The sequence below is a fragment of the Pecten maximus genome, chromosome 5 (assembly GCF_902652985.1).
Source record: "Pecten maximus chromosome 5, xPecMax1.1, whole genome shotgun sequence".
Taxonomy (NCBI): Eukaryota; Metazoa; Mollusca; class Bivalvia; order Pectinida; family Pectinidae; genus Pecten; species Pecten maximus.
In genome coordinates this window covers 13834074-14122431 of record NC_047019.1, presented here as the reverse complement: position 1 = coordinate 14122431, position 288358 = coordinate 13834074, and the positions used below count along the sequence as shown (strand labels likewise).

The 288358-nt window shown below is 35.4% G+C and overlaps 12 protein-coding genes across 29 annotated transcripts in view; 7 read left to right on the top strand and 5 right to left on the bottom strand.

Moving 5' to 3' along the window:
* Positions 1–3273, top strand: part of LOC117327242 (tryptophan 5-hydroxylase 1-like) — a 25242-nt gene extending 21969 nt beyond the window's left edge. Inside the window, exon 14 of the mRNA XM_033884141.1 lies at positions 276–3273. Within this exon, the coding sequence (XP_033740032.1) occupies positions 276–498 (223 nt within the window). The 3' untranslated portion in view covers positions 499–3273. The remainder of the gene's footprint in view (positions 1–275) is intronic.
* A 6040-nt stretch (positions 3274–9313) lies between these two features.
* Positions 9314–18904, top strand: LOC117327241 (stomatin-like protein 1). Of its 2 annotated transcripts, XM_033884139.1 has the most exons (10): positions 9314–9424; positions 11284–11538; positions 12209–12312; positions 12521–12587; positions 12785–12867; positions 13184–13387; positions 15008–15063; positions 15928–16052; positions 16525–16773; positions 16978–18904. In XM_033884139.1, exons 2-10 carry the CDS (start codon positions 11337–11339, stop codon positions 17211–17213), a joined length of 1326 nt encoding a protein of 441 aa, XP_033740030.1. In that variant the 5' UTR covers positions 9314–9424; positions 11284–11336; the 3' UTR covers positions 17214–18904. The 2 variants fall into 2 exon arrangements, with proteins under 2 accessions (XP_033740030.1, XP_033740031.1); XM_033884140.1 differs by lacking the exon at positions 9314–9424 and having other exon boundaries at positions 10649–11538.
* Positions 18905–22170: 3266 nt separating this feature from the next.
* On the bottom strand, positions 22171–29296 carry LOC117327239 (proteasome assembly chaperone 1-like). The gene is made up of 6 exons (XM_033884138.1): positions 29173–29296; positions 27810–27919; positions 26538–26749; positions 25742–25940; positions 23903–24039; positions 22171–22869 (listed from the first exon to the last, which is right to left on the bottom strand). The coding sequence occupies exons 1-6, from the start codon at positions 29262–29264 to the stop codon at positions 22795–22797; spliced, it is 825 nt and encodes a 274-aa protein (XP_033740029.1). The 5' UTR covers positions 29265–29296; the 3' UTR covers positions 22171–22794.
* A 71-nt stretch (positions 29297–29367) lies between these two features.
* On the top strand, positions 29368–103086 carry LOC117327238 (synapse-associated protein 1-like). Of its 3 annotated transcripts, none has more exons than XM_033884136.1 (9): positions 29368–29737; positions 35585–35667; positions 36293–36439; positions 38894–39033; positions 39559–39650; positions 42988–43050; positions 69187–69351; positions 82561–82664; positions 100093–103086. In XM_033884136.1, exons 1-8 carry the CDS (start codon positions 29479–29481, stop codon positions 82623–82625), a joined length of 1014 nt encoding a protein of 337 aa, XP_033740027.1. In that variant the 5' UTR covers positions 29368–29478; the 3' UTR covers positions 82626–82664; positions 100093–103086. The 3 variants fall into 3 exon arrangements, with proteins under 3 accessions (XP_033740027.1, XP_033740028.1, XP_033740026.1); XM_033884137.1 differs by lacking the exon at positions 82561–82664 and adding an exon at positions 77246–77333 and having other exon boundaries at positions 100093–100199; XM_033884135.1 differs by lacking the exon at positions 82561–82664.
* A 36708-nt stretch (positions 103087–139794) lies between these two features.
* On the top strand, positions 139795–142867 carry LOC117327237 (headcase protein homolog). Its single transcript, XM_033884134.1, has one exon. It carries the CDS (start codon positions 139931–139933, stop codon positions 141575–141577), a length of 1647 nt encoding a protein of 548 aa, XP_033740025.1. The 5' UTR covers positions 139795–139930; the 3' UTR covers positions 141578–142867.
* Positions 142868–154788: 11921 nt separating this feature from the next.
* LOC117327236 (alpha-taxilin-like) lies at positions 154789–177382 on the bottom strand. 6 transcript variants are annotated; one of them, XM_033884132.1, is made up of 14 exons: positions 177273–177377; positions 168474–168972; positions 167362–167400; positions 165089–165484; positions 163684–163823; positions 161631–161741; positions 161108–161173; positions 159768–159896; positions 158332–158451; positions 157894–157947; positions 157373–157465; positions 156232–156327; positions 155925–156045; positions 154789–155402 (listed from the first exon to the last, which is right to left on the bottom strand). In XM_033884132.1, exons 4-14 carry the CDS (start codon positions 165429–165431, stop codon positions 155068–155070), a joined length of 1608 nt encoding a protein of 535 aa, XP_033740023.1. In that variant the 5' UTR covers positions 165432–165484; positions 167362–167400; positions 168474–168972; positions 177273–177377; the 3' UTR covers positions 154789–155067. The 6 variants fall into 6 exon arrangements, with proteins under 6 accessions (XP_033740023.1, XP_033740022.1, XP_033740024.1 ...); XM_033884131.1 differs by lacking the exon at positions 167362–167400 and having other exon boundaries at positions 177273–177382; XM_033884133.1 differs by lacking the exon at positions 167362–167400 and having other exon boundaries at positions 165089–165349; positions 177273–177382.
* A 2-nt stretch (positions 177383–177384) lies between these two features.
* Positions 177385–195728, top strand: LOC117327235 (aldehyde dehydrogenase family 16 member A1-like). The gene is given in 15 exon segments (XM_033884126.1): positions 177385–177526; positions 181382–181484; positions 182557–182683; positions 183489–183603; positions 183605–183668; positions 184805–185067; positions 186109–186261; positions 187300–187497; positions 188088–188186; positions 188596–188838; positions 189237–189394; positions 190240–190407; positions 190880–191084; positions 191440–191625; positions 192233–195728. Coding segments are annotated over 15 exon segments (2493 nt in total). The 5' UTR covers positions 177385–177415; the 3' UTR covers positions 192533–195728.
* Positions 195729–198092: 2364 nt separating this feature from the next.
* Positions 198093–228362, top strand: LOC117327232 (CTP synthase 1-like). The gene is made up of 16 exons (XM_033884124.1): positions 198093–198144; positions 206221–206438; positions 207098–207268; positions 212293–212393; positions 213018–213137; positions 213751–213834; positions 214084–214164; positions 214737–214894; positions 216179–216311; positions 218464–218552; positions 219635–219729; positions 220169–220275; positions 220785–220881; positions 221960–222015; positions 222640–222736; positions 223105–228362. The coding sequence occupies exons 2-16, from the start codon at positions 206273–206275 to the stop codon at positions 223389–223391; spliced, it is 1842 nt and encodes a 613-aa protein (XP_033740015.1). The 5' UTR covers positions 198093–198144; positions 206221–206272; the 3' UTR covers positions 223392–228362.
* Positions 204023–205095, bottom strand: LOC117327233. The gene is made up of 2 exons (XM_033884125.1): positions 204748–205095; positions 204023–204592 (listed from the first exon to the last, which is right to left on the bottom strand). The coding sequence occupies exons 1-2, from the start codon at positions 204926–204928 to the stop codon at positions 204321–204323; spliced, it is 453 nt and encodes a 150-aa protein (XP_033740016.1). The 5' UTR covers positions 204929–205095; the 3' UTR covers positions 204023–204320.
* A 6157-nt stretch (positions 228363–234519) lies between the features above and the next one.
* LOC117327231 (bis(5'-adenosyl)-triphosphatase ENPP4-like) lies at positions 234520–239323 on the bottom strand. Its single transcript, XM_033884123.1, has 4 exons — positions 238927–239323; positions 236881–237081; positions 236108–236350; positions 234520–235070 (listed from the first exon to the last, which is right to left on the bottom strand). The coding sequence occupies exons 1-4, from the start codon at positions 239198–239200 to the stop codon at positions 234856–234858; spliced, it is 933 nt and encodes a 310-aa protein (XP_033740014.1). The 5' UTR covers positions 239201–239323; the 3' UTR covers positions 234520–234855.
* Positions 239324–240717: 1394 nt separating this feature from the next.
* Positions 240718–270593, top strand: LOC117327230 (adenylate kinase 9-like). 10 transcript variants are annotated; one of them, XM_033884112.1, is made up of 40 exons: positions 240718–240821; positions 241343–241598; positions 242311–242431; positions 242747–242896; positions 243147–243259; positions 243609–243716; positions 243845–243913; positions 244288–244416; positions 244840–244914; positions 245152–245393; positions 245608–245788; positions 246238–246397; positions 246962–247000; positions 248590–248643; positions 250764–250823; positions 252709–252835; positions 253159–253452; positions 253813–254040; positions 254335–254498; positions 256950–256994; positions 257377–257429; positions 258890–259067; positions 259210–259331; positions 259847–260059; positions 260645–260844; positions 261056–261143; positions 261317–261444; positions 261814–262033; positions 262449–262634; positions 262922–263038; positions 264791–265009; positions 265426–265639; positions 265995–266196; positions 266635–266781; positions 267237–267454; positions 267733–267891; positions 268185–268386; positions 268687–268785; positions 269092–269309; positions 269751–270593. In XM_033884112.1, the coding sequence occupies exons 2-40, from the start codon at positions 241485–241487 to the stop codon at positions 269960–269962; spliced, it is 5868 nt and encodes a 1955-aa protein (XP_033740003.1). In that variant the 5' UTR covers positions 240718–240821; positions 241343–241484; the 3' UTR covers positions 269963–270593. The 10 variants fall into 10 exon arrangements, with proteins under 10 accessions (XP_033740003.1, XP_033740005.1, XP_033740004.1 ...); XM_033884114.1 differs by lacking the exon at positions 246962–247000 and adding an exon at positions 247592–247630 and having other exon boundaries at positions 269751–270224; XM_033884113.1 differs by having other exon boundaries at positions 252709–252831; positions 253155–253452; positions 269751–270224.
* Positions 270594–271136: 543 nt separating this feature from the next.
* LOC117327228 (peptidase M20 domain-containing protein 2-like) lies at positions 271137–280095 on the bottom strand. The gene is made up of 6 exons (XM_033884111.1): positions 279714–280095; positions 276196–276344; positions 275323–275465; positions 274699–274853; positions 274212–274455; positions 271137–273236 (listed from the first exon to the last, which is right to left on the bottom strand). Exons 1-6 carry the CDS (start codon positions 280083–280085, stop codon positions 273100–273102), a joined length of 1200 nt encoding a protein of 399 aa, XP_033740002.1. The 5' UTR covers positions 280086–280095; the 3' UTR covers positions 271137–273099.
* Positions 280096–288358: the final 8263 nt, after the last annotated feature.

The following is a 288358-nucleotide window of genomic DNA, read 5'->3' as shown; positions in this document are numbered from 1 at the left end:
ATATTATAGATACATGTCTTCGCATACGACGATTGGATTTGCTTTATCGATTCTATTTGAAACAAACAGAAAGTTCTTTTCCATTCGCTGCTTTCAAAATCGCATATGTTGTGTTCAACTGTTGGTAAATTGACATATAAATCTAAATATTGACTCTTCTTGTCAAACGTTATCATTCGATAATAAAATTCATTGCCTCGTTATTTATTTTTTATATTGAATCATTTCCTTGTATTATGCAGTAGTTTTGATGGTATATCTTTATTGTATTGCAGACAATTCGCTTGCACCATCAAGCGTCCGTTTGCCGTGAGGTACAACCCGTATACACAGACCGTGGACGTTCTCAATAACACGCGCTGTATCGCATACGCCGTCAGCGAGCTTAGGGGCGACCTATGTATCGTCTCCGACGCCCTCCGTCGACTTCAGCAACTCGAGGTTGCCATGAATGAACAAGAAGAGGCAGAAAGATTGGAAGGAGAAACACCACGATGACAAGCTTGTAAAGATTGATTAACAGATGATGATGATGGATACTATGAAACGCAGAGCAAATCACGGAGAAAAATAATACGGAACGAAAAATATTATTTAAAAATATATTTCTTAGATACCGTAGTAATTTGTGCATATTATAAAAGTGTTATTTTATTTCATATTTACTACTAGATGTATCTGTCAACGCTACACCTGAGCTATATACGTAATTAGATCTGGTTTTTATTATGCCAACAGAACAGGAGACAATGAGACGAAACCTAGTGATAGGCGGGGTCGTGTAGGCGATAAACCAGTAACTGACTGGTATTTGTTATCGCTGGCAGACAATAGGCGGGGTCATTTAGGCGTAAACCTTTAACTAAATAAATGTTTGTATTGCTGGCAGACAATAGGCGGGGTCATGTCGGCAGTAAGCCAGTAACTAACTAGGTATTTTATATCGCTGGCAGACAATAGGCGGAGTCATGTAGGCAGTAAACCAGTAACCAACTAGGTTTTTTATGCTGGCAGACAATAGGCGGAGTCATGTAGGCAGTAACGCAGTTATTAACTATTTTTTTTTATTACTGACAAACAACAGGCGGAGTCACGTAGACGGTAAACCAGTAACTAACCTAATGATTTTGTGACTGGCAGGCAACAGGCGGGGTCGTGTAGGCGGTAAACTAATATTTAACCTAATGCTTTTTTTCACTGGCAGGCAACAGGCGGGGTCATGTAGGCGGTAAACTAATATTTAACCGAATGTTTTTGTCAATGGCAGGTAACAGGCGGAGTCACGTAGACGGTAAACCAGTAACTAACCTAATGAGTTTGTGACTGGCAGGCAAAAGGCGGGGTCACATAGGCGAAAAACTTGTATTTAACCTAATGTTTTTGTCAATGGCAGGTAACAGACGGGGTCATGTAGACGGTAAACCAGTCACTAACTAACCTATTGTTTTGCTGTAGGCGATAGTATCATTGGGTGGCAGTATATAGGGTGGCAGTACAGGTGTAAGTGCTAACAAGATAGAGAGAGATAGCGTCTTTAGAACAGACATATATAAACAGATACGAATGATTCCCTGTATATCTTTTACGACATTGCCACCCAATACTTCTTCTTTGTCATGGTATGAGTTAAAGACGCAGATGTATTTTAGCTACTCAAGCAACATTTCTCGATCTACCGAACGATGATTTAACAGAGCATTATTGAACCCACCATGTTATTCTATGGCAAGGCATTCTATACGGACAAAGGTCATTGTGGATGTCTGATGCTTTCATTCTTTAGCTGAAGAAAGTGACAGTCCGCTTGATAGATATATGTTAAACGCAGTTTAATCGTTGACAATTTGTGTTGAAACTATTGTTGTTATTGTTTGAAAAACTGCACATTTATCCGGAAATATCGGTCGAATCAGCCTAATTGTCAAGCAACGTTGATTAAATCTTCAAGAATGATGGAATGAATTATTTTCAAATCAAAACAGAAATCCATCAAATCTGATTTTGCTTACCCGACGCACATGTTCTTCTTTTTGTCAATTTGTCATATTTCTTGTTCCTGGAGAGAACTAAAGATGATTTAAATATTTGGCATTTATAGCCATTTTAGTATCCTACTTTTTCACTAAAAACCATCAAAACATTGAAACTTCGCGACAGAATAAAGAAAATATTTTACCATTAGTTTGGTCTTGAAATTACGCTCGAGAAAACAGATATATATCACCATAGTAGAGAAATAAACACATTTCCAAAAGAATTTTATCTCAAAACTCGTATCAGTAGAAGAAAAAAGCAAAATTCAGGCGGCAAGTGTTGTATCGCCATCTACATTATTGTTTGTCATTAAATATCAATGACATGGTTTGTCGTACAACATGGTAAAACAGTCCTGCTGTGTAATAAAATACTCTCTTGATGCATTTTAATGAAATCATGCTAACAATGTCACAAATATAGCGAAAATCGACAAGGTATGTTTTGAAAGATAATGCTATAATGTTAATCTTTTCTTTTCTACGGCAGCGTATTAGAGCCACTATCAACAAAATATATTAAATCGTACGTACGATTTACTAATTCGTACGTACGGATTACTAATTCGTATGTACGATTTACTAATCCATACGTAAGGATTACTAATTCGTACTAATTTGAACGTACGATTTACTTATTCGTACGTGCGATTTACCTCGGAACTCTCCTACAAAGTCTAATACTGACAGAATAATTTAGCAAATCGTAAGTACGAATTAGTAATCGTACGTACGAATTAGTAAATCGTACGTACGATTTAATTTTTTTATAGTGGCCCTAGCTAATACGCTTCCGTACTTTTCAATTCAACTCTAGATAGTGAATTTAAGGTGTGATATGGGGTAGGTTCGAGTATAGTCAGAAATCGATTTGTATATAGTACATGTTCAATTGTCTCACTTTGTACAGAGGATAATATAACTTTAAACGATTGGTCAAGCGGACCATCGTCAGATATTGTTAGCACCAGTTTCCCAATATACATGTGTATATTAATGTCAGTTGTTATCGTGTCAAACCACATCTGACGACATGTGGTCAGTTATAGGCCGTGGACACTCTCACGTCACAACAGATCCAATAAAGATTTAATTAACACTACCAGTTGATACCCTAACGGGTGTACGTCACATTGTCCTGAAAACGGTTAACACAACATGACATGTTAATGAGCATTATATATTACTTCATCCATGTTATTAAGTCTAATTATGTTAATAAATGTATATTCGCAACAGCTCCATTGTATCGACTTACTGATATGAACATGACACTGGTGTCTATAGCAATAACATGCGGACAGAATGGAAATGAACGAGACAAGGAAGTGTTGATCATGTCTTTAGAAAAGGGTCGTTAATATGATCTGTCAATATAAAAGTACATTATTAAGTGCAGAATGGCCACACACCCACATAAACCAACATTCAAAGCAGAAACATATTCTGTTAATTATTGTACGGCTTTATTAGAGTGTCAATACCCGTGATATATATATATAACGATTCTAAGAAGAACTCGATCTTCACAACAGGATTGTGATTCGAAGGCGGGAAACGAGAGAAAGCTGAAGAGAAAAGGGAACACAAAATGAACGACAACGACAGACTGTCAGAAGTACAAATACAGGCGACAACGACAGACTGTCAGAACTACAATACAGGGGACGGGGACAACGACAGACTGTCACAAGTACAAATACAGGCGACAACGACACACTGTCAGAAGTACAAATACATTGGACAGGGGACAACGACAGACTGTCAGAAGTACAAATACATGGGACAACGACAGACTGTCAGAAGTACAAATACAGGGGACAACGACAGACTGTCAGAAGTACAAATACAGGGGGCAGGGGACAACGACAGACTGTCAGAAGTACAAATACAGGCGACAACGACAGACTGTCAGAAGTACAAATACATGGGGACAACGACACACTGTCAGAAGTACAAATACAGGGGACAACGAAACACTGTCAGAAGTACAAATACAGGGGACAACGACAGACTGTCAGAAGTACAAATACAGGGGACAACGAAACACTGTCAGAAGTACAAATACAGGGGACAACGAAACACTGTCAGAAGTACAAATACAGGGGACAACGACAGACTGTCAGAAGTACAAATACAGGGGACAACGACAGACTGTCAGAAGTACAAATACTGGGGACAACGACAGACTGTCAGAAGTACAAATACATGGGACAACGACAGACTGTTAGAAGTACAAATACAGGGGACAGGGGACAACGACACACTGCCAGAAGTACAAATACTGGGGACAACGACACACTGTCAGAAGTACAAATACAGGGGACAACGACAGACTGTCAGAAGTACAAATACAGGGGACAGGGGACAACGACAGACTGTCAGAAGTACAAATACAGGGGACAACGACACACTGTCAAAAGTACAAATACAGGGGACAACGACAGACTGTCAGAAGTACAAATACAGGCGACAACGACACACTGTCAAAAGTACAAATACAGGGGACAACGACAGACTGTCAGAAGTACAAATACAGGGGACAACGACAGACTGTCAGAAGTACAAATACAGGGGACAGGGGACAACGACAGACTGTCAGAAGTACAAATACAGGGGACAACGACACACTGTCAAAAGTACAAATACAGGGGACAACGACAGACTGTCAGAAGTACAAATACAGGCGACAACGACACACTGTCAAAAGTACAAATACAGGGGACAACGACACACTGTCAGAAGTACAAATACAGGGGACAACGACAGACTGTCAGAAGTACAAATACATGGGACAACGACACACTGTCAGAAGTACAAATACAGGGGACAACGACACACTGTCAGAAGTACAAATACAGGGGACAACGACACACTGTCAGAAGTACAAATACAGGGGACAACGACAGACTGTCAAAAGTACAAATACAGGCGACAACGACACACTGTCAGAAGTACAAATACAGGGGACAAGAAAAGACTGTCAGAAGTATACATACAGGGGACAACGACAGACTGTCAGAAGTACAAATACATGGGACAGGGGACAACGACAGACTGTCAGAAGTACAAATACTGGGGACAACGACAGATTGTCAGAAGTACAAATACATGGGACAACGACAGACTGTCAGAAGTACAAATACAGGGGGCAACGACAGACTGTCTGAAGTACAAATACAGGGGACAACGACAGATTGTCAGAAGTACAAATACATGGGACAACGACAAACTGTCAGAAGTACAAATACAGGGGACAACGGCAGACTGTCAGAAGTACAAATACATGGGACAGGGGACAACGACAGACTGTCAGAAGTACAAATACATGGGACAACGACAGACTGTCAGAAGTACAAATACAGGGGACAACGGCAGACTGTCAGAAGTACAAATACATGGGACAGGGGACAACGACAGACTGTCAGAAGTACAAATACAGGGGACAACGACAGACTGTCAGAAGTACAAATACAGGGGACAGGGGACAACGACAGACTGTCAGAAGTACAAATACATGGGACAACGACAGACTGTCTGAAGTACAAATACATGGGACAACGACAGACTGTCAGAAGTACAAATACAGGGGGCAGGGGACAACGACAGACTGTCAGAAGTACAAATACAGGGGACAGGGGACAGACTGTCAGAAGTACAAATACAGGGGAAAACGACAGACTGTCAGAAGTACAAATACAGGGGACAGGGGACAACGACAGACTGTCAGAAGTACAAATACAGGGGACAACGACACACTGTCAAAAGTACAAATACAGGGGACAACGACAGACTGTCAGAAGTACAAATACAGGCGACAACGACACACTGTCAAAAGTACAAATACAGGGGACAACGACACACTGTCAGAAGTACAAATACAGGGGACAACGACAGACTGTCAGAAGTACAAATACATGGGACAACGACACACTGTCAGAAGTACAAATACAGGGGACAACGACACACTGTCAGAAGTACAAATACAGGGGACAACGACACACTGTCAGAAGTACAAATACAGGGGACAACGACAGACTGTCAAAAGTACAAATACAGGCGACAACGACAGACTGTCAGAAGTACAAATACAGGGGACAACGAAACACTGTCAGAAGTACAAATACATGGGACAGGGGACAACGACAGACTGTCAAAAGTACAAATACAGGGGACAACGACAGACTGTCAGAAGTACAAATGCAGGGGACAACGACAGACTGTCAGAAGTACAAATACAGGGGACAGGGGACAACGACAGACTGTCAGAAGTACAAATACATGGGACAACGACAGACTGTCTGAAGTACAAATACATGGGACAACGACAGACTGTCAGAAGTATACATACAGGGGACAACGACAGACTGTCAGAAGTACAAATACAGGGGACAACGACAGACTGTCAGAAGTACAAATACAGGGGACAACGACAGACTGTCAGAAGTACAAATACAGGGGGCAGGGGACAACGACAGACTGTCAGAAGTACAAATACAGGGGACAGGGGACAGACTGTCAGAAGTACAAATACAGGGGAAAACGACAGATTGTCAGAGGTACAAATACATGAGACAACGACAGACTGTCAGAAGTACAAATACATGGAGACAGCGGCACTCACATGATAAAATAAAAGCAAAAACTCAATGGACGGCTTCAGTTCTAACGAACACGGAAAATTATATTTACTTCGATTCTCTTTAGGAAAAGTTACTTGAATGTTATGTACAAGTGAGTCAGCTATCGTCTGCTTTTCCATGCTCTGTTGTACGTAGACATATAACAAACAGCCTTTCTACGTTTTTTTCGTAATTATCAAACAACAAATAATTAAGTCATTAATAAGTATAAGCAAAAAATGTCCCTCCATGACTTCCGTACAGAATAATTATATATTTAGTTAATTGTTTCGAAATTTTCTTTCTGCATGTATTCTCTATTTGATACCTACGGTGGCTGGGAACGGACATCATATCAAAAAATATTATTGTGTGGGAACGAAATATTATTGCGTTCGAAGGAAATATCATTGCGTTCGATGGAAATACCATTGCGCGGGAACGAAATAATTCTAATTATTTTCGTCGATCTATATGTTTGGCAGAGAATGTTATGTTTACAGAACTTGTCAAAGGTACTGATTATAAAATGAGTCATCTAAACTGTCTGTGAATGTCCATGACCACCAAATTGTAAATCAATTTGGCTTATAGACAATATACAGAATACACAATTCTAAGTTTTAAACCGTTGAACTGATAACCGGACGTTGTATATATACATTGTATTGGGTATCGGTCTCATGTCAGTATGTGAAAAGAGAATAAAATGAATTTGAATTTGACATATCCTTCAAAGTAAATGCTTTTTTCTGGTAACATTATTACACGGCTGTAGTAAATCCTGACTGAACAGACAATCAATCATTCGACTACTGCCGGAATAGGTGTGAGATGTAGTAAATATCCTCTTTAATACGGTGGCTGATTTGTGCCATTTCGTTATTTCATCTTTTCGCCCCGAAAAGACGAAAATGAAATATCTAAATTCTCGTTCTTTCGTCTTTTCGCCCCGAAAAGATGAAAAGACGACAAGTCATACGCGAAAAGACGAAATTAATGCACGCTAATTAGCGACCTTAATTCTCGTCTTTTCGTGTTTAAAAATCTCGTCTTTTCGCCTTTTCGCCCCGAAAAGACGAAATTTAACAAACCTTAATTCTCGTCTTTTCGTGTTTTCGGGGCGAAAAGACGAGAATTAAGGTTTGATAAATTTCGTCTTTTCGGGGCGAAAGGACGAAAAGACGAGAATTAAGGTTTGTTAAATTTCGTCTTTTCGCCCCGAAAAGACGAAAAGACGAAAATTAAGGTCGCTAATTAGCGTGCATTAATTTCGTCTTTTCGCGTATGACTTGTCGTCTTTTCGGGGCGAAAAGACGAGAATTAATGTTTGTTAATTCTCGTCTTTTCGGGGCGAAAAGACGAAATAACGAAATGGCACAAATCAGCCACCGTACTTTAATGCTATAGAACTTTTAAATCTAACACATAAGTTTTAGGTATTAACACGGTGGATTTAGTTTTCATTCAGTTACAGCAATATCAAAATTAATGAGTATAAATTCCGTCGTATACAGAAGTGAAGACGGTTTAATTTAGGGATATTTAATTAAGAATTAACTTCAATTGTTGTTTGTGTTTTGAACATGCATCCTACTGGCTCCATAATTGTAAGCAATTGAAGCCGTTATTTCGTAGTTTCTCATGCATCAAGCGATACCCGTGTACATAGTTTACCCGAGACTTAATTAAGCTTGTAATTGCATACGAATGAACCAGAATTAGTCTTCATGCCGTTGAAAGCTTTAGCTTGTTTGATGTCATTTCTTTACGAGAAATGGTTACATCTGAATGTATGTTCACATACCGGTTGCACATTGATTACTTATTTTTCCAATAATTTTAATTCTGTTACTAAAACACTATCCGAATGTTTTTCCTTCTCCATAGGCAACTTTGAGCAAGTATACACAATCATATGCCTTTCAACAACGACACCATTGTCCATTACGCGTAGTTACAAGTTCGTAACAAGGGTCGGTTTTGACCGGTAGTAGTGCCGGGAGCAATCCAATTTGATAACACTGAGCATTTTTGGATATCACAAAATCGAATTATGGATATCCAAAAATACATGGAATTTAGGATATCCATAATTCGAATTTTGGATATCCAAAAATGAATTATGGATATCCTAAATTCGAATTATGGATATCCAAAAATGAATTAAGGATATCCAAAATACGAATTATGGATATCCTAAATTCAAAACATTTTAAGATATCCTAAATTCGAATTATAGATATCCAGTTTTGTTAATAAATAGTAAAACGGCGCCCCATACATTTTAAATTTCCCCCTTTGCTTCAAGTCAATTTCAAATGATTACCTTATAACGCTTTGCACAGCCATTCTGTCAACGTTTTCGAATAAAATGATATTGAATTCAAATTAATACTATGAAGTTCCCATGCACGCAATAAGAAAGCGTTCGAACGTAATACCATTAATATTGCGTTCGAACGCAATAATATTTCGTTCCCACACAATAATATTTCCTTTCCATGCAATAATATTTCATTCGAACGCAATAGTATTATTTATTTAATGTCTTTTCCCAGCCACCTTAGATACCAAAAGAATACTAGATATACTTTCAGCAGAGTAAACTTTTCCGTAATTCCATGTCCGTTTCCATTTTCGACTTCCGGGATTTAGAGAGCACTTGTATTTGTTTACGTTTCGGTCATGATGTTGTAGGCAACTGATCATCCTCATTAGATTTAGGCCTATACAAGAAATAATTTAAGTGATGTGATACCTTTATGAGTAAGTGAGATATTTCTTTGTAAACGCCACGAAATCAACATGCGATTTACTTTTAGTATGCAGTCAGTTGCCAGTCAACCGGTGAACAGGTGTCTGACCGCGACCGATTTCGAAATAACTGCACTTGTTTTTCGTCCCTTGTTTTTAGGCGTTTGTAAATGTTCGCAAGTAGATTCTACATTCAAATGTTTACTCTATATCTACAATAATTACCACAATAGGCTTATGTTTTATGCGGTGACAAGAAGGGGAAAATACGACCCGAAACTGGAAAGCTGCTGCAGTGCTGAGATCACTGGTTTTAGACAGATCACAGGGATATGTTTAACGTTACTCCAATAATATTACAGTAGAGGTTTACACGACAGGAAACTTTTGACAGGCTGTCATGTAATGAGGTCGCAATATCCACCAATGTGATCAGGTGGAATAAGACCTCATATACGTATAAGAGTAAGGGATATGTCTACTCTAAAACACCCCAGAATGTGTTGACACAATAACATGTACATGTATAACTACTGTAATGCTTATATTAATTGTGTGAAAGAACAGGTAAAAAGCACATTCCTTTCAAGTATCCAACAGGTTTTCAGCATGATATTTCATAGATCTACCCACTTAATTACAGAAGCATGTTCCATCATGACAACTGAATGGCTGTAGACTCCAGCAGTATTTTATATCTGACGCTAAACAACCGACTGTTCCTTTGAAGTTTTACAATAATCTCCCTGTAATCATTTCTTGAGATTTCATATATCTCAAATGAGAGTCAAAACTTTCAATACTACCCCCATAGAATTGCACATGTGCGCCAATTGTGAAAGAAAAGGAAAAACACAATTTTGTCAAGCACCCAGGCTTCAAGTGTGATAATAATCCACAGCTCTACTTACTTAACCCTGTACCACCTTATTATATGTGTAGGTATTTAGTTGAATGTCAATTGTAACAGGAAATGAAAACTGCAATGACTAGACCGAAATTAGATCCTGGACTCTGAGTTCTAATAACCATTTGAGCTACAGTGTACATGTACCTGGCCACCGGTGGTCAGCCCATGGCCAGTCCAGCTCAACTACAGACTAATTATTAAGAATGATTAATGTATAACCATTAGTAGATCTCTTTGATTCCTGAGATAAAACTGTCAAAATGCCAGGTTTTGAACCTAGAAACTCCAAACTCCTGTGTTTACAGAAATTCTAATTTCAGAGAAGTTCATTCAAGCAGTAGAAGGACTAACTTGACAAACACTGAGCAGACACAGGCTGCAGAAAAACTAATTTGAAGATACACTTCTGAAATTATATTGCAGAAAACTTTGTATATCATCATAAGGTCTTTTTTTTATTAGGGGATACAGCACAGTCTGAAAATAATGATCAAATTTTCATGAAAATTGACATGTCAATGATCTCTGAACCATCTTTTGCTTTATAGCAAAAATATACAATGCCTTTCAATGCTAATTTTCTCAATGTCTATACATTTTGGTGAAATGTATTTTTTAGAAAAAAATTTATGCAACACACTATTGTCATTTTTCTTTTTATCACATAAAGAGGAGTTATCTCCCCTTTATATTTCATCTTGTTCTATCATTTTTCCTGGTGTCACAGACCAAAATAGATCCTGACTACATTTGCATTTGTATCAGCACTTATATTAGGGATAACTCTAAAGAAACGTTCTCAAAGGTAGGTCTGACATTCAATTGGAAATCTTTTTTGTGGAGAGGTAGTATTTCATGAGTGTTTCATAGCACATTAAGTTAAATAAATTATTATATACCCTTGTATTTATGAATGTATTGTGCATTATAATTATCTAGTCTTGTTGACATCTATTTACAGATATACATTTATTTCATCAAAGCTAGACGTGATGTTCCGTTAAACTCCTTTCAATGGCCGCTAAGTACTCCCGACTGCCCACTGAGGACAGCGTGAGTCTGGATTTCAGCTCTCCGTTCTCCTATGGTGTTGGTGAGAGTTCAACCAAGTACGATTCTTACTACACCTACGGTGGCAACATGGAGAAAAAGTACCGTTCACATTACACATACGATGGACATGATCACAGTCATAAAGATGCCAGACTACATATTGGTAAAAATTTATTAATAATAGTCTATTAAATACTCAAATTGTTACCTTTTAAATGAGTTTATTTTCCTATAAATGTATATATATATATCAAATACCTTCTGAATGATGATTTTCATATATGCCCTTTTGAATGATGATTTTTATACATTGCAGTTTGAATTTCTAAAAAGAAATTCAATCTTCAATGTAGAAATATTACCTGTTATCTTTCTTAATTACATAATACTTATACAAGTATTATTAAAGTTGGTTTTGAGGATTGACATACACGGCAAAGGGAGATAACTGTAGTATCTTATTTTATCAATTTTTCTTCATTTTTTATCTGCAGTTTAAAAAATCGATCTGAACATCATTTTACACTTTTTCCTAAGTCTTCACTGTTGTCTTGTAATCTCTGCATGAATTTGTTTTGTAAGAAAAAAAATACCAGTAAGTGTGCATTTCTGAAAATTGTGAGGTTAGGTTATATTTTCATTCTAGACATTTCTTAAAAGGTATTGATCATATAAGATTAAGACATATTTTTGGATTACCCAAAAAGAAATTGCTTCTCTTAGTTATCCTGTTCAACCAGAAGATATTTTTGATGAAGAACATAAATGATTTTAAGAAAATGTTGATGCCGACAAAAACAGCTTTTACTCTGCAGTGTTATCTTTTTTTACAGAGAAGCGGTCCCTGTTGTCGAACATCTGTCATTACTTCATGATTGGCCTGAGTTTCTTCCTGTTGATCATCACCTTTCCCATTTCAGGATGGTTCTCCTTCAAGGTCAGTACATACACCATTCATTAGGTACCTTTCACCAGGAAGTTCTCTGACTATGTACAACATCATGTATTTGCATTCTTTTACTATTTCACCTTGTCTCTAACATACCTCTTATAGTTTATTACTACTAAAAGCTAATTTCACTTTTTTTATCAAGAAATGTAAAAATAAAAAATAAATGAAAAATCTTTAATCATTCCATTGACAGAGAGTGACAGAATTTGAGCGATTGGTGGTGTTTAGACTTGGACGTCTTCAGAGAGTAAAAGGACCTGGTACCGTATATTTCTCATGCACTAAATATTTCAAACTTTTCATAATAATGATTTTATCTCTGATTATCAATGAATTAATTGAGATGACTCGTTAATCGTTGCATTTTCTTGGAATGGTAGAACAGCATCAAACTAGATATATAATTATGATATGAAACACTTTTGTATCTCAGCATGTCTGTTTTATTGTGGTTTAGGTATGGCATTTATCCTGCCCTTAGTAGACCGAGTTATGAAGGTAGACATCCGTCTGAAGGCTTTCAACGTCCCTCCTCAACAGGTAAATTTATGATACAGTTTCTGTAGTTGTTGGTTAGAAGTTTGTCACGGAGAAGGGGAGATAACTGAATTGCTGTGAGTTGGATTTTGTAACTAGATAGTGTTTTCTTTGTGAGAAAATATAAGCTAACTTTTTTTGTATCATATAATATGGAACTGACTCCTACTGTTTTAATTATTTCTTAGTGTTCCTTATTTGTTGAGCCAGGAGTCCTTCAAGGGAAATATATATTTTATTTTTTCATATGTTTTACAAGAAGAGCCCTGACAGCGTTATTATTATGATGATAGATAACTCTCTAGTATTGGCCTTGTAGTTGATAACTGCTGATCGAGCCATCATTGAAGTTGGAGCCGATGTCCAGTACCGGATTACTGATGTGACAAAGTCAGTCACCTGTATAGAGAACCCTAATCAAAGTCTGAGGGGGTTGGTCCAGGCATCACTCAAAAACCATCTCTTGTCCAAGGAAATGGCAGTCATTGAGAAACAGAAACAATGGATCATTTCCAGTATTGAGGTACGTTTTAATAAATAAACCTGCAATATTTAAAGATTTCATCATTCATTGCTATATTTTCTTTTAGTACAGTATCAATCAGGGATGTCAGATGTTGGCCTTTTTCACAACTGGCATTGATTATTAGCTCACCTGGTCCGAAGGACCAAGGTGAGCTTATGCCATACTGTTGCGTCCGTCGTCCGTCTGTCAACAATTGACTTCTTCCCCATAACAACTGATCAGAATTTGACCAAATTTTGTCAGAAACATCCCTATGGGGTGTGGACTCAAAATTGTACAAATGGTGGGGCTGACCCCCAAGGGGTCAGAGGGGCGGGGCCAAAAGGGGTCAATTTGGCTCTATTAATATAAACAACGTCTTCTCTGAAACCAAGCAAAGGATATTGCTCCTATTTGCCTGGTAGTATCACTATGGGGTAAGGATTCAAAATTGTACAAATGGTGGGGCTGACTCCCTGGGGGCCTGAGGGGTGGGGCCAAAATGGGTCAATATACCTATACATGTATTGATATAAACGACTTCTTCTCTGAAACTGAGCAACGGATATTGCTCATATTTGCCTGGTAACATCCCTATGGGGTGGGGATTCAAAATTGTACAAATGATGGGGCCTGAGGGGCAGGTCCAAATGTGGTCAATTGGGCTAAATTGATATAAACGACTTCTTCTCTGAAACTGAGCATTGGATATTGCTCATATTTGCCTGGTAGCATCACTATTGGGTGGGGATTCAAAATACAAAAATGTAGTACAAATGATTGGACTGACCCCCCAGGGGCCTGAGGGGCAGGCCAAATGTGGTCAATTGGGCTATATTGATATGTCTTCTCTGAAACCGAGCAATGGATATTGCTCATATTTGCCTGGTAGCATCACTATTGGGTGGGGATTCAAAATTGTACAAATGATGGGGATGACCCCCTTGGGACTGAGGGGCGGGGCCAAAAGGGGTCAATTTGGTTAAAGTGATATGAACAACTTCTTCTCTGAAACAGCTCATATTTGACTGGTAGCATCCTTTTGGGTAAGGATTCAAAATTTTATAAAGGAAAGAACTGACTCCCCCGGGGTGCAGAGGGCGGGGTCAAAAGGGGTCAATTGGTTTAAACAACTTCTTTTCTGAAACTAAGCCATGGATATCACTCACATTTGTGTGGTAGCATCCCTATGGGGTCACGCCAAAAGTCAATTTCATTTCATGGATTAATACATTTTTTGGCATAAAAACCTCACGTACCCATATTAAATGCCTATAATATATTGACATAGCAATACCAGTGACAAATATACTTAATCATCATTCTTATTTCATATCTCATGAAATCCAGGTGAGTGATACAGGCCCTATGGGCCTCTTGTATTGTTAAATATCATACATGTTTATGTCAAAAATATGGTGACCCCATCCATACCTTTTCATGTCCGATTGGGATTTCAAACCCTGTTCATCTAGATGAAGGAAAGTTCATTATTCACTACACCGCTAAACCATCCAGCTAATATATTACATTTAAATTGTGTAAATGTATTCTTATTTGTCTATTAAAAGCACAATTTTTCTTTAGAATTGGGAATTACATGAATATAAAACATAATTATCTCACGTTGATTGACAGGAGGACAGTAACAGAACAGCCAAAAACTGGGGGCTGGAGATCACTAGGATCCAGTTGTAAGTACATACTTTGTATTGTAGTGGTTAAGGTGACACCTAATATCTAGCCCTCCACCTCTTGGTTGTGAGTTTGAAACCCATGTGGGGCTGTTGCCTGATACTGACAGTAGGCCGTTAGTTTTTCTCCGGGTACTCCGGCTTTCCTCCACCTCCAAAACCTGGCACGTCCTTAAATGACCATAGCTGTAAATAGGATGTTAAACAAAGTAAACCCAAAGTATTGTAGGATTAAGAGGACACAGTCCTTCATCACATTGTATTGAAGGATTAAACGGACACAGTCACTTATCACTTTGTATTGTAGGATTAAGGGGACACAGTCCCTCATCATATTAAGGGGAGGCAGTCCCCCATCATAATTGAATTGTAGGATTAAGGAGATACAGTTCCTCATCATATTGTATTGTATGATTAAGGGGATAAATTCCATCAACAGGTTGGCACAAAGTATATTTAGTGAAGCAATTTATAGTTTTGCTCGGAGTGAGTCTAGTAAATTGTACAAAATTAATTTGCCCTCATCCCTTCGACTGTTTCTGCAATTACATAAGTTTGAATGCAAATGTAAAATATCTAAAGTATTTTATGCTATTACCAGTAATTAACTCCTTTACTCTGATTGGATGGTTCGTTCTGGATAAATCTTTTTAACTGCCTTTCATGTGAATGATTACTATAAAATTTGTTCTGTTTTTGTATGATATCAACGTCGGTCAGTTCTAATATTTGCCGATAACTTGAATTTAAATGTTAAAAGTGCAAGTTTAAGATCTAACAAGAATATTGTTACTTTACTAATATTATGCAGTGTGTCACTGATTATTACTCAAAATAGACATAAGTATATTCTAACTATTCCAGACCACCGATTAAGCTGTTGAAGCCTCCTGAATCAGCCCCTAAGGGAGGGGCACCCAACTTTATGATGCCTCCCGGCCTCCCACAAACATTCCAACAGCTCACCTCGGTGTTCATGGAGGCAGCAGGTGAGAGGTCCTTACAATAAATGAGAGATTTATTTGTCTACCCTGTCATCAGACTGATGTAAAATTTAATAATAACTGATTTGTAAAAATTAAAAAAAAATCAGTAAATCTTAACTAGTTCTTCAACAATATGCTTAATTTTCAGAAATTTTAATGATTTAACTTTGATTAAATTTATTTCCATAGGACTTAAATAATGAATTAATCTTAAAAGGGAAAAAATTAATGTGTATTTGAAACGAGAATATTAACATTGTCAAATCGGTAGAAATTATCTATGGCTTTTGACAGTGTCTCAATAATCCAAGTTTTAAAAAAGGTCTTCATCATAGACAAATAGAGAATGATATTGACTGCAGGCAGCGTTTCAACACTTTCTCTTTAATTTCTACCCTAGAACTCATTTAAGAACTCATTTAAGTTCAAGTATCAGAAACGTCAAATAAATCTTGATGCCCACTTCTGTCTGCAGCCAATCAGAGCCATGGAGCTGAAGGTCAGACCGTTGACATGGCCCAATCAGAGGTTGTCACTATTATATCTGAGGACGGAGCTGTTGGTAGCAGTGATATACTCTCGGGGGAAGCCCCCACACCGCGGGATATTCTCGTGCAGACCAATGGTGTCCTTACCGAGGCTATGGTGAAAAGTGTCCGATCTGTGTACCAGTTTAATCTCAGTGGAAAAGATGGTGGCACTTTTTATCTGGATCTAAAAAACGGTATTAATCTTAAATTTGTTTCAGTAAAGGATTTGAGAGATCTTTTTTGTATATAGTGTCCGATCTTTTAATTCAGTGGCATCCTTTTATTGTTTTGATTATTTCATTGGTTTCCCATTAATTCAGAGTTAATTGAATGAATGACCTTACACTTTCAAGGTCACAGGGATCACGTGTGGTAATTTTTTTTTTCAATTTTTGCAGAAAGCGGTCACGCTGGTGAGGGTGCGCCCCCTAGTGGTGAAGCTGATGTTATTTTGTCCCTTTCTGTGACTGATATGCAGAGGATGTTTATGGACAAGTTTAAACCAATGCAGGCTTACATGAGTGGACGGTTGAAAGTGTCGGGTGACTTATCGGCTGCTCTTCAATTGGAGGACATAATAAAAAAAGTTGTCAAAAAGATAAAAGGCGGCCAATCTGGAATCCAAACCGTGTAATTAACAAATAAATTATGCAACATGACAACATTTAGTAAAACCATTACATTAAGTTACATACAGTGTTATTGCAATAGATTTTGTTTGATCTCCATCAATATATATAGATGATATACATTGTACATATATGTATATGTATATCAAAATAATTTTTAAAGTATAGTTTTACATGTTAGCATTATTCCAAGTCGTCAAATGTTTTGTCCCACATGTAATCAGTTCTGCCAATTCATCAAATTTCTCTGGGTTTACCAGTTTTTAAAACTGCCCAGTCTGAATGTCCTGTCAGGCTATCAAATACATGTAACCCATTTTTTAAATTCAATAGCAAATTAAGATGTATCTTGTTTTTAATAAGAAAGGAAAAAGTCTGATGTTGATATTGACACTCTAACACAAAAGTCTCATAATTTTCCTTCTAGCAAGCCTTAATTTAGCAACAACCTGCTAGATTTTCTTAAGAATGTGTTGGTAAAAGAAAATGTATAGGTATGTTTAAAATGGTTTTACTGTACTGATAACCACAGACTTATAGTCCATGTGATATAACCTGGAAGTTACAGTAATATTTCCCCCCCAATTCGCAAGATTTTAAACATACCCCAGTACTAAGTATTTATGTTGATGAAAGGAGACTGGTGGGACCATGTAAATAATATAACTGTCAAACTTAGATATACAAACCACATCTTTGTCAATTAAGGCTTGTGTTAAAGCAACATAAAATCAATAGGTCTATCATTATTTCATAAACACACAATTCTGATACAACTGTTTTTACAACAATAACTAAAACAGACTAGGTTTTCTAACATTCCTAAGCTGTAAAACATGCATGTAACCCTGGGCCAATGCTCTCTGACCTTTTTCATTGACTTTTAATCTACCGCATACTGTAACTGATAAATAGACCAATTATTATATGACTACTGTAAGTGTATTGTATGATTATTGAAAAAAATCTATTTTTAGAAACACTGAGTTAATGTGACACAATTTAACCCTTTTGCTTTTATGTCTAATATAAAAGTGAAGGACATTTGATTTGATTGATATATGGTGTTATATCGATCCGCGGTAGAATAATAAAATATTGACCTCACTAAAAGTCAATGATTGATAAATATTTGGTTAAGAATGACTTGTTATAACCCTAAATAACATAGGTGTTGTTCCTTGTGTTGGATAAAACCCTATTGCTGCTAGATTCAGTTTTGATTGACCAATTTACATGTTGTTGGTATTATTGTTGTAAATGTTAATTGAAACATTATGTATTCCTCTTTGTCAGGAAAATTTCAAGTTATCAATATTGGATGGTGTCAATGCTGATATTTAGCTAACTATCCTTAAATCAAAGCCTGTTCATCATATTCTTATTCAATAAGTTAAACTTACTTAAGCATCAACCTTTAGATGGAATCATTTGTCAATATCTTACAATTTTATTTTCTGTTTTAAAGTTATACAATTATGTGTGTGATTCACATTTCATTATTTATAGATGTAATTTGTGAATGCCTTAATTTATTTTTGTGTTGACTTTTTCAGTGTATATACTAGATATATATCTAGTTTTTTTTATATTTATTTCCTTTTTTTTAATATGATTTATCACTAATATTGAAATCCACTATTTTGTAAAAGAAGATTGAATGATTAAATACAAGATTTATTACCAACACTCAAAATCTGTCTTTTTATGATGTATTATTGTAAGATCTGACATACATGTATGCATTATCGTAAGATCTGACATATGTATTATCGTAAGATCTGACATACATGTATGTATTATTATTGTAAGATCTGACATATGTATTATCGTAAGATCTGACATTTGTATTATAGTAAGATCTGACATGTATTATCGTAAGATCTGACATATATATTCTAGTAAGATCTGACATTTGTATGATAGTAAGATCTGACATGTATTATCGTAAGATCTGACATGTATTATCGTAAGATCTGACATATGTATTATCGTAAGATCTGACATGTATTATCGTAAGATCTGACATGTATTATCGTAAGATCTGACATATGTATTATCGTAAGATCTGACATGTATTATCGTAAGATCTGACATATGTATTATAGTAAGATCTGACATGTATTATCGTAAGATCTGACATATATATTCTAGTAAGATCTGACATTTGTATGATAGTAAGATCTGACATGTATTATCGTAAGATCTGACATGTATTATCGTAAGATCTGACATATGTATTATCGTAAGATCTGACATGTATTATCGTAAGATCTGACATGTATTATCGTAAGATCTGACATATGTATTATCGTAAGATCTGACATGTATTATCGTAAGATCTGACATATGTATTATCGTAAGATCTGACATATGTATTATCGTAAGATCTGACACTGGGATTGTAGGTAGTCTTCAATGTTGTCATATTTGTTAGGTGTAAGTCATATATTGTAAGAAAACATTATTTGAGCTGATTTTCAAGAGAATGTATTCTTTTGACAATTAACTTGCATATAGTGGTACCTATGTCATTCCCAACCCAATTCAGTAGATGCAATCCTCATCAAACTATTTTGGGGTGTCAAATGGCAGGGGGGCATTTATGTCTTATAGACATGTTCTAGTTTTATAAAAAAAAAATATCCAGACACTTGCAAAATCATATTGTTTATATAATGCTGGATAAGAGAGAACTGCCTTAATGGGTATAATCACTTGTGACTGTGATGATAGTTTTAAATGGTATTTTTATTGGAGAGTTGAAAACAAAATTCTGAGTGCATAGTGGATAAGTTCCAATTATTGTGGTCAAACGTTCCTGAAATCAAACTCTTAAGCAGTGTTGTTTTGTGAAAAATTACGAAAATGTATTTATATACCTCTCTATAGTAGATAGCAAGCTTCATGTCAGATGAACTTCAACCAAATTGAATTTTTCCTTTTGGAGACAAAAGATCACTGGGATCTTATATGCAAATTAAGAATGTCTGGTTACCATAGTGATAGCACTGAATAGGGATGAGACAAACCATGTGACTACATGTAGTAACATGTTAATGTGACCTTTTTTCCTACTTTCAAAAAAATATTTAACCTTGCAAGGTTAAATATGGCTTTCATATTTGACATTTGTTTCCTGTCACAAGACTTTCTATTGGTACTGCATTTACAGACCTTGACCGTGACCTTTGACCTTCTACATTTTAAACAAGAGATCCCAGAGGGATCTTGGCGCCCACCATTGAATGATCTTCATAGGTTCCATGTCAGATTGATCTTTTCTCTACTTTTCCCTTCATTTTACTAATCTGTGCAAATTGAGACACCCCTCCAGTACTTTTCAAATAAGGGAATCCTAGCTATATAAGAAATTTGAGATTTAACGATGGCTGTTTGTTTGCCAGGTTGTTTTCAGGACAGACTGGTCCAAAAATGCAACACAAGGCATCAAGGGGAACCTGCATATGAAATTTGAGAAAGATCCCTTCAGTACTTTCTCAGAAATAGTGATAACAAACATCAATTGTCAAAATCCAAGATGGCTGCCTGTCGGCCATGTTGTTTTCAGATTGGTCTCAAAACGCAATAAGCATAACTAGGCACCAGGGAAACTTACATATGAAATTTCAGAAAGATCCATTCAGTACTTTTTCAGAAATAGTGATAACAAACTTCAATTGTCAAAATCCAAGATGGCTGCCTGTCAGCCATGTTGTTTTCTGATTGTTCTCAAAATGCAATGTGCATAACTAGGCACCAAGGGAAACCTACATAATAAATTTCAGAAAGATCCCCTATATACTTTCTCAGAAATAGTGATAACAAACTTCAATTGTCAAAATCCAAGATGGTTGCCTGTCGGCCATGTTGTTTTCTGATTGGTCTCAAAACGCAATATGCATAACTAGGCACCAAGGGAAAATTACATATGAAATTTCAGTAAGATCCATTCAGTACATTCTCAGAAATAGCGATAACAAACTTCAATTGTCAAAATCCAAGATGGCTGCCTGTCGGCCATGTTGTTATCTGATTGGTCCCAAAACGCAATATGCATAACTAGGCACCAAGGGAAACCTACATATGAAATTTCAGAAAGATCCCCTATATGCTTTCTCAGAAATAGTGATAACAAACTTCAATTGTCAAATTCCAAGATGGCTGCCTGTCGGCCATGTTGTTTTCTTATTGGTCTCAAAACGCAATATGCATAACTAGGCACCAAGGGGAACCTACATATGAAATTTGAGAAAGATCCCCTATATGCTTTCTCAGAAATAGTGATAACAAACTTCAATTGTCAAAATCCAAGATGGCTGCCTGTCGGCCATGTTGTTTTCTTATTGGTCTCAAAACGCAATATGCATAACTAGGCACCAAGGGGAACCTACATATGAAATTTGAGAAAAATCCCTTCAGTCCTTTCTCAGAAATAGCGATAACAAACTTCAATTGTCAAAATCCAAGATGGCTGCCTGTCGGCCATGTTGTTATCTGATTGGTCTCAAAACGCAATATGCATAACTAGGCACCAAGGGAAACCTACATATGAAATTTCAGAAAGATCCCCTATATACTTTCTCAGAAATAGTGATAACAAACTTCAATTGTCAAAATCCAAGATGGCTGCCTGTCGGCCATGTTGTTTTCTGATTGGTCTCAAAACGCAATATGCATAACTAGGCACCAAGGGGAACCTACATATGAAATTTGAGAAAGATCCCTTCAGTACTTTCTCAGAAATAGCGATAACAAGAATTGTTTACAGACGGAGGGACGGACGGACCACGGACGCAGGGCGATTTGAATAGCCCACCATCTGATGATGGTGGGCTAAAAACTAATTTTGAATTTCAACCAACTCACGAGTTATGTTGAATTCAGAAACTCTTGTTAATAATCACTATCACAGACAATAGGAATTACAAATATTGTTTACAAATGTAACAAGACTTCATATTTATAAAAATAATTTATTTACAATATGTATATATGTTTATAAAACAACAAATTTTCATATGTATGACTTAGGGCTGGTACATTGTCTATTGTTTTAATACACTGTCCAATGTACATTACTCACAATGAGACTATTGAGAAGAATGTATTCTTAACAATTGCTCAGTTAACTACCAATTCATTAAAATTTAGACTTTAACAGGAGAACCTGAATATGTACTTATTCAGATTTATGTAAAAGAAATTACTAAAACCAATTTAAAATAAAGTTTGTATAGCATTTTGTTCCTTAGATAAATCAGACATCAGAAAAATGACGAGAGAATTACATGTATTAAGATATTAAGCAATCGTGGCAAAATATAGGCCTCCAGGGGTACCGGTGAGGCTAGGCCCTGGGGCTGATAGCAATCAATTATCAAAGAGACACTGTTTAGATTGTTGAAGTGTCCGTTCAGTGGTATGTGTATGTAAGTATTAATTCACAGGTGAGCAGCATACATTTACAGGTGTAAAGTATACAACTAATCATAAGTCTGAAGTGTCAATACACAGGTGAGACGTGTCTGTTCACAACAGTTACATTTCACAAATGTTAATGCGGTTATTCATATGTGTATTAATTCACAGATACAAAGTGTTATGACTAGTATGAAGGGCCACTATCTTCTTTAAATCGTCTTCAGCACGTGGGTTTTTCTGAAAAATAAAGGTATGAGTGATGGATAAAAACAAAATGTATAAATAGAATAACAAACAGTTTAACATGTACAAAGATTACTCACTGAACAAATGCTAACATTCAGATCATCTGTACTGACATATGCTAACATTCAGATCATCTGTACTGACATATGCTAACATTCAGATCATCTGTACTGACAAATGCTAACATTCAGATCATCTGTACTGACAAATGCTAACATTCAGATCATCTGTACTGACAAATGCTAACATTAAGATCATCTGTACTGAACAAATGCTAACATTCAGATTATCTGTACTGAACAAACGCTAACATTCAGATCATCTGTACTGAACAAACGCTAACATTCAGATCATCTGTACTGACAAACGCTAACATTCAGATCATCTGTACTGAACAAACGCTAACATTCAGATCATCTGTACTGACAAATGCTAACATTCAGATTATCTGTACTGAAAAAACGCTAACATTCAGATCATCTGTACTGACAAATGCTTACATTCAGATCATCTGTACTGAACAAACGCTAACATTCAGATCATCTGTACTGAACAAACGCTAACATTCAGATCATCTGTACTGAACAAACGCTAACATTCAGATCATCTGTACTGAACAATTGCTAACATTCAGATCATCTGTACTGAACAAACGCTAACATTCAGATCATCTGTACTGAACAAATGCTAACATTCAGATCATCTGTACTGAACAAATGCTAACATTCAGATCATTTCTAGTGAACAAACGCTAACATTCACATCATTTCTACTGAACAAACGCTAACATTCTGATCATTTGCATCAATTTCTTCAACATTCAGATCATCTCCTGAATAAACACAGTCTGAAACTAACAAACTCCTAAAAATATTTGATTAATTTTTTTTCTATGTTATTATGATGAAATGATAAAAATTTTCAAAACTTTATTTGTTGATAACAAAAAATATTTCAAAAGTCCTTTTCCTAAAGTAGTTTTCAACTGATGATATGGAGAGACCATGTATATATAAATATGTACCTGAATTATATCTTTGATTGGTGTTGAGTTGAGTAAAGGGAGGAAAGTCTTCATCATGGCAGCGGACAGGTAAATAGTGTCGGTGTAACAACAGTAGAGAACAGCTCTGTAGCCGTGGATCTGACAGCTGCTCAGTACTACAAATAACAAAAGGTTTACTCAACATAACAAAACATGTTATAGAGCTTCCAACACACATCCACAGACTAATTATATTTTTTTTTATTAATTAATCACCTTTATATTACATCTACATGATATTCACATCCCAAGCAATTTAAAAGCAAACATGGCCAATAATGATGAAATTACTTCAATTCGGCCAATATAATAAAAGCCAACTTTCTCTTCATATCAACAGACTTTCAAAGTTAAATAAACATGGAAAATGTACCAAATCAAATGAAACCTCACTTTTAGATACATGTATACGGAGACATTTTCTGTAGATGCTATGTATTGTTCCTTTTCGACCTTCACCTCTAAGCTATTCGCCGATAAATGACAGCTCGATAAAATATAGATCATGTCGAAGTTGTTAACTCGATAAAATATAGATCATGTCGAAGTTGTTAACTCGACAAAATATAGATCATGTCGAAGTTGTTAATTATTTCAAATTAGAGTTCATCTGTTACTAAATTTTTTTTTTAATGTTATGCGACTCTCATTGATTAGTAAAAGTAGGCCAGTATGACATACCAGGGCCAAACTAGAACTGTCGCCAGGATGGCTGACGAATACCCCCGCAATCAGCACGAGTCAATGGTGAATTGGAACTGTTAATTAGAGGCTAACTAAGATAACCCAGTAATATAGTGACCAGTTGCCATAACCATAATTTTGAGAAAAAGAAAGTGGCATGCACATCTACCCATGGTCCTCTATATTTGTGTGAAGTTTCATTGAAATCGGCCCTTCGGTGTAGGAGTTGTCCGCACAAACTTAAAGTTATGGTTCTTATTAGAAAACCTGTTTATAGTGACTAGTTGCCATAGCAACCATAATTTTGAGGAAAAAAGAAAGTGGCATGCACATCTACACATGGTCTTCTATATTTGTGTGAAGTTTCATTGAAATCGGCCCTTCGGTTAAGGAGGAGTTGTCTGGACAAACTTAAAGTCATGGTTCTTATCAGAAAACCTGTTTATAGTGACCAGTTGCCATAGCAACCATAATTTTGAGAAAAAAAGAAAGTGGCATGCACATCTACACAGGGTCCTCTATATTTGTGTGAAGTTTCATTTAAATTGGCCATTTAGTTTAGGAGGAGTTTTCCGGACAAACTTAAAGTCATGGTTCTTATCAGAAAACCTGTTTATAGTGACCAGTTGCCATAGCAACCATAATTTTGAAAAAAAAAAGAAAGTGGCATGCACATCTACACATGGTCCTCTATATTTGTGTGAAGTTTCATTGAAATTGGCCATTTAGTTTAGGAGGAGTTGTCCGGACAAACTTAAAGTTATGGTTCTTATCGGAAAACCTGTTTATAGTGAACAGTTGCCATAGCAACCATAATTTTGAGAAAAATAAATTGGCATGCACATCTACACATGATCATTAATATTTGTGTGAAGTTTCATCGGAATTGGCCCATCGGTTTAGGAGGAGTTGTCCGAACAAAATGCGTCTACAGACAGATGGACGGACAACCTAATTCCAGTATACCCCCCCTAACTTCGTTACGGGGGTATAATTACAGGGCTTACATATATAAAATGTGATTTATAACACTATGTTATTAAACAGTTTGAGAGAGAACAAGCATGTGCAGGAAATTCTGAACCTTGAGCCAACAGACTGGAATAAAATGAGACAATTTCCAAAACTACTTACACTGGGCTGGTAAACCAGCCACTACATTTGGTTGTTCTACATAAGGACAAAGTGGTGTTCCAGCAAACTTGGCGGATTTCAGGGCCCTAAGGAAAGGAGGCTGCATGTCCAGTATAGGAATGTCACTCTTATACTCGCTGGTGGAGCACGAACACAGTATAGATATGTAGGTCATTTTTAGAGATATCCCAGCAAATAACTGTAAAACAAAAATCATCATGATAATTAGGACCTGGCATGCTTCAGTAGGTATAGTGTAGGCTGATGACATGGTTACTATAATAACTTATAATATACTATACCTGGTACTACCACTGAAATATAGATAATAATGAGTCCACTAGAGAACTGACCATACCTCAGTAGGTAATAGGGTGCCCTGATGAACATGATATAGATAACCTTATATTTTGAAATAGTTTTCAGATTTATCCCCAAAACGAAATCCCAAACTAGTACAATGTACTTTCAACATAGTTCTTCTATCGACTACCATTCACCTGAATATTTCAGCCAACATGCAAAAACGTTCTTGTTCAAAGATGTTGCCTCAGATTTTAATATGAAAATCTCTTTATCCAAACAGCTAGACAAAAGGAGTAATCCGGAATCCCCCAGTTGAACCCTGCCCCGCCCCGCAAACTCTGCAACAAAGTTTAGCTCTTCATGATCAGTATTACAAGATTGAGTCCTATTCTCCTTCTTCCCCTCCCCTATATGTTGCCTAAATCTTTTCTAAAAAGCTTGGCTGTAGGATTGAATATGTATAATTCAAGTATGAAGCCCTGGTGCCTACCTTGGTAACAAAAGAATAGGACTGTTCAGGTGTGATGTCGACATTACATTGACACACCATGATACGGGGGTTCTGTGTACTTCTGTAAAGGTAACAGGTCTTATCTGTGGGTGATGTCTGTTGAAATGTGTTGAAGTCGTGCTCCTTTATACCACCAAATATTCCACCAATTAACTCAAAATCTTGGTGTAAAATGTAGGCTCTTGCAAAACCTGAAACATATTTTCATGCATAGATAAAATTGAGAACCGACATACCAGCACAAACACAATTAATCATCAAACAGCTTTAAACTCTCACATGATATTATATTTTAAAATGGAATTTTGCAGGAATCAGACTCATTTAACCTCTGTTGCCTAGAAAATGGGTGGAGGTCATTCATTTGAGCAATCTTATTACACCTTAATCCCACCATACTCAACTGTGAACCTAAGTGTCTTGGTTATAAGACATGTCTTGTTTGAAAAATTAGTTAACACTTAATGATTCCATTGCCCAAGTTCACAGGCACTTTATATCAAGTCGAGCCTGCAGCTGATGGGACATATTTTTCACAAAATTCATAGCAATATTTCTTTTAGATATTTTTACTTAGTTACAATACAAATGTTTAAACTTGAATGTGTCAATAAATTATTCTTGGTCCATGTTGAGTCCTCTATAACAACTTCTGTATCGTCAAATACCAATGGTTGATTGATGAAGCGTAAAGTAGTGTAATCAAGCATGGGAATCTGATGATACAACTTCTGAGGATATTGTAATTTTAGGGTAATAAACATTTATTACACAAAAATTAATAAAAAATTTTGAACCAAAAATGAAACAGTTTCTGTACTCAGTGGTTAATGGTAAAGGTATATACTGTGAATAGTCAATATCTAAAACACATGACAAGCATTGACTTGTTTCATCTCTAATTTTACTCATGCTTTACTGATTGTGATGAGTAAATACAGGGCTGTCATAGCTCAGTTGTTTAGAGTGCCATCCACGTAATCTAAAGTGATGATCAGCTTTTGCTGTTGTGGTAAATTATAATACATATATATACGTTGTGTCCTTGGGCAAGACACTTGACCCTTATTGCTCTGGATGGCATGTGTTTGGCCTCCCTTATGTTGTTCAGTTTGGTAGTCACCAACTACTTCCAGGAGACCTGCCTCAAAATGACCCTTGCTGTTCACAGGGGGATAAACCAAGAAAACAAACAAAAAACTGAGTAAATACTCATATAGATCAAATATTATCTGACCTCGTTGTAATTACCTGTGGCGGCTGGACCTATTGCCACAATTAGTGTATCACATTGAAGTTTTCCATCTTCAGCTGCCTTCATATCTGTTTTTGCCTTTTCTGACCATCTCATCCATAGATCACTAGAACATGACATTGTTATGTTAATGTATGATTTGACAAAAACTCAGCAAAATAATTGCAAGGGACTCCAATTGATTACAAGTCTGTTTAATGTTCTTAAAGCCATTCTATGTTTTCAAAACACAAATTATAAAAGAAAAATCTGAAAAAAAATGTATTAAATGATAAAATAGATACCCTAATGATAATAAAATGTGAGAATAAATACTAGACCATAGTTGTTATAATTTCAATTAAAACTGGGAATCTACCCACTGATTACAGGGAATCTCTAAAGTGTTTTTTCACAGGGGAGCCATGTGCTACACTTATATATATTCAAGGCATCTAGTTGACCTTTGGGATTTAGCAATTTCAGAAGTCAAATCACTCTATCTCAGAAATGTGAAGGGTCAAAACATATGTCAAATAGACATGTGCTTTCAAACCAAAGAGTCAAATCTGATTTTGGGGAGTCAAAAACATACTCAAGGGTCTGCTGAATGCCCTGTAACATTACTGCCATAATAAATCATGTGAATGTGCCAACTCTTCATTTAACTACTGTTGGTATGTGTGAAAATCTGAGTGTGCCAAAATTAGTACATTTACACAGGGACATATAATTACATTAATATTATATAACCCTCATTTACAATATATGGATGGAATAGGACACTGAATGGAGACTAAATGAACAATTTCTGATTCAAAATAAAGATATCTCTATTTAAATACAGATGTCTGAAATTAAATAGAAAAAAAAACCTTATGCATGGCTATTTTGGCAAGCAGTCTTAGCGTTTTTCCCCATTTAATTCCAATATCTTTATTTTTTGATAAATCTCAATTTATAGACAAATGCAGATATGTGTATTTGATATTCATATGTGTGCATTTATTTTGAATACATATATATCTAATTATCAAATAAATATAAATGTCTGAATTAAAAATAGAGATATCTATTTAAATTAGACATCTAGTTATAAGATTATGAATTGATTTATTTGTTCGACATGAAAAGAGCTATTATTTATTTATATTAATTTATTTATTTATTACTTCATTTTAAATCACTTTTGTCTAAAAGTGTATACCGTACTACACGTGCGCCCTATACGTAAGTTCACAATCTAAGCCAATGTATGCAGTGACAAAGCAAAACACGTGTTTTCAATGTGAAGGAACTATGTTTTAACGCAAGCAAAATAACGGAACTCATATTTTGAGATGGCGTTTGGCAAGTGTTATCTTCTAAAAAAAAGGTTACCAGTCGACAGGCTCCAGATCATCATCGTCGTCGTCATCATCATCTACTGCTCTTGATGAGACTGGCAAAATTTCTCCGAAGAACGTCGCCATGCTTAATTTTTGTTCAACGTCAATAAAGAGCTTAAATATTGATAGTTTACACAAATTTTATACGACCATATCAATCGCAGAAGAGATCCAGACCAGATGTTTTGGTTTCGGTCAAGGTCGGACGACGTAATTCACAAATCCATTAGTGAAGGTATATGACGACAACTATTGAATTTTCGTTTTCTAGACAACTGCGTACCATTTAAATGAAGTCATGTTTAGTTCTATGACAAGTTGGCTTGGCGTTGGAGGTGAGGAAAGTCCAACTAATGATTCATCTGCAGAAGAAAACAAGGAAAACGAAAAATCAGGAGACGAGACCCAAGAGCAAAATCAACCATCCGAAACGAAGTCAACAGAGAAAGACAGCCAGGACACTGACACTGAGGAAAAAGACTTATCATTTGATGAAGCTAAGCAAGCTTTGGAAGACGCATCTTCTAAAGCCATAAATACAGCAAAGGAATGGGGGAGTAAGTGTTTGTGATAGTATTTAGTGGCATTTTGTTCTCACGATAATTTAATTCTAATTTTAGAAACGGACAACAAAGTCATGATCACAACTAAATGTGTATACGTACGCACTAAAACAGACACATTGACCTGTATGTATGTGCACACTTTAGATTGATATACAACTCATACATTATACCACGATGAACTTATATATATATATACAGTAATAATAGTTACTGTTTCTGAATTTCATGGACTGAAAATTAAATCTACTTGTATATTATTAAACTTCAGTATTTGTAAATTAAGAAGTGCTATGTATATATATTTAACCCTATTTCCTCTTAAGGTAAAATATGCTTTAAATTTATTTTACCTAAGTGAAACGCTTTTTACCTAAGATTAATATTAAAAAAAAACATTTATTCCTGGGCAACAATGAATTTGACCACATGTATCCTAAAATGAAAAACACAAAAACAAAACAGTAAACAAATATATAAGCATTAGTATACATAAAAAAATCACCTGTCATTATGTATATTTCTTTGTAAATGTGCAGACAATTCATTTCAGTGTAAAGGAGTCATAGCTTAAGCCTACGGTAATTCTGAATTCTTTTTGAAATGTATTTAATTAAACTATGGATTCAAAATGCCAAAGAAAATAGAAAGTAACTTTGAAAATAGAATGTAACATAAAGTGACAACCTGAGTAGTACCTAACTCACTGAAGTGTAGAAGTTCTAAAAAAAGATTTTGCATGTAGTTGTTCGGCATATATAAAAGATGCAAAAATAAAATCTGAGGGGAAAAACAGATTTGATAGGGTAGTCATATGAAGTGCATTGTATACATGTGTAGCAGGCCGGGTTTTAATTATAAATACTGTACATAGCTGTATGGTCGCCTTCTAGCTTCCGGCTAGGTGGAATTTCCTTTTAGCTCAGTCGGTAGAGCGGCGGTCCAGTAAGCCAAGGGTCATGGGTTCGATCCCGGCTGGCTGCACACTATTACTCCTTGAACTTTTACACATGTTTATAAATTCACATAAACAAACAATCGATTAGTTGAAGTGCAACATACAGGGATGTACTAGTCACTCATCCGCATAGATGTTTACATGTTGTGGCGTAAGAGACATTACCAGGTCTATACTTAATGTCATCAGCTATAAATATACAACACATCTATGCAAACATTTTTCTTTGTGAACTCACGTTATATTTCTGCTTTTAAGGCCTTCAAATTCCTGAAAAATCTAACGCGCATCTACTTAGTTAAGGAAAATGTCTTACCAAATCTGACATCCTAAATGTCTACAGGACAGTATGGAAACAATGTGGAAAGACCGTTAGACGCCACATGACAACCCTCTCATATACAGGGATAAGGTGGCAACAGATGATCGGAGTAAGTGTGAACTGTGGGCTCTATACTATGGCGATCTCTTATCGCCGGATCCGGATGACTTGTTTGATGAAAACTTTAAAGCTGAAACGGATGAGAGAATTCGAGAGTATCTCCTATTACCATCGTCGCAAACTGAAAATACGCTTGAAAACGAAATAACAGAAAACGAACTAAAAAACCAATAAGAAAATTAAAATTTAGTAAATCCCCCGGACATGATGGTATATGTAATGAACATTTGAAATATGGTGGACAAACTCTCACAAAATCATTATGCGTTCTTTTCAATTTCATTTTGTCTACAGAATACGTCCCACAGTCATTTAAGAAAGGAACTGTCATACCAATTTTCAAAGGGGGAAATAAAAATCCTTCCGACCCGGCAAGTTTTAGAGGAATTACAATGACATCATCAATTGGTAAACATTTTGAAAAAGTTCTGCTTGAAAGAATGGAACAATGGGTTATACAGAAAAAGATCAATTTCCCACACCCTCTACAATTTGGCTTCAGAAAGGACATGGGCTCGATTCCTGCAATATTCACGTTAAAAGAAATTGTGTCATATTCTTTACTGAAAGGAAATCCCCACTCTATATCACTTTCCTTGATAATGAAAAGGCGTTCGACAGGATATGGCTAAATGGATTATTTCATAAACTATACGAACTTGGTATTCAAGGGAACCTATGGAAAGTTTTATTCAACTCCTATATGGACACAACCTTATGTATTCGACTGGAGGGAAAAGTCTTGAGCGCATTTATGTTCAAATTGTATATAGAGGGTTTAATGAATAACATATGTGAGACAAAATGTGGAATTAACATCGCAGACAGGCATATCCATGGTCTTTTGTTGGCTGATGATACTTGCTTCATATCATCTTCCAAATCCGGCCTACAAGACTTATTGGAAGTGTCAAGGACATATGACTTCAAATGGCAATTGAAATATAACGCTGAGAAAAGTGTGGTAGTCGTGTTCAAATCAGCAAGAAGGTATGGAATTGTACATAGGTGGGAGCAAAATCAAAGCAAAAGCAAGTGTACATGTGATTTACGTAGGAACTATTATCTCAAATATGTATCCTCTAAATAAGTTAATAGAAAGGGCGTGCGGAAAATTACGGAAGTGTTTCCACTCGCTGCGGGATATCGGTCTCCGGTTTGGGGACATTAATCCGATAGCGTCTGCCACTATTTGGAAACGCGTGATTGTACAAACTGGAATGTATGCATGTGAGAAGTGGGGAGAGACACGAGGCACACATCTGGACAAACTTGAAATAACGCAACGGAAATGCTGTCGCATTTTGCAAGGGTTTGATAAAAACTCACTGTCTGAAAGCACTACAGAAAGAAACTCTTGGAATATGTAGAATGATGCATTATATAGATAGACATAGATTATTGTTTTTTGGAAGACTTTGTTTAACAGATACATCAAAAATTCATAAACAGCTGTTAAACTTTAATATAGGAATTTTTCTCATTTTTGGCCTAGCGGAATGCAAGGAAATATTCCGGACAATGATAACTACACTTTACAAATATGGCCTAGAAGAATTCTTGAACAGTTTTATAAAGTATGGATGCTTCCCTAGTAAACTTGCTTGGAAATACACAGTGAGAAATTCTATTCAAAATACTGCGGAACGAGACTGGAAAGAGGGTATAATGCGGTGGACAGATCTGAATCGCTTCCAAAATATACATGTACGAATCTCGCTTCACATAAACTTTGGCTGTTGAGCTAAGCGTTACCCAACATGGTCTTAGAATTTGGATTTCTAATTAAACTCGGAGCACTACCCATTACCAGTTGTGTGTGGGACTCTTGTAATCCATATGTTCCGCAGTTTTTTGTCTCGTGGAAAAGCAAATAAACTAATCTTCTGCCCACTGTTATTGCTGTTATTGCAGTCGATGGCCGCACACTGCACCATTTTGACAGACTTTTGTTTACATCGTCTGACAGGTGGCGCGGAAGCGTTTGTCATCAATGACGTCACAGTCAGGGGAGATAAATCGGATAATACTTTGAGATTTACGAGATTGACTTAAAAACGGTGTTTTTTTAATAAAAGCTAAAAACTGTGTTTTTTTAATAAAAGCAATTAACATGATTAACATATTTTTTTTACAAAATAGCACATAATCGTATTTTGAGATACTTTTATGACATTTTGACACGATCGGCAATTATATTTTGGGTTTTGGATTTCGTTTACCTTTAAGTGAAATAAAACATAATGGAGATAAAAATTGTTTTACCTAAGGGAAATAAAATAGACCATATTTTACGGGGTATACGTATAGTGCACTGAAAATGGGCAAAAGTCTGGGATGAGCTTACACCCGGATATAGGACCCTGTGCAAGAGGGGAAAACTCGGATCTTGTCACGGAATTGCAGGTGACAATCATATTTTACAAAAGTTCAGAAAATGTGTTCACTCAACGCATAATTTGTATCCCCGGGCATGGGCTTAAGCTTATACCTGGTAAAATAAGGTAATAGAAACACCTGAAAGATAATATTTTTCAACTTCTGGCCAACTATATATATATAGCTACCAATGATTATTGTACATTAACAATGCTTCTAACTTATATTGGAGAAACTTTCTGGCTTCAGAGTAACATATTCCTAATTTAATATTTTTGCTTTAAAATCATGTCAATTCAAAGGGTGTTACAAATAAATAAGGGGGATACTTTCATGATGACCAAAAAGTATAAGAATACTTCAATTTATGGTTGTAGATATACAAATGTGGTATGAAACCGGTTTGGAGACCGGTCCAAGGGGAGGGTTCATTCCATTATACAATAGGGGTGGACAGGAGAACAGTGTTTTTATTAAGAATGTATGATCAGTTTAAATTACTTTGAGATGAAAGTAATTTCAGTTAAGGGACAAACTTGTACATGATTTTGCATTATGTCTGCAAATATTTTTTTTTTGTTTAAGTGAATTTCTTTTTGTCTGAAGGGAAGTTTACATTAATTTTCTTTGTATTTTTTTTTCAATTAAGTGAAATTCTTTTCACCTTAAGGTGAATAAAGTATTTGCATGATGTTAAGGAAATGGGATTAAATGTTAAACGGCTCGCCATGACATGACACATCAAGTCTCAGACCCTCTGGCCATGGCCATTTAAGCAATAACGGTTAATTAAAATGTTTGTGATAAGAATTAAAGGCCATCACTTCAAAAACAAATATTAGTATTGATTGACAGTGATTTACTCAATGATTAACAATGATTTACTCACGTAAAAATAATATGAATTTGGAAGCATCATATACTGACTAGTAACAAAGTGTTTGTACACAGACTGCCTTCTTTGATTGGCCATGGTTAATAGTAAAAGAAGAGTCAGAAATCACTATTAAATAATTGTAGATAATTATATCGTGTTTGAACAGAGGGAGTTAATTGACAAATTTTTAGAGAGATATATGTAAATAAAGAAAAAATACATTTTGAATTTGAAATAGGTAAAATGATTGACAAATCTTAAAACAAAAAAATGCAAAACAAAAAGATGATGAAGTTTTCTGTAATATTGAATATAAATACATGTATGTATATAACTGCTTTTGGCCATTGTTCAAATATATATATATATAATCATTTCTCAAATTGCTTGAATTTCTAAGTTTATGTTTTAAGAAAATTAAAAGTAAAACAAAATTCCTTTTTTGTTATCACTTACCATGCAGCATCTAGCTATATATATTGATATGCATTTTAAAGTATTTAATTCTTTATCCTGTTAGACTATTTAAACAATTTTGGGTATTATATGATGAAAATTACTGCACGAAAACAATTATTGTTGTTATAAAATGCTGTCGTGCTATATATAAATCTCTCACTTTGAACAATCCCTTGAATTGGTGGCAGATCTTCACATTGGATTGGTTGGCAACACTGCAGAGGGGCATCTTGTCCGGCACTAGAAAAGTCTGCTTTTGGGCATGTTTTATTTATAAAATACTTGACAAAACATTTTAAATATAGATCTCAGTATAAGAAATAAAATAAGTCTTTTTTTTTTCTCTGATTTAATTGGTATCTACTTCATATATGGCTACATATTTGTACCTGGCATGGTGTGCCATTAGTGGGAAAAAGCACTTAACGTAGAAGTAAACTGTCAAAAACATGACATTAGATGATACTGCACAAATGAAGTTATAATTATATTACAGACATGTGAACTATGTTGGTACTTGTTTACAATACTGTACACAAACACATGCTTTAATGTGCAATTCTGGATTCATTCATGACATATCTACCTACACAGGTTTTTAACAAATCTGCCACCAAGAGTATCATAAACAATGGCAAAATCCAGAAAATAGCAAGTGAATACTACATTTTGATTACCACACCATCAAGTGGCGATTCATTTTGTAAGTTTAAATTTATTTTTCAGGTTTCTTGTACAGTTACGGCAAAGCAGCCTCTAAAACAGTGGCTGACCATGCTAAACAAATAACAAAGTCTGTAGAAGAAAAGGTATGTAATTATATAACCGATAGCATTTCATACAGTATAAGTGGTGTATCTTGTACCGTGTAAAATCCTAACCTTTCATTTAGCTGAGGATTTATCAAGTACATCCCTGAGTGGTAATTAACCCCTTTGTACAGTCCCACTAATCTGTTTCACAGTCTAACTAACCAATCACCACTGGTTGTTCTTCTGGTGTATATATGGCCATGGTCAATATTCATTTTGTCTATATCCCATGGCCACTTAGTCCCAATTTCCTGGGTATATCATGCATCAGTAATTTTGGGAACCTGGGAATAGCAAGTCCTTTGGTCTGTATATATTGAAAAAAAATGAAATCCTTCTATTGTCAATTGTCATCAAAGTTCTGTCATTACACTCTTACTTGACACAGGTAATTATAACAAACGATTTTGAAAAGCTTGCAAACACAGTTTTCAATTGCTGTTTGTGTATACGATAGATGTCTTTCGAAATCACTTTTACAGGTGTATAGTTAACAAACTGATCAATTTCATGACAAACATTAAAAGTTATTTCTTTGCTCCATCAATTTCAAGCATTCCAATATTTTTGTCTGTGTCACTTTTCTACGAAATGTTAACCTATTAAAACATTGCTTTTTCAGACATTCCTTGGAGATTTCAGTCGTGAACAAGATAAGTTTGTAACAGAAAAGAAAGATAAAGTAAAACGCTCTGAGGCTGCTGTTCCACCATGGATAGGCTACAATGAAGAGGAAAGCATGAAAACACAAATCCTAGCACTATCAACAGTACGTCTACAATTTTCTCTGTCATGTAGAGTTATACATAGATTCACCAATTTGTGTGTCTACATTTTTCTCTGTCATGTAGAGTTATATATAGATACACCAATGTGTGTGTCTACATATCTCTCTGTCACATACAGTTTTATATAGATACACCAATGTGTGTGTCTACATATCTCTCTGTCACATACAGTTTTATATAGATACACCAATGTGTGTGTCTACATATCTCTCTGTCATGTACAGTTATACATAGATACACTAATGTGTGTGTCTACATATCTCTCTGTCACATACAGTTATATATAGATACACCAATTTGTGTGTCTACATATCTCTCTGTCATGTACAGTTATACATAGATACACTAATGTGTGTGTTTACAATTCTCTCTGTCATGTACAGTTTTATATAGATACACTAATGTGTGTGTCTACAATTCTCTCTGTCACATACAGTTATATATAGATACACCAATGTGTGTGTCTACAATTCTCTCTGTCACATACAGTTATACATAGATACACTAATGTGTGTGTTTACAATTCTCTCTGTCATGTACAGTTTTATATAGATACACCAATTTGTGTGTCTACATTTTTCTCTGTCATGTAGAGTTATACATAGATACACTAATGTGTGTGTCTACAATTCTCTCTGTCACATACAGTTATATATAGATACACCAATGTGTGTGTCTACAAATCTCTCTGTCACATACAGTTTTACATAGATACACCAATGTGTGTGTCTACAATTCTCTCTGTCATGTACAGTTATATATAGATACACCAATGTGTGTGTCTACAATTCTCTCTGTCACATACAGTTATATATAGATACACCAATTTGTGTGTCTACATTTTTCTCTGTCATGTAGAGTTATACATAGATACACTAATGTGTGTGTTTACAATTCTCTCTGTCATGTACAGTTATATATAGATACACCAATGTGTGTGTCTACATATCTCTCTGTCATGTACACTTTTATATAGATACACTAATGTGTGTGTCTACAATTCTCTCTGTCACATACAGTTTTATATAGATACACCAATGTGTGTGTCTACAATTCTCTCTGTCATGTACAGTTTTATATAGATACACTAATGTGTGTGTCTACAATTCTCTCTGTCACGTACAGTTATATATAGATACACCAATGTGTGTGTCTACAATTCTCTCTGTCACATACAGTTTTATATAGATACACCAATGTGTGTGTCTACAATTCTCTCTGTCACATACAGTTATATATAGATACACCAATGTGTGTGTCTACAATTCTCTCTGTCACATACAGTTATATATAGATACACTAATGTGTGTGTCTACAATTCTCTCTGTCATGTACACTTTTATATAGATACACCAATGTGTGTGTCTACAATTCTCTCTGTCATGTAGAGTTATACATAGATACATTAATGTGTGTGTCTACAATTCTCTCTGTCACATACAGTTTTACATAGATACACCAATGTGTGTGTCTACAATTCTCTCTGTCATGTACAGTTATATATAGATACACCAATGTGTGTGTCTACATATCTCTCTGTCATGTACAGTTATATATAGATACACCAATGTGTGTGTCTACATATCTCTCTGTCATGTACAGTTATATATAGATACACCAATGTGTGTGCCCTGTTTGTAAGTTCAGATTTAAATTAAAGTATCACCCTGATCTTCTGCCATTCCATCCATCTGTGCTGCCATCTAGTGGTTCATAATTGCTCTGCATGGCATGGGACGGGCCTCTCATATGTTTTTCAGTGACACCTTGGCTGTTGACAGGTGATCAACCCAGGAAACAAAGCATTGCTATCTCCAGACAACAACACAAGTTCAATTAAATGGATCAAACTCAGATTTCATACATTGATTCCTCGTTAAAATCTAGAGTGCTTGCTTATGATTTCTTTGTAGGTAAAAGGGTCAAAGGTCAAGGTCCCTGTTGCTAAACATAAAATATTGGTTTTCGGCCATCAATTTGAGATCACACACTGCTTTTTCAGCGTGATTTATTGGACATTCTTTTGTAGTCAAAAGGTCAAAGGTCACTGTAACTGTAAATAGAAATTTGGTTTCCATATGAAAACTCAAAATTGGACAGATCAAACTCGAACTTCGCACATTCCTTTATGAGGACTGCTTGTTTTGCAGTTTTGGGTCAAAAGGCAGTTGATCATTGGGATTAGTATCGTTTAATGATACTCTGTTTCAGATAAAAATTGTTGAAATGTTGTTTATTTTGTAAACATTTAAAAACTTCTCTATGAAATGTTTAGCTCACCATGATGAATTAAAGGTGAGCTTTATCCTCTGGTGTGGGCGTCGTCCATAAACAGTTCTATAAAACAGTGTGTTGTGTCAATACTATAATGAGGACACAACTTAAGTATTTGTCAGGGGTGTGACAATTGACAAGACCTTCCCTTTGTGTTTCAGGACAAGAGACACTTCCTACGCAACCCTCCCTCTGGGATCCAGTTCCAGTTTCACTTTGAAAGCATGTTTCCTATTGCAACAGCTACTCTCCAAGAGGATCCCAACCTACAGAAAATGAGATTCGAACTCGTACCTAAACAGTAAGTATTGCTTTGATAACACAGATGGTCATTATGCATAAAATAATCATGTTTTTCAAGACCAGGATGGACTCAAATTATTCACAGGTATTTAATAAAGTGGTGGTAATATAAGAAATGCAAAGTAACTGTTCTGGTTTAAATTATTTTGAAACCGTTTACAGTATTGTATTGTTTTATGACCCTTTGGCAGTTTAAGTAATTTTGGGCCGTAATTTGTTAATATTTCTTCTACCTATGAGAGGTACCAAAAAAGACTTTAATTCATTTTGATGATCAGCACGGCATCCAGTTGACCTTTGGGATTTAGCAATATCAGAAGTCAATATCTCAGAAATGTGAAGGGTCAAACATATGTCAAATAGACATGTGCTTTCAAAGCAAAGAGTCAAATCTGATTCAAAAACATACTCTCAAGGGTCTGCTGAATGCCCTGCTCAGGATACAGGATATCTTTAATATTAATTATTTCAATTTAAAACGTTTTTTCGTTTGGACCACTAAAGTTCAAATCTCCTATTACAGGATCAATGAAGAGACATTTTGGAGGAATTATTTCTACAGAGTTTCCTTGATCAAACAATCCACACAACTAACTGTTTTGGCACAAGAAACAGGTAATGACTTCTGGGAACTATCTCTACTGAATTAGCATACACATTTCTCTCATAACTAGTATAGCCACAACACTGATTGATCTACAATAACTATGGGATGAAGGTCACAGTCCTGACTTTCTCTGTAGTAACTGTTTGCTGAAGGTCACAGTCCTGAATTTCTCTGTAGTAACTGTTTGCTGAAGGTCACAGTCCTGAATTTCTCTGTAGTAACTATTGGGTGAAGGTCACAATCCTGAATTTCTCTGTAGTAATTATGGGGTGAAGGTCACAATCCTGAATTTCTCTGTAGTAACTGTTTGCTGAAGGTCACAGTCCTGAATTTCTCTGTAGTAACTATGGGGTGAAGGTCACAGTCCTAACTTTCTCTTTAGTAACTATTGGGTGAAGGTCACAGTCTTGACTTTCTCTGTAGTAACTGTTTGCTGAAGGTCACAGTCCTGAATTTCTCTGTAGTAACTATGGGGTGAAGGTCACAGTCCTAACTTTCTCTGTAGTAACTATGGGGTGAAGGTCACAGTCCTGGCTTATTCTGAGGTAACTTTTGTGTAAAGGTCACAGTCCTGGCTTTCCCTGTATTAACTATGGAGTGAAGGTCACAGCTTTGTGGTATTCACAGTCCTTGTTTTCTCAATAGTTGATTTAATTTGTATGTGTTGAAGATTTAATGTAAGATTTCCTGCTAATGTATTCAGATTGGCACAGAGTCGATGAAAGATAACAGTCTGTTGCCTTGATATTGTTTAAGACCATTGATTAGAGGTATAACTCTGCCAGTATGATTGATTTCACCTAAAGCTTATTCTCAGAAACACACAGTAGATAATAGTTACACATTACGCAGTGAAGTTTTTTAAAAAGCAAAAAGTTAAAGTGTTTCTGTGAGGCTAGACCTTGAGCCTTCAGTGGCAGATGGTAAAAATTATCACCATCATCAGACACGGACATTCCACAGTCAACAGACACAGATATCCCACTGTCAACAGACACAGATATCCCACTGTCAACAGACAAAGATATCCCACTGTCAACAAACACAGATATCTCACTGTCAACAGATACAGATATCCCACTGTCAACAGATACAGATATCCCTCTGTCATCAGAAACAGATATCCCACTGTCATCAGATACATATATCCCACAGTCAACAAACACATATATCCCAATGTCAACAGACACAGATATCCCACTGTCATCAGACACAGATATCCTCTCATCAAAAGGCACAGATATCCCACAGTCAACAGATACAGATATCCCACTGTCAACAGATACAGATATCCCTCTGTCATCAGATACAAATATCCCACTGTCATCAGATACATATATCCCACAGTCAACAAACACATATATCCCAATGTCAACAGACACAGATATCCCACTGTCATCAGACACAGATATCCTCTCATCAAAAGACACAGATATCCCACAGTCAACAGATACAGATATCCCACTGTCAACTTACACAGATATCCCACTGTCAACATACAGATATCCCTCTGTCAACAGACACAGATATCCCACTGTCAACAGACACATATATCCCACTGTCATCAGATACAGATATCCCACTGTCAACAGACACATGTATCCCACTGTCAACAGACACAGATATCCCACTGTCAACTGACACAGGCATGTGACTGTTAACAGACAGATATATCCCACAGCCACCAGACACATATATCCCACAGCCAGCAGACACATATATCCCACTGTCAACAGATACAGATATCCCACTGTCAACAGATACAGATATCCCACTGTCAACAGACACATATATCCAACTTTCAACAGATACAGGCATGTGACTGTTAACAGACAGATATATCCCACAGCCACCAGACACATATATCCCACAGCCAGCAGACACATATATCCCACTGTCAACAGATACAGATATCCCACTGTCAACAGACACATATACCCAACTGTCAACAGACCAAGATATCCCACTGTCAACAGACACAGATATCCCACTGTCAACAGACACAGGTATCCCACTGTCAACAGACACAGGTATCTCACTGTCAACAGACACAGATATCCCACTATCAACAGACACAGGTATCTCACTGTCAACAGACACAGATATCCCACTATCAACAGACACAGATATCCCACTGTCAACAGACACAGGTATCCCACTGTCAACAGACACAGGTATCCCACTGTCAACAGACACAGATATCCCACTGTCAACAGATACAGATATCCCACTGTCAACAGACACATATATCCAACTGTCAACAGATACAGATATCCCACTGTCAACTGACACAGATATCCCACTGTCAACAGACAGATATCCCTCTGTCAACAGACACAGATATCCCACTGTCAACAGACACAGGCATGTGACTGTTAACAGACAGATATATCCCACAGCCACCAGACACATATATCCCACAGCCAGCAGACACATATATCCCACTGTCAACAGATACAGATATCCCACTGTCAACAGACACATATACCCCACTGTCAACAGACACAGATATCCCACTGTCAACAGACACATATATCCCACTGTCAACAGACACAGGTATCCCACTGTCAACAGACACAGGTATCTCACTGTCAACAGACACAGATATCCCACTATCAACAGACACAGATATCCCACTGTCAACAGACACAGGTATCCCACTGTCAACAGACACAGGTATCCCACTGTCAACAGACACAGATATCCCACTGTCAACAGACACAGGTATCTCACTGTCAACAGACACATATATCTCACTGTCAACAGACACAGATATCCCACTGTCAACAGACACAGGTATCCCACTGTCAACAGACACAGTTATCCCACTGTCAACAGACACAGGTATCCCACTGTCAACAGACACAGGTATCCCACTGTCAACAGACACAGATATCCCACTGTCAACAGACACAGGTATCCCAGTGTCAACAGACACAGGTATCCCACTGTCAACAGACACAGGTATCCCACTGTCAACAGACACAGATATCCCACTATCAACAGACACAGGTATCTGACTATCAACAGAAACAGGTATCCCACTGTCAACAGACACAGATATCCCACTATCAACAGACACAGTTATCCCACTGTCAACAGACACAGGTATCCCACTATCAACAGACACAGGTATCCCACTATCAACAGACACAGGTATCCCACTGTCAACAGACTATTGTGAATCTCACATATTGATGAGGCAAGAAAAACTGATTTGTAGACATTTGTGAACGGTAGACTTAACAGGTACAGGTAATTGCATGTATAGCTTTAGCAATACCCACTAGGCTTGTTGTGTGTATATTTCCAGACAACTCACGTTAATTTGTATGTTAATTTTAGGTAGCACTGGTGAGAAATCCAGCAATGGGTCAAGGCGGTCATCTGTAGGAAGTGTGGACAAAGGTAGGTGGTCACTCTCTCTTAGGTCACCCGCACCAAAATTTATCTTTACACAAAGTATTGCACAGTACAAGTTATGATAGACTTGTACATAGACATGGGGGAAAATTTTTAATATCAATGTTCCCCCATATATGTTAAATTTTTGCAGTACAGTATTCAATTTTACAGTGTTTTGAGATTCTGTCATTTTTATCCATACAAATATCAGGTGGGCTAAGAGTGACAGAATCTATTTTTCTCTTACCCTGGACAGGGATATCCACAGTTTTACCGGGTGAGATTTTCTTATCTCACCCTAGAGAAAAGACAAGCTACATGTGCTCTTTTCACGTTCTCAACAATTGCATTTCGTCACGTCAACAATATCACAACGTCACGGCAACAGTATAATGAAGTCACGTCGACAATTCAATCACGTCACGTCAACTTACCTTGCATTGATGTAACGTCAATATTAGACACATAAGATGGTAAACAGGGTAAGAGAAAAATAATCTTTCACCCCCATGGAAGTGAGACAGGGGAATCTCAACCCTCGGGGGAAGATAATTAAGCTGCCAAACACTGGGAAAGTCTCGTGTTTGGCAACTTAAGAATCTTCCCCTCGGGTTATGAATCCACTGTCTCACCACCAAGGGGTGAAAGATTCTATTACTCCAACATCTGTGTATGCAGAGATACATTTGTCCCATACAGAAACAAATCGTTCCACGTACTAGGTGTATCTGGTGGTCCCATAAATAGATTATTCCTAATCAAATAAATTTCATTTTTTTCTAAATCACATAATGATCCGATTCAAATTAAAATGTTCAATCAGATATCTAGCAGCTAGTATTCTCAAATTGACATTTGAATCAGCAGAATATTTACTGTCAAATAAACCATCCACATACGGAAATAATCGTTTAGTTAACAAACCTATCATGAACTTTTTGTAAACAGCTTTAAAGTATACCAGAACTTCATCCTGCTCTTTCCAGATATGTTCCTTGTTAGCTTACTGTAAACATGGTTATTTCTGTGGGGGGTAAATTTAAACTATACACGTGAGATAATTTTCACAATCAATCAACCTTTGTTTGTAGTTCGAGATAACGCAAATTGATATCAAAATAGTATACATTCTTGTACATGGGGGAAATTTATGCAATCAGAAGGACTCCACGTCACCTGCGTAAATTTCCTCCTGGCGTAAATCTCCACATTTATATACTGTAAGTGTGGAGGAGTTATGATGTCTGTCAATAGGAAGTAGGTATATATATGGGGAAATGGAAATTCCATCATTCAATCTGTAACTTTGACTCAGAATCTCAACAAAGATATGCTTCTGGCACAAATTCGATACCCTTTTGTAGAAGTTCTCTTAAAATCACATAACTACATATGATAGACTCTATTAGCAGTAAACACTTCCAAAAAATTGTTCAAGCATGCAGAATATGATCACTAGATTTGCATCAGAGATGTACTTTTGAATGGTTTTATTGTTGTCAAAAGAGTTACCTCCCTTCCACTGCCAGTGTTGACATGCATGCTCAAATTTTTTATCTGCTCTTGGTATATTACAAGCTTAAATTGTTGTCAATATGCATTATCAGTAAGCTTTTCTAAGTTTTTTTGTCAAGAGATCTGTAAAAGCTTTTATAAGATAAAATTTTCAGTATTGGAATTTGTGATATATTACACTTAGATGTGATTTGAATATATCATACTGTTATTCAAATGGCAGATAAAATTTTAGATAACTAAATCAACTTCCAGAACATAAATACTTTGAAATAACTATACAGTGTACAAAACACATTTTATCTTGAAGATAGGAAACTGTAATGTTTAATTTATACAAAGTAGTAGAATATAATATAAAATTTATTGTTTCTAAGCTTTTCCAGGCTATATCTCGATAACCATTTAACATACCTCTGCAACACTTTGTACACATATTCAAACTTATGTGAAGTAGAAATGTAAGTGCTGTTTATGAACTAAGACAAGTTCATAATTTAGATAAAAGATAAATGATTCTACAATTATTTTAAATCATTTAAAAAGGATTTTTGTTTGTGGAAATGAAAACTTCTTCATCCAGTGGTATGTACTTTGTTAATTTAGCTTTTGGGCAGGGCTTTGTTTTCTCAAATAGGGGATTGACTTGTGAATTATCTGAGATTTCTTATTTCCTGAGCAGATTATGTTTCTTTTAAAATATATTTTGATTAGTCATATGTGTAGGCAGTCGAAGGAGTAGTATCTTAGAACAGATTATGTAGTGATACAGGCTTGTAGTTTTACAGTGCATTCCCTATTTAATTAAATCAAAATTTTCCTTTAAATTACCTTCTCTATTGGCACCCAAACAAAAACTTCTAGAAGGGGTTTTTAAGTGTAGGACATCAGCAAAAGAAATATTAACAAAAAGTCTCAATTGCTTAGAATTTTCAATGTGTCAATTTCTTGTATACAGAACTGTTTTTATATCCGTAGGGATTTCTCACACTTTTTTCCCCTTGTTACCTGTTTGTCAATTTTAAATGAAACAGAAAATACTTACTGATTTAATGGTTATCATAACCATTTGAAATTTCTTTTTTTCAAAGATTTTTTTTTTTTTTTAATACCTTAAATTGGAATGTTTCTCACCAAGAGAAAGTCTTAGTAATCAAAATGTGGCTCTTATTGTTTAAATTACACAATTGTTTTATATTATGGGTGGTCAGGTGACATAGTGGTAACGCACATGCTTTTCACCAAGGTGGCAGGCTTTTATTCCCTGATCATGATTGGACATGAAAAAGTATTAATTGGGGTCACATTACTGACCAGGTTTTTTCCTCTCAGGTTTCCTCCCATAGTAAGACCACGCCCGTGCTTCCATCCAGGCCAACAAGCAAATAAAGTGATATAACTTGTTTTGCTATTGTTGTAAAATAAAGATACTTTAAGTTTTAACTAAATTTTATCTGTTTAAACTAGAAATACCTTGTTTTAGGTGCAGGATAACAATTTCCGTGTTATAAAATGCTCTGATTTCTTAATTTTTAAACGAACATTAATGTTCGGTTATTGTAATCAAGAACTGGACTGAGAAATATTACCATATTTGGTAACCACATTCACCAATACGCCATCTACTGTCTGTTTCAATGAAATATGGCTGCCCCCATTGCCTTACGCTTCAAATAATTTACCTGCAAAAACATCTTCGTTTTATATAGTAGTTTTACCGAAAATGTGGAAATATATTCAGTAGATGTTTTGAAGATGCATACGATTTGAGAAATGCATAACGCTAGCGAAATGTTAAGACTAAATGAACCTGAACTTTGCGAATAACTCCAGGTCAATATATTTATGTAAACAACTATTGCGCAGGCGCATTCGTCTCCGGATGTTTAGAAAGTTTTGCTCTTCCGTGTTCATTCAAAAACGGCTGACATTATAGCATAGGTCTGCAAATATGTCCGCGATTTACTTAAATGTGTAATATGTATATTCTAGAATGTTACATCATTATCAACTAGGTGTGTATTGATATAATTTAGAGAAAGAAATATATCAATAACGGCATACGAGACGATACATTGTATCATACTATAGGTTACTGTACGTGTTAACGGTGTTTGCGAGAAAGAACTGTACATATGTATAGACTTACAATTAGGTGGCATTTGTGGTCAGGGTGACTGGTCATAGCGTTAACGTTGTCATCGATTTCCATATACCAATTTCCTTTGACGAAAATGACCAATAAATCAAATACAAATGATAATATCTTTTTATGTGCACGGGATTGCTTGTTGTAGGCGATACTTGGAACATATTTAATGTTGTAAGGGAGGTAACTGCAAGATTACGGAAATCAAAAGTTAAACCAATTTGATTGGTCGATTCTTCCACGACTTTGGCAGGGGGTTTACAATCGAAGTGACAGATTTCTTACGGCAATATTCAGTTGATATCAACAATAACATTTTTGGATACGTGTGGTTGGCAGTTGTCAGGTTTAAAATGAACAATTATATAGCTTGTTTTTATTTCGGCACAGACGAGAATATTTACTGAAACGGACCACACGTGAAGCGGACTTGGAAATACCAAAACGAAGAAAAATGGGGCTTAATTATAATGTAGATTGGCATTATTTTCAGAGGATTGACCAATATATATGTTCTTCAATGCCTAATTGTATCATATATAAAATATTAGAGGTTTATTTGACCGAATTTTAAATTAATTATTCATTTGCGAATCGCGGCCCGATTGTCGTTAGAGTTGTATTACCGAAATGGCCGATAGTGGACCCAAAATCGATATTTTTACGAGAATTTTGTTTTCATTTACCTGGAAGTATTTTGAAATAATTTGCAAAATACCGAATTCACGACCAAATTTTCGATTGTTACGAACTACTGAGATGGTGTTAAGTTCATGTTAAGTCAATCTGATTAAAATCAGCTGTTACATGGCTACGTTTACTCTGCACTACGTCTACTAGGTAATTTTTTTAAAGACGGAAATCCGGATTATCTAAAAAACAAATGCAAAAATACTTGTGATATTCACTTAATTTGATATTCAGCCGTTAATTGTTATCTGTAGTTTTATAACTTCTGATATATTGTGATTGAAACTCTATATAATATTGCTGTGGAACTTGTGTTATTTTTCAAACAAATTCATTTTAATAATTTGTTAATTTAGAATTTTCATCAAGTCATGATCAAGACTTGAAATTCTCACTACACCATACTTCAAACACGGAGTAATCAATGAATTGATAAACTGAAAATTGAAGTCAAGCAAATGAGTTAATATTTACCTTAAGTATTTTTTCAATATACAACAAATGTTCAGATGACTATTTGTGCCATGCTGTTACAATATTTCAGTTACAATTCTAAAATTGAATTAGTATGTAAATATATGTTATCCTGTCAATATCCACAAAGCGAGTGTAGTCTACTGTACTCAAAGTCATGCCAGTAGATAGCGGTACATATACTTACTGCTTACATCTAGTGCTTACTTGTATGAACTATAAATCAATAACAAAATGGTTCATATATTTCTATATATGACTTCACAAATTATGTGGTGTCTGAAGATCTGAATGAAGTTAATAAACGATGTATTAAATTATTTTTATGAAATATTCAAGTCACAGATCATTCTCTTTTAAAAATATTGATTTCAGGTCCATTTTGGTAATTCAACTATGACGGCAATCAGGCCTCGAATGGCGAATGATTACAAAAAAATTAAATACGTCTCGGTCAAATAAACCCCTAATATTTTACATATGATTAATTTTGACATTGGAGAACATATAATTGTGTCCATTCTCTAATATAAGCACTGGTAGAAAGTACAGAATAGAGCTTCATAAATATATTATCAAAATTACTAACTACCCCGGTAAATACAACATTTTACATAAACCTCCCATGACTGATGGTGAACTTAAACTTGCAAATCACCTGTGTCATTCCAATTTTGATATGTGTAAATATATACTCGTACGGTATATATATAGATATAGATATGGAATGATTCACAAATTTGCATACAGTTATGGAATCTTATAACACCCCATAAAAAGTTCTCTCCACATAAAGGATGTGATTTGTGCAATTACTTTGCTGAACTGTGTGGTTCACTATGATTGGATGATCAACATTGGAAAGGGACAATAAATAGGGAATGTGTCATCCCATCGAATGGACTGTAACCTTTATCAGCTTTGAAGTTGAAAATGAAGCTTGAAGTTTTCTTTTCCTGTTTGCAGAATTATTTGATGAAGATAGTCTTTATATGGTTGTTATTCTTTATCACATTGTGTACAATACTGTAATTATACCAGAAGTATATCTATTCATATAAAGATTTATTAACATCAAATGATTCCTGAACAAAAGGAGTCAAGTTTTTTGTTTTGAAGTACCATACCTGCTTGAGTACAGTTTCAATAGGATACATTCCTAATGCGGGCCTTGATAAGCAGCTCTGGTTTTGGTTTTCAGTAGTTCTTTATGTGTGTTTCATCATATTAAGTTGAAATATGCTAAACTAACGATGGAACTAGCCTAAATTTAGTGCATATTAGAAGTTGGCATCAATAAGGTCACAGAGTCCTGGCTGTATTATAACTGATGATGCCTTCCCGAAAGAAAGAAGACATATTTTATTTTCATCCATCCAAGATAGATCAACAAACTTCCAATTTCAATTAGGACCTTACAGAAACATGCATGTGTTCAATCATATTAGAACAGCTGCAAACATTTCAAATTATTTGCAATTAATTCCTAAACCAATATCAGTAAATTTATCAACTTTAAACTTAGAAGATTACTGATTTTGCATTAAACAATAATGTTCGTTTACAGTACTTCCAGTACTTTGATTAGCTTTACACCTACAATTGGGCTTACAGTATATGACACCCAAACCTTGACTCACAGTAGGGAATGTAAGATTCTGTTCCCTTGAAATGAACTAGATGTTGATTGGTTGACATGGCCTTATTGTGGATGAAAGCCAATATGGCTGGTGCCATGTCTAAGATGGATTCTCATTTAGGGTGGTGAGGTGGCACAGTGGTAAAAACTTGCCTTTCATCTAGGTGGCAGCTGGGGTTGAATTCCCTGTGGAAAGGTTACCAGGTACATAGAGGTCACCAGCCCCACCACATGTGGTTTCCCCAGGTACTCTGGTTTCCTCCCACAGTAAGACCCCTCCCACGCTTCCTTCCATACCGACATGAGCGATTGATATAAGTTGATATAACTTGTCACAACTAATTGTTTTAAAGATAGAATTTAACATTAGTACGAAGATTCTCTCTAAAATCTCATCACCTTATACATTGTTCATCACGTTTGACATATAGGTTAATCAGCTATAGTGTGGTAGGTGTAATATATCCGTTGTACCAGGACACACATTGTGTAAATATAAACCCACAGACATAAGTATATTCTTCTACCAGGATATGTGTGAGATAATTGTCATCTGACATAAGTGCAGTTTTTATAATGAGCTTATGTAAACATGTTTATACTAGCACATTGAACATGTACATATATAGATAGTATACTCAAAAGGACAAAAACATCCTATTTACATATATAGTGTCAAAGATAAAAGTTCTATGATTCTGTCACATGATGTAAACGATGTATAACAACAAGTTCAGAATTGTTCTTTTCGTTTTTATTTGTGTGCAAGAAATCATTTGAACCTGAAAAAAAATAGAAATGAGGTCAGAATAAATTGAACTGCATGAATTATTGTTTGTATAAATATTGTGGGCTATTGTGTTTTTCAATTATGTATACTATTTTACCTGACTACTTGGGAACATCTCTGTACACCTGCGGTAGAAAATGAGGAATATTTTACTAACAGTCATGTGTGTATTAGTCATTGTCATAAGTTGGGTGACTTGTTTATGAAAATCAACACATGTTGTACAGTTGAGGCAGCTGTGACCGACATGTTTACACGTCTATATAACGTTATAAATAGGAAATCAATTTTATTGCATACATAAGCTGACATATATATATGAAGGTAACTCATTTTACACCACACTGTGTCTGGTTTGGTGACAAACTATGCATAATACTGAGATCCTTAAAAAAAATGCAACACACAAATACATATAAGAGAGATCAATGTAGACATATGCATATGTTCTTTTCCTCACATAATACTGAGATACTTAAAAAAATATTCATACAACGCACAAATATAAGGGAGATTGATATAGATATATGCATGTGTTCTTTCTCTCATTTCAATTGCATCCTCGCTTACCACCAAAACAGGGTTTTCATTCCTTAAGATTTCGAACATACACGATATTGTCCTAACTGTATCCCTAACCCCCACCCTCTACACTGACCCTTCATTAATTATAAGATGCTGATCAATTTATTCTAAGATGAGCACCTGTCAGGTAACCATCTAGACCAGCACTCGATCGCCATCTTGTTATTTGGTGTATGTGGAATCACCCAAAACTGGCCATTTCAGCCTTTGTCTGTTAATATAAGTTGCCAGCTTATATAAAGTTTAATTAATTCAAGTGATGTACCTATACCTGGTTAGTCGCCTGGTGGCTCGCTACACCTTCGAGCCCACTAGCGCACTGCCAAGAATTATCTGGACAGATACAAATACATGGTTGCAATAAGTTTGCAACAATTTTTATACATTAGTTAAATTTGATGGGAGTATTATGGTATGGCTTTGCGTTGTCCATCTGTCCAGTGTTAACTTTTGTTTGACCAGAGGTGTCCTCCTACATTTTTTGACCGCTCTCTTTAAAACTTAATTGGTGTACAGTATAATCATGATATGAGGATGAGTTTTCTTGAAAAGATTTTTGATTCAAGTATTTTTGCAAAAGTTATTGCCCTCCTACATTTTTTGACAGATTTCATTGACACTTGGTAGATTTTATAATCATGATACGTTGTGTTCCCCTGAAAAGAATTTCTTTTCAGTATGTTTTATGATTTGATATTTTGTCCAGAGACCTCCTTCATTTTTTGTCAGATTTCTTTGAAACTTGGTAGGTTTTATAATCATGATATATTGTGTTTCCCTGAGAAAAATTTGATTTGAATATTTTTACGGAAGTTATTGCCCTTTGTTTATAGCTAATACTTTAATCTTGTCCAGAGATCTCCTTCTACAGTTTTTATCATTTCTTTTGGATAACTTGTTTTACTCAAACTGTTGAAAATTAAACATTGACTTGGAAGTGAAATGCGAGATTTATAGCATGCCAGCTTGCTACTCTTATGGTGATTCAAGTTGGCTGTGGTGGCCGAGTGGTTAAGGTGTCCAGACACTTTATCACTAACCCTCCACCTCTGGGTTGCGAGTTCGAAACCTACGTGGGGCAGTTGCCAGGAATTGACCGTAGACCGGTGGTTTTTTCTCCGGGTGCCCCGCCTTTCCTCCACCTCAAACCTGGCACGTCCTTAAATGACCCTGGCTGTTAATAGGACGTTAAACAAAATAAACCAAACCAAATGGTGATGCAAATCTTATTTTCATGCAAGATAACATATAACACTACAGAACATAGGTTGTATATACAGTACAGGTTGTAGTACTCTTGTTACTGCCTCTGTGTGTATCAGAAGATAGAAATTGATCATGGTCATCTGACATCTATCAAATCGGTGTGAGAAGAATAAAGTGTATAGTTTTTTGGTGATTTTGGGTAAATTTTCAATTACATTAAGCTGCATTTTTGCACACTCTTCATATAGCTATGATAGATTTGAGGAATTCTGTATTGAAAAGCTGTAATAAATACAGGTTTAATTTTGACTTAACTGAAAATGGCCGACATTATTATTATTATTCAGGAATACTTCCCGCTGTTATGTGTTGTCACCTCATATGTTTTTGACAATATTAATGTCTTCTTGCTTTGTACAGTTGACTACATTTAAAGTGTTGTATTTCATTAAATTCAAGAAGAAAAAAATGCTATTCTGTTGGCTCAACTCCATATTTATATTGGTAGCTCTATACAATGTCTTGAACAAATTTAGATTTAAAAAAAAAAAGAAAAAAAAGATGGAATGCAAATTAAAGATCTCATCTTTCACCGATTTCTTCTTGAATTGGTTGGCTGTAGCTGTAATGACACATACAGATATTGCATTAGTTTCCAGTAAGATTTATCACCACCCAAACATCTTGATTATGATAAAAACACATTGTTGATCACGTGCACCTGTATATGATTCTTATGGAAATCCGCACTATCTGGTATTTCCATCACTGACTCATGTTAATGTATGCAGCAACGTGAATGACATTGAAAAATTCACACAAACATGTAAATGTGTTATTGTAATATCAATGATTCTCATATGAATGCCATTTGTAGACTGCCAAGTTCTCTGACTGTATATACATGTTTTCATTCAATCTAAGTTAATTATAAACAGGATTCAAGTTAAATAGTAAACATGAAGGATTTTCCATTACTAAGCTATTTACTCCAGGTCTGCCCTGTCTTCCTCTAGGTTTTAATGTGCTATTACAATGGGGTCCTTGTCTGTATAGGTTTTAGTGTGCTATTTCAATGGGGTCCTTGTCTGTATAGGTTTTAGTGTGCTATTATAATTAGGTTTTAGTGTGCTATTATAATGGTGTCCTTGTCTGTATAGGTTTTAGTGTGCTATTTCAATGGGGTCGTTGTCTGTATAGGTTTTGGTGTGCTTTTATAATGGTGTCCTGCTCTGTATAGGTTTAATGTGCTATTGTAATGGTATCCTTGTCTGTATAGGCTTTAGTGTGGTATTACAATGGTGTCTTTGTTTGTATAGGTTTTAGTGTGCTATTTCAATGGGGTCCTTGTCTGTATTGATTTTAGTGTGCTATTACAATGGTGTTCTTGTCTGTATAGGTTTTAGTGTGCTATTACAAAAGGGGTCCTTGTCTGTATAGATTTCAGTGTGCTATTACAATGGTGTCATTGTCTGTATAGGTTTTAGTTTTCTATTGTAATGGTGTACTTGTCTGTATAGGTTTTAGTTGGCTATTGTAATGGTGCCTTGTGTGTATAGGTTTTAGTGTGCTAATATAATGGTGTCATTGTCTGTATAGGTTTTAGTTGGCTATTGTAATGCTGCCCTTGTCTGTATAGGTTTCAGTGTACTATTGTAATGGGGTCCTTATAAATTGATTGTCTGTATAGGTTTTAGTGTATTGTCTGTATAGGTTTTAGTGTATTGTCTGTATAGGTTTTAGTGTATTGTCTGTATAGGTTTTAGTGTATTGTCTGTCTATAGGTTTTAGTGTATTGTCTGTCTATAGGTTTTAGTGTATTGTCTGTCTATAGGTTTTAGTGTATTGTCTGTATAGGTTTTAGTGTATTGTCTGTATAGGTTTTAGTGTATTGTCTGTCTACAGGTTTAAGTGATCTTTATATTATATCCATTGTACTCTTGTTTTGCTTTGCATTTGCAATTTTTTAATAACAATAACACCATTGTTTATGTTAATGACTTTAGGAAAATAAACACCTGGATTGCATCATTGCTATAAATAGATACATGGATTGCATCAGTGCTACTGTTTGATGGTGACTGAATTTTATTGATCAGACTTAGAAATACATACAATCCTCTCCCAGACTGCCTATATCCAGTTTAGGATAAACAACATGGGCCTTGAAATATTCATCACAACCTCCAATATATATGTCTGAGGTTAGACATATATAGATTGAGAGGTATGGCATTTTAAATATACACTGTATATATCTACACATAATCCCTGCTGTGTTATATCTGTAGCTATCTAGTGTATGGTACGTCTTCCACCCAACCCATCTCTTTCAGATTTCTTAATTACTCTGCTTTGTTTATAGTTGACATTGACACATGAGGCATGTTTTTATCAAGTTCACAAGGAGGAAAGGTCATTGTTTACAATACAACATTTCATCATCCCAATCTTTTATTTTTTTCCCCTTTATCCACATAAAGGATGTATAGACAGATAGATGTATAATATGCCATGTAATTTTCTGTCTAATTATTCTGTGACTATTATTTCAAAATTTTCTTGAAAGTACTCTTAGATACCGAAATGTTATTACCCCAAAATGATCACATAGACTCTTCGGTAAGACATTTATCATATAAAATTTCATTTAGAAAATAATACAGTTCGTCCTGCTGTCATTAGTTTCAGAAATCAGTCAATTGATTTTTGAGTCTTTACAGAGGACGGTGCACCATCTGTTTTAAAGTATCTAATCGCACAAACCATAAACAATAACAAATCGCTAATCAATAAGTTACTATTCAAAATATAAAAAAAATATGTTTACTAAAGGATTTGATTGTGCTAACATTCTGAAACTAGTATAGAAGTCTGATCACTCATATGTTGTTATATAATATTCTGTGGTGGCTATGCCCTGCGACAATGGCCTATACACAGGCTCAATCAATACACCGGTCGCGGGACTGCTCGTTGTGATGTTGACGATGATGAGTCATTGTGTTTGACAGAACTCGGGCAGACTCAGTCTAAGCTGTACTGTTGTAGTATCGGACATGTCAATATGTCTGTGTTTACCGGGCCGTCAATTAGGATAGTATCTCTTCCAAGTACTTTATACATGAATATGTCTCAATAATAAAAGGTACATATGTACATTATGATCAAGATTCCTCTCGTCCTAAAAGATCAAATTGGTATGGAACCATTATGTACAATTATCCCAATATTCCGAACCTTGCTACTACTTCATTATTTGGTGTCAATTCCTGAATTTTGATGCTCCTACCATTTTCTGTGAGGAGGCATGTCTGCCTGTGGGACATCTGGTCCTTGACGCGTCCTATTGTGAATTGACACGTCCCTTTGTGAACGAATGATCCTATTGACACGTCCCATTGTAAATCAATTACTCTCTCAACATGTCCCATTGTGAATCGATGATCCTATCAACATGACCCATTGTGAATCGATGATCCTATCAACACGTCCCATTGTGAATCGATGATCCTATCAACATGTCCCATTGTGAATCGATGATCCTATCAACATGTCCCATTGTGAATCGATGATCCTATCAACATGTCCCATTGTGAATCGATGATCCTATCAACACGTCCCATTGTGAATCAATTACCCTATCAACATGTCCCATTGTGAATCGATGATCCTATCAACACGTCCCATTAATTTGTGAATCAATAATCCTATCGTCCTGCCTCTAATTTAAATCAATTATCCTATCAACACGTCCCATTGTGAATCAGTGATCCTATCGACATGTCCCATTGTGAATCAGTGATCCTATATTGACATGTCCATTGTAAATCAATTATTCTATTGACATGTCCCATTGTGAATCAGTGATCCTATCGACATGTCCCATTGTGAATCAGTGATCCTATCGACATGTCCCATTGTGAATCAGTGATCCTATATTGACATGTCCATTGTAAATCAATTATTCTATCAACACGTCCCATTATAAATTAATTATCCTAACCTGTGAATTCAGGAAAAAGCAATTTCAACATTCCTTTAAAACTGGCAGTATAAATCACTCACAAATTTAATTTCAGTTCCTAATCACTCCAAACATTTAAATTGTGAAAAGTGTTTAAGATACTGGAGATGACCTCGTTTATAGTGCAAATGACTAAAACTTAATTAACCAACTTTTTTCTGTGATTACTCAAACGACCTTTTTGCACTCCATACGAAAGAAAAACCACATTGTTAAACTATGAATCCAAACTTGTGTCATTGTCTGTAAGGTGATAGGGTGACATTGTAATCACTCTTATCCCGGATCATTATGGAAACATTCTTTTGTTCAAGAAATGGATGACAATGGACAATGAAAGCATTACGCTGCTAGCAGATGATTGTTCCAGCAGAAAACTTGTCAATCTGGAGGTTAAACGCCTCTTTTGAATAAATTGACCGAATTAATTTTGGGTACAGTACCGATAACAAGAGAACTAGGTTAACAGCTCAATTTAATCAATATTTGAGTATCTGGTATAGCGTTTTTTATGTCATCATAAAGTATCGTTATACCGATCAAAACGCTGAGCACTCTCTTCACCTTGTCAGCAGCTTTTTATAGAAAGTGCTGACAGGTAATCTTGTTTGGGCTTGACCACTTAGCACAGGAGGCTGGCCAATAAAACCTACTTCAGGTTTAAATATAGGTTTAAAATTGACAAATAAATCATTTTAGGGGAAATAATTTCTCATCAGACCAAATTCATATGTGTATGCCTGTTCAAATTGCTTCAAAGTAGGCATCATTACAGTTGTCGGGTGGTCGCAGCAACTCTACAGCTGTGACTTTTTACAGTTGTCGGTTGGTGGCAGCAACTCTACAGCTGTGACTTTTTGTAGACTGCAGGCTTTAGGATCAACATGAGATCAGTCTTTATCCTCGCTGAAATGTGACCTATACTCATAAATTCTTTTTCATTGGCAATATAATTAATTTTTCTTTGTTTTCATGGTAAATACTCAAATGTGATTGGTCGAAAAATTCTTTTCATTCTTCTATGAAAGAAATTCCGAGAATGGCGCGAAAAATATGACGTCACAATACGACAATTGACGTTGCGTATTGATTTGAGAAAAAGAATCCCATTTAAAACCAGTAAAATTCTACATAAAACATGTTTTAAATTAGAAAATCATTTTCAAAAATTAATTATATAATTTGCAAACAAAATTTGTTTCATACCCCGATGAAACTAAAAAAAAATGACATCAATGCTTAATTGTTTTGAAAAATATATATATACTGACTGATTGTTCATCATATATAGATATAAATCTTCACCCACATGTGGTGCTGTGTAGACTTTGAAAAGCTTTTTAGCAAAATTTTCGCCTCATTTGGAAACATCTGCAAAAGTACCACAATTTCCATGACATTCATAATCAGACAGAGATAAGTTGATAACCAAGAAGTTATGTTTTTAACCAGACAGAGATTTATTTATAATCAGACAGAGAGATGTTTATAATCAGACAGAGATATGTTTATAATCAGACAGAGATCATGTTTATAATCAGACAGAGATCATGTTTATAATCAGACAGAGATATGTTTATAATCAGACAGATGTGTGTTTATTATCAGACAGAGATTTGTTTATAATCAGACAGAGACATGTTTATAATCAGACAGAGATATGTTTATAATCAGACAGAGATCATGTTTATAATCAGACAGAGATCATGTTTATAATCAGACAGAGATATGTTTATAATCAGACAGATGTGTGTTTATTATCAGACAGAGATATGTTTATAATCAGACAGAGACATGTTTATAATCAGACAGAGACATGTTTATAATCAGACAGAGATATGTTTATAATCAGACAGAGATCATGTTTATAATCAGACAGAGATCATTTTTATAATCAGACAGAGATCATGTTTATAATCAGACAGAGACATGTTTATAATCAGACAGAGACATGTTTATAATCAGACAGAGATATGTTTATAATCAGACAGAGATCATGTTTATAATCAGACAGAGATCATGTTTATAATCAGACAGAGATATGTTTATAATTAGACAGAAATCATGTTTATAATCAGACAGAGATCATGTTTATAATCAGACAGAGATATGTTTATAATCATGCATGCCACACCAATGACCACTGTGAATATTTACATTTATGAAAGACTTCAAGCTTTTAAGAAAAGTGTTGAAAATGCAAAATAAACATGCTTTACAAAAGTCAGGGGGGCATAACTCCAATACAATTAACATTTTAGAGGAGGCTACTCCCACTCAAATCACATGTACATCTAACCTTTATGGATACATTTTTAAATGGGACCAAACATTCCATGAAATCTGGGATCTAAATTTTATTTCTTGTAAATACCTAGAGGCATATATGTATCATTCAGAAATCTATTGCATGTACTGGAATATGTAGGTGGGGGCCCCATGCTTAGGTTAATCCAGAGTAATTATAAGCATAAAATGGATAATAATACTGTTAAAATATTGCTCTAATTGAAATCTCCAGACTTTCACTTAATCTTGTAAATGTACAGAACGCCTCTGTAAAGAATGGCAGCCTTAATTATTTACTCAGGTTTCAGCAAGAAATACATTTCCTGGAGAATTTATACTGAACTAGCAGGTTGATTGTTATCACAAACACTTCTCTCTTGCAGACATGTACTCTTCTTGCATGTTGACATGCAATGAAAACATTAATATGCATTAGTGCTTTGTAAACATTTCCGGTGTTTCTAATTCCGTACATTTACGACAAATGCTTCTCAGACATCCTGAATTCCCATTCAATGATATTTTTTAAATAATGTCTTTGATGTGGATAAAAATCACAAAACTACTGTAAAATCATCAGACACAGAGGAGAAAAGTTGATGATATTGTATTGTACATGAAAAATTACATGCATATGAATTTTTAAGTGCTGTACATCAGTTAATATGATATAGAAAGCATTAGAATGGAAATTCATTACTTAAAACTCCATTCATGTAGATGAGTTGGAGTGTTGTAGGCAGCTGCTCAATCACATAATGTGTATTTTTGCAGTGTTGAATTTGTTGTTTTGAAATTGTCATATTTATGATGTGTAGAAATATTTCTTTAATGGAAATCTAATTGCCAGATGTGTTTGATTGGATTAGATTTTGTGTTGAAGAAAATTACCTTGTGTTCATTATTCACAGTACTGTGAGGGCATATTTAAACTTTTTTTTTATGCTCAGCTGCCATGAAATGGGGGTATAAAGTGTTATCCATATCAGTCCCGTCCTGTCACATCCCGTCACGTCCTGTCGTCACGTCACGTCACATTGCCTCCCGTCCCATCCCTTCCCAATGCAATGTAGCTAGCTATTCTCAGGAACTGCTAATTGAAGTCCTCACCAAACAGTGTTTCGGGGTGTCAAGTGGCAGTGAGGGCATTTATGTCTTGCAGACATTTTCTATTTAAAAAAAAAAAAAATTTAATGTATGTAAAACTTTTAAGTAATGTATCATAATTACACATTCAGTGACATTGAGTCACAGCTGTCATCCTTTTGTGTGAAAGTTGTCATTTGTAAATTACTTATCACATGACTACAGTTTTATACACACATCATATTTGGTATTGAATAACAAGTTAAAACACTGATTTTACTGGCAGCTAGCTATATAGAAGTAAAAACACCGATTTTACTTGCAGAATGCAGAAAATATATTGATATTGTGACAGTGTATTGAAGACTTGATATTTGCTGCTGAAAACATATCATCGCATGGTTTTTTTTCACAGATATTGAAAATATCCATATATAGAACTGACAATTTTCAGATTGTAAAATTTGCATCAAAACCACTTTTAATTTCCATGCAGAAAAAGCTTCAAACTAATTCAATGTTATGTTATTGTGAGATATTGACTGCGCTCACTTTTGAGTAAGATTAATACTTACTTGGGTCACATTGAAATAATATCCAATGTAATTTTATGTCATTTTTAAACATTAAATTATCTCCCCTTGACCAGGGAAAAGATCAAGATTCTGAAAAATTATTGACTCATTATCAAATCTGTGTAAAATCTAATTTGCTGAATTGAATTATAAAATCAAAATCAACTTGACCATGGTTTTAGATGAGCTTTATCACCACAACGCCATAATGTTTTTATGCAAAAAAGATTACTCTAATTATTGGCAGTACACATGCATATCGCCATTTTCATTATATAGTTGTTGTCAAATCCAGATGTCCTGTATAGCTTACTTCCAGTTTGTACTTTATGTCGTAATTATGACAGCACTATATAATTGGCACTGTTTATACAGGAGGTAATTTGCAATATTTGTTGTATGTGTATATTTCTCATAATACGCTAATCACATGGTAATTGAGTGTATAAATTAGTGTATTGGCAGAGCCAAGAGATGGTTATGTAACACCCACAGCCGGGTATCGTCACAAATATCAATATAGCTTGCAGCAGAACGCAGGCTAGATAGCTGATGTGGTACATATGTTGTACTGCTGTAGATGCATTTGTGAGTTTTAAATCCTTTCAGTTATTTCAGATGTGATTGACGAATAAATGAAATGCACAGATAAAAATATGTTGGATTTGATAATCACAATTTCACATTGTATACACAAAGGATTTTATGGATACATCTGCTGTCATTCAGATGCACAAGTCGACAGAGTGACTGATCCCGATATTATGTAAAAAGATAAAGTTGTCCTACATGTATAAAAAATTGTCCTGTTGCCCTCTAAAACTTGTTTACTTCCACAGAGGTACATATATAGACCAAGCTTATTTATGTTATAAGATAATTAAGTCAATGGCCATTTCATACAAATCAAAACACCAGACAAAAACAATTTGTTTGCTGGCTGAAGGACATTAAATATTTATAGTCGACTGAGCAATGTTTTACCGTCCATGTTGTGTGCTGGGTTATTACCCCTCGGTCCTAATGGGATTCTGATCACCGGGTAGCATGTCTGGCCATCGTCAATTTTAGACAGGGTCAGGAATTCTTTTAATGCTGGGTGTCAAAACGCATGTTTATCTAGATTTATACACATAACAGTTCAATTAGATTACAGCAGGTTTCTTTCTCTTACTGTATAAATAATGTACATTGTAGTGTAATTTAAAGCCAATACGGCCATGCTGTTCCATATAGGTAAGGAAATTCTACCTTATAACCATATAGACACTTCCCATACAGTTATATATAACTCAAAAATAAAAAGAAGTGCAAACATGATTTAAGAAATTGTATTGAATATTCCATCTTTTGTAGACTTGTGAAAACTTTTGAGTACACAAGGCCGTTACTTTATTTCTATATTTGACATAGCAAGCACATGTACACAGCACTTAGATTTTCAGGTAGATGTTTCCCTGTGAAATCAGGGTTGGAAAAAGTTGAAATATATTTTTCAGCTAGCGTGTCTGCATCACTTCTGTGGAATTTGTATGTGATTTCACAAATTGTTGTCTGACTGAATTGATCAACATTTGATGCAATAAGCATGCAGTCTTTTTATTGGACTTAAATTATGCACACTCTGGGTGTCATCCTCTTTTCCAGGTGGCGGCATGTTAAAAGGGACAGGTGCAATGGTATTAAGTTCATTGTGTTGTGAAATATGTTTCTCAGGTTGGTAAGTGTCAATAGACTTTGGTGTATATCACTACCAGTTAGTGTATCATTTGAATGTGATGTTTTACTGACTAATCTTCCTCTTCCTTGAGGATAGAGAAAGAGGGATGCTATTCTTGGTTGTCTAAGCCAAGGCTCTGCTGAGGGTTCGAAAATTGAGAATTCTCTGTATACATAGTTGAACTGGACTTGACTGAGTGCTGGTGACCAGGTAGCTCCAATGGCTAGAGTGTCTGTTTAGAGTTTGGAGGTTCCGAGTTCGAGTCTCTATCTGGTCTTTGCAAATGATCCTTTCTCTCCTGTTACATTTGGTGCCCACGAAAGTTGTAATAGCCGCAGGGCTCAAAGTGGATATTTTTACCAGGTGGACTATTTGGCTACCAAGTCATAAAATCTAGGCACCAATTGGAAAAGTTAGTCGCCTGGCCTAGTTGTCTTAAATTTAAAAAAAATCTTCATTCTTTAGATCAGTTTAACATCTCTCTGTAACTTTTTCAATTGTGAATGTCATTTTAACATTGACTGCAACCTTTGAAAGATTAACCAAATCGCAAATTTACAGTGGTTTTTTAGTAGCCATTGCAGGTGCCTTATAGGTCAATAACTGGTCGCCAATGGTGAATTTAAGGTGCCATGGTCACTAAAATAGGCGTCACTTTGAGCCCTGATAGTGTCAGAGACTTTGTTGAGGGTAGGAGGAGTGTAGCAGAATTATACTGTGCTGAATGTCGGTGGCCATGTAGGTTGCTGAATTGGTTCTGTCTAGGGTTCAAAGGTCCTGGGTTCAAGCCACAGTCTGGTCATTGCAGGTTTCCTATCCTATTGATATGCTGTACATGTACCTTACAAGTACAAACTGAATGCCCCAACACAAGTTTTTATGCATGTGTCAACACACAAATGGTAGCTCACACGCTATGAGTAACTGTGAAACAATGCAGAAAAGTCCAACTTGTAAATATGTGAACTTAAAAAAAATGAAAAAAAAAAAAGAAATGGGAAAATTCTTTTACAATACCTCTAACTATATTCTCACAGCTTTGTTTGCAGGAACACATAGTTAATCATCATTCAGACACATGTTTTTATAAACTTTTAAGAAATAAACGTATTTTTAGAATTAATTGTTCACATTCTAAAACCATTAATTTTGGGGCCTGTGTAAATTATTCAACTGCACACACTAACCATTGTTCTCTTCTATTGGTAGCCATCAAAATTATCTTGAACGAATTTTCCCTTTTTCGACTGAAGTGTCATTTAATTGAATATTTACATGATACCTGCCTTGGGTTTTACCTGAGCTAATTATGTATGCATGTTATACACCTGTTTCTGTCATTTTTGTCTGAAATACTGCAACCTTTCAACAACTGCTTGAGGATGCAGTTTCTCAATAGTGCTTGCTTGGCTGTAAGCTGAAAATGTGGCACATGAGCCTATAAGAGCCACATCGATTTTCAGTTTGCAGGTAAATTATATTTTCTGCTGACACTCACATTTCGCGACAAGAATCTAGCAAAGCTTCATCCTCAATTTTCCAGCGCATTAAATGTAATTTAATCCTAATGGAAACTTTTAGTAAATTTGGACCTTTAGTAAATTTGGACCTTAGTAGAGATATATATGTACTATGATTCCTAAATGAGGTTATGTAATATACATAGTTCTGGTATGAACGCATTTAATGTCCATGGAGGTTGTTAAGTAAGTCATTCTCATATGACCCTGGCTGCTGCGAGGACATTAAACCCTTAAAACAAAAATAAACTTAACCTTCAAATATAGGTTTCCCTTGGTCCCTGGTTGTCAACATGTTCAAGGCTAATCAGAAAACCAAATGCGTGACCCACAGCCATATAACTAGATCTATTGCGTTTATTTGAAATATTACATTATTTCTCTTAATATACATGTACACCTGGCTTGTTGATGAGTCTCTGAAGACTTGAGCAAATCTTCTAGTCATATAATTAGATCCTGGGGCTGCTTGACTTTAGCAAGTCTAGTCTAGATGGATTACATGAAGATATTACTGAATTTCTTCATCATTTTAGTCCTTTAAAATTTTATTTCTAACTTCTTTCTGATCCACAGTACCAGAAGTTGAATTACCATGACATAATTTTTTGTGATGTAATATGATACTGTTTTTAAGAAAGTTAATAAATTGTAAACGACATTGGCATTTTTCTCGGCATTCTTCTGGGCTTGTTTACCATCCGGTGGTTGGTGACCTGTGACTGAGTTCACCTGCCTATAAAGTACAGCTATACGCCTGCCTTAACTTGACTGAGGGGCCACACGAAGGGTACAATATTGAATTTTTTTTTTGTATCAAAAATTTTAAAAATAAATAAGAATGACAAGTTGGATTTTTTTTTTCATCAATTTTTTTTTTGGCTTGGCTTGGCTTACCATGGCGTACCTGGAAGGAATTAAAAAAAAAACTTTCTTTCTGTTGTTTTCTTTGCCATGGCTTGAATATAAAGTGACAATAAAAAAAATACTCTTGACAACTCCAACGAGCTAATAATACAAAAGAGGTCACATAACTGAAAGGCTATATAAACTAAGCATTCTGATTGGTGTAAATTTGTGTTAATGGATTTTCAACACATATCTGTACAATAACCAGGTGTATGTTTGTTGTTTTCTGATTTGGCACAGCTGAATTTAAATAATTTCACTTCTGAAATATAATCTTGACACACACAAAGAATACGAATACAACATTTGACCTGTCGTTTCTCCTGTGTAATGTCAAACTTAAAGTGGGTCTGACATAGAGAGAGAAAGAGCAGACTGACATATACTGGCAGTGTTTTATAAACATGTTTTATTCATCAGGCAATGCTACCTTGACACAATATCACTGTAAATCGATTTTGAAAGTCTAAGAATGCTTCAAGCATTTACTTATTTATGAAGTAGACTTAATGGAGAATAATTTTTAGATTTATTGTGTGTGTTCATGCATGGGTAATTTATTTTCTAGTTTGAAGATATTTAGAGGTTTCATGGTAAAAAAAACTTCATGGATGCTGTATCTAAAATAGATAGTCATATGTATCTGTTATTGGAAAGGGTAATGAATAGTATCTTGCCTGTGCTGGGACTTAAACTAGCAACCTCTCGCTCTCCAGACATACACTCTATCATTATAGGCTTAGATATTAATGGAAATCCCCGAAAGCCTGAGCAAGTTAGGTAATTGACCTATGCTCAATTTCACATGTACGAGTACAGGTATAAACAAATACTTAAAAGGGTTGTTTGTATTTTCTTGAATTCGTTAATATTGCAACTACGGAAACCACAAATTTAAGATGAGGTTTTCTTCAAATGTCTAAAATATTTTCATTGGTTTGCAAGAATTCATTCTTGAAACATGTTTTTCCAGATGACAAATAGCCATTTCATCTACTGTATATAAGTACAAACATCTAATTAAGAAAGCTTAAAGTCTAAGTGTGTATCCTTGACTGATATCAAGAAAAGATTTATTCTTATTCATAACTGACCATGTAGAGGCTTAGAGTTATTTCCCTTGATTTTACTTTTAGTTGAGATCGATGTTCATCACTGGTTGTTTGGGCTTCCATAACATTGAAGCATGTAAATAACCATCAAGTCTTAGAGTTTTTTTACCTTGGTTTTGAATTTTGAAACAGATATGATAACCCATCAATAACTTCTTCGGAGTTATCTCCCTTGATTTTTTTTTTTTTTTTTTGGTACTGTATCACTTTATATATAAACTTATAGTCAGTTGCCCAGTCTTTGTTCAGAATTATTTCCCTTGATTTAAAATTTGGTTGTATTCATCAGCAGTTGTTTTGGACTTCCCTGGCATTAAACATTTATGATTAGCCATCAAGTCTTTCTTCAGAATTATCTCCCTTAAATTAGATTTTGGTTTTGTGTACTGTATCACATTGTCCTTGTCTTTGTTCAGAGTTATTCCCCTTGATTTATTTTCCATTGATGTCCCTCGATGGCTGTTCTGCCTTTTGTGACACTTAGCTATCTCTTAGTACTGCCGATTTGAATGGTTATGTTTGGATGTATAATGATAGAAGTTCTTTGTATGCCTGTGATGATGATGACCACTGAAATGGATGGCATTTATAAGACCATAAAAGCCAAAGCACTTTTTATTGATTCTGGTCATTGTGTGGCCAGGATTAATATCCTGCTTTATCTATCCTTTCAGCTGTATGTATTGATAAAAAAGTTTTTTTGAATAGTATCTGTATGGGTCATTAATCAGAAATGTGCTTTTATAACAAATTTAAATGACAGTGAGGCTGAGACAGGGAGACATTTACATCAGAATGGCAGATAGATAATCTATACATCAAAACAAATTGTCATCCTTAACTTTTCTCTGTACACAATCCTTTTCTTAATATCAAAGTTAGATGTTAAGGAGATCTTGTAATTGTCTAGGAATGAAGCAATTAATTATACTACCGGTATTATGAATTTCAGTGGTAAGCTTACTTGTTTGGCTGTTGTACCTGAAAATCTATATACCATCTGTCAAGTTATGAATAGCTTCATTATTCTCTATATTACAAAGCTAAGTATAGAAAAAAAATCATTTTTGCACAACTAAATTGTTGAAGGACTCGAAATCACTCAGTAATGTCATTGAAGGTAGTTTTGTCCTTTGAATACTATTGTTTACAGTATAAACAAACACATGTATTTGATAATTGTCTCCCTAGGTCTCAATGTTTTGTTCCATACTTTTATACACAAACAATAAAACAATGTTTACCGCCTCCCTGGAGTGCTCGCTATATATGTATGATATGTAATTCCCCATAGAAAACTGTTGTGTAGCTTTTGTCAGTGACTAATGAGAGAAAGTCTAGTTAGTATGAAAAAGGAAACTTCAATTGTTTATCTCAGACATTGGAAGAATTCAGAGTATATATTGTTTTCATCTGCTCATGAATTTAAATAAAAAGAAAAGAAAATTAAATTAATGTTGGGATTTCTTAAGTTTTTGTTTGAAATTCTTCATTGAATTTTGAACAACAAGTTATAAACAAAACCACATGTATCTGTAAACAGGGAGAGTTATGGGGTTCGATTGTTGACAATGGTTCGTTAATCAATTTCACCTGAATTCATTTTGATAAGAAATGCCTGTTTCCTATTCTGGCTTGTTGCCAAATAGCAAGGGAGGTAATTTGGTGCTGGCTCATGTTGTTTACTGTAGATCGTTTTGTGATGGGGTTTTTTTTCCCCCACTTCTTATTATACACATATAGTGTACTGTTTGGCCATGAACTCTGGTACAAAGACACCTCCTGTTAAGATTTATGGCCAGGATTTAAAATGTTTTTTAATACATGTGAAACTCTATTGCTGTATCAATTGTTATCAATACATATATACATATATACCTTGTATACAATTGTGGTACAAAGATGGTCAACAGGTCTGTGAGTAACATTCTGAAAAGATGGGCAGCTCGAGGTGAAGGGGCAAATAAAATTGATATTCAATTATTCACAGTCACTGTCAAGCTGTGATTATTTTTAGGGATTCTTATCTAATGTTTGCACCACTGACACAACCAAGTAATGTAGCGAACTTTTTTAGATTTGGCATCCAATCCACGATTTTATATTTTTGGAAAGACTACTGTGTAGTATACATGTACTTTAAAGTTAACGGAATGGTTTTAACTGTTAGGCCATTGTATCAATAGGTATGGTTTTATTTGTAAGCCATTGTCGGGTCAGTCGTGAGGAGATCGATATCTGTACCCATGTTTTACCGAGATGAAGTCACAGCTAGAGCTCTCCATGTCGCCTAAATAGGTGTCAATTGTCCAACTGTACTGAGATATCAACTAATAGTTTGTAAATGATTTAGGAAAGTAATGAACTCAATGATCACACGATGCTGACTTTATAAATAATGCAAGTTAAGGAATGGTGTTTACATTAGCTGATTGTATCCATTAGGTCCAAGGGTTTACAAACAGCTGTTCTGAGGTTCCAGAATTGCTTTGTTGGGTTGTAAGAACTATTGCTACTGGACTTTATCCATTAACTTTCTTTTAGCATCATTCATTGACAGTGTATCATAATACTCCTATTCTATCAAAAATGCATAAAATGGTCACCATATATATGATATAGAAATATGTCTGATTATAAAAGATGCATCAACATAATAGAAATATGAAAATGTGTATCTAGATATTGAAGCATATCTAATTACCGGGTATATAAATATACTTACCGGTTACAATAGAAATATACCTTATTATAAAAACATATCTAATTATATAAATAAATTTAATAATAGAAATATACCTAATTATAGAAATATATTGAAATATATCAAATAATAAATATTTCAATTTGTAGAAATATATCTAATTATAGAAATATATCTAAGGATAGAGAAATTTCTAATTATAGAAATAAATCTAATAAAAGAGATATATATAATTATAGAAGTATATGACCCAAGCTTGATGGAATGTCTTCAGAATGCAATTTATTATTTGTTCACTTTAAAAGATAAAAAGAGAAGCTCAGACTTAATGAAGGTGGTATCATTAGCGTAAAGTAGGTAACTTTTAGTATTATCTAGAAATATACGTACAACAGACTATATACTTGTTTTAAATTGATCATGTTTAGTTATAACTCTTGTGAATGATGCTGCACCTTCAAACTTTGCTTTGTAAAAAATATTTTCAAAGTTCCATGGTTTTCATTTACAAATATGAATGTCTGTACTAGTTGTGTCCCTAAGTTTATATATCCAACCACCTGTCCAAAAAAGACAGCCAATATTGTGTGTGTTTTTCTATCCAATGAACAAACTTCTCAGGATAGTTCAAATATATGATTTGCTCAGATGGTGATTAGTGCTGGAATTAGGGTTAATACCAGAAAATTGCTGGAATTTGCTCACAAGTGCTTGAAACATACTGGAATTTATACCCACTGCTGTAAAATTAAATTCTGTTCAGATTTGATCTTTAAAAATGAAACATTCATCACAAGAAAATTATAAAAGGATATATAAAATGTAATTATATCTCTTTTATTTGATAAAAGCTACACAAACAGATTTCAATTACATCCGATTCTGAAACACAAGTCAATATATTATTAGTCTGTAAAGGTAATGAGTAATAAAATGGTGATAATGTTTTGTTATCTTAATCAAGTTAAAGATAAAACAATAGACCTCAATTATCTACAAGTTTGGACAAAAAAACTTGGAAAGTGGAGAAAAAAAGCTAGAAACTGCTTAAATTTTGGCATAAAAAATTGATACAAACCATGAACTAACAATAAACAATAACTTATGACAATAGGAAAGTCATGTATACCTAATTTTGTGTTATTTCAGAACATCTTCAAAAGGAAGACGAATTTATAGCTGGGAGTCCACCTCAGGATGAATTTATCAGCGACAATTTTCAAGAAAATGATGTCAACGACGATGATCTCCGAAAGGAAATGCAACTCCTCGGTGTTGACGAAATCACAGGAGACAAAAACGAGCAAGAAGAAGGTCAGTATAAAAGGGTCCTTATTGTATCCTGATACAGTAAAACAGGTCTATAATGAACCCAGATATCCTACTGTATTTATACAGTAAAACAGGTCTATAATGTACCCAGACATCCTACTGTATTTATACAGTAAAACAGGTCTATAATGTACCCAGACATCCTACTGTATTTATACAGTAAAACAGGTCTATAATTAACCCAGATATCCTACTGTATTTATACAGTAAAACAGGTCTATAATTAACCCAGATATCCTACTGTATTTATACAGTAAAACAGGTCTATAATGTACCCAGACATCCTACTGTATTTATACAGTAAAACAGGTCTATAATGTACCCAGACATCCTACTGTATTTATACAGTAAAACAGGACTATAATGTACCCAGACATCCTACTGTATTTATACAGTAAAACAGGTCTATAATGTACCCAGATATCCTACTGTATTTATACAGTAAAACAGGTCTATAATGTACCCAGACATCCTACTGTATTTATACAGTAAAACAGGTCTATAATGTACCCAGACATCCTACTGTATTTATACAGTAAAACAGGTCTATAATTAACCCAGATATCCTACTGTATTTATACAGTAAAACAGGTCTATAATGAACCCAGATATCCTACTGTATTTATCCTGATACAGTAAAACAGGTCTATAATTAACCCAGATATCCTACTGTATTTATACAGTAAAACAGGTCTATAATGAACCCAGATATCCTACTGTATTTATCCTGATACAGTAAAACAGGTCTATAATTAACCCAGATATCCTACTGTATTTATACAGTAAAACAGGTCTATAATTAACCCAGATATCCTACTGTATTTATACAGTAAAACAGGTCTATAATTAACCCAGATAACCTACTGTATTTATCCCGATACAGTAAAACAGGTCTATAATTAACCCAGATATCCTACTGTATTTATACAGTAAAACAGGTCTATAATGTACCCAGATATCCTACTGTATTTATACAGTAAAACAGGTCTATAATTAACCCAGATATCCTACTGTATTTATACAGTAAAACAGGTCTATAATTAACCCAGATATCCTACTGTATTTATACAGTAAAACAGGTCTATAATTAACCCAGACATCCTACTGTATTTATACAGTAAAACAGGTCTATAATTAACCCAGATATCCTACTGTATTTATACAGTAAAACAGGTCTATAATTAACCCAGACATCCTACTGTATTTATACAGTAAAACAGGTCTATAATGAACCCAGATATCCTACTGTATTTATACAGTAAAACAGGTCTATAATTAACCCAGATATCCTACTGTATTTATACAGTAAAACAGGTCTATAATTAACCCAGATATCCTACTGTATTTATCCTGATACAGTAAAATAGGTCTTTAAGGAACCCAGACATCCTACTGTATTTATACAGTAAAACAGGTCTATAATGTACCCAGACATCCTACTGTATTTATACAGTAAAACAGGTCTATAATGTACCCAGATATTCTACTGTATTTATCCTGGTACAGTAAAACAGGTCTATAATCAATCCAGATATCCTACTGTATTTATACAGTAAAACAGGTCTATAATGAACCCAGATATCCTACTGTATTTATCCTGATACAGTAAAACAGGTCTATAATGAACCCAGACATCCTACTGTATTTATACAGTAAAACAGGTCTATAATGAACCCAGATATCTTACTGTATTTATACAGTAAAACAGGTCTATAATGAACCCAGACATCCTATATAATGAACCCAGACATCCTATATAATGAACCCAGACATCCTATATAATGAACCCAGACATCCTATATAATGAACCCAGACATCCTAACTCTAAATCCTAGTGTTAGTAAATGTATTTCAGGTCCATGACTGTTTAAGATACACTGTCTTGTGGAAAACAATGCTGTCTTTCACTATGCATTTTCGTGATTTCATGTGTGTATTACCAGATTTATCAAAGTTGAATTTTTGTTTTTAAGGGAAGAATTAGGCAAGATACTGTGCCTGGGGCCAATTTTACCAATAATTGTTACTTAAATTTTTCCAGCAAAAAGTATTACAGAACTAAATAAGGAAGATTTTCCCTTTAAGTTCTGTGATGCTGTCATATGGAAAATTTGAAGTAAAGGAATTTCTGTAAGATTAGGAGTGTTGATAAAAACATGGCCTGGTATATTTATTATATAGTACGTTAGGTATTTATATTGTTTGTGTGTCCGTCATTTGAATCTGAGCATACCACAATTTCATGCCTTGTATAGAATTTAACTCTATCATATATAATTATATATAAGTCAATATGGAAAATCCATTGCCTCTATTTGACCTTTGATCATGACCCTGGCCTCAAAATACTGAAATACAAACTCTTCTGAACTATTGACCTGAGATGAAGAAATACAGATTTCTAGAATATACATTTGTGTATCGAAGCCAAATTGTTTCATGTATAGATTTCACACGTGAAGATATACATAAAAACATTTTTTTTGTTGCCATATGCACCAAAATCAGAACATTATAGTGACCTCTGTTTGACCTTTACCTTTGACCTCATGAAGTGCAATACTTCATGGACCATCAATATCTTGTAGGAGGATTAAAAAATGTTCAGATTCATGTTGATCAAAGTGGGAATATATACATCATAATTAATATGCTAAACTTAGGTCACTATGACCTGTATTCTATATTCATAAAGCCTTGATTGCTTTCAATTCAGTTTAGTATCAGCTAAATAAAATTCCTTAGTTAAATGGATATAAATCTTATATTCAGCCATTTGATGACTTCAATGGAGGAATATCTACATTATTCTGGATATCTTGTCAGGTCAACAGCACCAAGGCAACAGTTCAGGAGATTTCTAATTTCTACATCAGAAGTGTACTTTACAGACGAGAGTTGAACCTGAGTGTTCTAATTAGAATCATTTGTGATAACCGAACTACGTGCAGATCATGCACGTATCCAAACCACATACCTTAACCTGCAAACCAATTTAGCATCTTTTGATCAAACTCCATTCTCAAATTCATGCTGGTATCGTTAATGATTACCTTTGTACTGTTAATTCTTCCAAATAGATCGGCAGCAATTACCTCCACAAAAGCCAACTTTCAATTCCGGTAGTAGAATATTTATCTGCCGCTAATGAAAAAAGTCAAACTTTAAGCATTAAAAAGTTAATTTCTTGCCATAAATTTAAGTCCTTTGTTGAAATGTTGATAAGTTAGCTTGTTAAAATTCAATATTGACTCCCAGTTGTTCAAAAGATGATCAATTTAAGCTTATCACAGTTTAATAATAATTTTGTAATCCTGATGAAATCATTTCTTGTAAAGCTAACTTGACAGAATTGTACAAGACTATAACACGTGTCAGTTTCTTCCTGTCTTCCTATTATAAAGAATACCTGCTCAGGTTTTAAAGTAAAGGAGAAATATGATTTTCTTGTACTAAACATGAGATTAAGCTAATCACTTTTAGAACAACTGGCCGGACCCTGAAGAGATCAGAATACCAGTACATAATCTTTAAGTAAGTAGTACCGTTTATATGATTAAAAAAAATCACTTTTATATAAAAATGGACTTTTAAATTTTTGATCTCCATTTTGGATGACATGATCGATATGTGTAACATTAGTGTAATCTTATTATTTGCTGTTTAGTCAATAGTGATAGGTTTATCTTTTCTGTTCATGGTAATGACATGCTTGAACTGAAATCAAACAAGTATTGCTAATATAGTCATTCATCTACTTGAGTTTTTAAGCAGTGATATAACAGAAAAACCCTTGTTCTGTACTTGACAGATTTTAAAATTAGATTCCAGTCACTCTCAGCTGACAGATTTAAATTTGATAGCAGCCACTTCCGATTTACATCTGTAAAGATTATGCAATCCTCTGAAACTTACCACACAACAAACTATTATTGGGTACTCTATGGGACAGGAAAACGCACTAAAATGTCCCGATCGTATTACATGTTTCAAATGAAAACAACCTGCCTTTAGGCGGTGTAAACCTATCTTAGTAAAGTCTGTGTAACCTTGACCGTTTAATTGGATAACTGCCATTCACTATTAACAGAGTTCATGTCTACAGGTATGGATTTCGTTAAAAATAACTGGAAATATGTACAAGAGTTTTAAAAAACAAACTTTGTTTTGATATAATAAGATAATGACTGTATTGTTCACTCTGGGATGTGATGAAAAACATGCATTAATTCTGACAAAGACATGCATTAATTCTGACAAAGACATGCATTAATTCTGATAAAGACATGCATTAATTCTGACAAAGACATGCATTTCTTCTGATAAAGACATGCATTTCTTCTGACAAAGACATGCATTAATTCTGATAAAGACATGCATTAATTCTGACAAAGACATGCATTAATTCTGATAAAGACATGCATTTATTCCGATAAAGACAAAGACATGCATTAATTCTGATAAAGACATGCATTAATGCTGACAAAGACTTGTAGAATTATGCATTGTTCTGACAAAGACATGTATTATTCTGACAAATACATGCATGCATTAATTCTGATAGACATATGCATTCATTCTGATAAAGACACACATTATTTCTCTTATAGACATGCATTAATTCTGATAAAGACATGCATTAATTCTGTAGGACATTCTGAGGTATGATTTCTTAATTCTTTAGGTGTCAAAGTGTTGTGGCTTTACAAAATATTGGTCTGTGATCATTATCATCATAAGATAATTGCGAGTTATTTGCTATGAAAGTATTGTATTGTTGGCTCAATTCCAAGATAAAAATGTAAACAGGCAAAAATTTTGAAGAAATAATATCCCTTTTATGTCTCATGGACTGTAGTTATCTAGTTTAAAATCTTTTAGATCATTAACTTTGTAGAACTCTGATATATGCTTTAATGTTCTTTTAAATTTCTTATGAAATATTTAGTTTTTTTTCTCAGTTTTGTTGAAAACATGCTTTGATTAATATATTTCCTTGACTCTAGACTATGGAATGGCCAGTGAAGTAGATATTAGGGTGATGTTTAATGAAAAACCGGGCCTCCTGTATGTTAGCATTGTCAGACTGATTAAAGTGTCTGATCGAAAACAGATTGCTTTTTAGAACAAAACTTTTTTTTGACTGCTGCACTTTGGCCCAGTTTTATTCTGAAGGTTATAAATGATGTTATGCTGTAAAAGTTGTAAACAAGTACATAGAGTACCAAATTTATCCTGCAATAGGCCCAAGTCTAGAAGGGGGTGCTAACTACCAAATTTATCCTACAATAGGCCCAAAGTCTAGAAGGGGGTGCTAACTACCAAATTTATCTTGCAATAGGCCCAAGTCTAGAAGGGGGTGCTAACTACCAAATTTATCCTACAATAAGCCCAAGTCTGGAAGGGGGTGCTAACTACCAAATTTATCCTACAATAGTCCCTAGTCTAGAAGGGGGTGTTAACTACCAAATTTATCCTACAATAGGCCCAAGTCTAGAAGGGGGTGCTAACTACCAAATTTATCCTACAATAGGCCCAAGTCTAGAAGGGGGTGCTAACTACCAAATTTATCCTACAATAGGCCCAAAGTCTAGAAGGGGGTGCTAACTACCAAATTTATCCTACAATAGGCCCAAGTCTAGAAGGGGGTGCTAACTACCAAATTTGTCCTGCAATAGGCCCAAGTCTAGAAGGGGGGTGCTAACTACCAAATTTATCCTGCAATAGGCCCAAGTCTAGAAGGGGGTGCTAACATGTATACATGTACATAATAACATACTGGTAAGAACTCACAAAGCCAAAGTCGTCAGGGACTTCAGTCAGCTTATTGCAATGTGATATATCACTTTTTGGCTGTTCAGTACAAATAAGGGTAGGCTTATTAGTGGGTAAATATGGTAAACCTGTGGCCTGTTATTTCAAATCTCACAGCACCAATTCAGGACTCCTAATATATTCAGGGGTCTAACTGACAAGGTCACATGTACTTTCTTATCACAGAGGAAGGCTTGACAATAGCTATTGTATAATAAAAAAATATTCAGAACATTTCCTTATCAGCCATGAGCAATGTTTTGAATTACAGTGGCGACCATTCTTCTAAGGGCTAACTGAATATGGAAGATGTAATATTTTTGATAACATTGTATGATGTGCGAGTTTGAGTGCAGAATTTATCTGAGTATTGCAGTATGTGACTTAGAATGTTTTGTTACTGTTAAACGCACTATCAACACATTTAGGTCACTTGAGGACAGTGTCAATTTGAATTTGTGTCATTTCACTGGTATGTCCTGTCTCAGACACACTGGCATGTCCTGTCTCAGACACACTGGCATGTCCTGTCTCAGACACACTGGCATGTCCTGTCTCAGACACACTGGCATGTCCTGTCTCAGACACACTGGCATGTCCTCTCTCAGACACACTGGCATGTCCTGTCTCAGACACACTGGCATGTCCTGTCTCAGACACACTGGCATGTCCTGTCTCAGACACACTGGCATGTCCTCTCTCAGACACACTGGCATGTCCTGTCTCAGACACACTGGCATGTCCTCTCTCAGACACACTGGCATGTCCTCTCTCAGACACACTGGCATGTCCTGTCTCAGACACACTGGCATGTCCTGTCTCAGACACACTGGCATGTCCTGTCTCATACACACTGGCATGACATCTCTCATGGCCCATAAATTAGATTATACTGACAACGCGAATTAACAGTATAGGTCAGTTATGTGTCCTTATGGGCATCCGTTTTAGTACTGAATGTGAAGCAGAGAGCTATGATTTAATGTATATCACGGTCTGAGGACAGAACCCTCATTATATGCAGTACAAGGGCAGTGAAGTATATTCACGTAATGAATGACATTGAAGTTTCAACACTTTCTTTCTGATGATTGTTAAACATTGACTGTTTTAGTAAATGGTGTCTATAACAGACATTACTACTGCTTGTAAACTTAATTAGCTGAGCATGCAGGGCTTTAAGTTAGTTTGTCAACCAAAGCAGTATTATGTCGCCATAACACCATTTGCTACAGCAGCCATTACATACATTAAATTTCCTGTATATATGTAACTTCACTCTCCTAATGTCAATTTTTTTATTCTTGATTTTCTTGAAACATCTAAACCAGTCTTGTAATCAGTAACATAGTGGTCATGAAATCAATTGGCATTATATAGTCCCATAATACATATTGCACAGGGCTTTTTCTGAGGGCTTTTTTGGGCCGTTAATGGGCCAAATTCCCAATTGAAATTATTTCATATTTAAGCGAAATTCCTAAAATTTGCAGTTTGCTCCTTGAAAAATCTTTCCCAATTCACCAATTTTCTTCCCAAGATAAGACAAAAAGGCCCCATCCCAAACCAGTGAGAAAAAGCCCTGTTGCATCATCTATAGATTGCAATTGGAGAATGCATAGCAAAGTATGTATACCATAAGCTATTCTCTTCTTTGGAGGGGCGGCAATAGCTAAGTCAGTTAGAGCACCTGCCACATAACCTCAGATGAAGATCCGAGGTGCTTTGTTTGACGTTCCCTAACCATGTCAGTTTGTGTTTCTTTGGAAGCTGATAAATGGGCCAATTTGTGCTTTTGTGGCAGTGTCTTTAGGCAAGACACTCAACTCCAATTGCTGTGGATGGCATGCGATGGGCCTCCCATATTATTCTCAGTTAGGTAGTCACCAACTACTACAAGGAAACCCTGCCTAAAAATGACCTTGGCTTTTCATGGCCTGATAGACCAAACCAACAAACAGTCTTTTCTGTGGTATTTGTTAAATATAGATTAATTTATCAGATTAATCCTTATGGTATCTTTATGTTTCTTGTGATATTGATGGTAACAATGTCTCTGTAGGTGAAAGTATTGGTGCGGATTGGGAACTACAACTTTTGGAAGAAATTTTACAGGAAGATTAAACATCCCGATAAAATTGAAAGAGTTGGTAAGCTCATCACTATAAACATACGAGGGTGAATTACTGCTGGTACTGATACATGATTACAGTGGACTCTCATTGATCTTGTCACTTTCCTTTACAAAACAAATCCTTATATAATGAAAAAGCATTTCGGGAATAGGATGATTTTTAAAATAAAACAGGTTAGATGCTTAAAGATATATGCTATCTTATTTCTAAATGATTATCACAGAAACACACAAAAAAAGGTTCTATGATAAATTCTGTTTATTTTCCTTACTCAATTATTTACTCAAATTATTAGAGAATAAACCAATCAGATGCCATGCAAGTATTCAACACTTGAGAAGATACACAACTTTTATACAAATGAAAAAAGTCGAAAATGTCTTCAAAGTATTACCTTTTGGTAATCACATCTCTAAGTATCAATGTTCAGATGACATTCCACTGTAATGACCTTGAATATGCAATCTTTGTATCTGCTTTCATGCAAGGTCGTATGACCTTGGTCATATTGTAGACATTGCACCCTTGGGGCTGATCTTTGTTCCAGACACCCATTGGATCCAGAAGCTTGAAAACACAAAATATATGCAACACCTTTCCAATGTAAGAGCTGCAGAATGGAGTAAATTGAGGGAAATTCTCTCCATAAGGCCTAGGTTTTGATTTTGCAAAGAAAGAACAGGTTGTTTTGAGAAGATATCATACTTTGTATGCTATTTTGGTTCTGTATTATATTCTGTTATATGCATGCACCATTACCATGTGGTATCTTGTTGGACGACTCATGTGACTTTATAGACAAGGGAAGTCACTCTCAATGGATATCGTAATATTGGTAAGAGTTTGAGGGAAATTAAACCTAGACATGGTGATTATTTCTTTGTTCTTTTTAGTTCTTGCTACCTGTAGTCATGATCAGTCAAGTTAATTTTCCTGTTTTCGCCCTGAGGATTTTCCCATAAAAATCAGGTTTTGGAACATTAACTTCAGAGCTTATAAGAATAAACACCTCTATTTGCTATCTTCATTTTTATCCTGAACAAGTCCTTCTTTCTCTGATGTCTTTAAATAATTTCCATCTCCTTGCAGTTAAATTTTCAAAATAAATGCTGCATTGTTTTCTTCTGCAAGTTTAGTTTTACTCTACAAGAAAACAAACACCGCCAATACTTGATTTGGAACCAACATTGATACACACTGTCTGTAGGGTTTACATATTTGCTGTAAGCTTGAAGCGAAAATATTTCAAGGCATTTTCACGCACGATTGTACATCGCTTGAAACCAATTGTTTTGCTTACTTAGTACGTTTTTTCTAAGAACTGCTAGAAATAATATGACCATTGTACAGTAAGTAGCATTGTAAATGCCCCTTTTCTTAACCCTACCATGGCTTACTCCTATGATAGGAAAACTTGGCTTGAGAATCTTTTAAAGGAGTGAACTTTTGAGTTCCTTTAGAGATTAACTTTTGCTCGGTTGATGTTCCTTGCATGATTTGGTCAGTCAAAGAATCTTTTATAGAAGTGAACTTTCGAGTTCCTTTAGAGATATACTTTTGTTAAGTTGACGTTCCTTGCATGTTTTGGCCAGCCGAAGAATTTTCTATGATAGTGAACCATTTAGTCCCTTCAGAGATATCCGTCTGTCAGGCTGATTTTCCTTGTATATCTTGGTACCCGTGAGCCTAATTAAGTGGCCATTTTGTGACTAAAATCTTTCAGTTGTGAAAGAAAATAAATGCTGTAACATCATACAATCTGATATTATCAAGAGTTTTATTTATTTTTCTGTACATAAAGTTGATGAATGATGCTCTTAATAGACAGTGACTTTCTTTACATAGTATCACACCACTAGTTATATCACAGGTAGGCGAGTGACTTTATGGGTAATTAGGTAATACAAGGCCACTGTTTCTGGTATAATCGTCCATTAATGGAGATTTTTCTGTAGTCAGAGCTAGGTTATTCACCTTCCTTGTAGACATGAATTACAAAATATGATTTTTTTTTTCAATATCAATTTACCAGGCTGCCTTGCTTCCTAATCAATATCAAAGTAGCTTGGGGTGTAGGTATGTTGTTTGTGTAGAGATCAGTGACATTTCAAAGAAATATGAAAATTAAAGGTTTTGTATTCTTGTAATTACCTGCAATTCTTTGTAATGATAATGAATCTCATCTAATATTTCCCCCAGTCAAATGTTCATTGTTATACATAATTATATACTATCCATTACATTATTCAACACTTGCACATACTCAGATCTTTGTCCTCAAGAAGCAAACATCCATCACTTGAATGTCACTGGGTAAGCACTAGTGACCTACATATCTAGATTCAGATGTCTGTAGCCTCTGGGTCTACAGGGACTCAATTTATTGGTTGACCAACTTATATTATGGACCATTTAAAAATGTTGCTAGCTAAGTATACTCATGGTGATACTGTATAATCATCGGGATAATTTGTTTGTATTTTCATGGAAGTCAGTCATTCCAATTGAATTTTAAAGTCTAAAGCTGTGATAGAGTGTAATTATGCTACCTTTTCACTATTGTGTAAATTCTGTTGCAGATATTAAGGATGTATGCCACATTTATAATTTCTGTTTAGAGTTATCTCCCTTAACATTATTTTGTTAGAACTAGCTCCCTTAAGGATATAATGCTACCTCTACATTTAGCAGAGCATTTATGTTAACAGAGTAATCTCCTTTATATTTAAGGATATATGCTATCTCAATAATTATCTGTGAATTCTTTTGTGAGTTATTAATTATTTCCCTTAAGGATATATGCTACCTCAATAAGTATCTGTGAATTCTTTTGTGAGTTATTAATTATTTCCCTTAAGGATATATGCTACCTCAATAAGTATCTGTGAATTCTTTTGTGAGTTATTTCCCTTATGGATATATGCTGTCTCATCATGTTTCTTTCCTGGACTTCTGTAAGAGTTATCTCCCTTAATTTTTCATAATCAAAATCATCAATAATTCAGAAATATATTAATGACTTGTCAACAGCTGTATTCTTGCTTTCAATGTACCCTTCTGCAAAAACTTCAAAATTTAATAGAAGGTCTAAACAATTTAACTTCAGTGAGAGTATGCCCAAGGTCTGCACCCAAAAGCCAATTAAGCCTATGTTAGGAGATATAAATTCAAGGAAACATAAATCAATGCCACTTAATATAATAATAAGACCCAGGGGGAAAATGTTCTGTGTAGTTTTGTTTGTTGATAGGAGAAATAAACAGCATCATAAATATACAACCTTTCTAAATGCCTAGTTTTATATGGAAATGTATGAGTAATCAATGAGGATTACACTTAGCCATGTGAAGGTCGTTTAAAGGTCAGTTTGGTGACTGTTTTTGCTACAGCAAAAATCTATAAGCAGTGAATCATCATGTTGAGAACATTTTTTAAAAAGTGGAAACTCCATGTCCCCTGTATCTCAGCAACCACATCGGTCCACACAGTTACAAAAGGTTTAGGCCATTGTTCTGTCGAAGTGAAGGATATCTTCACAAAGCATTCATTTCACTTTCAAATTCATCCTGATAAAAGCATAGTATTGTAGTGATAACAAAGACAGAAGACAACAGTCTTAGTTGATACTTGTAACCTACATTTATGATGTCCATACGTGCGGTACAGGTTTAAACCAGTATTTTAGCGTAGTTTTTGTGGTGTTTTGCTTCATTACATCAATGATACTCCAATTTCGTATAGGAAAGTCGTACCAGGTCTTCTCACTTTGTCTGTCTATCTGTCACTCTGTTTTATAAAGGGTGTGTATCCCATAATGTATCTCATGAACCCTGATCAGATTTCTAAAATGAGACTGAAAATCCAGAAAGTCCATTAAAATTTGCAAATCCCATACACATAATCTCCTTCCCAATGTATACCACTTAATTACCGTTATGGTCTTTGAGGTACTTTGCGCACCAGTGTGAAAGATGTCTGTATCAGTCTCTTCTCAGTTAGGAGTGGTAAATTTATTAGATTTGCCCTAATTTAGCATAACTTAACTTTATTTCTGCTGAAAATCTGCAATTTGCTGGCAATTTGGATCTTTCATATTTTGTTCAAAGCATAACTGTATCCTATTGCTTATAGGAACATTTTCCGTAGAGAAAAAGTGATCAGTACAAATTAAGTAATAATTTTTCACAGTTTGGTCGAGGTATGCTGTATGTGAATTTGTCTGGTTCATTATTTCTGTTGTTTTGTTATTCTACCCAAATTGTTGTGTGGTACATTCTCTCTGCTGTATCTGTCTGTCTTTTCTTACCTAAGGTCAAGGTCAAATGTAGGATTCATTGTCATATGTTACCATTTCCTCTGTCAAGGTCAAGGTCAAATTACATTAGAAAGGTCAAATTTGTTGATCAGCTCAGAACTTGATGGTAGAAAGTCAATGAAATATTATGGATAAAAGAGTCCACAAGGGTCCACATTGTGTCATGTAACCTGTTGAAAGTGACCACCTGTTAAATTGACAAGTTATACTAATAGTATAATTGGGGTACATCCAGTTTTACCCATATATCTGTCCCTCCCGTCTTGTCTCTTTCTGTAACCTCCTGTGGTATTCAATGACATATGACATATGATGAAACCTCCTCGATAGATTTGGTTCAAATTTACACCTTATGGTATCATATATTCATATGACAAGTCCTACACCAGATCACATTGTGATGGTCATTTACTAAGGTTAAAGGGACAAAGGTCACAGCTTGGGTGCATTTTTGAATAGGAGCAGGGGCATTTATGTATTAGACATATTTAAAATTGTACTGGAATCAGAAGTGTTGAAAAATATGCACACTGGCACATTCCAATTAAAAGGTATGAGGTCATCTGCCCGACCACATGGGTTTTTCCTTCGGTTCTCCGGTTTCCTCCCACAGTAAGACCCGTCGCCCACTTTCATTTGGGCCAACAAGCGTGGTTAAAATAAGTTGATAAAACTTGTTTCACAATTGTTCCAAAATAAATAAAGTTTACATTACATTCCAGTTATACAGCAAATATTCTGGGAGGATACACTTATAAAAATTAATGATTTTCCTTGATTTTAATATTTGAAATAAAGACATGATTGAATTATTGGTGTAGGCCAGAACACTGACTTGGTTTTAGGTGGTGAATTGTATTTTGTTTTAGGTGGTGAATTGTATTTTGTGTGGTGTATGTACAGTTGCCTATTTTGACGTGTTTGTAGTTGAGTTGAGTGAGGAGGAGTTGCTCAGTGACAAGGAACCAAGCATCTGGAGACTGGCTTACTGACCATTGTGATGGCCGCATCTATCTCACCTCTGTTACAAGGTCTGCATGCATGGGTGACCTCTTATATATAGGGCTTACAGCTTTTTCTTCCTCTGCCAAACACAACCCAAGACTCTGCACTGAAACCAACTAAAATAAAGCTTTTTTTTTTGTTCTGATATTTTATAGATTGATCAAGTACTATAATGTACTTTTGAGCTCGTTAAGCAGAATATTTGTTTCAAAAAGAATTTTAACGTCCAGGAAATCTATTAATTGTATTAATATTCTTTGTTTCAAGCCAATAATCTATATTATTCCTAATTCTTTATTCACAGCACTTCAATACCTGCAGCATTATAAAGATATGCATTGCCTTAAATCTTCCACTAAACATCTAGGTATGGAATTTATAAAATTTCAGTACAGAATGGTCTTGGATTGCTGATTTGGCTTTGTAGGGTTAAACAGGTGATGGAGTCTGTAACTGTTTTGTTTTACATTGACTATATATCTTATATACTTCTGGTACAGCTAGCTGATCACCAAATCTTTGATTTCAGTTTGTGAACAAGACAGATTTGACCATTAGATTGCAATTTGTAATTATTTATATAATGTACGTTCTTGCTATAACCATGCAGACAGATCGTTATACATGTACATGTATATTGTAATGGTAATTAGCATTCTCCTCACATTCCAACTAATACATGTATTGCATGCTTGAAATTGAGTAGTTTAAACGAAAGTTCTATGCTTGTTAGTTTTAACAGAAACGACCTTAAGTCAAATTTCTGCTGAAAAAAAAAATTTAAAAAAAAAAAAATTAAACGTTGAAAAGCTACAAAAAACATTAATAACAATTAAACAATTTCCTTATGGAAATCAATCAACATGTAGCACAATAATATTCATATTCATAATACAATATATTTCTATGTACATTATTTATACTTGTGTATATAAAATCTCATTTTGATTTATGTGACACTGAACAATTACATGTAGATTTCAATTTTGGACATATAAATCTGACAGCAGTGTAGCTCATTCACAGACTTCCTTGTTTTGTTTGTGAAATTCTCAGATAGAAATAATTTTGGTTTTCCGTATTTTAGTTGTTTTTTGTACACGGCACTTCTTAATAGCTCAATTATCCAGCAGACGACTACATCAGAGTCCAATATAATCCAACTGATCATTATCCACTGAGATCTGGGGACATCTAAAGTAAAAACATAAAGTAAAACACCTGATTCTGCCTGTACTTGAGATCCCTAGAAATGTGTCCCTTCTGAAATGTTTACAAATCAAAAACAAATACTGTAAATTATCCTCACTGGTAGAAGAAACGTTTAATGATCGTGGTGTCTGGTTTAATTTTCGGAGCAACTTGATGGCAGGAACATAATTTACGCCTGCAAGAATATATTGCCACAGGGAACAAACAAACCTGTTGATGTGAGCTAAATTTCTAGAACTATCTCTCACATTGAACTGCTGTTTATTGATTGATTACAGCCGATAAAGGTCACCCACAGGTTAACAAAGGGAGGTAATCTAGTTACCACAAGCCTTGACCTGAGGTTCATACGACAAATGTGAAGGTCATATCCATTGAGAAATGTGGCATATATTTTGCTTAATGTAAGTCTCATATATGTGTAATATTTATTATTGCTTGGAGCTAGAACGTTTCATGTTGTATTATTTTTCAGCTGCAAGGAGAGGGGGGGATGAGGGGGTGTATAATCAGCGTGTCTGTCTGTTTGTCACAATTTCGTACCGCCTACTCCTCCCAGTATTATACATGGATTTCAACGAAACTTTGCATACAAGTTATTCATGACATGTTCTTGTTTGGACCTGAAAGCCATTAAGTTCTATCAATTTTTAACAAGAGTAAGGGCCCTTGATGCCAGTAAGGGAGTTAGTCCCCTTGATGCCAGTTATCTTGTCCTCACTATTTCTCCTATATAGTTAACCAATTTCAATAAATCTACAAAGGAATGTTAGGGAACATGAGAAGATGTGCATGCCAGTTTTTGTTTTCAGAAATTTTGGTTATTATGGTGGAGAAGTCACTACACACAGATTTGTGTACTGACTGATATATCAGTTTATTCAAACTTTGTCTAGGGTATAAACTACTATTATATAAGACATCAGGTGTTTCCAGAACTGTTACTATAGAAATATCATGGAAGCTTCTGATTGGTCAAAATTGAGATAATGTCTCTTTAAGCTCAAAATTGGTATGTAAGTGTTTGAGGGATAGCAAATACAACAGTGCTATTTTCCAAAAAGATGTTATTTATTTGGTTTCCATGGTCGAAAATGTTGGTTGGGGGGGTGGGGGGGGGGGGGGGTGTTAGTAAGCCATTGACTTAAAGTTGATAATAGAAAAGTTCATGGGGGTATAGATAAAAGTTCTACAGAAACTAAATCATTAGGAAAGACAGCTAGCTAGAGGACCATATTTATTTTTGCAGTTTTGTTTATAAGTTTACTTATAATGGTAATAATTATTGATAAATATTTTTTCCCAATTAATTATTGAATATACTATCATGAAGATAAGATTAATTATTTGAAAGTTAGGAAAAAAATCAAACATTTGACAGGTGATGTAACAGTACATGCTATATAGACTGTCGAGTCAGCTGTTCGTTGGAATGTCAAGGCCCCCAGATAAAAGATTAAGACTCGTCTGCTAGGACTGATTAAAGATGATAGGCATATCTAAAAGTACTCATAGCACTTCAAACTGAAACGGTTGTCAAAATTAGTTCAAACTTTACTACATTATAACGTTATGAAAATGACAGGAAATGCAGCAGGTTTTATATCCGCTACCCATGTACACACATTAAACTTTGGCACACCATACAGTCATCATTTTTACATTTTACTGTTAATTATATCCCACAAAGTTTGTGGACATATTGATTTTGCTCAATTTCTTATTATTATTATTCTTATTTATTCCACTTTCTTCCAATGACATGGTTTCTGACATCTTTCTCAAAAACTGTAGTGCAGAATTTTATGAAACATTTTACTGCTGTTCATGATGACCAGCAGTGCACAGGAGTATTTTTGTTTTTCAGTCTGTCATCTGGTCAGCTTGACCAATGCCTTTAATGGGTTGAAACTTAGATATTGTCCGATTTTGATGAAATTTAATTGGTATATAGGTGTAGTATGACAATACAAACAATGTTGCGATGTCAACTATATATATATACGATTGTGAAGTCATTTGGGAGACATATAACGGTGCCGTTACAATTAGTACTTGTTGTACCGTAATTTAAACATTAAAAATGTTATAACATTACATTATCACCTGTCCAATATATCATAGAACAAGTAATCAGTTGTTTAATGCATTATCTGTATTTCATGTCTTAAATCACATGTATTCCAAAAGATGTTTTTGAATTGATTGCAAACTGATTGCAGAACCTTTTAAGAAATGTATGCCAGTCAAACACTTAAGTGCTTGGATCGTTTACATTTGAATCAAAATATTTGGTGTGATCCATGATGAAAACATGTAGAAGACAAAGAAACGAGATCTTACGTAACACTTAAGGGGCCATTAGTTAAGGTCACTGGAGTTCTCATCAAAGTCTGTGTTACAGGCTTGATAGAGCGATATCACAAAGTTCTGTTAACAGTCATTTGTCGATGTAGAGGAAATATTTCAACCTTACTGTCTGGAAAAGTGTATATGAATCTATTTTCACACCTTATATTCAATAATCAAGTTTATATACAATGATGGACACTTTACGCCTTTAGTTGGGTGTTTGCCCCTGTGAGGAGCGGCGGTGGCCAAGTGGTTAAGGTGTACCGATACTTTATCACTAGCCCTTCACCTCCAAGTTTGAAACCCATGTGGGGCAGTTGCCTGGTACTGACCATAAGGCTAGTGGTTTTTCTATGGGTACTCTGGCTTTCCTCCACCTCTAAACCTGGCACATCATTAAATGGCCCTGGCTGTTAATAGGACGTTAAACAAAAATAAATTAAATGCCCCTGTGAAGAAAACTTTAGGTTGTGACTCCTTGCCAAGAATATGAAAAGTGTAGTTGCTGCTCCTGCTAAATCTACAGCATTTTAAGAAGTTGGTTGACTGGTTCACCTGTTGTCAGTGTAATATGACGGGTGGGGTGTCCTGCTGGATATCTTCAGTAGTATACTTCAATAAGGTAGCACTATAAAGTCAACATCAGTTCTGCGCTCTCACAAGGAGCCACCCAAACAAACTACAGTCTTCCTAAACACACACACATACACTACACACATGCATCTCATGTCCTCAAATGACCATAGCTGTTGATAGGATGTTAAACAATATAAAACCAAACCAATCAAAAGAAAAAAGCCAGATTCGACTAGCAGCCATCTTGGATTTAAAGATAAAATTCTCAAACATGACCAAAGAGATCTTTCTGAAAAATTGTGTTCCCATTATGCTTAGTTGTACATAAACATTTTTGGACTGATTAGAAAACCAAGATGGCTCACTGAGCTGGCAGCCATATTGGATTGCAAGGTTTGAAGGTTGTAAGCAATTTCTCAGATATTACTGAAGATATGTCTGAAATTTTATTTATAAATGTAAGTTCTTAATGCAGATTTCACAATTTTCAGATTATGTTTGATAGATATCAGGCACAGAAAATGGCTGACAAGCAGCCATCTTGAATTTATCAAAGTTTAGGTCTGTTAGGTTGTTTCTCTAAAAGGACTTTTGTACTTGATGGATTTGTTTCATGTGTGGAATTTTGGGAATTAAAACAATAAAAGAACAGTTACATACATCTTATCAAAACAGATAATTAAGATGGAACAAATCAAGATCACACAATGAAAGGACAGATAATAAAGAGACAAAAGTCTAGAAAAATTCAAACTTAAAACCAATATAGATCATACAATGGTGGACACTAAGATCCCTCTGGGATCTCTTATTACAGAACCAATCAATGAGCGCTGAGGTTATAATCATACTTCATCCTTTCAGAGGAGTATACATTGCTTCAGTGACAAATGACAAGAAAAGGAAGACATCATTAACCCCAGAGATGAAGACTAATTGTTAAATATTGGCTTGCCACAGAGTATATCTAAAGGTCAATTTGATGCCATAAACATACCAATATTGGCCAATCCTACACAATTCCTCATAAAAATCTGACCTACCACATGGTCCACAGTAACCAGGCAGGGCTACAATGACAGTATGTGGCAAAATAAGCTGCTGATCTGACAGAGCCAAATTGATTGGAACATATTGGGAACAAACTGGACAAGATGTAGGTCAGACAGAGTTATGACAAGACACAGAGCAAATCTGGACACTGGTTGTCAGTAGGTCGCAAAGCATCTGGACACTGGTTGTCAGTAGGTCGCAAAGCAGAACTTATATAATGATTAGTAGGTAATGTTATCTGGGCGGCCATCAGGATGTGTGGAATATCAATATGTGTGATAATGTCTGTCCTCACAAAATGATAAGGATCATAATTTAGGTTGGAGTTGTTCCTACTGTATCATCAGGAATATTTCTCTCATAATTGTAATGTTTAGAAACAGATCAGAAAATATTTTGATGGATTTTGAAGTATAGTACTCTAAATTCTTTAAAACAGTGACAGAATCGATAATAAAACTTGATATTCATTATCATTATTTGTCCCTGATACTTAATATGTGTGCTCCTACAATTTCAGATGGTCATAAGTAAGATTGAGGCAGCCGACTGCCAGAACAGACATATTAAAATGATGTGACAAATAAATATAAATCCATACAAAACACACGCTTTATCAGTTTAATATTCCCGAAGCCTAAATGTAGTCTACCGTAATCCCAGTCTCGCCATTAGACATAGACATATTCCTCACAAATATGTGTTACTTCTTAGTGCCTCTATCTACTTGTGTGAAAATAAAACAATAAGAAAATAGTTCATATATTTTAATTTGTCTTCACAAACTATGCGATCTGAACCTTAACTAACGATTTTACCTATTATCTGCAATATTCGTTGACAAGGTCCGGATGGAATAAACAATTTGTTGCATTATATAAAAAATACTGCAGTCATAGATCATTGATGTAAATATAGCTATCCTTTACCTTATTATAATCAAAGACTATTTTTTTCCCTTTTCCATTGGGTCTCAACCGGAGATAAGCCCACTCCTTGCTTTGCCCATTTTCATTGTACTAGTTAGCCCTCTAGGTTTATACCCTGTAAAATACAATATCATGAACATCGCTGATTGGATCATGATACCCATACTAAAAATAGAATGTCAGATTACAGGTGTAAAAAGATAGGAATTTTCCAATTGCAGGTTTCGCCATCCACTGTAAATATCAGGGTTACTGTCTTTTTGAGTACTCGTGTCCTCTGATATGTCATTAAACTTATCCAGTAACATCATGGCTCGGGTAGCAAAAAACTTCAAACTTTAATTTGATATAAATCACACTTCATTTGAATTTCAAATAAGCAATAGAAGAGATGAAGTCACTAAACTGGTAATAACATAAACATATACAGGAAAATAATTAGTTGTGGGAGACCTGAAATATACCTGTTATCACCATTATGCTTTTGATGTACTACCCAAAAGATATAACATTAGTTGTTGTAGTTACATGATGATGTAAATTATCTCCCTTGATGGTGGATGCACCCATGAAAAATTATCTCCCTTGATGGTGGATGCACCCCTGAACTTTGCTAAATTGAAATGTGAAGAAATAAAGACATGTTTTTTTTAAAAGTAGTAGTGTAACATGTACCATGTATGGTAGTGATATACATTTACTTTAAACATTATTAAAATTATACAGTTAGATTTTTTTGTTTCCATAGAATTACATATTTTTTGCTGCAATCCCCTACTATTGGTTTCCACCTGTCCGTTTGTCTGTTTTTGTCAGTCTGTCCATTCAGTTTTCCACACTTTTGTCTGCCTGCTTTGTAACTGCAGTATGAGAAGCTACAGATCAAGTTCGAGTTTCTGGGATTTTGGGTCAGTGTCACTGTTACTGTTTTTAGCGGGGCCGAAGGGGACTTAATTGTATTGCTTTGCAATATCCAGCATGTTTGTTCTGGAAGTATTATATAATTAATACTCCTAAACCATGGAACTCCTAATATAAACAGACAGAAATAAATAATATGCTGCAAAATAGTTTGATAGAAAGATGAAATCAATTTCAGAACCATTTAATTACTGGGTAAGTACTTTCTGTAAAACTTGATAGAAAATGTAATCATATTTTTGACAGATTTATGTATAATGTAACTTAGGTATATAATGTAAGCGTTCTTCGATATCATTCATGATATGACTAGCAAACATTGTTATGAGTTAAGTATTTTTAAGATGTGATGATAAAAAGAATGCTGTGTACTTTTGCCTGATCCTGTTTACACAATCAAAGTCAAGAGTTGGAAGTTGACAATCTGCCAAGTACAGACAGAGGTTGTGTTCTAGTCATGTGTAATCATCATCTATACTAATATGTCAAGATACTGCTGCTGGCATTAATACTGACTCCCCTACAGACTGTAATGAATCCTACCCATAATCAAGAGTATTGCATGTTAATCTACATGATCCATAATTAAAGAGGCAAGTCTATGTGTGTATGTAGGGGAGACAGGTAGTGAATTTGTTTTGATTAGGATATCAACCTGGTGATTTATTCATACTGGCCATGACTAATCCAGGCAAATTGTCTGTAACTTTAGACATAGGTCCATAATTAGTGAACCCATCTTTTTATATGGTAAAACACATCATTCCATGTCAGTCAGGATTGTGGTAGCTTGACCAACTACGAACTTTGAACTCCTCACTTTGAACAATGACCAATCACAGACTTCCACCATGTCATGCAGAACTGTGACCGACCACAAAGTTATACCAAGTCATGCAGAACTGTGACCAACCACAAAATCATACCAAGTCATGCAGAACTGTGACCAACCACAAAACTATACCAAGTCATGCAGAACTGTGACCAACCACAAAGTTATACCAAGTCATGCAGAACTGTGACCAACCACAAAATCATACCAAGTCATGCAGAACTGTGACCAACCACAAAACTATACCAAGTCATGCAGAACTGTGACCAACCACAAAATCATACCAAGGCATGCAGAACTGTGACCAACCACAAAACTATACCAAGTCATGCAAAACTGTGACCAACCACAAAACTATACCAAGTCATGCAGAACTGTGACCAACCACAAAACTATACCAAGTCATGCAGAACAATGACCAACCACAAACTTTTATACCAAGTCATATGTAACTGTTAAAAAAGCTTGCAAACCAAACACAAAATTAAACCCACTCCTGCAGTAAATACTTTTCCCATCATTGCATATTAAATTTGTTTTATGAACATTTTGCAATTTGTACAGATAAACCAGGATTAAGAAATATTTAAAATTGCATTTCAACATGAAAACATGCTTACTCAGCAGTCTACTAACATGAGCTGGTCTTCAGTAGTTGACGTCCAATCCAATCTGTCCCAGCAATACCCTCAAATGCTGCAAATGAAGAATTCTATATGTAAATGAAACCTTTTCGCTGTGATGAATACCTATAGCTAGTCCTATTAGGGCTAGACCAAGGACAGATTTATATATCAGACAGAACGTTAAACTATCAAGTATGGTCCTCTTTCAGAAAACATATCAGAGAGGTTACATGTTGATACTCTCATTTCTAAGTCACAAAATTTTTTTCTGATGAAATATTTGTCTTTCGTATACTAATTGGAATATCTATTAAAATGACATTTTCCATGTACAGAATCACTAAAAAGGAACATCGGTACAACTTGTGATTAAAACTGACCAAACCTGAATTTGTGTAATGGAGACACTAATGTCATTTTCCAATCTACAACAAAAATGGGGGTTTATTTGCCGAGATTGTTTTATCCTGAAATAAACTCTCCTGATTAGGAATTCGGTCTCCGTTACACCATCTCCTTGTAAACACAGGGTGTGGGTGTCTCCAGAGAGAATCTATCCCAAGTATTACAAGTTTTTATATCATTTTGCACAAGTGGTGATACATATACAGAAACTTGTTATATCCCCCATATCATCAGAATTATACCTGGTTAAGGGGAAACAGAAACTAGCTATATCCCCCATATCATCAGAATTATACCTGGTTGACGAGAAACAAAAACTTGCTATATCACCCAAATCCAAAGTTACCTGTAGGATAATCAGTTGATCTAGAGGATATTATCACACACCTTTCACCTAGATGACCAGGTTTTGATTCCCCAATCAGATGTGAAAGGTATGTGTGGGTCATCTGCCCAGCTATGTGGGTTCCTCCAGGTATTGTTGTTTCCTACCTCAGTAACACCTCCAGAGCTTCTGTTTGGGCTAACAAGATTGATTAATAAAAGTTTGTAATTTCTTTCGTAAACATCATAAAAAAAAAAAAAAATTATGCTATTCAAAACTCCTGGAGCTTAAAACTGGATAAACCTTTGTGATGTAATAGCTGAACAACTTAATCAATTAGTCAATGGCTGTTTTTAATTAATAACTCAATAACAGTTATAAATCTATAATAGCTGTTCTATGGATGTGGTGCAGTGGTATAAGCTGCAGGTATTTCAGGGCATGAGTCATAAATTGTCTTCCTTCATCCTTTTCGTTACAAGGTTGAATTATTAACTCATAGTATCATTACCACTACGTTTTGTTGATCCGGAGGTTAAAGATTTGAATTTCCTGATGTTGCATGAATATATTAGCTGTTCTTTATATACTTTTCCGATTTATAATGATATGATACTTTGTTTAATGTCACACTGACTTTCTAAATGCACTTTTTTGTTACATGTGTTTATTTGCCGAATGTCACCAATGTGATGGCAGCTACCACTTGTTTACGACTTTAGGTGTAGACTGAAATCTGTCATAAAAGTTGTTGAACTGACAAAATGATACAATGAGTGGTCCAGTCAAGAGCCAGTGTTATAAGTCATATAAAAAGTCTCTGACTGGTGTTACATTATTTTTCTGTACTGGATGGATTAAGTCAGGTTACACCTTGCATGTCATTCCTGTTACATTTCGGCCCCAACCGCCACCACCCACTAAAAGAATGAGATGACCTTTTTGTCTCTCTGTCTAGATTTTGTTTATGAAAAAATAATAATAATAATTTTGTAATTTCCTTTGTACTATGTGCTATTGTGCTTGTACCATTCTTTTCTGATTAAAGTTATTTTTTCTGCAAATAAATATTTTGAACCTTAAAAAAATCTGGAAATTCATCCAAAAATCAAGGGGGTTGAGTGCCTTTCTTTTGATTTTTGTTCGTTCTCAATCAGAAATACAATTTTACTCGGTATACTCCATCCGCCTACATATCATAGGTTTCATGGAATGCTAAAAACATTTATGGAAAAAACTAGGCCTTTTCGCCACTTGTCTGTATAAATGCACACTTTGATCAAATACATGGAATGAAAGGGAAATTCATATGATCAGAGGTAGATATACATTCTCATATATCTTATAGAATAGCTACATGTAAAAGCTCTGATGTACTGTTTATGATCAGCTTGCAGTTTCTCGATAAATGTAGTGTTTATATAATGATCAGCTTGCAGTTTCTCAATATAACAGCATCCCTGATATCGAGGATATCTAACAGTATGTCTTTAGTTATACCAAATATATTTCACGAGTGTGGCTTATATTTTGATATTTTTCACGATTGTGTAGAATATCAAAATATTAGTCCCACTCATGAAATATATTTGGTATTACTGAAGATATCTTCTGTTAATTATATTTTATAGCAAAATATGCCAAGGCAGCTCAATCTCTCCCAGAATTCATTGCTGTCCGCGGTGTCAACGGCTCAAAATTGTACGCCAAATTGAGATGTTATGTTTTCTGTCTGGCATTATGACGTCGTATAACATGATGGAAAGCTATATGCAAATCTTCCCCCTTTGTGGTTTGTAAGCAATGTTCTGATTGGTGAAGTCAGAAAAGTGATCTTTTAGTGAAAAATATCAGAATCACTTTTATAGAATGAATAATTTTCAATATTTCACTAGTACTGGGTAAATGTAATAGATACTGTTGAATTTAGGTGATCAGCTTGCACTTTCTAAATATATAGCATCTCTGAAGTACTCTTATATGATTAGCTTGCAGATTTTCTGGAAGGTAATGGTATTAAACTTTATCTCAGGCCATGTTTCACATGACCTTGTTAAGATTATAACATCATCATCATCATCATTGGATATCTGTATGAGTCTCTAAAACGTTTTGCACCTGAGGTTGGGACAAGCCTAATTCCCTCCTGATCATGTTCTATCGGATGTTTGATCTCTCAGATGATGAAAAACAGGCCTGTTGCACTATATAACTGTGAACTTAAGCATCACCCAAGATGTTTTTATTGAGATAATATTTTTTCTTCATTCAAGAATGTTAGATTAATATCCTGGTCGTGTAATGGTGTACATACATGATGTGGTAAATGTACATTGTTTAGTTTTCATGTTGTAAGTGACTGAAGGAAAGTTTGTAGTCCGACTTCTAGTATGGACCTTTGTTAATCTGGACATTTGATTCTTTAAACGTGGCCTTTGCAACAGCTGCAACACGCCTTCAGTGTAGAAAATGTGAGTTTCTAAGATGCTCAGGCTACAGAAGTATTAATCCAGTGTTAACATTCTATCAGCAATCTTAAGCTTGATCAATGATAGGCCGTTCATGTATTATACATAATCTCAATCAGATGTCCTTTCTATTCTGTTTAATTTATACATAAGATAAATAATATGGCCAGATGATCGAAATTATCGAAAATTAGTCAAAAAAGAAATAAAACGATCATCAATGACGATTTTGAAAAGGCAGTTAATTGGGAATTTCTGTAAGTGTTTATAAATCTTTGGCTTTGCATAACTTTGTAATGTTATCAAACCAATAAGTAGTTGTTTTTATATTTTAGTGATATATTTATTGGTCGCTTTAAAGCGATTAAGGAGATTTAAACATATTAACAACTGTTAAATGCTTTGTTTGTGTTAAAAAAAATATTGATAACAAAGGCTAAGGCATGTAATATTTACTTTAGATGTACATAAATATTTTCTACAAAAGGGCAGTTCTGTACTAAATCTAGAAAACTGATTATAATCGATAGTTGGTCGATTTTGAGTTTTCAATTTTTGATTCTTAAAGTGAAACTGATTCCCATCACTAGTCAAACCTGACATCTAAGATATAAAGCATCTTGTAAGTTCTTAAAGATTAAGATAGTTTTCAAGTTATCCAATCTTTGTAGCTCTACAAATATCTCTGTGGCTGCTTAAATTTTCATGTTTATCTGAGTGGAGAGCTTTTAAACAATACTTGAACCAAGTCACAAAATGTAACAGCTACTTGTACCATTATTTGAGTTTAAAACTATCTTGTCACTATGTTTTCTGTGATTTGTCCCCTTTAAAACAAGCTTTTCCAATCCCTTTTAACCTAGACTAAATCTGAGTCACACAATATTAAACTACTTGTACAGACTGTACCTATATTTAAACTTCCCAGTCACTGTACTTCCCGACTGATGTGATTTGTCCCGATAAAACATGTACAATCATGTATCTCTCTAATGGCTTCATCCTGTTGTTATACTGGAAGTGCATGTCACTGCTTCCTTGATTACTGTACTAGTATATAACAATGGTATCTTATCATACAATGATATTATATTACTGTATAAGTACAAATATACAACAATCGAATCCTAACATACAATGATTATACAACAATCGTATCCTAACATACAATGAGAATATATTACTGAACGAGTAAAAATGTACAACAATTGTATCTTATCATACAATGATTATACAACAATCGAATCCTAACATACAATGATTATACAACAATCGTATCCTAACATACAATGATTATACAACAATCGTATCCTAACATACAATGATTATACAACAATCGTATCCTAACATACAATGATTATACAACAATCGAATCCTAACATACAATGATTATACAACAATCGTATCCTAACATACAATGATTATAAAACAATCGTATCCTAACATACAATGATTATACAACAATCGTATCCTAACATACAATTATACAACAATCGTATCCTAATATACAATGATTATACAACAATCGTATCCTAACATACAATGATTATACAACAATCGTATCCTAACATACAATGATTATACAACAATCGTATCCTAACATACAATGATTATACAACAATCGTATCCTAACATACATTGAGTATATATTACTGTACAACAATTGTATCTTGAAATACAATGAGAACATGAAATAAAAACATAAGAAATGCAAAAAAAATTTTTTTTACTTTTTACTATACTGTTGATAAATAGGAATAAGATTAGAGAAACTAGTTGTTGGACGAGGAGGGGGGGGATGTAACACCATGAAGGGGCAGGAGGGTACAGACAGGTATGGTACAGTAAAGGGAATGTTGTAACCCCAGGAAGGCGTGGGAGGGTACAGACAGGTACAGTAAAGGGAATGTTGTAACCCCAGGTAGGCGTGGGAGGGTACAGACAGGTACAGTAAAGGGAATGTTGTAACCCCAGGTAGGCGTGGGAGGGTACAGACAGGTATGGTACAGTAAAGGGAATGTTGTAACCCCAGGTAGGCGTGGGAGGGTACAGACAGGTATGGTACAGTAAAGGGAATGTTGTAACCCCAGGTAGGGGTGGGAGGGTACAGACAGGTATGGTACAGTAAAGGGAATGTTGTAACCCCAGGAAGGGGTGGGAGGGTACAGACAGGTATGGTACAGTAAAGGGAATGTTGTAACCCCAGGAAGGGGTGGGAGGGTACAGACAGGTACAGTAAAGGGAATGTTGTAACCCCAGGTAGGGGTGGGAGGGTACAGACATGTATGGTACAGTAAAGGGAATGTTGTAACCCCAGGTAGGGGTGGGAGGGTACAGACAGGTACAGTAAAGGGAATGTTGTAACCCCAGGTAGGGGTGGGAGGGTACAGACAGGTATGGTACAGTAAAGGGAATGTTGTAACCCCAGGTAGGGGTGGGAGGGTACAGACAGGTACAGTAAAGGGAATGTTGTAACCCCAGGTAGGGGTGGGAGGGTACAGACAGGTATGTACAGTAAAGGGAATGTTGTAACCCCAGGTAGGGGTGGGAGGGTACAGACAGGTACAGTAAAGGGAATGTTGTAACCCCAGGAAGGCGTGGGAGGGTACAGACATGTATGGTGCAGTAAAGGGAATGTTGTAACCCCAGGTAGGGGTGGGAGGGTACAGACAGGTATGGTACAGTAAAGGGAATGTTGTAACCCCAGGTAGGGGTGGGAGGGTACAGACAGGTACAGTAAAGGGAATGTTGTAACCCCAGGTAGGGGTGGGAGGGTACAGACAGGTATGTACAGTAAAGGGAATGTTGTAACCCCAGGAAGGGATGAATGACAAAGATATTAAACTAAATCCCTGTTTGACTGACTAAGATTTGGAACTTTATCCCTGTAGGACTGACTAAGGTAATGAACTAACATTCTGTAGGACTGACTTAGTTATTGAACTAAATCCCTGAAGGTCCGACTCAGGCATTGAACTAAATCCCTGAAGGTCTGACTAAGGCATTGAACTAAATCCCTGAAGGTCTGACTAAGGCATTGAACTAAATCCCTGAAGGTCCGACTAAGGCATTGAACTAAATCCCTGAAGGTCTGACTAAGGCATTGAACTATATCCCTGAATAAATGACTAAGGAAGAACAGCTGACTACCTAGGTACATATAGAGCCTTCATATGCTGCTTATTGAACTTAAAATCTCTGTGTCAGTACTGTCTGATGCTAACCTTTACATGTTTGTCTATAAACTGAATCCACGGAGGGCTGACTAAGGTAAAATGATACAACACAACAGCTGTGTTATATAATTATCCAAAAATACCAGTATTATGACTGTCGGTGCACATTGTGTCAGTCATTATCCCTTGGTTCAGCAAAACAGCCTCTAATTGTAGTATGTTGGTGAATGGTGGTAATCACAAGGACAAGGCAGTTAGGGTCAAGGTCATTTGGTAGAAAATGACATTTCAGTGCTACTTACTAGACACACAAGGAAAATTGATCAGTTTGAATGATTTACTTCTTTGGAAAATGACATATTTATGACTCCATACAACTTATTGAAAAAGAGAGAGCTATATGGATAACAAAAAGCTCTGGAAGAATAAAATTAGTGAGGCATAGAAGCTAGGATTGAATGTGGAGGGAAAACTAAAGGATTGAATGTGTAGGGGAAATTATTGGATTGAATGTGGAGGGAAATCTAGGATTGAATGAGGAGGGAAAACTATAGGATTGAATGTGGAGGGAAAACTAAAGGGTTGAATGTGGAGGGGAAATTATTGGATTGAATGTGGACGGAAAGCTAGGATTGAATGTGGAGTGAAATCTATAGGATTGAATGTGGAGGTAAAACTATAGGATTGAATGTGGAGGGAAATGTAGGATTGAATGTGGAGGGAGAGCTAGGATTGAATGTGGAGGTAAAACTATAGGATTGAATGTGGAGGGAAATCTAGGATTGAATGTGGAAAGAAAAATAGGATTGAATGTGGAGGAAAAAACTGGGATTGAATGTGGAGGGAAAGTTAGGATTGAATGTGGAGGAAAAGCTATATGATTGAATGTGGAGGAAAACTATAGGATTGAATGTGGAGGAAAAATATAGGATTGAATGTGGAGGGAAAGCTAAGTTTGAATGTGGAGGGAAAGCTAAGTTTGAATGTGGAGGGAAAACCAAAGGATTTAATGTGGAGGGAAAGCTAGGATTTAATGTGGAGGGAAAGCTAGGATTGAATGTGGAGGAAAAATATAGGATTGAATGTGGAGGGAAAGCTAAGTTTGAATGTGGAGAGAAAGCTAGGATTAGGAGAGGTAACAGTGAAGGCTAAAAATTTGGGATTGAAAATATAAAATAAGGTGAGTAAGTGGAGGGAGATGGGGGGGGACTTGGGAGGAGTTCATCAGAACCTGAGGTGTTCCAGCTTCTACAACCTTTCAAAATGATGAAGTGTTTTGGGCGTTTTAATTAATACAACAGGATGCATTTACACATATTTGTTAGAGACATGGAGTAAAGCTGAAGGCTATTCTTAGATAAATTATATACCAAAACTTGGCTGGGAAACGTATAAAGTACGCTTAGTGAGTATGATTGAGTGTTTTCATGTCATTTTGTATGTTGGCAGAAATGTATGAAAACTCCTATTTTATGGAAGCTCTGAAACAGTTACTGTTGGTTTAAACATGAGGAAGGAACTGGATCAGAAATATGATTTATGGAAAGAGATATTTTATCTTGGAAATATGTGTAAAACAGTACAGGATATTAAGTTTCATTGGTTTTACTTACCATAGCCCCATTTATTGCAACAGATTGAAGTTATTGACCCAATCAAATGCAGTGTTTAAAACATTTATATGGATAAGGATTTTGAAATCTTCATTATATCCCAGATAAGTGGAGTGATGATTATATTAATTTGATTATTGGGAATCAGTCATGAAGAATCATGGAGAATCAGAGGTAGTCTGAGGAATCACAGGGAATCATGGGAAATTATGGGAAACCTTGAGGAATCCCAAGGAATCAGGGTATCATGGGGAATCATGGGAAATTACTGGGAATGAAAGAGAACCATGGGGAATCAAAGGGAATCATGGAAAATCATGAGGAATCATGGGAAATCACAGGGAATCAGAGGGAATCATAGGAAATCAGAAAGAATCAGGGAATCACAGGGAATTAAGGGGAAGCACAGGAAATCACAGGGAATAAATCATCACATTTTTCACATCTATAAATACAATAGCCTGCAGAGCAAAATCTGCATGAAGAGAAAGTTTTCCAAGAACCTTGGCATCCCTTGTGTATAAATGTTAGTGAAGGGTCTACACAGAAATATAAATCCCTATGGCATTATATTGACCTTTTGACCTCAGAATTTTAAAGACACATACTCCTTTGATTGTCCTGTTGTACCTACATAACTATGCAAATGTTTACCTAAAATAAATTCTGGTGAGATTGTACATATTGCAGCTTCATGTATCATCATCTTGTGTGGGCTGTGGATGTGTCATGATGGAGACAGTTTCTTACCTTTATATCTGGTCTCTCAACAAGTTTACATCAAGGGTCAAAGGTTACATTATCATAAAGCCTCACAAAAGGTCAAAGGTCAAAACATTGCTTACCTTGATTTTATATTCTGAACTGTTAAATAGTATTAAAGAAATGTAGATAGCATATGTAACATATATTCAGTAATAAATGTTATGAGGAGAAAGTTTGATGTATTGTATTTATATGTTTCAGAAGCAGACATCCCACAGTGGGAGAAGGAGCTACAACAGGAACTACAGGAGTACGAGATGGTTAATGATGGTACGGAGCTTGGCGAGGATGATGGGGATATAGAGAACGAAATACTTCAACAGATCGAACAGGAGAGCAAGGCCATGTGATAGTACTGTGATAGACACAAGGTCGTGACCTTAGAGAAACTGTATCGTACATTATTCTGTGTGTAATTCTACACCTTACATTGAAGACGGAAAAGGTGGATGATCCCTTAAATACATATTGAAGAACTTAATAAAGAGAGCCTTTTTAAGTCCTGTTCTGTCCTGTAACTTGTTCTGTATTTATATAACTTATATCTGGTATTATCTTAAGGACTTCAATGATATAAATGTCAAATGTCAAATGGGGAAGTTTACGAAACATGACTCTCCGCTATAAATAACACCATTGAAATAGAGTCACATGACATAGGTGATCTTTGCTGTGACATCTACAGCCCCATGTAGTCTACTGTAACAAAGAACCTGTAATTAATGGTTACTCAGTTACTCTACAGATATATAATTTCAACAGTATAGAAATACATATTTATATTTAGTAATTATTTTTACCTCGTCACTTGTCACTGAAATGTTTATGACTGCAACGGTTAATGATATGTCATTTGTTTTGTAAACAAATATGTCTGTTGAAATTTGAATACCTCAAAACAAAAATAGTCATAAAAAGAAAAACAAGCAAAAGCTACAGAAACAACCTCTAAACCTTAACAATGACACATCATGAATGTTTCTCTCCAGAATTTATGTACATTGTAAATGACGTTAACAGGGGAAATAACTCTTAGCCAGAAAAAAAATGTGTTGCTTCATTATCTTTGTCAGGGAGAATATTTAGTGTGAACATTTCAATGATCACGACTACAATGGTATCAGTGACCTGAACAAGTCACTATCTCCGCTTTGTATCATTACTCCTACATAACGTTATATTTTTTTCTTCAATTACTTTCAAAGGGTTTTCTGCCTGTTCTGTCAGTCATTTGAACAATGCTACAAAGAATATATTTTCACCAAAAGATATGTATGGTTGATACTATTGACTTTTTTCAAAGTTAGATGAAATTAAGGGTATATACCTTTTCAAAAAAGAGTACACTTTGACTTTTTTTCATTAAACAAAAATTTCAACAGTGTCACTTTTCATAACATAAAGCTTCTAAATTATTCACAGTATTGATTATTTGATTGGTTGCTATATTTACATGTACTTAAAACATTCTGCATGGCTGTGATCATGAAATAGAATACAAATTACAATAATCTGTTTCATTTAAGTATATATTCTCATGAGCATTGCAAGACTCATGATGACATTGATTATCTGAGAATCATTATCACTAGAATGTTTGGTAAACAAAGTCAGTGATCTGAAGGCTAACCACAAAGCATGTTTTTCTTCCCTATTGACTAATGTATAGCTGGACATGTAGGTCAAGGTCAAATGCTTCCTACAAAAACATATTCATACAGATCATATGTTGTTTTTTCCAGGGAAATTAATTTCAGCTAGAGTAGATATTGACATTGATAAGCCTGGTGTTGTTATACAGCTGTAGGGTAGGGGAAATCTTCATAGGCTGTTGTTCACATACACCATCGACAATATGATAATATGTGTATGATTAATAATCTGATACTCATCAATATTTTATTGGAACTCAAAACTCAATATGCAAACAAATATCAAGCTGATAATAGGTGTTGTATTATATAATAAATACATAATATTGTAATATATGTGTACAGAACTGGAATGGGTCGATCATCGCCGACCAGGTAGCTCAATTGGTAGAGCATCTGCTAGTGTTTGGAGGTCCCAGCTTCGAACCCCTGTCTGGCCGTGTTTTTTCCTCTCCTATTACATATGGCGCCCAACTAAATACCCACGGAGGTGGTGTAGGGTACGTCTCTCGTGTGTCTTCAGGGTTGAAGACTTTGTTGAAGGAGGGAGGAATGTAAGAGAACTGGGCTGGGTCGATCATCGGCAACCAGGTAGCTCAATTGGTAGAGCATCTGGCTAGTGTTCAGAGGTCCCAGGTTCGAACCCCAGTCTGGCCGTGCATTTTTCCTCTTATATTACATATATTACATAGATATATTAAGATATGATATAATACTATATAATAAAGAAATCATACTATATGATAAAATATGATATAGAAGTGTGTGTAATTGCTTTTTAGATTCGTAATTATTGTATAACAAGATCACTCTCAAAGGTTTTCTCCTCTTGTTTTTCGTTCAAAACAAATTAAATTAAAATATTCAAGGTAAATTTTGAACCCCTAATCCTCAAAAAAGGTAGATAAACAATAAATTTGTATAAGTATAATTTTTTGTTTTTCAATGTATAATATAGTACAGGGTGATATCATCGTCACTATGTATCTGCTTTCTTGGTATTTTAAGGATCTCAGCAACTTAATATGTGGTAAATTGTTTGTTGTAGATAATATTTGTCATCATATTCTAGGGTCACGACCTGTGGTTATATTTGTATAAATATATATACATGTATATATTATAATTTGCATATGTATGATAATGATATGATGTGAATACTAATGACGTGTACAACATAGCTATTTATGTTTATAATGATGTAATTGCTAAATGGGAACAACTACAGACATGCTCACTCCATCAATAGGTGTTGCTAAGGCACAAAGATCTCCTTTATTATTTTGAAGATGTTTTTTATTCAAAATTTGCAAAAAAAATTTCCACAGCTGCAGTATTGTTGTTTCTCTACACTAAAGTGATCAGACTTGTCAGTAAATTGAATAACAGAATATGTTGTAGGCCAAACAAAATTTATGATTTTTTTTTCATTGATAATTATTCAAGTTAATGATTACACTGTTGAATTATTGAAGTATTTTCAAACATGTCTTTTTAATTTGTTTATTATGTTAATTTTATAAATTGATTGTGGGAACAGAAATCTTGTTTCTGTGTGGTATTTTTCATCATCAAGGTTTGGGACACCAGATTGTTGGTGTATTGATGTAAATACTCGGGATTATGTGATCTACCAGGCAGTGTAGCATTTATCTCATGTAGGTCAGTATGTCACACGATATCAATAAAACTTAAAACGAAAGTTAACTGTCAGTGGTACCTCCAGAATCTGGAGACTTTGGTTCCTGTGTACACTACAGTGGAACCTCCAATGTCTGGACGCAGACTCCGGTGTACAGTGGAACCTCCAATGTCTGGACGCAGACTCCGTTGTACAGTGGAACCTCCAATGTTGAACGTAGGCTCCGGTGTACAGTGGAACCTCCAATGTCTGGACACAGACTCCGGTGTACAGTGAAACCTCCAATGTCTGGACGTAGGCTCCGGTGTACAGTGAAACCTCCAATGTCTGGACGTAGGCTCCGGTGTACAGTGGAACCTCCAATGTCTGGACGTAGGCTCCGGTGTACAGTGAAACCTCCAATGTCTGGACGCAGACTCCGGTGTACAGTGGACCTCCATGTGTACAGTGGAACCTCCAATGTCTGGACGTAGGCTTCGGTGTACAGTGGAACCTCCAATGTCTGGACGTAGGCTCCGGTGTACAGTGGAACCTCAAATGTCTGGACGTAGGCTCCGGTGTACAGTGGAACCTCCAAAGTCTGGACACTGTAGTTCCTGTGCACAGTGGAACCTCCAATGTCTGGACGTAGGCTCCGGTGTACAGTGGAACCTCCAATGTCTGGACGTAGGCTCCGGTGTACAGTGGAACCTCCAAAGTCTGGACACTGGTTCCTGTGTACAGTGGAACCTCCAATGTCTGGACACAGACTCCGGTGTACAGTGGAACCTCCAATGTCTGGACACTGTGGTTTCTGTGTACAGTGGAACCTCCAAAGTATGGACACTGGTTCCTGTGTACAGTGGAACCCCCAATGTCTGGACACTGTAGTTCCTGTGTACAGTGAAACCTCCAAAGTGTGGACACTGGTTCCTGTGTACAGTGGAACCCCCAATGTCTGGACACTGTGGTTTCTATGTACAGTGGAACCTCCAAAGTGTAGAAAAAAGTTTGCCCTTATAATTGTGACTAGAATTACTTTTATTTAGTTGTTAATATATGGAACTGCTGGTTATTTGTACATTTCCAAAGGAAATCTATTATTCTATTTTATTCATGTAAATATTCATTTCCAACAATTCACAATTAAAAAATTTAAAAAATTATAAAGGACACATACTTTCAGAAGAAACTTAAAAATAAAGTTTTGTACACAACTGTTTTAAATTCATTACTGACAATGAAAGTGTTGACACTTAGAGTCGACAATAAATGATTTAATTAAGTAAGGCGTAGCCCAGTAAGTACATGTAGATATATTTAACAGTTGTTGTATCTTACCTGTTCCTAGCGGCCTTTAGTGTATAAGTAGTGAACACAGATTTTGTAGTTGGGAATTGTGCTATTTTGTATACTGGTAAGAATATTTTTGTGACAGCATCTATATACTTTTATTTGACTTCGTCATGTTGACAATGGGTGTCATCTTCATTAAATGAGAGTTCTTGTAATATTTCATTTGGAATTCATCTGTCTGTATAGAATAAAATCAATAAAGTGAAATTTAATATTTCCAGGTGAAAACATTTTGCTGTTATTGTTTTTTTTCTGTTTTCAATCATAGACACCAGGATACCAGCTATGGCTGTGGTTGTGTACAAAGGGACCTGGCTCAAATTCCCTTCCTACGTTCCATATATCAATATACTGTATTTATATAAGTTAGGCCTCCTCCTGGTGTAAAAGTCGAATATTAAAATTTGTTAACGGCTCATTTGTGAACCACTATTAGCTAACTGTTTTTAAAATTGATGATTCTGTTAAAATGAAGAATTTGGGCTTATTTGTGGACAAATATTGTACATGTATTATATACATATAAACACCAGTGGTCAGCACAGGTAATTATTTTTTTGGAATTATGAGATGTCAGTTACCTATAATATAGCTAACGGTCCATGAAAAAAGTTTGATATACCGAAAACTTTGATTTGTAAAAATTTGAATCATAGATAGGTTTGTTATAACGTTATATATTGAGGAGATTCGGGACCAAGCAAAAAGTTTTATACAAAGGGAAATTTGAATCAAGGAAGTTTGAATCATCAAGGTTTGATTGTATGTGGACTGTTGGATTGGAACATTGTGCCAAGCCACTATGACTGCTGGCAAAGTCGTACTAGATCATCTGTTTCTGAATTTGACATGTCCATGTTCAATAGGAATGTTGCCACATGACAAATGTTCACCTCTAAATATTGTACCACATGGATGTACATTCTGAATGGTACAGGAAGCCATTGTTTATAGAAGATCATCAATATAAACATGTGTCTGTCTAAAGACAGGGTCTGAATAAAATACACAAAACAAGAGTGTTTACAAGATGAGTAAGCCTTAGATTTAAATGCCCCTTTACATAATGTGTACGCTAAAAACACAGAGTCATATTCATCCTAATAACCACACCTTAAGTACAGAAATCTCTACTGGTTCTGTATTGTATATGCTCAAGTTTTTATGTCATAAATGTCATTTGTACATACTAGAGCTCTATTGTCATCAATGTCATTTGTACATACTAGAGCTCTATCGTCATCAATGTCATTTGTACATACTAGAGCTCTATTGTCATCAATGTCATTGTACACACTAGAACTCTTTTGTCATCAATGTCATTTGTTCATATTAGAACTCTGTTGTCATAAATGTCATTTGTACACACTAGAACTCTATTGTCACCAATGCCATTTGTACATATTAGAGCTGATGGTCACCAATGTCATTTGTACACACTAGAACTCTATTGTCATCAATGTCATTTGTACATTTTGGAGCTTTATTGTCATCAATGTCATTTGTACATTTTGGAGCTTTATTGTCATCAATGTCATTTGTACATACTAGAGCTCTATTGTCATCAATGTCATTTGTACATACTAGAGTTCTTTTGTCATCAATGTCATTTGTACATACTAGAACCCTATTGTCATCAATGTCATTTGTACATACTAGAACCCTATTGTCATAAATGTCATTTGTACATTTTGGAGTTCTATTGTCATAAATGTCATTTGTACATTTTGGAGCTCTATTGTCATAAATGTCATTGTACACACTAGAACTCTATTGTCATCAATGTCATTTGTACATACTAGAGTTCTATTGTCATAAATGTCATTTGTACATTTTGGAGCTTTATTGTCATCAATGTCATTTGTACATACTAGAGTTCTATTGTCATAAATGTCATTTGTACATTTTGGAGCTTTATTGTCATCAATGTCATTTGTACATACTAGAGTTCTATTGTCATCAATGTCATTTGTACACACTAGAGTTCTATTGTCATCAATGTCATTTGTACATACTAGAGCCATATTGTCATAAATGTCATTTGTACATTTTGGAGCTTTATTGTCATCAATGTCATTTGTACATACTAGAGCTCTTGTCATCAATGTCATTTGTACATACTAGAACTCTATTGTCATCAATGTCATTTGTACATACTAGAACTCTATTGTCATCAATGTCATTTGTACATACTAGAGCTCTTGTCATCAATGTCACTTGTACATACTAGAGTCATATTGTCATCAATGTCACTTGTACACACTAGAGTTCTATTGTCATCAATGTCATTTGTACATACTAGAGCCATATTGTCATAAATGTCATTTGTACATTTTGGAGCTTTATTGTCATCAATGTCACTTGTACATACTAGAACTCTATTGTCATCAATGTCACTTGTACATACTATAGCCATATTGTCATCAATGTCACTTGTACATACTAGAACCATATTGTCATCAATGTCACTTGTACATACTATAGCCATATTGTCATCAATGTCACTTGTACATACTATAGCCATATTGTCATCAATGTCACTTGTACATATTAGAACTCTATTGTCATCAATGTCACTTGTACATACTAGAACTCTATTGCCATCAATGTCATTTGTACACACTAGAGCTCTATTGTCATCAATGTCACTTGTACATACTAGAACTATTGTCATCAATGTCACTTGTACATACTAGAGTCATATTGTCATCAATGTCACTTGTACATACTAGAACTATGTCATCAATGTCACTTGTACATACTAGAGTCCTATTGTCATCAATGTCACTTGTACATACTAGAGTCATATTGTCATCAATGTCACTTGTACATACTAGAACTATGTCATCAATGTCACTTGTACATACTAGAGTCCTATTGTCATCAATGTCACTTGTACATACTAGAGTCATATTGTCATCAATGTCACTTGTACATACTAGAGTCCTATTGTCATCAATGTCACTTGTACATACTAGAGTCATATTGTCATCAATGTCACTTGTACATACTAGAGCTGTATTGTCACCAATGTCATTTGTACATACTAGAGTTCTATTGTCACCAATGTCATTTGTACACAGTAGAACTATTTTGTCGTGTCATTTTGTACATACTAGAGTTATTATGTCATAAATGTCATTTGTACATACTAGATGCCCAGGGTCATATGAGCATGGAGTTTGGTTGAAAGAGAAATGATTTATTATTTTACTGAATAGTTACAATTCTTCTTTACCTTACGAAATTTTGACGTTTTTTATCCAACATTTTTAACAAAAAGATCAACGTCCAGGGTCATATCGCATCGTCGCTAGCCAAGGCTTCTGATTACGTTACACTCTGGTTCGTTGAGTGTAACGTCATTAGAAGCCTTGGCTAGCGAAGATGGGTTCATATGAGTGTGAGCTTTTTGTTGGAAGTATAACATACTTCTTCTTTTCTAAAAAAAATGTGACATTTTTAATCTACTTTTTAACAAGAAATGTACATTATCACTAAGCCCATCAACAGTTAGAGAATATGACCTACATTTTAGATATTATTACAGTGTGTTAATGTTTTCGAGGTGGGTATACTAAGTGACTGTAGATGATGAGGATGGTCGTGATAATGACTTAGTTCGATAAGGGGAGTGTTAATTACCATCACTGGGTACTGAGGCTGATCATCAACTCTGACTCAGGGACGAACATGTGTGCACACTCTATTGTGTCTAGACATATTACTGCATGTTTTCAAGATTACGGCATGTTTAAAAACTAAATGAAACATGTGATCAGTCCCAGTGTGTATGAGTCAGTCTCCTTGCCAACAGTCAGTCATGACACTGTTCATACTATCCTAAATTGAAATCTGATGTAACCGTGGACTTTTGGTTCCAAAGTCTGTGATTTAAATGACTTTTGAATTATTTAAATTACAACCACGAGACAATTTTCTTCCATCAAGAGAGATCTCGATGTAGGATGTACCTAATTTAGATAGAAATATTGTTTATTTTCATAATCATAGAAATAATTTTGAATGAATATGCTTGATGTCATAAGGTTTTCTATGGAAGGAGAAGCATTGTGGGTCTTGTATATCGATGTTAACCAAAAACTGACGAGGGGATATCAGAAATTCAAAGGAATGTTTTTTATTGAATGAAGAAAACATGGGCGTTCCAAGAGAGACAGTCAATGTATGGTTTGATAAAAAAGCTCCAACTTAAGAGGGGAAAAAACCAATGCATCAAACATCAAATTATCAAAACGCTTTGTAACCCTTCTTGTTAACACTGTACTACATGGCAAACAGTGGCAGATTCAAGGTCACTCCAAGGTTTCAGAATCTATTCTCTTGACTTCCTGTAAACAACCTGTGTTCATAAACGTGCCCCGCCCGGAAGTCTCTGAACACTTCAATTCAAATGTTTATTGCGCAATACATACGTAATTTGATTGCAATACATTTATACAGACATACATAACTGTTAAACAATAACACTAATCAAGCCTGAAGATTATGATACCTGAAACATATTCATGTCCGGTCTTTAGCTAACACCCCGGCCGGTAGAACGAATATTCATACCCTGCCTCCACTGCTCGGACGACGACTATCTGTCAGAAATAGTCCGTCCGTCCGCCCGTCGTCCAGGGCTACGTTATCGCAGTTAATGGCCGGGTATGAATTGGCCCCTCATGTGTTCCAACGCCGAAACGATCATTTGTCAAAATTATTTGCTCTAAAACTACCAAGTATTAAAATTAACAGTGTATGGCATTGCATGCGAGAAACCTGTCCGGAAACGTAAATAAAAATGTATAGATAACGTATGATTCACGTGTAGGTCAATTCTCAATATATATATCGTATCCTTAAATTGGCTGGGGGAACAACTTTGCAAAATTATACTGGAATAATGATATCCTGGCGCTATTTCAGCATACACGGATTAGCTACATTGACGTGCATGGGACCCAATCGTAGCTCTGACGACGCTAGCCCGAGATTCCTCTGGCCCTTACACCACGAGCTATGACGACGCTTATCATAAAAATCTCCGTCGTCTTGAGCTACGTCATCGCAGCTATACCAATGACTTATATTCTCCATAAGAAAAATAATTAGGAAAAACCAGGATTCAATGTTATCTATGCCAAGGACAGAACATTTCGTAAACTCGCGTCGTCCGTCACCACTTACCATAGCCCGAGTTTCCTGGCCCTGACACCATGTCCCAGACATGGTGTCAGGGCCAGAGGAAACTCGGTCTACACTTACCAGTACTTGGTCACATGTTCACCACAAGGACTCGAGATAACTCATGTATTCGGACCAGGGGCCAAAATTAGCATTTGGTAACTATAACAACCCTCTCAGTTGATAAGAGAATGGTCTCGTTGTTACCGAACGTTAATCTTGCCACAAAAAGTCTAAACAAGAATATTGTCTATATACCCACTAGGATAAGTCCAAATACACATTTAAAACAAACTCCCTGTAGTGTACGTGGTGTCGGCCATGTTTCCCAGCCACCTTTGTTAACCACGACCTTGTCGTGACAGCAGAAATAACACCAAACATGCTATTCATAGCGCACATCGACGTTAAAAACTTAGTCAGGTGAATAGAATGATAGCCGATTATAAAGATCGCAATTCTACATCAGTCTCGTTACAAAAGGCGTTCGTGTCATGGAGTCGTCAGCAGTCGCACGCGACGTGACAAACACCTTTCGTTAATCTGATAACGATCCTGGAACATTTTCATGAATGAAACTTTCGTCTTGTGGCATCAGTTATGTCGCTCTATTTCAAGAACAGTTTTACAACACTTCCGGTCTATAAATGTCTTCTTTATTTTTAGATGATTGGGCGGAAAGAGATACAGATGCAGGCCGCATGCTATGATTTGCGATTTACGTCAACAGGTAAGGTTGCAAGACGGATAATTGGTCAATTCTAATGCCGTCATGCTGACATAAGACACTGTAGACGACTCAGTAGCAAGTTCTTAAAGCAAGAGCAATAGGCACAGATTTAATGTATCGCAGTAGAGAAAAAGAGCCCTAAACCTTTCTGGCAAATCACGATTTCTACCGGAAGTTCCCACATTAGTTTCCTCTTACGTAATTGCAGTGCGCAACAGCAGGTGTAGTCTTTCTTCTCAGTCCCAGGCCTGAGTAAGTTACCCTGTCGGTTAACAAAATACACCACGTGATTTGTGAAAGACACCGTTCGTATATTACCATATTTAGACACAACGATAGGATATAATGTTTCGTGTGCCGTAGCAGAGACATATATACTGATATACGTTGCATTGTGGCTGCGCAAGTCTGTAGAAATCTCGTGTGCTCACATCAATATAACTTCTTGTATAACAAGAGACTGTCGTAAGAATAAAACATTTCGGTGGCTTTTAGCTGTATGATTCATGAACTTCAATACCGTTAATATATTAACGAAACGGGACAATATGTATCAATTATTGAACGTCTGTCATACATACATTGTATTTATAGTAAAGAACAGAAACGTTTTGAACGAATTTTAATTGTGTTCTCGGATAACTTGTATGTTATCTAATATTTACACGATGGAAAATTTCCGCGTTTCTTGCTGTGAATTGATACTGCCAGCTAGAAGTCTTAACATGCTTTGTTGACATACCAAATATGTGTATGTTGTGGCCAATTTGCTAGGGTTTAACACGTCACTGGACGGCGCAGATGCCATGGCAGATGTGTTATATTTCAGCTCCGTTTTTGTTGAAGTGATAGTAAAGTCAGATATCCATCTTAACTAGCTGGTAAATTAATTTCTGATAATATCTACACACTTCGTAACGAAATACTTCAAATGACAAGTAAGCATCGTTAATTTCATTTCCCTTCGCGCTCCCTCTTGCAATTGTTTGTTATCGTTGTTCGGTAATTATAATTCGTGATCACTGAATTAACGGTAGGTTGGGTGATTTGTTTGAATGTCCTTGCGTAAGCTAAGGTCATATCGATATGGAACGGACAAAAGAATCACTAGGGTGTAACAGAAGGCAAATATTCTTTAAAATAAATCGGTCAATTTTGTTGTGCCGTTCGCAAAGTCGATGTGAAAGAGTGTCTATCGCAGTTCGACTAGTGCACGACAGCTCAAATGCCCCCCCCCCCCCCCCCCCCCCCCCCCCATCACGTGTCTATATTTGACTGTATTATATAGTTTAAAATGACGTTTATTTATACCGAAATCTTTACACATTGTTGTTCGTGTCTTTTCGATCCCAAACGGATCTACTTATAGGTTCTGTATACTATATATACGGGGTCGGATGATCAGTACTGGGTTATTTATATCCAAATATCTTTCAGGCTTCCGAAAATTCTGTCACGGGTCATATCCGAATTGAAATTATAGTATCTGCTCAATCTGACCTGGTTTACGGTTAGAGTTTAAAATAGGCATTTCTTTAAAGTTTTGTTATTGGACCAATTGCACAACGGATGTTTGTCATTATATAGTTCCTACTGGTTCGCTGCTTGACAATATGAATGTAGATCAGCCGATCTTGTCAAAATACCATTGTGACATCTGCGTCTAGAACAGTTTGACCGACTTCAATTTTAGACATATTAGGAATTAAGTGAAAACAGGAAATTAATGTATCCAAGGAAACTTTTTGCAGAACTAAGTCTTTATTCAATGAAAAATTTAACAAAATCGTCAATTGATGCTTGACTGGCGCTGTGTACAGTTCTTCATCAACAATGGCTGCAAAGATCTGCTCACGTGATCTGTAACTAGGGGTCCTAGTGTGCATAGAAACGTGACAAGAATAATTCAATATGCTGCCATAGTATGGAATGCACCTTTCGACATTCTGGATGTGCAAAACAACTCTGTCATGTTTAACATTTGTTATAAAGACAAGAAAAGGTACATAATAAATCCACCAGCCTTTCTGTTGTTAAATAAAAATCAACAAATACCGCTGTGCACCGACCCGCACTCCCTCTCCTTATAACTTACAGTAATGCGGTTCTGATGTTCTGGTAGAAATTAAACACTTGATACATGTAGGTAACACATATTTGATCAATAAAACAATATGCCACTGTCTCGATTTAATGTCATTATTGTGGTATTGCGAAATGGATTATTATTGCTGTTATTCCAGAAATGTATAACGTCCTAGGTGTTAATAGCTCAGTATTGTCGAGTTAATTGTCGTCACGCCTATGACAATTCCTATAGGTGTTCTTGAGATTCCGTTCAGCCCCTTTTTTGGCGTGATAAAATTTTGTACATCTGTTCGTGATTGAAATTGCAGAAAATTCCACATTTGTATTAAATTCTGACATAATCAGCAATATAACCACGAAAACCCACGCCTCTGTTTTGCTCACAGTCGATATGTTGTCTAAGAGGTACATTTACAGACAGAGAGGTCTGAAAGAATGCGGTCGGCGGGGTCACAAGGAACTCTGTGACGGCGAACAAGTGCAAAGCTATAACTGTGTCTTAGGAACCATTGGATAACACCGGAGTGCTTCCCTGTGGGGAGGGGCTATTGTACACGAGTGTTAATGCACCGTTACAGTTACTTACACTGTACACTGGTGTGATTCTGAGGACCGTGCCCAGGATCACTAAAATGACGAATTCAGTCGTATCGAGTGTACGTGATACGTGTATGGTATAATTAGCATACAGACATGTACTTAGTTCGAGTTCAAGTTCCATTATTTTATTTTAGGTCTTTTAAACAACAATGGTTGCGTTCAAAATCTGACAAACCTGCTGATACACCCATTGTAGTAGACGATATGCTTCAGTCCAAACATGGAATATTTTACATTATATTTTATACGGACGGACACATACCACATATATTGGACACTCGGACGGACACATACCACATATATTGGACACTCGGACGGACACTTACCACATATATTGGAAACTCGGACGGACACATACCACATATATTGGAAACTCGGTGGATATTAGTAAGAACGGAATGGTGACGTCACGGAGAGTTCGGAGATAAAACACATCTTTTCCTCGACCCAGCCACTGACATCATGGATGCACTGGGCAGTCTGACATGGCGTCAACCCTGTCTAACGGAAAACAAGGACCGACAGGTGTTAGGAGATTGAGAGGCTGACAAAAGTGAAATGAGGACATAAAACAAACAACGTATGAAACAAAGTCAATAACCAGCAGAGTAACCTACCTTTCATCTACTCATTTCACAAAGATATTTTTGGTGTGGGAAAAAGGAATAAAAACACTATACAAATGTATACGGTAATCATATTGGACTAAGGATTTGATTGGAGATGGGAACGGTTAGGAGAAACGGATATAAAGATGATCAAATGAAAAAATAAGTTAAGGAACTGTCATGTCAAGGAACTCTCTGAAGTTAAGGAACTCACTTAAGTCAAGGATCTCGCTTAAGTTAAGGAACTTGCCTGAGTTGAGGAACTCGCTTTAGTTAAGGATCTCTCAGAAGTTAAGGAACTCTCTTAAGTTACGGAACAAGCTTAAGTTACGGAACAAGCTTAAGTTAAGGAAATCGCTGAATTTAAGGAATATAGGTTTTAAAATGGGACCAAACAGGGTTGACCTTGGAAAATCGCTTAAGATCAGGAACTCGCTTAAGTTTAGAAACTCGCTTAAGATTAGAAACTCACTCAAGTTAAGGAACTCGCATGAATTAATGATCTCTCTGAAGTTAAGGATCTCTCTTAAGTTAAGGAAATGGCTAAAGTTAAGGATCTCTCTTAAGTTAAGGAACTCACTTAAGTTAAGGAAATCGCTTAAGTTAAGGAAATCGCTTAAGTTAAGGAATATTGATAAAAGCCGAGGCCAGACAGGGTTTATGGTTGAACTTGGACACAACAGAGGCCCCCACTTCACTTAAGCCACTATACGACAATATAAGACCATCTCCATATCTAATGCTGGAGGCAACAGAGGTAGGAGCAAGAAACAGGGTCATATTCCAAGTTATAATGAACATCCTGATTAAGACAATACGATTAAAAGATTGCCTAATTTACTACGACATTCCATGTACGATCATTCACGAGGATTTCCGTAAAGTGTAAAATAAGATAGCATTTTGATTATATTATGTTTAAATCTGTAGAGAGAGGGATATGTCAGTCATTACAAGGTCGAGGCACTAGGAACCTAATCGTTTATCAATAATCTCATTTCAATTGCTAAGGGAATGTATTTGTTTGTACGGTGTTTAACGTCATCGCAACAGCCAGGGTCGTAGTATGATGGTTGTCAAGGAGACACCAACAGCCAGGGTCGTAGTAGGGTGGTTGTAAATATGACACCAACAGCCAGGGTCGTAGTGGGATGGTTGTCAAGGAGACACCAACAGCCAGGGTCGTAGTAGGATGGTTGTCAAGGAGACACCAACAGCCAGGGTCGAAGTGGGATGGTTGTCAAGGAGACACCAACAGCAAGGGTCGAAGTGGGATGGTTGTCAAGAAGACAACAACAACCGGGGTCGTAGTAGGATGGTTGTCAAGGAGACACCAACAGCCAGGATGGTTGTCAAGGAGACACCAACAGCCAGGGTCGTAGTAGGATGGTTGTCAAGGAGACACCAACAGCCGGGGTCGTAGTAGGATGGTTGTCAAGGAGACACCAACAGCCGGGTCGTAGTAGGATGGTTGTCAAGGAGACACCAACAGCCAGGATGGTTGTCAAGGAGACACCAACAGCCGGGGTCGTAGTAGGATGGTTGTCAAGGAGACACCAACAGCAAGGGTCGAAGTGGGGTGGTTGTCAATGAGACACCAACAGCAAGGGTCGAAGTGGGATGGTTGTCAAGGAGACACCAACAGCCGGGGTCGTAGTAGGATGGTTGTCAAGGAGACACCAACAGCCAGGGTCGTAGTAGGGTGGTTGTCAAGGAGACACCAACAGCCAGGGTCGTAGTAGGGTGGTTGTCAAGGAGACACCAACAGCCGGGGTCGTAGTAGGGTGGTTGTCAAGGAGATACCAACAGTCAGGGTCGTAGTAGGGTGGTTGTCAAGGAGACACCAACAGCCGGGGTCGTAGTAGGGTGGTTGTCAAGGAGACACCAACATCAGGGTCGTAGTAGGGTGGTTGTCAAGGAGACACCAACATCCAGGGTCGTAGTAGGGTGGTTGTCAAGGAGACACCAATTGCAAGGGTCGTAGTAGGGTGGTTGTTAAGGAGACACCAATTGCAAGGGTCATAATTATTAGGATGGTTTTCAAGGAGACACCAACAGTCAGGGACTGAGAACTGTGTAATAGCATAAGGATTTTTTAAAAATTTAATCTGATCATTTTGATTGAAACATTTGCGCGTATGGGCACACTTTGATGTGCTAATTGGTCTGTTAATTTATTTCTAAATTTATAGTAATACAATTATTATGATTAAAATGTATTAACTTGGTTAGGATATATCGGTTTTCTCTCACTTAAGTGTGACGTGACGTGCCGATAGTAAATACAGATTCAGCAAGAAGGGAGACAAATACTTGCTATCATTCAAACTTGTGTGGAAACCGCCCAGTGATGTCTGGTGTATCTTTGTCATGCCTTACTAGATAGTGCATTTGGTATCTTGTAAACTCGTGGATTCGAAGAAATATCTATTTTCTTATTAACACGGCTGTTTGCTTGAAGGTCTTGTTGTCCAGGTGAATGGAATTTGATTATTTATTAACATCTGTAAAGCTATTTTAGATTTCCCAGGGGTATGTACATTACAGCACATGGCTGAATCCCTAACCAGGGTTGTTAACACTTCTCTGGAAGCTGAGATTACAGCTGAAATATCCTGTGTTGTCCTGATTGTGTCATTGCGTAGGACACTTTGACGGGCCTCTCTTATGTTGGTTAATGAGGGCGACAACAACACACCCATCCGCCCATACAGCTTGTTTCCATAGTTTTGAAGCGATACATGCTGTATTTTGTCTTGTCTGTTTGAAACGAAATAAAGTTTATTCTAATACGCCCAGCAAAATAAACACAAATTTTACACGTTCGTTTCATGAACACCTGTACATTATATCATTTCCTGTGTAGGCCTGATCACCTGTAGGTATAATCCTAAATCTACATGTACAGATTCTCATCCTTCCCTGATTCGAGGAAGTTTACGTAATATACTTTCAACGCATCTTTGTAATCAAAGGGTTTCGTCCTCGATCACTGATAAGTTAATATCTAGTCTTCGTGGAGATCGTATGTTAACACATCTCCCGGAATTTCGAGGGTGCACTTAGCTTTAACTATAATAATTGATTAGATTAAGTACGTTCTAATGGGCCATCAATATAAAAGTATGTAAGTATAGACTAGCATTGCGTGATGTGTCATTTTACTACATAAGTAAATACAACAAGGCACACGTACCAATACTTGGTAATCATGGCGTACTTAGAAGGCAATGTCGACAACAGCCTCTCCCTGGGAGTGAGATGTTTGTCAACATCACGTAGTCACTCGATACGTGATTCCCGGCACACAAGACAAAATCTATAGACAGTGATCGCGAGTACAACAAACAGAAGCTGAGTACGTGCAATTCAGCATTGTTTTTCAAACCGCCATTCCTGTGGTACCGATGAGTGCATGAAATACTCGGCTTTAACGCGATGATCAAATACTTAATTAAAACATTTTTTTTTGTAATTTTGTAGGTAGGTTTAATGTAAAGTTGATTTGATTGTAAGTAATAAGCACAGTACATGTATATCTAGTGACAAATGCAGTATATCTAGTGACAATTACAGTATAATTAGTAACAAGTACAGTGTATTAAGTAACAAAAAACAACAATTTATTGACAAATACAGTATATGTACTGACACATACAGCATTTTAATTGACAAACACAGTCTTTTTACTAACAAACACAGGATATTTAATACAGCAATTTTATTTTGATATCAAACTTGATCATGCACGACCGTTTTGTCCTTATTAGAAATATTGTCTGATCCCAATGGTCACGTTACGCAAACAAAATCTCGGGGGAATTATTATCATTGTGTGCCCACGTGCCTGGAATTGACAGGTAATATTTCCCTTATTCATAACTATAATAAGAATATCGGATGTATATTGTGTTGACATGTACATCCGGGTATTCTGGTGATACCGCTGTCAGGGACAGTCTAGATGTCATTCCGAACCTGTCGCTGTTAGAGAATCAATTGTAAAGTGGCCATGTAGGTAGGGCGTAAGTGATCGTAAAAGGCGACTGAATTTGAGGTTTTCTTTTTTCTCTTCTTTCTCAAAAACATATATCTTCCTAATGTTTGCTTTGACACTACTTCACTTTTGGCCTTTAACTGAGCGTTCGCACTGGAAGGCTTTGGGTTCTGTTCTCTGGTCGAGAAAAGACAGTCTTTAAAAATGGTAGCTGCTCTTCAGTGATTTGGGAATGAGATGACTGGTTCGCCCGCTGTTAGTATAATGTGGCCGGGTGGGGTGTCCTGCTGGGTGTCTTTGGCAGTATGCTTCAGTGAGGTAGCACTATAAAGTCGACGTCAGTTTTGCGCTATCGAATGAGCAAGCATGAACATAACGCAGCTTCCCCAAACACACACATACTCTACATCCATGTATCTCGCTCACTGGAACGTCGTCCTTTTGAAATGGGACGTTAAACATAAAAAACAATTGATGCGCGTGCTCTCTTGGGACATATTATCACTTATAACATGTCTAGTGACCACGACATGTCCCATTGTATGTATGGGCGTACTAGATTGGTTTGGTGTGGCATTGTTTTACGCCCCCATCCTATTAACACAAAGGGCCATTTAATGACGGTGTAAGGGCCCGCGAGTAGTCATTCTAAAAAAACTCTCGCGTGCGCCCGCTGAATTAACCTGTAATTACATTGCAGTAAGCCCTGATGCCAACTCGTTAGAGTTCTTGTCATACTCGACAATTGTATGAAGTATGATCAAAATCCGTTTATAACTGAAGTCGCTAGAGCGTCGACAAAGATTTTCTATAAAACGGTGACCTTGTAATCATGTAATGAAATTATCGGATCATACAATGAAAAATGCATCAAATAATATGAAATCCGTATCATATGATAGTAAAATTACGTCATATAAAGACGATACCGCATCATATAATGATACTTTTCATCATACAATGTACAAATGCATACAACATGTACATGTAATGGTAATATCGCACCATATAAAGATTTATTTTACATCATTTAATGCCGATATCGCATCATATAATGATGATATGATATCATATAATAGTAAAGTCAAATCATATAATGAACATTTATCATTTAAAGCAGGTTTGGCGTTCCATACTTGTCCTTGAAAATAGCTGAGTGAAAACATCCCCTCCCCGACTTCGTCGAGAGGAGAACATAAAATGGAGCTCCTCCTCCTCCTCCTCCTCCTCCTCCTCCTCCTTCTTCTTCTTCTTCTTCTTCTTCTTCTTCTTCTTCTTCTTCTTCTTCTTCTTCACAAGGAAGTTATCACTCTATCATTACCTCCCCATCCGTCACTTTAGGAGGTACATTTTTGTAGGTGTTGGACGGTCTGGTCTGGTGGAAATAGAAATCTTTAAATGCCGTGTTTATAGATAGATATATTTCACCGATAACTCAGAGAAACTTGGGATCTTTTTCTTGTGTCGAACTCCTATGGGAAAAAAAGTTAAAAAAACCCTTATGTTTAGAACGAATAAAGGGGTTTTAATCGATTCAATCCTTTGCATTATTTCCGAGACGACAGACTCATGATTATGAACATATTATGTGGACAGTGGCTAATAAAGAAAATATATGAAATTTAATCAGTCAGTTTTGAAGCAAATTCTACGACAAACTTTGAAATGTTATCCTTTTTGTGCTGGCCATATATAATTAATCATGGATTCAATTTCTTCGTTTATTTCCGTATGATTTCCAGTAGCTAGTTTTTAGTGTAATATTTATTATAACGCTTAATACTAAATGTCAAAAACTTCCTCCCCGGGTCGATTGAACACGTAAGTTGTTTTTCATTGACCGACAATATGTAATTCAATTCTAAACCACCCGGCGTCGCTCTTGTTGAATTCTTTTCATTGTGAAATGTCAATATCTCTTTACACCCAATCACCCTTCACGAATGACACAGGACAGAAAAGGTGACATTTGACCCCATGTCAAAAGGAGTGAAAATTACAAGTGGTGATAATCCAGGGATTCATTTACTTTATAGTACTCTAGATATTGACTACATTGTATATCGAAGCATTGGCAATATCTGTAGTCTTTAGAATTAGCATGTACACAGTTTTCTCAACATACACTATTTCGCTGGGTATTATATGAAAAGGAATATTATTTTCATGCGTAGCTCTATCGCTTTCCGGTAGAAAAGTCGACTGTTTTGTACAGAAAAATGTGTGTTATATAATGCTACAAAAACACTACTTCTCGCTTGGGACAGTAAACAACTTGATGGTAAAGTACCGTTGCACTCTCCATGCTCGTGCCGGGAGATTTATTGCACGCCCTCTGGTGAAAACAAATAACAATTCCATTACATGTTCGTTTCCTAAAATGCCAAGTACGAAACTATTTTAATCAATAATTATATTCGGCCTTTTCTGTTCTCAGTTACGATTGGTCGACTGTTCGTAAACACTATGAAATACACTTAATGACGCTGTTCGGCCATTCTGCCCTGGCCATGAACTCCGCCGATCGAGATGCTTTTCTTTGATTCTACAGCTTCGCGTGCCTGGTGTGGGACTTCAATTATGACGATATATTCCGAAATGAAAATTTATTTCACACGAGTGCACTGAGAGGATAAATATTTTGCTAACTATTTTAATTGGTGTTCCATTTGAGCTTCGATCTATTTTACTTTCCAACGAGCGTATAAGATTCCATCGGCAAAGTTGACGTAAACCTTGGCTATTTTCGTTTTGATGATAATGGTTTTCCTCAAGGTCGTCTTATTGTGGGAGGCATGTGTTCTCGAAACAAAGAAAGGTCAAAATAAACGGTGCACATGGCAGGGGCGTCGTCTAATATACAAATGAAATAAAAACGTGTTTTCTTTTCATCTTTGTCAAGAAAATCGTGACATACGTCGAAAAAATGAGAAACGCCCTACTACTATTATGAATATGAAACAATGAAGATGTTTGGCCGACGATACGAGGCAAAAGATATAATCACGTTGGAAAAAATGATGAATTGACAATGAAAATGAAAAAATATATTAGTATTTAACTGCTTATATATGTCTTGGTTTCAATATGAGCTAATGAGGTTTGGTTTGGTTTGGTTTATTACTGTTTAACGTCCTATCTACAGCTAAGGTCAGGTAATGAGGACCGTTTAAAAGCAGTGTACTTTTAGGAGTAAGGTATAGTGCCCAGAGCGGACGTTAAATCAATAAAAACAAAATGTTTATAGATAAATTGTTTTTGTTTTTGTTTTTGATGCCTTGTTTTAAGTAAACACGTATATCATATGTATATATACATACATGATATATACGTCTAAGATTTTAGTAAACACATGTATATCACGGCTGTTTTGTATGATATCACATATGTTAGGTGTCTGATGAAGTGTGTTATGCTAAGTTCACAGCTGTCATGATACTCGTGTCTGATCGTAACGACATTGTACTTTAATACTCAAGAAGAAAAGTAATTATGAATCTGTAAACAATCAGTAATAATTAAAACAATATGTGGCGGTTATTTAGGGTGGACAAATTTTCGTTGATTAACTAAACGAATAATTGCTCATCAAATATTTATAAAAAAAAAATATACATAATTTTTTGCACTTTTGAAACTAATCATCTCATTATTTCGAGGATGGAGCAGGTTGTTGAGAAATGCTCATCAAAGGTAATAGAAAGCCTTGTTTAAACTATAACTGACAGGAACATTGCGCAGATCACACCTCCAACATGGTTCTAATGTGTATAATTGAACCACGCCACAGGGACCTAACAGTACATCAAATTATGTTTGTAGTAAATTCATGTGTAATACGTCATCAAAACAGTGATGGACTTGTTTGTAGGAAATAGTTACATCCTGTTCTGTAAAACGTCGTACACACAAACGTCTTAATAGCTGACACGATACGTTCACGTTTGTGTGTACTTTTAGACGCGTTTGTGTGATGTAAAGCATATTATTGTAAACATATTTGTATACTTTGTACAACATATTTGTGTATTTTGTACAACATATTTGTATACTTTGTAAAACATATTTGTATACTTTGTACAACATATTTGTGTACTTTGTACAACATATTTGTGTACTTTGTACAACATATTTATGTACTTTGTAAAACATATTTGTATACTTTGTACAACATATTTGTGTATTTTGTACAACATATTTGTATACTTTGTAAAACATATTTGTATACTTTGTACAACATATTTGTGTACTTTGTAAAACATATTTGTATACTTTGTACAACATATTTGTATACTTTGTAAAACATATTTGTATACTTTGTACAACATATTTGTGTATTTTGTACAACATATTTGTATACTTTGTACAACATATTTGTGTATTTTGTACAACATATTTGTATACTTTGTAAAACATATTTGTATACTTTGTACAACATATTTGTGTACTTTGTACAACATATTTGTGTACTTTGTACAACATATTTGTGTACTTTGTACAACATATTTATGTACTTTGTAAAACATATTTGTATACTTTGTAAAACATATTTGTATACTTTGTACAACATATTTGTGTATTTTGTACAACATATTTGTGTACTTTGTACAACATATTTGTGTACTTTGTACAACATATTTGTGTACTTTGTACAACACATTTGTATACTTTGTACAACATATTTGTATACTTTGTACAACATATTTGTGTACTTTGTACAACATATTTGTGTACTTTGTACAACATATTTGTGTACTTTGTACAACATATTTATGTACTTTGTAAAACATATTTGTATACTTTGTACAACATATTTGTGTATTTTGTACAACATATTTGTATACTTTGTACAACATATTTGTACAACATATTTGTATACTTTGTACAACATATTTGTGTACTTTGTACAACATATTTGTATACTTAGTAAAACATATTTTGTGTTCTCTGTAACACATATTTGTGTACTTAGTAAAACGAATTTTGTGTACTTTATAAAAGACATGTCGTAAAGTGCAACCCCAAATGATGACTTAGAACACATATCTCTGCGTCTCTGCAGGTCTCCTGAGCGACAAACCAAGGTCAGCCAGTGTAGTACTGTATTTGTTTACAATCAGCTGAGCTAGATTTAATTTATGGACGCCTTCATCGCGTATCATTGGCTATCAGCCATGGTGACCCTATGACTCGTCCCCCTGTAATAATCACCTGGCAGATGTCGCAGCGTTTACACTCGGCCTTGATCGCCATTGATCAATGCTGCTTACACATCCGTAACATATTACCCTCAAGATGACCCCAGGTGACCTTGATAGACCGGAACACAACAACCGCCGCAAGAAAACAGATGTCCAACATAAACATATAGAGTACGCGTCAAAAACGTTACCGGAAATGTGCTTTGTTACAAACACGCTTCGCCATCGAGATGATTTACTACCAGTCAACAACAGTCTCCGTCACTCAATTAATGCGCGTTTTTAACACGTGCAATATAATAACGTCATCTAGACACTGAAACTGTAATTATGTTTCAAAATCGGCAAAACGAGGACAGAATATTAACACAAAATCATATAACACGGACACTCATGGAAACGTGTAATGATAATAAGACCACGTGTTCCGACAGGGTAAACGTCTTCTGCTCCATCAGTTTACCGTCTAATACAGACAATATCCTTTCCTAAGATAGGAACCCAGGGTCAACGAAAAAGGAAATAGAACATTTTGCAATGTGATCATGATGTCAATCATAGACTTTTCCCGTGGTCTTTATCAAGCTGCAAAGGGGCCGTGGTGGCCGATTAGTTAAGGTGTTCCGACATTCTACCACTAGTCCCTTTTTGCAATCAAACCTTACTTTTCATTTCGTTTCGTTTCGTTTGATTTCGTTTCGTTTTGCTTTCGTTTCGCACTTTACAGGACCCATATAAAACTACGTCCTAAACTACATCGTATGGCCGTTTCTTCCTAAACTACATCATATATACTAGTATCTGTTTTGTCCTTATGACAACATCATACAGCTGCGTCCTTTAAGGACTTGTCACTTATAATATAAAACTACACCATACAACTGTTTCGTCCTTCTAAGTCTCGTCAGTGATTATATAAAGCTACATCTCTCGTAAGTGATCATTAAAATAACTACGGTGGTCGGGTGTCACAGTGGTAGTACACTTGCCTCTCACCTTTAGGACTCGTCATTGATAATATAAAACTACATCATACAACCGTTTCGTCCTAAACTACATCATATAGCCGTTTCGTCCTAAACTACATCATATAGCCGTTTCGTCCTAAACTACATCATATAGCCGTTTCGTCCTAAACTACATCATATAGCCGTTTCGTCCTAAACTACATCATATGCAGTAGCCGTTTCGCCCTAAACTACATCATATACTAGCCGTTTCGTCCTAAACTACATCTTATAGCCGTTTCGTCCTAAACTGCATCATATATACTAGTATCTGTTTTGTCCTTATAACAACATCATACAGCTGCGTCCTTTAAGGACTTGTCATATATAATATAAAACTACAGCATACAACTATTTCGTCCTTCTAGGTCTCGTCAGTTCTAAGTGCCAAATATAGACATTGAGATACAAAGTTGGGAAAATACAATAATAAACCACCGAAACAATTGTAAGATTATTTAAGGACGTGAGATAAATAGAGGTTACACAACGAGTGGTTGTTGGATATGGAATTTATTTCACACGAGTAAGTTATTTTTTAAAAGTTACAAAAGACACGAACTGTAGCGAGTGTTTTTTGCAACTTTTAAAAAATAACTTACTCGTGTGAAATAAATTCCATATCCAACAATTTCGAGTCGTGTGACCTGTTTCTACCACAATAATATCGGCTTGAATCAAAGGGAAACGTGGCCAAGTATAATTTCGCGTATGCAAATAAAGTGTACCGGTGACGTCTGGGACCCGGTGATGTGACGCCATTAGATTATTGATGACGTCAATAACAATTGCAGCTTGGGTCAAAGTTCACCGTGTTAGCCAATCGAAATGCGTACAGAGTTTATACCACGTGTGGTATAAACAGATTGTTAATCAACAGCTGTAATGATTAACTGATGGTCTGGGAGTTGAATAACACAGGGAATTGTGGTAGAAACCACTGTTAATATCACTGACAAACGTCATAAAATATATACATCTATCGATCTCTGTTAGGATTACACGTATACAAATCTAACTGACACGTGCACACATCACACGTGAGACACACAGTTGGGGTTGAATAAGCAGCAATAAACTGGTATGTAGAATTTTGATTATGTAATGATATATAAAGATTTGTTTCAGATATATTATACAATATTGTCACCTACATGAAAAACAATGACAATGACAATTGTTTATTCTCGTAAAAAGTACAGTGCAGAAATATGAATATTAACAAATGGATAACAATAATGCATGGTAAAACATGATCGACATCAGTATTGTGAATTTTAAAATAATCTCATTTATATCAATAATAAATTTAGCCAATGAAATACGTTCATTTTGAGTTACGTAATTGAATAATGTATAGAATTTACATGTATTTGGTATATCATAATAATATCTAGACATAGTATGTTTCCGTCCGCTAGCACCGGTAAACATTAAGTTGGTTTATTGAAGCAGAACAACACGAAAACTATAACCATATTTGACCCGTGTGTAAAAGTATTGTGGGTCAACATTTTTCTCTGCAGATTTGTAACAAAGAAAAAAATAACAAAGAAAAAAATATCGAGGATCCTTCAAATATTTTTTCTCATTGTATGTGTGAAACCACATCTTCTTTGTTCTGTTCAGTAGAAAAAGACAAATATGTCAAAGGAATTCCTGAACAGACACGATGAAAAGATACAACGGAGAGATTCAGAATGGTATCTAGTGTAGCCGTGGGAAACTTTAAACATGTCTCGTTTAGACTCTCATTGTACCACGCTGACTTGCCATTGTTTATGAACCTTCAGGCAACCGTCGCCAAAATCAATCCCATATTTGGTAATGAAAACAAGAGGTTCTGACCAATTCACAAATAAACCAAACAATTACTTTTTAAAATGTTTCTTCATATAAATAAACAATACAGCTTCCAATCACAGTGAAAAAAGTTTTTGATTCGGCCAACTCACTTCGTTAGAACATGATAAGAAATTAAAATTTTCAAGATGGCGGTAATGGCAGTCATTTTGATTTCGTGTAGACCTGAAAAATAACCTCACTTGGTAAAGATAATCTTAGCATTACTCCAAACAAGTTTCTGGAAATTCCGACTGTTAAAATTTGAGAATAATGTTCAAAATCGCATGTATAGCTTAGATAACTAATGAACACGACCTTTCATGTCATATGAGCTAAAACACAACCCTTGTAATTTTTTCGGCATTGGCGATTAATTTGATTTTTTTCGTTAATGAAGCAGAAAAGAAACGACATAGATTTGAATTATGGGTATGTCGTCAATGAATTATGGGTATGTCGTCGATGAATTATGGGTATGTCGTCAGTGAACTATGGGTATGTCGTCGATGAATTATGGGTATGTCGTCGATGAATTATGGGTATGTCGTCGATGAATTATGGGTATGTCGTCAGTGAACTATGGGTATGTCGTCGATGAATTATGGGTATGTCGTCGATGAATTATGGGTATGTCGTCGATGAATTATGGGTATGTCGTCAATGAATTATGGGTATGTCGTCGATGAATTATGGCTATGTCGTTGATGAAGTATGGGTATGTCGTCGATGACGTAGAAGTCGCTAACTCTTATGGAATGTACCGTCTTATTTTCTTTGTACGTTTTCAAAGGACCCCAGCAAAAACATATATATCCGTATTCTGCCCAAGTTTTGTTGATTTTTAATTATAATTACGATTCCGTTTTAATGACGGTATTCTCTGTTGTTTTGATGGATTACAATTTTGTATTTAACGATAATAATCCGGGAAATCCGTTTACCGCGGTTCTAGGATTAGTATCATTAGCTGTATATCTCCACGGCGCGTCCTAATTGTACTTATGTACTTTATCGGGGTCCTTTGTACTTTACCGTCCGCACGTGATAATTTATAGGTTGTACACAAATTGATTAATCCCCAAGAAAAAAATTGTTTGCAGACATTGATATATATTTGAATGTAAGATATACACCGAAGCACACGATGGTGACTGTTTTTTAGTCCGTTTTGCAGGACTGGTATTTTTAATAGTCTATGTGGGTTTTTTTTTTTGTTTTTTGTTTTTTACTTTTTCTAGTGTGAATATAGTGAATAATACATTTAAACGAATAGAACAGAAGGCACGAACGGAATTAACCAGCTTCAGACTGGACCCAAACTAGAAATTATTCGGGTCCTGGGCTTCACAACCATTTCATTAAAGCTGTTCAGACTAATTAGGTCGTTAATTTACACGAAAAAGTTGTTTTTTTTCTGACCAATGAATTCGTATAAAAATGTGTTGTTCGGACTAACGAGATCGTTTGCACAAAAGTAAAAATTTTCAGGTTAGCGAGATCTTTCTTTGTGCAAAATCAAATATCTGGACTGGCGATGTCGTGCTTGGTACAAAATCAAATATCTGGACTGGCGATGTCGTGCTTGGTACAAAATCAAATATCTGGACTGGCGATGTCGTGCTTGGTACAAAATCAAATATCTGGACTGGCGATGTCGTGCTTGGTACAAAATCAAATATTGGTATTAATGAGCTCGTGCTTTGCACAAAATCAAATATTCGGACAAGCAAGATCGTGCTTTACACAAATTTAAAAGTTCGGACTAACGAGTTCGTGCTTTGCACAAAATCAAACGTTCAGGCTAATCAATTCGTACTAAAAAATGAGGGCTAATGAAGATGCACTTTTTTATAAGAATGCAACTTTACGGACTCAAGAGAAAGCAATGTTGGCAATTAAACGAGTTTTCGAACATGTAGCCAAACAATATCCTGGACAACGCCAATGAAAGATGGTACATTTTGTACATCACTCAGAGCACACATATTCCTTTAAAAACACAGTTATTAGAGGTAAATAACAGCTTCGCCAAGTTTCGGCGTGTATTTTTCTCGTCAGCAATGAAATAAGCAACGAAAACAACATTTTGGCAGGCATTGCAGAGCCCCGGCGTATAGCTGGACCCTCCTAACAATGAATACAGATAAACAATATGACAACTTACAGTGGGTTCTTTGTTACAGTGTATACAATGTAGAGAGACAATGATAACCACAGTATTGTTTCTGATGTAAATATCTTAATGTTGATTGAGTCGACTACAGACAATACAACGATACGGAATTCCCAGACAAAATGATAGAAAACCTAAATAGAAACGTAATTAATTATGATTGTAATTGATGTTCATTTCGCACGTTATGTGTGGATTTCGAATAAGAAGACAATGATGTCAGAATCCTCTTCTCTTGAGGTTAACAGACTTCCGTGTTAAAAGATTGTAATTTTCAGATACTTTTTGTGTTACTCAAAACCAGGTACTGCTGTATAATGTAAAAGAAACGATTATAATCAATTATGTCATATTTCATCATTTCGGCGAAAAGTACACCATATTTGCAAAACCCTCTTGGTTAACCCACGAAAATATGAACTGTCCGAAATAGCCATCGTACAGAATATGGTTTTAAGTTGGATGAAATATACAATCATAATCAAGGTCAAAAGGTCGAACACCGTCTCTATTCAAGGATAGCAATTTTATAATTTAATTCCACATTCATCCACGGGCCGGAAGTACAATGTAGTAGTAAATTAGTTTACACGTCACCGATATACCGAAAGTAGCTATGAAAAACATACATTTTTCCCGACATTTCAAAGACTTGATAATAGGTCTATATTTGGAAAGCTAGTTCAAGAATGATATTTAATAGCTCACTTAAAATCTTGCAATTGTTTTGACGCAAAATTCAATCGTTATCAATCGTTATCGATATGGCACAAACATCATCATCTATAGGAACTTCATGTAGCAAGATCGGGTCGCCGGTAATCTGTAACTGGACTATCCAGGGGTCAATGGAAATCTTTATCCTGGCCTCTCTTCCCCGTTTGACACCCATTCTAATATGACCCTGGCTGTTGCGAAGTCGGTAAACCATAAAAACGAAGACCAAATGCCTCCCTGAGCACAAAAAGATTCATTGAGCTGTTGGTTTTCAATGGAGATCTTGTCGTTTATTTTGTAACCATTTGTTTTTGCTTTGTGACGAGCCCAGTTTGTCTTACTATTATCTGTCACTTGTGTGCCAAGGACGTTAACGTTAAGCCATCAAAACGTTTATCAATAGCTCCAAAAGGTACATGTATTTGATCTTTGAGAAGCTAGACGGAATGACAAGAGTTAGACGTTCTAATGTGTCTGTTCACTACGATGATTCAGGGACTATGTACATAAACGCTGTAAATGATATGACTGATATCAAATATTAAACAATGAGCATTTAACGATCTGAGGGAACTGAACCATATAGTGTTCTCTCTTTAAACACGTTTCGGTTTTCAACAAGTGTCCGTAATATTTTCAATAATTGGCATTATATTTCGTTTTGTTGCCAGATGTTACGGCACGTGACGATATATCTAGAACAGGAGCTGTTGCTTATTGTGGTTGACTGTGAATCCGGCATGTATGTACTGACGGTATATCAGATACTTATACCAACTTCCAATCGTCAATACTCGGCCGATTACGTCACTTGTCGGGTACCGGAATCATCCGATGTAAGCCGATTGGACAGGTTCCCTAGTGATTTATATGCACAATGCATTATGTCGATAATGATGCTCATAAAACCGTCTATATCTAGATGTCATGTGTTGATTTATGGTCAGTCTGTGGCGTATACATTTCCTGCTTCTCTTTTTAATGCAATGCAGCTTCTGTTTGCTATGGATTTATAGCAGAATCGGTATACACTGAGATGCAGTCGATACCAGCCTCTGCAACATACAGACTTGCATCAGTCTGATGAAACATTTTTAGATATTCTCCAGGGCCGGAATTTCTATTTTAACAAAAGCCAATTACATGTATAGGCTATATCTGTATTGACTTGGGATAATATTCCTGTTTCAAATTGATTATCTAATATATGATTATGTTGTGACACAGTTCAGGTAAAAATGATTCTTAATGGTTGATTTTATGAGCACTTGAAGCTAAAATTAAACACGTCAATTTCTAGATGATGAAGCGGATATCCGTGTCCGACTTTCCACAGAGCTAAAATTAGAATGTTTAATAGTGCTTGAGTTACCACATACGATGTTTTAGTTGTCTGTTCCACTCAAGCATGATGCAACTTCACGTGATATTATTTATAGTTACAAGTCATCTAAGACACTTAACTTATATTTCATAAATGTCGTATGATATCTTATATGATAATTACGTTTGAGTCAAGTTTATACGGCTGATCGCCGGTCTGATGCATGAGTAGTGGCACGCATATATTAACCGACTTAAATTGTTATATATACATGTATAGGTATTGTCAATGAATGTATGGGGACAGAAGGTAGATGATATGGTAACTTATGACATGTGATTTGGAAGTCATTGAGTCATTGTGTGGATGGTTTAAATTTCGGTTATATGTTTATCTCAGAAATATATGTTTAATTCCCTCTCATGTGGCAGGTTTGTGGGGTCCTGGGCCAAAAGGTACAATTTCTCCTCGTCTATAGTAACTCTGCATTCTGAGAAGGTGCGGCCTTACCGAAAAACTTTTATAATTTAGAGTTCATTATTTTATGAGTCAGTTTCAGAGCAAGGACTGTACTCGGGTATTATTCAGAATACCAAATACTATATATACCACTCTATTTTGTGTTTGGACATTTTGTTTTATTGAGAGACAAAAAGGAAGGGTAACATACCGGCTTAAGATTAAATGTTTTATGCTATTTTTGAATCTTCAAAAGTTCCAAAATGTCGGCGTACTTGGTTACTTGTTGTTGTCGTTCTAAATGTTATAAAATACTGGTAGTAGAGTACAAATTCTGAAAAATAAGACACGTGTTTAAGATCTGTTAACATAGAAAGTTAACCCTACATATTACCTATAATAAAGTATATATATTTGTAATCTATACAACATTGCCAATTTTAAGATAGCTCTAAAGGATAAGTAAACTTTTTTTTCTATGTTTTTCAGACCTGTGAATACCATGGTAACCACTTCAAAAAAAAACTTTAAAATTGCAAAATATCATGATATTTGACCCAGAATGACACAATTCTCTGCACATTTTTTCTGAAACCTATTTGAAATTTAATATCTCTATCCCAAAGACAGAATTAATCTTGTTTTGACATATGTTGTACATGAAGTTTTCCCGCAATCTTACCTGGATTGTGAGGCACCATTTTTCGCTGTAGACACACGGTGTAAACACACTTTCGGTAAATCCGCAACAATTTTTTTTTATAGTTTTAACAAATGCGAAACCTGTATGAACTACTTCATATAGCCCGAGTTTCCTCTAACCCTGACACCATGTCTGGTGTAGGGGCCAGAGAAAACTCAGACTATACTTCATAATGAATATACAAATTTTAGTGTACATATTTTCCCCTCCGTTTTTCATGCATATCATAATACAGGAATTATTTGCTTAACAAAACAAAAACACTCATGGTCAGGCAGTCTTTCTGTGGTCTGCTACTAGATCTACATGTAAAGCGAATAAAACTAACATGATATAAAACAAAATGAAAAATGAGATTAACCTTTTTTCTACCACAATACCCCGTGTTATTCAACTCTCAGACCATCAGTTAATCATTACAGCTGTTGATTAACAATCTGTTTATACCACACGTGGTATAAACTCTGTACGCATTTTGATTGGCTAACACGGCGAACTTTGACCCAAGCTGCAATTGTTATTGACGTCATCAATAATCTAATGACGTCACATCACCGGGTCCCGGACGTCACCGGTACACTTTATTTGCATACGCGAAATTATGCGCCACGTTTCCCTTTGATTCAAGCCGATATTATTGTGGTAGAAACAGGTCACACGACTCGTGATTGTTGGATATGGAATTTATTTCACACTCGTAAGTTATTTTTTAAAAGTTGCAAAAAATACTCGCTAAAGCTCGTGTCTTTTGTAACTTTTAAAAAATAACTTACTCGTGTGAAATAAATTCCATATCCAACAACCATTCGTTGTGTAACCTCTATATATCCACCTCCTCATCCACAGGGGTCTATATTGAATGTTGATCTCGACTTTATCTTTCATTATTATCACTATATATTTACAAATCCCTGTGCATCGCTTGAAAGAAATGATGAAGATGGTTAAATTCAGAAGGGGGTGGGAACTAGCATAACGCAATGGCCGGTACTACTAGTGCAAATACGCATATAAAGATGCCTGAGGTTACCTTGGAAGTCTTTGTATAGATTAAGAAATGGCAAAAAATGGCAAAAAAAATGACAAAAAAAATGGCAAAAATGACAATTTTGGTTATCTGCTTCCATTGTAATAGGAATTTTTAATAGCAAAGTCCATGTGCATTATCACGTTTCGCTAAATATATATAAACAGGGATTTGAGAAAAAGAAAAATGGTAATTTTGGCTTTCTGTTGCCATGGTAACAGGAAAATTATCTTATTTGAAATACCACAATAATAAAAGACACTAGTTGATGTGCATAATATTAAGTTTGGTGAAAGTTTTTAGAAAACGTTCGACCAAACTTCCGTTTGGATGATAAAGATCGAACGAGTCGTCTCTGCAGTCATTTAAACGCCTAAAGGATTGTTTCATGGTAACAAATTCCAATTAAATTCCATATCGTTCGTTAGTCACATCGACCATATCAGAATTCTGAAGTTTGATATTTGCACGCCAATACCTTTTAAAAGCAATTAAACCCTGACTTTTTCGAAATGGTAAGCACATAATAGCCATGTATATCTAGGTCACACAGGATTGATGACACGTCAGTCTCAAACAAGAAAGTGACTTGGTGACATATTCTAATACTAAAACCAAGGGCCGTGTAAAATACATTTACAAACCTCTGTAAAGTGTCCTGTCGGAATATTTAACGTTGATATAAGTGCTTCATGTTTACATGTCCCCAAGCAAAAGATAGGCCGTATTTCTCAAGAAAATTATTAGGGTCAAGAACAATCCAATGGACCAAAACAGGTAACCGGAAAGGATGAATTTTTAGCAAAGCGGAAGCCATTCGGAACTTAAATCCATTCGAAGTATTCCTATGCTTGACATATTATCATACTTGAGCTTTGCATTTTTATCAAAATACATGTTCTGTGATAATGATTAAAGAGCGGTGTCATTAAAAAGGTCGGTATTTTGACCTTTTATACTTACCTTTGAACCTTGAAAACACAAACTCACCCGTTGGTAGACATTGGATTAAAATCATTTTCAGAGGCGATGTCGTGACGGAATCGGGATGGACAAGAGCCTTATAACAAGAATGTGAAAATGTTCTTGAAATGGAATTTTTTTTTCAGAAAAAGCATGCCAGATCGGATTTATCCCCTCTGTAATCAGAAAGGCTTACAGTACTTACGATCCGACTTTCCTCTAAACAATGACCTTTGACCTGGACACGTGACTTTTGAAAAAAAAAATCAGACCACTTTACCGTGTTCTGTTTATAAAATGTTTATAGTTATTAAGTATCATCAAGTATTCCGGCCGATAAACCTGTCTGACATGCACGCTCCATGCGATACCTACAGTTACGCGGCGTATCGTAAACAAGTCCACAAGGTCAAGGTCATGATCAAAACTAACAAAGAGGAATCTGTTTCCGGCAACTTGCCTGACAGATGCAACCCGGCTGAATCATACGTGGAAGTGCATAGGTTTACGACGTCCTTTATTAGCATAGGGATTACGTAACAGTTGGGGGACAATGGAAGCCCCTAGGTGTCCAAAAGGGTTTCTTATAATATATACCCAATTCATAATGAATATAAGTTTATAAAAGCATATGTGCTTGTTGAAATACAAATGACAAATGCTAGGTAAGCAAGGTTATATTGATTTGTAAATATTTGTTTGCAATGAAATATATTTAAATCAGATATGCAAGGTGATGGTGTCTCGAGATATTTATACATTCAATAAGAATACACCTTTCTGGGGCCTCTGCTTGGCTCAGGATTACATAACAGCTCTCTGACGGAGGAAATACTTTGCGATGACAAGCCCGGTAACAATGGACCCAGACACTCTTAAACGTTCATTATTCATTTAATGATACTACCAGGAGGAGGAAATATTTATAACGCTATCGATGCCCTTTAATCAACCGGAAATGACATGTGTATCCGGTTGTAACCAAAATGGAAGCCAACTGATAAATATGCATTAATGTATTTTTATGCTTTATTACGGCACCCTGATAATAAAGGGAAGTTGTATAGCTTACTTTATTATGGTATATGTGTACTTAGCTTGTTATTGTTTGTTCCAGTAGATAATTGTAACGGTTTTAACAGGAAAATATGATTATCAGTGCTAAGTTTATTGCCTGTCTTCTTTATTTGTTTGTCTTTTATTTCTGCAAATTGATGCGGGAAAACAAATTCAAGAAGATTTTTTTTTACAATGTTTTAATCACAAGAAAGACATGGTCTGTTAGAAATGGTTTTTAGTCGATAAATGTCTTTTCGGTGACTATTAGGCCAAAAGCTGTTGTTGGGTGTAAGTTATGAGACAGAAAAATCAAGTGAAATACATAACGTTGGTCTCCCATCATAACTCGCTGTTTAGATTATCAAAAATATATTCCCGGAGTGGCGTTTACTCTTGAATAAAACCCATATTAGGGTACATTTCATATTTCCAGAAATTACACCTTAAACTTTATAATCCATGATTTTATGTAAGTAGATCCATAGGGTTGAAACCAATACCTGTCTCCAGAGAAAAGGAAGCTTGCATAATGTCTAAACATGATGCCATGGTCATTATCAAGGGAAGAAACATTGTATGAATCATGCAAGACGAATCCTTGATGACGCACGCATGTTTTTTGTTTTCGTTATGCTCTGGTTAATTTTTGTTTGTTGTTGTTTTTGATTATTTATTTTTTGTAGTCATGACCATAATGATATCCATGGAAACAATCACACAGTAAACAAGTATACATAAACTTTTTTTTTCTGAATACATTATATAGCATACCAATTTCCGCAATTTCTGTGTAATTTAAATGTAAACAAGATATAAATGTCACGCAACATCATTAAACATAAGAAATAAAATAACATGTTTATGATTTATTGAATGTCACTTAACGTCCAATAGGAGGTCACGTGATGGACATACATGTATTTATTACAGTATATATCACACGGCAGTTATGTTGGTTAATCATCACCGAAATAAAAATTGATCTGTTTTGCTATATATACCGGTCAATCTGTTTACTATCTATACCGGTAAATATGTTTATCTATATATACCGGTCAATCTGTTTTACTATATATACCGGTCAATCTGTTTTACTATATATACCGGTCAATCTGTTTTACTATATATACCGGTCAATATGTTTATCTATATATACCGGTCAATCTGTTTTACTGTATATACCGGTCAATCTGTTTTACTATTTATACCGGTCAGTCTGTTTTACTATATATACCGGTCAGTCTGTTTTACTATATATACCGGTCAATCTGTTTACTATATATACCGGTAAATATGTTTATCTATATATACCGGTCAATCTGTTTTACTATATATACCGGTCAATCTGTTTTACTATATATACCGGTCAATCTGTTTTACTATATATACCGGTCAATCTGTTTTACTATATATACCGGTCAATCTGTTTTACTCTATACCGGTTATTCTGTTTTACTATATATACCGGTCAATATGTTTATCTATATATACCGGTCAGTCTGTTTTACTATATATACCGGTCAGTCTGTTTTACTATATATACCGGTCAGTCTGTTTTACTATATATACCGGTCAATCTGTTTACTATATATACCGGTCAATATGTTTTACTATATATACCGGTCAATATGTTTATCTATATATACCGGTCAGTCTGTTTTACTATATATACCGGTCAGTCTGTTTTACTATAGTTTAAAAGTGAATTAAAATATCAATAACACTGACATTTTACACATTCATGTACATGACTAAGAAACCAACCAAGCAGACGACGAACTGTTTAGTGATTGCAGAATAATTAATGATATTCAACGCAGCATCTTTGATTTGTCCCTGAATTATGAGCTTAGTTTTATCCTATATAGGCCTAATATAAGGGTTTATGTAATTTTGATAGATTGTATCTAATATCATTGTATCATGTAATCATTCGTTCCATTTCTGTAACAACATATGACGTCAATATGTCAGAAATGATATAATCACTCAACAGGTGGTGATTCCTCATTGGAAGATAATACTTGTATAATTTAATAAGTATTAACAGAACTCCTGTTAGGTAACATACGTGTATTGTGTACGTGGATGGACGACTTTCATGTTTACTGAAACACTGAGACATGAAAATCCCTGTGATTTAGTCTACTCAGAAAACACAGGGACTTGAGAATCCCTGTGACTTAGTGTACCTAGAAAACACAGGGACTTGAGAATCCCTGCGACTTAGTGTACTCAGAAAACATAGGGACTTGAGAATCTCTGTGACTTAGTGTACTCAGAAAACACAGGGACTTGAGAATCCCTGTGATTTAGTGTACTCAGGAAACATGGGGACTTGAGAATCCCTTTGACTTAGTGTACTCAGAAAACATAGGGACTTGAGAATCCCTTTGACTTAGTGTACTCAGAAAACATAGGGACTTGAGAATCCCTGCGACTTAGTGTACTCAGAAAACACAGGGACTTGAGAATCCCTGTGACTTAGTGTACCTAGAAAACACAGGGACTTGAGAATCCCTGTGACTTAGTGTACCTAGAAAACACAGGGACTTGAGAATCCCTGCGACTTAGTGTACTCAGAAAACATAGGGACTTGAGAATCTCTGTGACTTAGTGTACTCAGAAAACACAGGAACTTGAGAATCTGTGACTCAGTGTACTCAGAAAACACAGGGACTTGAGAATCCCTGCGACTTAGTTTACTCAGAAAACACAGGGACTTGAGAATCCCTGTGATTTAGTGTACTCAGAAAACACAGGGACTCGAGAATCCCTTGGATTTAGTGTACTCAGAAAACACAGTGACTTGAGAATCCCTGCGACTTAGTGTACTCAGAAAACATAGAAACTTGAGAATCCCTGTGATTTAGTGTACTCAGAAAACACAGGGACTCGAGAATCCCTTGGATTTAGTGTACTCAGAAAACACAGTGACTTGAGAATCCCTGCGACTTAGTGTACTCAGAAAACACAGGGACTTGAGAATCCCTGTGACTTAGTGTACTCAGAAAACATAGGGACTTGAGAATCCCCTGTGATTTAGTGTGCTCAGACATGCACCAACTTTTTCACTCGGTATATAAAGTTAATATGGTTACCGACTAATTGCGTCTGTGCCAATTGTCACATTCTGGCCAACTCCGTCAATACGTGCCAATTATCACATTTTGGCCAATTCCGTCAATACGTGCCAATTGTCACATTTTGTCCAATTACGCCAGTACTGGAATCAAAGCTTTATAATCTAATACTTATATATTGTGTATATCTGCCATCAAATTACCTATTTGAATCTTGATGTAAAGCCAATATGAATCGTCCATTATCTTGACATTCAGCCTTTTAGTGGAAGGCAATTAACTAGTCGACCAAGAATCTTAAACATCAGTGATTCCGAGACTTTACGGAATTTGTCGAGATGTTGCGATTGCAGTGGATGACTATCCAGGGAGACAACTCCAATACAAATAGTGTTTATGAAGCACGGGGCGCATTAACTGTCAATATATAGTTGGTATACGGAGTTAGCTGTTCAGTCCGCAGGATTGCTCATATAAAGACACTGATACTTATTTTAATTAAAAGGTCACGCGAGCCTTCACTAATGGCCTTTTTGACATTGTTGGTATCTGCCTGTGTGCTTCAGGGGCGGGGCGCCCTGACCCCAAACTGTTAATGGTCAGTTTGTTTACAGCTGGTTAGTCCTGTTATCGTCGTTCTGGGTACACTGACCACCGGACATGTGACCAAAGTTATCGTCGAAATTATTGATTGGGTTCCGGGCTTTACTGGAAAGTGGTCAGTTTGGACATTAAATGTGTGCTATCTGATTAAGATGCTGGTGTTATTGAAATACACACGGAATTTTCCTAGTTGTATATTTCATGTGTATCCGGATTAGAGTATGCTTGTTATCTATTTATTCACCGATCCACGTGGATGAAATACATATTTTGACTTTATTTTTTTATTATAAACGTATTTATTGTAATATAAAGTGAAGGGATAATAGGCGAACACAATTAGAACTTCTTTTACAAAAATAAAGAAAAATAATACAAATATATATATATTGTTCATTATATTCAGAATGACAACGTGAGCATTCTAACACTTTAATGATTTTTTTTATAAACGCGTGCATTGACAGATACCTATACCATGGCCTACCTGTGAACTTCCAAATACAAATTGTAACTTGCTAAAGTCTTCATTCATTCAAAGTATTTAAACTTGTCGAATCTATTATTATTTTTGTTTTTGAAAATTTGACAATTTAAGAAATAGTGGAAAACATTCTCATAAGGATAACGGCAGCTACAAGCTGCATGCACTATCGATAAGTCAAGTCTGTTCATAAAAAAATCACAATTTAGAGAACGTCATCGGTTTATGTGATACTGAGTATACATTCAAGACAAAATTTTATGTCATTTTAATGACGATGATTCTGTCATTATATAATGGGTTCACCAGGAAATGATTCTTGAAAAAAATATGAGTGTGGTATTTTGTAGGACAACAGTTATGCTTATGTGGAGTCATTTCCATACCGTATTTTACTTCAATTCAAAGTCACCTTCTAAAGGGCATCGGAAGACGACATTCTCCATTTAACCTCGGTGCTTTGTTGAAATTAACATACAGTACATTTAAAATGGTAACTTGGTCAGACTGATCTTTTTTTTATCCAAATATTCTTTCTGGGAAAGTCAAGTTCTGAATCACAATCCTAGCATCGAATAGTATACAGATTTGTTTTACTATATTTTAATAGCTGAAAAAAATTGCGATGATTTTTTTATAAAAAAAATTAATCGAAATATCAAAAAAAATCAAACATTTCTTAAATAACTAAGCTCAATAAATTCATTTAATTACTATTTTCACGAAAAAACGTTAAGTTTTATATTAAGAAACGTAGTATGATAAGATTTTCAAACGTAGAATCTACATTGTACCTAGGAAATAGCTTATTGAAATATGCTGACACAAACTGGCATTCTGACAACCTCAGCTTTTTACACGTGTTTAAGAGACAAAGTCTACTTGTACATAGGTCTACATGCATGAATTGTTCAATCGATATTTTATAATCTATCGATGTCAATCAAAACTGATTAATGTTCATTTAAATAGGAACCGAAAAGAACCCTATCACTCCTCTTTAGCACCATTCGTAGCCAACTCATTCAGCTCGGGAATAAATAAAGCCGGTATGATCAATGAAATCTGCTCATTACATAGGTTTTACGCCCTCTATAAACACGGCATCTCGGTCTCCTAGTAAACGAGTCGGTTAGCTCCCCGAGTAAATGTATACCTGTTCGTCAACACGTAAAACAGAAATATAGTGCTACACATGCGATTTTGTAAAATATAAATACACCTAAGCTCTCTGATGGCCTCGACCTAATTTTCGTAAACAGTAAACACGCTACAAAATCTACATATCAATCACTGATCGTGGAGGTCAAAGGTCACAATGTTGTCATTACTATCCAATGGCTCATAGGCTGACCGAATTCCCGACCAATGAAAACGCTCGTCAGAGGCCGGCTTTCTGTATCAACAAAACAAGCCGACGAAACGCAGTGAAAAAATTTACCGGCATATGTGAAGACGCGTGTGCAGTTGAACAGAGTTTGTGCAATGGACAGACTTTGACGCTTTAAACAGTGGATATTTTCTGAAATATTGGACATTTGTTTCAAACATGCCTCACCACAGACATCACCGAAGTCAGCGTGGAAGTGGTAAAGACGAGACAAACAACAACGAAACCAGCGTGGTTGAAGGAACTGTACAACATAACGATAATCAGCCGGCTGTTAACCGACATTCAGTTGTAAGCTGTTGTATGCCGTCTGGGTGTCTATGTTCCGAAGAAAGTATAGATCCCTCGGACGCCGGAGACGCTGTCAAAGTGGTATGTAACAATGAGGCTTGTGCTGAAGGTACGTGGATGCATAAAGTCTGTTTTGATGATTGGGAGGACGGGGTTTTGGCCTACCTGAAGTCGTGTGGCAGGGCACGTAGCTGGAGCGAAAAGCAACGGTTGCAGAATTTGTGGACCAAAAAGGGCTATGATCTTGCGTTTAAAGCATGTGATTGTCGTTGTGGTCGTGGTCATCTAAGGAAAGATTTGGACTATATACCACCCCCCAAGAATGACAACGCCCGAAAACACAAGAAAAAGACGAAGAAAAATGACCGTCCAATGCCCGTGGTTACCAGCGGTAAGAGTGGTTCGCATAACGTCAATCATTCGAATGTAAATCACGGCCACCACGTCGACGGAAACCTTAACGTCAGTGGCCAAAACGGGAACCGAAACAACCAAGGGCCCAATATAGTGGGATTAAACATTAATGCCAACACTATACGAAACAGAAACAACTCCAGCAGCGAACCAAAGCTTGACAACGCTAACGCCAACCGTAACGTCACTGGAATATTAAATCCGCCCAATAAAAACTCAACCGGCTCAACCGGGAAGAACAATGACAACAACACTGGTAGTGCTAACAGCATCAGTAAACCTATAAACACCTCTGCTATCGTCCGTCCTAGGACCGACAGTCTCGGGAGTACTGGTAGTTCCTCCGTCATTTCAACGGGGTCGAGCTCGCCGACGCCATCGCCGCCTCGGAACGGAAACAACGTGCTGATACGGGCCCCAAAGCCTAAGTTTGACACGTGCTCGACTGACTCCACCCAGACGTCGTTTTCTAATATTTTCCGTCGACGTCATGATCTAGCTGCGTTCAACATGCTTCCACGTCACAAACAGAACCCGTACCATATCAAAATGGAGGATGACGGGCCGCCAGGTAACGACGAGACGAGGAGTTTTGTGCTAAACCATTTGAGCACTTACAAGGTGTCATCTTTGAACTGTGTGCTGTGCATGTGCTCACTTCCGGTGTTCGATCGCTATCCAATGATCGACGGCACATTCTTTCTGTCTCCCCAAGCCTATGGCGACGGCGTCGTCCAGGTTATATCCGAAGGCCGGCTTCAGTTTATCAACGCTGTGTGCGTTAACTGTCTAGAAGGCGCAAGCAATGTCCAGTGCACTGCGTGCAAAAGGAAATGGGACGGAAGCACCCTACTCCTCGGCTCCATGTATTCTTACGACATCTTCGCCGCCATGCCTTGCTGTCAGAAGCGACTCACGTGCAAGCATTGCCGACGTGCCGTCGTCGACATAAACAACGGCTTGGCGTTCTACAGCGAGTACAGCCGAATGATAGCGTGCCCCTACTGCAAGGCACACGACTATCATTTCATACGTCCAATGCAGGAGACGTTCGCCGTGAAGCCATACCAACCGGCCCAACAACAACCTATATGGAATTAATGACTAGTAAACTTTAGATAACCACAAATACTAGCATTGTGAGTAACTTTTTACATGGCAACGTTTTGTATTATTCATTTTTTGCAATATATATAAACTGTGTGTTACTCCAACCGATAACATTGATGACCGGTACATCTCGATATCATCGTATAACCATTAGTAAAACAAAAGAACTATGATGGAATATTTTGGACAGCTTCATTCGGACTAATTATTTCGAAAATCTGAGGACAAGCATCTGGATTTTAGTTCTCATTTGAATTCTAAACTTTTTTGGGATTTTAACTTTTTGTTCAAAGGTTGGTGCAACATTGTTTTTATGTTCATTTTTTCATTTCATCGCGTGGAGTGGATGAAATTTTGGCGTGGGATATTTTATTCATATTGGTGCGACTGTATGTGACTTTGCAAACATTAATTTTCAAGTGCCTGAATGACACTTCGCATATTTGTATTCGTTTTAAATACGGAGTATTTGGTGCACAATTTTGTATTACGTGTTGGCTACGGAAGCTGTCGAGGGTCCAATAGGATGTTCTTTTAAGCGTGTTGTGTCGGGAAAAGTTTAGATACGGATTGTTTACTAATGACTTGAGAAAGCCTTTGTGGTATGGTGCAGATAAGAGTTCCAGCAATGACATCCGATCGTAATTTGTGATTTATTTCAGTAGATAGATTTTCGCGGCCGTCTCCCTATCTGGGGCCCCAAAAGAATTATTGAGACTTTATAACATGCTATACAATAGTATGTAATATGTTAGTTCACGGCACCCATTAATTTGCTAATTGTATACACACGTATATATATATATATATCATACTAGCTTTCGAGTTAAAAAGATTCGTTTTTGTAATGACTAAAATCTTAGTGATTCACAGCACAAACCTTCGTGAAATGTGAACAGAACGTAAAAACAAATATATTTATCGTTCATATATTTGCTAGTTTTGCTCAGTCGTAGAACTGGGGAACACTTTTAAATAAACTGTAGTTATATCTCCTAGTCGTCCGCTAGTGATGATTCGATCACGCTGGACATTTTTCAGAAATGTTTCATTTTTTTGTAAATCAGTATTTGATTATAGGGCAACTTGGACATGGTACTGTGTTTCAAGTACATCACTTGCTGTATATATGATATACTCGTACATTGTATGCCGTTGTTTGTAAGTCGCTTGTTTGCTGACGTGGTCTGAGAGACGTAGCGGTTACTTCACTACTGCAAACTGAGGAAAATGGCATTGTCTGTTTATTTTTTTGAAATAATAAAAACAAAAAAATAATGATGACTATTGAAATTTGTTTTTGAAGATTCAGTTTAAATGCATCATTGTGCAGAAATGAGTGGATGTATTTTCTGGTTTTATTTCCTAATTTCACATTTAAAAAAAAAGAACGTAGGCAAATGTGAAATTAAACACTAGACCAACTCTCTCCTGGAGGCAGAATTTATTCATGCATGTATGTTAGGAGATAAAAAAAGTGGTAGAATATGAAAAATAAAAAAAAAAAAATCGAAACACGAAGACCGTTTAGAGACGAAGGAGTTAATACTATACAGCATTTAATCGTAACAAGTATGAGCTATATTTGGACCAATCTGTTTACTCGTTGTACCGTGTTGTTTGGGTCGACTGTATTTTTCGATAAATTCAACAATGGCCTGCATTCTTATTTAAGTCTGAAATAGCAAATACACATAACGTTCTGTTTGCCATGATAATTCTGCTAGTATTAAATATTTGTTAAAGTTTGGCAAAATGACAGCATACTGGCATTAAATCAATTGAAAGTTATAAGGTGGTAATTGAAGTGCCGCGGCCGCGAGGGTCTGTTTATCATAGGCTGTTTATGCACAGTAACCCGGCCTTGACCTATGTCAGGAAACATTAACCGAGTTTCTGTATGCAAGTAGGACATGTATTTTTAACTCATTGTGTGGTACTTTTCTAGTCACTGCAGTAGTTAGTACACAGGACATGTTACATTTCATGTTTTGACATAATCCGGAGTAAAATAAGAATTAAAAAAAAAATTGTTATCGTACCATTGTCTTGCCATGTGTAATGTTGAGTTAAAATTCCGTTCCGTATTCTAGTCGATCAATTTCTCATCCTAGCTTTATAAGAGTACTCGTAGCTGGAGTCGAGGTACCGACCGAATAAAAACATACACGCTATTCTAGGTTAAATATGTTTTCTCCTGTTTAAATTGGGACTACATGTATATACCTAATCGAAGGTAAACCCTTGGTTATGTTAGTGCGATGTTCCGTGAGATATGTAATTCTGGCATGTATTTTATCTTCCTGAGTTTTAGCCTCTCTAAATAATGTTAATGATGGAGTATTGGCCACTGAAGTATTTTTGTTATGATGATGTCATAAATGCCACCAAACTAGAGGTGACGACGTCCCGCTCTCGCTCGCTCCTATAATAAGCTTTGTCGTCGAGTTGGATGTAAACCCCAACATTTTATAAGAGCTGAATGTATTAAATGTTAATTAATGCCAACCAAATATATGTAAAGTAAGCATTTTCTCAAAACCTGGGGATTTAGGTAAAGTGCAGAAGATGTATTTCGTGTTCCGAGATATCTATACATCAGTGTATTAAACTATATGCCATGTTTAGATGGAACTACTTGTAACAGTGGTTGGAATAGTGGCACTTTTGGCACATTTGTTGAAAAGAAATTGATCTGAAAACAACACTTAAAAGCCTGTTTTCCAGCATCCTTATATTTTTGAGTCGCGGGAACATTCGAAGTTTAGATGATAATATTTCATATTCTGTAAATGATGGATGTGTTGAGATGTCCACTATGCGATATTTTTGAACTATTGAGTTTGTAATGTAACATTGGACTGTTTGGGCAAAGATCTCGCACAAGATGCTGGAAAAGTAACACCAGTCACGCTTTTCGCGACATTTCGTCACAGGCGAGAAATCTATTTTAAAGCAGGAAATGCTAGATGAAATACTTCCATGTCTGACATGCAGTAACTTGATATAAGTCGGCGCAAGTTAAACTTGGCACGTAAGCACTTATATAGCATCACACAACCCCGGCAGTCCTGTTTGGTGTCGAAATTTAGTCCAATTCTTCATTGCTTTGAACCATTTGGTTCATCCGTACAGTATATTTATTAGCTCTGTTTACAACACCCAATTAAATTATTTACAATGACCGTCTTCAAAATTATATCTACTTATCTAAAACTCCAAATTAAATTCATCCATCATTATCGCTATCTATTTATCTATAACACTCATATTTAGTTTATCTCATTCTCACATTACATTTATCTACATATCTCTCTCACATTACTTTTATCTATAAATCTCAGATTTTATTGTCCTATCATTCTCAAATTTCATTGTCTATCATTCTCGCATCACATTTATTTCACGCGACATTGATCCCTTACTTTCACAGTACATATATCTATTACTCTCATATGACATATATCTATTACTCTCACATTACATGTATCTATTACTCTCACATACGTCTCGGATTGCTGCACGAAAAGGACACTGGGACAAGTTCAAATGATATGCTATGTATGTATTTATTTGATTCTCGAGATCCTGTGTGCGACAAACGAAATATCAATTTGGCTGTTCGACCGATATTTTGGTAAATTTTATGTCAATGAAAGTCATGCATATTACTTCACACGCGCATCTGCACGGAATTTGAAGTTGAAAGAGAACCACGTGCTGAAATTCACCGTTTTATAAATTGACAATAATAAAGAACAATACTGATTTAAATTTTTGATACAGGGGTATTGGAAACAAACGAATTAGTGAATTACAACGTGGCCAAAATTTATTGTTAAGACTGCATTCAGACAGGATAGGCTGCTTGACACGGTGCCAAGTAATTTATATGAAGAATGCGTAAACAACTAACTTTTCGTAAATGAGTTATTTATGGCACTGTCTATCTGTGTGTTCTATAGTTGTGTGTTAAAATGAATGAATTAAATGAGGCATTAACAATCAACACGCTAGTGTACATCAATTTTTAAAGATTTGTGGCTTGTCCGAGTTTCCCCTGGCTCCAACAACAACAGTTGGGACATTTTGACGGACAAGTCTTATAATCTGTCCGTGAAAAAGTCTAACGTCTGGTGGTAGGGGCCGGAGGATACTCGGACAATGGGTGACGAGAAATCCTTCATATCTACTATGTATGTTGGCCTAAAAACTGACCAGAACACTCCATGGTCATATTGAAGAACGCCATAGTACAAAAATAGTATGTACAGCATTTTCTTTATTTTAGACAATTTCTTCACAACGGTTGGGTATGATTACAGTCATTTAAAAGCACACAAAGGAAGTTAATATGATTTTTAAAATCATTATTAAAATTAAAATCTTCTACACGAGCCTATAACAGGTGCTTGTATTCAAAGCTGTTTTTTTTTATTGTCGACATAAACAGCTTCAAACTTAACCACAAATTACATGTATATAATTGTTATATCATACCGTTTGTGTTCGATTAATAAATTCGTAGTGTAGTTTTAGACTTGCTGCTCAACAAATCGACACAACATGAATTTTCGAAGTTGATATGGAAATTGTCATATTCGTAAAAAGGCACAGGCGCTTGACACGTTATTATGACAAAGAATGAAAATTAACCAGTCTTTTTTTAGCCAGTCCATGACCGGGTCCGAAGACACAGGGGCTTGACGCGTTACTATGACAAAGAGTGAAAATTAACCAGTCTTTTTTTAGCCAGTCCATGACCGGGTCCGAAGACACAGGGCTTGACACGTTACTATGGCCCAGAATGAACAAAAATAAAGAAAAGAAAAAAAAACCAGTCTAAGGGTCCAACCCCTAGATCACAATAGATCACTTATTGGCTTTGTGATCTTGGGACCGGACCCTGGCCTGGTTTATTTTTCATACTGTGTAACAGTCGGGTGTCGAGCCCCTGTGAATCAAGGTACTGATATGTCTCTGTATCGTGTTCATATTCGACCTATGTAAGCCCCAGAGGTGTTCCGTCCTTAAATGATCAATACAACCCAAAACAAGTACTCTGTATGTCCGAGAGAGAAATAAAATCTGACATCTGACCAAACCCATCAGATAGGTGCCAATATCGGGTAATACCCTGTAGAGTAGTGCGAGTTTCCACTGGCCCGACACTATGTCTGGTGTATGGTGTCAGGGTCAGAGGAAACTCTGGCTATAAAGATATTGAAAGATTTACCCTCCTTATACAAATGTTAGATGTTTTGGTATAAACCATTATAACATTTTTTTTTCACTGCAAAATGACATTTTTATTGATGTGTAGAAATAATTTGGGTATTAGTTTTTTCTCCTTTAATTAACCACCTGGACACTCACACAATTTATTCAATAATCAATCTGAATGCCAATTATATATATACAATTTCCCTGGGAATGGAGAACAAGTCGCGAGCTTAATATGTTAGCTCAATCATTACTTTGTTTGGAATGTTATTGAAATCACGGAGCATTTAAAACTGTATTAGTCAATGATAAAAATAAACATAGTCATCTTCCCATGAAAACCCTTCCCCAAGCAAACCGGACATATATTGTATGATGTTGACATGCCTGTGGTTACCCGCAGGTAACCCAAGCAATCAGTGGCCATGTTCGATCAAAATATTTACATAAAACTGAAGAGTACTTCAGTAGAAGGGTAGTGTCCTGAGGTCTGTATACAAGTGTGTGTAACAAGTCCATTTTATCATCCCAGTCAATAAAATCTATAAATTGCTCTACTTTGACCTTGACATGCATTATCCGGTTGCCGAGTGACGAGGTCCCACCCACGTGTATGCTAAATTGGGACAGCTTTTGTCATACAGTAATTTATGAAAATCATTTGTGGTATCTTTATTTTTCATTGACCTACATGTATTTGACTTCCATTGAAAGGCACTTTGGTCGCCACGAATCTCATGTTTGGCGATACGGGACATTTCCAAGTCAAGTTAATTCCGGGTAGTTACGTTGGCCGGGTTAGAAGAAACATCCTTTGGGTTGGTTTTTCTTTAATTGATTCATTTACCGTCAATCTGAACTTGAACTCGACGTTGTGACATATCTGAATTCTGAAACTAGGGCAAGTTTCCTCTGGTTTCAAAACCAGACGTTTGACATTATGACGGACACGGGTCTGGTGTAAAACACCTTAGGTTTGTTGCATGCTTGACATGTTTATCATAATATTTTGAGTTACCGTTTAACTCGTCAAATCCAACTTGAACAACAAATCCAGCCGGCAGCATATCTGAAACTAGCCCGAATATCCTCTACCCCCCAACACATGAAGTTTCACATTTGGACGTACAGATGTCTGGTTTGACATGTACCCGTCGTTATATGACGTCGTAACGTCTGGCGTTAGGACTAGGGGCAATCGGGAACCGCCGGCACTTTCCGTAAACGAGAAAATACCCCGGGAGTAACAGGCGGAGTCATACAGACAAATGTTGTCCAAAAACGCTTTCCGGTGTAAGAATCAACAAGTAAGTCGCCGGTATACTTCTCTACAATATGGCGGATTTCGATACATGTGGCCGACGGTTCCCGATTGGGCTAGAGGGAATCCGAGCATAGGTATCGGCCTCGCATGTCAATATACTCAATGTATATATCATATTGAGTGTATTGACATTATATATTATTTATTAAGTGTATTGACAGACGAGGCTAATACCTATGATCCGAGCTAGTCTGAAACAGGGACGTACATACACGTGCCTGTCTGAAACTACTGTACGACACCCATTTCATTAGATATGTGTGAAAGCACTGGTAATCTTGCGTAACATAAAACCACAGAGCGTTGTATGAACTTCCCTGTGATCATGATAAACATCCGTACCGGTAAGTGATAGACCGGAAGTTACGGACCGACAAGTGACGGACCGGAAGTCAGGTCGAAGATCTGTTAAGCGATATCGATGTCTGATATCAAAGCCAATAATACACATTTGAATGTAACTCTATGGACGCCGTGTTAACATTCCCCCCACAGATTTTAATTAAATCCTGATGATAGTGTGCCCAGCGAGAAAATATATAACGTCAAGAGAGGAATTCTAAAACCGACACCTTCAATCTCTGAAAGTCTGGGTTCACTGTCCGATCCTCTCCCAGACACAACACTCACGATCTCTATACTACCACTAACAACGGGAGTTTCTAGTTTGGTACCAAATGTTAGGATACAGAAATAATGCAATGACCAGACCGGGAGTCGAACTCGTGTCCTCTGATCTCTGTAACCTTGAACGTTCAAGCCAAATGAGGTGCCTAAAACAGTGTTAGGACATATAACATTGGGACACATTCCGCTCCTTTAATTTAACCTTAAACTAAATAGAAATAGTTTCGCCACGAAATTGCCGCCATTTCTTTGCTATTGTTCGCCGCAGATCATTATAAAATTATTGTAACTTTCTTGCAAGACGTCCTTTAGAATGCACACAGTGCAAAAAGACAAAAATGCCATTTCGATACAATACAGAATTTCGAATTATAGATTTTTTATGATGAGTTGGCAATCAACCGGTTTTTATTGTTCTCCCAAGAGCCACTGTCTCCGAATAAAATCAAGCAAAAATTGTCAGAAACCCAGACACGACCATCCGTCATCTTATTTTGAGGTATGCTACTTTTCCCAGCTCTTGACGAAAACTTGCACAATTTGTATAAGATAAGATACATTATTTAGCGGTCGTCTAAGCAGTCTCAATTCTCAATGGAACCAGTTTTGTCGAAACAGCTTTTGTTTCATCAACCGAATTGAATGTCATTGGATGTCATGTAGACCATTATTTCCAGACCTTATAGTGTTACCATCCCGGAAGAAAAGAAGAAAGCGTTAATCTGAAGCATTAATTTTGACTGACAAGTCTCAATTAAATCATATTGTGGGGTGAAATTCGGACGGCGGACAGATGGACGACAATTAAATAAGACTATCAATGAAGGCTCTAAAAACACCCATCATAATCTTGCACAATGATTAACTTAATCTAAACCGTTTCACATATAAGTACACACTCTTGTACTTATCGCCTGACCTGGATCGGATTCAAATCCGGCGGTGATCGACATTTATCCCTCTTTCATCGAACTAGGACTCCACATTAATGCCTTCCCCTTTACGTATAGGCATAAAATGTAAGAGCTCGCCAATAGTATATTACGCCCATTACTGCAGAGGCTAGGTAATATTAACCTCAAATTGACAACTTTTATGAAGCTCCACCAGTACAACGTGACATTTATGACCTTACAGGTAGACGACAAAATTATGACGTCATAAGTTTGAAATGTTTTGTAAATTTGAAGCTGGCAGTATCAAAAGGCTAATTGTACAGAACCCGGGCACGTAAAATGACCCGCCATTGGTCACACCAGACGTAATTAGCATGGACTACTATTTAAAGTTTGTACAACGTTCTCCCTCAACATTATTTTAAATAATGGCACCGGTTCAGAACGTGCCGCAAAACATTCCATTTTTTTCTTTAATTTTCCAATCTATAAAAAATGAATAAAAATAAATAATTGACAATATTGTATTGTTTAAATTATTGGATGAATGCCTCATTCTCTTGCTTTGTGTTACACAATTATCGAGACTCGTTTAGATTTTCCTGACTTCCCGTCTGGATTTACGCCCTTCTGGCTCTATCATTATTACTGAATTCCTAGAAGGCTGGATACTCACGATTCCGGGTATATTGTATATCTCGTTACTAGATACTTCTTTAAAAGTGCTCGTCACCTGTTTGTCGGTACAATCCTTCTAAGCACACCGTATCGGGTCATATATGCTGGTACTGCACGTGCTCCGGCTTCCTGTCAAAGCAGTTCATCTTCCGGTTCGCGAGACACGTCTTTCTTGTCATTATATTTTCGAAGATTTAATTAGTGCGGTTTTGTCTTCCTGCTTCTAGCGAATATACATGTATGCATGTACCTCTAAAGCAATTAGCCGACATCGACACATGCATGTTTGCTGTCTTCGAGCGTGAATTCTTGAAGCTGTACTGCAATTTACAAGAAATAGCTATTTTATGTTTTCTTCTGCTCATTATCTTACGAAATTTCAAAATAATTTTTAAATGTGTGATAAACAATATCTTGCCTATATATCAAATAAAAGCAATTTTCCGAAGGCATAGGACGATTGTGATTATTCTTTAAATTGACATGTCTTTTGTAATCAATTCGGATCAGCGACCGAACTAACTGGACATATTCAGAAAAGCGCAGAATTATCGAATGATCTATGCGTCACGACATTGCAATCTCCTGTCGAACTTCCGTACATCATGGAGAATGCATATTTTTTTCAGGGGATTTGACATTACGAGGCAGTATTTGCAGATATTTATTTCGTATATGACAATCGCCGCAGACACAATTGTGTCATGCATGTAAATTCATTCTAAACGGAGAGTAGATTACACCTCCTAAATGTCAGGCATGTCTATTTCAAAGAATCAATTTCATTGCACGATGCCGAGTATTGACATGGCACAACGCAGACAGGTCATTTTGAGAACCCCGTTAACCGACATTGATTTCCCGGCATGGTGATGAAACGTACTACCCACATGTACCGGTCATAATTTAAATCTCTTTTGGCTGATTGCAATATATATTATGTATATTGAACAATTTTATTACCAGTGCTCGTGCATATTGGAATGTGTTGATTGATTTTATATTTGGCGAGCTTCAATGAAATTATTAAACGAGTTTAATAAATTCAATATTACACAGCCCTTTTGTTCGATTCTTCACAATTATAACACTTGTTCCTCATGGCAAAACAAAATTGTCACGGCAAAACAAAATTGTTTTATACTTCATAAGACTAACTTACAATTGCTATTGCACAATTTTATCGCACGGATAATGTGCATGATGCTTAACTTGTGATTTCTAGTTCGATGAAGAGGTGAATTTGAAAAGTTTGGAAAGTATCGCCTTTCTTTCATACCGCCAGAGATACACGTCTCTAATACCGCATAATGGAACGATAAATCCTGCAAACAAAACAAACAACAAACATACTCCCTATATTTCCGTTTGGTGAATTCAAAGGTTCACGACTGTCCAATGAACCCAACGGTTCCGAGGAGAATATCCCTTAAAACTAGATTCTTCCAGTCAAATTTTGTTTGAAGTCAATTGTTGATGGCCGGGTGGATGGATGATGGACGCTGGACGCCATGGTATGGCATACGCTCAAGCTAACAAACAGAAAGCAACCCATCTTCAGCTTAACGTCTGTTGGAGAAGTGACATGGTAAGGTCAGAGATCATTGGACTGAGTCGGTGTATTGGGTGAAACGATCACTTCCTATCCCGAACCACTTTGGACAGGTATTTGAGAGACCACACCAGTTATAAAACAAGGATACCAAATCCTACACAACTACGTTCATTGTACTTTTCCACAATTCGTTATTAATAGCAATAGCTGTAGTCAGTCTTCTAATGAGCATATTTGCTTCTAGACCACCTGTTAAATTATCTGTAAATTCCATATTTGCTATTGCGTATTCCTTATATCTAGAGTTTCAGAAAAAAAATTAGATTTGAAAAATGCAACAAGTCATCCCATTAGCATAGTGACACCTGCCATTTGCTTTCATATAAATAATTGAATAAAAAATAAATATAAATAAAGCACAGAAATGAGGTCTTTTGATTTTGTTGGGACATTTGTGGTCAGTCCTTACGATATTGATTCTAATTATTGTCAGCAATGTTTGCCGCAATGAAATGTCAATATAACTTAATGAATTGATATTTTACTATACAATACAGCATGCTACTAGGTGTCACCAGACATCTATCGGTCAGATTGTCAAAGTCTGGTGTCAGGGTCAGAGGAAACACAGGCTACTAGGTGTCACCAGACATCTATCGGTCAGATTGTCAAAGTCTGGTGTCAGGGTCAGAGGAAACACAGGCTACTACTAGGCATCAATCCCAACCACATAACTGGACATAATCTTATCATTACAATATATGTAGATCGAAGTGCTTGACCTTTGAGGTATCATCTGAAGTAAAATAATATTTTAGTAAAATCCTACAATATTGCTGCATTTTTTAAAACTGTTTGACCTTGACCTTACACCATGAACCGAATGATATAAATCCCACCAACACAAGTAAAATATCAAATTTGACCTGTCCCATGCATCAAGTAATAATGCACAACTAAGACCGACAAACTAGTGAGCAAAAGATAAGGATCTATCCAGCAGTTTTTAATAAAATTGATGAAAAAGTTTGACCTTGAATTCAAGATGGCTGGCAGGTAACAATATTGTCTTCATATTCAGAACAAGGGCCCGTTGGAGGGCCACAACATATGCCCGCCGCAGGTAGTTTCACAGGTTGTAATGCTTTAAAATGAAGTATCATTATTGGAAAGTTGGAAGGAGATATTGATACACATAATGGTGTGTAGTTGAAACCAAAGGGCAACTTAAATGATGAGATGTGTATATGTTGCAAATATGGGAAACCTTGGTTTAGACACAACAACACAAAAATTAGTTCACATGTTTATATACAGAATGTACAGAGCCTTGGTCGGGTAGTATTGAAGTTTATATAATGGAGAGCTCAACAACATATGTGCCCGAAGTAAAATCATCAAAGGGAATAACTCCACAAATAAGGGGGTAAGGGGCATGATTTTGGTATGCGACACTCCGGCTCATCAAGATGAATATTTGTGTCAAGTATGGAGAGCCTGGGTCGGGTAGTATTGGAGTTATGGTCCGGACAAGTAAAATAATCAAAGGGGAATAACTCCGCAAATACGGGGGTAAGGGGCATGATTTTGGTATGCGACACTCCGGCTCATCAAGATGTATATTTGTGTCAAGTATGGAGAGCCTGGGTCGGGTAGTATTGGAGTTATGGTCCGGACAAGTAAAATCATCAAAGGGGAATAACTCCGCAAATACGGGGGTAAGGGGCATGATTTTGAAATGCAACACTCCGGCTCATCAAGATGTATATTTGTGTCATGTATGGAGAGCCTGGGTCGAGTAGTATTGGAGTTATGGTTAGGACACCATATGTGCCCACTCACACACCCGCCCGCCCGCCAGCCAACATAACATAATACGTCCTGTCTTTCATAGGGCGTAAAAAAAAAAGTGTGATGTTACACAACTTTATATTAGAGAAGGACTTCTTGATAATTTTTATCTTGATAGCTTATCTGTATTGTAGGAGTATAGACTACTGCAGACTGTCCTTTAATCTCATCAAGTGTCAAAACAAATTCCTAAGGTCGTAAACAGTGTTGAATTTCACAATAGTCTTTATGTGGAAATTTTCAAGGCGACAGGTTGGCATTGGAACTTATTCAACACAGTGCTCAATAACAGGCAGAAAAAAAGTATATTTACGTATGTTCTTAAAATAAATTCTAGTGTAAATGTGAAGGTTATACCTGTTATTTTAAAATCGTGTATAGATAATACATATATACTGAGAATTATACAGCAGATTTTAACAGGTTTTCTGAACTCTTTTAAAACATTTCCTTTTCTTTAGGAAACAAGCGTCAAATTACTTTTGAGCAGGTAATATAACTGCATAACCTAAACTTGTGTGTTGCTTCTTGTAAAGCTCTCGGTCAGGAAATTTAGATATCGAAAGTCAATGCCTTAAGTTCAATTTCTCTTTATTAGGTCAAGAAGCATACATATATATTGATGCTGGTAGAATCAAATACTCTTTATTGCTGAAAGGGTCTTAAGGTGCTTTGTCAAAGTTGTAAATTTCATGGCCCCTAGGTTTCACAGTTCCCCCTAAACTAAAGGGGCTAAACTTTACAATGGTTTATAGGAAAGTCACATTTTTTAGCATGAATTGTTTCATTTCAGTTGAAAATGATTTAAAATTGGTTAGAATTATTGGGAGGGTCTAAACTTTACTATTATTTATATAGGAACTGTTTAGAATTACATTATAAATATATAGGAGAGAGTAACGTGCTTACGACCCATTAAGGCCCATGGGCCTCTTGTTTACATACATCAGATATGTTCAAATTTTAGAGGAATTTTTTGTTTGTCTTTTCACACTTTATCCAATGGTATAACGACAGGATTAATTTAATGAAGAAAAGCTCAAGAGAATATTTGGACAAAAACCATTTTATTTGTTCAAGCATAAAATGATCTAAACAAACAAATCCCACAAATGCTGACATCAGAACTGTGTAACATTTTGTTTCTGAGAAACATTTTATTTTTGATCACATTTTTTAGTGTATTATATTTTTTCTTCATAAAAATTGAAACGAAAAGGCTCTTAATTGAAAATTGCAAAGTCATTTTTACATTGCTAACAGCTGTTGTGACAATGGAAGAAAAGCTTTAAATATAAATAAGTTTTTTTGTTGTCGTAAATCTGGGCTATGTTGCCGTTGGCTGCTGGTCTTCCGAACTCTCCTGTTTTTCTTGCTCCTCATTGGTTGATTCTGACTCGACTGGTTGTTTTGATTGGCTAAGATCAGTCTGTTCCTCAGATGATGATTCTGTATCGCCCGATTGACTGGCTGACGAGGATTCTTCCTGGTCACAGTCCGGTGAGTGGTTTGTCGGTGAGTCTGGACTGTCCTTCTCCCCTTCCCTGCTGTCCTTGGGTGGGGACTCTGTTGCCTGTTTTAGGGCGGCGGAATGGAGTTGTGTTTGAATCTGTTTCTCGACCCCCTGACTCGCTGCCAAAGTTTCTTCAAATTTGGAAGGATCTGTAATTAAAACAGTAAATATTATTGAAATATTTATATCTACAACATTTTAATATACAAAACATTTATATCTACAACATTTTAATATACAATATGTAAATCCAGTCTCATGCCTAACATGGGTTTCTGTTTCCACCGATACATATATACTATGTACATGTATTGTATGATCCAATGGACATCTATGTTGTCTTTTTTAACTTTTTAACTTTTGAGACTTCCTTACAATTTTCTTAATAGCCGACACTACCTGTAGTGATACCTTGAGATGCGAAATATAATAATTATTTTCATAGTTTCCAATGTTGAGGGCTATTCTGTCAAAATAACCTATTGCTCAACAAATTTTTGTTTGCAACAAATATATATTTGAAATGCAATGAAACAACCTTTGATGAAATGTCAATTTTTAGACAAACACTTTTTTCCTGAAACAGTTTCACTAATAATTTTTCATTGTTTTTCATCTTGGCCGGCATATGTCAGGTGAAAAAAAAATTGTTTGAAGGCTGAATGGCTTACCAAGTGAAGAGGCTTCTAAAACTTTCCTTCCCAAACGTTCAGCTTGCATGGCACGACACAGTGATTCAAGTTTCTTTATCTTGCCCATAAGGAGAGGTTTTTCTCTGTCATATAGTGTTTTCTGTAAACAATTCAAAATTAAATCAACACACCTTCGCATAAATAAGAAAAAAAAGAAAAATATCATTAAATCCAGACAAATCTGTAATCTTAGAATTTTTTATTGGGAACTTTTTATTGAATATTTTGAAATGTAGGAATTGACTTGCAGTTTTCATGAAATTGAATAGCAGGCCAGAATAATTACCTCCTCTGCCATTTCTATTAATGCCTTGTTTGAGTTTTCCCACTTCTGTTTCCACTGTGCACCATCTTTCTCCAGTTTTTTTATTCTCTTTGTCATCTGAGGAAAGTAAAGATAAAAAAAACTTTAGAATGAAACTTCATGATTAAAGGGAAGTAACTCCCACATTATCTACAGCTAATTTTTTTAATGAATACTTTAAGAGTAGCCTCCCCTGTCAAAGCAATGTTATAATCAATTTGGTAAATATGAATGAACTCAAATAACCATAGCTACAAACTAACCAATCTATTCTGTGCAAAACAAGAAACCAATAAAAACAGATCCGTGATGTTGGCAACCACCATTGAATGACCTGTTTTGGTTCTATGAAAGATTGATTTTTTTCTCCACTTTCCCTGAATTCTTCTTCATGGTCATTTCATAATGGTAACCTACATATTAAATCTTAAAAAGATCTAAAGAAATTTCTGAGAAATATTGTTAACAAATTTCAACTGTTGGCTATTTCACTCAATCAGACTACATACTGAGTGGGCACAACTAAGGACCAAGGGGGACATCAATACATAGTCTGAGAATTATTTTCACAGTACTTCTCAAAAATTAGCGATAACAAACTTCAATTGTCAAAATCCATGATGACCACCTGTCAATCATCTTGTTTTTTTCTGATTTGACTCAAAATTGAAGGGGCATAACTAAGGACCGAGGGAAACCTGAAACATCAAGTTTCAAAAATATCCAAGCACTTCTCAAGAAATGGCCAAAACAAACTTCAATTGTCAAAATCCATGATGAATGCCTGTCAACCAGTTTGTTTTTCCGAGAAGACTCAAAAATGAATGGGTACAACCAAGGGGAACCTACATGTAAAATTTGACAGAGATATAGTATATCCAGTACTTCTCAACAGCAATAACAAATTTTCATTGTCAAAATCCAAGATGGCCAACACATATAATTCGAGAAAGGTCCATACAGTACATCTAAAGAAATAACGATAATGAGAATTTTTTAAGGGTGGACAGCTGGCAGATGGACAGAAAACAGACCACGGACACAGGCCTATTTCAACACCCTACCATCTGATGATGGTGGGCTAAAAATTAAGTAATAATAAAGTATGAACAGCATTCCTTACTTTGTCCATTTCAGTTTTGAACTTCTGGAACATTTCGTTACTTTTGTTGATGGTGGTTTGGAACTCTTCATAACGCTCCTTGTACATGGCAAGCTAGAGAGAAAAGAAAGAAAGCTTTATTTTATTGGTGAAGAGAGAATATGTGAAACTCTGAACACATCAAACTTGAAATAGACCAGGTGTACAACTAGGTTGCTGTGACATACTTTTTCAGTTGGTTTTTTTTTTTTGACAATATTTATAACCAAAAAATTTGCTGAAACTGCAAAAACTGTAATTTTCAGTCCAATATGGATTATTTATATAATTTCCTCATCTTACAGCTCTCAACTTACAATTCCTCCCCCACAAACATAGTTTGAATAGCATACCAAATGATCTAATAATACCTTCCTGCAATAGGCCTACATGATGTTTACCACTGAGGCCTGAGGGACCACAGAATGACCCAAATTGGCACCCCACCCCTCCTTTGTTATTCACCAAGATAGTTGTCAGAATATACATCAACTTTGACTTACTTGTGCTTCCAATAAAGTGGCTTTCTTCTGTCCCTCTGTGGCCTGTATCACCAACTGAAAAAAATAGATCACTGATTTAGTATATTCTAGAATTATTTCTAGTTCATGTGTCACAATTTCCCTGCCCCTCAGCCCGTTCAGTGTCAGTATTGAAATCCCATCACCTAGGGATGGTTCCAGTAAAATTTAGCTAAATTTCTATCATTGGTTAAGAAAAAAATGCTTGAAGTAATTGTTGAAGTTTGGTTGATAGACGGACCAAAATGACAGATGGATGATGGACACCATGGTATGGCATAAGCTTATCTTGGTCCTTTGGACCAGTTGAGCTAAAAATCATAAAATGCTATTAAGATTGAACATACATTTACATGTATTTATTACAGTCTACAAGAAGACACAGGATAGAATGTAGAACTAAACTAACTAGTTACACACCATTTCTTTCTCTTTCTTGTTCCTCTCTTGTTCCTCTTTGAGAATAGCATTTGACTGGGCAAGCTTGGCGTCTGCTAATTTCTGTTCCAGCTCCCGGTGCTGCATCACCTTTTCCACTTGCTACAGTAGATGAGACATCATTACAACATATTGAAACATTCTGATTCTGATACACACATACAGTGGAACTTTGTTAACTCGAAGTCGACGGGACCACGAAAAAACTGGTGAAAAGTTTGGTCAATATTTGTCAACATTATATAATCATTATAACTTCGCTCTGTCGCTCATCAGTTTAGTGTGAAGACTGGTCAATACATGTAAATATATATGCAATGTTTCGTTATGTCACTTGTAATTTGGTGTAGTTTTGCCGATATACAGTCACGATAAAGTTTCTTTCACTTAGTCACTTCAATAACGATCTGATGTGCAAGTCATGTTTGCAAAAGGTAAACGATAAAACGGAATTCGACAAAATAAGTTATTAATGTCAAAACAAATAACCGTTTAAGTTTAACACAGATTGCATACAAAACGTAACAGAACCATTACCTTTTATTGGACATATATAAAATACTGTTTGATCGGCCTACTTACTTTTTATTGATAACCACGCCATTTCCATACATGTATTAGCACCAGAAGTTCGGCTGCGCATGTGCGTATAAAATGTTACTGTAACTGAGTTGGCGTTTTATCCGATTTAATAGACAGCACTGACCGTTACAGTTGTACTCTGAACACCTCGGCAGTAATTACGCTATTGTTTCAGCAGTTTAAAGATTTAATAGGCGCCGGTGACTGTGTCATTTCTACACCTGTAAAAACATCAGCCGGGTAGATCTACCGGTGTGTCAGAGATTAGTTCCGCTTGAGCGAACGGGTAGATGAGTTGTTGACTATCGTGTGTACTGATATCGGCGACCGCCTTGGGAAATTACCTGATGTAAGTAAAGCAGTACTTTTTATCACCAAGACTTGTTGTTATAAGATTCAACCGACAAATTCTTTTATGAATTTATGAAACACTTATAATAGCATGTAGATTAGTAGTGCCGATATGTTCAGTATTACAAACGGAATTTAGCTCTTAAAAAAGCGTTGCCACCGATCGACGAAAATTATACTTCGAGTTATTCGAACATTTCAAGTAGGATTTTTATTGTTGGGACCAAATTTTTACTTCGTATTATCCGAGTTTTTCGAGTTATCCGAATTCGAATTTTCCGAGTTTTTTTTACTAAGATAAAGAGAGAATTCGGCCGGGACCAGCGAGGTACTTCGAGTTAAGCGGGGTATTCGAGTTATCCAAGTTCGAGTTAACGAAGTTCCACTGTATATGGTTTCTTTATTCACTTAAAAATTTCACACTACTTGTTTAATCATAAGATCAATTTGTCATTTGCTCAGTCTGTGATAAACAAAGTATATACCTTTTCTCGTAACTCATATTGTTCAATGAACTTTTTAAGTTTGCCAGCCAGTTCTTGGTTCTCCTCACGTAGCTTTTGGTTCCGTTCATGGTGGTCGGTCATCTGTTGCTGAATCTCTGTGATGGTGGTCTGTAGTAAAACATTCCTACATTATTCTGTCAGTCAAACAATTTAAACATTCTTATATCATACCTGTAAGTCAATATTAATACACTGTATCGAAAAAATCAATAAATTCAAAATTTCATTCCTTTGATGGATTTATCATGTTGTGATCAGCCAGGGTCATTTTGAAGCTGTTAGCTACCTCACAGAAAGTGACTCTGTCCAAGGACACAACTACAACAGCACAGAAAGTGACTTTGTCCGTGGACAAAACTACAACAGCAAAGACAGTAACTCTGTCCATGAACACAACTGCAACAGCATAGAAAGTGACTCGGTCCATGGACATAACTACAACAGCACAGAAAATGACTCTGTCTGTGGACATAACTACAACAGCACAGAAAATGACTCTGTCTGTGGACACAACTACAACAGAGAAAGTGACTCGGTCCGTGGACACAACTACAACAGCATAGAAAATGACTCGGCCTGTGTACACAACTACAACAGAGAAAGTGACTCTGTCCGTGTACACAACTACAACAGCATAGAAAGTGACTCGGCCTGTGTACACAACTACAACAGCATAGAAAGTGGCTCTGTCTGTGTACACAACTACAACAGCATAGAAAGTGACTCGGTCCGTGGACACAACTACAACAGAGAAAGTGACTCGGTCCGTGGACACAACTACAACAGAGAAAGTGACTCGGTCCGTGGACACAACTACAACAGCATAGAAAGTGACTCGGTCCGTGGACACAACTACAACAGAGAAAGTGACTCTGTCTGTGGACATAACTACAACAGAGAAAGTGACTCTGTCTGTGGACACAAGTACAACAGTACAGAAAGTGACTCTGTCTGTGGACACAACTACAACAGTACAGAAAGTGACTCGGTCTGTGGACACAACTACAACAGAGAAAGTGACTCTGTCTGTGGACACAAGTACAACAGCATAGAAAGTGACTCTGTCCGTGGACACAACTACAAAAGCATAGGATGGTCTGCGTTCTTAGTTTCCATGACGAACACCAGCCTCCCTGGGTAGGAATCAGACCATCAACTCATCCAAGATAAGAACAGAGGTTTTCATATATACATGTACATATTTTTTGCTTCCAATCTCTTTATTCTTCATAATTTGCCTTAACACTGATAATTAATGAATGAATTAACTTAATTTAAAATTATGTGGTAAATATACGAAAAAACCTGAAGTATAGTACCTGGAACTTATTGGAGATTTCTTTCCTTTTTTCATCTTCTTCCCTCGCTCGTTGTAAACTTTCTTGCTGTAAGTAAAATATTAAATCTGAAATTTATGCATTGTCTTCTTGACATTGGTCAGCAAAATTATACAATAATGGATTTTATTTGTTGTAATGATACTTCACATTAATACAGGGCTATAGAAGTGATTCTGTTTATTTTTAATAGGCATCCGCATAGTGGGAATAAATCTACCACATATATTTGCTGTAAACAGCTGTATTTTAGAATCTTAGCATGCACGTCAATTTGACAGACCTTCTTCCAAGGTGAACATATTTGGAACATTGTTGATATCGTTTCACTTAAAGATGACTTTCTCGGTATACAAAGTCACTAAATTATATAAAATAGCTGCTTTTTGTAAATAAATTTTCCAATAAGGATTGATCACAGAAGATGTAATAAGAAATAACTATTCTATCATTGAGCCTTTATAGTTTTGAATTATAAGAGAAATTGAGACTATGTTCTACGTACCCGTATGACCTGGTTGTGTTTCTGAAGCTCGCGACACAAACTCTCTAGCTTACTCTTAGCCATCACAGCCTTGGTGTGTTCTGACTGTAGCTGGTCCTTCTCACGGCTCACCTAAACAGTTAATGATAATGTCATATAAGAAACTGGGCTTCCAGTTGACCCATGAATTTTAGCGAACATCTGAATAGTCACAATAAATGTAAACTACACGATAATCCCTTCAAATCCTAGATTTTAATTCTAGTTTGGAGAATCAAATCCTAGAGGCAATTTTGTGGTTTTCATGAAAAAAAGTTTGTGGTTGTTCTTCTCTTACCAAATTTTGTGGATGTCCAGCGCTCACCACACAAAGTTTGTGGATGTTCAGAACTAACCACACAAAGTTTGTGAATGTTCAGTACTCACCACACAATGTTTGTAGATGTTCTGTACTCACCACACAAAGTTTGTGTATGTTCAGTACTCACCACACAATGTTTGTAGATGTTCAGTACTCACCACACAATGTTTGTAGATGTCCAGTACTCACCACACAAAGTTTGTTGATGTTCAGTACTCACCACACAAAGTTTGCAGTTGTTGGGTACTCACCACACAAAGTTTGTGAATGTCCAGTACTCACCAAACAAAGTTTATTGATGTTCAGTACTCACCACACAAAATTTGTGGATGTTTGGTACTCACCACACAAAGTTTGTGGATGTTTGGTACTCACCACACACAGTTTGTAGATGTTCAGTACTCACCACACAAAGTTTGTGGATGTTCAGTACTCACAACACAAAGTTTGTGAATGTTCAGTACTCACCACACAAAGTTTACAGATGTCCAGTACTCACCACACAAAATTTGTGGATGTTGGGTACTCACCACACAAAGTTTGTGAATGTCCAGTACTCACCACATAAAAGTTTGTAGATGTTCAGTACTCACAACACAAAGTTTGTGGATGTTGGGTACTCACCACACAAAGTTTGTAGATGTTCAGTACTCACCACACAAAGTTTGTAGATGTCCAGTACTCACCACATAAAAGTTTGTAGATGTTCAGTACTCACAACACAAAATTTGTGGATGTTGGGTACTCACCACACAAAAGTTTGTGGATGTTGGGTACTCACCACACAAAGTTTGTGGATGTTCAGTTCTCACCACACAAAGTTTGTGGATGTCCAGTACTCAGAAGTAGTTTTACCCACCACAGACAGTTTGTGAGTATTTTACTCACCACAGACAGTTTGTGGGTATTTTTACTCACCACAGACAGTTTGTGAGTATTTTACCCACCACAGACAGTTTGTGGGTATTTTACCCACCACAGACAGTTGGTGGGTATTTTTATTCATGACAGACAGTTTGTGGGTATTTTTACTCACCACAGACAGTTTGTGGGTATTTTTACTCACCACAGACAGTTTGTGGGTATTTTACCCACCACAGACAGTTTGTGGGTATTTTTACTCACCAGACAGTTTGTGGGTATTTTTACTCACCACAGACAGTTTGTGGGTATTTTACTCACCACAGACAGTTTGCGAGTATTTTACCCACCACAGACAGTTTGCGGGTATTTTTACTCACCACAGATAGTTTGTGAGTATTTTACTCACCAGACATTTTGTGAGTATTTTTACTCACCAGACAGTTTTTGAGTATTTTTACTCACCACAGACAGTTTGCGGGTAGTTTACTCAGCACGGACAGTTTGTGGGTATTTTACCCACCACAGACAGTTTGTGGGTATTTTTACTCACCACAGACATTTTGCGGGTAGTTTTACTCACCACAGACAGTTTGTGAGTAGTTTTACTCACCACAGACAGTTTGCGGGTAGTTTTACTCACCACGGACAGTTTGTGGGTATTTTACCCACCACAGACAGTTTGTGGGTATGTTTACTCACCACAGACAGTTTGCGGGTATTTTTACTCACCACAGGCAGTTTGCGGGTAGTTTTACTCACCACAGACAGTTTGCGGGTAGTTTTACTCACCACAGACAGTTTGCGGGTATTTTTACCCACCACAGACAGTTTGCAGGTAGTTTTACTCACCACAGACAGTTTTCGGGTGTTCTGTTTATTGCTGGTCTGTAGGACTCTGTGTTCCTCATGCAGGTCAGCATACTTCTTACACAGGGCGGCTAGTTTCTCCTCGGTGGTGTGGAGGCTGCTCAACGCTCTCAGGATGTGGTCTGTATATCAAATGAAATGTAATTACAAAGACAAAGTTTAACAATACAAATCATTTACGTATTTATTAGACACAGGAGGCAATACAAAGGACTGAATTGTTCAGTGTCCTACACACTCATGACAAATAAAACAACAAAATATTCGCTTAATTTGTGAAATAGAATAATTTTAATAATCAAGAAAGCTGCAGAAACAAAAATGATCAACTTTATATTTCCTATCTACAAATAGTTTAATAGGAGTTAAATAAGTTCTCATAAGCACAAACATTCTGGCAGAAATGATGTACTCTTTAATTTCTGGATAAAATAAAATTTACGATGCCATAAAATTAGCAACTCACCCACAGGGGCTTGGCACGATTTTCCAAATGATAGTCTATATATATATATGTATATAGTATCAAGGGTAGTAACTACAAAGAGGGGGAAGACGAACGTATTTAAAAAAAAAATAATTTGTCGTATTCTGCGGGTCAAAAATCTTAGTGTCACATACATAGGATGTCGGTTGGTTATGTTATCCGTCATGTGCCGTAGCCAATTCCATATTACATCACCGAGCTTACCGTCTTCAAAAAGAACGGCCATCTTTCCCTAACCTTTCGTGACTTTGTTTACGATAATGTTAGAAGTTAGCCAGTGGTCGTACAGCCAAGAAGCGTTCAGAATGAAGGGAAAGATGGCCGTTCTTTTTGAAGATGGTAAGCTCGGTGATGTAATATGGAATTGGCTACGGCACATGACGGATAACATAACCAACCGACATCCTATATTGACATAGTTATGGTTACTGTATACCGCTGCAAGCGTCGATTTTTCGATTTCTGAATGGTTATTGAGGTACCCATTAGAGGCGAGGCGACTATTCAACCGGACAGGGAGATTCCGACCTAGCCATTTCAGCATCTATTTCCGAATTCGTCAGGTCATAACTTGGATAATACTTGGCCAATTTTGTCCATCGAACACTCATTGGAAAGATAAAACATTTCTCTTTAAGGTAATGTATGTGACACTAAGATTTTTGACCCGCAGAATACGACAAATTATTTTTTTTAAAAATACGTTCGTCTTCCCCCTCTTTGTAGTTACTACCCTTGATACTATATACATATATATATAGACTATCATTTGGAAAATCGTGCCAAGCCCCTGTGAACTCACCTATGATTTTCGCGAAAAAAAAAAAAAAAGGGAAAATGTTTAATTTCTAAAGTTTGGATTCAACTGCCAATCATATACAATATATAACATGTACATACCAATGGTTTTGTCTTCTTTCTTTTTGCTCTTTTTCTCTTCTTTTGTTTTGTCTTTTTTAGCCTTTGAATCGTCTGTCTTGGAATCCGCATCTTTAGGTTTTTCCTCAACAGGTTCCAGGTCAACACCATTCAAGCTTTCTGCGAGGGCTGCTGCCAGAGCATCAGATTCCAGGCTGGCATGCAGTGAGCCGTTCGTGTTCTGGAAATCCACCTCATCGGGACTTACCTCCCTTTGATCTTCAGTTGGGGCCTGTAATTGTTCTACAAGAGAGGATATGGAAGAGGGGTCAAAGTTGGAGGGGTCAAAGTTGAAAGCATCCTCAATGTCTTGACCTTCACCCATGAGAGATAGATCATCGCGGTCAGAAGGAAGTTGAACTCCCGAAGATTTATTTTCTGAAGAAAGAAAAATGAACTTGTCGTCACAGATCTTGATCGCTTGTTTAAGACTGTAAACCATTACTCATGCTGCATGCACAGAACGGAATTACAATGTACTTCATTATCTTTCAATTTAAGTAATCTACTGCTGGCAAAGATACAGTTACATTATGTATCATAATTACTGATACAAGGATAAAATTATCAGTTTTAATAATACAATGTACATTCATTTTGTTAATATCAACAAAAAGTACAACTATACTATTTAACAATCAAAATTCTAAAACTTGACAATTTTAGTTAATGTTTGAAATTGATTCAATGGTCTGTTCTTTTCACAACTTAGAGAAGTGGAAAATATATAGTAGAAACAATTGAATTTACATTAGATAATTAAGACATGTTTTAACTAATGCATGGTTTCCACCTACAACTGGGGTTATTTTTCAATTTCTATGCTTCAAAATGATAATTAGGGATTGATGACCTAAACATGCAGTCTGTGATGGAAGAAGTTGAAACAGTGTATAACATCACAGTACCAAAATGTATCCAAATTTCCAAAGACTACATTTGAAGTTTGCATTTTATTCTACAAAATACCCATCATCAGCAATGAGTATATATATGTTTACATTAAATCTACATGAATCAAATTACACAGAGGCGGAGAAAAATATCTTAATTTGCATAATTAACTAATTAACATGATCTGTGCATGCAGGCAGAGCTTTTGGTTATTATACTGTATATATATGAATCGAAGCTTTCAAGGCACTGGCCTAAAGCTCAAAGGCAGGTGAAAATATATCCCCAAGGCTGCGATAGATGCTGGCTAAAGCTTATAAGAAAGCTGGACATCCACAGATATGTCTGCTGTGCATATAGAGATAACTGGTTCAGGAATCAAGAACAGGATATAGGTCAAAGCCAGTCATTTTGGTCAATCCAGTAGTGATGTTTTTTCCAGACACATGTACCATACATATTCTAGCAGTGTATACAAACTTGAAAGTATCATGGACAATGTTACCTGTGTACATGATGGGAGGTTATCTCAATCGAAATCAAACAAAATTGTTTTAGAGACAAAACCAAGAATGTGATGTTGAAGAATGCCTGCCTAAAGCTGAAAATTGCAAAACCAGAAGAACTGTTGTTATTTCCAATCTCTTTGATTCCATTCAAATGAATTACCTCCCTTGAAGACTACATGCTATACTAGAATACCCACTACTGTATGACACTACTGGATATGACATCATTTTGAGCCAAACTTCATGTAAAGGTGCACGTGTGAGGAGGTATATATACATACCAGAGTAGAGATATACTGTCCGAATATAACTGGTTACCAGATATTTTTGCCAGTGCAAATTTTTGCAATTTGCTTCCAAAACTATGTAATTGAATTTTTTGTTATTTTGATTTTAGATACGAGTAGTCAAATAATTCTGTTTAGCTTTAAGTACATTTGTTCAAAATGAAGAAGTCAATTTTGGATTGGTAATAAACCCATTGATTAAAGAGTACTGTATATTATACATATATACACAGGTGTTAACATTGATTTATTCAATATCAACCTGTTGTTATAATAATAAAGTTGCATTTGTTCATAATCGCTACAAAATTCTTCCAACACAAAGATGTCCTCACATAAACATTGTTAGCTTTCATTTACAGCCAGAGATCCCAGGCCTATCAACGTCACATGAATTTCCCATAACCACCTAGTGGGGGTCCGCACAGAAATGGAATAGTGATATCTTAGAATGAACACTTTATAGTCAAGAAGGCAATGATTAGCTAGGCATTGGCAAAAACTTCAGAAATTACTGTTTTTTGACAGTTATCAGTTAAGTCATAAAGATACACAAAATAACTACCTGTTATATATGTAAATGGGCTTGAAGGTTAATTTCAGCCTGCAATAATATACAACATACTAAATATATTTGACAAAAGCAAATTTATAAGCATTAATAGTACAGTGAAACCTAAATTTTCGGACACTACCGGACAGAGTCAATGTGTCAGATATAACAATGTGTTGGAAAAGTTGTGTTGGTAATGACAGTAGAGCATGTCACCTTCCTTAGCTATTGTCAATGTTACATATGCATGATGTCGCTTAAGTCAGTGGTTGTTAAATTAAAGTCAGGTTTCACTGTAAATTGTAATTATATGTTCATCATTCTGCATGAAGAATTATTGATGATAAAATTGTCTTCCATTTAAACAAAGCCTTATACTAAATGCAAAACAATCAATTATAATGTTTGTGATCAATAATATATACAACTTTGATGTACATCTTGAGCTTGTGCAGTATAAATATATCATGGAGGACAATATCACATGTTATGGTGAGTGGTGATCAATTTCAAGCATATTTATCATATATACGAAAATGATGAGCCACTATTATATGAACTGTAGTCTATACAGGAACTTATGAAGACAGGATTAATATCTATCATATGCATATTTATGAACTAGAGGCCTAGAGGGCCTGTATATTGTTCACCTGGTAATTTTTAACAATTAACATGATTGTGTACAATATTAATAAAGCCCTGTCCCTCTGCCCCTGGGTAACAAGCTCACCCAGTTTATACAACATTCATAAGTCTCTTCATACACAAATGCTCCAGAATAAATTTTATCAGAATCCAATCTGTCATTCAGGATAAGTAGATATATAGCTATATATAATAAATGTTGACAGATAAGGATGATGGAAGCTGTAGCTGTACCATATCAAATTCAAGGCTTCAAATTCATATATTTTATCTTTAATGTAAAATCCCATAGTAATGTGTCAATTGTCAGAATTGTAACATCAAAATGGGTAATAAGATGTCATTACTGAAGGTAACACACAAGAAACAATGACATGGCCTGGGTCTATGTATGCATTCATAAGCTCATGATAAATGGTGATATAAAAGCTTCAGCTGGTTAATGCTCCGTGCCATCAAGCATCGCTCTGACTTACCAACTGCTTCCATTTTGGAGGGCAGACTGGGTTGTTCTGACGACTCTTGAACTTTTGCTTCAGTTGAGGTAAGTGTTTCCTCTACAGCCTCCTCTTGAGAGACAGTTTCCGTATGTTCCTCCTCGGAGGCGACAGAATATTGGACTTCTGGTTCAGTTACTGTTGGGACAGCTTCCCTGTGACTTTCACATACAGTGGGTAAGGTCTCAAGGCAGTCTAAAGTGGACACTGTTTGTATAACTTCTTGTGTGTCTTCCTCAACTTGTTCTGGGACCTGAAGCAATTCACCAAACTCTGTCAATTCTTCACTGGAAATTTCCGAAATCGTATCAACGTTGTGGTGTACTGGTTCTTTGTGAACAAAACACTTCGGTGAGTCGACTGAACTTCCTTCTGCCTTTGAATTTGATCCGGTTGGCTGATTTGTCTGAACTTGTTCGGAGCTGGTTGCTGTCGGAGTGGCACCTTCAACAGCTGCTTCTTCACCTGGTTCACTAGTCTGAAAATACAAAAACTTTGCTATTTATATATATATAAGTACTTCTCATACTGATAGAAAAGATTATAGTAATGTGCAGCTCTAAAATATTTTTTGGTAAAATAACCTTCAGAGCTTTTTGTCACTGGCTTGGGATTGGGCCTTTTTGTCTCATTTTGGGAAGAAAAAATTGGTGAATGGGGTAAAGATTTTTTCAGGAGTAAACTGCAAATTTTGGTAATTTGGCCTCCAAATGAAATAACTCCAATTGGGAATGGGGCCCATTAATGGCCCCCAAAAGCCCTGATGACTGACATGCTTAAAAAAAGGATTTTTTGGTCAATACTTGTTTAGTTTTGATAATTGGAAAACAAACGTTTTGTGAACTTATTTATTATAAATAACAGCTGGCTAGGGAACTGATCCTCGATCAAACCCTTCAAAACTTCTACCAATCATTATGATACATATATACCTTGCTGTGGTAATACATTGTACTAGGGCATCGCGAAAATTGTATTTTTTCTTTGTACTCATTCATGGTAAAAAACTACTGGTACTGGTATAAATTTCATTGGATTTAAATCCAAGTTAAATACTTACCAAAGTTAGGTCAATTTTAAATAGATAATAAAAATAATCAGAACTATTGTTTGTACTAGGATTTCCCCCCAATAGCATTGGTATGATATCACAACATCTCTGTATCTTGGTTAATAAGCTTTGCTTTATACACAATGGCAAACTGTCAAGACAATAAAGATGTCTCGGTTATCAATGTCTCTTAGAAAGCAATAACTTTGATTCACCAGCTATCAATTTCAAATTTCAATGTCAAAAAGAAATGATCAGAAGGCTATACGTTGATATAAAACACAAGGTATTCCTTGGCAAACTGTTTATGTGAGTTTACCACCTACGAACATCCTTGGCAAAACACCAAAATGTAGGCCCCAGTTTTATCATCAGCTTCAGTATCATTAATCAGCCGATTGAAATGAACAACATGTCTGTCAGATTCCAGGGAGAAATAAACTTGCTTCCCACTTCAAACCACATGATTCTCACCGAATTATTCTAGTTATGTCAAAACCTTCAATGTACCCAAAACTCACAAAAGTCTTTAATTAATCGAGATAAATGAAACAAAAATCGAGATAACAGGAGTTTTTACAGCTTTGCATATAAATCAATTTAACTTGAAATGTACATACTTGTCAAATGCTTACCAAAAATGTATTATAAAGTGCTACACAGTACAAAAACAGTTAATGAGTTATGTTCCTCATGTATATAGTACATGTATGTATAAATCCATGTAACGAATATTTTAATACTGTACTTTCTTCAAATTCAATATAAACTATAATTTTTACATCATAACCCTCAAAGTATAATAACATGTATGTATCCATGTAACAATTGTTTAAATACTGTACTTTCTTCAAATTCAATATCAAAGATAATTTTTACATTATGCCCCTCAAAGTATAATTGTATGTACTTAAATAGAAGTTACATATTTATATATTATGCACAGGTGGCTCCTGAGCAGTTTACTCTTTCAGAAATACATTATTTATACTAATAAAAGGCTTCATTATAATGAGTTCACAAGTCTCAGACCATCATCTCCTTGACAAAAACACCATCTTGATCATATTTACAATTGCATCAGCTTTATGAACTAGTACCTTTGTACCTGGTATATTTGTGTTTTCATATTTTCATCTTTAATTTGAATTTCTTCTGGAGTTCTGAAATTTTGTCCATTAATATGGAAGAAATCTTTGACACAATAGACTAATTTAGAAATCTGAAAACCATTATTTACAATATAGTTCTTATACACATATCATGAGTATAAATTTGATGATATACTTTGTTTCAGTACATATATTGCTACATACAGTCACCACCTAATAATACACAATGTAATTCCATATCATAGAGATAAGAAAGTCCTGGGACTAATTATACATGTGGTTAGCCACTGGAAGTGGCAGAAAGTGAGAAGCAAAAAACTGACACATAAGGGCCAACCAACTTGTACCCCATATATCCTCACTCAGGATGTGTGCATCTCTGCAGACACACATCAAATGCTACGGTGGACAAACCTTGAAACTTGCCAGGTCCTGTTGTTTCACCTGGTCCTTCCTGCAGCCTCTGACGCAATCATTGAAACATTGTAAAATTGTCCTTAATCGAGAATTTAGGGCCATCGATGCTATGTCACACAGGCATCACTTCAATGATCCCTCCCCCATATCCCTCTAAACATACTACATCCAAGAGCATACACCGATTGTACGACGGGGGCTCATGCAGGATTTGCATGACAAGTGCTCAGAATAAACATATGCTTCTTTCTTGAGAAATCTTAAGTCCTTTTTCATTAATCTTTCAATTAAATATCAATGGTTAACCAATTTTATAATTAGGTATGCACATGGGTAAATCATATGTTTAAGATATAAAGATATGTTTGTAGTTTGAAGAAGACGGCTGGGAATATATGAGGCCCTAGAGGGGTATGCATGCTAACATTTTTGCAGGAGATTGAGGACCTAGTGTATTGTTATCTGCACTTTCATCACTGTCAGTGGGGTGCTGACAGAACCAGCCTCTGTAGCTATTCACATATTTTATATATATACTGGGCTATCCAGAACTATAACTAGAAACCCCAGCGGGGAGCTGACAAACAGCACCTACAACATATACCATACACCAACCAATATCATACATCACCAGTCAAACAGCAACACATATTGTAGACTTGTATAAAATTATTAATAACTTAACTATAAGATAAATTTATATTCATTACTTTCATAGACAGTGGTACCCGGTTATATATATAGATTTGGGTAAATTGTTTACATGGCCACTAATTTGGTTAAAGAAATACATTAAAAAAAATACTACTGTCTTATATAAATTAAAGTACTTGTTTGTATAATTATGGAAAAATCCTTTCAGAATTTAGAATTTAAGAATACTTTTTTGTTTGTTTTTAATTACAATTTTGTTTACAACATATGTAATGAGTTTTTTTTATTTAATCATAAGTTGAAAAGATGTAGAAAAAAATTAACAAAAAAAATTTAAACTTTTGAAGTGGTTTAAACTTCAAAAACTAGCCACTGTACATGTGTGTAACTCAATTCATGACCAATTAACAGCAAGGAAGAATTTCATGGCTCCTTTACAGTGTTGAAGGAGACCAGATGCTCATTGTAAGGTTTACCTTACTGATGATGTAATTACACACAGGGTTGGGTAACACCAGTAGACCCCTGGGTATACACATGTACAGGCCCTAACATGATCTATAATGAATGGCTGCTCAATAGACTGTTTACAAATCCTCTCTTCCCTCATGTATATTATACTATTCCCAAGAGTTCTCGAATGATGGCTGATGCCAGGTGTACAATTCTGTACAATGCCAATGTATAGACCATTTTTGTAATATGTGTACAAGCGTGCATATGGGAATGCAAGGCAATGTATGTAGTGGTCACGACATGGGAACCACAAAGATTTCTCCGGGATCATCAAAAATATAAATTAATTCAAGAATTCATTCATTATCAAAATTCAGACCAACAGTTCAAGTGTAGTTGATCTATAAAAGTATTATTCCATTGCAAAATATCTATATTTTTAAAGTAAACCAATCAACATTTCTGATGGAATAGAATGCTTATTATTGAAATAACTCACATTTTCTTTCCTAATCCAAATCCAAAAACCTATGGCGCCTCAATGTGGGATTGTTCCCTCTTTCTATATTGTTATTCATGTACAGGTTAGTTATAAAGATGCTGCATCTGTGATGATTAATATACACTAACGTCATTTCTTGAAGCTCGTCCAATAGGTAGTTTACTTTTTTAGCTACATGTACATGTAGTGTCTTGTACATCAATTTTGATTCACTTATGAAAACACCTTATATCTATAATTGTAAGGCAAAGAATAACATTTTCTTGATATACACATGAACATATCAGAACCATTAGAATATTTCAGGAAAAATTGAAGGCTAGGGAAGTTATAGTTGTATACAGACCTAACCCCTGAATTCCAAGCATTATGCAAATTTTTTTCTTTCTTTTAATAAAATAAATCTTTTTCATCATCTTTAAATCTTTATTTAAGCATTGAACTACTTTCATTTGGAAGTTATGGGCATTCATCAGCCCATAACTTCCAAATGAAAGCAGTTCAATGCTTATATTTACATTTGACAACGAATTTGAAAGACTATATCCAGGAATTTTACTGTGATAATGAATAAACAAATAATTATCGTCAAAGACGGAACAGCCTTTTCAACAGCAATCTTTCGTTATCGCCGACGTTACAATTATGACGTCACTATAATAATGACGTCATAATAAAGATTTGGAAGTTATGGACTCATACCTTCCAAGTACAGTGAGCTTGGTAAAGTTATATAGTGGGGCTGCAGTGTAAATGTAAATATATTTGAGTATTCTAAATTAAGTTCAGAAATATGACAAGACCTGAATTATGTTTTCTAAATTACTCAAAAATAATTCATGATGGCATTGAATTGACATCATATATACAAGACCGAAGTCTATTGTTAATTCCAGCTACCATGCATGTACAATGTAATTTCTTCCATACTCAAATAATCTCTTGTTATCTAGACATCCATTCTAATCCGCAGATGTGTAAACTCTGAACAAGCAAAAATATATTATCATCGTAACATAACCAGGTATAAATATGCAAAGCAGTACACCTACTTCTCCACAACTGTTCCAGATCACAGTGGCAGCATTTCCCATTTTTGTCCATGCCAGTCATTGCTTTCGACAGTACCTAGGCAACCGTGCCGAGTACCTTAGGACACGTGCATCACACCAGAAGTACTAGTCTCTTGCTATAGCAATGGGGTCCAGCTCTACCTATGTATTTACAAGACCCTGGCACACTTATGTGATGTTAATCAAACTACGCAGCATAAACACAGAAAAACAGGCACAAAGTCGGTGTAGATTAGTACCGAATCCACATTGTCTATCCGACAGTCATTCCCAGGGTTACGTCTTCTGTTTGTGTGGAATGTATGGAACTTCACTTTTCCTTGATGAGCATGAAAATGAAGTTGATATCCGTCTCTTGAAATTGTAAAATTCTTATGCACAGCAGTACACCTGTAGCTGTATGTAATTAATGATAGCTACAAATCTCACTATACAGATATTTTAGCATATCCTAAGTATAGGAAATTGTGTCTAGCTACATTTGGCATCATGGTTAACTTGATGATTTTTACCTACAGAACATTTGAAACTTCCTCAGAAAGTCAAGTAACTATATGTTACATTCCTTGTTGAATTACTGGTAAACTCAAAACGCTACCAAATTTTTAGAATTCTGTGAACTCTTCGAAGAAATATAACAGTGACATGGAGAGAGTTACAATGCCTTGATCTTGTACCTATGTAACAAATAAAACATGGAATTCCTTCGTTCATCTACACCAACAGTTCATCAATGTGGCAAAGGTTCATAGAGAACACACGTTTAGCCCAACCATCCCATGTGTGATATATTTACTTCCATGCCGAGGATGCATGGGTACTTAACAAAAGTCATGTTATTAAATAAAGAGATGTATATTGGGGAGGAGAAGCGACAGGAGGGATATAGTAACATCACAGATGGGGGCTAGGGAGATACAGGGCGAGTCAATCAGTATTGTATGCATGTGCTGTACTAATTACTGTATAAACAGATGACTTCATCGAAGACTGTTGTTTACAGTGAGGAGGAGTCTGTCTGGATTCCTTAATTCATTTACTACATAATACCAATAAGTATAGTTAGCTTATTCACCATAATATAAATATAACTTTCATTAATCAGGAGATCATTCCAATTAATGTTGATTTATGAATCCAAATAGTATAATTAATATCAGGTTTAATTGGGGGTTGTTTCGACTTATATTGTACATGTTATTTTTTGTTTTACCAACATTTTAAGGTTTGTATAGTCTACAGTCTTTGAGGGGGAAGTCTTATATTTCAGATTAGATATATCTGCTGCGTACATTGCTAGCCTAGAATAGGATTTAGGTTGTATATTAAGAAAACAATAAATCGTGATGATTCCCAGCAGGAATAGATAACTGGAGAAACCATCCCACATGAATGTCAGAAGACAAATGTTTTAACATTTTAAGTTTCAGGTTTGTTACATCTTACTGATGAGATGCTGGGTAACTACTTCCAGATGTGTATCATGTTATTGATCAAAATGGAAGACATGAATGCTCCATTCCTAAGCAAGGAACCTGGTGTTATGAAACTTAAATACCTAAATATGAGTTTCACCTGATCTGTTGAGGGGTTTTTATGCAAGGCATGACATTGATTTGGTATTGTGTCCCACTCAAAAGGGGTCAAATGTGACCTTTGACCCTGGCCTTTAACCTTTATCATGACCACCAAAGCATATGATCTGGTGTAGAACTCCATGTAATGAATGATACCATATGATTTAAATCTATACACAAAGTTTGCTGAGTGGTCTCGAAATAAATGATGTTGATTTGTAAAAATGGACCATGTACAGAATTGGTCAAATTGACAATTCACTATAAGGTAAATTTGACCAATGACCACCAGAATGTGGTCATGATGATTATCTTATTTTCCTTGTTACAATGTAAACTGATAATTTCTCACAAAGAAATCATATCAAAAGACAAATTAAAAGTATAATATCTATATATAGCCAATAATCTTTGAAGAAGAATGATTACTAAATGTTTACACAAGACAATTCACATGCAAGGAATTGGTAATTAAAAAACAGACTATATAATAATCATGATCACTTTCAGTTCAACTCACCCAGAACAAGTCTCAGTAGTTTTCATTTTGCAAATGTGATCTAGATAATGCATTACATAGAATGATCTGATATTGGAATCCTTCCATTACAGAAAGATTTAAGTGACAATATTTGAATAGTGAGTTACATTTATCAAAAAGCATTATGATACATCTAAATAATTTTTATCAATTGGAGAAAACCCCTAATTGGAAAGAAATATATATTGCCACCATAAAGTCTTTTAATTCCTCTATACAAATACAGTATATGTACATTAGTGCACAGTGATATCAAAGGATATAGTACATTCTGCTATATAATGAAAAAAAAAAACCATTTTGAAATATCTTCTTCTTCCAACAAAGATAATAATAGTCTTGTCTGTTTTATGTTAAAAATTACGTTTTTAAAAACTAAGAAATTATATGGTACAGCTATGTACTGACTTAAAAAGCAGGAATTTGTTAATTTTAGATTTTAAAAACATAGACTTGACACATTCTTATGACCCAAAATGCAAAAAAAATAATTCTGGGTCAAAGGAATGTGTCAGGCCCCAGTGATTTTAATAGAAAAGTTGCAACTTCAATAAGATTAGTGATTTCACTCCATATTCATTATTTTACTACACGCTTGATTACCTAAATTAATACTTCCTGAGCTCTGACAAACTATTTTGTATAAGTGTAAACAACAGTAGACTAATTCATTATACAAATGACTCAGTTCAGGCAGTTGCATGACAAAGTTACCTTACACATAGTAGAGTCCTGATGTTAAGGTATTAGATGGTATTACTGATTTTATACCACATCTGAAGTGATGTTCAGTAACACTACTTGGCATTTTATCAATATTCTGAAATAAATTTTTACTCCGAGCTGATCCGACTAGTTTAAATTTTCAGTGTAATTTATGTTCTTAGCTCTACAGTGAGCTGACTATGTATACTGTCAGGCTAATCTGGACATGAACAGTCAGTACATGTGTGTTATATGTTAGGACCTACACCCGAGCCTCCGGCATGCATGCCCGAGCACGACCACACGGTATCCTCGGATTTTATCGTAGATAATAACGTAGAAACGCCGAAGTTGTCATGCCAAACATGGAAAAATCTCAAATCATCCAACACTCGTCCATTTTGAATATTAAATGAAAGAATCGTTATACTTATTTCTAATCCAGTCATTTCGGTCAAGTAAACCTGTGTTGACTTTTTTCCAGTACACGATGGGAAAATGGATGCAAACGAAAGTAAAAAAAATAACGCTTTTCGAGGAAAGAAATTCGATAGAAATAATGTAATTCGTGTCCAAGTTATAACCGTAAAACTCATTTGGAGATGATATAATGAATCTTTGTAACTAGTAACGGTAACTATATACAAAACATGCAAATGATTTTTCTCGATAATTCAAAAAGAAACTTACATGCTCCGCAGATCTCACTTTGTTTGATGGTGGCAGCCATGTTATGACGTCACGAAATGGCAGACACTCGGAAAGCTTCGGAACTTTACACGGATAGAAACTGAGTTTTGACCTCGTGACCCCAACCTACTTCTTTTGCAAACATGGCAGCAAGTACTGTTCATGTAGCTGCCCCAGAATCTGCGAATACAGTTGCTGAAATATTCAAAAAGATGTCATATGGACCTGCACCAGAATCTGACAACGTTGTAAAGGTATACAATTTAAAATCAGTCGTCTAAAGATTTGTTGTTTGGATAAAATATCGTCATATGCATCTGCACTTCGATTCAGGGTATTGCTTTATATTTAGCCTTTACTTTGGAATAAAGTTTATCTCCTGAACACATAAACTTTGAACTTATCAGTCAGTGTTACAATGGTATCTGATTACATTCCTAATTTTCCTTGGAGTTGCATTGATGCATTTCAGTAATCATGCCTGATTCATGGGGCATATAAATATAAAGTTGCACTGAAGTTGTTTAATGGGATCACAACTACACGTACAAAAAATAGAATTATGACTTTTAGACTTTATTTGTTTACTGTACATTACTTTACTAATTATTTATAATTAGTTTATTTTCAGGTTTAGAAATTGTTGGTACTATGGTTGCCAATCCAGAACTTGAGTCACAGATTTTACTAATTAAAAATATAGAAGTCTAGATCTGTTATACATATATATCAGAGACATATATACAGAGAGATTAGTAACATCGCTATTTCCCCGTACAGATAGTGGCTCCCTTTATTCGTGACCAGTCAAGCATATCCCTTATCGAGAGCGTCCTGTCTCCTATCAAACACACGTGAGCGCAGGTAAATCGGGCTATGCGCATGTGTGTATCGTAGTATTGGAACTTATTCGACATGTTCTGGTTAATCCGCCATTACGTCAGACCAAAACATCGTCATTTTAAATACACACAGAAAGCACATCGTTTTATTTTGGCCACTACAAAAGTTACCACATTAAGCAAAAACTATTAAACTTATGGGATATAGTCTTATTGATCATGCATATTGTTGTCATTTATCCGTATTTTCTAAAATCCATTGGGTCCTATTCGACATGTCCAAGTTTGTAATTAAGCCGCCATTACGTCAGACCAAAACATCGTCAATTTTAAACGAACACAAAAAGCACATCATTTTATTTAGGCCACTACAAAAGTTACCACATTAACCAAAAACTATCATACTTATGGGATATAGTCTTATTGATCATGCACATTGTTGCCATTTATCCGTATTTTCTAAAATCCATTGGGTCCTATTCGACATGTCCAAGTTTGTAAATAGCCGCCATTACGTCAGACCAAAACATCGTCAATTTTAAATGCACACAAAAAGCACATCGTTTTATTTTGGCCACTACAAAAGTTACCACATTAACCAAAAACTATCAAACTTATGGGATATAGTCTTATTGATCATGCATATTGTTGTCATTTATCCGTATTTTCTAAAATCCATTGGGTCCTATTCGACATGTCCAAGTTTGTAAATAGCCGCCATTACGTCAGACCAAAACATCGTCAATTTTAAACGCACACAAAAAGCACATCGTTTTATTTTGGCCACTACAAAAGTTACCACATTAACCAAAAACTATCAAACTTATGGGATATAGTCTTATTGATCATGCATATTGTTGTCATTTATCCGTATTTTCTAAAATCCATTGGGTCCTATTCGACATGTCCAAGTTTGTAATTAAGCCGCCATTACGTCAGACCAAAACATCATCAATTTTAAACGAACACAAAAAGCACATCGTTTTATCTAGGCCACTACAAAAGTTACCGCATTAACCAAAATCTATCATACTTATGGGATATAGTCTTATTGATCATGCACATTGTTGCCATTTATCCGTATTTTCTAAAATCCATTGGGTCCTATTCGACATGTCCAAGTTTGTAATTAAGCCGCCATTACGTCAGACCAAAACATCGTCAATTTTAAACGAACACAAAAAGCACATCATTTTATTTAGGCCACTACAAAAGTTACCACATTAACCAAAAACTATCATACTTATGGGATATAGTCTTATTGATCATGCACATTGTTGCCATAGGGACTTTTCGAAAATTGGAGATTCCCGCCGATCTTTCCTGCGTTGTGCTTGACTTTCATACTCAAAATACAAACACTTGGACAGCAAATTGTGATATATTTCATATTGATGACACTTCTGCACTTTGATATTAATAAGATTAAAGCACATAATTGGATCTTGGTGATGATTTCAAATAGAAATTATCGATAATTATGTGTCTGGTTTTCAAGTTTTCTCCAATATGGCGTCTAGTGAAGACTGAACCGAGTGACCGCAAAGGATTGTGGGAAGGTCAGGGGCCACTATGTAAACACAAGGGCAAATAGAGAGCTGCCAATCTCTCTGTATATATGTCTCTGTATATATATATCTCTATAACTATACAAATACACACACATATATATAGAATATATAATATCTAAATCCAAGTACCCGTTTTTACAAAATGGGTATGTAAGATTAATGTACAATGTATATTCAATATATATTTTTTTCCTCAAAAAATCTTTCATGTTTTTAGGTTGCATTTATAAGCTCTAAGCCCAAATAAACCTACCAACTGTACATGTATAATGCAAAAAAAAAAATTTTGGCCTCTTTCATATACCAGTATAATATATCGTCCTCAATAGTTATAGATAATAATATATATATAATAAAATAATAATATACATGAACACACCAGAAAATTTCCGTACATAACCGATAAGAAAAATGAACTTGTCTTGTCAAGCATTATAGATATCCAGCTATAATTTATTAAAAAAAACGTGTGTTAAACAGGCAATTCACACTTGGCCAAAAACATATTGCTATGACCACGGCCTGTGGCCAATCATCATCTGATTAGTCAGATGAGAAGAATGGATTACCGTATTTGACCTAATCAGGGCGCGGGTAATTGACAGTGGGGAGCCCTTATTAAGATAAGTTATCATGAAGTTTTATGAAACAGACTATACCTTATAGCAGAACACCCAAGGCTGTGGAAACGGTAAAATATTCAGTCATACAAATATTTCAGATAAAGATATCTATTCATTATCATATATTAAGCTTTAACATCACTTGGATATTCCTGTAAACTTGTAAACCATGCCAGCTGATCTTTAGACCAGAGAACGTGTGTTCCGCCATTTATGTTCAAATGGAACTCTTTTGTGTTCTATTTATAGACACAGGTGATTTCCCAGATATCAGACATCATTTTCTTTGACCTAATAATTGAGTTACAATGTCTTTAACTAGCTTTCCGTTCTGAACAAAAGTTATTTATCAACAAGAATAAAGTCTTTTACTGTATCTTTTAATAAAGATGGTAAGTTATTATTTAATTTGTATATATGTGTGTTCAGTTTCGGGTGCTCTTTGCACTGACATGTCATCTGTAGAAATAGACAAAATGTGGCAAAATCTTGTGTTCCAGTTACTTTATTTGCTGAAGAAAATTGAACACAAAGTAGCAAAACATTTCACATGAATTATTACTTTTGAACACCATTTTGACACTCCGTCAAAGATTTATTTCCTTGAAAAAAAGGTAGGGGCTCCCTTATTAGATCAAATACAGTATATTATATTTGAGATCACAATTGAAGTTGTGTAGATCTGGATCATGTACTATATCAATCAATTTTAAATGCCAGTATATATATCTAGGATACTTAGTTAATGTCTAGTGTGCGGAAACCGGATCTTAAACATATTTCATACTTAGTTTTGGACTTCCTTTTTTTCCAAAATACTGTGGCCTTTCATGACAACATCTTGATTTTCTTGAGAGTACTTGTGTAATCTACATGTTATTAATAGATAGAAAAACAATATGGGCATATGGATGTGGATTTCACTTTATCAATATCCTATTTACAGCTTAAGTGATGCAATACTTTCTAAAATTCAATGTAAGTATAGAAGTCCCACAAACAAAACTGCACCAGTTTTATACCTTCACACAAAAACTTTAAACCAGTGTGTGCATTACATTTGTGCTTTGTAGGCATGGCTGGATGACCATGACAAAGCTTTTGGCCTTTTCATTGATGGAAAATGGGTAAAGCCAGAGGGCAGAAAGACGTACACAACTAAAAACCCAGCCACAGGTACGGAGAAACGTAAAGTTTGTGTACATTATTATGGTTTAGAAATTTAATGTCATCAATTACAAGCTGACAGACAAAGTGCATGTATTATTGATCATTGTGGTTTGCATTGTTTTTTGGGATGAAGTAATGACTAATGAATCACATCTGCTGATAAAAGAAAATAACACTTTTCAAAAATTCAAAAGATTTTTTTTTAACAATGTAAGATATTTCTTTTTAAACAGCCAAAAATCAGATGTTTTGCAGAGAAAAATATAGATTGCCAAAAAATCTATATAATTGGATATATTTTCAGACATTGATACATCAGCTTATAATGGCTGCCATGATCAATAGTGTTAACATAAGGGAGATTACCTAAACCCATATAATGTGTATAACTCCCTACAATATAATCTGTAGTTGATTCTCTGGTCCTAATAACATAGAAAAGCAAACTATTTTCCCTCTTTCCCAGTGATTTCGAGGTCCCTGTGTACTTTACCATAACCTTTTTTCCAAAACAATTTACTTGTGATGTTCAGGTCCCTGTGTATGTATTTATTTGTCCATTACTTCTTTCAGTGAATAATATATCCCAGTAATTCTCAGGTCCCTAGTGTACTTATTTATTTGTCCATTACGATCAGTAAATAATATCCCAGTAATTCTCAGGTCCCTAGTGTACTTATTTATTTGTCCATTACGTTCAGTAAATAATATCCAAGTGATTGACAAGTCCCTAGTGTACTTATTTATTTGTCCATTACTTCTTTCAGTAAATAATATCCCAGTGATTCTCAGGTCCCTAGTGTATGTATTTATATGTCCATTATAACTTTTTTCAGTGAATAATATCCCAGTGATTCTCAGGTCCCTGTGTTATTTACATATATCATATTCTTTCCAGTCTCAGAGTTATAATCTTAGGTCTGGTGTTACTTGACCATGCATCTTTCCCTAAATCCATCTCCTAGCACAGAATTTCTCACGTCCCTGTGTACTTGCCATGATTCTTTCTCTAAACCAGTCCACCAATGATGCTTTTTACTGACATAACTTAGAAAAATGCATGATGTTACTTTCACAGGCGAAGTCTTGGCTACAACCATACAAGCTGAGAAACAGGATGTAGATTTGGCTGTTAAGTCGGCCAAGAAGGCTTATGCATCATGGAGCACCATGAGTCCCCATGTTAGGGCTAGATACATGTACAGGTATGGAAATATCATAAACTGTTTCATTATTGAATTCAGGATCAAAAAGTTTACTTTGAAACAATTGGTAATTATATGGCAGAGACCATTTAAATTTTGGTGAAAAAAAAGTTATAAAGGAGTCTTAATATTGAGGTCATAATAACTGATGTTCCATAAATCTTATGCACTTCCTAATTAATTATACAGTACATGTATATAGTATACCCTTCTTTTGAATAAGGGAATTTGAGTCATGGGTTCTTTTTTTTTACCTGTGAAACTACTCACATTTGGAGTATCCAATATATCTGAATGTCCTAGATTTGCTTTAAATAATCTGACAGAAAACTTTTGTATATAGACCAAAATAAGGAATATATATATATATTGGGTGCCGTAGATCGTGAGTTCGAGGCCCAGTCATGGGCACAAATCAAAAAGTTGTCTTCCTTCATCATTTGTGTTACTATGTTATAATTATATATCTATTTATTAGCACAATATATCATATACACTATGTGTTGGTGATCCGAAGATATAGATTTGAATTTTCTGTCGTAGTTAACGTTGTACTGAGAGAAATATATATGTACTAAGCTCGAGTTTCCTCTGGCCCTTACACCATACTCAGTATAAATGGTGTCGGAGCCAGAGGAAACTCAGGCTAATATACACTGTGCAGTATACTTATGAAGTACTATGTAGGAAATGAAGGAGCAAATCTTGTCATTCAGTGTTTTACATTAAATTTTGATACAGCATTATTTCATATGAGAATAAGATCAAGCTTAAGTGCTTCAATAATTCATCTTTGTGCTTACAGTATTGCCCGACACATCCAGAAACACATGCGTTTAATGAGTGTCGTGGAGTCCATGGATAATGGAAAGACTTTCCGGGAGACCAGGGATGCTGATGTTCCTATTGTGATCCGTCACTTTCTACCACTATGCCGGCTGGGCTCAACTGGCTGACACAGAAATGAAGAATTGGAAGTCTGTTGGTAAGGTTTCGCTTGTCTTTAGATGAAGTTTTTTAATAGCTTGGAATTTTACCATGTAACAAAAATGAGTCGATAATCAATAGTCTTTGAGATGGAGATAGTAAGTATGTCTGAACCACATTGTGGGAAAAAGTATTTCTGATTAAATCAGTTGTGCATTTCTACTCTAGATCAATAATTTAAATTTTTGGTGTCATAAGTAGAGTTGGGTGTCCAACTAGGATTAGGATTAGGGGCCGCGGTGGCCGAGTGGTTAAGGTGTACCGACACTTTAACACTAGCCCTCCACCACTGGGTTGCGAGTTCGAAACCCACGTGGGGCAGTTGCCAGGTACTGACCGTAGGCCGGTGGTTTTTCTCCGGGTACTCTGGCTTTCCTCCACCTTCAAAACCTGGCACGTCCTTAAATTACCCTGGCTGTTGATAGGACGTTAAAAAAAAACAAACAAACAAAACAAACCAACTAGGATATGTATCATGGATAAAAAAAATTGGTGAAATATATATAGATATTAGTATTAAACTGCAATTCTAAACAGATTACATGGTCATGATGTGTAACATGGAATACATTTTTTCTGCTGTCCCGAGTTGGACAATATACTGCATTTTAAAGATTAAGATTAAAGAAATGAATGAATATTTGTGACATTATTAGAAAATATATACAATGCAGAGGCAACATACGTACTGTAAATGTATATATTTTTTTGCGCTGGTATACGTAGCATTCCACTAAATTTTGATGTCCTAATTGTAGTTTACCTATATTGATTTGTATGGCAATAATTGTTGGTGTGCTAATTCATTATTCCGCAGATCTGTTTTGATTTAGTTTTGCACTAAAATTTTAGTGTGTCAAATTAAGTAAGTTTACAGTAGTCAGTTTCATTAAAAGTCTTATATATTTATAAACAAATTCAAATTATGACCATATCACTTTTGAAAAACCAGAAAAAAGTTTAATTTATTTTAGACATTAACCCTTTCAACCCTAAGAAATGTTAGTTGACTCAGCAATTCATTCATTCATCATTTGAAGTCCAATACGGTCAGGAGGGGTGAAAGGGTTAATAAAGGTATGAATGATAATTAATTAATTAATCAATCATTCATGCCATTGCACTGTAATGCAGGTGTGATTGGGGCTATTGTACCATGGAACTTCCCACTGATGTTATTGACATGGAAAATTGCCCCAGCATTGGCCATGGGGAACACTGTGGTCTTAAAGCCCGCCACCTACACCCGCTTGTCTGCTCTCCTGTTGGCCGAGATCTGCGCTGAGGCTGGACTGCCACCTGGTGTCTTTAATGTAGTCACAGGAAGTGGAGCCATGGGGAGCCAACTTGCGGATCATGAGGATGTGGACAAAGTGGCCTTTACAGGGTCCACAGGGGTAAGTAGGAGTAGGATTTGACTTTGGGATATAAAGAAAAGATAAAAATACATTACTCATGATCATGGCCCTAAAATTAAAAACATCTTTCCATGACTGGGATTTGTTACATATTATTTTCAATTCAAACCTTTAAATTATGGGATGACATTCCTAAATGATAAATATCCCTTATATTTAAACTATATTTTTGACTAGGTTAGTGAAATTACCCAGTAGCCATTTCTAGAAATATTGTTTGCTGTATTAAAGCATAAATCATGCAGTAATTTGTTTAAATATTTATGTATACATATTATTTAAAATTATGTTTATATATGTCATGTTGAAATTTTGTCTTAAAATCCAAACTTTTTGACTCAGCTGTAAACTAGCTCAGCTGTACAGTGCAATGCAAGAAATGTTGTGTGTGATCTGTAAATACCACAATGGCAGCTCTGAATGTATGCTCCCCAGGGAGCTCAGTTGGGAAAGACATTGGCTGGTTGATTATTATAAAGATTTGAGAAAGACATTGGCTGGTTGCTTATTATAAAGATTTAGGAAAGACATTGGCCAGTTGCTTATTATAAAGATTTAGGGAAAGACATTGGCCGGTTGCTTATTATAAAGATTTGGGAAAGACATTGGCCGGTTGCTAATTATAAAGAGTTGAGAGAGAAATTGGATAGTTGCTTATTAATATGAAGGCCCTGTAACCATGAATGATAATTTTGAGACCGCTTTGAGGCAGCTTTATTGCTGTGATATAGCGGTAGAACTTAAAAATATTTTTTAGTTATTGCATCTTAGTTGAAATTCTTTCTAGGTCAAATATAAAGGTTTAGAGAATAGAATCTGAATTTCATAAGCTGACAAGTATGATGTTCTTTGTGGAACCAACTCTTAGGCATCTGGCAGCTTGAACAACATCTCATTATATTTGTTTTGCTAGGTCAGTCAAATTTTGATGCATCTTTTATCTGAAGCACAGTTGTCTAATTTAAACTCTGAGGTGCCTAGTGGCAGTGTTTTTGTCTCATTACGATATCTGTTATCTAGGTTGGTCAAACTTTGAGGCGACTGATAGCTGGGACGGGTAAGAAACTGTCCCTGGAGCTTGGAGGGAAATCCCCTGTGGTGGTGTTCGAGTCAGCTGATATGGACAGTACTGTGGAGGGAGTAGTCGACGCTATCTGGTTTAACCAAGGACAGGTATGATATAATTCAGGTTGTGAAGAATTGTTTGATAAAAAATATAAAATTTGAAAATAAGATGTAGAGATTGTAAAATATGATGGTTAAATAGATGTTTTGAATGAATTTCACATATTTACAAAAAATAAACCAACTTAATGTGTAGGTAAAGTAAATCCTCTCATACATTCTGACCAGTGTAAGTGTAACCTTTGTAAATAAGTATATTTTTAGCTCACCTGGTCCAAAGGACCAAGGTGAGCTTATGCCATACCGTGGCGTCCGTTGTCCTTCGTCCGTCAACAATTGACTTATTTGACTTCTTCTTCATAACGGCTGATCGGAATTTCACCAAATTTGGTCAGAAGCATCCTTATGGGTAGGGGACTCAAAATTGTACAAATGATGGGGCTGACCCCCTGGGGGCCTTGGGGCGGGGCCAAAAGGGGTCTATTTAGCTATTTTGATATAAACGTCTTCTTCTCTGAAACCAAGCAATGGATATCGCTCATATTTGCTTGGTAGCATCACTATGGGGTGGGGATCCAAAATTGTACAAATGATGGGGCTGACCCCCCAGGGGCCTGAGGGGCGGGGGCCAAATGTGGTCAATTGGGCTCTATTGATATAAACGACTTCTCTGAAACTAAGCAATGGATATATATATATATCGCTCATATTCGCCTGGTAGCATCCCCTTGGGGTTGAGATTCAAAATTGTACAATTGGTGGGGCTGACCCCCGGGGAGCTGAGGGGCGGGGCCAAAAGGGATCAATTTGGCTAAATTGACATTTTTAGAATTACAATAAAAACAATGTTCATGTAACCATATAAAATGCCTATGATATATTGACATAGCAATACCAGTGGCAAATATCTCATGAAACCAGGTGAGCGATACAGGCCCTCTGGGCCTCTTGTTATCAAATATTTTCTTAAGAAACTGATAATTTTCCACTTACAATAATAAACTTGTATCATACATTTATTTATTTTTAGAGCAATATATAACATAGGCATTTTCAATTGTACTTGACCTGAACTTTGATTGACAGGTGTGTAGTGCTGGGTCCCGCCTCCTGGTTCAAGAATCTATCCATGATAAATTGGTTGCAAAGTTAAAGGAACGCCTCACTCATTTCCGTGTCGGAGATTCCTTAGACAAAGGGATGGATATGGGAGCCATTGTGGACGAGTCTCAGAGACGCTCGATACAGGAGTATGTTGACTCGGCTCGCAAGGAAGGGGCAGAGGTGAGGTCAAGGGTCAACACCAGAGGTCAAATAAGGGGAAAGGGTGTTGTATAACAGGACATGTTTCCTAGGTATTTGTATAGAGGGTTTCCGTGACAACAGCTGAACCATGGATATCAAGCCATAGCACTATGTTAATCATACAAATCTAATGTCACCAAATAATTACAATGTAAATGAACTGCATTTTTAATGTTCAATTTTGATGAACTGTCTTTTTTTAAGGAACCTTTGGAAGAAAAAACACTTGGTCAAGTCTGAAATGAATGACGTTTTAATATTTTCGATTAATAATCAGTCACAGAATTTACAACACCTCAGAGTGTAAATAATAATCAATCACAGAATTTACAACACCTCAGAGTGTAAATAATAATCAGTCACAGAATTTACAACACCTCAGAGTGTAAATAATCAGTAACAGAATTTACAACACCTCAGAGTGTAAATAATGATCAGTAACAGAATTTACAACACCTCAGAGTGTAAATAATGATCAGTAACAGAATTTACAACACCTCAGAGTGTAAATAATCAGTAACAGAATTTACAACACCCCAGAGTAATATGAGCTCAATCTCCCTCCACAGGTTTTCCAGATTGAGTCCTCTATTCCCACTAATGGCTGCTTCTACCCTCCAACCATCATCACCAACGTACAGACGGTCTCCAGGGTTGTTGTGGAAGAGGTAGGTATTAGTAACTATATTCTCTCATTCAAGGTCATTAAAGATATTATATTTTACTGTTTCAAACTTTAATGTTCCGGACCATCATAATAGTTATTATAGCTGGTGAGGAAATGTTAATTTTCATATGACAATGACCCCAGGTATTGATAGTTTCGATTTCATCCAAATGTGGACGGCTGCATTGTAGTATGGCCATCTCAACACACCCTGGAGATTACATCAATTTTATTATGTTGCTGTATTTTTTGGTTAAAAACCTTAAATTTTGAAAAATTTAATAAATTTAATAAAGCTAATATTTTGCTTTGCTCAATGAACACTTACTGTTATCCACTTGACTAGATTTGTATCAAGTTTTGTTGTTTTCAACAACATAATTTCAAATTGTTGAATATTTACTTTTCAGATTTTTGGGCCTGTACTGGTGGTGCTGCCATTCAGGACAACGAAAGAGGCAATTACTCTGGCCAATAACACAATCTATGGTCTAGGTGGCAGTGTATGGACGGAGAATGTATCACTTGCCTTGGAGGTGGCTCTGTGTATCAAGGCCGGTACTATCTGGATCAATAGCCACAATTTGTTTGATGCCGCTGCTGGGTTCGGTGGCTACAGACAAAGTGGCTATGGACGGGACGGTGGCAAGGAGGTTAGTTTTTAAGTTGTTAATTGTCATAGATAGTTATGAAGTGCTTCTATTCAATATATTTTCATATAGGATGATCAAACCTTTAAGATTAAACCCCAATTCAAGGAAAAAATGTTTCTTCTGTAATCTCCAGTTTCATATTATGCTTAATTATCATTTCACCATTATAGTAATTTTATCATAGAGTAATTCAAGGAGATATATGACCTAAAATGATCTGATATGTCATGGTATTGTTGTGGAAATTTTTTTATTATTTAATTATCTTCTTTTTTCACCTCCGGTATTGTTATTGCTGTTTGTAATTAAAAGTTAGATATATATATAAATCTTATTCAATTCAAACTATTTTTCAAGTAATAGTTCTTCATAGTATATATATTTTTTCGTTTCTCTAGGGCTTGTATGAATATGCCAGACCATCCTGGGAAGATCGACCGAGGCCACCAAAAATTGCCCTTGATATAAAAAAGTTTGGCTCAACTTTGGCTCAGCGACCAACTATAGGAGAGGGCCAGCAGTCCAATATCAGTATGGATGGAGTGAACATACCAGGGTAGGTAAATGGGTAATTCTGGATCTATCTGTATGGCCTCATCATCAAATGGGGGGAGGGGGGGCACATAGTGTTATCCATGTCTGTTCGTCCTGTCATGTTTTTCACCGTCACACTCGGAATCAATGACATACCTGATGAAACCTTCAACAGATCTAGATCTGGTTTATAGATCTACATGTGATTACATTCTGGTGGTCATTGGACAAGATTAAGGAGTCAAGGTCACCAATACCCCCTTTTGTACGGGACACATTTTTACAGAAAACCAGGGGCATTTATGTCTTACAGACATTTTCTGGTGTAGCAGGCCTTTAAATTGAAGTTGGTAAACAGGAAGAGTTCTGCATATAGAACAGTGAACAGAATATATTCAGTGGTAGATGTTCTATTAATTAAGTGGTAGATTTACAACTTTTGGAGAATACTAAATTTATGCTACATTTGCATCAGTTTGATTCCAAATATTTTTCAAAACTAATAAATTCAGACATGTTTCTTTTTTAGATTTGTAAATTGAATATGAAATTACAAAATGTAGTATACAATTAAAACATGTTTATTTACAATTTACAAATAAATTGTTCATCGTATGTGATCAGATAAGATATATGAAACTGTACAATATATTATTTTTAAGTACAGGAATATTTGTCCACAGTGAATAAACCTGTATCTATACCGGGCCTTTGTAATCATTCATACATATAACAATTGAGAGTAATCGTGACTTGTATTGAAAGTATTATCATTTCACCAGTCATGACTTACTGGTCAAACATAATCACTGCTAGGAGTAAAGCAGAATTCAGTTGATATTAAAATGTGAGTTATCTTGATTACAGAATAGACAGGACGTACAAGATGTACTATGGCGGAGCACAGAAAAGACCTGATGCTCCATACGCAAGGCCAGTGATTGGTGCTAATGGAAAGGTCGTAGGTCATGTTGGAGAGGGCAACAGGAAAGACGTCAGAAACGCAGTCGAGGCAGCTCATGCAGCATTTTCTGGGTGTGTATCCATACATGTCCATGATATTATATATGTCTCTACTTTAAAAAAAGGAAATACTGTAATGCATAAGTAAAATGTTGGTATAATATTCATAGATATACAATAGATTTTTGAAAAGCAAAAAAATCATTGGAAATTTACTATTCTATAAACATAAAATATTTGAATTTAGTTTGAAATTCATTTATGATTTCAAGCCGTTTAGATAGGTTTTTGGGGGTAAAAACACCCATGGATACCCCAGAAGGTAGTCTAGTATTTATATTTGATTTGTTGTATTTATTTTTGAGTTTCCATATTACCCTAGAAAAAGAATGTTTAATACATAACAAACATTTCGTGTTACACAGTAAAAAAGACTGCTCAATGCAATTCCTATTGCTCTTAGAAGTAATGAATATATAACAGGAGTGCAGAAGTTTAAATTCTGTGATTTATAAATAAAGTGAATTTTTTTCTATATTACCAGTTGGGGTAAGAGGGCAGCACACAACAGAGCCCAGATCACCTACTACATGGCAGAGAACCTGGAGTTACGGCGTGATGAAGTGGCTAGTAGAATAAGTCAGATGACTGGCAAGACCATGGATGAGTGTCGTGCTGAAGTTGACCTGTCTGTGAAACGTCTGTTCCACTGGGGAGCATACTGCGATAAATATGGTGGAACTGTTCAGGTACATCCTCCACTACATATACTGAATATGTATCACACTAGTGGATGACATATTGGGCAGATACAAAACTTTCAAATTATTATTTTTTCAAGCCTGTTAATTGTGAACTTTTGCTGGTTGTATCACATTTTGGTGTAGTTATATACATGTATCAATGTTTGCCAAGTGGCAATTATATACATGTCTTGCACTTTGTTAAGCTTTTATGCCAAAGTTTTTCCAGAGAAAGCTTCCTTCCTTTGAAATTTTCTTGCCTGTAATTTTTTAAACAACTGTAAGAAACTAAAACGTGGTTTGTATATATTAAATAATCAAAAGGGATAATCAAAATATTATCACTTTTGACCTTGAACAGGAGACGACCCTTTATGGTGCCACAGTGAAGATCCATGAGCCCATGGGTGTGATTGGCATTGCCTGTCCAGATGACTACCCTCTCCTTGGTTTTGTGTCCCTGTTTGCCCCGGCTGTTGTCAGGGGTAACACAATTGTCATCGTCCCCAGCCAGAAGTATCCAATCTCTGCTCTTGATCTCTATCAGGTATGTGATATAAAACACCAGTATCACATCTGAAATAAAATTTTCAAAACAAAACAGTTTCCTACTATTAACTCAGAAATTAATCGTCAGGTTAATGAATAATTTGATTATCTTAACTTAGCAGTTATTACCAGATTTATATTCTTCTGAGCCAAATGTATTACTGATATTGCCACAGAACAGATTAAGATTATCTGTAACACAATTTCCAACTAAACAAATGGGGGATTCATTTTCCTGGTATAATTATAAAAGGGGCCTGTGAACTAGAACATATTCAATAAGGGCCTTTTTGTTTTTCCATATAAATTGTTTTGTTTACTTTCTTTTGTAAAATTTTTATCATAAATCTTGATGGATCTGAAATCATTGATAGAGGCCTTGAAAGTCCTTGTTAGTAGAAAGCAGCATCAGATCACCAGGTCTGTCATTGTTATATTTCATAAGAAACAACTTTGGTGTGTTGGATCAAACTATTAGAATCATGATAAACAAAGGAATTCCAGGTTGATTGATCATTACAGGTTTAATAGATTTTGGCGATGTTTACAAATCAAAAGCCTGATCATCAAGATATGAACAAGAAGCAATTATTTCTATTTTTCAGATATTTGATACCTCGGATCTGCCTGGTGGTGTGGTGAACATTCTGACTGGAGACCGGGACCACTTGACTAAATACCTGACAGAACATCAGGATGTCCAGTCCATGTGGTACTTTGGCAGTGCTGAGGGGTCAGGGTTCGTCGAATACACCTCTGCCGAGAATGTGAAGAGAACATGGGTAAATTATGGGCTGGACCGTGACTGGAAGGATTCTGAACAAGGAGAGGGCGAAGAGTTCCTATACCAATCTGTACAGTGTAAAAACATCTGGATTCCAATGGGCGACACATTTGCTAACTGAGGGGGGGATGAGGGACGAAAGAGAACGAGAGAGGATTGAGGAATTTAAAGTTACATATCTAATCAGTGCTAATCAATACAAAGTGCTAGACTACTGTAATTTAACTGAAAAGAAATTATTGACAGAAATGTGTTTTTTTCCTTTGACAAAAAAGTGTACTTTGTGTTCAGAAATGTACCTCAATAAAACATACCATATGTAGGTATGTATACAACTGCCTTCAGTTATTGAAAAGGTGTCTGTTATCGAGCTGATATCACTTTGGTGCAAAAAACATTTTTAATTGGTTATCAAGTAAATGCTTATCTTGGAATTGATTGTCAAGAACCAGATATATGATAATCTGATTTGTATATGACTTTGCGGGTATATATGTCGTGTATGACTTGTTGGAAAGTATTGATTTTAAACATGTTCATGTATGTTACTATTATGTAGTCAAGAAAATAGATATATAAACAATAATTTTAGAAGATGTTATACAGAATCTCACTTAAAATCTATAATTTTTCATATTATTTTTTAACTTTACTTTGAATTATTTAATTTTAACTAAGGCTAGTCATCTTTTGTTAGAAGGAAATACTTTAGTTTTTTTCACTCAAGACGTGTTTTGTTAAGATTTCCTTTTTTTTTTTAAAATACATTGTACTTATATTTTTTGTTCCTGCTAGTGTGATAGAGAGTATTTATGATCAATACTCTACTTAATCAAAGCCATGTCTTAGAAGAGTTTAAATTTTTTGTGAAGTTTGAAAAGACTGAATTAAACTTAGATAAATCATTCTCTGAAGAGGTGTGTTGTTAAAATTATGTTTTTTTCTGTTTAAACATTTCACCTTGCAAGTCATTTGAGTAATGTTGCTCCGAGGAAAAGGGGACATAAGATATGCTGGTATTGGCTAAGAGGAGGCTATTTCAGGCATTGTGTATTAAAAGATATGCTGGTATTGGCTAAGGGAGGCTATTTGAGGTTTTGTGTATTAAAAGATATGGCAGTATTGGCTAAGGGGAGGCTATTAGAGGTTTGATGTATTAAAAGATTTGCTGGTATTGGCTAAGGGGAGGCTATTTGAGGTTTTGTGTATTAAAAGATATGGCAGTATTGGCTAAGGGGAGGCTGTTTGAGGTTTGTGTATTAAAAGATACGCTGGTATTTACTAAAGGGAGGCTATTTCAGGCATTGCGTATTAAAATGGTTGATTCAGATAGTAGTTGTGGCATAATTAATAATTCAGAAACCACGATGTTGGCTTTCCTTTCTCACTTTTACTCTCCCCCCCCTTTCAATTGTTTTACTTATGGTTAAAAGAAAGTTTTAAGTCATGTCAGCAATGACTTATATGATGTTTTTTTGTGTATACTTAGAAATGCTCAATGTGGTAAGCATATAATTCTGTGTTTATGTTTGGACTCAGAGTCATAATATCTAGTTTATGACGGGTTTGATTGTTTCCACAAATATCAAAATATCTATAAATTTCAATGTCAATACTTACCATGGTGATTTATTAATTCATTAGATCTCTTGGTATAGAGATGTTCCGTCCTTTTGAACAAACATTACCCGTTATTCACTCGCGCTGTTCTGTATTTTCTGAAGACAGTCCTTCAGTAGTCCAGTTAATACAATATGATATAACTATCCTGATGAAGGGTTGTTTTGTGTTTGTGTAGGTCAAGAATAAATCTGTCCTTTCAGATTATATTAGTAGAAACATTTTCAACTTCTTGTTAAGTTAATAAATGTATTGCATGATGATAATGATCCTCATGTGGCTAGTGTTTTCTGTTGTACATGTGTCCCAGACATCTTGTTTTAGCCTCGGCGTACCGATTATAAACATGTTATACTTTGTACCTCCAGAAGGGTCTAGTACAGTATCATAAGCCAAAGCATTAGTGTCTTTTTGATATATTCTTTAATCCAAAAATGAAGTGTTCTTGCATGTTGAAATGTATTACAATTGTACATGCAATGTTAATTTTATTCCATGCCAATATTTGCATGTATTGAACTTAGCCATGGTCCCAATCCACACATGACCAAATGTGTACATAGTATGACAATGATCTGTTGAGAGCAGGCATTTCATTGATCACAGCATTGGGTAGACGCATAGGATGATGGGCCCGCTTTCTGTAATACAAAATCAAAGTAATTGCCACATTGGAACGCACTTCGATTAAATGACTTTTCTTACATGTATAAAATGTTTAACCCTGTCCTGATTCATTGTCAGAGCTGTAATCTTCATATATTATTTTGTCAAACTGACACTAATTGTAGAGGAGGAGGAACATTCATTTATTATAGATATTTTCTGGTTGGTACTTTGATTTATCCTGTTGCTTTTATCATACCCCCGGTATTCTGTTCAGTATCAAATCCTGTACTAGGGATTTGTTTTCATATGTTGTACATTGACCAAAAGAAGTTTCATATACCCGAACAATGTATTCATGTATGACATTATAATGTAAATGAAGTTTATTGTTTAACCTGTTATCTACACTTAAATGTACTGGAAGGTAAAGTCTGGAAGATGGCCTGAAAAATCAGGTACTGTAAACGTTGAAATTTATGTGAGGGGGAAATTTACGCTGATTATGCGGACTCCTTTTGTTAACGAAAATTCCCCCCACGTTTATTATTTGATATCAATTTGCGTAATCTTGAACTACAACCGAAAGTGAATCGATCGCCAAAATTACCCCCACGCATATTGTTTACATATTGAAATCGCGAAATTAACCTCCCGCGAAAATAATCATGTTTACAGTAACAGGTCTGTGTCAGTTTAAACTGTTTTAACCTTATAAGTTTGTTGAGGACATATTTAGGTTGTTTGCCATATACCATGAACACAGGCCAGTTTAGTCTTTAGTTTTGCCAGAGAATGTTTTTTATATTTTGAATGAAGACAATGATTTTATGATGTTCTGCATGATCACTTTATAAATAAATATGTTCAATTACAATATATAATGGAGCAATGATTTTCAAATTTCAAAAGAATTATGCATCCAAATATTTTCAGAAGAAAAGCAACATGTTTGAAGACCAGGTCAAATGGTGTCTATGAGTCATATAAGTCATTGAAAATTGAAAACCAATCATGATCCTAAATCTTGTGGTGATTCGAGAAATGTCACATCTTTAAATATATGAATAAAGTTACTTATAACTTCCTAACTTTTGTAGTTTTGTTCTTTTTTTTCATCCTGAATGAATTTTTAACGTCATGGTGCCTTTTTATATACATAGCCTTTCTTAATATTTCCTGTCCAGCCTTTATACAATCAAAGGAAATTCAGGTACCTGCATGAAAAATTTAATTTAAAGGATTCTGACTTCCAATCATGATCAAATTATTCTGAAATAAGTTTTCATGTCCGGGTGGTACCAGGTGATATTTATCACATAACGCACTCTCACAAAAACATAGCCACCAGGTGATTTACATTCATTTAAGATTACAAGGTCATGATCAAAGGTCAAGGTCTAATTTTGTATCTTTTTACTATTGCTCACTTTCTTATGATATTATATAATAATGTTGTTTGGATTTTAACAAGGAGTTTACTGACTAAAAATCCAAGTCATTTTCAAAGGTCATGGTCACAATGTCAAAGGCCAAGGTCAAATTTTGCATCTTCTCACTATTGAACACTTTCTTATGACATTATAAAGCAATGTTGTTTGGAATTTCAAAAAATTTCAAAATGGCAGTTAAAAAACCTACGTTGGGCAGTTGCCAGGTACTGACCGTAGGCCGGTGGTTTTTCTCCGGGTACTCCGGCTTTCCTCCACCTCCAAACCTGGCACATTCTTAAATAACCCTGGCTGTTAATAGGACGTTAAACAGAAACAAACAAACAAACAAACAATGTTTGGAATTTAACAAGGAGTCAACTGACTGAAGGTCAAAGTCATAGTCAAGGACACAAATTTACAAAAGTTTAACAACTTGTTTTTGGATCATATTTCATTGTATGTAATATTATTTGGATGGTATATTGTACAAACTTCTTACATGTGATAAAACATAGTTTATACTTAAGGTCAAACTTCAAATTTTGTATCTTTTCATTACTTATGTTGTTATGACACTATATACATGTATATATGAAGCAATGTTCGTTTGATTTTAACAAGGGGACAACTGACTAAAACTCAAGGTCACTGGGTCAAAGGTCAAGTTCAAATTTTGTATCATTCCATAATGAACATTTCTTAATTACAATGTACCTTATAAAGCAATTTTGGTCAGAATTAAACCAGGTGTCAACTGACTAACAGTCAAGATAGTTTGGTCAAAGGTCAAGGTCAAATCTAGTATCTTTTCACAAATGAACATTTTGTTATGACATTTTGAAGCTATATGTTGGTCAGGATTAAACAAGGATGTCAACTTATGAAAAGGTCAAGGTCATTAGGTCAAATGTCAATGTAGTTTTTTTCTTATCTTTTCATAGATAAACATCAGTCGCAATTATACAAGGAATTAACTGATATAATGTCTAGGTAACCAGTGAGTCAATGTCATGGTTAAATTTTGTATATTTTAGTGATGAACACCTTTTTATGTTATCATGAAGCAAAGTTAGTCAGAAGTAAACAATGAGTCAACTGAGCAAAGGTTACGTTCACATGGTCCAAGGTTTAAAAGTCAAGGTCAGGTTTAATACTTTCCACTGATTAAAATTTTGCTATGACACTATACGAAGCAAAATTGGCCTGATTAAAGGATAAGTCAACTGAACAAAAGTCAGGGTCCTGGATTATCTTTTTTACTATAGGGATTCTTGCTCTGTGAACAGCTAAGGGTTATATTGAGGCAGGTTCACCTTGAGGTAGATAGTGGCCACCTCACTGAACAAGATAAGGGACTGACCCATCACCTACCATCAAGAGTTATTACGGTAAAGTGTTTTTAAAAGTGTCTTGAATTTCTTTGCTTCTCGGGGAAACACAAACCACAACTGGTAGGTAGTGTAGCACCACTCACCTCAGATCTTCCCATGAGAATATGTGGCTGACATTATAACCATTTAATGAGCTTATGATCACAGCCCTTTACTTGATTAAGGTTAAGGTCATTTTGGTACAAAGGTCAAAGACGAAAGTGGATCTCTGACTAGGCCTACAACACAATTAATCATTTTCTTTAATTTATTTTTTGAAAAACATTAAATTTTGACTGAAAAGGGGTTTTCATATTTTGACAGATGATCTGAAAATATGAGGTTTTTAGACACAATTTTTTTTAAAGTTAATTTGACCTGATTAGACAATATTCCAATCACAAACATTTCATGAATTGAAAAATAATAGGCCTAATATGGATTTATAGATTAATGATGTGACATTATCGACGATATGTCTCTACGTAGATTATATTCCCCTTTATTTTTAGGGCTGTCACACATAGACGTATCTGTGATGCTGTTCATCTCTTGATCACACGCGTCTGTATAGTTTCCGGAATCAGTCATCCGAAACTGTATTTACCCTTCATATCCTTCGGGTCGCCTCGGACTGTATCATCAGTTACCCGCCAATAACACGAACGGAATAAACACCGCAGTTCGCTTTAACCTACTGGAAGGTAAGGAATTATCTCACGAAAAAAGACAGGAAAACATCTTTTATACTCATTCTTGTTCCCCACAAGATGTAAATATGTCATTCGATTTAGATGCTGTTTTCTGTAGCAGCAATCAAATTTGAAATTATCACAATTATCATTCAAAATATGTGAAAAAATTAAAATGGACAGGCACGTGGTGACTCGCGGTGCTTGCGATCAGCTGTTAAAATTACAAATGGTTTACTGGTTAAGTTCTGTTAATTTCATGCTGATCATAATTGATACATTTTGTTTGTCTTTTGTATCTAAATGCATTGTTATAATTCTAGCGTGTAATACAATGAATCTGAATTTAATCAAATATAACAATCTATAAAAAAAAGATGTAAACATTCATAATGATAGTGGACGAAAGGATAGGTATAGCTACGTAAGCATACAAATGGCTATCGTTAAGCATGCGATCGCATGTAAGCCTAACCCAAGATCCTGACGTTCACGGACACTCCATCTGGACCGTGGCCAGGGTTACTGACCGATGGGCTACTGACGATGAAATATATATGTATTTACATACATGCCATATTTTTTGGAGACCAATAAGGGAGACTGATGATTATATAATTATTTCAAGGGAGTTTTGCCTAAAATAAGAGAGATTTGTGCGCGACATGAATATCGACATTTTTACTCAATTTTAAAGCAATAAACTAATTTTGAAAGTGATAAAGAATATTTATATTTATTTTGGATATTAATCATATTGTATATGCAAACAACAAAAAGTTGTATAAGGTAAAAAATGCAATAAGTATACATTCAGATTCTGATGATATGAAATTATTTTTTGATTTTTTTTATGTAACACAAAAAGTTTGACAGCTTTATGGTAGCAGTGTACAGTAAAAATGCCAAATTCTGAAAAATATGGCACATGCTTTAGATATGTAAACATTGCCAGTTAACCTTACATATAACCTCTAATAAAGTATATATATTTGAAATCTGTACAACATTTGCAATTTTAATAGAGCTCTGAAGGATAAGTAAACTGATATTTTCTGTGATTTTTAGAGCTGTGAATACCATGGTAACAGCTTAAAAAATTCTCAAAAATTGCAAAATATTATGATATTTGACCCAAAATGGCACAATTCTCTACACAATTTTTTTTCTGAAACCTATTTAAAATTAAATATCTCTATCCCAAAGACAGAATTAATCTTGTTTGGACATATGTTGTAAATTAAGTTTTTCCGCTATCTTACCTTTTCTGTGGGCTTCCATTTTGCGCTGTAGGCGAAACTAAATTTCCTGTGTAAACACACGTTCGGAAAATCCGGATATTTAAAATCCGGAACCAATTTATTGATTTTTGTTTTAATAAATGTGAAGCCTGTATGTACTACTTCATACTGGATATACCAATTATAGTGTACATTTATTTTTTCATTTTTTATACATATCATAATACAGGAGTTATTTGCTTAACAAAAAAATTGCCCATGGCCAGGCTGTCTTACTGTGGTGTGCTACCTTATACATCACTTTCGTTAATTCTAATTTTACTAAAAACCCCATGAATGTCTAGAATATGTTCCGACGAACAAAATGACATATCGGGTTACTGTGTATCTTTAATAGTCACCGAGTATTGCTGATTTCCCTGAGAGGTGTATTTTGACAACTTTTTCTCCCAATCCAGTAATAAGGGGAGGTAATTTTAAAGATGAAAACTCCCATAATTCTGTATATCTCTTGAATAAAGTTGTGTTTTGAGTTGAATGTGGTACTTTGAGTCTCTGTGCATGTAATCAAGCAAAAAATACTATACAACTATCAAATTTAGCCTTGTAATATGACGTCATAGTTACCATGACGTCATCAGTAACTATGACGTCATCAGATGGTATCTATGACGTCATAAATACTCAATGGTGTCATAATAAATAACCAAATTCCTTTCCAAACCTCAGCTTAGCAACACATGCAATATTCTAACTGATAAATCATGACATGACATCCAAGATTTCAAAATGTCATGCCTATGACATCACAGTCATCTGTTTCCACCCCGGTAATTCAGATATGTACCAATGATCATATGAAAGTGTCCGCTGATCCCATTTTATGCGGAAAATGCTATTTTTTCTGCTTTACCGAAGGAAGTGACAATAATTGACAATATTGTATCAACCGTACACTCCATCAATTGAAATTACATGCTTACCAATGTATAAATAAATTGAAAATAATGGTTTCACCAAATATTTCAAAAAATAACACTTACTGTAATAGTTTCCATGGATACGGGGTAATAAATCAGGTAAAACAAACCAGAATTCGGTCTATATGGTTTGTTAGATACCCAATAAGTTATTTTGGGTTTGTTATAAAACATAGAATATCTTTTCAATTTACACTGACTCATTAACATTATGCTTAATTAACCCACCCTTAAAATGGGTAAATATGCGAGTTACCTCCCTTGATTCCTCTAATATGACAAGCCTGATAATAAACAAGTTTTAAATTGTTTTTATGCATTTTTGAGCAATAATGAACTAAAATGAAGCTTAATCAAGCATAATTAAGCACAATTTCCAAAAAATAACATTTTTCAGCCCTTATAAGGTAGCAGTGTACAGTAAAAATGCCAAATTCTGAAAAATATGGCACATGCTTTAGATATGTAAACATTGCCAGTTAACCTTACATATAACCTCTAATAAAGTATATATATTTGAAATCTGTACAACATTTGCAATTTTAATAGAGCTCTGAAGGATAAGTAAACTGATATTTTCTGTGATTTTTAGAGCTGTGAATACCATGGTAACAGCTTAAAAAATTCTCAAAAATTGCAAAATATTATGATATTTGACCCAAAATGGCACAATTCTCTACACAATTTTTTTTCTGAAACCTATTTAAAATTAAATATCTCTATCCCAAAGACAGAATTAATCTTGTTTGGACATATGTTGTAAATTAAGTTTTTCCGCTATCTTACCTTTTCTGTGGGCTTCCATTTTGCGCTGTAGGCGAAACTAAATTTCCTGTGTAAACACACGTTCGGAAAATCCGGATATTTAAAATCCGGAACCAATTTATTGATTTTTGTTTTAATAAATGTGAAGCCTGTATGTACTACTTCATACTGGATATACCAATTATAGTGTACATTTATTTTTTCATTTTTTATACATATCATAATACAGGAGTTATTTGCTTAACAAAAAAATTGCCCATGGCCAGGCTGTCTTACTGTGGTGTGCTACCTATGCATATTACATACCAGCATTTGAAAAGGGTATATTATAATTACATGTAGCTAAAGATTAAGACAAGCAAGTTAATCATTTATCACTTTGGATTTTCTTAAAATTAGAAAGCTTGATCCACTCTGAGGGAACACATCAGTTGTAAAAATCACCATGAAATGTCCTGTAGGATCCCTTATGTTGGACCATTTAGTGACCATTAGATATAAAAATATTCCAAGTGTGCAAGTGTATACATGAAGTCATGAGAACTGGGTAATGGGTTGTACTTGCGAGGATTCCACAGCCCATTACCCAAAACGTGTCGGTTGGTCATAGTCTTGGCATTTTTTGAGGCTGATCACCGTACATTTTTTTTGCAGTTTGCAGAAAAAAAATCTTACTTTTATGTCATTTTAATTAACTTCTGTTCGGACTATCCAAAATAGGGTCATTCAGTTATAATTATATGACCACTAGCTAGAAAATTATTGTTTTCATTGAAAGAAATACATGCTTGAACTATATCTGCTGAACTAACTTGATATTTAATAACCAAATTGAGAAATTACAACCAATCATCCATATGGCCATCCAAAATGTTAATCCTCACATTCACAATATTATAGTCATTAAAATGTATTGAACCACTGGCATTTAATTATTTAATTTGGATGTAATAACTTGTTTTCAGTTCTTTCTTTTTACACGTATAATTACAGGTAATTGCTTTGTCTGTCAAAATAGGGTCATTCATACACCTAATAGGATTATAAACTGTTTACACAAGTATTGACAGATGAAACAAGTACCTGTGCATTTACTCGATATCCATTCCCTTGTTACATGCACTCATTCTTTCCTGATGCTTGCTATGTAGGGGGCCGAGTGGTTAAGGTGTCCCAACACTTTAACACTAGCCCTCCACCTCTGGGTTGCGAGTTTGAAACCTTCGTGGGGCAACTAGTTGCCAGTTACTGACTGTAGGCCGGTGGTTTTTCTCCGGGTACTCCCGCTTTCCTCCACCTCCAAAACCTGGCACATCCTTAAATGACCCTGGCTGTTAATAGGACGTACAAACAAACCAAACAAACCAAATTGCTATGTAATGCTTACCAATTATGACCTTCAAGGTGATAGTTTCTGTTCCTTAATAAAAAAATAATTTTGTTTTGGTTTTTGATACAACAAAAGGAGACTTAGCCAGTTACGATTTGGTGTTCTATTTAATTCGTTATTCCAACTTCCAAGTTAATGAATTGCTAATTATAACTTGTTAATTTATTTTCAGTGTCACAGGTTTTGTTGTCATATGCTACTGTTTACAGGTTATGGCATTTAAGTGTGATGACACTATATGCATGTAGTAATAATTTTAGATGATACAAGATCTATGTAGTGGAGCTGAACTGAATGCCAGGTAGCTAAAATGGTTACAACATTTGTCTAGAGTTTGGATGTCCTAGGTTCGATTACCTGGCTGGTTGTTGTCTGGAGTTTGAAGGTCCTAGGTTGGATAACCTGTCTGGTTGTTGTCTAGAGTTCGGAGGTCCTAGGTTGGATTACCTGTCTGGTTGTTGTCTTGAGTTTGGATGTCCTAGGTTCGATTACCTGGCTGGTTGTCTTGAGTTTGGATGTCCTAGGTTCGATTACCTGGCTGGTTGTTGTCTTGAGTTTGGAGGTCCTAGGTTCGATTACCTGGCTGGTTGTTGTCTTGAGTTTGGAGGTCCTAGGTTCGATTACCTGTCTGGTTGTTGTCTAGAGTTTGGATGTCCTGGGTTCGATTACCTGTCTGGTTGTTGTCTTGAGTTTGGAGGTCCTAAGTTCGTTTACCTGTCTAGTTGTTGCATTTACCTTCTCCTGTTACATTTGGTGTCCAACCATATACCCACCAAGATGGTGTAAGGTCTTGTGTGTGTCTTCAGGGTCAAAGACATTGTTGAAGGAGGGACTGCAGCGGAATTTGACCAGGCTAAATGCCAATGGCCAGGTATAAAAAAAGCTCATATCAAACGGTTAGAGTGTGAGGTTACAGTTCAGAGGTCCAGCTTTCAAAGCCTGGTCTGGTCATTTGTTAAATTTTTCATGAAAATAGTTTACCAATTATGATTTCATTAATCATTACACTGGCACGTACCATATATACTATTCAAATCAGACTTGCCCACTTTTAGAACAACTAAGAAAAACCTCATTTAGAACAGTATCAGTCCTAGTGTTGGGAAATCGGTTGAAAATAATAATCGATCATCGGTTGGAATCGGATACCCTATTCGATCCGATAATCGGTGAAATAATCGGTTTACTTTTCCAATGCATTTATAACTTTAATATCTTTAAAATTCCATTGAATATTAGTAACTTAGCATGGAAATAAACTGTTTTCAGTTATCTGCCTTTGTTTACTTTATTTTGTGTTGTATGTGTACTGTATGCTTCACCCCCCTCTGTAGTATGTGAAACATAATAAAGTCTCTAATATGTTAATGCCACTTTATGAATCACTTAACCAGTTCCTTTAAGCACTATAGAAAAGGGGTGTTCCAACTTGATATGTTTTTGGGATTTGAGGATTTCTCAAAATAATTTTAATTACTAGATCATGAGGACACATCAATCACAAAAAGCTACAATCAAGAAAAACAATATTTTTATTAACAATGAAAACAGCTTAATTGAGCTATTAAACTGATAAACAATAACAATTTAGTATTTATAACAGAGCAATAACTAAACATTCTTGACTAGACAATTGACAGTTTTTGACATTTTTGACACACCATTTTTTTGACTAGAAAATAATAGTAAACAATAACTAAACATTCTTGACTAGACAATTGACAGTTTTTGACACTTTTGACACACCATTTTTTTGACTAGAAAATAATAGTAAACATTTATTGAACATGTATACGAACAAGGGTGAAAAACTCACAAATGCAAATACAATACATGCACTCGGATCTCCCTGGAAATTATTGTTTTTAATGTCTGTTGATATATTGCATCATCGACCCGTCCTCTCCGTTCTTGACTCAATACAGTATTTGATCCTGATACAACATCACATCTTTTGACAAATGCAGCCGATATTGTTGGTTGAACTAATTTTGTTTCAACTTTGTCTGATCGCGATTGTGTGGAATTTCCCGACGGTAATTTGTGTTCCCCGTCAATATGGGCTCTGAAATTCGTAGTATTTCCTGAAAACGACGGAAGAAAACATTAAGTTGATACTTGTTCAAAGATAATAAATATACAACTGACAAGCGTTCTAAACGGCTGATACAATTTTGAGTTTACAAATGAAACACATGTTACGTCTGCCGTACGAGTTTGTTAGCTTGGTAGAACTTACCTGTATTTCTGTAAATCTTGCGGCATAGACGGCAAACAGCTTGCGTTGTATCCAAATTCTTTTTTGATGGTGGTTCATTATCATTAATTTTATAAAATCCGAAGAATTTCCAAACATCTGATTTCGTTATGGAGCCTGGGTTTGGGTATATTTCCCTTAGATTTTCTTCAGCGGCCGCCATCTTTGTACATTGTTTGACGGGCGCGTTCGATTACATATACTGAGGTTCGTTCGTTTCGGTACCTTTTTATATTTGCCGATGATCGATTGTTGATGTTTGCCATCGATCATCGGCATCGAGATGCTATAAACGATCGCTAATCGATCTTTACCGATCATCGTCCCAACACTAATCAGTCCATCACAAAAAAAAATAATTTACACCTTTTGAAACCAATATCAGAAGGAGTCTTAGGGTCTCTAGCTACAGTTGTCATGTATAGCAGTTTGTTCTAGGCAGTCATATTAAAGAATTCAAATTTAATTGTACATCGCGGATATATCCTTGCATTAATTATAATAGCAGTGATATTTAATCATCTTCTACAAAACTGGAAGAATACATACATGGACTGTTTGTGGATAACATTCAATGAATATTAATAAGGATGACTTCATCATGAAAGTAGCACACCTACAAGGTATAACCAAGGATATATATATATATATGTGTTAACTAGAACTAGACAATTCTATTGTAACACTGAAGCTTTATATTACAGAAGTTTACCAGGTTTTTGTTATTGTGGTCTGTCGAGGATGAATTTAATGGTCTTCGCAATAAAACTGGCAGACCTTATATAATTACAATATTAAAGGAACATGAAACCTAAAGTGTGACCCTTTTTACAAACGTAACATCAAAGTTTGCCACCGCTGCAGCGACTTCATTCCATGAAGGGATTTTGATCAAACCTTACAGTTTTAATATGTTAAGGACCATAATATCTCAAACAAGTTTTAGGGTTGGGTCAAGGTGACCTGAACTATTTTTAGAAAATCCAAGTCGGTGTTCTAGGGACTCTATATTCCTTGAGGAATTTGGATAAAAATTAGCCCAATTACAAAAGACCATAATATCGGACAAGTTTCAGGGTTTATTGGCTCGAGGTCACTGTTACTATTAATAGAAAATCCTTGTAATCACTCTAGGGACTTCATTCCTTGAGGAATGTTGATCAAACTTCACACAATTACAAAATGCCATCATTGATAGCTCGAACAAGTTCAAGTTTCAGGGTTGTTGTGTCAAGGTCAGGGTCAGTCACCATTAATATTTTTAGAAAATCCTTTGTCAGCACTTACGACTTCATTCCTTGAGTAAATCGGATCAAACCATGATTAGCGGGGGTTGGTATACGTATACGTAATGTAGGGGACATGCATGTATTGCTTTAATATGATTGTTTGCTTTAATGTCATGTATGTAACTAAAGAACTTAAAAAAAAAAATTTCAATTTATTTTTCTGCAGATATTGCTAAATCACACTGGCGAGCCTTATAAGGAAAGCAGTAGGAGAAAGCATGAAGTACATACTAGTGACTGGTGGGGTCATTAGTGGCATCGGCAAAGGTGTCATCGCCAGCAGTCTAGGGGTCATCCTCAAGTCATGTGGCATCAGAGTCACCTCTATCAAAATCGACCCCTACATCAACATTGATGCTGGCACATTCTCACCTTATGAACATGGTAAGTCACATTTACATCAAATTTGGTTCTTTTATTTTATGGTCTCTGTAAATTATGATAGCTGGAATGAACATCTAGCTGATGTAAATTTGATAAAGCTATCTGCTAGACAAGGTTGGTTTCTCTGATGTCATCTGTTAAGTGACATGAACCCCCTGATAAACAAATTAGATCTGTCAAGCTGTCCCAATTGGATTTTCCATCTTATCATTTTTTTCTGGTCTTTCTTGTCATTTCTTTCTTGTCTTTCCATCTTGTTTCTTTCTTGTCTTTCCATCTTATCCTTTCTTTGTCTTTCCATCTTATCCTTTCATTGTCTTTCCATCTTAATATTATTTCTAGCTTGTCTTTCCATCTTATTATTTCTAGCTTTCTTGTCTTTCAATTTTATCCTTTCTTGTCTTTCCATCTTATTCTTTTATGGTGTTTCCATGCATCTTATCATTCATATCTTTCTTTTTTTCCCATCTTATCATTCTTTCTTGTCTTTCCATCTGTGTTTTGTTTTCATCTCTTGGTGTCACTCTCCCAGCCCACGTGTGAGGACTTGTCCCTACATTTAACAATCCATTTTTAAAATGCTCCAGTTAAATATAAACACAATTATAGATATATGTAACAGTAAAAATGTTTTTTGCTTACTGGTTCTTACATTGCAGGAGAGGTGTTTGTGTTGGACGATGGTGGTGAGGTAGATCTAGATCTTGGTAATTACGAACGTTTCATGGATATCAAACTTCATCGTGACAACAACATCACCACAGGAAAAATATATCAACATGTTATAAATAGGGAAAGAAGAGGAGACTACCTAGGAAAGACTGTCCAAGGTAAGGAATTCAGTAATTATTGGTGAATGGATGTCCAGATTCTTAAGCCAAGGGTCATGATCCAAGTAGTTATATCATATCTCTTGGCTAGCGAAGATGATGTGGGTTATGTGACAGTCAGTTATTTTTGTGTAGATAAATCAAGGGGCCTGTTCTGCTGTTAATGTGATTGGACCTATTAAAGTTAGATCTAATGGTTGTCAAAGTGTCAAGGTCATGGCAAGAGGTGAAAGGTCATGAATGTCTAAAGAAGTTACAGGAGGGAGCCAGGTCTTTCAGAATTCTAAATTTTGATTAAAAGATTCCTGTTGTTCCTAAGCTGTGCATGTTAAGTTTTGAGAAGATACAGAAGAATAGAATTGTTGAAGTACCATTTGGCATCCATGTTGGATTTTGACTGTAGAATTTCATCTCTATTTCTCAAGAATTGATAAATGGACCTTTCTCAGAAATGACATCATGTAGATTTCCCATTATCCTTTAATTATATGATACACACATGTACATGCAATTGTTATGTTTGTTCAGTTTTGAGGCTGAAGGAAATATCAGAAAAAAACCCACTACTTTCCCAAATCTCTTAATATTTGAAGTAGGCGTATTCCTACTTCAGTCAATAGGTCCAATGAAAATTTCAAATGCAGCAAAAATATTACAAATGTTACCAGACAATTTATTTCTGCATGTATGGCTGTCTGATCACTGAATAGCTTTCTAGCTGGGTAGGTGCATGTAATTATGCAGTTTTCCATGGCAGGTGTAATTATGCATGAAGTCATTTTATGATTTGTCTAATAGACATTTAGATACAGAATGTTCTCACATCTTTGCATATACATATATGTAAGATACATTTGTCCCATGTGAAACACCCATGTGGGATTAATAGAATCTTTCACCCCCTTGGGGATGAGACAGGGAATCTCAACCCGAGGGGAAGATTCTTAAGTTGCCAAACACGAGGCTTGCTGCAGTGTTTGACAGCTTAATTATCTAACCCTGAGTCCTTTTTAACTGCATTGCTAAAACAATGAGTCCCATAATATTGAATATATCTAGATATTCTGTGAGTCCCATCAAAATTCTAGGAGTAAATTAAAGGACTCGCATGAGGATTGATCAAAATAATTTAAAATAATTTGTAATCCCATAAAGCACATTTATGTAAACTTAAGGTTTATATATTTACAGTTGCATTTTAATTTGTTACATGTATATCATTATTATTGTATATCTTATAAACTTATAGGACCATTTCTTAAAAATGTTTTTTTTTTGACATAAACATTCTTTTCTGGGAAAATCATGATCTCACATTTCAACAAAATGTATGTGAGTATATTCAGGATATAAACATTTTCTGGTAGTGTTGATTACAACATGTCTTTTTTCTTTGTTTGTCAACAACCTATTTTGTTTTCATTTTGATTAAAAAATGAAATTCACATGTTAAGACAGCCATGATGTACCGTATGTAAAATACATACAAATTAGGTGAGGGCTTTTAACTAAGTTGTAAGAATATTTGCCTAATCCTTTTTGTCATTTTCAAGGCAATAAAAAATATGTTTAAAAAATTTAAAAATTGGGGAAATTAAGATTCTGGATATCGATGATGTCTCTGCTTGTAGGAATGGCTATATATAACTTCAAATTCCATGTATGATATTACTGGTCCTTTTATATATACAAAACATGTATATATATATATATATATAATTACATAACAATGTATGTCTAGTCTAATTACCATTGGTATAACATCTGGTACTGGTGACTATAAATACACATTTGTGTGTATATAAGTGAAGGATAAAGCAACCACATATTGTGTCTATGTCATTTATACTTGTCACTATAGTTTCTCAGGCTGTTTACAATGTTATTTGTCTAGTTCCTAATTTTAGAACAAAAAAATTACAGCAGGAGTTTCCCAGGGATCCATTCTAGGACCACTATTATTTCTTGTTTACATTAATGAAATTGTTAAGGACATTAACATCACAATTAAACTCTTTGCGGACGATACCACTCTTTATATGATGATAGATAATCCCATAATAACAAATCAGTTGATAAACAACGATTTAGGGAAGATAGATAATTGGGCTAACAATTGGCTGGTAACCTTTAATCCTACTAAAACAGAGTCTTTGGTAGTCAGTAAAAAATCAAACAGGCCAAACCATCCTCCAGTATTAATGAACAATACAGTTGTATCAAACGTAACCTCTCATAAACATCTTGGTGTATATCTTTCTGCTGATTTTAGCTGGACTGAGCACATTAACTATATTCTAGGTAAAACTCCCAAGCGTCTAGGAATACTCAGGAAATTGAAATTCTCTCTCGACAGACACTCTTTACAAACTCTATATACATCTTTTATACGACCAATCTTAGAATATGCTGATGTAGTCTGGGATTCTTTACCACTATATTTAATTGAGAGACTAGAAAATGTTCAAATAGAGGCAGGTTGAATAGTAACGGGGGCTACTAAACTTGTAAATATACAAGTATTATACAACGATCTATGCTGGGAAAAGTTATCAGATAGAAGGAAAAAACATAAAATTATTCAGTTTCACAATATGTTTCACAAAATAACACCAGAATATCTCTGCTCACTTGTTCCTTCTCAACATTCAGATTTGCATAATTACAGAACCAGACAAGGCAATCAATTATTAACTGTTCATTCTAAATCAAATTATTATAAAACATCCTTTTTACCTTCAACAATCGAACTTTGGAATTCTATTATGAGGAAACCCAGACTTGTCAAATGAAGAAAATGAAATAATAATTGAAGCTGTACAGAATTTTATATTACATTCCAAAAGGTTCGACTAAATATTTATGAACTACTTAGCTTCATCGTAATTTATCCACATCCCCATCGACATCATTAATTAACATAAATAATTTACATAATTATATATCCAAGTATTCTATTCTCCAATTAGATTGCTATAACATAGATTTATTTGTATTCCACCACCGTTCATCACTTTTCACCATAATTTACCTTTTTGTCAAAATAATTATTTTTTGTTTATTATTATGAAACAGTATTTGTATCTCGACCACCATACTAATCACCAATATGCCGAAGCTTAGAGGGAAATGGATTAATATAAGCTTTAAGCTTGTTTCTAGATCCCTCACCAATGTACAATTTGCAATGTATATGTACACTTGTATTGGATATAAATAAATATTGTTTAAACTAAAGCCTAGACTTTGTATATACACTATGTAAATGATCACCCAGGCCAATAGCTGTTAAGAATATATTAAAAGATCCCATTAAGATGTGCAACATCTCTGGATTTTAAACCAACAGACATTTCTAACCTGTAAAACACTATAAACGTCTTGCAGAACTGTTATACACTTACCTTTTACATATATCAGATCATGAAGAAATTGTGTGGGGTTCCAACAGAATAATTAATGCATTAAACCTAAAGTAACATTTGGACTACAGCAGACAGCTTAGATATAACATGCAGTGTAGATTGACCACATTATTCCATATGTTTTTAAAGTGTTTAGAAGTAGAGTAAGCTTCAGCTTCAGGGTTTTGCTACAACTTCTCTCTTACCGGTATATCATTGAGAGTCTAGCTAGCATATACAACTTCTCTCTCGTATCGTTGAGGGTCTAGCTAACATATACAGCTTCTCTCTCATATCATTGGGGGTCTAGCTTGCATAAACAGCTTCTCTCATATCGTTGAGGGTCTAGCTAGTATATACAACTTCTCTCATATCATTGGGGGTCTAGCTAGTATATACAACTTCTCTCATATCATTGAGGGCCTAGCTAGTATTATACAACTTCTCTCATATCATTGAGGGCCTAGCTAGTATATACAACTTCTCTCATATCATTGAGGGCCTAGCTAGTATATACAACTTCTCTCATATCATTGAGGGCCTAGCTAGTATATACAACTTCTCTCATATCATTGAGGGCCTAGCTAGTATATACAACTTCTCTCATATCATTGAGGGCCTAGCTAGTATATACAACTTCTCTCATATCATTGAGGGTCTAGCTAGTATATACAACTTCTCTCATATCATTGGGGGTCTAGCTTGCATATACAACTTCTCTCATATCATTGAGGATCTAGCTAGTACATTGTATATACAACTTCTCTCATATCATTGAGGGCCTAGCTAGTATATACAACTTCTCTCATATCATTGAGGGCCTAGCTAGTATATACAACTTCTCACATATCCTTGAGGGCCTAGCTAGTATATACAACTTCTCTCATATCATTGAGGGCCTATAGCTAGCTAGTATATACAACTTCTCTCATATCGTTGAGGGCCTAGCTAGTATATACAACTTCTCTCATATTGTTGAGGGTAGCTAGCTTGCATATACCGCTTCTCTTATATCGTTGAGGGTCTAGCTAGTATATACAACTTCTCTCATATCATTTAGGGTCTAGCTAGTATATACAACTTCTCTCATATCATTGAGGGCCTAGCTAGCATATACAGCTTCTCTCATATCGTTGAGGGCCTAGCTAGCATATACCGCTTCTCTCATATCATTGAGGGCCTAGCTAGTATATACAACTTCTCTCATATCATTGGGGGCCTAGCTAGTATATACAACTTCTCTCATATCATTGGGGGCCTAGCTAGTATATACAACTTCTCTCAACATTTGGGGCCTAGCTTGCATATACAACTTCTCTCATCATTTGGGGCCTAGCTTGCATATACCACTTCTCTCAAATTATTGAAGGTCTAGCTAGCTAGCATATACAGCTTCTCTCATATCATTGAGAGTCTGGTTAGTAAAATTACACTAGTAGTATTGTCATTTACTTTTGTCTATTATCTAAAAACAAAGTAATAAAAAATGTTGATAGTCAGATATGTAATTATATAAGTGGGACCACAGTTACTTTGAGTGGAATATGCCAGTACTGAAAACGATTTTTAACAATCACAATAGATACAGAACATTAATGAGGTGTTCCTGTATTCTTGTAGTTGTGCCCCACATCACAGATGCCATACAGGAATGGGTAGAGAGGGTGGCCAAGATCCCAGTGGATGGTGACAACATGCAACCAGAAGTCTGTATAGTTGAGGTAAGTATACATTTCATAAATTACATGGATGTTATAAATTATTAGTTGTTATTATAAACCTTGTTATTTTACCAAAACATATCCTAACTACTAGATACCAAGATTAAAAGAAAAACTTTTTTTGTTAAAAAAATAAGATATGAAGCATTAGTGTTTTCATTATTATCAATTACAATGTAATGAAAGTCATATTAATGCATTCAGGAAGGCCTGTGTGAAGCAAGGCTACTTTTGTTTGTCATGTTCAGTTGGACTGTAAAAATACTTAGATATCAGTGACACAATACTATAAGAAAAGTTGCTTAATATGCCGAAAATTCAGTTTGTGTTGGACTATAAGTTATCTTGTCAAGTACCACCGGACCAGATACCAGTTGATTAAAACTCGGAAAATCCGAAAATCTATGTCGGTTGTCTGAAGTGTGTTTCTGACAAAATTCAGGATTTTAACACAACACCTGTATTATACAGTGACAGATCTGTCAGCTGTGTGGGTAACACATCAGTCATATTCACATCAATCGTTAAAAGCTTTCATTTCTGTTCACAAATTTTACTTATAAATTTAAAAAATTATGCTACATGAATTTGAGAGTTATGGGCCTTTGTTATTTGTGTTGACAGCTAGGTGGCACTATTGGTGACATAGAAGGTATGCCGTTTATTGAAGGCTTCCGCCAGTTCTTCCAGTTCCGTGTGAAAAGAGAAGACTATTGCCTAGTCCACGTCAGCCTTGTACCACAGGTGAGAACCGTTTATCAGTGTGAGAACTTTAGCTAAAATCTTATTTCAGAATTCTTTTGTGGTAATGTCCTACATTCTAAAAATGTTCTTTTATTGTATTGTATTAACATCCTAGTCAGGTGTTGGATATTTAGTTAATTTGTAATGATAAGCTAACAATGCTTTTGTTACTTATCCTATCCCCAAGTTATACTTTTATACAAGAATAGTGTTTTGTGGAACAGTGCTGATTATCATGTACAAATATACTACATTTATAGCCTAGCTAGTATAGTGTGATGGGTAAGATCGATAGTGTCTTTTAAGTCTCATAACAGACTGGATTTAAGGACGAATAAACTGGCTAATGTGAATGATTTGTATTAAATACCTTGTATCTTTTATATGTAAAATGTTAACTTTTATTTATTTTACAACAATTGTGAAGAAAGCTCTATCAACGTAATATATTAATCATGCTTGTTGGCTTGGTGAGGTGTGAGTGGTCTAAGTGTGGGAGGAAACCGGAGTAATTGAAGAAAAACTGTAATAGGGCAGGCAGGTGACCTTGAGCTGACCTTTTAAATGTGCCACTGAAATAAATGATCAGAATTAAATTGAATTACTAATGCAGCCACAAGCCACTGGTGAACAGAAGTCCAAACCTACCCAGTCGAGTGTGAGGGAGCTACGTGGTCTGGGGCTCAGTCCTGATCTGGTAAGGTTTTACCCAGAAAGTGTCGGTATTTATAGATGAGATCATAAAGTGGAGTAGACATCCAGTCAGAAAAGTTGATAATGGCTTCGGTAAACCAATCAGATATAACAAAATTTTAGTATTAAATTCACCCAATTATCTGAACCAAAAAGAATGTTTATCCTGTAAGCAACATCTGTATGGATTTATAGACGATATCAGATATTGGTGCTTTGCTTGACATGTTTTACTGTTGTATGTATTCGATAGATTGTCTGCCGCTGTCAGAACCCAGTTGAAGACTCGGTGAAGTCCAAAATCTCCCTGTTTTGCCATGTAGAACCCCAACAGGTATGTATGACAGCTATTTAATGTGCATAGAAGTTGGTAAGTTAACGGTCAAAGGTCATGCTTTATCAGTTATGAGTAAAAAGTGCTAATGTATTTCATAAACTTGAGTCTGAACATTTTAACTTAACAATAATTAACTTGAAATTCGGCACCAACTTCTATGTATCTGGTCAAGGATCTGGTAGTGGTAGTGAGGTTAGCTGATTTAAGGGCGGGTGTGGTTGGTGGGTGAGGGGGTTCATGTTTGGTGAGTGTTTATATCTTTGAATTGAAAGTTAAACAATTTGAAAATAGATGGTACGGTAAGCTTTGGATAATTCTAGTAAAATATCTACCTGACAGGTGGACTCCTGGTTTGTCCAACAGGGACCATCAACAGAAGTGATTTAATTCAAACAATAACACATAATAAGATACATTTCCTCCGGCACTCAGCAAGCAAAGAGTTTCCTTATCAGGAGTACTCCCATAGGATGCAAAATATATTTTACTGGAATAACCCTTCATTTGTTAATGGAATTCATATATGTGAAAAATTTATGATTTTTTTCATCGTTAACCTGTATTTCCAGGTGTTTTCCATCCACGATGTATCGTCCATATATCGCGTGCCCATACTCTTACAAGAGCAGGGAGTATCATCCTATCTGATACAGAGGCTGAAGATGGCACAGCTCTCCTCTCCCCACGCTGGTAACATCATGTTCAAGTGGAGGGACCTGGCTGACAGGTATGGTTTTACCTGTTTAGTTATTGTCTTAATAAATCTATCAAGATTTAAAGGAAAAAAAACAAAAAAACGAAGTTTCATTTCCGAATTTAGAAAGATATTCATGTATTACAATTAAATACATGTTTAACTTTAATTTAAATGTTTTAAACTGTTTGATGACTTAATTACATGATTCTCAAGTTTTCCACTCAAGTACATGTATTTAAAAGGAGTACTAAATAAATTGAAATAATGGGTTTGAATTCTAAAATATCAAATGTTTGACCAGAAATCAATTAAAGATGCTACAGTTCACACAGCCTTTGCTCTGCTTGTCACAAAAAATGTTAAAATTGCACCCGCAGTATAGAAACTTTTGGAGGGTGGTTATAGCATTGAGTATTTAACATTGTATGAACATATACCACAGCCTATCCTTGTTTTAAATTGATCATATATTATGTAGTTGGTCTTTGTCGTCGCTCTAACATCTTTAAAGACGAGGTACTCTATATAACACTGGTATCAATGATTTAACTCATTTGCTGAAGGGAAATAAGCTTATTTTGTGTAACATCCAGAATGACGTTTTAACAGCCTCACTCAAATTTTGAAAACATATATAAGTTATGTCATACTCAGAATTGGCTGTTTTATTGAATTTTCCTGGATTGTCACATTGATTAATCCTATATAGTGCACAGACTTTATGATATATTGTATTCCTTGTGGAATCCGTCGGCTGGGTAACACAGAACCATACCGAACTGTTTACACGGACGTTGGATCTCCCACCATCCATATAGACTTTATAATATGTTATTATGAATAATATAACAATATACACATACTTGTTTACCATAGATGTAAGTGTAAAATACCCTTAAATCATGATTGTCTCTAAAATAGGGGATATATTAAAGTATCACTAAAATAAGGTTGTTAACATTATAAATTATATATATGGGAATAATATGTATGGATTTTAAAGAGATAAGAAAAGAATACATGTAAAAATATGTATGGATTTTAAAGAGAAAGGCAATGAAAAAAATTCCTGGAAAAATATATATGGATTTTAAAGAGTAAAGTAAAGAATACCTGTAAAAATATATATGGATTTTAAAGAGAAAAGTAAAGAATACCTGTAAAAATATGTATGGATTTTAAAGAGAAAAGTAAAGAAAAGAATACCTGGAAAAATATGTATGGATTTAAAAGAGAAAAGTAAAGAAAAGAATAACGGAAAAATATGTATGGATTTAAAAGAGAAAAGTATTGATGTGCCTCTTGTATTAACAGGTATGATCGTATGCTGAAGGAGGTAACCATTGCTCTCGTTGGAAAGTACACACGACTAGAGGATGCCTATGCCTCGGTGATAAAGGCCCTGAAACACTCTTCTCTCTCTGTCAGTCACAGACTCAACCTCAGGGTGAGTATAGAGTCCTGAAACTCTTCTCTCTCTGTCAGTCACAGACTCAACCTCAGGGTGAGTATAGAGTCCAGAAACTCTCTCTCTGTCAGTCACAGACTCAACCTCAGGGTGAGTATAGAGTCCTGAAACTCTCTCTGTCAGTCACAGACTCAACCTCAGGGTGAGTAAATAGTCCTGAAACTCTCTCTCTGTCAGTCACAGACTCAACCTCAGGGTGAGTATAGAGTCCTGAAACTCTCTCTGTCAGTCACAGACTTAACCTCAGGGTGAGTATATAGTCCTGAAACTCTCTCTCTGTCAGTCACAGACTCAACCTCAGGGTGAGTATAGAGTCCTGACACTCTCCCTCTGTCAGTCACAGACTCAACCTCAGGGTGAGTATAGAGTCCTGAAACTCTCTCTATCAGTCACAGACTCAACGTCAGGGTGAGTATAGAGTCCTGAAACTCTCTCTGTCAGTCACAGACTCAACCTCAGGGTGAGTATAGAGTCCGGAAACTCTCTCTCTGTCAGTCACAGACTTAACCTCAGGGTGAGTATAGAGTCCTGAAACTCTCTCTGTCAGTCACAGACTCAACCTCAGGGTGAGTATAGAGTCCTTAAACTCTTTCTCTGTCCGTCACAGACTCAACCTCAGGGTGAGTATATAGTCCTGAAACTCTCTCTGTCAGTCACAGACTTAACCTCAGGGTGAGTATAGAGTCCTGAAACTCTCTCTGTCAGTCACAGACTCAACCTCAGGGTGAGTATAGAGTCCTGAAACTCTCTCTGTCAGTCACAGACTCAACCTCAGGGTGAGTATAGAGTCCTTAAACTCTTTCTCTGTCCGTCACAGACTCAACCTCAGGGTGAGTATATAGTCCTGAAACTCTCTCTGTCAGTCACAGACTTAACCTCAGGGTGAGTATAGAGTCCTGAAACTCTCTCTGTCAGTCACAGACTCAACCTCAGGTTGATTATAGAGTCCTGAAACTCTCTCTGTCAGTCACAGACTCAACCTCAGGGTGAGTATAGAGTCCTGAAACTCTCTCTTTATCAGTCACAGACTCAACCTCAGGGTGAGTATAGAGTCCTGAAACTCTCTCTCCGTCAGTCACAGACTCAACCTCAGGGTGAGTATATAGTCCTGAAACTCTCTCTGTCAGTCACAGACTCAACCTCAGGGTGAGTATAGAGTCCTGAAACTCTCTCTGTCAGTCACAGACTCAACCTCAGGGTGAGTATAGAGTCCTGAAACTCTCTCTGTCAGTCACAGACTCAACCTCAGGGTGAGTATAGAGTCCTGAAACTCTCTCTGTCAGTCACAGACTCAACCTCAGGCTGAGTATAGAGTCCTGAAACTCTCTCTCTGTCAGTCACAGACTCAACCTTAGGGTGAGTACAGAGTCCTGAAACTCTCTCTCTATCAGTCACAGACTCAACCTCAGGGTGAGTACAGAGTCCTGAAACTCTCTCTCTGTCAGCCACAGACTCAACCTCAGGGTGAGTATAGAGTCCTGAAACTCTCTCTCTGTCAGTCACAGACTCAACCTCAGGGTGAGTATACAGTCCTGAAACTCTCTCTGTCAGTCAAAGACTCAACCTCAGGGTGAGTATAGAGTCCTGAAACTCTCTCTGTCAGTCACAGACTCAACCTCAGGGGGAGTGAAAAGTCCTGAAACTCTCTCTGTCAGTCACAGACTCAACCTCAGTATGAGGGGCCACAATGCTCATTCAGCAAGAGCACCAGCCATATAACCTCAGTTAAAGGTCAGGGTCTCAAGGTCAGGGTCTCGAGTTGTTTTGTGTTTCTCAGGAAGCTGGTTAACAGGCCAGTCTGTATTGTCCTGGTTTTGTCCTTTTGCAAGACATTTTGCCCTAATTGCTCTGGATGGGATATGACGGGTGACCTTTATGTTGTTTAGTGAGGTAGTCACCTACTACTACAAGGAGGCCGACCTCAAAATGACCCTGGCTGTTCACAGGGCGATACACCCAGCAAACAAACAAATAAGAGTGATGAGCCCTGAAACACTTGGCAAAGTTGAATATAGATTCAGGAAACACTGCAATCTGCCAGTCCATAAACCTGGATCATTCTTTTATATTTTCGTTGCATAAGTCATAACTTTATTATTTATTTCCTTAATAAAGATGTTATGTTTTGCAGTACATAGAGGCGACACACCTGGAGGTAGATATGCTGAAGGAGAATCCATCTAAGTATCACGAGGCCTGGCATCAGTTAGTTAGCTCCAAGTAAGTACACATGGCCTGGCATCAGTTAGTTAGCTCCAAGTAAGTACACGAGGCCTGGCATCAGTTAGTAAGCTCCAAGTAAGTACCACGAGGCCTGGCATCAGTTAGTTAGCTCCAAGTAAGTACACGAGGCCTGGCACCAGTTAGTTAGTTCCAAGTAAGTACACAAGGCCTGGCATCAGTTAGTAAGCTCCAAGTAAGTACCACGAGGCCTGGCATCAGTTAGTTAGCTCCAAGTAAGTACCACAAGGCCTGGCATCAGTTAGTTAGCTCCAAGTAAGTACACGAGGCCTGGCATCAGTTATTTAGCTCCAAGTAAGTACACGAGGCCTGGCATCAGTTATTTAGCTCCAAGTAAGTACACATGGCCTGGCATTAGTTAGTTAGCTCCCAAGTAAGTACACAAGGCCTGGCATCAGTTAGTTAGCTCCAAGTAAGTACACGAGGCCTGGCATCAGTTAGTTAGCTCCTTGTAAGTACCACAAGGCCTGGCATCAGTTAGTTAGCTCCAAGTAAGTACCACGAGGCCTGGCATCAGTTAGCTAGATCCGAGTAAGTACACAGTTAAACACTACAAGAACATACATGTTATTTACATGTGTCAATGAATTTGATTCTTGGGTATATATCTCCTGTGCTTTTTCACATGGGATCATTTACATATGTATGCCATTATACATCATAGGAAAGACGTTTTTTGGTCCTAGAAATAGGTCAATTTGACCTGTGTATTGACCTCAGACATTCATATCAAAACATATGATAACAATTCATTTCCAGGTCATTGTGACCTGCATTTTCTTTTGACTTGGTAAAAGAGTATAAACTTTATCTATGATGTTCAAAATTGTGTGGGTAGAATTTGAAAAGATGGTGTTTTTGTGAATGAGAAGGTAACTGTGACCTATATTTTAACCTTGATATTAACAGACGCATCTCCAATATTATTTTGGGTGGAATACAAGAATAGGGGTTCTATTATGGTATTTTGACTGTACACTACAGATGTTAATTTAATTGATAAACAATGTGCATTGTATCTTATTATCAATTGTCTGATTATATCACAATCTTTGTTTTAGTGGAATCCTAGTCCCAGGTGGATTTGGTGTACGAGGAACAGAGGGAAAGATATTAGCCACGAATTGGGCAAGAACGAAAAATGTTCCTTTCCTTGGTAAATGGAATTTCTAACTTGTATATAGTCACAAATATATTGTGGATAACTGTATTTTTCAAAATAGCAATGTAATTATCAAGAAATAAGATATTTCCCAAATTGAAATTACATTTAATAAAAACTGGCATGGTTTCTGAATGGTAACCAAATCATCAGAACTGTGATATTTCTTGGTAAAAAAAAAGTGAGGACATTCTAACATTACAAGTAATACTTTATCATTTTCACACAAAGTCGGAGAATATGATATTTTAGTAAATTTTAATAATTAAAGTCTGTTGTACACTTTGTGGCCATAAGTGCCATTTCTGCGTATATACATATTAACCACTTTCAACCAAAACCATCTTTTTTTTATTCCAAGTATATTGTAAACTTGAGTAAATTGTTAACTGTCCAGATATTGTGAGCTTGACTTTTTCCTTGTTTTATTCAGGAGTGTGTCTAGGCCTTCAGTGTGCGACCATTGAGTTTGCCCGCAATGAACTAGGATGGAGTGATGCCCACTCGACCGAGCTGGACCCACAAACAAAACACCCTGTGGTAAACATCATCCCTTCATCTATTTCTCTTTCACACCCTGTAGTTGTAACTGCTCTTTCTGACATGTGTAAATTTGACACCTATCTTCATATGACTGGCTGTATCGTGGATGTTAAACCCACGAAGAAAACATAAATTCTGACAGATTTTTCAGAAAACTCACAAGTACATTGATCAAATTTGTATGCAGGTGTAATTAATCAAAGGTAAAGATCACTTACAAAATGTAGAATTTTATTTACTTGTGAGCAGGGTTTCATGACCTGTCTTAGGGCTATGTTTGTCTTTGATCATTGGTCAAAGGTCAAGGTCATTGAAAAACAGATTTTGCATGAAATGGATTGTGGTCCCTACTCTTTTCGGTGACAGGTTTTCATAAATCTTTACATGGGTATATTCGTTTATGTGGACAAACCAGGACTCCTGGAGTACTGATGTATTTCCTTCCATGCGGAAGTTTTTCACAATTATTGTAAAATAAATACAGTTTACATTGAATCTGTTTTCAGGTGATAGACATGCCTGAGCATAACCCAGGACAGATGGGAGCCACGATGAGATTAGGCAAACGTACGACGCTCTTTAATACGGAAAACTCTGTTATCAGTAAGTCATCGTAGAATGAGATTAGGCAAACGTACAACGCTCTTTAATACGGAAAACTCTGTCATCAGTAAGTCATCGTAGAATGAGATTAGGCAAACGTACAACACTCTTTAATACAGAAAACTCTGTTATCAGTAAGTGATTGTAGAACGTACTTTGCTCTTTAATACCGAAAACTGTGTTATCAGTAACTCCTCATAAATTGAGCTCTTGTATTTCTGAAGAGCAAAAAAAATTGCCGATTTTATCTGAAAATATGCCTCTTCGCACTAATAAGTCCCAATCTTTTTTTTCCTTTTTTTTTGGAAATTTAAAAATGCATGTAGTCCCTAAACGTCCATAGCTGTTGACAGTATGTTAAAACTTCATAAAACCAATTGTGTGAACAAATTCACTTTTCACATATCTTTTTTAAAAATTTCATATGACACCCCTCTAAACTAGTCAAAAATGTTTATTGTTATCATAAAAGTACAAAATTTGGGAAAACATCTACATCTGTATAGAAAAATGTATATAAAGCAACTCTTTAATGCTTTTAGAATTGCTTTATAAAAATCTAACTTTTGTGTACAGTATTTATTTTCAATTTTTCATTGTGTGGCTTGTTTCATATAAATTTATGGCAACTAAAAGAGGATTTTATTTATTGAACATGATAAAACCAACACCCTCCGAAAGGAAAAAAAAATTCATGTCAATATAAATATCTCAATTTTGGAAATTTTCGGCTACTCAGCCATCCTCAGACAGAAAACCATGTGACGAGACAGCTGAGTAAATGACTGAGATTTGAATGGTTTGCTGTCTGAGGATGGCTGATTTTGCCGAAAATTTGCAAAATTGAGATATTTTTTGACAATATGTACATTTGTAATTAAAAGATTTTGAATTTGAAGCTAGCTGTGATGACAGAGGAACATAGAATGGGGATGTTAACAGTGAAGTAAGGGTATTTTTGACTTGATTTAATTGTAAGAAGGGTGGAGTGAGGATCCATATCATTATGAATGTTTTACTTGAAGTATCTCTTGTTAAAAATGCACCATTTTATGTGGTTTTGTTTTCCTTTCTCCAGAGAAACTGTACGGAAATGTTCCATTTGTGGAGGAAAGGCATCGTCATCGATACGAGGTAACACAAGCTGATCAGTATACCCTTTTGTGTTTTAAATTATGAAGATGTTTTTGTTTCCACAAAAAATCTGGGAAAGGATTCATATAGTTCTCACATTATCTGTCTGACTTGTGACTATTCATTTGAAATGCTGAACCAGATCCTTCATGCAGACTTGCTGAAGATAGATAAATCACTAGTATGTAGAATGGCAAAGTGGTGTGTAGTGTGAAACTCTTGGATCCTTATCCCAAGTTCAAGGTTAGGTTGAGGTGAAAGATCAAATTTAAGGTCAAAGTCTTATTGAGATGAAAGGTCAAAATCAAGGTAATAAAGTCTTGCTCTCTGACAGTAAATCAATGAATTTTTTTTATCTATGTAGGCCAAGAAGATTGTGTGTTTTTGAGGTCAAATGTAAATTGACCCAAACTTCTTTTCTTGTATTGCATAAATCAAAAGAGTTTGTTCACAACTTCACAGTATGCAATGGAAGTTAGCAAAGCACTGCGTTGTATGCCTATATGTATATATACATTTGATTTGATCAATTTTTACTTGGCCTATTGACTGGTCTCTTTTTGAAAAGTTGAGTAAATGTTTTAAACTACTAGCTTCATTGATATATCTGATTTCTTTGGACAGGTCAATCCAAAATATGTCAAGGATTTTGAGGATCGGGGAATGAAGTTTGTGGGAAGAAGCGAAGATGGACAGAGGATGGAGATATTGGAACTCCAAAGTAAGTGGTCACTACATTGTACGCACTCCTTTAATGCTGTAGCCATTTCATTCAAAAATTATCTTAATGTGGAAAAATTATTCATATAAAATGTTGTTTTGTATGAAGAATTCTTTACTGATATCAATTTTCTTGTGCTAAAGCTGCCACTTTATTATGTGACCTCAACCCCAACTGCTTTAAAATTTCATATCATCCCTCAGCTCAAAATTGCTTGGCTAAAAATGACCATAGTTGTCAGCGAGCTGTTAAACACAAGCAATCATCAAAATAACTGTCTTGTGAGTGTATATTACCAAGGGTATTTCATCATAGCTCGATATATAACAAAAGTTTATATGCTAAATTTACTGTTTGACGTTTTACAGATCACCAATATTTTGTTGCTGTACAATACCATCCTGAATATATATCCAGACCCATGAAGCCATCACCTCCATATCTAGGTCTTCTGTTAGCGTCCTGTGGAAAACTGCCAAATTTCGCCGCCCGAGGCTACAGACTTTCACCCCATCTGTCGTACAGCGAGGGAAACATTTCCGAGGATGAGGAACTTGCTGCCATTGTGCAGGAGATTCAAATGAGCTCATCCTCCCCAAGTAGCAAATCTTCTGAGGAAAGTTCACCCAAAGTACAGGCTGAAGGTTCAAATTAACTTGTTGATGCTGTTTGTTTGGAGGATGTGATCTTTAGTCATTTAGGATTGACCTACTATTGTACAAAGAATTTCCAGCAGTCATATTTTTATTATCTTCAAATTATTATCTTACTAAGAAGAATTTGATTTTATTCACAAGGAATCCTTGTGGATAAACTTTCATGAAGTTTCATACCAACCGAAAATTAACATCTGTAAAACGATGGACGCAAACTGAAACTTTATTTTATAAATGATTATCCAAACACTGCAGTTGTTCAGTCTTGGAGGGAAACATCTAGTTTTTCCTCAAAATTTCTGATGCATTTATGTAGATTACAATAGTTAACACTTTGAGTAAATCTGTTTAAAAAAATGGGGGGAAATGTTTGAAGGTCACTGTCAAATTTTTGACATTTTTGACATTTTTGACATTTTTGATGTATATATTTCTTGTGCGGTGCAGGGATCTGATCACATCCCACATTGACGCTGTCCCGTTTGCTTTTGTAACAAATTTTGTTTGTGTGTAAGAGAGGTCTGAAAATATATAATGTGATATGTCTGTCTGTTATGTTAAGTTTAGATATATTCTGCGTGAAGAAATTTACATTGATCATCTTTTAACAAAGACATCTCAATATATACCAAAACTGATTCTGTGAAAAATATCCTTTAGATAAAAGGTGGCATGATTTAAAAATTAAGACTATGTAAATCAGGGAAATAGAATTTCTCAACAAAAATGAAAAAGATGAATTCAGTTAGATCTTGCTTTTAAAGATTCATGGAATCTTTGTGAATATCAGTTCATGAATATTCGTACCAATCAAAAATTAGACTTAATAGCTAGTATGTAAACAGTGTGATGTTTATTATAGGGACTTGAGAATCTTGTGAGAAGTATAGTAGAAAACAGTGTGATCCTCTGTTATAAGTACGTTATTGTTCCGCACATGTTGGTTTTAAGATGCATACTTTGTTCATTTTCATACGGGTTTTTAGACATTTTGATTGTCTCAAACACTTATACCGAAAGTAGTGATGCTTTGTCATCATACTTTTTTTTTTTTTTTTAAACTTGTTGTTTTCAGCCAAAAATATATACAAGAATATTCTATTTTTTGTTTTTCAATAACTGTAATTTGAAATTTTTCTGGTGCTCACAAAAAATTAAACAAAATTTCAATGCTTTATATCATACAAACCTTAGACATCCACAGAAGACTGGTTGAGATTAGATATATTTGAGGGTAACCTATGTCGTTTTTTATTAATGAGATTCAACAGAATTTACATTAAATAGTCGTAGTATAGAAAATGTATACATATATCTTGTTTTTGTTTCATTTCTTCCACAGAAATCTCGGATTAAAGATTTTTATCCCACCATCTTAAGATGGTGGACTATTCAGATCGCCCAACGTTCATAGTCTCTGGTCTGTCAGTCGTCCATCCGTCCATAAACAATCCTTTATCACTATTTCTTGAAAAGTACTGGAGGGATATTTCACAAACTTCATGTGTAGGCTCCCCTTGGTCCCTTGTGCCAATTAAATTAAGATTTTTGGTCAGAAAACAAAATGGCTGACAGGTAGCCATCTTGATATTGCTGTTTCTTGAAAAGTACCGGAGGGATATTTCTCAAACTTCATGTATAGGTTGTCCTTGGTTTCTTGTTGTGCTAATTTAATTTAGATTTTTCATCAGGAAAAGACAATGGCTGACAGTCGCCATCTCGGATTTTGAGAATTGATGTTTATCTCATATTTATTTCATGTGTAGGTTCCACTTGTTCTTGTTATCAGACAAGTGAAAGGAAAAGAAGAAAGAAGGGAAAAGTAGAGAGAAATCAGTCTAACAGAACCAATAAAGATCATTCAATGGTGGGCGCCAAGATCGCTCCGAGATCTCTTGTTTTTAAAACTTTTTTGTTCATTTATGGAGTGCCAGCTAGTAATAGGAGTTAGTTCATTGCTTGTACCTGGTATTTTTTGTATGATATATCTTCATACCTTTTGTTTGTTAGTGGGAGGGCAAGGGTTAATCTCAGTAGGCATTACTACCTATCATAGTATTAAAGCAATTTCACCTTTCACTAAGCATTTACTGGTCTGTACAAACATTTTCAATTTCATTGCCATTTTAGAATTTACTTTTTGAATTACCTTTGAATATGAAATCAAGTTTTACATTTTTGTAAGATTATACCTTCTCCCGACCAAGCATCTCATTATTCTGACCAGCATGATTCAGGCACACCTTTTATACCAGTTTGTGTGTTATCAGATTTGTAAAATAATTTTCACTCCTCTTATATACTATTTTGTGGCAATTCAATTTTCTACACAAGTTTTATGCTTGTTTATTGTGTTTTAAATTGAGAGGATAAGTGGCTAGGCACACTGCATTTGCTCAAATTGTTTTGATTTCAGTGGACAAGTTGTATAACAATGACTGTTTGGACCATGATTCCCCAATTATATATTATTCCTCTTCATTTTATAGTGTTAAATATGATCCATGATGTCTTGCACATTGATTACTGTGTTTGTTTGCTGCATTCATTGCCCTGTGAACTGCCAGAATTATTTTGAGATTAGGTGTTGTAGTAGCTTGTGGCTACCTCACTGAACAACATACAGAAGACATGTCAGAGTCATTACCTCCAATTTAGATATCTTGTCAGGTATGAATACTGTCTCACAATGACCTTGCATTTGCTCCAATTTGCTTTCATACAATTCAATATTAATTAAGTGCCTGACTACAATTATTGTGATGACATGCAATCACAAGGTACAGGGACTTAAAGTTCCACAATGTTCTTGCTGTGTTGCATTTGGATCTGATGAGATTTGCTGTGTTTTATATACCCAATTATAATTTTCCAGATATTGTCAATGATTTCACGGGCATTAAAATTCTATATACAGATTGACTTTAGTGAAAAGGAAACCAAATGAATTAAATAACAGTCTGTTAATGTTTGGAAAAAGACCAACCGCTTGTTCTTTCAAGTGGTTGTTTCATGTTGTATATCAGGTGAAAATAAATATTTATATTAGAATAAGCTCCCTCTAGTTTAAAAGTTTTATTTTTGGAGGGCTCATTTGAGAATCGTTTAAGCTTTTTTATATTAAACTTGATGACTCTATGACATTGAAGGAGGGGACTTATTTATGACCAGATGGCTTATTAGCAGATGAATATGGTACAGTGTTTGAAAGTTTAATTATATAGAGTTTCCAGTGATTATCATTATTTTATTCCAATTATATGCTATTCTGCATTGCACCATAAAACTGCAAATAATGATTGTGTGAATTTTTCGTTTTACTTATTTTGACGAGTTCATTATATTATACATCAAGCCTGTAGTTTATGTGATTTTTGTATTTGCTTGAAATATCCTGACAAAGAGGAGCATTAGAAATGTAAATTAAGTATATTGTGTGCCATAATTTCTGTATATTTTAGTCATAATAACTAGTGCTAGAGCTGCATAATGTGAGTACTTTTCTCCTTTGTGGGATATTTCTCCCCTAGCTTGGACAATAACCTATTGAGAAATATGATATCAGACTTGTATTGCGATACTATGTGTTGTGGATAGCTATATCCCAATCTGAGAGAAAAATGAAAAATATGACATAAAATTCTTTAATAGCTTTAGGCGAATTGGTGCAATCTGGTATCCAACTTATGTTAGATTAGGATTTAGATGAGGAGTATGTATTCCAACCCTGGAGAGAGCAAAACCAGATGATGGTTACTAATTAATATAAAAAATCTAACAGTACTCAAAATCTGTTGTGATTGATACTCTACACCTGATTTTCCCTACAGCCCAATCACCCTGCATACTCCAAGGTATCCAGCAGAGGTGTAAAGAAACCTAATACCCAACCAATCTAGCATGAACGGTGTTGGCTCTATCACCTAGATCGTTCTAAGGTTAGGATTTATATATAACTTTGAAGATTCTACTGTGTACAAACATACCTCAATTTTACACTTATTTGTATATATAAATGTATAATTAAAGATTTTTCAACAAGGCTTTTTACCCAATTCCTGATTTACTTAAAAATGGGAAAGATCTTGTCTATATTATTTTTAGATGTACATCAATCTACGTGATTAACCCATTTTTAGGATTTGGAGACTATGTAATAGATATCAAGCATGAAATCAGGTACATCGATATAACGCTGGGTAATTCGTCTTGTCCATATCATAACAGTGATAAAAAATACCCTAAAATCAATTAAAAATTTTCGATTTTTTTGGAATTTTTATATGCATATAAGCGGGAATTGGTTTTTTAGTCGATGCAAATACACGGGATTAAAATACAAAGATAAAGAAGAAAAAAATCGGGACCTGAGAATTTTATGCAAATAAGCGGGATATTCAAATAACCGATATGCAAATAAGTGGGCTCCTCTGTATATCAATATTAAAAAGGTTTTGTAATTGTTTAGTGGTATAAACATTGAAAACCGAGGAAACAGCCAATTGGGTTTAGATTTATTTAAGGAAATATGATCTGAAGTTACATTTTAAAATGTTGAACATAAATCACTATAAATATCTGGCTATGCGTTCATGCCTGGGAATAAACCCACCCCCTACTGCAGTTATATAGAAATGCCAACTAATGCTATTTCATTGTTGTGAAGTATATACTTACCGTGAGTTGATGTTTATGTGTTGAACCCTAGGGCTTAATACAGGATAAAACGTTATGTATTTAGGTGATAAGGTTTACACAGATAAATGTAAATATTCACAGAGGAATAACTTTCTGCATGTCATGCAAATTGTAAGTTCTACCATTTAATGTTGGTTATGTATTTACTACACAGGTACCAGTTAGCCTTCTGATATTGGCAATGAAGACTGGTGTGAATGTTGTTTGTTTATTCATAATTTGATATCTTGTAATAAGGATTATATAAGTCATATCAATAAATATCAAATGATTGTGTATGTTTGTATTTTCTTGTAAGGGGCGTGCATTCTGAGAGTGCATAAGACATCAAATTTTGACATTTTTGTTGACACATAAAATACCCAAGCGCTAAAGCTTAAGGCTGAGGTTGAATTTGAGTAATTACCAGATTATTGGCCGACCCATTCCACACAATAACATCAGTGAATATACTTGTAACTATATTCTGATGGACAGGTGTCAACATTTATACTATGGAAAGACTTGGTAGGCTGAACCTCATTGACATCTATAGCTCACAAGTACATGTATATATATAAATTAATGTTATAAGACTCGTTGAATGATGGATTATATTCACTATGGTGATGAGGCGAGTACTTTTAGACAAAATATGAAAATCATTAAGAATTGTTTTTGGTCTAACAAAGTGTTTTACTCCCAAGTATAGATTTATATTGATTAAGGAGGCAGGAGCCCCACTCGATTTACACTCTTCTCAGAAGAGAAGCCTTCTAAGAAGATCGCATTCCGTTATATGTAAATCGAGTAAACCGGGAGAATAAAACCCAAAACAAATAAGTTTTTAAGTTTTCTCAAACACTATGACACAAACATGTGCCATGTATGTGTCATAAATCCTTCTCTAGTGAAACTCATCACTCGCAGACTTAAAACATGGTCACCGCCATCTTGGAAGATAAATCTTCCAGCTTCGAGACGGAAGAGGTAGACGATCTTCCAGAAGCAGAAGAGCTACAAATCGATTGACTGTAAGATATATTCTAGAAGGAGAAGGAGTGCAAATCGAGTTAGGCTAGGGAATATCATCACTCTGTTTTGTGTTTCCAATGAGGGAGAGTTCCAATTTGTACAGAATGTTTCTGCTTTTTGTTTGAAGCTATCTTTTGACCATGGATATAATAAACAGAAAGAAAAATTTGATAATAAATTTGATAATAAACATTTTATTTTAGACAACAAAAAATTTACAACATAAACTGTATCATACAAGGTAATTCCCAATTCATTGGCAAACTTATTTTCAATAAAATAAATATTGCAATACTCCCAAAATACATATATTGAGATGAAGCAATGACATTTTCCTTTGAACTTTTTTCCAACTATAACAAAACTACACATATGAATTAATCAAACAATGAATTAATTGCCTACATGGAATTCCAAGAAAAACTTAATTTTACATTGCTGACAGAGTATACATTAATTGTCAAAAAAATGCATGAAATGGCACCCACAGTATAGATTATATATCAATATAATAATACCAAGTAATAAAAAAATCAAAATAGAAAAGAAAAAAAAAATCACCAATCTCCAAATATTGTGATAATTATACATGTATTATAAGTCTAAAAGTTACATACAAAATGTAGTGGCAGAACATCCACTATTGATTTAAAAGATGAAAAGAGAGGCTAATTAAATTCTAATGAGTGTGGTAATAGAAAAATGTACATCATGTAACTTTTAGTAAATGTGTGAAAATACACTACAGCCTATTTTTTTTTTTTTTCAATCGATCATAATTACTCTTTTGTCTGAGATGTTGCCTCTTCAATATAAATTAGACTTAGATTTTACATAAATGTGAACCCACACCTTATTATCATCGAATAAAAGATTCAAGATGACTCGTGTTATACAGTGGTACAATTTGTAATACTGTCAATCACTACGATTTCACAAATACGCAAACGCTGATCTTGAAATGACGTAAAATTTGTGAAAAATGAATGATTAGAGCACAGGTGCCTGACTCGTTTTATAAAATAATAACATATAGAGTACATTTATATGTACTCTATATGTTATTATTTTATAAAACGAGTCATATAAATGTACTCTATATGTTATTATTTTATAAAACGAGTCAGGCACCTGTGATTAGAGTTATGAGCTCTGCCAGATTCTGTATTGGTAACCGATAGCTTAGCCACCATCCAAAGGTGTTATTTTGATACAAATAATCACAATCCCATGTGAAACGTAACTGATTCACAGTTCCTTAATACACTCACTAGTTTCATTTTACGATGAATATCTTAAAATCCTACTCAAACCTTGAAAAAGTAAGATGGGGAAATTGTTGATGAATTAATGTTGTAAGACCCTGTGGGACTTCATGGCCAAGAAACTGACTGCTGCGAAACTTATTTATGACTTAATAGTCTGGAATGTGGTAAACCGCCAATTCTTTGTGACAACAAACATCGTTAACTAGATGATATAGTTATGAAGGGTCCGTGTGTGCAACATAAATAAATCTACAAACTTGATGATAATGGACTATGTCTTAAACCTCTAATCTATAACCCACAGTAACGTGACCTGGTTATTCCATTCCCCTCTAAACTCAGATATATTTGGGTTCCAACTCAATAGTCCTTATGGTATACTGTAATATCTTATATAATACTCCTTTCAAGGCTAAAACAGATATCTGCATGGTAAAAATATTGTCAAAAACACCTTAACATAAACATCAATATTCAATATGTTTAAGTGACAATAACTGTAAAAATCACAGTTGGAATATATTAGCAGATGTGATATTTTTCAAGAATGTATAATCAAACTAAATTACAAGAATTGAAAGTGTCTGCAGCCTTATTTTGTAAATACCTAAATTGATGCAAAATTTACAATACAATTTAATAGGTACTACAAAATGAAGAATGCATATATCACCGCTTGTAAGCAAAGCGTTGTGTGGACTCGTCTATCTCTCCCATGTAACTTTATTATTTACAAACATCAACCTTGGTAAACAATGTTTTATAGTATAGACTTGTGTATCGCTATATCTTGCACCAATTTCAATATACATATAAATATATATTAATATGCAAGAAGAAATCACTGTAAAATGAGTATGAAGTCTACCAGTTACAGTTGCTTGGATAAAAAAAAATAGAAATAAGAAAACATGAATCAAAAGTCCAGTTAAGCATAATATACATGTACATATGTAGTAGGTTTTATGATTTATCTTAACAGTGATGACATTGTCAAGTATATTGAACCTTATAATGACATTTCCATTTATTGGCTATTAACTGGTTTAACTAGATATGATATGTTCTCTATGTATACATGTATAAACTGATATGTTATACCCAAATACAATTGTATTACAATATTAGACTATATTACACAAAATAGAACTTTTAAGACATATCAAACAGTAGGTATACAAACAATAACACTACTTCGATCACAATAACAATACATCTTGTACATATTATAATTAAATGTACATGCAAAACATAGACATTTCATCACTGCTGCTAAGTCAATAAACTGCCATATACAAAGTATGGTGCGGTATTAAAGGAGATAAAATGATAAAAAAAATGTTTGATACATGTATAATTTTTTTTCATATTTACTATAAAACAACAAAATATAAAATATGTGGTCCACAACTAATGATGTGTGATAACAGTGAATCAGAAATGAGGGAGATGCCATGGTATCAGGGCTGCTTTCATTTATCAAGGTCCAAATCGTTTGACTGATTGGACAAGACTAGCTCATTTATGAAAGAATGACGTCCCTAGTGATTTTAATTAAACCCTCACTATCACCTAAAATGGGGATATTAATTTGGAATTGTCCATCTGTCTGTCACACTTCATTACTGTGCAATAATTGCAACAAATGTTAACAGTTTTTCTTCAAACTTGGAAACAAGGTTATATGTCCTAAGGGCTCGGCCAATTTCGATTGCCACTTTTGCCATCTTCTATGTGACGGACCGGAGAGGACATCAGTCAGTTGTAGATTGTGTGACAGTCATGTCTATGTGACGGACCAGAGAGGACATCTGTCAATTGTAGATTGTGTGACAGTCATGTCTATGTGACGGACCAGAGAGGACATCTGTCAGTTGTAGATTGTGTGACAGTCATGTCTATGTGACGGACCAGAGAGGACATCTGTCAGTTGTAGATTGTGTGACAGTCATGTCTATGTGACGGACCAGAGAGGACATCTGTCAGTTGTAGATTGTGTGACAGTCATGTCTATGTGACAAACCAGAGATGCTATATGTCAGATGTAGATTGTGTGACAGTCATGTCTATGTGACGGACCAGAGAGGACATAATGTCAGTTGTAGATTGTGTGACAGTCATGTCTATGTGACGGACCAGAGAGGACATCTGTCAGTTGTAGATTGTGTGACAGTCATGTCTATGTGACGGACCAGAGAGGACATCTGTCAGTTGTAGAATTTGTGACTGTCGCAGTCTCATCTTGTCAGAGAGGATTTCTGATGATGAAGTGTTGAAATTAACTAAACTGTTAACAAAGACACCTTTCCAATCTAATGAACCAACATTTTAAAGGGAAACAGCAGGACAGGCCATCCCATTATACTGGTAGTAAATCTAACAAGGAAATGAATGTAGTCTCAGTTGTACATGGTTCAAGGTCTTGTTTATACAGGCTTCCAGATTGTACAGAATCCTGTTTAGACAGTTTCTGCTGCCCGACGTGTTCACCCCAGGATTTCAGAATAGCCATGTGGTCAGAAAACAAGAGGCCCAGAGGCCCTGTATCGCTCACCTGGTTTCATGAGATATGAAACAAGAATGATGCTTCAGTATATTTGTCGCTGGTATTGCTATGTCAATATATATCATAAGCATTTTATATGGGTACATGTACATTGGTTTTATTTTAATGCTAAAAATGCCAAAAAGTGCATTAATCCATGAAATGAAATTGACTTTTGGCGCGACCCCATAGGGATGCTACCACACAAATGTGAGTGATATCCATATTACTTAGTTTCAGAGAAGATCTTGTTAAGACTAATTGACCCCTTTTGACCCTGCCCTCTGCCCCCTGGGGGGTCAGCTCCTTCCTTTATACAATTTTGAATCCCTACCCCTATAGGATGCTACCAGTCAAACCAATGCTAAGTTTCAGAGAATAATTTGTTTAAATCAATTTAGCCAAATAGACCCCACTTGGCCCCACCCCTCAGCCCCCTGGCGGCCTGGGTCAACCCCAACATTTGTACAATTTTGAATCCCCACCCAATAACCATGCTACCATACAAATGTGAGTAATATCCATTGCTTAGTTTCAGAGAAGAAGTTGTTTAAACAAATTGACCAATTTTGGCCCCGCCTCTCAGGCCCCTTGGGGGTCAGCCCCACCATTTGTACAATTTTGAATCCCCACCCCATAGGGATGCTACCAGGCAAATATGAGTGATATCCATTGCTTGGTTTCAGAGAAGAAGTCGTTTATATCAATATAGCCAAATTGACCACATTTGGCCCCGCCCCTCAGGCCCCTGGGGGGCCAGCCCCATCATTTGTACAATTTTGAATCCTCACCCCATAGTGATGCTTCCAGGCAAATATGAGCAATATCCATTGCTCAGTTTCAGAGAAGAAGTCGTTTATATCAATAAAGCCCAATTGACCCCTTTTGGCCCCGCCCCTCAGGCCCCTGGGGGGGCCAGCCCCATCATTTGTACAATTTTGAATCCTCACCCCATAGTGATGCTACCAGGCAAATATGAGCGATATCCATTGCTCAGTTTCAGAAAAGAAGTTGTTTATATCAATATAGACCAATTTACCAATTTTGGCCCCGCCCCTCAGGCCCCTGGGGGGGCCAGCCCCATCATTTGTACAATTTTGAATACTAACTCCATAGTGATGCTACCAGGCAAATATGAGCAATATCCATTGCTCAGTTTCAGAAAAGAAGTTGTTATATCAATATAGCCAAATTGACCCCTTTTGGCCCCGCCCCTCAGGCCCCTGGGGGGCCAGCCCCATCATTTGTACAATTTTGAATCCTCACCCCATAGTGATGCTACCAGGCAAGTATGAGCGATATCCATTGCTCGGTTTCAGAGAAGAAGTCGTTTATATCAATATAGCCAAATTGACCCCTTTTGGCCCCGCCCCTCAGGCCCCTGGGGGGCCAGCCCCATCATTTGTACAATTTTTAGTCCCCTACCCATAGGGATGCTTCTGACTAAATTTGATTAAATTCTGATCAGCGGTTATGAAGAAGAAGTCAATTGTTGACGGACGGACGGACGACGGACGACGGACGGACGACAGACGACGGACGACAGACGCCACGGTATGGCATAAGCTCACCTTGGTCCTTCGGACCAGGTGAGCTAATAAAAATGGATTGATGTAAATACACACAGAATACTATGTGTGCATAACAATTAAAATGCCGGACAACATAGCCCATTTAAATCATGATATAAAATATCAAGAAACATACCAATTTACTGAGCAAAGCATTAATGAACAAAATTTGGGGGGAAAAAATAAGACGTGGAGACACAACATCCCAGAAGACATTGAGTTGAAGCAATTAAAAAAATATGGAGATTATTTGAAAAAGTTGTATCACCCCTGATGTGCTAATCATACAATGCTTGATATGCATGTGCCCAAACTAATTTCTCAGCATTGGTGACAAAATCATTCAAAATTTTACCATTAATCAGTCCTAATGCAGCCTGGAATGAGTATAATCCATGAAATCATCTTCATCTTCATCGGATCGCAACATCGAGTCAGTTTCTGGTAGTGATCGGATCGGTGACAAATCTAGTCTTCTTCTGTTCTGAAACAACATTTTTCTCCTCGAAATACGGCTCTGGCGTACGGCAGCGATTCCAAATATTCCACCAACTAATGCAGCTAGAATCACCACTACGATGACTATTCAACAGAAAGTGGTGACACATATTAAGCAAGGAGCCACATCTTATCTTAAAGTAAGCAAATGTTATTATATGGCTATTTTCAAAGCCTACCCCGCGTCAACCAAAGACTCTTGAGTATCAACCTTGGAGCTGATTATTTTAATTATTATTACATTCTGAAAAGGTCGTTAGCGCCAAGAAATGGTGATAAGAAGGCACACAATGAATAATTTATGCTTTTAAGCTATTTTTGCATTTCATTGGACCATATTGATCTAAAACTTACAAGAGCTAGTTTTCATGATAACAGTACTACAAACCTATAACATCTCTTTGAAACCGTTAAGTGTTAACAAATTTTAAACTATCTGAAAGCTGTCAGTCTGTACCAAAAGATTTGACAAATCAAAGCCACATTTTTTATCATCTATGTAAGTGAGTGTACCAATTTATATTTTTAATTCACATATTTCGTTAGTTTGATGATATTACATTCAGGACTTGACACAAATATTATATTGAATACATGTAATACATATGAACCTTGGGCAAGAAATTCATACCAAGTTCATGTGGTATCAAGAGGCCTAAGGCCAAGAGAACGCATATCACGAACAAGAGTTAATAAAGGCTATGCAATAAAAATGGTTCTGTTTATATATCACCAATATTTCTTTCATATTTAAATAGTTATAGCAAATAAATATGAAAACTGTTTCTTAGTTAAATGGATAAAGAGCAATGTCTTCTACAGATATCAATATATAAAGAATTGTTACCTCCAAAATTAAAACATGTAGATGTGACTAATTTCAGACATGTAATATCTAATCAATTTCTTCTCCCAGTGTTGAGTAAGAGGAATATATTTTTATATATTATCTCCCCTTCCATTACTGACCATAGTGACAATGAATGTTACAAGTGTGTTGGATATGGTCGGATGATACAGAAAGTCATTAAATTAAGTGGTCGGTAAAGTCAGGTTTCACTGTATATACTGTACATACATGCTATTCAGCATTAAGTACCAGTTATTTATGGAATACTCACATGTGACAGCAGTGGTTTCAAGTGTTCTGTACCAGACTGGAGGATTTTTCAGGAGATCTTTGACATGGTCCAGATTGCCTCTGTTTTGTGCTGGTACCAGTGCAAGAATATGACACATCAAAGGATATATGTCCACCATGTCAAAGGCAGGAACAGAAATTCCTTTCTGAAACGCTGGGCCAGCAGCAATGAAAAATGGCAACATGTCAGACACAGTTTGGGGATTGTAGCCGTGATTTCCCTCTGAAATATAAAATTGTTTCAACTTTAATACCTTTTGCAGAGTAAGAGAACTTGGAGGTTTACTGTCCTTCATTCCCAAATAAATGTGGAAATGATATGCCAAGAACAGACAGATGAAAACTTTGTGCATGGTCTTATTCTAGACACTGAACATTTTACAGATCCACCATATTCAGTAAGTTTTGGAACTTTTATACAAAAGCATTGACATATTGACACATATTAATGAATGCAAGAAGAATGTTCAAGTTCTAAATTCTATCCTAATAACCATCCAAGTCATACTTTGCTTTAGAATTACTGGTACAAATTCTTCTTCCTTGTTTCTCAGAATTACAGTTAAACACAACACCAATATATAGATAAAAAAATATCACTCTGACATTTAACAGATGATTTTGATATAAATCTACACAAATATTACCAAGACTTTTTAAAGAGACGCATCATTTTTACATACTAAGTAAACCAAAGTTGAGGCTGCATGGTTTTGAAGAAATATTTTTCTTAAAGGTAAAAGAAATACTCACTGACATATGGGCCCTGCGTAGAGTTATTTACAATGATCCATCCTTTCTTTGCTTCCAAAATAATTTCCATGATACGTCGGCTTTTGCTGAAGTAACGATTCTTCATCTCTGTGCCATTTCTCCACCAGGCATAGAATCCTTCATGATCGTTCCCTGTGCCACTTTCTCCAAATAAGGCAGCAGAAACATGCATTTCATGACCTAAATATAAGAAACCATAATAATTATGTATTCAAAACTACAAAATGTACTAGTTTTGTATGTTAATTAAAAGACCTTTTAATAGCACAGAAATATGCAGAAATATTTTTTATAAGTCTTACCTTTCTGGATGAATATATATATCTTCAATGAGCAAAAATTTCTAAATAAAAAAAAAAAAAAAAACTGCCCAGTTAACACAGGTATATATATAACATACAAATTACATGGGTTTTTATGTTACCTATAAACAAACATTAGTCTCCATAGAAGTTATTTTGTTTGTTTGACTTGTTTTTTTCAGAAAGCATATTTATTGAAGGAATTATTGCAACAGCATTTCCCTCATCTATTGTAAAGTTTCCCAGCTATAAATTGCAAAGTCCCTTCACTAAATTTCTAAGGCTTCCTAACAATTTGTTAAGATTCCCAAATATTTGTAAAGTAGTCTTTGAAAGGAATAGTTGACAAATGACTGCTCTCACTTTACTTGTTAAAATATCAATTATATAATCTTTTTCTATTTTTTAAACCTGACAATGTAAAATATTCATTTTATATACATTTTCGTATCTATATCACTTTCTTTAAAACAAGGGCCTATGCCATGGGCCCGAATCGCTCATCTGCAATGCAGTGATCCTTTCATATATATGGACCTTGCAGTTATTTCAGGAGTCTTTTAAATCTGTTGGTATATTAAATTCTTAATCATGGTTTATTTGACTCATATGACATTGAATGTAGGTCAAGGCCATTGATTTGCTCAAATAATCATCACAGCATGCTACAGGGCCAATATCAGGTGTCTTGGCCATTTGGTTTTTCAGAAGTCATTTAAAGATTTTAGCCTATTTGATCCCTGCGACCTTGAATGTAGGTCAAAATGTCATTCATATGAGCAAACTTGGTAGCCCTTTATCCCAGCATGCTACAGACTAATATCAAGTCTCTGGACCTCTAGGTTATTGAGGCAAAGTCGTTTAAAAGACTTTAGGCTATTTGACCCCTGTGACCCAAATGAGTTTTTAACTCGCAACCCAGAGGTGGAGGGCTAATGATAAAGTGCCGGGACACCTTAACTACTTGACCACCGTGGCCCCAACCCTTAGCTAATGCTGGCATGCTGCTCCACCGACTGAGCTAAAAAGAAATTGCCCTGAGCGTGCAGCTAGAAGGCGACCGTATCACTATGTACATTATTTACAATTCTACCATGTTTGCTATGTAACGCCAGTTTTGATAGGTTTAAAACCATGTATTATTTTCCAATAACCCACGCTCGTGCCAATAATACACGGTCGTGAGTCACGGCTGTTACAATTTTATATATCTAATATTCACCCGTTTTATAAAAGGTTACTATAGCCGAGTGGGCTAATGGGTTAGTCTTTCAATAAGTTTTTTTCAAGACGCGAGTTCGAATCCTACGGAGGCCCCCTTTTTTATCCTTTTTTTTTTAAATTTTCAAAATCAATGCCATATGATAGATGCTCTTATCGTAGTACTGTATTGCCTGTATATTTCGACAACAAATAATGCAATACTCAAGAAATAAATTACAAGGTTTTCTCGGGGTTTCTTTGCTGTTTTTCTATTAGAAAGAGGTCGATCTCAGAACTAAACAGTACATGGTAGAATAGAAATAATCAACTTTGACTCGTGTATTGTTGCAGGATATACAACTCGGACTCGGATATTTTGCAATTTTAATTAATAACTCAGGCCTGCGGCCTTCGTTATTAATTTAATTGCAAAATATCCTCGTCCTCGTTGTATATCCTGCAACAATACAGGAATCATCGTTAATTATTTCTTAATTAAAACGTGCCATAATATACTTACCCTTATTAGGGATTATCATCGGTACAAGATGGTGCTTGGAATGTGAAGGGGTTGTGTACCAACTACGATCAAGTATCTCATCCAAATTCACAAATTTGTTCTCAAATTGGTTCATTCCATGATCTGCAGTGATGATTATATTCATTCTCTCAGAAAGGCCTGTCTTGTTCAACTTTTCTCTCAGATATCCGAGCGCTTGATCTAGACGTTTTATTTCCTCCCGAACTTCTTTTGACAGTGGTCCATATTTATGGCCCTGATAAGTCAGGCTCATCAAAATATAACATCCCAAAATTTATCGCATTGTATTCCTTGTCTGTGAACCAATCAATGAGTACATCAATTCTACGTTGATATGAAATTGAATCGGACAAGTTGTATAGTGTTGCACGAGGTATTATCCTTGGTTCTATGCATTTAACAGGTGCTATTCCTCCAGGCCAAAGAATAGATCCACTATTTCGTCCCCTCCCTCCTTTTTGATTTGTTACCCAAATTGGTTCGGCTCCATTGTCAAACCATTTGGATTGAAAATTTTGATAGAAATTATGCATATCAAATGTGTCATTGAGATATGGGTCATAGAAACCATTATGGACAACTTCATGCTCTTCTGCATATTGACCTGTCAATATTGACATGTGATTTGGAAAAGTAACCGATGGAAATACATTTCGAATATGGCTTGCTCTTACCCCATGGTCAATGAAATGTTGAAAATTTGAAATGTCTGATTTGTTGAATGCCGTTTGATTGAGATAATCATGTCTGAAGCCATCCATTGAAATTAAAATTAGAAGAGGCAAGTCTGTCGTCAATTGTGGTTTTGATGTGACAGTTATCATTATGTCAAGCAAAATGAAAATCACACACAGTACAGTAGAGGTTTTAAGGCACATCTTCATTTTACTTATTCTGTTATTTACAACGCTACTAGTAGACTACACCAGGTAATGAGATCCTGTGTTTTAGTAACCAAATACTGATTGCTCAAATGACTGGAATCTGTGTTGCTATAGGGAGTTCATCGTGTTCAAAATTACATGTAATCCTGTTAGTTGCATTCTTGCGTGTTCTTTCTTCTTATTCACTGAGTCTGTTTGAGTAGATTGGTCACCGTGAATTGTTTATAGAGAGACATCCTGACAAATGCTGGCGCAATCTTGTCTGGGGAAAAGTGCACATTACTGTTTCGTCAGAAGGAAAGGCGTGAACTTATTTCAGATCATGGACAGTAAAATCGATCGTATTGCGTGTCCCTCTAAGATGAATGTTCTGCAACTTTATACTTATCGACCCTATAAATTGAAACATATATCAACGTTATAACTACAAGTAGGATATACTAATCAGAAGGGTATGGTGCGAAAGGAAATTTAACCAGTAAGCACTACATAGCTAAACTGCAAAAAAGAAAGTACACTTGTAATAGAAAACCCGTGTACGGATTTACCACAATCCGGATCTAATGCCTATAAATAATTACAAATATTGCATTATAACTTTGTGTTTAAGTATTTGAAGAATTTATTACTGTAATGCAATACGCAAAATCATCGAGATAACAAGATGTCCGCACATATACTTAGCATACTATAAAGCAGTATATGAAGAAAAATAATAATTTAACTTTGACAAGCCGGGAATCTGTGTTCGCTTCCGGTTTTAATATTATGTTTGTATTCGGTACTCATATTTTTTTCGTTATGATATGAATTATTTTCTAACAAGTTTTGATGATATTATATGATATTTGTTGAATGTTCAAATACCTATAAATGTGAAATTTTGACGAAAACTATATTTTACGGAGAATTATATTTCACTTCCGGTTGATTTCCGATGACAACCGAACTTCCCTTGGAGACCAAACAACTATGGCGGACAACACGGAGGTAAACGTTCTTTTAGTGTTTTGATTTCATTTCAAGATAACGTTGTCCATGTATCTTAGACAATTTTCGATTAACGTTACTTGTTGTTTAATACAGAGTTAACGTGTATATTGCAATAATATAGTCTACAAGTAGTACTGCTGGCTAGTACAGTACATGTTCCTGGATATAACAGTAACATTAACTCTGAATTATATCACTGAGAGTACCGATTTATTTATTGACAAGTCAACGTGCACTTTCCTGACACATGGGGATATTTATTTATAATAATTGTGTTAAATGCATTTAATATAACACCCTACGTTAGTGTTATTATTTTTTTTTCTTTTGCGAATAGTTTTGCTTGATGACATTAATATTGATGTATGCGTTTGAAACAACTTGTACAAGTTGTGAATTCGAATTCCAACGGTAGTAGGCCTACATTTCTTCCAGTCAAACACTACAGTACTGCTGGCTAGTACAGTACATGTTCCTGGATATAACAGTAACATTAACTCTGAATTATATATCTGCAGTCTGTGCCCGCCATGGAAGAAACGCAGCAAAAACAAGAAGATCCAGGGGGCACAGAACAACCACCTGAACAGACAGAAATGATTGCAGATCCGAGTACTACAACAGATTCATCTGTTCACGAAGCCCCGAAAAGTGATTACTATGGAAGCAGTCAGTGTCACTGATCCGTCGCTGCCTCCATCAGAGGTTCAACAGTTTGAGGAACTACTTTCAAAAACAAAAAGCAGTGACATTGATCCATTTGATAGCGATGAGGTATGAGCATTAACAGCTGTATCAAATTGTTTTAGTTTTCTTTATAAATCCAGAAATTGACAGTAGTGTGATATAATTGAGTTTGCATTGTTGAATTTTATTATAGATTAATTGTATTTTCAACTTTTTTTGTCATTTACCCGACTTTATTCACAGTTGAATTGTAATGAAATATTGTATGTTGAAAATTTGGAGTAAGAGCAATTTCCGTCCATAATATTTCAAGTAATTTACCATTGTATGTATATAGATGTTGGAAGAAATCAAAATGCATCAAACCAAATTTCTTATGACACTATATCTGTTGATATATGTTCAACGTACTGTCAAATGGTGTTGCAAAATTTTTATGTTGTAAATAACTTTTGATATGTCTAGTTCATGGCAACAGAAAGTAATGAAAATATTGTGAAAAGGAACTTCAAACCAATATCTTTCAGCATGCAAAGATTTGTTAAAATATGCCTTTTAACAAATTCATGAAAATTCATTAAATAAAAGTTCCAACTATAAGATTATACAGCGTAATTACATTTTGTGAACTCCTGTATGTTACACTACCGTACAGAAAGTTGTCCCTATCTTCATGGACAGTCATCGTTACAGTCTTGGCAGCTGAACTTGTGACTCCTTGGCTCTGACATTTCATTCAATGTAAGCTGAATAATTAGATTTATTCACTCAATGATATGATAATTTAATATGATTACAGACTGAATTGAGATTCCTGCATTCCAAACCAACATGTTTTGTTGTCATTGGTAAACCTGGATCTGGAAAGACAACATTAGCAAGGAGATTGGCTGCAGAATGGAAATGTGAAATAATTAATCGTAAGTTTGTTTTTTAAAACTGTTTGATTTGAATGATTTTGTTATAAAATTAGATAGGTAGGTAAAACTTAAATAATGATAGACAATGAATTTTATTTCTTTTGTTTGGCATGCAATTTTGTTTAATTGAAGATTTGATTAGTTTTTATTACATAAATCTACCAATTGATTTTTACATGGAGTAAGTATAGTGTACATTTGTGTGTACATATCAACAATGCATATATATATTCACAATTTATATACCTATATAATGTATCTGCTTTGTATAAGTGTTGTGTACTTGAACATTATTTTGCCTTGTCTCCTCTCCAGCCACTGACCTGATTCACCAGTCAGTAGAGCTACAGACTGATATGGGAGTGAAGTGTCATGAAATACTTGTGAAGGGTGAAGCCATTCCTGAAAGTGTCGTCATCAAAATGGTGGAGGACAAAATCAATTCGCCTGAGGTTGCTCATCATGGTAAACAAAACAAATTATACTTGTATGTCAAAAACAATTCTGTATTTGTATACAGTAAGCAGAAAATATTGGGAGCTGTTACATATGATACTGAAAACTTTAAAAGAAATAATTATGTTTTGGAATTTGGAAGCATATGCGATATTGCATAATTGAGTCACTTATCAATCAATAGTTTTTACATGCATGTATACTATCAAAGTTGTGATAATATTTATTTCATCTGCTACCTTTATGTGTTTTTCCAAAGGGTATGTTTTGGATGACTTCCCATGCTTGTCAGAGGAGTGTATGAGCTTAAAGGATCAACTAGAGTTGGTGAAGAACTGGAAATTAAAGCCAGACTTTATCATTAATTTGAAGGTTAGAATCCTTCATTATTTACACAATGTTTTAACAAGATTTATTGATTTATATGTTTTATGATATCAAAATATCATTTAAATAAACTTTCTCCCTACTTCAAATCAAAATACTTTAGGTTCAATCATTAAATAAGTACTTCTAGATCTCTGAATCACATTTTAAGTTAAGATATGATATGATGTAGATGATTATGTATGTATATGTATTTGAATAAAATGTATGATAATAAATCTATATAGCTAGTGTTAGAGTTAATGTAGCGTTCTTACATTTGACATTAATATATATAGACCAATATTTAATCATTCAGTAAATTCACATACAAAATGTATGATTCTACCTATAGATTCCTGACCATGACTTGGAGAGACGTCGAACTGGTCAGCGGATTGACCCAGTGACCGGTGAAATCTACACAAGAGAAGTCTACAATCCAGACAAACCACCAAAGGAAGTTAGTATAGCTTAATTCTTTGTTTAAATAATTTTCCAACGTAATGTTTTGTCTCTTATCTCTAGTTATACTGACACATATTGAACACAAATATTCATAATTATATGCCCATGTTATTTATGTTACAGCCAGAGAAAGATGAAGGTGAGGAGGAAGAAGAAGAGGAGGAAGAAGCAGAGGAAGAGGCAACCCCGGAGGTATTGACATGTGTATAAAATGCATTTTGATAATTTTTGGGTATCCATGTACCAATAGAAATGATACACACAAAAATGATAAGAAATTGAAGTGTATTCTTATCTTAAAGCTGACATTGGATGTTAAACAGATTTCATACATTCAAATTAAACTAAATCTAAATTTTGATTAAAGTTTTTAGGATGTTTTAGCTAGTCCTTATCAAATAGCTGCTGGTTCTAACTCCTATACAAATCAATATTTTCTCAAGACATTTTGTATTTAGCATAAATTTTGTCAATCATCTAGCGATTTCATATTACATAGCGTATAGCCATTTTCAGCCAAATATCTTTGGAATTATTTCCTTCACAACTTTATTTTTCTGTTGCAGGATGGGGAGGTGATACAAGAGCTGCCGACAGATGTGTTGGAGAGGCTCATCAAACGGCCAGAGGACTTACCATCGCAGGTGGAGGAGAACATACGCAAATACAAAAATAATATGCTCAGGATTCTAGAGGTACGTCATGTCAGATTCTTTTCTAAACTTTATATTAACAATGAAAAGCTATATATTCAGTGAGGATAGATATATGCTATCTTTGCATGGTATGGAGCTTTGTCATTTATTAAGCAGACAAACTGCTTCATCTATTTTAAAATGCAGAATTTCCAGCATGGGTCTCAACATCCCTATAGATGTTGATATAGATTTTATCATTGTTTCATTAAAGAACAATGAACCACAATTTTTTTTTTTTTAGTATTGATTAATTTTTATATACCTGATATATATTCTTAAGGAATCTTATTGTTCATTTTGTCATGATAAATTTAATGGATTATTTGTTAAATTGTTTGTTTAATAATTTTTTGTAACAATATAATATTTTAGGATTACATGTACATATATATATAAATTGGTATTATGTGTTATTTCTAGGATTACATGGCCGATCATGATCAGCAGTTCCTGATAGAAATGGACTCCAACCAATCAATTGGTACTTTATTCAAGGTATTGCAAATAAAATCTATACAAGTATACATCCTTATGGTATTTATAATGAGTGAACAACTGTCTATCAGAAATTTAAAATTTTTGATTTATTTTCAGTCATCAACATAAAATTTTAAAACAATGTTCTACCATATTTTAATGCTGGTTAAATATTGATTGACGGAAATAATGACAAGAAAAATATATCTTAAAATTTCAAATTGGTTAATTTATGTACATGTTTCTAACTTTCAGCAACTGTTGTCTCGGCTTGACTGTTTTGTATTGAGGAAGGCAGCTGTGCCTCTCCGTCTCCATGACCCAGAGGAAGATGAAATTCCAGAGGATATTGAAACAGATGAACTGATGAGAACTCTTGGGTCAAAACAGATGGTTGCACCACGTTATAGGTGGAAACGGAGTCGGTGGCTGCGGAATTGTCCAGTCGCACTGTATGAGGGAAACATCCTGCCTGGAAAACCTGAATATGCTGTCAGGTAAAGGATGGGATCTGATCATATTTTCAATAACTCTGAAATAATTTCAGTAAATCTGATAAAATTTCTAGAGTTAAAATTTTAACATACACATCATGTGTGCAATCTTCTCCATTTTATCCTGCATGTTTTACCACTATTCTTAGCTTTTGATGATAAATGTTAAACTCATTCGTTTAGAAGTTGTATCATATCCGTATATTTTTCCCTTCAGTTTTCTGGACAAAGTTTACACCCTGTCAAGTGCAGAAGCTCTGGAGAAGTTCCTGAAGAACCCTCGCCCATATCTGATGCCTTCTCAACCACGCCCTCCTTGTAAGCTCTCGATCCTTGGACCCCCTCTCTCTGGGAAGACAACTCTAGCTCATTTACTGGCTCAGAAGTACAATGCTAAGGTTTGTATAGCGTATAGTTAGAGGTGAAGGAATGCAGAATGATAACATATTATAGAATATTGTTTAATATATGAAGATATATGTGAATAGCGTTTTAACTGTAAAAATAACTGTTCTGGTTTTTTTTAATGTTTTTTTAGTAGAGGCGATATGTTTTAAATATCACTACATAACTGATATTTGTTCCTATTTCTCATGCTTAACCTACATTAAATTTTACACAACAATTACCTAAAAGAATGTGGGGTATGTGCATACTTTGTTTATCACAGAGACAGTCACGCTGTCAAAGATGTCTTTCATGCATCAATGAAATTGCTTTATATCGATTGTAAAATATTTTGACAGAAAATGATGAATATGATTAAAAACGTAATTTGAAATATTTTGATAGCCACTCATTAAAAGAATGATATAGGTACATGTATAATCTGTGGTTTCCCATGTAGGTACTAGATATGGATGAACTCATCAAGCCAAGGATGGAGGAAGAGAAGAAAAAGTTGATACAGCAGACCAGGGATGAAACTACAGAAACGGCCTTGACCTCCGTCAGACAGAAAATCAAAGAACAGTTTGATGCTGAAGTGGCTGCCAGGGAGGCTGAAGGTGGGTTTCATAAATTTGTCATTTTAAATTTAAACATTTTTAAAAATCCATCAAAAATGCCATAAAACCAATATTTTTCAATTCATATAATTTTAAAGGTATGCATTGCATATGTAGTAATGTTGGAACATATATTTCTGGGTATTGTGTTACTTAATATGTTTATGAAAGATTGCAAATTTATTTTTTATTAATGCACTTTCAACCCAGTTTTAGTAATTTGTATTGGGTTTTTACTGCTATCAACTATACTGCATGATCCCATTTTCTGTGAAATATATCCAAAATATTGTTGAATTGGTATTCATCCCTTGTATCTGTATATCAAGCATCCCATTATAATATATATATCAATTTCCCCTTATACACTATTCCTTGTTTGGCTGTTTACATTGTTCTTCTAAGAAACTATGAATTTAGATAAAAAAAAATTGGTTAGGCATGTTTTAAGCTGTGAATTTCTTCCATCAAATCTTGCAATTTCAAGCAATATTCTACAGTTATATGAAATTCTATATATGTAAGAATAAATTCATGCTGGAAAAAACACATTTGTCTCAACAGAAGAAGAGAGGTTGGCTAAGCTTAATAGAAAAGCAGTTGGTAGGTCAAACTACATGATATTTCCGTATTAATATTACACTGATGGTATCCTATCCTTCACTATAACCTGAGTTCATACATGGTCAGTCTCTAAATCAATGACGACAAATTCTGAGATTATTTTTGTGTTTCACATTTTTATTTACATTTCTGTTAATTTATTTTTGTTAAATAAAAAATCTTTGAATTTTATAAAAAAAAAAAGTGGAAAAAAAAATTAAAAAAAAAAAAAAAAATAAGTATTTTAAATTTCAGATTAATGTTTGTCACTGATTTGAACTGATTTTATGGTATATATATAAAGGGTTATGACTTGAATCTGAGAAAATAACATCTCAGAAAAAATGGCTTTGGTTGAAACACAGATACCGGTATACCTACTACTTAATCCTCCTCAGAATACTGTTACTGACCAGATTTATCATAAAAATCTCAGTCTTCACTTTATCCAGATACAGCACTATGATACACTGTTTCTGGTTACCTCCCTTTGATCACCCATCAAACAACAGGCCTTTTATGCCATTGTACTTATACCTCCTGTTGTTTGTGGTTTAATTTCCTACGTTTCTTAATCCCTTCCATTACTAGCATACAAACTACAACAGATGTCTGGTTCAGAAGCTCGACGTAAGTTTTGCTTTAGACTGGTGAAAATAACCTGGTTGTTTGTGTGTTTTTGAAGTAGAGGTAAAATCCTGATTATATAACATTGCATTAAGGTGTATGCATAAAATTATCTAAAAATAGAATTGTTGTGAATGCTTCTAACATTTTAAGAATTGCTTAAGATGACAACAATCTAATTTATAAATTCTAGTTCGTTGTAGAAGTTATGTGTAGTTTCTACTTCTAGGAGTCTTTTATGCAAAAAATGTCTATTTTTCGGATCATAGTTGTTTATAATTTACATCATTTTAAAAAGTTTTTCTCAATTTTTTATTTATTTTTATTTATTTTTTTTTGGGGGGGGGGCAGCAACATTACCGATTTTATCTTTATAGCTTGTAGGTAATTTAGCTTGTAGAATACATAATAGTATTCCTGTCCTGTGATTTACACCAGTGTTTGTAGTAATGTGGATCATTAGAAACATAAAAATATAAAAAAAAAAGTAAATGGTTGTCTGAGACTTCTGCAATGTTTTAGAGTGTGTAGACATGTTTTTTTTCAGAGCAACTTTTAATTCAGAAATTATACCAGGCAGATACTAAACACATGTGGAACAAGTGTTGTGTTTTTGTGAAAAATCCTCATGTTAGCAATTTTTAAATATAGCGTTGTGCGTGATTCGGATTTGTAAATAACTCCCTTTGGATTGACCCATTTTAAAAGGAGCTTTTCTTGTCAATCATTTGATTTTCAGAGATCTATGAAAAACTTCATCATTAGATTTACCAGACATTAATTTGTAGTCACTATTAGAATAGAACTGCTATCATTGATTGGTGAAAACACCAGGAAAATTCAACCAATCAGATAGCTTCCTTTGCTTAGTCTTAGATCAGGTTAACAGTTGTCGACTAATAGATAAGTACATGTGAGTGGGTTACTCAGACAAAACTAACGCCTCATATCTAACACATCAGACACAGGTGCCGAGGAGGAGACAGAGGAACTAGAGGATGGAGATGATCAAGAAGGTATCATTGTCTTGCTAGCCAATCACGTTTTTGCGATTTGACACACCCCATTGTTATATCGACTAATCAAACTCTACACATATTATGTAATAGCACCTGCAAGTCTGAGTTTTGGAGTGTGACTTTGTGCTATTCTGCTGAAAAAATACCTTTTAGGTATTTGATAGAAATGCATTTTATTCCATGGCAATTATTCATGCTAGCATAACATACCTGTATCAGCTAATATTTTTCTTCCTTTTATCTGATGAAATCTGGTTCTTTATTTGCAGACCAGTTTCAGCTTTAATTTACTTTCTCATTCACATTATTTTCCTTCTATCAATCAAACCCAGTATATTTTGATATTTACTCATTTCAAACTTGTATGAAATCCTCTGTTCCTGACCAATCTAAAATGTACACTTCCTTTAATCTACCTATTGTACCACACAATTTATTTTTCAGTGAAATCTGTGACGAGAATACTTTGCATAATTATACTAGAGTTTAAAACAATATATCATAGTTATACAACCAGAAGAGAAACATCTCTTGATGAAGAGACTGAAAGAAAAAACTTTCTGCCACGTTCTTTTACCCTTATGTGTTGTGGTTCATCTAATAGGTTTCATATTACAAAAAAAAAAAAAATGTATATGATTATGTAACAAAAATATATTACACCAACTAATTTTTTTTTAATTTATCAAACAATTTTAAGTTTTTCTATTCTATTATATTTTTTGCTAATGTTGGATACACATTTAATGTAACAATACCTGTATCAGGTGTTTTTTGTTTTTTTTTTCTTTATGAAATTTCAGTCTTCTTTTCGGTAGTTAAATATAGTATCGATATATCCTAAGTAATATGGAGAACCAAATCAATAACCAGGATTATATTTCAATTTTCTAACTTTTTTTGTAACATTTCATTTCATTATTAGTCTCCAGATTATCAATACTGTACTAAGCCTTATGGATTTCTGTGATAATTATTTTTTTTTTTTTATACAAATCCAGTTTCAATTTTATCAAGTAATTAAATATATAAATCTGTTATTCATCAAAACCTCATTATGTAGAATGGCTTTCATCGTTCAATTGCTCTATATTACTGAAACAAGAATTCTCTGCTAGACAGATCATGGCCTTACTATCATTGCTAGTCCTGTATGCATAGTAACATAGATTTATTTTCCATTCCTACAAAGACGTTTGGATGATTCTGTTAAGGTATAGAGGAATATGTTGTTACAGAATGCTGATGTTTATTGTCACAAATTACATTTATACATTGTATGATCACTGTTTATATTATATATTATCTATAACATTTACACCTCACATGTGTTCAATAAGAATGCTTAAATGTAGAATTTGCTAAATGTTGTGCAATTAATCAAGTAAATATTGAATTATTTTATTTAAAATATTTTGAAAAATACTGTAATTAGTGCTGGGTGTGGACCCTACATTGTGAAACATCAGTTACCTTAATAACATTTTAATATTAGTTTATATTTTGAGTCATTGACACATGATATTAGGTTATAATTGAGTTGTTCAGTCACTCGATCTGCTTAAGTCATTCACTAATTCAATGATTAAGTCAGTCACCAAATTTGTGTCTGCATGAATACATGTATTGTTTATACGTGCCATTTAACAGTAACTGGTAACTCACATTAACTGATCCAAACCCAGTATTTGTTAGTGATATTTTGAATTAAAATAATAAAGAACGAAGGATGATTGTTAAAACTGATATTAGAAGTTTTATGTGATTGAAACTTCCCTACATCCTCTGTTAGCTAGTTTGTATATGTGTATGTCAGTTACCACAAGTATTGTCCAATGAATGGAACCTTCACTAATTATTTTGTTCAGACATAACTTCTGAAAAGGGAAAATCATCCCATATATCAAAAGTGTCAATGTTTGTGTCACCTCATCACATTTGCTTAATCATTGTGTTGATTTGTGTAATAATGTATGTAATTCTCACTTTATCAGCAGCATTATAAATAATTAAAGGATGGGGATTTTGAGAAAAATATGTATGATTAAATCTTATTTTTCTTCATGAATTTGAAAAAGGCAATAATAACAACCTGTTATAAATAAATACTTTATTAGACACGGAGAAAGATGAGAGTAAGGATAGTGACGATGAGGATGAAAGTGTGGGTCGTAAAGGTAAGGGGGACAACTCCTGACATCCCCGGTTCTGTAGTTAGCAGCACACTCTTGTATAATTTTCAAAATTTTTATCTCCTCCTTATTAACAAAAAAAATCCTTTATAAACTCTATGATAATTATAAAAAAAATAATTGAAGTTCTTTAAACTTGGAAAAATTAACATTTTGGTATTCAGGTTTCAAACTCCTAATATCAAATTCTTTTCTGTATATAAGGGGTAATTCACTGTTCAATATGACAGCAACAATTAGAAGCCAGTACCTGCCATGTCTCCAGTCTTTGATGAAACCTCCAATTTGTTTAAGTAAATTCTGGCAACCTCCAATACAAAATTTTGATCCCAAACTGGAGATTTAAAAAAACGAAATATATCATGTTCTTTTCAAGTGCATTTATCTTTAAAACTGACTTTTTTACAGTTCATGATATTGTAATATGGTGTTTAAGCTACAAAATGATTTAGTTTAAGTAACACAGTTAAAAATTTTCAGTTCATGAAGGAATTCTGAACTGAAAATTTTAAGTTTTCCGGTTTTGACTCCTTAACAAGCCTCATTATCTTAAAACAAAATAACTTATCCTATCTTTCTACATTAACATGAAGGTGGTAGCTTAATGGACCAAGTTATAGTTAATTTTAACTATTTGTATAATTACATGCATGTCATTTCCCCTTGGTGAACAGTTTAACGGTCACAGACACATAGAAGTTGTTTAACAAAAGTTTACCCCTGACTCACACCCTCTCCGACAATGTACTACATTATACTGTATAAATTTACTCTAAACTTACTTTTTTTATTGAAAATCTAACTTTCAGTATTTTTGGTGGTTATAAACATTTTTGAATTTGAAATTATTCACTTTGTTAAATATAATTATGTAATACCTGAGAGATCAATCAACAGCTATTCTGTGAAAAATAAAAAAAGTACTTCTGACAAACATCACCAAAATAATACTAAAAGTTAGAAAACCAAATATAAAAAATATATCATGTTATATTATGGTATACATATGTATATGGACCAACAATTGGTATTATTTCATAATGAACACGTACTATAGTGTAGTTAATTATAATTGTCTCCCTTTGTTTTGTAGACATTAGTAACATGTATACTAATCCACATTTGTTATTTTCATGCTAATCTTATTTTCTTTAAAAAAATTATAGAATCAACCAAAATATTTTTGAAATGAGTTACATTTAAATGTAGTTTCTATAGAATAGATGATATAATACATTGTATTACATTGAAGTGTTGATAGATTTTGCAAATATCATATTTATTCTGTAATAAGCCTGGGACCATCATATGAACTTTGACTCCTTGTATTACAGGACAATGAAAAAGCATTTGTCATCATTTTTACTGAACTGTACTAAACATGGGCTTATTGCCAGATGAATATGGTAGTGAAGTCACTGTATTAAACTATTAATTGAAGGTCATTAATTTCATTGATCTTATCATACCTGTTGCAAAATATTAAGTCAATCTATTAACATATTTACTATAAGAAGCTTTTACTTTTTCTTGTTTTCAGAAGAACCTAGCAAATTAGGGTGAACACCGATAATTAATTGATATCCTTGAAATATTCCTTGAATTATTTTTATATTGAATATGGAATAGTATAAAAATTGATATTCAAAATTATACAAGTCATTGTAATTTCCACCATACTTTATGATTTTTTTTTGATTTTTTTTTAATATTTGGGAAATATTTGAATAAATTTGTTAAGTACTGGACTATATATAAAGGAAAATTAAAAAAAAAAAAAAAAACATATGGCAAAAGCATTGAAGATTTTCTGTGTAAAATGTCTAATAATACTGGGTTGGCTCTGACTGTCTGTGTCTACCTGTTTCAGAAACTCCTACCGAAGGGGATATTACCAAAACAGATGGTGAAGATGAATCTGGAGAGAAAGAAGAAGGAGGGGATGCAAAGGAAGGAGAAAGTTCTGCAGAACAGGAAGGAGAGAAGAAGGAAGACGGGTATGTAGATGAACACAAATATAGACAGGTGTAAATTTATGTATAATGCTTGTCTATAGATATGATTTAAATATCAGAGACTTTTGCTGAAGTAAACAAAGTGATATATAAGTAAGATTGTTATATTAGCATTCAAATGCCAGAAAATCAAAGTGTTAAACACAGGCCTACATCAGCTCTCCTAATCCACGGAAACTCCCAAGTGTGGATGCTGCAACTAAAGTTACAGTCACTAGCGATTGACGTTTTTCTGGCAGTGGACATTGTCATTGGTCCAGTCTAAATCATGGTTTTCTAAGCCATACTTGTTTTTTTTATCAAGGTGGTGAGAGTGAGGCCAAGGAGACTGAAGAGGTGACTGGAGAGACCTCTACTGACATCCCCATCACAGAAGGGGAGACAACTGAGCCTACTCCACTCCCACAAAAGGCCCCAACACCTGTCATGCCTGAAGTGGATGCCACTCACCCTGATGTTATTGCCCTGGTAGAGGCTGCAGTAAAGGACATTGAAAAACAGCCAGTGGTTTTACCTCCAGAGGTGTACATTGAGGTGATGGAGAACGCCATCAAGGAATCCGAGAGGAATATGAGGGAGATCAAAGCCGAGGGACCCATGTAAGTTTTCATCGTCACAGAAGTCATTTTCATGAAAGAAAAAAATGAATGACAGTTTATTCATACACAATTAAAGCTTTTGATCAGATCGATACATTATTGATCTGAAAGAAAATATTGACAGACAGTTTTTTCATAACTTTTATCCTTTCTGTAGAATTATGACAGCTGGCTCAATATTTTAATATGCATGAAAAGTAATTTCAGTGGTTTCTCCATCTTGTTGAAAATCCTTAAAGTAAAGATAAACAAAGAGTGTATAATATGAAATTAATATTTCCAATGGCTGCTGACCTTGCTGGTGGTATTGCCAAAAAAATTGTCGTTTGTTTTCTGAAAAATATTGTTTCTTTCAAACAGGAATGGTGGATACATCTTGGACAACTTCCCCCAGAATCGTGACCAGTGGACAATCTGTATAGAGAAAAACCTAATGCCTGATGACATCATTGTGCTGAAGGATTCGGATGGAGGTGACTTCCTACTGAGACGATACTACACCCTCAACAAGGAAGATATCGACCAAAAGATTAAAAACAGGAAGTCGGAGGATGAGCGCAAGAAGAAAGAGGCTGAGGAGGAGAGAAAGTAAGTCCAATATAGGGCTTGTTTCTAAGGGCTTTTGGAGGTCAATATTTCATGTTTAAACCAAATTCCTCAAATCTGCAGTTTACTCCTGAAGATTTCATTCCTATGTCAACAATTCTCTTCCCACAATGAGGCAGAAAGGTGCTATCCCAAAGAAGCAAGAAACACACTGCAAAAAACATATGGCATATTTGCTTCTGTATTACCAGTATCTATTGCCAATGTCAAGTCAAAGTGAAATGAAAATTTTAAACATGATCTTTTAAGTGTAGCTGAATATATTGTTTCTTACAGGAGGATACTTGAAGAGGAGAAGCGTGCGAAGGAAGAGGCAGAGAGAAAGGCCGCTGAGGAGGAAAGGTTAAAGAAGCTAGAGGCCGGGGAAGGAGAGGAAGGAACCACAGAAGGCGAGGGAGCTGAAGGGGAAGCTTCTGGAGAGAGTGGTGAAGGTACTGATGGTAAGTAACACACAAGTTCATTGGCTGTCCACTATGCATGCTGCATTTTCATTGGTCACCATTGTTGTGCTTTATGTATATTTGAATGGATACACTAGTACCACATCTACTATAAACTTTAACTAGTCATACATAGCTTTTGTTATACTGAATATATTATATATACACCAATATTGTATAGTCTGGATTAGAACTGTGTATCGCATGGTGGGTAGTGATACGATTTGTATCAGGATACAGGGGTCACAATACGACATATATCACGATATATGAGAAGCTGATGAACTATCAGAATCTGGTATTCCATCTTACAGTAGTCGTCTTTGTGTTTGTGGTACAAAATGTATTTCCGGAATATTAGATTCTTTGTCTACATTTGTTGCAAAAAACATATTTTGTCCGTTTCCCACAAAACGTTCTTGAATTTAGATAATTTTGATTTGAAAGAACTGCAAAGGCAGGTTTATAAGCTACTAGAACGGCCTTGTCAGTCATGTTGTTTACTACAAACGTAAGGTAACGTTGGTCAAGGGAGATAACTACAAATTTTCAAGTATCGCGATACAAATCAAGGGTGGACAATGTATTGATGCATCTATGAATCATTACACCACTAGTCTGGATGATACTGTGTAGTTCTTTTTATGGTACAGGCTTAAAATCTTTAATTTCTACCAACCTACATACTGGTATATTCTTTTCTACTCTCATTTGCTAAATTTGGAAACAGTCTTGCCTCTGTATATACAAAGGGATAGATTATTTCAATACATATTAGCTAGCATCTTGGTCCTGTTTTGAGAAAGCTTGGATCCAGCAGGTTTATTCTATCACCCTGGAATGGTTGTATCTATAATATATATTTACATACTATTATTGCTAGAGACGTGTATTGTTATATGCACACCAATACCCACATGTGATGAGGGTGTGCTTTTACACCTGTCGCACCACCGCTTTCTGTATCACTGTTATTGTGCATGCATGTTTCACACTTCACCAGGACCAGCCCGCCGACGGAGACGGCGCCCCCACTGAAGCACCAGAAACCACAGAGGAAGGTGCAGAGGAAGGTGAGAAGGAAGAAAGCGGCGACGCGGAGACAAAAGGTATCACAGCTTACTGTCACATTGACACAGTGTGCTGATATCACCACAAATGTGTTGGCTGCATATGCATATCACCTCATGAAAATTTGTTTACCATTTTAGTACCTGAGCCCTTTTAGATACCTGATCCTGTAATCCATACTTATATAGCTAGATATGCAAAATTGTGCCAACTTAAGATTTCTTTATATACCTAGTCTCTAATCTCAGAAGTTTATAGCAACCAAATTTATTTGATCTTTGTAAAATAATTAATTTTCCTGCATGCAAGGTTTTTATATTTCAATAAAATATTAGTTTTCTTTTTTTTTGTTTTTTATATATATTTTGATAAATTTTCAAGTTAGAGTCACTAATTTTTTCTCCAAACAAATTGCAGAAAGTGTAGATTTATTTTTCAATTTTCGTAATAGGAAGGGAAAAAAAGTACATAGATTCGTCTGAAGGTTTGTAATGACAGTTCAATACCAGAATTATAAAGTTTGCTTTAATTATACTCTTTGGTTGAGGAAATATGTAAAGTATAACATTGTTAGTTATCAACGGCAGTCATTTCTACTGTATACTGCATGCCTTTTGATTGCATTTGTTCATACACACGTTATATTTATACTGTATTGTACTGTTGCGTATCGCATGACTCATATTTATATGTTGTTGTTTGTATCTTTTATTTACGTTATGTATATCTGACCAAGTTCTAATCCAAGCCTTTCTATGATTGAGACACGAAAAAACCTCCCAAAAAACTATAAAATATAATGTTGATTTGGTTTTAATTGTGTAATTCGGTTGGCATGACTTACTCCATAAGGTATCAAGATTGGATGTTCACATGTATTAATGTTTTCCAAGCCCCACCCAGATAAACTTTTTGATATATTCCTAACCATTCCATGTATTTAACACTGTACAGGTTTATACTCCATGGGTATATCATATACACTACATGTATTAAATATATACTAACTGAAAATTTTGAAAAATCTGGTCATCTGGTGCAAATTGATATATATATTTCATCAATATGATACACATACATCATTGGATTGCTTTTATCCAGCTGCCATTTAGTCAAAATAAAATAGCTTTCACAATTATTTTGAAAAATAATCATTAATTACCAAATAAAAGTCTCACAAATATATATCTGTTACATAAAAAGAATTTGCTAAATTTTTGTTGTTCATTTCTATAATATATAAGATATTGTAATAATCAAGCCTGACATTTCATTTCTCATGTAATTTATTCTTACATATGATCATAAAACGCAGATTTCAGGTACATTATTATATGTTTTTGTGATTAAACGTAAATGTATTTTGTTTCATTTTTTTAGAAGAGGATGATGACAAAACAGAAACTGAAACAAAGGCAGAATCAGGTATATATCATGTTTTATAAGTATTTAACACCAGGAACAGAAGAGAGAGACTTTGTATCAAAATTTTAAGGTTCTCTCGATTATGTTATAAATAAAAAATTTATTTTTCTGGGCTGTAAGCTGAACTATGTGTGTGACCTTCATCTCAAGGTCAAACAAAAGCTACCTAGACTTTCAGCAAAAAGACCTTTGACTAACCTAAAGATGTAATGAATTTTCGGTAAGAATATAGCAGCTTCAGCTGGATCTATTTTGGCTTTTAAACAGTTCAGATGCAACTTTTATCAAACAAAATAATTTTTTTTTTTTTTTTTTTTTTACTTTTGACTGTAAGCTGTTAAGTATGTCACCTCTATCACTACATAATGTTACTGTGTTCCAGAAGAACCAAGCAGTGTCAAAGAGACAGGAGTAAGGATTGAGGGTGATGATGAGGTGAGGAATTCATACAATATCAACCTATAATATATTCTTTTCATAGTATTCATTAAGAATGACTCACAAAATCTATATGAAGATTTCCGATTTCTACATACAGTGGAACTTCGTTAACTCGAACTCGGATAACTCGAATACCCCGCTTAACTCGAAGTACCTCGCCGGTCCTGGCCGAATTCTCTCTTTATCTTAGTAAAAAAAACTCGGATAATTCGAATTCGGATAACTCGAAAAACTCGGATAATACGAAGTAAAAATTTGGTCCCAACAATAAAAATCCTACTTGAAATGTTCGAATAACTCGAAGTATAATTTTCGTCGATCGGTGGCAAACGCCGACATTTTTTAAGAGCTAAATTCCGTTTGTAATACTGAACATATCGGCACTACTAACCTACATGCTATTATAAGTGTTTCATAAATTCATAAAAGAAATTGTCGGTTGAATCTTATAACAAGTCTTTGTGATAAAAAGTACTGCTTTACTTACATCAGGTAATTTCCCAAGGCGGTCGCCGATATCAGTACACACGATAGTCAACAACTCATCTACCCGTTCGCTCAAGCGGAACTAATCACTGACACACCGGTAGATCTACCCGGCTGATGTTTTTACAGGTGTAGAAATGACACAGTCACCGGCGCCTATTAAATCTTTAAACTGCTGAAACAATAGCGTAATTACTGCCGAGGTGTTCAGAGTACAAGTGTAACGGTCAGTGCTGTCTATTAAATCGGATAAAACGCCAACTCAGTTACAGTAACATTTTATACGCACATGCGCAGCCCAACTTCCGGTGCTAATACACATGGAAATGGCGTGGTTATCAATAAAAAGTAAGTAGGCCGATCAAACAGTATTTTATATATGTCCAATAAAAGGTAATGGTTCTGTTACGTTTTGTATGCAATCTGTGTTAAACAAACGGTTATTTGTTTTGACATTAATAACTTGTTATTTTGTCGAATTCCGTTTTATCGTTTACCTTTTGCAAACATGACTTGCACATCAGATCGTTATTGAAGTGACTAAGTGAAAGAAACTTTATCGTGACTGTATATCGGCAAAACTAAACCAAATTACAAGTGACATAACGAAACATTACATATATATTTACATGTATTGACCAGTCTTCACACTAAACTGATGAGCGACAGAGCGAAGTTATTATGATTATATAATGTTGACAAATATTGACCAAACTTTTCACCAAAAACGATAACTCGCTTAATTCGAACACTCGGATAACTCGAAGTTTTTTCGTGGTCCCGTCGACTTCGAGTTAACGAAGTTCCACTGTATAATGAAGTGGATTTCTGATTTAATTTGTGTCATGAAGGAGCTTTTTTGCATTTTTTATAACTTATATTTTCATTGAGTTTTAATTTGCAAAGAAATTAAGCAGTCATTTCAATAGATTCTAAAGTTATTAATTGATGAAGTATTCCTGTTGCAGCGTGTACCAGAGGGTCCAGAAATGGAGGAGTATAAGGAGAAGAGGAAGGACTTCGATCGAGAATTCCCAAATGTCCTTAACACCATTTCTGGCTCCAGTAGTATTGACCCCATCTCCCTGGACCTTGAGAGTAGGCCCATCGAGGAACTTCTGTCTGAAACCGTGGTTAGCATGGAAAGTAAGTCACAATATTATATATATAAACTTTGTATGTTTTGTAACAATGTCAAAACAAATGTAACTCTTATGATGATGAGTAAAATGAGATGAAAATGAAATTTGAGTCAAGATTTGAACTAAGGTGTGTTTCCTCAATACAGAGAGTTATCAGTACAATGGCTGGGAGTACTCTGGTATGGACATTGATGAGGAGGAGGAAGATTTGGAGGCGGAGGCTGCACTGCAAGCTGCAGAGGAGGAAGAGGAAGAAGCCGCTGAAGAGGTAAGGCAGGATTTATATTGTAAATCCTTTATATATCCTTTGTCAATGGCAATAGTCTAGTAAAAGATAATCAAGATTGATTTCCAAAAGAATTAACAAAAGAACAAGTGCTTTGTAATTGTGTTTCTTGTGAGCATGGTGGACAATTAGGGATCACTTCGTCTGTTGTTGGTGGTGGTGTTGGCATTAATACAAGTCACATTTTAGTTTGTCTGGACTCTTTTGCACCACAACTTACATCATCAATTTGTAACTTGGTATGTGGTTTTATCATAAGATATTACAGACTGAATTCATACCCTGTAACAGTATTCAATTTCAATTTTTTTTACTGGAGTTATGGCCCTTTGAAAATCTGAAATTCTTATAATTAACTGTTTTCCATATTTGTTTTCCTTTCTCTTTGGTGGGCATTGGCATCACATCCACTTTTTTATTCTTGTACTTGGAAAACGTTTTTATAGATTGAATTGTCTTTCCATTAAAGTATGTTTCATTTGAATGCATTTTTTTAGGAGGAGGACCCAAACAGGAACAAAAAGAAACCCCTTGGAGATACAAACCAGTTCTGTCCTGTGGCCCTCAAGGAAAACAATGTCTTGTTTCCGGGTAATCCAGAGATTGCTGTCAAGTACAGGGAGAAAGTTTATTACATTTCCAGTTCTGAGGCTCGTGAGCGATTTTTGGCCAATCCTGATGAATATCTCCCACACGGCAAACCATTTGATGTAAGTCACATAAAAACTGAAGATTATTAGACCAATTTCATTCAAACATTGAGCATAAAAAAGAAATTAAAAAAATTATCAAAATGATCTAGTGCATGTAGTATTTTCTTAAATTTGTAATAACCTGACAATATATAATTGGTCCTGAAATTTTGCATTTCACATGGTATTTTATGAAATACGTCTAAGAGCCTTGGTGAGCAAAACATAAACTAGTATGAAATGTAAACAAATTGAATATACTTTTTTTCACATAACCCAAAAAACTTTTACAAAATTTTACAGTACTGTTTTAAAAGTCAAAATGCGGAGGACAAATTGAAATCTTAATGGAGACAGCCATTTTGTTTTGTCATTTTCAGTTTATAATGTAACATTATTTATTGTCCATATTATGCCATAACCATTAATATCATACTGGCATAGCCAATGAATATTTCTCCAGGGTATATTACACTAGTGGCATATGCAAAAATATCACATGGGCGAATTCACTGCATGGATAAAAAAATGAAATCTTAAATCCTTTATACATACATATCATCTTTTGTGGCCCTTGTAATGACAACGTCTCCCTTTGTACAGACCCCGCCTATCAGACTGCTGTTCCTGGGTCCTAGGGGAGCTGGTAAGTCCCTCCATGGCCGATACCTTGCTGAGAAGTTAGGGCTATTCCACATCTCCTTCAAGGATCGCCTCCAGGAGCTCATCATCCATAAGACCAAAAAACGTGTTGGTCCGGAGTACGCCGAGGAGAACGAGGAAGAACCTCCGGAGGAGGAAGAGTTAGTATGGATAGAGAAAACATGTATTTTAATTTCTTTTTGTAAAATGATAAGTTTTGAAACGTCTTAATTTAAAGAATTTGAATTGAAAATTTGAAAAGATGTGGAGCAAAAAGGAAAAATAAAAAAAAGAATAAATAAAAAAAAACATATTTTGATGTACTGGTATGCAAAGTTGTTTGGTATTTAAGTCTATATTTGAATGTTGCAGTGAAGATGAAGATGAACCAGGCATTACTGATCCAGATGGTGAACCTGTCAAGAAGGAGGAGGAAAAGAAGGAGGAAGAAGAAAAACCTGTAAGTATATTGATCAAGGTCCCGAAAAGGCTTGCTTCATATTGTTGAAAGCAAACGCTTTGTTTAAAAGGATGATCATGTGTAATTGAAATGGGAACTGTAGCAGTAAATAAACAACCAATAGTATTAACACCTACGAACTGATCTGTTATATTTCTTGTTTCTTTAACAAGGAGGAGGAGGAGGTAGAGTTTACTGAGGAGGAGGAAGCCATTAAGGCTAACCTTGAGTCTGAGGAGGCCCTGCCTGCTGAGGTTCTGGACAACATTGTTCCTCACTGGTGGCACAAGGAGCCATTCAAGTAAGTTTCCTGTAGAGTGGCTAGATTTTTGCTGTTACTCTCACTATATCACTTTATTAATTAGTGTTTAACTAATTGATGAACAAATTAAAACATAAACTAAAGAAATTTCTTATTTTTTTTTATGATAAGTACTTAAGAGTAGTATTGAAAATCACTGGAGAATAATGAGTAAAACTTGTTTATATCCAAAATTTCCATTTTAGGATAAGGTTTAGCCAAATATTGGGATTTTTAAAATACTTCGTATTAAGCAAAAACTTGTATCGGGCATGTTTGCCTTCATGAATGTTTACTGACTATATCTTACGGTGACAATGATTTCCAACCTAAGTGAACTATGTATACGATGGTTACTCTTCCCTTCAGATCTACAGGGTTTGTCCTGGAAGGTTTCCCACGTACAGCAGAAGAGGCTAAATACCTGGCAGAGATGGGCATGTTCCCCGACGCAGCGGTCATCATCACAGTGGAGGATAGTGATGTCATTGGTAGGCTGCTTCCACCAAAGCTGGAACGGTGGTGCGTAAAGCGAGACAAACGTATTTCCAGGCGAGAGAAAAAAAGGGAGAAGGCAAAGAAAAAGAAGGTGAGAGAGACTAAGGGATGTATAGAACAGAGACTAAGGGATGTATAAAGGATTGATATGAGGGCATGAAATGGGATTAATCATTTCCAGTATTGAACAGAGATAGCTCCATCCAGATTAAAAGAGTTAAGAAAGTTAAATATATAGCTACGCATACTGTATTTTATCCTCAAATAAGCCCCCTCCCCTAGTGTAAAAGTTTGGTGTTGAACGTTATGAAGGGCTTATTTGTGAACCACTGTTTCAAAATAGATGATTCTGAGATTAGTAGACATGGGCTTATTTTAGGATGAATAGCGGATATGATATATTGTTTATGACTACCTTTGCACCATGCATGAGAAATTAAAAAAAAAAAACTTTTTGATGACATTTATTCATAGTTTGTAAATATTTCTTAATTTAAAATCTGCAGGATGCTGCAGTCCAGAAAAGAAGGGAGGAATTGCAGAAAGAACAAGAGGAGAAGAGGAAAGAAAGACAAGCTCAGAGGGCAGCAGAAAGAGAAGATAGGGATGAGGAAGAAGAGGAAGAGGAGGAAGAAGAAGAGGAGGAAGAGGAGGAGATGGATATTGAAGCCATGCTGGCTGAGGAGTTTGAGGTAAAAATCTTATAATCTACCTTTGTACATTGTACTAGTGTAACATTTTGTGTGTGATAAATGTGGGAATATTACTTTCAGTGAGTCTCTGTAGAGCCAAAATAAAAACTTCATTACCAGTTTCATCAAATAATTTCATCAGAAGTGGTAAAGAACCTAACGTTGAACTATTTTGACACTGGTACAATGGAAGTTTGGTAGAAAAAGATGATGTAGGATTTTCTGAAGTCCTAAACAAAAGCTTTCTGTTGAAAACCTATGAATGTTTTAATTCCATATTTTCTCAGGAGGAAGAAGAAGAGGAGGAGGAAGAAGAAGAATTAGAGGAAGATGCCAAGGACAGAATTAGGAATGAACTGAATGAAGTGTTTGACAATGACACAAACAGACTAGCGGGTGTACAGGTAAGTCAAACCTTGATAACAATGACACAAACAGACTAGGTGTACAGGTAAGTCAAACCTTGATGACAATGACACAAACAGACTAGCGGGTGTACAGGTAAGTCAAACCTTGATGACAATGACACAAACAGACTAGGTGTACAGGTAGGTCAAACCTTGATGACAATGACACAAACAGACTAGGTGTACAGGTAGGTCAGACCTTGATGACAATGACACAAACAGACTGGCAGGTGTACAGGTAGGTCAAACCAGCAGGTGTATAGGTAGGTCAAACTTTAATGACAATGACACAAACAGACTAAGTGTACAGGTAGGTCAAACCTTGATGACAATGACACCAACAGACTAGGTGTACAGGTAGGTCAAACCTTGATGACAATGACACAAACAGACTAGCAGGTGTTCAGGTAGGTCAAACCTTGATGACAATGACACAAACAGACTAGGTGTACAGGTAAGTCAAACCTTGATGACAATGACACAAACAGACTAGGTGTACAGGTAAGTCAAACCTTGATGACAATGACACAAACAGACTAGGTGTACAGGTAGGTCAAACCTTGATGACAATGACAAACAGACTAGGTGTACAGGTAAGTCAAACCTTGATGACAATGACACAAACAGACTAGCAGGTGTACAGGTAGGTCAAACTTTAATGACAATGACACAAACAGACTAAGTGTACAGGTAAGTCAAACCTTGATGACAATGACACAAACAGACTAGGTATATAGGTAGGTTAAACCAGCAGGTGTATAGGTAGGTCAAACCTTGATGACAATGACACTAACAGACTAGGTGTACAGGTAGGTCAAACCTTGATGACAATGACACAAACAGACTAGCAGGTGTACAGGTAGGTCAAACCTTGATGACAATGACACTAACAGACTAGCAGGTGTACAGGTAGGTTAAACCAGCAGGTGTACAGGTAGGTCAAACCTTGATGACAATGACACAAACAGACTAGCAGGTGTACAGGTAGGTCAAACCTTGATGACAATGACACAAACAGACTAGGTGTACAGGTAGGTCAAACCTTGATGACAATGACACAAACAGACTAGCAGGTGTACAGGTAGGTCAAACCTTGATGACAATGACACAAACAGACTAGCGGGTGTACAGGTAGGTTAAACCAGCAGGTGTATAGGTAGGTCAAACCTTGATGACAATAACACTAACAGACTAGGTGTACAGGCAGGTCAAACCTTGATGACAATGACACAAACAGACTAGGTGTTCTGGTAGCTAGGTTTAAGACTAAGGATAGCCACATATAACAGACATCAATGATACAGTATTTAACTGTATTGGACGTTTTTTAGCTTCTCCTACTGGTATAAATTAGGGCATTATAAGTTTGAATGACATCTGGATTTAAATATAATGCTGTGTATATCACTTTTTCCAGAACATTTCCACATACAAATATGGCAAATTTTTAACTCAATGCTTTGTAAAAAAAAAATAGGGGAATTTCAATTTTTCATAAAATTTCCTATGAATTTTTTACTTATTTTTCATGACATTAATGTGCATATATTGATAAAGTTTCTAGAAGTACACAGAGAATACCAATTTATACCTGCAAAAAAAATCTTTCTTTTTTTTTATCGACTATTTGAGGGTAAAATATGAATAGATATTGGTTGACAATAAAACCCTTGAAAAAGTACACGAACGATAAGACCAGGCATTTCAGAAGAGTAAGCACCTTAGAATTGTCTTATCATGTTGTTCCAGGAAGCACTAGAGGAAATCTTAGTCCCTCGACTAGATTTGGATGGAGGTCGTAAGCCACATATCGTTCGTTATTTGATGACGAAGAAGTTAAAACCTTACGTGCAGTTTAGACACAGCATGTTTGAGAGGGTGTACCCTCTTGGGGAGAAACTGGCCAAGAAGATGTTACAGAGTGGATACAAACAGCCCAGTAGATTTGGACGATGGTGTCCAGTAAAGGTAGGCTTTGACATATCATCAAATTCAGTAACAGTAGCTTATTCAGTCCTATAGATTGAATATTTACAAAATCATTCATCAAGTATTCAATAGTTGAATTTATTATTTTTTCGAAGAATTCAACTTAAATGCTTTTTTTTTCTATTTTCAAAATTATACTTTCCAAGTTGTTGATTTTTACCAATGCATATTGATAGTTAATTTAATTTTGTGGTGTCTTAGTACATGTGTATATGTAATATATGCTTTTAAGCACGAAAATGTTGGTTTGAACTGCAAATGTTATGTCATTTTTGAGAGATATACTACACAGCACATTTACTCCCCATTGAATATTGAAGTTTACTTTATTTGTTTTCCTCAGATCAAGGAAGGAGACTGTATCCATTGTAGTTTACTTTATTTGTTTTCCTCAGATCAAGGAAGGAGACTGTATCCAGCCGATGTCAGGACCTGGCTACCCTACCTATCCTTGTCTGTATCGTAACCACGTCTTCTTCCTGTCCTCGCTGTCGGCCCGTGAGGACTTCATCCAGGATCCTATGACTTACCTCACTCAGCCAACACCCAAACCTGTTGTACCTATCAAAATGGCTATCATTGGGCCGCCAAAGTGTGGCAAAACTACATGTAAGTGTTGACCTCTGAACGATTAATAATTATCATTGGTTGATATACAATGTATGTACATTTCGAATGATGACTAAACTTTTCCCAATATCATTACTGAATGATTCAATAAGTCCACAATTGAGACTACAACAGTAATGCTTTAAAAAAAAAATCCTGATTTTTTTTAATATGTAAGATTTCCTTGAAAAGTGCTTGAATTTTATTGTGAAATTTGACTCAGATTTCTGTATGAATTATGGAATTATGCAAAGAAAAAAAATTCTAATAATATTAATAGATCCCAAGTTATCACAGCACAACCACTATCTTTATGCCTAAATATCATGTACATATATATGATTTATTCCTACAGTGGCCACACGGTTTGCTGAATCATACGGCTTGGTGCGGTTGTCTATCGGAGAGGCAATGAGGAAAGTGTTGGCAGAGCAGTCCAAAACAGACCTAGCCAAACAAATGACAAAGTACCTGTTGAAGGGCTACACGGTACCAGAGGAGTTGGCTGTTCAGGCTCTGGATGTCTGTCTCCTGGACATGAAATGCCAAACAAGAGGGTACGTTAAATTAACTTTTCTGGATCCCCGAACATTCTAAAATCTTAAGTGTAAAGTGGTATATGTCTCAAAACTTTTCTCTCTTGACAGAAACTGTTATTGCAGAGTTATTAGGCATTAACAAACTTTAGATATGTGTGTTATAAACTGTTAAGCTTTATATGAAATTCTACACCATCAAGGTTTTTAGAGTATTTTGAGAAACAACGTTTTTAGAGTATTTTGAGAAATGATTTGTCATAAGTAATCTATTGGCGTTCCTGAATATATTTCCTTAGTCTGAATTTATGAGCTAATACCAAAATCTATACAGTTTATGTTCAAACTGAATTATTTGTATTATTTTGGCTCTGTGTAGCGTACTATAAACACATCACTTATCATAAATCCTCTGTGATGTACTGGTATTGTAAACAATGTATCTATTGTCTGTAATAGGTACATCCTAGATGGATTCCCCCAGACCAAGAAGCAGGTTGACCTGATGACAGAGCGCAGCATCATCCCTGTGCGTGTTGTAGAGCTGGAGTTAGATAGCAAAGAAGTAATGTTCCGTGGCATGAAGGACCGAATGGCACCCAGCAGGTGAGGCAATCTAGACTGATTCAACATCCTTTAGATTGTTATTGAAAAGTTGTTTATCACTCTGTTTTCGTTTCGTCATTTTTTTACTTTTGATTTTAATTACAACCACAATACAGTGAGCTGATCAAAACAAACAAGAATTACTTATTACACTATTTTCAAGAATAGATTTTGAAAAAAAAACATTGGAAAGAAAAGACATTTTTGAAAGATTCATGAAAAGGGAAATTGCAACCATTAAACAAATATTTTTTTCAGTATACTAACAATATACTATAAACAAATAGATCTCCAACAAGAAGATATGTGTTGTGTTTTTTCCTAGGTGGGGAGTTACTATTTGATTGGTACATTCTGTGCACCAACTTATAATGAAAACTTAACATGACCATTTTCTTTACCTATCAACTTGAGTTTGAACAAAGTAACATCCAAGGTTTTTTTTTGTCTTCCAGAACTATACCACTACACGACAGTTCTCAGATTCTAGCTGTGAAGATGGCTGCTTACAACAAGGAGATTGCTGCCGTGCGAGAATGGTACAGGTCTCAACACATGAACTACATCCAAATTCCCGGCGAGAACTCCAAGTGGTGGATGTGGAATAAGGGCTCGGAGATCGCGAGTAACTCTGTCACACAGATACAGACATACCTACAGCGGGTGTCCGATGGTGAGCAAAGAAAAAATAGTAGACGTTTCTCGTAGGAGAAATTCTATGTTATGGCCCGAATAAAGCGAATTTTAAAACTGGAATTTAAATTAATTCATTCCATGACAAGTAGTGAAGCTGTAGTATTTGAGAATGTGTTTTTAAATTTCATCATTTCCTTAATAAATAGTAAAACTGAACAAGTTACATGTATTCATTAATGTGATTATTGGAAAAATGGAAAAATATTTGAAAATAGAAATGCATTTTATTCAGAAAATTGTTTTCTACCATTATAGGTAAATCAGCATCCATCGCTGACATGTGTATTACACCCAATGAATTCCTACAGAGGATGGGAGACTATGGCCAATACTGTCCTGTCAGTCTCGCCCTTCGTGGGGAACTTGTTGACTGCTCCACAAATCCAACACTGGAATTTGCTGCCGAATTCAGAGGTAAAAAAACAGTTACCAAGACATTAATTTATAAAAGGCAACTCCATTGTTTTTGTGAACATTAATGATTTTATTTAAATCTTTTTTACTTAATTTGAATTTACATTTTGTGTATGACATCAGGTAAGCCAAAAACCATTTGAAGAGGTATACAAATATTGTATTGTTGTCAGTGGCAAAAAATGTAAATTCTTTTAAAAGAAAAGTTCTAATATAAATGTTTTCTTTAGTTGTGAAAAACAGTCTAATTCCTAACATTGTGTCAAGTATATGATCTTACTTCTGTCCATCAGGTCATTATTACAAGATGGCTGGCGCTGAGGAGCTTAAACTATTCCTCGAGGAACCAGAGAAGTATGTCCCACCCCTGGCTCCCAGGAAACTCCCAGCAAAGGACCTTCTCCCAATCCGGCGATACCCTGATGAAGTGAAAGCCTCACAGGAGATAGAGGTCAAGGGGTACTGCCCAGTCACCTTCTTAGATGGCAAGTGCAGGTATGTGTCACAACGAAAACTGTACACTGAGAATAAAAACTGAAAACTTTCAAAATTCCATTATAAAATGAAGTCATTTTCATGTTAACTTAGTGGCTGTAAAATTGAATTAAAAGTCAGAAAATGTAACATGCAAAGTGATTACATTATATATGTACATATATAACTTTGAATTACCTTTAGTGTTATCGGACTCCTCTGTTATGTGTAAAGTAGACTTGAGGGTAGGCCACTTTTCTCGGGACAGTTTCTATGTACATTTTACAATATATGGTTCACTCTTTTTTTCTTTCTTTCCAGATACGAAGCAATAATTCCAGGCAATCCTGACCTTATTGTAGAATACAGAGAAAAATTCTACTACATGGAAAGTGAAGAAAAACTCCTTAAATTTATGAAGTAAGTCAAAATTTTACAAAGGGTATAAATTCTAACATCCATATGGTCAACTGACCAGTATCCTTGTAAAGAAAACCTACATACAATTACTGGATTTTGAGAAATTGTTTGACTGTCAACTAGAAATAATTTCAAAAATTTAATTTAGAAAATAGCCAGTTTTAGAATGATTTAAGATGATCATGGTTTCATATTGTCTGTAAATTTTAACCATTAAATGAGAATTTTGGTTAACCAGAATTTAAATGTCTTTGAATTCTAATGAACTTATGAAAACTCTGATAATAAAATAACTTTTTTCCTCAGATTACCAGAGAATTACTGGGATCTTAAACTGCCACACAAACTTCCACCTGCTAAAGAAAGTTTAACAGTCACTAATCTACCCATGCTTGGCTACATGGAGCAGACAGTTGCAACGTCACTCATCAAGGCAATGACTGCCGTCGGAAACTTCAAACCTAAATACCCCTTCTTGAGCCCCAGTAGATCGTCATTGATCTATGTTGCTTATCACCTGAAAGGTAATCTTTGTATTCCAGAACTTGGGGGTTTGTATGAGTGTTTAGGAACAATTTTAATGTGAGAAAAACATACAAGAGTTTGGAACAATTTAAATTTAATTTACAAATTACATTTAATTTAAAAATTACATTTAATTTACAAATTACATTTAATTTACAAATTACTTTGTCTTGCATATTGCATTACTTGAATCACTTTTTACGTCAATATGTAAGAGTTTCACATACTGCATTTTACTGATGGTCAAATTGTGTATGAATTATCAATGATAAAAGGATTAAGTTTTAAATGATATTAGTAATTTCAGTCAAATTTTCTTGAACATTGTTTCAGAATTAAACTTTTCAGAGGCGCCTATACTCATCAAAATCTGAAACTGACCTAATTTAAGGATTATTAGCATCATTCTGTGTTTATACCAGTTTTCATTTTCTTTGCAGCTTTCAACCCCAAAAGTTCAGATTACATTAGGAAAAAGTATAAACAGAAACTAAAAAAATTTGAGGACACATGCAGGCTGATTAAGTACTTGGGAGACAATATGACTGTAAGGTATCGCGACCCCACAGAACGGCCCGGAGATTTCGATATCAAATTAGAGACATTCTTTGCCCTTCGTGGAATTGAACCGACAGCAACATGGGTAGCGTGAGAAATTCACGTGACAGTTCCGATGAAAAAGCACATGCACAAGTGAATGAAACTGTGGACAAAATAATTCTGGATCATGTCATCTATGTACATGCCAAATGGAATAACTAGTGTTCGAGAAAATTAGACATTCTGAATTAAGACTTGGTAACTGTGACATCAGTTTTAAAAGATAAGTTGATGCATAATATTTCCTTCAGTAGGAAGATGCAATCAATGTATTTAATTACCTGGTTAATTAAGTTTAAACTTTCAAATTAGCCTTAGCTTTGTTGGATTGTGATTTAATATTTCAGCATTAACAATTTTTAAACAGTGCTTTATAGAATATTTGAAAAAAAGTTTTGCTAAAATGTTATTTCATATTTTCAAAGCTAAAACAACAGCATTGCACTGTGCCTTTGTATTTTTGATTGGCAGACAATACATTTGTGTATCTGTGTTGGTAAGTTCGTTTTGGTATATTTTTACTTACATTCCTCATTATCTGTGATATTGATGGTCACCAAATAGGTGACAGTACTTGTTATTGTAAATATAATATTTATGTAAAATTTTGTACATTGAATATGTAAATATAAAAGATATAAATGTGGAAGTACAATTCCGTCCATTAAATATGTGAAACAACATGCAAGCGTCTGTTTCTATACGTATCAATGTGAAATATACATACACCATGTGTCAAGTCGCGACTAAAGTGTCCAGTTACAACGCAGCATACTATGTCGCTGTGAATGGTAGACAGCATTGAAGCATAACATGTTGGTCACATTCAGCATCTCCAACATGTATACATTTATTGAAACCATGGAACAGCCCAATATTCATTGAATTTCATTGATACCATACTGTAGTATGACATGGAATATTCATGTCTACTTTCTTTCCTGGTTTGAAACTTTCAAATTATTTCCTGGGTTCAAACTTTCATTGTTTGCCTATGTGACAATGATATAACAATAATACATACAACAATATTCATTGTATCTATATTCCTGGTTCCTTAGCAACTACGAAAACATCGAAAGTTTATACACAGGAGACATTTCATTTTATACAGTAATAAATATTTGTATTTACTGTATAGCTAGGATGGCTTATCAAATTTAAGAATCAACACACATTTATCCAATCTTAATATTATTTAATGTAAACAACTAAAACATCATATGTTTGTTACTGAACCTGTTTATTTCAACAAAAAATGTATTCAAATGACAAAAGGAACACTCCAAAAATATCACATACAAACAATACCAGCTGTAAATCATATGAGGATATACAAATACCCTTAGGTACACTCCCGTATACTTACTGATTCCCTGAGTTCTGTCCAGAATATACAATACAACTCTATAATATTCAGGCACAGGGACTTGACACAAATTCCCAACCCTGATATATCGACTGGCAATAGGAAATTTGTGCCAAGTCGCTATGGATCCAGTGGCATTCATATTTCCATGAAAGCATTTGAGGGTATATATGTTACCTAAAAGTAAACACAAGAGGTACATTCGTTAAAAAGTCAGGAAAATGAGATGAATACTAACAAAAACTTCATAATTCCGAACAGTCCAAAGAATTCAAATAACACCTTATAAAAGTAACACTTGAATAATTATATGATTTTTTAAATGATTTGTGTATATCTCATCAGAATTGTAAAATAACACAAGACGAATTATGTAGTGTTATTTCAAACTTTGATTTGATCAAAAATTATAACAAGTACTGTTTAAGAAAACAAAGAATTATGAGAACAAATATGGTAATCACTAGCAGGCAAAATGTAGAGAAGAAATAGCACATGGTTAAAAATTAACATATAATGTAATTTTCCCAAGGCCATTTCGATAAACATGTTATCAAAGTTTTGACAAATTGGGCTGTTTAACAGTAGAAATTCCTTTGGTCAGAAGAGGTCAGAACTGACATCACAGATTTCAAATAAATAAATGCTTATTCACTGATCTGCTGCCTTAATTTTCGTTACCAATGCTCATTTGACCTTGAGCAAAAAAGAAAAAATTCGAAAAATATATATTCTAATTCCTGTATTCAATACTACTCTAAGGGAAGCCACTAACTTTAATTTTCAACTTAATCTAATTCAATGGGTTACCCATTAAACACACCTTTAATGGTAATTAGCAGTCATTGCTTATTAATGGTTTGTGTTCATGGGGTTTTCATTGCCAGTTAATGGTGACTAGTTTAGTAGTGTTTGTATTAACCTTCTGAACAGTAACACCCTATTTCCTATTTTAGGTCCAATCCTCTATAGAAGAGACACCTTTTTTTAAGCAGTTAGTATAAATCTCTTAATCCTGGAATTATCTATCCAATATACACTACAACCTTTAAATCTAAAAAGCAATAAAAAAAATCTGACTAGATTTGTACAGTAATCTGATTGTCAGTCAATATTGCAAATTGCAACTGAATATCTACACCAACACATTCCTTTGACCCTGAATAAAATATTATCCTCGGGTCTGACACCTACATCACTTTGATCTATGGTATACTAATGCTTATTTGTATAAAATCAGACAAAACAATCACTACAGAAATATCGGCCATTGATAAGCAATATACAGATCCAGGGAATGATGACAAATGTCACGCGGTTCAAAATGCTGAATTTATAATGACAATAAAGCTCTGGAATACTAATATATGTGTACCCAAGCTTTTTCACAGATCAAGCTTGGTTGCAATCCGAGTAAGAACGAAAGGCCCATAGGGCCTGTATGGTTCGCCTGGATATTTCAGCAATCTCTTCGAAACACTCACTTACAGTAAAGTTATAAATCAAGCATTTGATTTCCTGGCTCCTGTGATAATTCACAGCAAATTCAAAAACACACTTAGATATCACATGTATACTTCCCCTATTGAGTCCCACCGTGGGATAAGCTCATCAGTTCTTTGGCATAAGTAAGCTATAAATACTGTGTAATAATAAATATTTTGAATCAGAATAAATGCAACTGATTTCACATCGATCCAAAATGTCATAAAAATCATCGGTATAAATAGTAAATTGTTAATGCTGTATATGTCCTATCACATATCAATCTGATTAAAACCTTTTCCACAATGTACTATAATCTTTGTATGATTGTCAGTCTAAGCTTGTTCACCGACGTCTTTATGATAGTCGGCCTTTATGGTAGACAGGAGGTCTGGTTTTGTGAAGATGTCCAGAGCTGTCATAGCCAGTCCTTTAGCTATTGCCAGTGTGTATGGCTGGGCCATAGGGTCACCTGAAATTCAAAAATGTAAAATCTTCATCAAGATGTGTTAACCAATACCTGGCCCTTATTTTATATACTGCTACATCACAACAACATAGCCGTCTCAAAGTGGTTAACAAATTATTACCTGTGGTTATTGGGCCTTTAGCCACCAGCCAATGTCTTTCTCAACTCCCTTGGGAGCAAACAGCCGGAGCTGCCATTTTGGTGCTAACAGCTTGCACACAACATTTCTTGAACTGCCCTATACCATATACTCATTTACAGCAGAGTCGACGGGAACTCAACAGAGTAAAGTGTCTTATTCACGGATACGACATAGTGCCAGGACTCAAACTAGCGACCTTTGAGTCGTATAATATTATAGCCCTGTGTCCTACCACTAGACTACCGAATGGTCAGTACTGCACAAGCTACAAGCTTATTTAAAATTTCATTAGACAAGAGGCCCAATGAGCCTGTATCGCTCATCTGCTTCTAGAGCAATTTTGAAGTGACTACGCTGATTACCACTTTGTTCAAATGTCACAGAAGGCTAGGCTATCTTGGCTATAAAGAAATCATTGTTTAAAAGACCGGTGTCCTTGAATGTTGTATGTCAAGGTCAGTCATTTGAAGAAAAACATGGAAGCTCTTTACCCCAAAATGCTACAGACCCAATGTCAACTCACTAGGCCTCTTGCTTATTGAGAAGAAGTTTTTAAAGATTTTAGCCTATTTGACCTTTGTGACCTTGAATGTAGGTTAAGGTCATTTATTTGAACAAACTTGGTAGCCTTTCACCCCAGCATGCCACAGTACTAATATCAAGTCTGTGAGCCTCATGGTTATTAAGAAGAAGTTGTTTAAAGGAAAAAGTTGATGACGGACAGCTGGACTGATACGGCACCATGGCAGGTAAGGTAAAAAAAATGATTTAGATTCCATTTCACACAGACACAAAGTTAACCCAAATTAAAGTTCATGTACACTATCCATGCCTACCTGCAGCTTTTGTGAAGGGCTTTGAATGGTTACTGGCCTTGGTTCCGATGTAGAACTTTGGGTGGATACTTGGTACTACGTGGGACACATTCCCCATGTCCGTAGATCCCCCAAACTTCCTGATTAACTCATCTTTCTGTTCAAATGCTACTCCAACTGACTTCGCGTTCTCTTCAAAAGTGGCAGCCATTGTAGCATTGGACAACAGTGAAAAATAATGTTTGTCTGAATATTTGAAGTCCGTCTGAAAGAATAATCAGTTTAAAGATAGAAAAAATGATTTGAGTTAACTACATAACTTAAAGATATGAGCCAATTGGATCTAATAATCTTTGGAACATAATAAGAAAGTTGTCATTCAGGTTCCATTCATCATTTATTTAGATGATACTTTGGATGGATTTATTTCTAAAATCTGATTGATAAAAATACCTACATGGCAACTATATAATAATACATGTAGTTAAAACAAATTTAAAATACTAACCTCACAACCTGTTGCTAGGGCAGCAGCTTTGATACAGTTGTTGACCTTTGATATTAGCACTTTGAGTTCCGGTTCTGTCGGGGTTCGGAGATAATACTGTAGTTCGGTTTCTTCTGGTATGATGTTGGGCTGGAGACCTCCCTTACTTATCACACCTACAAACAATACAAAAACAAAACATATTTCATATTTTTGATGCTGTAGATACAGTTTTTCCCGAGATATATATATGTTGTTCCTGGTTTCGTATGTTATATACAGAGTGTATTAGCATTGATAGCTTCTGTCTGTTAAACGTGATACAGGATTTAAAGATTGGATAAGTGGGTAGGAAACATTTTAATCGTTTACTTGTTATCAAATTCAAATTTTCAGTACGGGGGTATTTGTTTTTAGAAAACTTTTAAACATTTTTTCTTTTATACAAATGTACCATTGTGTATGATTTGAAAATGTATTTTCAACCTTAAACAACAAAATCAAATTCAGACACCAAAATCACTCAAACCAAATATGAAGATAACGATTTTATGGTTCATAAGTTAATCACCATCTTTTTTTTTTTTCAAATTCTTTATTTATCATCACAGTGAAGTTAAAAAGTAGCAAGGGCAGATAATTTACCATGAACGCGCCAGGTAGGTTTCATTTGTTGACGAAGACATGAAATGTTGTTATAGCAGAGAACGGCTGCATCCAGGGCGTTCAGGCCCTCCCAGGGGTACGAGGAGGCATGGGCGGCCTGACCCCTGTAGGTTATCGTCACACTAGAGAAAAATGGAAAATCTATTTTCTGTTTTCATGGTACAATGAAACCTGTCTTAGTTTTTAGGATAAGCATATCACACACAAATTACTTCATTATGATTTTAATAAACACTATCAGCTAATGAATGAGTCCTGAATAGGACAGAAAAGATCACATACAAAATATACACAGTCACAGGGACTTGGCACGAAAAAATCCAACCTTTATTCCAAAGAAATTACAATGGTTTTGGACGCCAAGTCCCTGTGTGTACATGTACACAAATATCACTCCCACTTAATATTTATGTATACTTATGCTGTCATCTTCATGTAACAGAGTGCATGATTAATCAAATTTAAATCACTGCCTCCGCTAGGGATCAAACCCAGGAACCTCGGGCTTACAAGTCTTATGCTCAACCGATCGAGCTAAAGAGAAGATATCTCTAGCCGAGCGGTATATTGTGGCTAGTATTTACCAGGGTTACATACTCCCCTTCCAGATCAAATCTGGTATTCCAAGTTAAGATGTTATAGCATCAAAAATCTAACACTTTCAGTATACATTGTATACCAGTACCACCCACAACATTACACAGGCTCTAGTTGCATCAAAAATAATACTATTCAATATTTTCAGTTAATAATATGAATATTGTATCTAGATTGATAGAAAAATAAAAGCATTTTATTTAATGAGGTTAATATTGTATAACAATTGCATTTCTGAATAAATTGATAACTTACGGAGTCATTGAGACATAGTTGGGTTTTGACAGTGTAAACTGGGAGGGGTGTGCCATCATTGCAGCATCAACTCCCTCGAAGGCTCCACCCTTGATCAGATCATCCTTACCACACAGACCCTCCTCTGCTGGTGTACCAAGCACTGTCAACTATAGAGATACAATACATATCTGTACCTAAATATATACCTGGATATATCAATGATGTTTAGTTTGAATTACTATGTTTTATTGATAAAAATATTTTCATTGACACGTTGCCATGTGAAATCGGTGTCAAAAACAAAAGTGACTTTTTAGAAACAAATTGTTTATACATGTATGACTTCTTTATCAGACGGTATTGACTACAGATTTTAATTTTGTACTCCCGTCCTATTTTTCAGAAAAGATGGGGTGGGGAGGGGGTGGGGCTGGTGGAGGGGTGGGGATAGGGGGAGGGGGTCGGGCTGCTTATTGGGACAGGTGTGCTCATTAGGTTGAAAAAATTTATTAATGCCAACAATTACTGCAGCTGCCTGATTAATATTTGAGGGCTATATCTCTACCAATATGTTGTATGTTTTTGCTGCATTTATCTGAGAACTTCTTGTACACTGGTATATTAATCTCCCCTGTTTTCTCACGTATAAATTATCTCAAATCTCCATCATTTTCCAACCTACCGTCAATATATGTAAATTAAAGCATTTGATGCATGATCACGTTCCCAAGCTGACTTACACATTTAGTGTGACACTTTTTGATCCTGTAGCCTCTAGTAATTACATTATGTTAAAAATATGTATTGTTTGTCTAGCAAATATGTTTATGTTGGATGGTATAGGGTAGGTATTGTTTTATTTTAAACAATTTTATATTGTTGATATAGGACAATCATCATGTCATTTAACAGTGCTTTCATTAAAATTACAATAAAAAGTAGAAACAGAATATTCAGGTCAGAAGAGTCACAGGAAGTAAACAAGTTTTTTATTACCATTAAAAGGTTAAAACTAAAGTATCAATCCAGACATATAAATGTTAATTAACTTCCAGTTAGTATGCAGGCACATGAACTCAATCTATTCTGAAGTCATGACAATGGCTACATCTTGTGAATACATACACTCCCTAGATTATATCAACTTGCTTAAATCTTTTTATATCAAGTGAGACAAAAACACCCTTCTTTTTGCTAAATATATATACAACATACAATTTAATGGTTTGAATTGCAAAAAAAAAAAAAAAAAAAGAACAAGAGATCCCAGAGGGATCTTGGCGCCCACCATTGAACGATCTTTATAGGTTCCATGTCAGATTGATCTTCTCTATTTTTCCCTTCCCCTTACTAATCTGTGTAAATTGAGAAACATCCCTCCAGTACTTTTCCAACAAGGGGAACTTGTATATGAAATATTAGATTTAGTGATAATGGCTGTCTGTCGACCATGTTTTCAGATTGGTCCCAAAATGCAATACGACGCACCAAGGGGAACCTACATAATGATATTTGAGAAAGATCCCTTCAGTACCTTCTGTAAAATAGCAATAACAAACTTCAATTGGCAAAATCCAAGACGGCTATCTTTTGGCCATGGTCCAAAAATGCAATATGCATAACAAGGGACTAAGGGGAACCTACATATGAAATTTGATAAAGATCCCTACAGTACTTTCTTAGAAATAGTGATAACAGGAATTGTTTACGGACCACGGACGCAAGGCGATTTGAGCTAAAACCCCATTGATAGCCTCAGTATTTGTTTTCATATAAGTTTTTTTCTTTGCCTCTTGTTCAAAGGTAGCCTGAGTTTTTTGGTATCAACACCAGACTTCGACAACTGATGGACAGTAAAGTGGTTTACCTCTGACCCCAATATATTTAATTTGTACCAGACCTCCAATATTTTGATTTAGAACCTAACAGTTGACCATCATTTATAATGATTAATTCTGGTGTTGAGGAAGAATACTTAACTCAGCAATAGAGGATATCACATGACGACAAACATGTTACAGTGTCAGTTGGCATCATAATTAATAAATAATTAGCTAGACACTTAGCTAGCTAAAGTAGAGGGTACATTTTACTTGGGATAGTCTTAAGGACTTTTAGGTACACAATTTTTCTTTCAATAATTGTATATGGTATGTACATCTTTAAATGGCCTGTGTTTCATGAAATGTATCATGACTATTGGTATTACCCATGTCAATAAATGTATGTCACAGGGTATAACTTTGTTATATTGCTGTGTCTTCAGTCATGTCTATTTATGTGTGTTACCTTTTACAGGGAGTGTTCCGAGACTGACCTCGAGCCCCGTAGGTCCTCTTGAACGTCTTCTTGACGTTCTCTTGACGTCTGTTTACCTGTGATGTCTATTTATAGTGTCCATGTGCGTTCGTTAACCTGTTTGTCCAGTTGTGTCCAGGTATGTCAGAGTGTGAAGTGCATGCTTGTGAGATTGTAAGTGATTAGGGGCGTGTATGTGAGAGTATTCAAGCGGAGTGTGTTGGGGGAGTGGCGCATTAGCCAGAGAGACGTTCAAGAGGTCCTACGGAGCACGACGTCAGACTTTACATATACTGACAACTATCCCAAACTATGTGACACCACCATAGTTACAGGGATGAGACCAATATGTATCGAGTAATAGTTTAATATTATTGACATGCCTCCAATTTATTATCAAATAATTAACCAACTACATATTACGATATTACACTGGTTCTTTTCTCTCAGTCTTACAATGTGGCTTTGTATTTACAGGGGTTTATTTCCCAGTATATTTGCATGTGTGGCGACCCTCCTAAATAATAAACGATAGAGTGAAGCATTGGTTTAAGTTATTTTTCTAACACCGATCACAAATGGCCACTGTAAGTACAGTGAGACAGTAACCCTGTAAACACTAGCCACAATATACCACTCAGCTAGAGATGTCTTCTACCACCAACCCTTTGCGTACACAGAGAGTGAAAACAAAAAATCCATCTGTTCTGTTTGTAACAGAAAAGTGAGTAGGTGCTGCCATGAGAGAAAAAAGCTACATGTAATTAAAGACTCAGCTTATTGGTCCGCTGCTCTACTGGCTGAGGTAAAGAAAAATTCCCCTAGCCTGAAGCTAGACGGCGACCATATCACTATGTATAGTATTTACAATTGAAACCTGTCATACTACCTCCTCCTTTCTCAAATGTGTTAACACCTGAACAAATGGAATGGGAATGTGAGTAGTGTTCTTCCACCGAGGATCTAACCAGAAAACCTCAGCTTCCTGGTCCTCCTCTGACAGAGCGGAAGGGAAATTCACCCTAGCACGAAGCTATAAAGCGACCATATCACTATGTACACTACATTTGTATTTACAAGTAAAGGCTGCCATACAGCATTTAGCCCACATTTTCTCTGGATCTGACACTGTGTCCTTCACCAGACATGGTGTCAGGGGCAGAAGAAACTCGGCCTACACTGTGTTATACAAGGTGCCCGGCATGTTATCCTCTAACATTGTTGGAGTAATGATGTACCTTGCCTAAGGGTTTGTCAGCTCTTTGCAATGCTTGTTTGATGGCCAGGCCTGTTGCCACGCCCACTTCAGCTATCAGGTTATGTCCACACGCGTGACCGATCCCCGGGAGAGCGTCATACTCACACAACACCGCCACGTGGGGAAGATCATCAGATAAGTTATGTCCAAACCTGGCACAGAAACTGGTCTCAAGTTTGTACTTCCTTTCTACTTGAAATCCTCGCTCCTCTAGAAAGTTTGAAATGACATCATGTGCATGGTATTCTTTATAGCCTAATTCGGGGTGGTTCCAAATATCATCGCTCAAAGATCCAAGATCAACAGTTAACTCATCAATGTAATCACAAGCTATTTTCTTCAAGTCTGCCATGTTCTGCTACTTTTCATTCGGAAGCTTCTGTATATATTCATGCGTGCGAGTACTTCCGAATGCCGTTATCTACTTTCACTTTCACATTACCCTGCTCCAGACTGTCAATGAAATGGTGCAGCGACTTATGTTACACATACATTTATATATACTGCAAGGTTCATGCTTGTGATAGATCGCAAGTTTTTTAATGAGCCACGTTTTCGACAAGGCTATAGTGCAGTTTGTTTGCGGATATACAATTTAAAGTGCAGGACTTGAGAGGATTTGTTAGAACGCCGTACCTAGTGTAACTGATCGATTTTCATACCCAATACATGGACGTAATAATTTAGATATACATCAAAAACCATATTCCGTAAAAATGACTGTCAATAAATTAATGTTCTATATACACATTAAGATAATTCTAAATACACATTATACACTTATAATTAAACACATTCTCAGGCCCCAAACATATGTAACCAGAGACCTATATACTAAATAGGTCTCTGATGTAACGTACAAAATGGTCGCGCGATTCGCCCTTTTGTAGCTTAGATTTTTTCAGAATAGATAATTTATGTCATATTCTGCAAAGTGAGCAAATTGTAATGCCCATTTTTTCTTTTTAATCCTATAACATAAAACAATGATAACGAAATTGCTGAAGTGGTGGTTATCAGTATATAGTTCAAATTAGACTAAAGTGATAGGTCCTATGATATTCACGTATAAATATATGTCCAGTTTTCAAGGAAACGCCGGTTCTCAGGTTGAATACAAGAAATTCAATAAATACCTCACACTATTGTGTTTCTATTGTCACAATCGTGATTTAGGAGATATGACGATTGTTCTCCGCAAAATCGTAACGAAAATAATTACCAACCGATGCATACAAGAAATCGGATATATCGCGTAATATTCGAGCTGATAGAAAGTTTCATATGCTTTTTCATGACACGTTATTAAGTTAAAACCATTGATCAATAAAGTCTTTATTATTAAATGACAAATTCGAACGTGAAGGTATAAGGTACTTGTTGAAAAGACAACCACCACATGTTTATCAAAATTATTTAAGCAATCAAGCACATACATTATTATGTATACTTGTACGGGTATATATATGGACCGTGGGCAGGAAAGTTGTGCATTCCCTCAGTTGACAACTGTAGAAAGTAAAGAGACATAAAAAAGGGGGAGTAATAAGTTGCTTCGTAAGGGTTCAAGTTCCTCACAAAACACATAATTTATCACTGGTATACCTGTTATGCACAAGATATACATATATTGCGCTAATTTGTGAGAACGGTCAAGTTATACATCTAGCCTATGAGACGGATGGCTCCTGTGAATAAACTGAATTGAACTTCCTCGTGCATATCCGTCAGTACTGAGTATCAAGGAGAGAGCGGCCAGCGCACACCATAAACTATACCTGGAGCCACTTCCAACACATCCTCGGTAGTTCAGGGGTTACTACCGCATACGCTCTGACCATAACCCCAGGAATATCGAGGATGCTTCAAAGAATGACGCAACCAACCAATTGAACTCGTTCTGGACATCCAAAACAACCGAAAAGTGAAATCCGGCCTGGATATCGGGCAATATAACGATATCATCTCACCAAACACATCGTCCTTTTAACAAAGCTAGATCGCCAGCGAAAGGGAAGGGCTGGAGAATCTATAAGATGTGTAAATCTTAAATGATGCCTATAACTAACCATGTCAACAACCTACCTGCATATAAAGTGAGATTGAGAAGAGTAAGAGGTTGTGGAATTACGTAAAATGCAAGATAACATATCTACCCGGTGTTTCTCAACAGAGTTAAAACGGCTCTTCTGAAGAATGAACCAGGAATCGAGGCTGATATACACAAAGACCGGTTCTGCTTTGCGTACACCACATGGGACCTGGATTCCATACACGATCCCAGTCCAAGCAATATCGTATACGCCACAACCATACACATTTGCTTGATCTTTTGCAGAACATCGCTGGAACTAAAGCGACGAGTTTAGGTGAATATCCAGCAAGACTACAGAAACTCTACGTGCATGCCATCTCGCCCATGTTTACAAGGGTCTTCAAAACACCCATTGCCACTAGAACTGCCCTTGGTTACCGGAAGAATATATTCATCTACTTTCAAGAAAGGAAACGGGACGAAAGCATATAACTACCGATCAGGGTCATTGATGTCCATTTGCAGTGAATAGCTAAGAGCACATCCTCCACAGTAACATCATGGGCCACGTTCATCGTCATGACGTCATATCCGACTACCAACATGATTCAGGAAGAAGAGGTCATGCCAGAGTCAGATGATTCTAACCACAGATGTATTGCTAGGAGTCACGACAATTGCGGAAAAAGGTATTTTGCAAGGTCCCACAACAAAGACGTTGAGCCTTAGTGTATATCATTGATAACGTAGTCAAGTAAGAAAATATCATGTCATCAAAAAATCTTTCGGAAAATTGTAGTTTCGAATCATTAAAAAAACTATCTATGTTGGTTCCTTTAATGTTTAAGTGTAAAGTGGTTTTTATTCATGAAACCAGAATGTTAAGAAGTTCTCTGCACGTTTGACCTACATGAGCATGCGCGAACCCTTTTCATGGTTACAAAAATTAAGGAGTAGCAACGGTGAACCATCCATCACCTATAAATACCGTGTAACAGTACAGTGTAGGTTTTATTTATTTGGGATAATACTATTGCTACTGTAATTATTGATTGTGTTAAAATAGGAGATTATCATGCTTAAATCCATATATCTGAGGAACTTGTATTATATTTTGCTGAGCAATATGGTTGCAATGGCCGATGTCATGTCCTCTCAAGAATGTTTGGTTTAGGTTTGTATTGTTAAACGTCCTATGAGCAGCTTAAGGGTTAAGATTTTTCAAGCCTGTCCGAGATAGCCACAGCACTCCAGCAACTTTACACTTTTGAAAGTTGAATTTGTCATTAAGGGAACAGATATTACACAATACATCTAAGTTAACATACAACCTACTTAACATACAGACGGTACATGTCATTTTTTGCCGCTATTTTGAATCCATTGCTTCAAAATATTTTACTTTTGATTAGGATTACCTACTAACTAATTAGGTTTACCTACAAACTAATTAGGATTACCTACACACTAATTAGGATTACCTACGAACTAATTCGGATTACCTACAAACTAATTAGGATTACCTACAAACTAATTAGGATTACCTACTAACTAATTAGGATTACCTACAAACTAATTAGGTTTACCTACAAACTAATTAGGTTTACCTACTAACTAATTAGGATTACCTACTAACTAATTAGGATTACCTACTAACTAATTAGGATTACCTACTAACTAATTAGGATTACCTACAAACTAATTCGGATTATCTACTAACTAATTAGGATTACCTACTAACTAATTAGGTTTACCTACTAACTAATTAGGATTACCTACGAACTAATTAGGATTACCTACTAACTAATTAGGTTTACCTACAAACTAATTAGGATTACCTACTAACTAATATGGATTACCTACTAACTAATTAGGATTACCTACTAAACTAATTAGGATTACCTACTAACTAATTAGGATTACTTACGAACTAATAAGGATTACCCACTAACTAATTAGGATAACCTACTAACTAATAAGGATTACCTACTAACTAATTAGGTTTACCTACTAACTAATTAGGATTACCTACTAACTAATTAGGATTACCTACTAACTAATTAGGATTACCTACTAACTAATAAGGATTACCTACTAACTAATTAGGATTACCTACAAACTAATTAGGATTACCTACTAACTAATTAGGATTACCTACAAACTAATTAGGATAACCTACTATCTAATTAGGATAACCTACTAACAAATTAGGATTACCTACTAACTAATTAGGATTACCTACGAACTAATTCGGATTACCTACAAACTAATTAGGATTACCTACTAACTAATCAGGTTTACCTACTATCTAGTTAGGATTACCTACAAACTAATTAGGATTACCTACAAACTAATTAGGTTAACCTACTTACTAATTAGGATTACCTACAAACTAATTAGGATTACCTACTAACTAATTAGGATTACCTACTAACTAATAAGGATTACCTACTAACTAATAAGGATTACCTACTAACCAATTAGGATTACCTACTAACTAATAAGGATTACCTACTAACCAATTAGGATTACCTACTAACTAATAAGGATTACCTACTAACCAATTAGGATTACCTACAAACTAATTAGAATTACCTACTAACTAATAAGGATTACTTACAAACTAATTCGGATTACCTACTAACTAATTAGGATTACCTACAAACTAATTAGAATTACCTACTAACTAATAAGGATTACCTACAAACTAATTAGGATTACCTACTAACTAATAAGGATTACCTACTAACTAATAAGGATTACCTACGAACTAATTCGGATTACCTACTAACCAATTAGTATTACCTACAAACTAATTAGAATTACCTACTAACTAATTCGGATTACCTACAAACTAATTCGGATTACCTACTAACTAATTAGGATTACCTACAAACTAATTAGGTTAACCTACTAACTAATTAGGTTTACCTACTAACTAATTAGAATTACCTACTAACTTATAAGGATTACCTACAAACTAATTCGGATTATCTACAAACTAATAAGGATTACCTACTAACTAATTAGGTTTACCTACTAACTAATTCGGATTACCTACTAACCAATTAGGATTACCTACAAACTAATTAGAATTACCTACTAACTAATTCGGATTACCTACAAACTAATTCGGATTACCTACTAACTAATTAGGATTACCTACAAACTAATTAGGTTAACCTACTAACTAATTAGGTTTACCTACTAACTAATTAGAATTACCTACTAACTAATAAGGATTACCTACAAACTAATTCGGATTATCTACAAACTAATAAGGATTACCTACTAACTAATTAGGTTTACCTACTAACTAATTCGGATTACCTACTAACTAATTCGGATTACCTACAAACTAATTAGGATTACCTACGAACTAATTCTGATTACCTACTAATTAGGATTACCTACAAACTAATAAGGATTACCTACTAACTAATAAGGATTACTTACAAACTAATTAGGATTACCTACTAACTAATTAGGATTACCTACGAACTAATTCTGATTACCTACTAATTAGGATTACCTACAAACTAATAAGGATTACCTACAAAATAATCAGGTTTACCTACTAACTAATTAGGATTACCTACTAACTAATAAGGATTACCTACAAACTAATTAGGATTACCTACAAACTAATTAGGATTACCTACAAACTAATAAGGACTACAAACGAACTAATTAGGTTTACCTACGAACTAATTAGGATTACCTACAAACTAATTAGGATTACCTACAAACTAATTAGGATTACCTACTAACTAATTAGGATTACCTACTATCTAATTATGATTACCTACTATCTAATTAGGATTACCTACTAACTAATTAGGTTTACCTACTGACTAATTAGGATTACCTTCGAACTAATTAGGATTACCTACAAACTAATTAGGATTACCTACAAACTAATTCGGATTACCTACTAACTAATTAAGATTACCTTTGAACTAATTATGATTACTTACGGATTAGAATTAGGATTACCTATGAACTAATTAGAATAATCTACGAAATAATTAGGATTACCTACGAACTAATTAGGATAACCCAGTAACTAATTAGAATAATCTACGAACTAATTAGGATTACCTATGAACTACCATTCTTTGTACAATGAAGTCAGGGCCACATTCCTTTTGGGATAATGATCACTTTAGAAGCGAAATAATGGAAAAAGGATTTTGAAGAAGTCTGAAGAGCTTTTAATTAATCGTGAACATCCGATCAAAAATGTTTGCTTTTTCGAATTTTTACATTATCATTCCACATTCCAAATTTAAAGAGCGCCTTTGCTCTATTGTTACGAGAGATTTCTTTTCCGAGAAAGACGAATATTAAACAGTAAGTACATTGTTGTCAACTGTACGGGATCTTATTTCGTTTAACATACATCGACGTCTAGGTACCACAGAAATATAACGAGGGTGATTATTGAAGTTTTTATTGAGTTTGGTGATCAGATCTTCCAACAGGATATTGGCATACTCATTGGAACAAACTGTGCCCATCCATTGGCCGACTTGTTTTGATACGTGGCTGATTTCATTGAATATCTTATCAGAACAGGTAACATACACCGTGCAAAGTCCTTCCGTTTCACCGGTAGGTAAATATTTAAATGACCTAAATTTCATCGGTCGATCGAAAACATCCTGGTGAACTCTCAAGGAAGCAGCGTTCTTCAACAACAGCTGGTTATCAATTTCCAAATTGTGGATTTCCATTCCTGGATAGTAACATTCCTGCTTCAACTACACATACTTTTCGTGTTTACATGACCCGGTGCATTCTATATCCAAGGACTTGTTCCCATTATCACGATTTCCGTCAGAGACTTCGACAACTGACGGAAAAAGCAACAACACAAGGTTTAAAGGGATGCTGATTGATGACAACCATGGGAACATTTGGAAATGTTTTATTTCCGTGGGCGATATGACGTCATACGATTCGATACTTGTTGTTATGACTGATGGTTCCGTTGTCATCATGCTAGTTCTCATATAATGTGTCTAACCCGGATTTGACCTTGATTTGTTGGACTCGTGTCGTCTATGAAGCAAAACAAACTTATCTTTTGGGAACACCTGGTTTTATTTTCGGTCATCCTGTACTTTTCGATTGGTGGAAGGGTGACACAGTGTTAATGTATATACTCGCATTTCACCTAGGCACAGTAAGACCCCACGTACGATTCCGTCCAAACCAATTCGAGTGATTATCGGCAGATATACTAGTAACTTGTTTTATAATTGTTGTTTATTTTTATTTGTTCGATTTTTTTTATTATAATAGCGGTTTCGTTATTATGTGTTGTTTTTGTCCTCATTTGTCAGTTATTAATTACGATTTGATTAGTATGTCGGTATTCCTTGTTGTTTCTACGATAGTACTAGTGCTTCAAGCTGTAATGTAGAAAATTTGGTTTCACCAATGTCACTAAAGTAGAAAATTTGGGTTCTCCTTTGTCCCTAAAGTAAAAAAAATGGTTCCCCTACGTCACTAAAGTAAAACCTATCTTGAATATTGTCCCTGGTCATACAACCCGCAACACTAAACTTCGACCTCCTGTAATCGCCTCTTACCTATAAGGCTTGTTATGAGATAGCGATTTTAGTATGACGATAGGGCGTTAATACTCGAACTCATCAAAAGTATATGTGAACAAGTGTAGGGTTGATGAAAGGGGACACTGATCGCATTTAAATGTTTATATCTTATCGCCAGGGCTGAACTTCGAGTCACAGCAGGTCAGTGTTATCATACCTAAGTCAGATCAAGGTACAGGGACAGCCAGCCGCCTGGCATGTCAGGTTTACCTACAATGTCCACGTTACAGCACTCATGTGATCGCTCGATTGCTTCTTAAAACCGCCCTTTCACATTCTATCAAATAAGTTTTGTCGCAAAGACAGAATGGTTCTAAACACATCGCAAAGTATACTCGTACATCACGTGGCACCAATTAGAAAATATTCGACTAATAAATACAATAGCAACAGAGAATACCGACATAATTCTAACTTAATATCTATAAATGGAGGATTAAAACTACACATGAACACGAATCCGTCATGTAAATTACGTCAATGGGAACCATAGTTGTGTCACTGGAAACACAATAGGTATCGTTAGGATGTTGTCATCATGGCCGACAATTTTCTGTGGACTTTTTTCTTCATCTACGATTTCTTTTTAATATAATTAACGATCAACTAATGAGTGATACTTTTGTTAGCCCCAGTATTTTAAATGCAGACTTTTAATACGATAATTTCAAATAGTTTAATTGGTTTCTTTTTAAGTCATAAATACATTTGTTAAAATGCCACTACAAAGAAAAAGAGAGAAAGAAATCTGAGGTGGCCTTAACAATAGAAAAATATTATGATATACTATTTTTCTGAATATTACTACAATATCTCATTGAAGAAATCCCAATCGTTTGATATTAACATACTAAGCCACTGATAATATATCAGCAGATATAAACAATATACTAACAAGCCTTACATTAATATATTTATTTTTAATTAAATTTAACGTAGTCAAGCAAATGACACAATGCATTATTTATA

Excerpts from the sequence above, each read along its gene's own strand:
- LOC117327241 (XM_033884139.1), top strand. The coding sequence starts at position 11,337 with ATGGCCGCTAAGTACTCCCGACTGCCCACTGAGGACAGCGTGAGTCTG. Across the intron at positions 12,313-12,520 it reads CAGGATGGTTCTCCTTCAAG|AGAGTGACAGAATTTGAGCG; the intron begins GTCAGTACATAC and ends TTCCATTGACAG. Across the intron at positions 15,064-15,927 it reads GAGATCACTAGGATCCAGTT|ACCACCGATTAAGCTGTTGA; the intron begins GTAAGTACATAC and ends TAACTATTCCAG.
- LOC117327239 (XM_033884138.1), bottom strand. The coding sequence starts at position 29,264 with ATGGCGACGTTCTTCGGAGAAATTTTGCCAGTCTCATCAAGAGCAGTA. Across the intron at positions 27,920-29,172 it reads GATCTGGAGCCTGTCGACTG|TGATCTATGGATGAGATGGT; the intron begins GTAACCTTTTTT and ends GTCATGTTCTAG. Across the intron at positions 26,750-27,809 it reads AATAGGTCCAGCCGCCACAG|GTTTTGCAAGAGCCTACATT; the intron begins GTAATTACAACG and ends AATATGTTTCAG.
- LOC117327238 (XM_033884135.1), top strand. The coding sequence starts at position 29,479 with ATGTTTAGTTCTATGACAAGTTGGCTTGGCGTTGGAGGTGAGGAAAGT. Across the intron at positions 36,440-38,893 it reads AAATCCTAGCACTATCAACA|GACAAGAGACACTTCCTACG; the intron begins GTACGTCTACAA and ends TTTGTGTTTCAG. Across the intron at positions 43,051-69,186 it reads TGTAGGAAGTGTGGACAAAG|AACATCTTCAAAAGGAAGAC; the intron begins GTAGGTGGTCAC and ends GTGTTATTTCAG.
- LOC117327237 (XM_033884134.1), top strand. The coding sequence starts at position 139,931 with ATGCCTCACCACAGACATCACCGAAGTCAGCGTGGAAGTGGTAAAGAC.
- LOC117327236 (XM_033884127.1), bottom strand. The coding sequence starts at position 171,176 with ATGGCCCTAAATTCTCGATTAAGGACAATTTTACAATGTTTCAATGAT. Across the intron at positions 161,174-161,630 it reads AACACAACCAGGTCATACGG|CAAGAAAGTTTACAACGAGC; the intron begins GTACGTAGAACA and ends TTTTACTTACAG. Across the intron at positions 157,466-157,893 it reads CCACTTTATTGGAAGCACAA|CTTGCCATGTACAAGGAGCG; the intron begins GTAAGTCAAAGT and ends TTTTCTCTCTAG.
- LOC117327233 (XM_033884125.1), bottom strand. The coding sequence starts at position 204,928 with ATGGCGGCCGCTGAAGAAAATCTAAGGGAAATATACCCAAACCCAGGC. Across the intron at positions 204,593-204,747 it reads CAAGATTTACAGAAATACAG|GAAATACTACGAATTTCAGA; the intron begins GTAAGTTCTACC and ends CGTCGTTTTCAG.
- LOC117327232 (XM_033884124.1), top strand. The coding sequence starts at position 206,273 with ATGAAGTACATACTAGTGACTGGTGGGGTCATTAGTGGCATCGGCAAA. Across the intron at positions 220,276-220,784 it reads CACAAACAAAACACCCTGTG|GTGATAGACATGCCTGAGCA; the intron begins GTAAACATCATC and ends ATCTGTTTTCAG. Across the intron at positions 222,016-222,639 it reads GGCATCGTCATCGATACGAG|GTCAATCCAAAATATGTCAA; the intron begins GTAACACAAGCT and ends TTCTTTGGACAG.
- LOC117327231 (XM_033884123.1), bottom strand. The coding sequence starts at position 239,200 with ATGAGCCTGACTTATCAGGGCCATAAATATGGACCACTGTCAAAAGAA. Across the intron at positions 237,082-238,926 it reads GATGATAATCCCTAATAAGG|GTCATGAAATGCATGTTTCT; the intron begins GTAAGTATATTA and ends TCTTATATTTAG. Across the intron at positions 235,071-236,107 it reads TGAAACCACTGCTGTCACAT|TCATCGTAGTGGTGATTCTA; the intron begins GTGAGTATTCCA and ends TCTGTTGAATAG.
- LOC117327230 (XM_033884112.1), top strand. The coding sequence starts at position 241,485 with ATGGAAGCAGTCAGTGTCACTGATCCGTCGCTGCCTCCATCAGAGGTT. Across the intron at positions 243,914-244,287 it reads AGGAAGAGGCAACCCCGGAG|GATGGGGAGGTGATACAAGA; the intron begins GTATTGACATGT and ends TTTCTGTTGCAG. Across the intron at positions 259,068-259,209 it reads AACCGTGGTTAGCATGGAAA|AGAGTTATCAGTACAATGGC; the intron begins GTAAGTCACAAT and ends TCCTCAATACAG.
- LOC117327228 (XM_033884111.1), bottom strand. The coding sequence starts at position 280,085 with ATGGCAGACTTGAAGAAAATAGCTTGTGATTACATTGATGAGTTAACT. Across the intron at positions 276,345-279,713 it reads CTGACAAACCCTTAGGCAAG|TTGACAGTGCTTGGTACACC; the intron begins GTACATCATTAC and ends GTATCTCTATAG. Across the intron at positions 274,456-274,698 it reads CCCTAGCAACAGGTTGTGAG|ACGGACTTCAAATATTCAGA; the intron begins GTTAGTATTTTA and ends TTATTCTTTCAG.